General features: G+C 50.0%; 3 protein-coding genes and 2 non-coding genes across 11 annotated transcripts; 2 read left to right on the forward strand and 3 right to left on the reverse strand.

Annotated features, from left to right (window-relative positions):
- The first annotated feature begins 810 nt into the window (after positions 1–810).
- On the forward strand, positions 811–134,023 carry Ksr1 (kinase suppressor of ras 1). Of its 3 annotated transcripts, XM_085695462.2 has the most exons (21): positions 811–1,237; positions 74,644–74,784; positions 100,429–100,576; positions 102,724–103,150; positions 104,848–104,852; positions 106,927–106,987; positions 109,272–109,355; positions 110,526–110,587; positions 110,682–110,788; positions 114,120–114,285; positions 116,339–116,380; positions 118,378–118,426; positions 119,367–119,415; positions 120,107–120,486; positions 122,508–122,604; positions 125,847–125,980; positions 126,647–126,778; positions 126,981–127,116; positions 127,744–127,877; positions 128,920–129,000; positions 131,062–134,023. In XM_085695462.2, exons 1-21 carry the CDS (start codon positions 1,007–1,009, stop codon positions 131,138–131,140), a joined length of 2,745 nt encoding a protein of 914 aa, XP_085551588.1. In that variant the 5' UTR covers positions 811–1,006; the 3' UTR covers positions 131,141–134,023. The 3 variants fall into 3 exon arrangements, with proteins under 3 accessions (XP_085551588.1, XP_085551589.1, XP_085551591.1); XM_085695463.2 differs by lacking the exon at positions 128,920–129,000 and having other exon boundaries at positions 813–1,237; XM_085695465.2 differs by lacking the exons at positions 116,339–116,380; positions 128,920–129,000 and having other exon boundaries at positions 814–1,237.
- Positions 134,024–140,816: 6,793 nt separating this feature from the next.
- On the reverse strand, positions 140,817–140,921 carry LOC146893160 (U6 spliceosomal RNA). Its single transcript, XR_015003932.1, has one exon. It is a non-coding gene; the product is annotated as a U6 spliceosomal RNA (small nuclear RNA).
- A 1,558-nt stretch (positions 140,922–142,479) lies between these two features.
- LOC146893159 (U6 spliceosomal RNA) lies at positions 142,480–142,585 on the reverse strand. The gene has a single exon (XR_015003943.2). It is a non-coding gene; the product is annotated as a U6 spliceosomal RNA (small nuclear RNA).
- A 31,436-nt stretch (positions 142,586–174,021) lies between these two features.
- Lgals9 (galectin 9) lies at positions 174,022–196,060 on the forward strand. 4 transcript variants are annotated; one of them, XM_085695458.2, is made up of 11 exons: positions 174,022–174,180; positions 181,778–181,866; positions 186,086–186,287; positions 187,989–188,099; positions 189,217–189,309; positions 190,967–191,002; positions 191,577–191,627; positions 192,170–192,211; positions 193,041–193,129; positions 193,279–193,441; positions 195,489–196,060. In XM_085695458.2, the coding sequence occupies exons 1-11, from the start codon at positions 174,142–174,144 to the stop codon at positions 195,633–195,635; spliced, it is 1,062 nt and encodes a 353-aa protein (XP_085551584.1). In that variant the 5' UTR covers positions 174,022–174,141; the 3' UTR covers positions 195,636–196,060. The 4 variants fall into 4 exon arrangements, with proteins under 4 accessions (XP_085551584.1, XP_085551585.1, XP_085551586.1 ...); XM_085695459.2 differs by lacking the exon at positions 190,967–191,002; XM_085695460.2 differs by lacking the exon at positions 189,217–189,309.
- Positions 196,061–199,538: 3,478 nt separating this feature from the next.
- Nos2 (nitric oxide synthase 2) lies at positions 199,539–237,990 on the reverse strand. Of its 2 annotated transcripts, XM_087910235.1 has the most exons (28): positions 237,847–237,990; positions 236,831–236,964; positions 236,432–236,590; positions 227,833–227,917; positions 226,911–227,033; positions 225,270–225,418; positions 221,869–222,031; positions 221,068–221,159; positions 219,691–219,832; positions 219,456–219,595; positions 217,353–217,527; positions 217,159–217,260; positions 215,165–215,359; positions 214,724–214,806; positions 214,254–214,398; positions 214,065–214,169; positions 213,530–213,579; positions 213,049–213,223; positions 212,231–212,363; positions 211,114–211,192; positions 210,261–210,442; positions 209,115–209,278; positions 207,406–207,613; positions 205,221–205,308; positions 204,684–204,805; positions 203,206–203,354; positions 202,255–202,449; positions 199,539–200,042 (listed from the first exon to the last, which is right to left on the reverse strand). In XM_087910235.1, the coding sequence occupies exons 3-28, from the start codon at positions 236,539–236,541 to the stop codon at positions 199,944–199,946; spliced, it is 3,453 nt and encodes a 1,150-aa protein (XP_087766361.1). In that variant the 5' UTR covers positions 236,542–236,590; positions 236,831–236,964; positions 237,847–237,990; the 3' UTR covers positions 199,539–199,943. The 2 variants fall into 2 exon arrangements, with proteins under 2 accessions (XP_087766361.1, XP_087766362.1); XM_087910236.1 differs by lacking the exons at positions 236,432–236,590; positions 236,831–236,964; positions 237,847–237,990 and adding an exon at positions 232,274–232,380.
- Between the last annotated feature and the right edge of the window lie 20,208 nt (positions 237,991–258,198).

Below are 258,198 nucleotides of genomic sequence, written 5' to 3' on the forward strand. Positions count from 1 at the left end.
CTGATCTGATGTGAAGGGGAAACCCGAAGGAAGGCCATTTGCTCAGGTTCACCTAAGAGGCAGTGGAGTGATGGGACTCAAGTCTGAACTCAGGTTCTCTCTGCTCCGAAACTTACAAGTGTCAAACAAACTGTTGCCGCCCATATGTCATCTACAGGGGATGGCACGCTAAACTTATTTTGTTGAGTCAATAGAATACAGAAGAAAGTTCTTTCTCCTTGCCTGTCCATTAACTTTGGTATAGCTCTTCAGGGTCAAGGTCTAAGCGAACACCAAGACAGCTCGGGGTCAAGTGTTGTGAGAACTAGATGAGAGTGGAGGGGGTCTTTTTCTTTTCCTTCGATAGTGCTTGGGGATCAAACCTAGGATCTTATGTTTGCCAGGCAAATGTTCTGTCACTGAGCTACATCTTCGGCACATTCCCATACGTGGAGGCCTCTAAGCTCATGCAAAAATTCGGGACCCTCAATATCCCAAATTACAGGACTCATCTAGGTAAGCTCCTGCCCCACCCCGTTCGCGGATCGTGGGAAGCTACAAATGTGTGAGAAGAGGGTAGTAGTGGGAGATGTGGGTAAAGGAACCGAGGAGATAGGGAACCGGGCTTCCAAGACCACGAGGCTTACGAATTGGAGCAGGCGCAGAACAGCCCCTCCTAGGCGTCAGGCGGGGCCAGAGTGCGGGCGGGGCCCCGAGGGCACGGGCCAGGAGACAGATGGCGCGGTGTGGACTACAAGTCCCAGCATGCCCCGCGGCTACGATCCAGCCCCCGCGGCCGCTTAAAGGCTCCAGCAACCGCAGCCGTCGGGTCGCGGAGGCTTTCGCTTTGCCGCCGCGTCTGGGCGGCGGGAGGAGCGGGCTGGGCGGTTGGCTCTCGGGACTTCAGGCTCTGGCTGCGCCGAGGGGCGCTCCTAGTGCAGCCCTCCTGGCTTGAGGCTTCCCCGCCGAGGCGCCCGTGCCCCCCGGGCTCCTTGCCTCGGCCCCCCCGCGGCCCCGATGCCGAGGTATGGATAGAGCGGCTTTGCGCTCGGCTGCGATGGGTGAGAAGAAGGAGGGCGGCGGCGGGGGCGCCGCGGCGGCCGCGGACGGGGGTGCAGGGGCCGCGGCCAGCCGGGCGCTGCAGCAGTGCGGCCAGCTGCAGAAGCTCATCGATATCTCCATCGGCAGTCTGCGCGGGCTGCGCACCAAGTGTTCCGTGTCCAACGACCTCACACAGCAGGAGATCCGGACCCTGGAGGTAAGGGGCCGAAGCGCCCATGGTCCCGACCCGGTTGTGGCCCGGGAACCGCCCCGCTGCTTTCCTTCCCGAGTTGCATCCTGCAGCTGGGTCTGCTGGCCAGAGTCTTCCTCCGTTGCCTGGGCTCGTTGATGCGGTGGCGTGAGGACCTACGACCAGCGCTCACCTTGGAAGGATTTAGGGGAGGAGGCATGAGTGGGGCGTTGGATCGAGGCTGGAGAACCCGCGTGCCCGGTAGGATGCTCGCGGGTATCACACTGCAAACCCCTCGCCGTCCTCACCCCATATTTCCAGTGCCCATAGTAATCATTGTCCCACTGAATCACGCGCTGGACTTTTCTCGGTGTGCATAAGCCCGGTAGCGTGGGCTGGGATGATGAAGGGACGTCCCCTGAAGTGTGAGCGTCGGCCAGTGGCGCTGACTTTCCCTCACTACCCACTCTCCTTATCCTGTTGCCCTTTCCTTCCCTTTCCACCAGGACTTGTCTGCCGCCTTTCAAAAAGTGTTTGCTGAAGCAGCATTTTTGCAGTTCAGGCGTTGGGATGCTTTTCTTTCGCGCTGTCACACCGGTTAACTGTTTAAAATTAAATTAGCCATTGATTTTCCCACTCCCTCCCAATCAATGGGCTTTGGCGTAGGAAGGATTATACCGAGGAAGAGAACCTTTGGTAAGAACACAGTACTTAAGGGGGGTTGCTGACAGAGATGACCTGGAGTGCAATGAAAAATAAGATGTGTGAGCTGTCTTCTCTCAAATTATAGCTGGGAAGTGCAGCATTAAAAGGATTTGGAAGAACCAGCCGGCAAGATGGTTGAGATTTCAGAAGGGGGAGCTCCCCCATCCCTTAAACATTGGAGAAAAAACTAGTGCCTTCCTAACTTGCTTCCAGGGACTGGAAGACCTTTAAAGTGCAGAGGGTCAGTTAATAGCTCTGTCCTAAAGATGGGCCTCTCCTCACCTGGCAAGGATGTCTGTTTTATTAGATGTGTGATACACACACACACACACACACACACACACACACACACACACACACACACTATTAGTAATTGCATCTGCCAGCTGTCATAGAGCCAGCCGGTGATTGCTGTACTTATTACAAGACCAGTACTCCCTCCTCTCACACCACAAGCCTGAATCCTTGTTTGATCCAAAATGCTCAGGGTGACCTTTAGCTGTATTTTCAGAAAAGCCACAAAACCAGGGACATCAGGAGACTCCAAGCCGTGCTGGCTATTATTATTGTGGTTTTTTTTTTGTTGTTGTTGTTTTGTTTTGTTCTTTTTTTTTTTCTTTGTTATAGTTGCTATAGCAGGACCGACCAGGGCTTTGCTTAAAAAACAACCAACAAAGCGCTCTGCACCCAGCTTTTCTGCATGTGGATTTCTTGAACACAGCTGAGTGTGTGTGCCCCGCAAAGTTCGGTTTTAAGCTGATACAATAGGAGGCCTGTGTGTCTTAGTTCCGGGGTCGTTGTCCAGCAGTGTGTGTCTCGAGCTGCTGTGTTGTTGGACGGAGAGAATGCTCTCTTGTTGGCCTCTGTTAGTCCTCCCCCGTCCCTTTGAGGTGCTCCTGGATCCCAGGGTGTATGTCAAATGGCTTACTCTTTATTCTCTGCAAATTCTTTGTCTTCTAATGTTGCACAGTTTGATGAAGTTGTGGCATTAGGATACTCCAGAGTCTCCAGATGTTCGGGCCTCTGAGCTGGTTAGGCAGCTGTCTCCCTACTGGGTGCATTGTGAGGTCATCCCTGGTGGCATTCAGAGGCCCAGGGGTCATTTGTAGTATGAACAGGACACATGTCCTGTTCCTTGCCATGTATTTGAAAGGGTTCTTCTGGTCCCTGGAAAGACAGTACAGGGTAACATTTCAAATGGAAATTTTGACCTTGGGGCTGGTTCCCCAGGACTGTTACCAGCTAGTTTGGGTGAATCACTTCATCTCTGGGGCCTCACCTTCCACATCTGCTTGGAGGAAGAGGTTGGAGTTGCCTTCAGGCTGTTGCGGAAAAGCTGTGCATTCTGTGGTTTAGACTCTGTGTGTGTGTGTTTGTGCACACACTCGTGCATATGTGTGCATGTGTGCACACGCTCTGTTGGGCTGAATTAAACATTTGTGTATGCTATTCTATGTAGATATCCCTGTTTTAAGACCAGCACTAAAAACCAGATGCACTGGACAGACTGTGTAGGAGATGCCTTTATTATGGTGAGCATCTTGACCGCAGGAGTGCTAGGTAGGAACAGAAGGCCCACACAGCTTTGTGACTGATCCTCTTTTCTGTCTAGATAGATGACCTTGGGCAAGTCTGTTAACGTCTACTCTGACTTCCCATCTGTAAAGTGGGGATGGAGTGCTTTCACCTTTTTTGATGGAGTCGGTGTCTGCCCTGCTACCAAAAGCCTGCCTGTAAACTTTCCCTGGTTGGGTTCTGGTGACATTCCTGCACAGGGTGCCTTTAGAAGAAGCACATAGAACTGATTTCCTGCAGGTAGTGACACAGGGCAGGCGGCCATCCCAGAAGACTGGGTCAGGGCAGCCTGCAGAAAGGCAGTTAACCTGGGCCATTCTCAATGTCTTCATGAATTTCTGACTTAAAAAAAAATGTATTTGTGTGCAGTATATGTGTGCAGGAGCCTGAGGAGGCCAGAAGAGGGCAGCAGATGCCCTGGAACTGGAGTTGTAGGTTAGTACCTTGTGGGTGCTGAGAAATGAACTTGGATCCTCTGCAAGAGCAGTAAATTCTTTTAACTTCTTGCTGAGCCACTCGTCCAGTCCCAGATTTCTGATTTGTGTGTGTGTGACCCTGAGATAGGCCTTCTGTAACCCTGGCTGAACTCAGCATATAGATTAGGCTGATTTTGAACTCAAGGCTATTCTCTTGTCTCTGTCTCCTGAGTGCTAGGATCACAGGTGTCTGACTGGAGAGCTTGGCCTATCCAACTATATCAGACTTCTGGCAGAATCTCAAGAGGCCCAGCCCACTTTGGCCCTCCTTAGCTTAACTTTTAATGAGAATGGCAGCTTGTGGGATGTCCCCGGTGGGACCCTGACCAGGGGCAGGCTGCTTGTGAAGATCCTGGGTCACGATGATATGCTGTCTGCTGATAGCTTTGCTCTGTGGAGCAGTTTGGCTTGGGTTGGAAGGGGATTAAAGGGGCGAGGAGTGTAGCTCCATGGTAGAACACGGCCTTGTATACATAGGCCTAGTGTTTAAATCTCCAATACTACACTTGAAAGGAGGAGAAAGGAGCCAGGGTTTAACGTTGACTCCCCACCTGCCCAGGGCTGTGCTGGTGTCTTCCTCTCAACCTCTTAGGATTTACTGGAGCCCCCACCAACTTCATCACACACATTTCTCGTGTCTAAACAGAAAGGGCAGGAGACACAACCAGAACTCGGTGTTTCTGGAATGAAGTCGCAGGGCTGGGTCAGTGGGTGCCCTGTCTCTGGAAGGCCCCCTAGAGGTCTGACTCCTTCATGCAGCAAGGGGCGATGTCACTCTCCAGCTGTGCTCATGGAGGGACACGTGGCCCGCTCTACAGCTGGGTCTGCTGCTCCCCTCTGTGGGTGCCCTGGGGAGACAGTGGTGTGCTGTGCAGATGCCCATGCCGTCTCATGCTCGTTCACTTTGTTGGTGCTATGTAATCTCCCAGAAACAAGCTCTGCCTTGGCTCGGGTTCCTAAAGGGCTTTCCTTAAGAGTCCTTATGGACTAACAGAAACAGTCATGGGTACAGTCTGCTTTTGGGCACTTCCCTGAGCAGTTGCCCCAGAGCAGAGGTACCCTGGAGGCTTTGCTGGGCCTGGGAAGGCAGAGAGGATTGACCCTCATCCACTGGGCTGGGCAGAGTTCAGAGGCTTCTGTGTTAGGGTCTGGCTTCCTTGTGGTCCCAGGAAGTGTCCAGTGAAACGACCAAGAGTGGACGGATGTGTTCGCTGACCCAGCTTTCTGTTGCTACCGATGTGCTTGTGGCAGTCCTAGCTGGTGGCTACCTGGGCTCGGTAGGTGGGGTCTTTGGATGTCAGGGGCCTGTTCCATCTGAAGGGGAACCAGGCAGGTGGATAGCAGGGCCTCCACTACCATGACTGGCAGAGAGCTCTTCCAAGTGGGCCCCGAGTTAGGAATCCTGTGGAATAGGTCAGTCTGACTTACTGGTTTTGTAGGAAACATTGCCAGTCTTGGTGACTGCTCCTAAGTCAGACGTCTCCAGAAAGATGCGAGTAGCACCTGATTCTCTTTTCCTCACCCATGCAGTGTCTGGAAAGTGTCATTTTGCTGCCTCGGTTTTAACTTTTTGCCTGAGAGACTCCAGTTATCACCAACAGGACATGGAGCTGAGGGCCTGTCTCTTTTGGTGTCCACTTTCACGTTGGTGATTTTTGAACCCGGGCAGATCCACTTCTCAGCTGTCCCTCAGAAGTGGCCTAAGGAGGACGTGCTGTGTGTGAAAGCCGTGAACCAAGGAGGGTGGGGATGCTGGAGCTAGACCTTATTGCATGCATCCGCACCCAGGACCTGGAGGCTGGGTTTGCTGCCTGGGATAGACACGGACCGCCTCCTAGCTGCAGGGCTGTTTCTTCTCTCAGACACCTGGTTTGGTTCACAATCCTGGGAAGCAGCATTCCATACCAGATGCTTTCCTGCCTGCCTGCTGGCTGTGGTCCAGAGAGGGACCATACACAAAGGTACTGGCCTGTGGTGACACTGACGGCGTCTGCACATGTGTGGGAAGGTAACAGAGCCTTGGTTGGGTCCTTAAGCTGAGCCGTCAAAGTTTTCTACCTTATTTACGTACAGCGTGCTTGCGGAGGTCAGAGCACAGCTCCGTGGAGTCGCTTCTCTCCTTCCACCATGTGGGCTCAGGGAATCAAACTCAGGTCATCAGGCTTGGCTGAAAGTCCTCCTTTTACTCCCCTGAGTCATCTTGCCAGCCCCCTAAGCTATCCTTTTTGGTTATTTTATTTTATTGTTTTTTTTTAATGTCCTTGCAGGGGCAAGCATTTTTACATTTAGTTCAGAGGGTGTTTGCTTTCACTTGGCAACTTTTACTCTGGACAGACCTACTTCCCAGATGTCCTTCAGAGGAGGCGTAAGGAGGACCTGCTGTTTGGGAAGGCTGTGAGCCAAGGAGGGCTGGGGTGCACTGAGGACCTGGAGGCTGGGGTTGATGCCTGGGGTGTGCCCAGGACCTGAAGGCTGAGGTGGAGGGCTGGGGTGCACCCAGGACCTGAAGGCTAGGGTTGCTGCCTGGGGTAGGGATGGAACCCCTCCTAGCTGCAGATGTGACTTCTGCAAAGAGAGGGTCCACATACATGAGGAACATTCTTGAACATGCTCCATGTTAAGCCTTCCTGTAGGCCCTGAGCATGTGCTTTCTACCACTGACCAATTATTTACTGTGACCTGTGAGATTTCGTTCCCAGTTTGAAGATGAGGCCACTGGAGGTAGGAGAGCCAGAGAGTCAGAGATAGTTGAGTCTGTGTTGACTGGCATTGAACTTGCCGTGATCCATCTGCCTCAGCATCCCCAGGGCTGAGATACCAGGCATGTGCCACCACACCCTGGTCCTGAGAACTCATGTTGCAGCCACTGCAGCCGCCTCTACACACCAATGTTGGGAGGTTTGGGAGAGGGATTTTGGTCAGTCATGAAAGACTAGCCCAGGACTGGCTCAATTCCAGCCCAGTGGGTTGATGAGTGACCGCCCTGTGCAGTTTGAATGTTGGGCGGCTTCCCTCCTGTTCAGCTCAGCACATCCTCAAAGCAGGAGGTAAGGCACCCAGCCTGCTGGTTTCATTCTGAGAAAGGAGAAGCCACTCTGAGTTCAACTTACTCAGAGGGTTGTTTTTTCTCTTTTTTTGAGACAGGGCTGTTCTATGCTGCTCTGGCTGTCCTAGAACTAGCTCTGTATACAGGTTGGCCTCAATCCTGGAGACCCTGCTGCCTCTGTCTCCCGGGTGCTGGCACTGAAGGTGTGTACCACTATGCCCAGCCCACTCTATATGCTTTCTTCTTTCTGAGCAATTCTTGACAAGGAATATCTCTCTAATTTGCTACTTTTAATTGCAGTGCTTAAGATACACATTAATACATGCTCCCACTGCAAAAGGGAAACACCCTAGATAATAGAAAGATCACCTATTATGGCACCTGTCAGAGCCAAGTCCTAGAACTGTTCCCCCCCCCCCCAGCTTTTTATTCATCTTCATGGAAAGGTACACACGTGTGCTCGAGGAGCTTGCAGTGTGAGCCTTGTAAGTGTCTTTGTCTCAGCGTGCACATTTTGAGTGTCGCCATCAGAGGCCAGACGGGCACCCATGTCACACATTCCTTTAACCAGATACCAATTATCTTGTCTTGTCCTTTCCTTCCCTTCCTTTTTTCTTTTAGCTTTTTGAGATGGGGTTTTTCTCTGTAACAGTTCTGGCTGTCCTGGAACTTGCTCTGTAGACCTGGTTGACCTTGAACTCACAGAGATCCCGCCTGCTTTGCCTCTGAGTGCTGGGGTCAAAGGTTTCTACTATCACTGTCAGCATGTCCCAATTTTCAATGCTTACTTTTACCTTTTTTTTTTCTTTTGGCATGCTGACATATCTTCATGCAAGTAAGATTTTGCTGAATTAAAATGTATGAATGCATTTAGCATATGTCCTTTTAAACTAAAAATTGTTTAGTGTTTTGCCTGCATGTATATTTGTATACCATGTATGTGTCTCGTGCTTTCTGTGACCAGAAGAAAGTGTCAGATCCCCTTAAACTGGAGTTAACTGATGTGTGAGCCACCATATAGATGCTGGGGGTCAAACTCAGGTCCTCTGGAAGAGCTACCAGTTCTTGTAACCACTGAGCCATATCTCCAGCTATCTGGTACCTGTCCATTTAAAAAGTTTAACACCTTGATTTTAAAATTACATTTCTTTGTGGATGTGGATGTGGGTGTGTGTGCCACAGTGCCCAAGTGAAGGTTAGACAGCTTGTAGGAATTGGAACTCAGGTCCAGGATCGAGCTCAGGTCAGACTTGGCAGCAAGCACCTTTGCTAAGCGGAGTTCCTGTTAGGGAGAGTTAGCGGTGGTTAACAGAGGAGCCCTAAGCTGGGAGTCTCTCCCTTGAGTGGTACAAGACAGTGTCTTGAACTTGACTGAAGCATGGCTGGGCCCTCTCTGCTTCATCCGGGCTGAGGGACCCTGAGGTTGGCTGCGATTTTTGGAGAGCTCCAGAAGTATCCAGTGTGGGCCTGGCTCCGCCTGAATGGATCATCTTTTTTCCCCACTACCACACCCAGACTGAATGGACTGACTGTCTTTGGCCCTGACTCTGTTCTTTCAAGGCTTGCTCACTGACAGCTCTCCTGCAAACCTTCCCTCCTGTGGAGCCTGGGCTTCGAAACCTTCACACAGATGTTGCATTTTAACCCTCTCCATCTTTGGTTTTGCTGTCAAGATAATTAGGGTGACACGGGTCTGTTGACGCTCTTGTTTTCAGTGTCAGCATTCACTGAGGTGTTGGGACAGTGGGGAGCATCTCAAGTTCAAGGCCAGCCTGGTCTCTAGGCTACAGAGTGAGTTCCAGGCCAGCCACGGGCTGTTTGGTGAGGCCTCTGTCACGTGGTTTGCTCACTTTTCAGTTACTCAGAGAAGCATAACTTTTCCTTTTCTTTATCTTTTTCTGAATACTGGCCAAAAGCCTGAACTTGCTTCCTGCACACTCTGGGCTTCCCACTTGCTCCCTGAAGCACCCCCTCCGGTTCTTCCAAGCTCACCAACCTGCATTGCTGAACCTGACCAATCTCTTGAAAGCCTAGTTTTCTCTCCTCATCTTCTCCCTCCTCCCAGCGGCTCCCATGATTTATAGCCTGCCTGCCTTGTTTTTCCTTTCACATTCTCATAAAACTGCCCTGGAGCTTAAAAAAAGGAAGGAAAGAGAGAAATACAGTTCTGTTTTGTGTATTTTCTAGTTGTTTCCAGATGTGGTAGAGGACCCCACAGCCCCATAGGCAGTTTACCTCACATCTGTGGAAAGCAGACCCCCCCCCCCCCCATCAATGCACGGCCAATACAAGCCTGCCGTTGGTGCTGTGTGGATAGCTGTCTCCGACATCCTCTTTGGCTTCTTCTATTCTAAAACCCAGGTGGAAATGCAGAGGTTTTCTCTGGGGCCAGCTGCTGAGATGAGAAGATGGTCATGGATTCTTACACATTGAAAAGAAGTCTCAATCTGAAGTACCACCACCACCACCGCCATCCGTCAAACCTTTGCATTTGAACATATCTGCATTTTCTATGTTTCGGTGTTGGTGGGCAGCAGAGTGCTTCAACTGGTCAGACTGCCATGTCAAAGGCATTTTACTTTGTACTGTAACACCCCCCCCCGCCCTTCATTTTTCTGCCCTGGGAATAATAACAAGAACGAGCTAACACTTGAATTCACAATTTTAAGGGGAAAAAAATGGAGAATAAAAATATGCAGTACAGGAATCAGCCAGCTCCGGTTAGAAGAAATAAATTTCCCCTCAGCACCAACTGTGGGCTTGTATTGGCAGGATATTGATCAGGAGGATTTTGCTTTCCGCAGATGCGAGGCTAGCTGCCCAAGGGGTGATGAGGTCTCCCGTCGTATCTGAAGGCTTTGAAATCGACGTAGCTGATTAATTTGAGTTTTATTTTTCTCCTATTAAAAAAAAAAGACAGTCTCTATCTAAATAGTCTCCTAGTTAGCCCTCATCGCCCGGAACTAGGCCCTCTCTAAGTTCCGCGATTCTCCCGGAACCTTGGCCCTCTCCGTGCTGGGATTCCAGGCCGATACCACCATGCCCAGTGCACACAGATTTTGTTAAAAAGAAAATAAAGGTTAGCTCATTTTGATTTTTTTAAGGGTTATTATTTTATGTGACTGTCTTGGTCATTGTTCTATTGGTGTGAAGAGACTCTATGACCAAGGCAGCTCTTAGAAGAGAAATCATTTAATTGGAGGCTTGCTTACAGTTTTAGAGGGTTAGTCCATTATCACTGTGGTGGGGAGGTTTGGCAGGCATGGTGCTGGGAAAGTAGCCAAGAGCTACATTCTGGTCCACAGGCAGGCAGAGAGAGGGGCAGGGTGTGTGCGTGTGTAGTGTGGAATTTTGAAGCCTCAAAACCCACCCCCAACGACAGACTTCCTCCAACAGGCCACGCCTCCTGATCCTTCTCAAATAGTGATACTCCTTTGTAGTGACTAAGCATTCAAATAATATAAGCCTCTGGGGTGCATTCTTACTCAAACCACCACAGTGTATGAATGTTTTGCTTACGTGTATGCGTGTGTGCTATGTGCATGCCTGGTATCTGCAGAGGCCAGAAGACAGCATAAGATTCTCTGGAACTGGAGTTACAGGTGGTTGAGCTGATATGTGGGTGCTGGGAACTGAACCAGGCACCTGCAGTGCTCTTAACAGCTGAGCCGTTCTCCAGCTCCAGTTACAGGCAGTTTTTAAAAAGTTATCTGAACAGGGTTTTAGACTAGTGTCCACTAAGGCTGGGGTCCTTAGCCTGGGATTCTTTAGCCTTTCCTACATTACAGTGCTCCTTAGAAGAGGGCTTTCCATGGGGAATGTGCTATGTTAGTGTGTTCCCCCTCCGCCCACAACTTCAGAGGCTAGGGATTTGTTTTAAAGGTCCTGAGAAGTCCTGCAAGGCTTCCCGTGGACTCCTCCAGGGTTCTTTTTTCCCTTACCAAACACAGCTGAGGGAACACTGTAGCCTTGGGCAAGGAAAGAGAATCGAAACTGTGGGCCCAGGTTGAGACAGTGTTGGTTTTATTCCAGGTGTTTTATAAACTGTAGGGCCCATTTGAGGTGCAAGGCAGGGTTTGGTGGTGGTAGGGGAGCCCAAGCCCCAGTGGACTCAGCCTTTTGTTGAGAGAAGTGCTTTAGATTTGGTGGTCTGCTGGGCACTTAATCCTTCCACCACTGGTGCCCAGAGAGGTCTGCCTGCCTGGGCATTCCCTCACCCCCATTTCTGGTAGGACAGAAAACAAAATGGGATACGTAATGGTGGCTGTGGGTGCTGCTGTGGGTACCTTTGAGCCCGGGGCTGGAGGGGAGGGGAAGGGCTGGGCTGCAGACAAGGAATGCTTTTTAAAACAAAAAAGGAAATGCTGGCTCGGAAGGAGAGGAAAGGAAGCAGCTTCCTGTTGCTGGTGGTGGCTTTTTTGTGAGAGAGGCGGAGCTCTTTCTGTCCCCTAGGCCTGAAGAAGCTGGCTGGGGCAGCTGTGAGGGCTCTCTAGCCTTTGCTCCCTCTCTGTTGCCTGAGGTTTCAGAGTGACACATGGGTAGCATCCCGCCCCATCTTCCCCAGATGGCCAAGTTAAATGGCCACGCGTTTTCTACCTGCTGCAACATGGACGTGCCACCGTGGCTGATCCTCTATTGCCTGGTCACCACCCTGGCCTCCTTGCTAGGAGTACTTTCTGGCGTGAACTCCTCACACCAGTGCATGTGACAGTCAGCCCATCACCCTCTTTGCAGAAAAGGAACTGAGGTGCAAGGAGCTGTAAGGGGCTGCAGAGCCAAGGTTGTGCAACCTGGATGATCTTTTTTTGTTTTGTTTTGTTTTGTTTTGGTTTTGGTTTTGGTTTTGGTTTTTTGGAGACAAGATTTCTCTGTGTAGTCCTGGCTGTCCTGGAACTTGTTCTGTAGATGATGGCTGGCCATGAATTTGTGCTGGGATTAAAGTCATGTGCCATCAGTACCAGGCTTTTTTCTTTATCCTCTTTTTCTTTCTTTCTTTCTTTCTTTCTTTCTTTCTTTCTTTCTTTCTTTCTTTCTTTTTTAGACAGTGACTCAGGTTAGCTTCAGACTCACTTTGTAGCTGAGGATGACCTTGAACTTTTGATTTTCCTTCTTCCACCTCCCAAGTACGAGGATTATAGGCCTGTGCAATGCAGTTTAATTAAAAAAAAACATTTATTGTGTGTATGTGTGTGTGTACGTGTGTGTGTGTACATGTACGAGTGAGCAAGTCAGTTTTATCCTTCACCAGGCATTGAACTCAGGTTCTCAAACTTTACCTGCTGAGCTATCTTGTCCCGGCCTTATTGTTTGTTTCTTATTTTAATTTTGTTTTAAATTATGTATCTGTGTCCGTATGTGGTGTGTGCAAGTGAGTGCAAGTATCTGTGGAGGCCAGAGGCACCAGGTCCCCCCGGAGCTGCAGTCACAAGCAGTTGGGAGTCACTAGGCGAGGGAGCTGGGAACTCACCTTGTGTCCTTTGTCAGACCGTCTGAAGACTATGCCTCTTAGCCGTGGAGCCATCTCTCCACCCCTTGTTTGTTTGTTTGACACAAGATGTCTGCACTGTAACTCTGGCTGGCCCGCCAAGCTCAATAGTCATCTCAGCCCCCTTAGTTCTGGGACTGCAGGTGCTTGCCAATGCGTTTAGCTTCATGCTTTAAAAGTTCATTATACTATCATTATTCAAACATGCAAAGGTAGAGAAAAGGGTGTGTTGAAAGACAGCCACCCTCCTCCCCCTCCCCCCCCCCATAGTGATTCCCCAGCCCAGAGGAAGCATCTACAGGAAGCAGCTTTGGCCAATCTTGGTCATCTGCCTTGTTCGCTCTCTGAGGAAGTCCACTTGTGAAGTGGGTAGCCCTAGGCAGTGGGTCTCTGGGAAGGAGAGACCCAGGGAGGGTTTGTTGCCTAGCTCTCTGCCTCCTGTGTCCCTAGACTAGGGGGGCTCTCCATCCTGCGATCCCCAAGTTTGTCCCACTCTGTCAGCACTGCCAGGTCATCTCCTGCTCTAGCTTGAGGTCATTACTTCTCAGTGATGGAGGACTCTTTATTCTCACGCCCCCCCCCCCCCCGCCCCAAGCTGGAGTCTGTAATCATACCGAGTGTGACGTGTGATGTACCTGGGTGGCCTGTCCGCTCTTCTCTGTGGCTCAGGCTATTTTCTTACCTTTCCTTTCATTAACCAGATGGGGGTGTTTTAACACATGTGGATTAAGTGTCTCAAAGTCAAAGCTGTGGCACTTTATGGTGGATGCTGTCCTCTGCTCCTCCTGTGGCACTTTATGGTGGATGCTGTCCTCTGCTCCTCCTGTGGCACTTTATGGTGGATGCTGTCCTCTGCTCCTCCTGTGGCACTTTATGGTGGATGCTGTCCTCTGCTCCTCCTGTGGCACTTTATGGTGGATGCTGTCCTCTGCTCATCCTGTAGGTCCAGACCGGCAGGCAGGTTCCTTGGCTCCCGCAGGTCTGTGTCTGGGCTCCACACAGTTTTTTCCAGAAACCTGCTTTTATCTGTCTGTCTGTCTGTCTGTCTGTCTATCTAGGTTTTGGTTTTTTGAGACAGGTTTTCCTGTGTAGCCCTGGCTGTTCTGGAACTCGCCCTGTATACCAGGCTGGCCTTGAACTCACTGAGGTCGGCTTGCCTCTGCCTCCCAAGTGCTGGGATTAAAGGCGTGCACCACCACTGCCCGGCCCAGAAGCCTGATTTGCTGACTGCTCTTCTTTGCTTTCCTTGGGGTCCTTTTGGTCCCGTAGTTTTCTGCTGCATTTGACGGAGTTTCAGGTGCTGTGTCACCTTTGTTGGCTGTTAGACATTGCTGGGCTTAGCCTCTATGATGTCCTTATGGGAAGTGCCACTCCAAGGACACAAAGGTTTGTCTGGGCTTTGGGACAGTCATTTCCTGACTCCTTGCTAGCTCTGACCTTAGGCAAGTCGCTCAGCTCTTTGTATAGTTTTTCTTCTTTTTTTCCAGGTAGCTAAGGGGAACACAGATACTGTTTGGTCCATTTGTGAGAACTTACCAGATACAGAGGGTTTCATGAAACAGAACCCAGTATTTAAGAAGAAATTCAATGCACTTACTCATTTTCTTGTTTAGCATTAATGGATCTTTTGCAGGCGTGGGGGTTGAACCTAGGGCCTCCCTCATGTTGGACAGATAGGCGCTCTCCTACTGGGTGATGTCGTCTTATTACTTTTTGAGTTTTGAGACTGGGTCTCCTTCAGTTTACTCTGTCACAGGTCTTGAACTTGTGAGCCATCGTCTCTAGAGTAGCTGGGATTTCAGGACTAAGCCACCAGGTCTGGCTTCTGCTTAGCGTTATTTTAAAACATGCCACCGGTGTATGTTTCCTCTGGCTTTGTCATTTTAATTGCTGTGTGGTACTTCTTGCAGTAGCGGTGCTGTCGCCTGCCAGAATGTTTCCACTGTTTTTGGACATTTCAGTTGTTTCCAGAATCCTGCTATTTAAATAGTGGGACTGGAATCATTCTTATATAGGCACCTCTTTTGTTCCTGTTCTGAATTCATTTCCTTAGTCTAGGTTAAAGAGCCTGGAGTGTCTCTTATGTCTGTCTGTCTCTGTCTGTCTCTGTCTGTGTCTGTCTGTGTCTGTCTGTCTCTGTCTGTGTCTGTCTGTCTCTGACTATGTCTGTTTGTCTCTATTGTATCCTGTCTCCCACCATGATGGCCTTAAACCGTTAATCCTTCTGCTTCTACCTCCTAAGTTCTGTGAGTCTGGGGCAATGTGCCTACCCCCCCCCCCCTTTTTTTTGAGACAGGGTTTCTCTGTGTAGCCCCCTGGCTGTCCTGGGACTTGTTCTGTAGACCAGACTGGCCCTGAACTCACAGAGATCCACCTGCCTCTGCCTCCCGAGTGCTGGTATTAAAGCAAACGTGTGCCCCCACCCCCAGCTTCTTCTTTGTTTGCTAATCTGTTTATTTGTGCTCTTCTTCCTATGCCCTCTATTACATTTCTTTTGACCCTGTTAGGTCATTCTTCATCTCAGATTTGCTCTTTCCCACCTGTGCGTTCCTTCAGTATTTATTGAGCAATTGCTGTGTGCCGAACTCCCTCAGACACCGGGGAAAGGCTGGCAGGGAAGGCCGAGGGCTCTGTAGTGGAAGGGGACAGCTAATAAGCCAGGGACAGAGAGAAGTGATTTGAGACAGGAGAATGGAAAGTGGAGAGAGAGAGAGGAGGTGGAGGTTATGGCCTTAGTTTGGGGGTGGGGTGGTGGAAAAGAGGGTCTTTTCAGGGAAGGGGGGGTCCTGGAACAAGAATGCCTCCACAGCTGGGAAGAGGGTCAGGACAGATTGTCCTGTGTGGTAGCCTTGAGGCGGTACACGGTACTTGGGACACCATGGCGACACAGAGGGTTTTCTCCCCACATATCTCCTTAGCCCTTTCCTGGACACTGCTCTGTGGCATACCATCTAAGCCTGTCTAAGAGGCGTGTTACTCTAGCAGGCTGACTGTCCGGGGCTGTGAGACTGAGTAAACCCACAGGAGGTGTCAGTGAGGTGTGAACGAGATTGAGGCTCCCCAGGCTGCCTGGCTGACTCATCTCTGCACTGAGGTGTGTAAGAGCTTGGGAAATGCACCTTGTGTGCTGCCAACCCTCATTGTGGGAACGGGAGTGTGGTCCCAGCCCTACTGGGGGCGCCTTGAACCTCTGCCAAGGGAGGAGCTGGGAACTGAGGTGGCCAGCTCTGGTGCAGGGCTGCTGAGACCAGGTGTGGTTATCTGGCACCCACTTATGGGAAACAGTGCCTAAGAAGGAGATGTGGGAAACCCCCTCCTACCTCAGCTGCCCGATCTTTACTAAGACTTTGGCTTTAGCTTCTGCCAGGAATGTAGTCCTGGGGGTGTTGTGTTCCGCTCTCTTCCTCTCTTTCTCTTCTTCTCTCCTCCTCTTCTTCTCCCCTTCATCCACCCCCTGCCCCCCCCCACCCGTTTAGGGCTTCGTTACATGCTAGGCAAGGATTCTGCTAGGCAAGGATTCTGCTATTGAACTCTATCTTTTGCCCTTGGTTTTCTAAAATGGAACTTGCTGTGTAGATCAGGTTGGCCTTGTTTCTTGACCCTCCTCCCAGTCAATGCCACCTGAGTGCTGGGATTACAGGTTGGTGCCACCACCTCTGGTTTGGCTTTCTTTTCTTAGGGTGGGCAAAGAAGTAATGTGAAATCTGAGTGGATGGATTCTTCAAAATGTCTTTTATCTTTTTTTTTTTTTGAGCCAGGATCTTATGTATCCCAGGCTAAGCTTGAACTTGCTATGTAGATGATCTTGAATTTCTAAATGTCCTGCTTCTACCTCTTGAGTGCTGGGATTACAGGTGTGTGCACCACCATGTCTAGTTTATATGGTGCTGGGAATCCAACCCTGGGCTTCATGCATGTTAGATAAGCATTCTGTCAACAGAACCACAGTCCCAGACCCCTCGATTTTTTTTTTTTTTGGACAGCCTAGAATGTATTTACCTGGAGAGCTGCAGGTTTCATGACGGTTCTCAGTGATGGGCTCATGGAAGAGGCTGTCCTGCCCTGAAACACTCAGAAGCTCTGCTACCAATGAGTGGGGCCAGGGTCAGTCAGAGGTAACCCACTCCCGAGCTCCCTGCATAGGAGTTTGTTGCTAAATGGGAAGGGAGGGTCGGATCCCGGGAGGAGGAGAGTTTGGGCTCCCTGTTTCTTCATCCCACAGTGAGGGCTAACTTGACATCGACCTGACTAATTGGACACAACACACTTTTTCCAGGAGTTCTCTGAGTGAATTTTGGAGTCACAATAGCTCTGTGGGTCCATCTTGTAGATAAAGAAATCAGTCTTAAGGGCATTGGAGGAGTCTGGAGATGCCTGCGGTTATACTGATGGGTTTCATTGAGCCCTTCAGAAACTGCCTCACCTTGGATCTTAGCTGGGGTTTTGGAAGCCGGTGGGATCCCTCAGTGGGTAAAGGTGCTTGCTGCCAAGCCTGACTCCCGAGTCTGAGCCTCAGAACCCACATGGTGGAAGAGGAAAACTGACTCCGGAAAAGTTGTCCTCTGACCTCCACGTGAGTGCTGTGCTGCATGCGCGCTGTGCTGCATGCGCGCTGTGTTTCATGCGTGCCCCCTCCCCATATTTGCGAGTGCTTAGAATTTTGAAAGAAATCATGCCGGGAGAAAGGATTTGAAAATCTTTCTTTTTGTTGCTATTTTGAAGACTGTAAAGCTGTCAACAGGACAGAAAAACCCAAAACAAAACCCACAACAGAAACAGAGTGTTGGAAACTCAAGTAACAGAAGAGTCAGGGCCAGAAGTGGCTGGTTCCTGGTGGGGAGCAAGCTGGGGCGAGGCCTCCTGTGAGGCCTGGATTCCATAGAGCCACTCACAGGTTTGACCCCCACAGTGTTCTGTATGAAAAGCAAAGTATGGTCAGTGACATGTGGCACAGCTGTGTTTTAAATGTTGATGGCTGATTTTACTAAAAAGAAGGTGGTAAATGCTCAGGGAGATTCCCCTTGCTGGCCCTGACTCACTCTGGTCAGGGGGACAGAACAGAGCAGGATTACTCCATTGGCAAATGGAAACTTTTCTTTGAGGGGACAAGAAGCCTTCTTTGTGTGGTAGGCTAGTGGTTTATGGGAGGGGGCGGGGAAGAGAAGGGAAGAGAGGAGGACAGGGAGAGGGAGGCCGTTCACGCACTTGTGAGACCTGTGCACAGAAAGCCACACGGGTTATAGCTCGCCGTGTGACTAATGGAAACTTGGTCACTTGCACTCAACCCTCCTTCATTCAGAGTGCCTTCTGATCCTTCTTAGAAAGATTGAGTGGCCTTAAATATCCAGACTTTGTCTTGGACAGTTTGCTCCTTAGACTTAGCTTCCTCTCTTGACCGCATGTTTCTTCGTCAGTTTCCTACTCTGGCAGCAAAAAGCACCTGGCTGGTGAAGCCCCAGACGCACTTGCTGTCGCAAACTGGCCCCCGTCACTCCGTGGCTGTCAAACCAGGTTCCCCTGGGGAAGTGGGGCTCCTGGGGCCAATTGCCCCGGCCTCACTGCCTGTCTCCTCCTCTCCCCTCTCGATCACAGGGTACAGGGACTTTATCTTGTTCCGAGAAGCTCGGCTGCTCACTGACCATGTCTGTTTTTGGCAGCTGAGCCAGGAGGGTGAACAGCAACACCATAGTAGGTGAGACCACAGCTTCTGATGCTTGATAGAGCTCACACTTCCCTCCTGACTGTGTTAGCCTGCCTGGGCAATGTCTCTTTATTTTTAAGTGAGGATCATAGAAGGACTGTTGTTCGCAGCTACTGCGACGAGCCATGTGGATGAAACCCGGCGCCTGACCCAGAGTAATGATGTTCTCACACCAGCATTTGCTGTTTATTTTTTAATTTTCTCCCTCGTTCCCTTTCTCATGTGGCCCCGATTGGCCTTGACTATTTGGCCCAGGATGACTTTGAACTCTGACATTCCTGCCTCACATCCCAAGTGCTGGGATTCCAAGCTGACTTTCAAACTCGGGGTTTTGTGCATGCTATAATCCCAGCCTGCTTTCTGTTTTCTCATTAGGTATTTGATTAGCACCCACGTGGGTTGGACACCATTGGGGGGATAAACTGTGAAGACAGTGGGTGAAACGAACCGCTATGGGACCTTCCGTGCTGGGAGAAGGCGCAGACAGTAAACTGTGCAGGGGAAACTGTGCCGTCCTGTAAGCGACTGCCAGAGCGTGAATGCAGGAGCCCAAGGAGTGGGCCTGGCTCACTGGAGAGCCCTGAAGAAGACTAGGGTGGCCTGCAGGGAGCATGTCACATGTCTGCTCCTGTTCCTAGGACTCAGCATCCAGGAAGGGAGGAGGGAGGGGCTGTGAAAATAGAAGTGTGAGGAGGGAGAATGTTTGGGGTCTCATGTGAATGCTTTGGTGGACCCTGTCCTGTAGAAACTGTTTGGAAACTTGGTTTATCCTTTTCATTTCTTTTCTTTGAACAGAGTCTCATTGTGTAGACTAGGCTAGTATCAAACTCACGTGGGTCCACCTGCCTCTGCCTCCTGAGTGCTGGGGTGAAAGGCGCCCCACACCTCCTGTCTCTGCCTCCCAAGTGCTGGGTTGAAAGATGTGCCCCACCATGCCCAGCACCTCATTTCTTACTTTAAAAATTCCTTTTCTTATGTTTTTTGTTGTTTTGAGACAGGGGCTCCTGTGGCACCGCCTGGCCTCTCACTTACTCTGTAGCCAAGCATGACCTTGAACTGTTAACCTTCCTGACTACTGTACCACCTTCCTAGCTCCTGAGGGTCTGCTGATGGAACATAGGGCCTCACACACACTGGGCAAGCACTCTGCGGGTGGGCCACATCCAACCTCTTTCCTTAACTTTTTAGTAAAGAACAATATGGAACCTAGGATGCAGACCTGCTATAAAAAGGTGTGTTTTTGACTTGCACAAAGTGTATTTTCTGATTCTGGGCAGGTGGCAGAACCCTGGTTTGATCAGGCTGTGGGTCTGCCACCTGCTAGGGCATCGTGTGGGTGAGTTGTCCTTACTTATTCCGTGAGTATGCATTGCGCCTCAGCATGGGAGGTCCTCCTTGGTCTGGCCTGATGTTCCCTTTTTCACATGGTCCTATAGAACACAGTACACAATGTCTGGTCCAATTCCATCTCTCTAGGGAGTTTCTCCTAAGGCGATGACTCAGCAACAAAACAGAATTTATGAGAGCATAGTAAAAGTATCAGTAATGTAGACAGGAGAGCAGACAACAGAGCTGCCCAACGCAAGGGTGTGGCTAATTACATGTGCTCTAGCCCAGATGGGTCATTAGGCCATGTGTGGGTTACTGTGGACCCAGATGCTACTTTAGGAGGCTGGAAAGAGCAGGGTCACGTTTATGACATTATATTAAGAAAATAAATACCCAGATGGCAAAGTTGTATGTCTGCAGCATTTATGGTCACTCAATTGGTAGAAATAAGCTTATATATGGGAAAGCCAGAGGTGAAATAAATTGGGTGGTGGTTGCTTTTCTTTGTAAAAATCCCTTCTTCATCTCTGTAATGTCTCAGTTTTACTTATTACTGCGTAGGCTGGAGAAAAGGCTCAGTGGTTAAAAGCACTTGCTGCTTTTCCAGAGGACTTGGATTTGATTCTCCGTACTCATATACTGGCTCACAACCACCTGCAACTCTAGTTCCAGGGGGATCCGATGCCCTCTTCTGACACCCGAGGATACAAGGCATGCACACAGTACACAGACATGTAGGCAGGCCAAGCATTGGTACGTGTTTTTTAACTGAAGTAATGAATACGTGAGCGCCTACGAGACTCTAGTCACTGAGCTGGCAGGTGGATATGGTGTGTCCCAGCCTAGAGGCCCGTGTCCAGAAGGGCAGAGTAGCTGCAGAAGGGCCCTCTACCGGTGGTGGTGATAGCCTGAGATTGAACTTGCAGCATACTGGACCATGGTGATGCAAGTTTGAAATCTGGCCACACAGGGAAAACTGCAACCCTATGACCCCTCCCTGCTGCCTGTTTCAGCCCCTCCCCCCCCCCCCCCCCCCCCCCCGGATACCATCACTGCAAGATCAGACCCTTCAGTCGTGGCTGCCTGTTCTTCACAGAGGCAGACTTAACCTGTAAGAAGGGTTTCCTCGCCCTTTAAGGTTTTTTGTTTGTTTTAACAGGGACATTGTCATGTAGTCAAGACTATTGCGACTGGCCTAGGAATATGCAGCTTTCTGAGTGCTGGGATCATGGGCACATGCTACAATTTCCAGCATGTGTTATAATGCCTCCACCCCACTCGTGTGCATGTCTGTGCATATGAGGTTCCATGAATGTGTATGCAGATATGGAAGCTGGAGGCCAATTTCACAAGATCAGGTGTTTCCCTGGATTGTTTAAAGTTTTATGTGTAGGAGTGTTTCGCCTGCATGGATACACCGCACATGTGCACACCATGCCTGTGTGGGGACAGAAGAGGCTGTCAGAACCCTTGGAACTGGAGTTACAGATGGAACTGCCGTGATCTGTGCTTCGGAACCCAAATCCAGGTCCTCTGCGAGGGCTGTGTGTACTCAACTGCTGAGTTGTTCTCTGTCCCCTCTACAGTGATTTTGTTTGTTTGTTTTTGACAGAGAAGCTGTTTTAGACACGATGAAGGCTCAGGTGAGATGGCTCAGTGGGTCAAGGTAGTTGCTGCCAAGCCTGCTGACCTAAATTCAATCCCTTGGATCCACATGGTGGAAAGAGAACCAGCTCCAGAGGATTGTCCTCTGACCTCCACACACCTGCCCTGGCAAGTCCCCTCCATTCCTCCCATCTAAATACATGCAGAATAGCCAAGGGGAGGCTCTAGCCTTTGGAGATTCTGAGGCAGACTCCTGGGTACTTCCTCCCTCTACTGCTAATGCCTTAGGCTTGAGGATCTCATTCTTTAGGTTTTTTGGGGAAGAGTTTTGTGTTTGAGACAGAGCCTTGCTATGGAGCACAAGCAGGTTTTTTTTTGGGGGGGGAAGGGGGTTCGAGACAGGGTTTCTCTGTAGCTTTGGAGCCTGTCCTGGAACTAGCTCTGTAGACCAGGTTGGCCTCGAACTCACAGAGATCCACCTGCCTCTGCCTCCCAAGTGCTGGGATTAAAGGCGTGCGCCATCACTGCCCGGCCACAAGTGGGTCTTGAACACTGTATATGAGCCTCTTTCCTGTTGGGGTTTCTAAACATTTGTCACCTTGCCCAGCCTGAGGCACGCTCAGTGGTCGCTTGAGTGGAAGCACCAGAGGTTTGTATTGAGGGCCAGCTAGGATTCACAGGGAATTTGACCCTGAGGATGTTCAACACAGCATGCTTTACACTTTACATTGATGGGTAACTGCGAACAACCCTGATATCTAAAATATATCATACTGAACATATAACCCTGGGCTATCGTGCCAGCAAACCCAAGCACATTTGATGACAGCCTTTAAAAACACTGTACTTATTGTAAAGACTTAAAATGTGATCCTGCTATACAACTAACAGACCAAAAGCCGGAGTCCAGTTATGAGTGACGCCCGCCTCTAATCTCAGCACTTGGAAGGCAGAAGCAGGCGGATCTCTGTGAGTTTGAGGCCAGCCTGGTCTACAGATTGAGTGAAACCCTGTCTCAAAAAGAAGGAGGGAGGGAGGGAGGGAGGGAGGGAGGAAGGAAGGATGGATGGATGGAGGATCCTGGCATGGAGGTATACAGCCTCCCAGCACTTTGGAAATGGACGCAAGATCTGGAGTTCAGGTTAGCCTAGGATACCAGAAACGCTGTCTCAAAAGTCAGGGAAAACGGGCTGGAGAGATGGCTCAGAGGTTAAGAGCACTAACTGTTCTTCCAGAGGTCCTGAGGTCAATTCCCAGCAACCACATGGTGGCTCACAACCATCTGTAATGAGATCTGGTGCCCTCTTCTGGCCTGCAGGCATACATGGAGGCCAAATGTTGTATACATAATAAATAAATCTAAAAAAAAAAATGACAGGAGAAACAAATGCCGAGAGACACAGATGCATGGGGATAGAGTTGAAGAGTGGCCCTCCAGCTGGCTTGCTTTCCTCTTGGCTCTTGCCTTTTCTTGTTTGTGTTCTAGAATTCAGCCCAGGGGCCTTGAACATGCCGTATTCCCTGCTCACTTGGAATGTTTGTTAATTCTGAGACAGGGTATCATTAAGTTGCCCAGGCAGTCCGTGAACTTGCGATGCTCCTGCCTCAGACTCCCAGGCAGCTGGGATAGGCCTGTGCCGTCACGCTTGTGGGTGATTTTCCTTCCTCCATCAGGTTTTCTTTAGTGAACCTGCATTTTTCCTGTCAGGAAAAAAAATCATGCCATATTTATGTAAAAATGTTTTGGATGGATTTTCATTTTCATAGAATTTAATGTGACAAACATTTCTCAGGTTTAATTTTATCCCCACTGTTAAGTTTTAACTATTTTGTTGCCAAGCCCTGGCCCCTGTCTCAGGGCGAGTATCTGCTCACGTGACATGGCTTGAGCCTACAGATCAAAAAATAGATTTTTTTTTCAGGTGTGTGCATTAGGAGCCAGAGCACGATGAGGAAGAAAATTCACAGAGCAAGTTGTCGACAGGTTTTTTTTTTTTTTTGAAGTGAAATTATGTGTTCTTAAAAATAATCTAAAACCAGTACTGAGAACATTAGATCCTGTCAGAGCCACCGTGAGTGACAGTGTTCTTCCTCCGTGACTTCTCGTACAGTGTCTGTCTGAAATCCTTGGGCTGAAGCTCCGCTGAAGCCTAGAGCTGCTTGGGGAACCTGCTGCAGAGGCGAGGCTTGCAGCAGGGGCAGCCTGCAGCAGGGGCAGCCTGCAGCAGGGGCAGCCTGCAGCAGGGGCAGCCTGCAGCAGGGGCAGCCTGCAGCAGGGGCAGCCTGCAGCAGGGGCAGCCTGCAGCAGGGGCAGCCTGCAGCAGGGGCGGATGTGCTGCAGGCCCCTCAGGAGCCTACTTCCTGTCCCCTGCTGTGTGAGCACTGGCAGTCCTGGAATTGCCAAAGGGAATGTCATCTTCACCCCACCTGGAAGCTGGGGTACAAATCTTGCTCCAGAGGTCTTCACAGGATTGTCCGTGCCTGGTGTCTGACCCTAGTCTCAGTCTCCCTGTCCAGGCCTCTTTCCTGAACCTCTTGCTGCAGGCCAAGGTTTGAGGTGAGTTGTGGAGGGGAAAGAGATGGCATTTCCACCATTTTGTGCCCATGCATGCTTGTGCATGTGTGTATACATGCACGCGTGTGTGCACATGTGTTCAGAGACCAGAGGAAGACACAGGCATCCTGCTCCGTCACTCTTCCACTGTATTCCCTTAAGACAGGGCCTCTTCTCCCACTAACCTGGAGCTCACTGTTTCCCTAGACTGGCTGCCGGCATTCTCCAGCGACTCTCCCGTTTCTGCCTCTCAACAATCTTATCTCTACTGTAACTGTAGAAAGCCTGCTTTTTATGTGGGTGCTGGGGTCTGAACCCAGGTCCTCATGGTTGTGCATCAAGCGCTCTTCCTACTCAGCTGTCTCCCCAGCCTGTTTCTGACATCTTTAAGAAGGAAGATTGTAGTCTGGGGTGACCATGACTTCTCGGCCCAATCAGAAAATGTGATGCGGATTTTTGTGTTCTGCATACGCAGGTGGGGTCCGGCATATTCCAACCCAACATTGCGCCTACTACCATTCCCGCCTTTTTTGCCTACTTACAGTGGGTGTTCTCAGAAAGTGGCCTTTTCACTGTTGGGAAAGACTACCCAGCCATAAGTAGTGTCCCCCAAGGGCTTCCTTGTCCCTGGAGCACCAATGCATTGCCTCAGCAGAGGGTGTTGCTTTTGTCAGCCTTGTGCATGGGGCTTTCCAGGCACTGGGCTACTTCAACTTTCCATTCCCTGTCATGGCACCAAAGGAGGTGGGGGCTCCTGGTGCCCTCAGGAGTCGCACTTCTCCAGGGTGTCACTGTGCCTGCTTCTCAGGCTTTCGTTAGGCCTCCTGGTGTCACCCCTAGAATCTCTGTCCACAGCACACGGGGCTGCTTTTTGATTTTTCAGGCTTGAAGCTGCCTCTCCTCACCATACCTGGAGCTCTTCCTGTCTCACTGAGTAGTCTCTCTCCTCTGTTTCCTTTCTCTTTTCTGTCCTATCTTCTCTAGCAGGGAGGATGCTAGGCCTGGGGCCTTGGATAGCTCCATTTTGAGACATCCCGTGTCGGTTCCTGTGTGACCTCTGCCTTGTCAGTGCGGGCAACTCTTGCTGGCCTTTCTTTGCCGCATTGTTGGTGTAGATGAGATCTTCTCCTGTGTAACCCTTCATAAAAGACATTTTCATCCTGTCTTTGTTAGGGTTTCTATTGCTGCGGCGAAATAGAATGACCAAAAAGCAAGTTGGGTAGGAAAGGGTTTATTTGACTTACACTTCAGCATCACTGTCATCACTGAAGGAAGTCAGGACAGGAACTCACACAGGGCAGGATCCTGGAGGCAGGAGCCGATGTAGAGGCCATGGAGGGGAGCTGTTTACTTGCTTGCTTCCTGTGGCTTGCTCAGCCTGCTTTCTTATAGAACACAGGACCACCAGCCTTACAGCTGGATCTCATTTCCTCAGCTGAGGCTCCTTCCTCTCTGATGATTCTAGCTTGTGTCAAGTTGACACAGACCAGCCAGGACTCATGCCGTGCTCCAAACGTAGGTCTTTTCACTTGTACAGTGAACTCACAGACTGCTGTCCTGCCACGCAGGGTCCGTAGAATTGTGTGCCTATAGACACAGGCCTTCAAAGGACGGGCTAGTGAAAGGTCTGTTTCTGTCACGCAGCCCTTTGTGGCCTCCTGGCAGGACCTCCAACATCAAGAACTCCCTTAGCATGTAGGGTGCTGGGCGTAGTCTTTTGACTATGTGTGCTCCTTCTGTAGATAGGCCAACTTCGCTTCACGGTGAGGAGATGAGCTTTTAGGGAGAGGTACTTTCTCTGAGAAGCAGACTGTGAAGGAGGTTCCTGTGGTCTTGGTCTGGTTCACCCCAGCATTGAGGGCCCTGCAGTGTGCCATATCCGAGGAAGGTTTTGTCCTTCATACCTTCCAGAGGGTGATAATGATAATATTACTGAACATTTGACGGTGTCAGACACTTGGACACATAGGAGAATAGAAGTATATTACTTTAGGGAGTCCTGACCCCAGAAAGAATTGGCCGTTTGATGCAAGATACCTGCTCTGGGGGCTAGAGATGTACCTGAGAATTCTCTTCTAGGCTGCAGCTCTGGTGTCACTGTATGCAGAGTCCCCAGGGCCCCTGGTCTGACCCAGTACTCTGGTTGCCACATGGACAGATGTTTGGAGCTCCTGGGAACTGCTGTGGCCCCCACCCTTCAGTTCCTACCTCTGCCTGTTTAGCTTGCACCCTGGGGAAGCCCCCTTCTGGGGCTCAGATGGATGGACTTTGGCATCTGGGGACACTAAGTCATGGGCTTCTCTGCCTTGCTTCTGACAGTGGGTTTAGAGGAAGTATGACTCTCTGCAGAGGGAAACTCCTTCAGACAGGGCAGTGTCTTGTGAAGTGTGTGTGGGAGAGGGGCTTTGGAGCTAGACTGGCCTATTTGCCATTTGCTAGTTCTGAAACAGGATGAATTGTTTCACCCCAGAGCTTTGGTTTCTGCCTCTGTAAAATGGGATCATTAAGATGTTCTTCATGAGCTCCTGGGAGGTCCTTTTAGTGGCACGTGTCTGGCATAATTATATTTATGGTATATGTTTTCCAAATGGCAATCATTCTAATTATCCTTGGAGCTTCTACCGAGTCTGGCCCTCAGTGGGCTGGTGTTTGTTGAAAAGACTATTTGGTCTTAGGTTTGTTAGCATTTGCTAACTAGGTATCAAGTATTAAGATTTGAACTGAGTTTTTTCTGGCCACCAATAAATGAAGCGGGTACAGTGGGTTTTTACTGCAGAGGAAAAGCAACCTATTTTCTTATTCCCCCTGACTCTGAGGTTTTATGATCTTCTGCACAGTTCTTCAGGGTTTTTCTTCTGTGTAAACACGCTGACAGGAGTGGTTTGGCTCTGGTTGGCACCGCAGGCTTGGGTCTAGGATCTGAGGCTGTTTAGTTGTCTGGTTGCTGGCATGAAGGCATCAGGGCAAGTGGCAGGCTCCCTGCTAAGGACACAGGCATGACCATGCTGGCCGAGTGCCCAGAGTCAGGACTGGAGGCTGCAGCAGACTTTCTCCCTCCCCATCCCATGTCCATGTGCCTGCTCCCGGAGGCCACAGCCCTGGCTTCTCAGCTGGGTGCTCCGACCATGACTATGTCCTGACTTCCCTCAGGGACTTGTGGGCCCCTTCCCTCCTCTGCCTGTTCCATGTGTGACTGCACCCTGGGAAGGGTTTGACCAGGTCAGGTCACGCTGGTAGCAGCAGCCTGAGTCTCTGGTGGAGAGAAAGTAGGAAGTAGAGGAAACAAACCTGCACGCTGGAGATGCGGTTTCTCTTTCTGAACCTACCATTCACATGCAATGTGCCTTGTTGACTGAGCCGGTCTCGGTCTCACCGTGTAGTCACTGATGTAGTCCTAGGTGGCCCGAACTCAGAGATTCCTGTGCCTCTGCCTCTCAGGTGCTGGGATTAAATTGAAGGTGTGTGTCAACACTCCCGTCTCCCCACTGCCTCCAGTACTCCCCTCTCCCCACTGTTTCTCCTCCTCTTCTACAGCAGGTATCCTTAGCTAAGCTCTCTGTATAGACCAGACTGAACTTGAACTTGCAGCTGTTCTTGTGCTTCTCAAGGGCAGGGGTTGTGGGCGTGCACTGCCACTTCTGTCACCAGGGCACGGTCACTGTAAATGGGGAAACTGATGGTCGAGTACCTTCCTGTTCTGTAATGTTGAAACGCTCTTGGAAAATTGCCAGCTACTGTGTGTTGTTTTGCTTTATATATATACTTAATGTAGGCAATTTATGCATGTAGTACAAGACACTGAGAAGTTATAGAAGGCGGTAGAGTAAAAGAGGAAACCTCCTTCATGTACACATTTTCTACTGCGGTGTCCCCCTCCCCCGGCCGCCTGCTTTCCCTTTTCAGAGGCATTTGCACTTCAAAATTCTAAATTAATTGTATTACATTTGTTTGTTTATTTAGTGTGTGTTCACATATGTTATGGTATGGTGTGGCGGGGGGGGGGAGAGTGTGTGTAACTTAAGGGAATCGATTCTCTCCTTTCGATATGTGGGTCCTGGGGACTGATTTGGTGGTAAGCACCTTTACCTATTGAGCTATCTCACTGCCCCCTCTCTTTTCTGTTTGATTTTTTTTTTTTTTGAGATAGGGTTTCCCTGTATAGCCTTGGTTATCCTGGAACTCCCTGTATAGACCTGGTTGGCCTTGAACATCTCAAAGATCTGACTGTCTCTGCCTCCCAAGTGCTGGGATAAAAGACATGCGCCACAAAGCCCATTATTTTGTTCCTTTTAAACAACTGCATGCTATCTCCTCTTTGTACCTGTGTCATTATTAGTATCAGGAGTTTTGAGTGTTGAGACAGGGGCTTGCCGTGTATGTAGCCCTGGCTGGCGTGGTCCACACCATGTATGTGATGTAGTCCTCCTGCTTCAACCTTCCCAGTGGGTCCATAGGGGTGCACTACCCCACATAGCTTTTTATTTTTTTTCAAATCAATCTCCTGTTGATGGATGTTTAGGGTGTTTCCAGTCTTTTGCTGTTCCCATCTACACTGCAGTAATTCTCCTAGCTTCCAGGAACTGACATTCATCAGAATGACCTGGAAGAGGCTCTATTGCATCAGTCCCTGATCTGTCAGGCAGCTCCAAAACATGTAGACAATCTAGGCATGGGCTCTGTCTGCGTGACGGTATCCCGTTACTCTGCACATCCGTGGGTACTGGGGTATCCTGACAATGTGTATCTTCTCCAAGGTCCATGGAACCAGAGATATCTGTGGGACCCCAGCTGGACCTGCCACCGTGCTTACTTGTAGGGAGGGTGTGGAGAAGTGTGTTTGTGGCGCTCTGCTGCAGGCTGCTCTCTAAGAAGAGTTCCTGTTCTTGCATTGTGCAATGTTCCCGGGGTCCAGGCCTGCCCTTCTGCTTTTTCTTGCCTTTCTGCAGAGGGGCATGAGTGGGAGAACTGCTGAAGGGTACAGGGCACCTTTGGGGTTTCTCTCTATAGCCCTGGCTGTCTGGAACTCACTCTGTAGACCAGGCTGGCCTCGAACTCACAGAGATCTGCCTGCCTCTGCCTCCCGAGTGCTGGGATTAAAGGCGTGCGCCACCACCGCCCTGCATGGCACCTGTGTTTTTGAGGTGAGCATCATGTTCCCTGTGCAGTGCCGTGTGCCTTTTCCTCAATGCTTTCTCATTCGTCTTCCTTCTGTTTTTTCTTCTCCCCTTTCTTCCTTGGCTCTGGTGGCCAATCACCTGTCTCCTATTCCTTCCTCTCTGTTCTGTGTACGGGAGATGCCCATGGTGAAACCATAGCTGCCGAGCTCAGGTCAGAGAGCCTGAGCGACTCCAAAAGTTTCTCCCTCTGTAAGAGGGCTGGCTGTTGATCATGTGATACACCAAGCATACAGTGATACCGCCTAAATACTAGCAATCATTAATGTCTTTTAAATAATTTGGGTAGTGTTCTCTGTAATAGACTGTAACAAACTAGCTCATACATGATGGAAAATAAAGTTTGACTGTGAAATGTAAAAATATTTTGTCCTCATCATTAAAAAACACGGGTGAAGGCTGGTGAGATGGCTCATCCGGTTAAGGCACATGTTAGCATGCCTGCTAATGCCTCTGTGCCTGCCAACCCAAGCTTAGTCCCTGGGACTTACATGATGGAAGTAGAGAACTGATCCCTCTAAGTTGTCCTCTAAGGTCTGTGTTCTCTCTCTCTCTCTCTCTCTCTCTCTCTCTCTCTCTCTCTCTCACACACACACACACACACACACACACACACACACACACACATTTTACAAAACACAGGTAATGACAAAACTCAAAAATTAAAAAGTAAAAACATAGGTTAAAAATAGCCGTAGAGTTCCTCCAGGCTCCACAGAGCCCCTCCTCTTCCAGGTGAGTGCTTAGATGGAAAGCCCACATGGTAGGGAAGCAGGCCTCACTGGTTGGTAAGGATGGGTAGGAGTCTCAGCAAGTGAGCAAGCAAGTGCTGGGGTGTCCTGTCGATTCCGTCACCTTTCCCAAGTGGTCCAGGAAGCAGAGTGTAGCTCTCATGTGCAGTACTAACTTTGCACTGTCACTTGGCAGTAATGTCTAGTCTTAGGATTTAGCAGTCCCATGCACAGGACCTGGACGCCTACAGAAATTATAGCCTTCAAGTATGTAAATCTATGCATGAAGCTGTTCATTGTGTGTAAAGTTAGAGATTGCTATGTGTTCAGTAATAGGGGAAAGACAAATGAAATTCTGTGATTAGGCACCCATTCTAACGCTGAGCTGCACACACCCTAACCCTGAGATACACTCTCAGTTTGATTTTTTTTTCCTGAGATGATCTTAGGTAGCTCAGGCTGGCTTCCAGCTGTGTAGTTGAGGATGACCTTGAACTTTTCTGACCCTGTGTCTCCACCTCCGAGTGTTGAGAAGACAGCCCTACACCACTGTGACTGGGTTTTGCAGTGTTTGAGATGGACCTCCGAGCTCTGTGTGTGTGCTGGACAAACCCTCTACCTACTCACCTACATGCCCAGCCTTTCGTTTGCTTGTTTGTTTTTGAAACAAGGTCTCTCCATGTAGCCCTGGCTGTCTGGAACTCTCTATGTAGACCAGGCTGGCCTCGAACTCATAGAGATCTTCCTGCTTCTGCCTCCCAAGTGCTGACGTTGTGGTGTGCACCACCACACCTGACCTGGCTCATGCTGGCTCAGATTTTCGGTGTAACCAAGGATATTCTTGAACTTTTTATCCTCTTGTGCCCACCTCCAAATACAAGGATGACAAGCATTAGTCCTCATACCTGGTCCCAGCTATTTTTATTTATTTGTGTGTTTGTTTGTTAGTGGGTGCTGAGGGTTGGACCTAGAGCCTCACAAATGCTACACAAGCATTCTACTGTTGAGACAGAATCTGTCAGATTGTTCATGCTTTCCAGGTATCCGTAATCCTCCTGCAACCCGCCTTCACCCTTTCCAGCGCTGGAAACACAGGTGTGTGTCACAATACCTCTCTCTCTCTCTCTCTCTCTCTCTCTCTCTCTCCTTTTCTCTCTTCCTCCTCCTCTCTCTCTCTTTTAGATTTTGAGACAAGGCGTCACTATGTAGCCCAGCATAGTTGAAAATACAGGTGTCTGTCACTGGTCCAGCCATGTCTCACAGAACCTCTGTGTATGTGTCATTTCTATGTGGGTCTCCGTTATACACACGTGCACAAATCGCTCCCATGCGCTTCACTTTGGTGGGAAGATGAAGTGGAAGCTGATTTTTTTTTCCCACCCTGCCCATAGACGGCTGATGCTTTGGGAAATTTTACTTTCTAGTTGGTGTTTTCCTCCCACTAAAAAGAGAAAGGGAAATAAAGGTTTGGGTGTCACTTTAGTCCCGAGAGGGTGGTGGGTTTGCCGGTACCCAGTACGGTGCAGACCTCTGCTGCAGAGCCATCATCGCTGAGCGTGTTCAGGGAGAGAGAGCAGGCTCTCATGGTCCTGCCTGCTGAACCGGGGCTCCTTGCCCTTGCCTTGCCCTGCCTTGCCCCTGGCAGGCTGCTCTGTGGGCTGCGCCCTGCTTGCCATCTGTTGAGGAAGCAGTTGCTAAGCTGTTAGCGTGCCTCCCTCCCATGTCTAATTTAGCAGGGCACCCTCCTCTCAATAGGCCTCCGCCAGGGCTGCGGGATCACCCTTTAATTATTGACTGGGGTCAGCCACCTGATGGGACTCCTTTGCCCACAGACAGACGGTGCTGACAAGCAGTTAAATTGCACATGAGAGGAGGGTGTGAGCAACAGCTAGGAGTGGGTGGCTTCAAAATAGAAGTGCATGAAGCATCTAGGAAGGTAATTTTAAACGCGGATCTCCTAGAGGCCGTGGTTCCGAGTGAGCCATGCTGCAGGCAGCAGCCGGCACGGGTCAGGCAGCCTTGCCCTCCCAGAATCCTTGTCCAGCTCACCTTTGCTTTGCTCCGCAGCTGGTATCTGCCCAGCAGCCTACTCCTCTAGGGAAGATTGGGCATCTAATGGCAAGGGTTTCTCCAGAGTCAGACCTGAGACCCTCCTTGCCATCCCAGACACGCTACTTCCCTTTCTCTGGGCTCAGTTCTTGACACTTCTAAATCAGGGGAATTTGGGGGTCTCTCACAGTTTTAGAACATTTTGAGTAATAGATATGTATACTGTTGCAGCAAGAAAGTCACGAGTTCGATAAAGCCCCAAATCCAAGACCGTTAGGCAGCCGTCGCTGTGAATCCTGGCTCCTTTAATCTGCGGTAACATTTAGGCTTTGTGTAATCAGTAGGCGATGGGACAGATTCAAGCCATGGTGCCTCATCCACAAGGAAGGGCTAACAGTAAGGATTTGGGAAATATGTTTTAATTCCTGGTAGGCACTCGTTAAGTAGTGTTGGCATTTAGGACTTGGCGTTTGGAGCTGCTTTTTGTCTTAGCTGGAGAGTGTATTTCATGGAGGGAGGGAAATGGGCATGTCTTGCTTTAAGGGTGCCACTCAGAATTCGCCACCCTTTCCCGCATCGTTTCAATTGCGGTTGACACCCCAACAGTCAACTGTGTATGGCGTGTATGACACCCTGACCTCTGAGCCCCGGGAAACACCGTGAACTAACAGGCACTGTTGTCTGTTGCACTTTGAAAATGACAAAGTTGAGTCTCGGTGACCTGCCCAGTTGTGGTCAGTGTCGAGCTAGGACTGGAGTCCCAGCTGTCAACTCTAATTCTCTGTTTTTATGACCTTTTAAAGACAGGTTTTGAGGAAATGGGGGTGGGGAACCAGTTCTGGGGCTATGGCTGGGAATATTTGGTCCCCACAGGAAATCATGACCTTGAATTATTCAGTCCAGTAGGTTTTCTCAGCTACCCTGGTGATCAGCTCCACGCTGCCTATTCTTGCCTGCCAAACCAGGTGGAGCCCCAAGGCCCACAAGTATCACATAATTCAGCACGCTCCCTTCCTTCCCTCTTAAAGAAAAAGCTAAACTGAAAGAACTGTCTTCATTTTTATGTTCATAGTTCATAAAACACATGAAAACTGCACTTTGTTTGGTTTTTCAGCCAGGGTCTCACTATGTAGCTCTGGCTGTCCTGGAATTCAGGACATAGATGAGGCTGGCCTTGAACTCACAGAGTGCTGGGATTAAAGGCAAGTGTCACCACACCTAGCCAAAACTGTGCTTAACGTTTTAAAAATGTATTTATTTTACGTGTATGAGTGTTTTTTTTTTTTTTTCTGCATGTGTGTTTGTGCATGCCTGGTACCGGTGGAGAGCAGAAGAGGACCTTGGATTCCCTGGGGCTGGATTTACAGATGATTGTGGGCCCCCATATTGTCCTGGGTGGGATTCCAATCGGGTTCTTTGCATGAACAGCCAGTGTTTTGAACTGCTGAGCTATCTCTCCAGCCACCAAACTTTACCACCAAACTGTTATTGTTTTGGTTTGGCTTTTTTGAAACAGGGTTTTTCTATGTAGCCCTGACCATCTTAGAACTCACTCTGTAGACCAGGCTGACTTTGAACTCACAGAGATCCACCTGCTTCTGCCTCCTGAGTGCTGGCTTTAAAGGTGTGCGCCACCACTTGGCCAAAGTGTACTTTTAAATCCCATTTCTCCCCACAAACAATTCTGTTTGCCAGGAAGAGAACAGTTTGCTGCAAACACTCAGGTACAGGACCGTGGTATCCGACGACATAGGGAAAGTAATACAAAGCTGATAAGGAGCCCCTTCTGGCTTCTCTGTCTGGCCAAGTCATACCAGACTGGGTGAGCACCATCGTGGGACAAGTGGGAAGATCTCTTCCCTTGGAGGCCTGGATGTCATGAGCCTGTAGTTTTCCACATGAGGCCTCATTTCAGGAACAGATACCACAGGCTTCATCCCAGGAGAAGGGCCTATCATTGCGTCATGGGAGGGTCTCCCATGTTAGGTACAGACTTATACCTGGGTGAGGAGGACCAGAGAGACTGGGAGGAAGTAGAATCATGGCCCCTGCAGGAGGAGCCAAGGCGGGGCTGAGGGTGTCTTTCCTTGTTGTCTGGCTCTGGGCTTCCTCTCCACGTGTCCTACCACTGAAGCAAGTGACTCTCACAGAGTTGTGGGTAAGCTGGGTATCGGAGTAGTCCCAGGAAAACCCGGCAGGCTGCTCTGTAGGCTATTGTCGCCTGGTTCCATGATCCCCGCTTTCTGTCTCGTTTCTTAGAAGTGACCTTAAATTACCTAAAACCTGGGAAATGCACTCTTGCTTTTGCCCTTTTAACGATGCTGCTTTTTCCTTGCGAGTTAGATTTAAATAACCCTTCCTTCTGTGTTGTCACCTACTTAAAGAGTAACATCATAAAAAAAATCCCAACCCTAAACTTTAATTATGGGGTATGCTGAGGAGGGAGGGGAGCTTGGGGAGGAAATAATGGGGCCCGCAAGAGTGGAGTCACACTGGTGATGCTCGCTAGTGGAGCTGAAGGTTTTGCCTGCTGCTGAGAAATTAAAAAGCAGAGCGGCCCCTGCCCCAGCTGTGTGAGGTTCTGCTGTCGCCTTGATTCCCTTTAATTTAAGAGACCCATGGTTGTGTGATTGACTGGCCTTTCATTCTGTCTTCTTGTGTGTGTCTGGAACCATAGGCATCCTGAGGCCCTTTGCTTGTGCCGCTTCCCCTTGGAACAGTTGTCATCCACACGACTCTGTGGGTTTGTTCTCTCTCTCTCTCTCTCTCTCTCTCTCTCTCTCTCTCTCTCTCTCTGTGTGTGTGTGTGTGTGTGTGAACCTGCATGCCACACTGTAGGCGTGGAGTTCAGAGGATAGCTTGTGAGGATTGGCTCTCTCTTTTCACAATGTGGTTTCCCAGGAGCGAAGTTTTGGCATCAAGTACCTTTCCCCACTGAGCCTTCTTGCCAACCCCCACATGGACTTTGATGGCTGCTGTGGTTCGGAGCAGGAGCCTGGGCATGCTGGACGTCTATGAACAGTTCTCCTTCTCTCCCTAACACTGTCTGACAGCAAGGGAAAAATTACAGGGGGATACGGGGGAGGTAGCTCAGTTGGTAAATTGTTTGATGTTTGGACATGAAAACCCAAGTTCCATCCCCAGGACCCACATAACAAAAAGCTGGGTGTAGGGGGCTGGAGAGGTGGCTCAGAGGTTAGGAGCGCTGCCTGCTCTTCCAGAGGTCCTGAGTTCAATTCCCAGCAACCACATGGTGGCTCACAACCATCTATAATGAGATTTGGTGCCCTCTTCTGGTCTGGTGGCATACATGCAGACAGAACACTGTATACATAATAAATAAATAAATAAATCGTTAAAAAAAAAAGCTGGGTGTAGCTGGGTAGTGATGGTTGGTGGACGCCTTTAATCCCAGCCCTCAGGAGGCAGAAACAGGTGGATCTCTGTGAGTTTGAGGCCACCCTGGTATACAGAGTGAGTTCCAAGATAGCCAGAGCTACGGAGAGAAACCCTGTCTGGAAAAACCAACCAACCAACCAAACAAACAAAAATAATAACAAGGACTTGAACTTGAGGGTGAAGCTGCCCCCCGGTTTTGTGCAGGGACTGGAGGTAGGGCTGCGTGCCCTGGGGTCCCAGAGGTGTGCAGAGTGTGGCAGTTGAAGCCCGTGGCTTTCTGGATGTGGGAAGGAACAGCAGGTGGCAGTAATTGGGAAGCTTGAAGTCTATCCTTGTCATAAAAAGTGAAAGGGACAGTTTGTGGAGAGTCACATGCCTGACCAGTGTCCTTACTTGGACCAGACAGGAGGGCTGAGTCCTGCTCTTTCTGACTCCAGCAGAGGGAATGTTTTCCTGGAGACAGTTGAGGAACTGATACCGGCATTCCAGAGACATGAACTAACAGGTCTTTTCATTTACATTTAAAAGTCCTATCAAGAGGAAGAGATTTCTGGCACTTGTGCAGTTAAAAAAAAATCTTGTTTTCCGTGCCGGGTTGGCAGACCTGTCTCTGTCCTGATAGCTATGCGTGAGCCATTGGGTGGTGTCACAGGTCCTCCAGGAAACTGATTTTTGGACCCTGGCCTCTGACTCAGTGTGGCCTGCTGGGTGGCTCCCTGTGCCTGGTAGGCGGCTGTGTCCTTGCCCAACCCATAAGTAGGTGCCCCAAGTGGTCCCGCTCCCGCCCAGCAGCCCCAGTGAGAGACTGCTGGGGTGTCTCGGTGGGCACGTCTGGGTAAGTGGAGCAGCTGGGGTGGTGGGTGGGTGGGGCAGACAGGTAGATGTGGGGTCAAGACCCACGTGCTCAGAGTGGGCGTCATTTGTGCACAGACCTGGAGGCTTTTACCTGTTGAGCAGGGAAAGACGTGTGGGACGCTGGGCTGGCTTTTAGAAACCATGTCTTCTGGAAACTTGTGTTTCAGTCACAGAGCGGACTTGCGGGATGAGGAGAGGCTGATGCAACGGCCCTACCGCTTCCTTGTCCCCCTGACCACTCCATGTCTCGTTTGCCAGGATATGTGTCTTTGTGGGACGCTCTGCATGTGTTTGGGAATTTCTGTAACTTGAGACCAGCGTAGAGAATGAGGGCATTGAGTAGCCTGGCCCCGAGCCGGAGGTTATCAGGGTACCTGCTCCCATGATGCCTTAGGCCTAGTTCCTGGTCTCCCTGTGACACAGTCCCCTCATGAGCCTTCCTAGGTGCAAATGGGCCACCAGAGAGAGGCCTGGTGATCTTTACCGGTGTCCCTTTTAGCTTCAGAAATCCTGAAAGCAGTGTTGTCTGGTGAGCTGTCCCCTCTCGGTAACACATGACTGCCGCCTGGGTATTTTAGTCTCTGAGTTCAGAGTCATAGGATGAGGCCTTACGGGGCCATTTCTTCATGTCACGCAGGCCTGGTGGAACCCTGAGTTCATGTCTGGCCACAGCTGGGGATTCTCCGGGTGTGGCACTGATTAGGTGCAGGTATCTGCTACAAAGCTGGGAGTTGCTTGTTGGGATTGTGTAAGCGTGCATGCACATCAGCCACAGAAGCTGTTCCTCAGGGGTCAGCTAGTGTGTCTTTTGTTAGAAGTCTCTAACTAGGACCAGGGGCTTGCTGATTTGGCTAGCCCGGCTGGCCAGCAAGCCCCAAGGACTCTCCTGTCTGCCTTTCTAGTGCTGGGGTTTACAAGCGCCACCTGTGCTCCTGGCTTTTCACCTGAGTGCTAGGATTGGCTTCGGGCCCTACTGCTCGCGTGGAAGGGCTTTGCTGACCGAGCTATCGCTTCAGCCTCTGGAATTTTTTTTCAAAGGCAGGATTGTACATGCACATTATGGTTAGTGTGCCCTCACTTGGCCCCAGAAGCCAGAGGGACACTTTGAAAAGTGCTTCCTTCTCTGCATCCCATGTGATTGTTCCCAAGCCTTTTTTTTTTTTTGTAGTAAGTGCTTCTAGAACCTTCTGAACTCTGCCCTTAGTCCCTTTAGTCCAGGCTCTGGCTTATAAGGACCTCATGGACCAGTGGCCAAACTCCATTTGCATCTTGAATCCTTTGCAGCCCAGCTCCCAGGATAGGCCTGCCTCTCCTTGAGTAATTGTGTTGTGGACTAGGTTTGCCTTGGGTAAGGCCTGGAGTAGGGTGCAGGGTTTCAGGTTTGCCTTAGGGGTGGGTCTGCCTGATTGTAAATCTTTGAACTGATCACAGCCAGATTGTCCTGTCTCTTGTCCCCTCTTGTGCTCTTCAGAGTTGAGTGGAAGTGAACCCTGTTTTAGAGAGGGACACTGAGGGGCTACGGTGTACCAGTGATGTGTTGGCACCCACATCTCACTCATGGAGCCTTTAAAGCAGTGGTTCTCAGCCTGTGGGTCGCGACCCCATGGAGGGTCAGAATAACCGCTCACAGGGGTCGCCTAAAACCATCGGAAGACACAGAGGTTTGCGTTATGATTCCTAACAGTAGCAAAATTAGAGTTATGAGGTAACAACAAAAATAGCTGTATGGTTGGGGTCACTATAACCTGAGGCACTGTATCAGAGGGCCGCAGCATCAGGAAGCTGAGAAGAGCATGAGCGAGAGGGTCAGAGCTGTCGTGCCGGCCAGCGCTGCTGTGACTGTCAACTCCGTCACTTACACCAACAGTTTAGAGAGCCATCTGCCTTGTTTTCTGTACGTAAAGGGCTTTCCCTAAACGCCCTGGGACTTTTCACGGTGAGCTGTGAGACTTCTCTCTTTCCCCACTGGGGCAGCAGCTGTGAAGCTGCTTTCTAAGATGCTCGGCCTTTCATTCTTCCAGTCACCTCCTGTGGGGTGAGGGCCACCCAGGCTGGCTGTTGGGGGTATTGATGATCCTTCTCTACCATGCACACCTGTGCAGTGATCCCCAGGCTGGGGGGGGTGGGGGGCGGGACTGTTAAGGTGTGCTGTCTCCGAGTGTAACAGCCTTTATGCTGAAGCTACTACTGTTACTATTCTAAGAGCCCTAAAGGTAAGGTCGGAGGAAGTGGGGGCATTAGACCCTGCCTTGAGGGTCCAGATTATGCTTCCTGCACCCCTCACTGTACTGCTCCCCCAGATGTATGTGATTCTGTCCTAACTGTATAGTAACAGGAAGCTAGAGTACACGGGGTGGAAGATGACCGTTTAGCTGTAGAAAACCATTCACGATGGCTGAGACTTTTCAGTAAGGCAACTGTTTTGGGGACAACCACACTCTTGTAAGTGACCCCTCATTGTGCTCCTGGAAGTAAACCCAGTTCACTAAGCTGGATTTGGATGGGATTGTTCAAGGATCAGTGTATTCACGACTCCCTGGGAAAAGCCTCTGCAGAGAAGATAACGAGGTAACAGTGGGATTTGCACTCTTAACCCTGGACCAGCAATCTGGTGGTACCCAGGTGGTTTTAGATGATGCTTAGAATTGGCCATGATTGCCTTAAGTCCTGTTACGAAGAAGCCTCTTCTTCCAGCTGTGTGATTGTTGCTGCTTCCCTCCTCCCTGCCCCCCTTTTCCCTTAGCTTCTCCTCTCCCCTTTTTGCACAGCATCGGGGCTTGAACCTATGGTCTTATGTATACAGACCTTGAATGGCTTCTTCATCTTCTTTTTAAATACTTTAATTCTTGTATATGAGTGTTTTGCCTACATGTGTGCATGTGTACCACATGCGTGCCTGATGCTGGCTGTCGTCAGGAGAGGGTGTTGGATGCTCTGTGACCGGAGATACAAGCAGTTGTGAGCCACCAAGTGGGTGCTGGGAATCAGACCCAGGGCCTCTCTAAGTGCTTTTAACCACTGAGCCACCTCTCTAGCTCCCTTGAATGACTTCTCACATAAAGTCTGAGTGTGACATCCATTTTCAGAAACCACAAATGAGGCTTGGAGAAAATAGGCCTCAGAGTCAATCCTAGCCTTCTGTAGGAAACAGGGCACAAGAGATTTAATAGCATTTTAATTTTGGTTATTATACTTGTCTTCCCTCCCTCCCTCTCTTTCTCCCTCCCTCCCTTTCTCCCTCCCTCTCTTGCTTTCCTCTTTCTTCTCTATTTTCTTCTTTTTCTCTTGTGGCACTAGGGTTCAAACCCAGGGCCTTGGACATGCTAGGCAAGTGTTCTAAAACTGAGCTTTACAGTTAGTCCTTGATTTCTTAAGGCAAGGTTTCAGCTCAGGCTGTCCTTGAACTCATGATTTCTCTGTCAGTCTCCTGAGTGTCAGATTACAGCTGTGTGACCACACCCAGTTCTTCTTGATTTTATGGAAATCTCTGTGTGGCATGAGTACTTATGTCCCTCCTATGGTAAAGCTGTGAAGCGTGTTTAAAAAGTGAGTAACTCTGGACCAGCGAGAGGGTTTATTGTGGCCAAGGCACTCACTGCCAACCCAGATGACCTGAATTCTATCCCCAGGGACCCATTTGGTAGGAGCCAACTCCACAAAGTTGTCCTTCGGCCCCTATGCTCAATATTTTTAAAAATGAGTAAATTGAAGGGAAAAAGGAAAGAAAAATCAGTACTGGTTCTGGTGGTCTGTGTCCAAAGTGATGAGCCACCAGTGTTGGGGCTGCCTGCTTAACAACGTGCTTACCGCGAGGAGGCCTGGAGGACTGGCCGGGAGACATCCCAGTGCCTGCCTGAGAGGGAGAGCCACCTTTCTGGAAAGCCGAGCAGTTAATACACAAACATGCCAGGCTGTGGGGTGATAGTGTGCTTCCAGGTGGCACAGGCAGGCGTCTAGAGGTTTCACTGAAAGAATGGGCCGTATGGGTGTGTGCCTCTTTCAGTTGTAGCCATACTTGTCCCTCCTGACCCGCTGTCCTTACCCACGGCTTGCTTGACTATTCTATTTAGGGAAACAGCTGGGTGTTCCCAGAGCAGAAGTCCCAGTGGATCTTTTTCAGACTGAATTTCCAGATATTCCAGTGGTTCTCCATCTCTGGTCAACGTCAAGGTTACCTGGTGAATCTAGTACACATCAAGAGGCCAGGCCTACCACTGTGCTCTGCTAGCCTCTCGGGTGCCTGCTTTCTAGGTGACTCCTGCATGCTCTCCCCACCATGGGGTCTTGTGCGTGCTAGCTCTACAACTAAGGTACGTCCATAGCCCAGGATCCTCCCTTTGGTATCAGTGTGCTGGGATGGGGGTGATGTTCCAGGCACAGATCAGACATAGGTGGTACCTGGGATGTGGGATTCCCTCCAAAGGGCTGGCAAGCTACAAGTGAATAATAGTGGCTGACTGTTTCTGAGCCCTTCCTCGATGCCAGACTTTGTCCTAAGTTTCTACTGCAAGCTGCAGCATGGATTCAGGCCCAGCCCCGTAGGTCTGTAAGGATACTTGCTGATGTTTGTCGAGCCCTTCCCATCGTGCATTGTTCATATAATCCTTGTTGAGTCCCACAAGGCAGATTTTAGACTTCTCTTGGCTGCTTTGGGGGCAGGGCACCAACCAAGGCTCTAAATTAAGTCATTGTCACCATAGGGAGCGGTCTTCATCCAGTGTCTGCTGTGGGAGGCTCTGACGAACACCTTGTATACATTGTCATTGTTGTGGTTGCTGTCTCTTGGGACAGACACCATGGTGAAAGCCAACTCAGGGAAGTAAGGGGTTTATTTCACCTGACAGACTAGGGTCTGTCTTTCAGGGGAGCCAGGACAAGAGCTCAAGCAGGAACATGGAGGTAGGAGCTAATGCAGAGACCATGGAGGAACGCTACTTACTGGCCTTCTTTCCCTGGCTTGCTCAGCCTAACACCCTGCCCAGAGATGGTACCATTCATAGTAGACTGGGTCCTCCCACATCAATCAGCCGTCAAGAAAATGCCTCACAGACGTGCCCGTGGGCCAGCCTGATGGAATTCCTCAATTGGGATTCTCTTTCCTGGGACGTCTAAGGCTTTCAGGTTGATCAAAACTGTGACTGTTAAAATCCCTTTGACGATTTGGGGCAGAGGAATGGAGGGTCAGGTGGGTCACCGTCATGCCAGCAACTGAAAAATGTCTCTGCGCCTGGGCCATGTGGGACGTCAGCTTGATGAAACTTGTGTGAATTAGGGTCTTGGTTCCGCACCAGGGTGCAGGACTGGCGTCCTGATGCAGGGTACAGACTAGGCAAGTGCAGGGGCTGGCTTTGAAGTTGATTGTTTGGCCAACGCCACATAGTTAGAACATGGCAGAGATGGGATTTGGAACAAGGTCTGCTGTTTCTGGAACTGAGCCTAAGAGATATTATCATATGCTCACCACAGTGTCTTGTTGGTGAGGAAGGCGGATGTCCTCTGATCACGTGCAGCCACAGAAACGATTGCTGTAGGATTGATTGTACATGACGGAGTGCCTAGTTGAAAGCCCTTCCCTGGGCAGATGCTCACTTGTCTTTCCAGGCTGTCCACATGGGAGCATTAGCCCTTTCCTGGACCTGCATTCTCTGGCTGACAGAATCGCTACCCAGATGTTGATTCGACTTTAGTCATCGGAACACATGGCACCAGTTCCCCACGAGCCCTCCAACTTTGGGTTCCCACCCAGCAAAGGATGACCTTGGGCCCAGCTGGTTTCTGCAGAACAAAAATCCCGATCTCTGCTCACTCTGGACGCAGTGCCAGCAGCAGAATTGAGATGCCACCACCCTGTTGTGGAGTCCTCCAGAGTGTCCCAGCCCTGTGCCAAGCTATTTACCGCATGAGCTGATCCGAACCATTAAGTCATCAGCAAAGACGAATCTGAGTAAGACTCTTATGGGAGAAGGGTGACGTCATCCTTTTCTTCGAAAGATTATTGTGCTCCCGTCTAAAGCAGAAGCTGTCTCACACCCCCACCCAGTGCGCTTTTGGTTGTCATAATTTGGAGGAGGGTGGCTGCTGGCTACAAGCCAGAGATGCAGCTTAGTACCCTGCAGGGTCAGAACAGGTTCCCGTCACAAGGAATGATCAGTCAAGCCAGGCGTCTCGGCTCACACCTTTGATCCTAACATTTGGGATGCTGAGGCAGGAGGATTGCATCCTCCTCACTGGAACTGCAAACTCAAAGCTGACTTAAGCCCATACTACCCCGTCTCAACAAAGCAAAAGCCCCCCTAAAGAAGTAGCTGTTGCCATCCTTTCACCTGGTGCTGCATCCCAACCATGTGCCCAGATACTCTCTGTCCCATCTGCTTCTGGTTCTTTCAACCAAGCAAGCTCATGGTGGGATCATGGTGGTCTGCCTTCCACCTTTTAGGTGTAGACATGTGACTTTCATTAGCCAATGAGCTGTTAGTAGGAAGTAACATGGCCCTGGGATGGACTCCTAAGAGCGCCTGTAATTTGCCACAGTCCTTCCCTCTTTAGACCGCCATCCGCCGAGTCTGGGAAGGTCTGAGCAGAACCCCACGCTTGCTCACAGTGAGCGCAGGTAGGAATGGCACGCGCACCCTGTTTTATCTCAACCCTGATGTCTGGGATCGGCTGTTAAACACAGAGCCTACCCGATCCTGATGCGTGTGCACCAAGTACCACAGGAATATGAAGCTGAGATTTGGGTTGCGAAGCCGAGGGTGGAAGTGCCAGCCCACAGTACTGACCGATGCCGTGCCAGTCCCCAAGGGAAGTTCAGGAATGCTGGCGGGTTGTTTTACAAGGGATGGTTTACTCAGCCACCTCAGCCACCAGTGGCATTTCTCCTGGGATCCAGCGGCTGCGCCTGGTCTACTCCTGCGTGAGCTTGTACCTCTGTCAGCCAGTCACACGTACAGGTGCTGCACGTGAATGTTTTAAGGGCAAAGTTTCTCTGCCTTCCCAGGGCCTCTCACAGCATACCAGGGTAGCGTTGTTGAGTGTAGAAGTGAGTGTCGCCATGGTGGGGTGTAGCTGAGGGAAGAGGTCCTAGTGTGGCTGCCAGAGCATAGAAGCAGCTTGAGGGGAGGCCACTGAGTAGGACAGCCCTGAGCAGGGAGAAGGTAGAGAGCTGCGTGTCGTTGACTTTTCTCCTATCTTCAGCAAGCACCCCAGTCCCCAGGGACTCTGAGCACTGAAGGAGTCAGGGGCCTTGGCTTCTGTCGTGGCCTGAGCAAGCTTGCTATGCTGAGCAGCATGCTGTTCATTACCCTGGCCCCGACTGAACCAACACGGTTCTCAGCAGTGCAGCACAAAGTCAGCCTGACTCATGCACCTGTGAGCCTCAGTGTTCCCGTCTATAAAAAGGGCATGATCAGGAAGCAGTCTCCACTTGCCTCCTGCTGAAGTCAGCATGCAGGGGAGGGGTAAGGGCATTGCCCTGTGAACTCGGCGACAGATACCCTGACACGTCAGACGGGAAGAGTGGCCTATGCGTTCTAGCGACTCAGTTCAGGTCCTGAAAGAACTCTTGCCTGGAGGGTGATTGGGGCGAGAGCTTAGGGACAGCTTGGATAGCACCTTCCCGAGGGTGCCTGCTGGCTGTGTGTAGTGGGATTGACCTTTTGATCCTGTGGAAACTGTAGGGAGGGGCGCCTGCTTGTTCTTCTGTTCGTGCGCTTCTTACCGCAGACGTTAGTGTGAACTGGCTGCAGGCTCCGTAGTGGCCCGCTTGCCCAGCCTTGTGCCTTTCCCAGCACCCGCGGGCCTGCCTCTGCACCTCGCTCCATCCCCATGAATCCAGGAGCAACTGGTTCTTCATCCAGGAAGGTGCCAGTGGCCTCTGCCTCCGCGGGTGACTCATTATGGGGTACAGGCCCCAGACATTTATTATTGCCATGGTCAGACATAGAAAAAAGGCTAGGAGTTTTGGAGCCTCAGTGCCTGAGTTTGAGTTCCAGCCTGCCGCTCCCTGACTGGCCAATCTCGAGCAAGTTATTAATGTCTCCTTTGCCTTATCAGTACAGAGAGTCTGAGACGGGAGCCTGCCTTCGTAGGGTTTTCTCCTGTGGCTGATGACTTAGTGTGTTTAGTGCTGAACAGGCACATGGTGACGGTTCATGGTTTTCTGTGTTTCTCCCTTGTGGTGCCAGGTATTGGTGTCACCAAAGGGTCGGCGTCAGCCGTACCTGCTCCTGCCTCTTTGACATAACTAATGAATGTGTTTCTAATTGTACCTCAAACATCTTACCAGCTCCAGATAAGGCTGACTTCCAGATCTCAGGGGTGAACAGGACAGGTACGGGCATAGCTGGTCACCTTGGCACTTTCTCCGTGCTTTCTTTTTTAGACGATAGTAGCCTCTAAACCAGATGCTCTGGGGCCAGCAAGGTGGTTCAGTGGGTGGGGGCGCCGGCAGCCCTGCCGGATGGATAACTGGATGGATAACTAACTGCGTAGGGAAGGAGAAAGCCGACTCCCACAGGTTGCCCTCTGACCCTCTGACCTCCGCACATATATGGTATGTGAGTATGTACACAGCGCTCATAGACATACGCAGAAGCAATAAATAAATAAATAAAGTCTGCCTTAAGAGTTATTTTAAAGGATCCATTTTAGGGCTGGGGAGATCACAGAGGTGAGAGCACTTGCTGCTCTTATGGAGGACTTGGTTCCCAGCGGCCATGTTGTGACTCACAACCGTCACTCCAGTCCCAGAGGGTCTGATGTCTTCTTCTGGCCCTCACAGGCACTAGGCATGCGTGTAGTAAACACGCATGCACATACAATTGATTTTTTAAAGGGTACCTTGCATAGTCGGGGTAGCACTGTGAAGAGTCACTGGCTCATGGCTTCCCACCTAACTGTGTTCCTGTGTTCACGCTTCCTCCCTGACATGGCGTGTGCTGGCCAATACAGAATGTTGAGGCTAAAGAGTAAAAGGTATTTTTTAATGTTAAAATCCCTCTCCACCAACAACCCAGGACACCAATATAGTAAAGTTTGAGGACTGGAGTGCAGTGAGCTTTGTTCAGCGTGGACTGTGCCCCTTGCTAGCTGATCTGTCCTGGGCAAATTAGCATCACTTTGAAGAGACGATCACGTAGGAGTAATACTATTCTAACTCTTGGTTGCAGTAGTGAAATTGGTATTCTTTGGGTGGGGGGGGAGACCAGCTCAGAATGGCAGTTCCAGAGGCATTCTTCTTGCTGGCTCTACAGGCTTGCTGGTGTGGCAACCTTCCCGCCCCATCCCCCACACCTGTAGCTGTTGATAGGGGCTTGTGCCGCCAGAGGCTCAGCCTTCATCTCCCATCCCCACCCTACCAGAAAACCCCAGGCTTCAATTCGTTCTGGTCTGGGTGTTGGTTCAGCTCCCCAGAGACAGTGCTTTGGGCTCGGCAGATGTCATGGAAACCCCCAGCCCTGCCCAAGTCCAGGAAGCAAGAGGGGAAAGCATTCTCACAGCCAGACAAACAGGTATTTCCTGCCAGTGCCCAGCTGTCAGAGAAGTGTGTCCCCATGGGGATTCAGAGAGGAGCCCCACCCGTGCAGCCTCCTTCCAAGCACCCAGGATTTAGTGGAGAGCAGTGGTACCATCCAACAGAATCTCTGGTACGCGTTGAGGTGCCCATTCTGCCTTCTCCAGGATGGCAGCCATTAGCCTTGGGAAGTTGGGAAGATGAACGCATGTGGCTGACCTGCCTGGATGGGCTGTGGGTGGCACATTTAGAAGACCGGGGTGACAACAGCATGTAAAGTCACTTACTTTTTGTATATTGTGTACTGTATGTTGTAGACACTTGATTTCACATGATGTTTTGGGTATGTTTGCCTAAGTAAGATAAATCCTTAACATTGATGAGGCTGTAGCTCAGTGGGTAGGGTACACGCCCCACCTCCGTGAGGCTCGGAACTAGTTCCCAAAGCCACATACACTGGATGTGGTGGCACACCCCTGTAATTCCCAGCGCTCCGGAGATGTGAGCAGGAGGATTGGAAGTTCACCGTCATTGTCATCTACACAGGGAGTCTGCGGCCAGTTAGGGCTTCATGAGCTGTTGTCTCCTAAATAAATACATAATAAATAATAGCTTTTATTCCAGCTACTGGGGCGGAATAAAGCCCGCAGCTGCTGTTGCCCATGTGTGAGGCAGAGCTGTCTAGACAGTGTGGACTGGCATTCGTTGTCCTGCCCCACAGAGGACGGACTAGAGTTGGGAAGGGCCTGCCTCCTGGGTTAAGGAGGACAAGGGCCCACTACCGCAGCCATCCCGGTCACGTTTGTAGAATACTGGGAAGTCTCTTCGGGTGGAGAGAGGACTGGGGGGTTACTCAGATTTGAAGCAAACACACAGAGAAGCTAGGTGCTGGGCCTCTGTCCTAAGGTCCCCTCGGGTCCTGGGTTCCATGTAGAATAAGTGGGGAAAGCCAGTGTCTGCGGCTTCAGGCATTTTGTTATAAGCATGTTTTGTTTCCTGGACCAGTGTAAAGCCCCACCCCCATTGGTGTCTGTACCAGAGGCAAGCCCAGTGGGAGCCTTCTGATTCTGCCTCCTGCAGAGCCTGAGTGGTAGTAGAACCCAGGAGTCTGGGAAGATGCTGCTGCTTTAACCTGAAGGGAGAAGGAACATCCACTACTCTCTTGGCAAGGTTATCTATGATACCGTGGGCAAATCTTTTATCTACCCAGCTTTAGTTTTCCTTCTCTATAAAATGGGAATATTAGTGAGGCTCAGACATACTCTGAAAAGTTGTGCAGATCGTCTGGGAATGTGTAGAAGGTTTGGCCACTGGAAAAGCATGTCTAGCATGGGCAGTCGCTGCGCTTAATTCCATGCAGACAAAAGAGAACTGGGGAGAACAGATCCAAACTCTAAGGCTGAAGAGCAAGTGGCCTTAGCTTAAAATAACTTAAGCATGACCTCCCCTGCCTTGGTGTTCTTGTCTGTAAAATGGGCTTGCTGAAATGACTTGAACAAGACCGTGGGGCCTGGTGGGTCTAGAGCGCCAGTTCAGTCTCCACCTTCTTTTCCTAAGTGATTTGATTGGATGCTGAGCCCTGGGGTCTGCCCAGCATCCTCTGCAAGCACAGGTGCTGCTCCCGACTTCCCTCTGTATGGCCGGCATGATCCAATCCTGCAGGCATCATCTCAGTGTCCAGGCCTCAGGGTCATGCACAGCTCACGAGTGACAGTTTTAACGTCCCTCGATGCTCACAGCCAAGAGCAGGTAGCGTGGCCATTGTTACTGTCATAGAAGGGCGTCCCAGAAGGTGGATGCAAGCAAGCCCTGTAGGAAGTGTTAAGAAAAAGCACTTTGGACCAGTGAGATGATGCTGTGGGCAAAGGTGCTTGCTGCCAAGTCTGGTGACCCGAGTTCAGTACCTGAGACCCAGTGTTAGAAGGAGGGAATCGACACCTGCAAATTACCCTCTGACCCCCACACATGCGGCATGCCCGCATTCATTAGATGAGTGGATTTTTTTAAGTAGAAGAAAAAGCCCTTACTGTCAGTTTCTTCCTCTGATTGCTTTTGCTCGAAGCAAGAAGATGGGCGGAGTCTTCAGGTTGGGATTTCCCTGTGCTTTGCTCCTGCGGAAGCGCCACACAGTGCACGTGGGACAGCTGCTGCCACCAAGTCACTGTGCGCCACAGATAGGGGCCAGCTTTCCCAACCTCAGGCACAGGTGAGCCTGGGGAGAGAAGGCTTACCACCTCCACCCCGTGCCAGGAAGTAGAGGGTGCAGCTGGGCACCACTGCTGCCGAGCACTGCTAGGCAGGAGTTCAACGTTCTCCATGGTCTCTAGGGACCCGCGACTGAGAAAGGCAGGATGACAGTCAGCCTTCTGGAAACCCAGAGGCCAGGCTTCCTGCAGGACCTGAGGTAGGTGGGTGGGGGCTTCGGGTTGCCAGAACATGGCTGTGGCTTGTGATCCTATCAACAAAGAAGCAGAGAGTTCAAGGCAGCCTGGTGAGCCGCAGCTCGGGGAAAGGGGGTTCTGATGGTGTCTTAGCAGTGCCACCGAAAACCAATGGAAGAGGCCACCCAACATTCCCATTCCTGGCAAACCCCATAGCTGTGGTCATGGCCAACATCCAGGTTTGTTAGCCCGATGCCACAAAACCTGGCAGTTTGGTGTCAGGTGATGACATTCCTCAGGAAACCAAGGAGAGAATGTGCCCATGTAGGCGGGCCTTAGAGGAGAGCAAAAGCCCCTGCAAAATGTTGAAGAGGCTTTGTACAGTTGACATGGCCTTGTGGCATTAACTGGAGCAATCAGACCATGGTCTCGCCCTGTCTTCTCTCTGACCACTGCCTGGGTGCAGCCTTTGTTGTGCTGACCCTGCATGCCTACCCATCTTCATTATACCGGGGTGGGGCTTCTCTTAGGTATCCATCTCTGATCCAGGGAGGAAATATATGTGTGTTTCAAACTATTCCTTCCCCAGCGGATCTTGTGGTTCCTGCTGAGGGAGCCCTAATTAGATCTAAACAACCTACAGGCTAGAGGACTTGGCTGTGCCCTCGTCACTTTCTGGCTGGAGTGATGAGGTGCCAGCTCCCTGGAGTTCCCCTGGGTAGCTTAAGGTCCAGTAGAGACATTTTGAAGGTTCACAAAAATGACTTGTTCAGATGCATTTTTCTCCCTTTTTCCTTTGTAACTACTTATCTTAAAATATAATTCAGATTCAGAGTGCACAGAGCATTAGTGTACAGCTAGGGACAGCCACAGCCTGTGGATCCTAATGACCTCTCCAGATCAATGACCAGAGCCCCACCAGAGCCCAGAAGTCTCTCTGACCATCTTCCCTTTCCCGACTGTCACAAGTGACATTAGCCTGACTCTCGGAGTCATCGTGTCCCTGCTTTGAAGTCTGATTTGACACTAAATTATATCCCTTTGGTGCTGGGATTCCCCTTGCTTGTTTCTTGTATCAGATATGTGGGAGTCTGTCTGGCTCAGCATTAGAAAGCTTGTGCAGTTTTCTTGCATGTGGCTGCGTTGGTGCATTTTTGTTGCCATGTAGTATTCCAGTGGATGGGCACAGTTAAAAGAATTTTCCGCATCTTTTGTTGTTGTCTTCTTCCCCTTTCACTATTCATCCTTTATCTCACTGAACCAGGAGCTCGCCGACTGGCTAGACTGGCTGGCCAGTGAGCACCAGGGATCTGCTTGTCTCTTGTCCCTTGGTCGCTGGGCTTGAACCCGGGTCCTCAAGCTTGCATGACAAGTACTTTGCTCATTCCCCGAGCCATGTACACAGCCACAGGTGGCTCCAGGTCTGTCATTTTCCTTCAGATGAGTGATTGGTTTGTTTAGTTCTAAGCTGCTACCCAGAATGCCACTGTGATCACTATCAGACATGTCCTGGTGAATGTGTGTGTCTGTGTCTGTGTCTATGTGTGAGCGAGAGAGATGTGGGCCTTTGCACACACACTATTGGAGCCTGCTGGCAACAGGATCAGTACCTCTTGTTCCAGTTCACATCAGTCTTGTACACACAGAGGAAAAGATCAATGTTTAATGAGGACCTGGCAGGGCCCCAGGGGATCTCTGCCCACTGTCCCATCTCTCCTCTGAGCTCCTTGGAGGGCACACTGGCTTTTCAGACGTTCAAGATGTTGAAGTGCTGAAGCACGTGTGCTGCTGCGTCAGCAGGCGGAGCATGAGCAACAGACCTGAGAGCGGTAGAGGTGGAGAAGAGGGTATTTGGGCAGTGGGGCCCAGCTGGTCCATCCCAGCGCAGTGCTGACCTGAGTGAGTGGCTCTTTAAACCTCGCCTGCTCCAACATGGCGTCTGTCTCAGTGTTTCTTCCTGAGTGGCTCGGGAGGCCGTCCAGGGTACGGGGTCGGGGGGCCAAGGCTCCTGGCCACAGCTTTTGGAGCAGCTCAACTCTTAATGTGTTTTCATAATGAAAGCAGAAAGGTCCCATTGTGGCTGTCAGTCCTCGGTCATAAAGCGCTTTTTGTTTGCTAGCGAAATTCCAAGTTGCAAAACCAAGCCAGCTCAGTAGACATAATACCCGTGAACGGTCATTACCCCTTACAGCACCAAGCCAGCAAGAGTTAACCTATGCTTATTGGGCACTCCAAAGACCCCCTAAAGTTCACAGACCACTCGCAGGAACAGAGAATGCTACCACAAGCCATGTTTTTTGCCCTGGAATTAGGATTTGATAAAAATGTTAGGATTCCTTTGCCCCGATTGTCAGAAATAAATATTAGTACCACCGTGGAAAGCAAGGGGTTGGTTTCCTAGGAAACAGGGAGTTTGGAGGTCAGCAGCCCCTGGCTTCCGTGCTGCCCCTCCTGTCTCTTATGTTACCATCCTCCACACGGGGCTGCATGCTCTCAAAGTAGCTGCTGCGTTTTAGGTTATGCGTCTGTATTCTGGGTGTAATGTCACTTTTATCTGCCTGCTACCCACCCTATGAGAAAAAACAACTCCCTAGAAGTAGCTCCCATTTCACCGGCTGCATGGGGCCTCGGAAGCTGAGCACATTGTTAACCTGAGCAAAATCAGGTCTCTCCAGAGTTAAGGAAGTGGGGAGGGTAGACAGGAACGCCAGCTAAGAGCAGATGCCCTGATTTGTTGGGGGACATTTGTTTCACAGTAGATAACATTTCTTCAGTAATGGAGAGTTATGTCAGTAATCACCAAAATGTATTTTAAAATAATTTAAAATAGTTCAAGAAGGCACATAGCCCCCCCCCTTCTATCCCCCCGTAATGTGCCCTCATGGCTGGAAGTCTGCTCCAGTCTCTGTTGAAGTGTGATTTATCCTGTTGTTTTGGTCCCAGGCAATTATACCCCCTCCAGTTTTTTTTTTAAATATATTTTTAGTAGTGCTGGGGATTGAACTTGGGACTTCACATGTGCTAGACAAGTACTTTACCACTGAGAAACTTGCTCAAACCAAAATTTACATGCCTCCCCCCCACTTTGAGGCAAGGTCTTGTTATATATCCCAGGCTGGCCTGGAACTAATGGTCCTTCCATGTCAGCCTCCTGAGTGTTGGGACACCTGCGTGTGCCCCCGTGCTGGACTGAGATGTTTTCTGAACCGGTGCCAGCTGCACAGTGCTCTCCCTACATCCGTCATCGCTGCCTCTGTGCACCTTTCTGTGGGCACCATGGTTCTTCTCACCTGCAAATGCTGTGCTTGGTTGGGGCAGGTTACCAAATAGACTGGACCGTTGGGGGACAGATCTTGGGGAAAAGGATGACACGTTCCCCTGGGTTAGTGACAGCCTTTGATCAGGTTTCCCATTTCTCAGGTCTCCATGGACCTGCTATGTAAGAGAGTTTGTAATACCCACCCATGTACCCACCCACCAGCCTACCCTTCCCCTCACACGGTCCCCCTTCCACCCACTCTTCAAGAAGGGGAGGGAGTTTCCAGCATTCCCTAATCATGATTATGAACAACCAGTTCCCATGGCTGACTTGTTTCTGCTTTTTCCATCTCTGGTCAGAGTAACTTCCTCCTTAATTGCCTTGTCTGGTACAGAATCCCGCTTCATTAAGGGACCTGTCACACCCAGGCTAAACTCAGAGAGTTAGGAAAGGTAACTGTGTGACTTTGGAAAGGACGCCTGGTCTCTCTGTTTTCTCCCCTACACCCGAGAGTAGTAGTGATTGCAATGCAATCAGCCTAAAACCCAACATCACCACCACCATTGCCGAGTGGGGCGACAGCAGTGAAGGACTGGCGATCAGACACCAAGGGGGTAGTTTTTGACACAGGGTTTGAATCTTGCCTCCACTCCTGAAAGCTGTGAGCCTTAGAAGCTCTTCGTTCACTCCAGCCTCAGTTTCCCCAACTGGGACTAGGATGTTGATACTGGGCCCCACGGGGTTTACTCCGCCTGCCAGTGGGGTGCTTTGCAGGGGGAGAACACAGCGAGCTGCAGTTGCCTCCAGCCCGTTGTACCTGGCTACCTCACTTCAACACTGCACACCCCGGAGGTGGGCTGCTCTGCTCCTACCTTCCGCTGGCACCGTCCCATGGTCCACACATGCAGTCCGCGTGGCCCTTCTCTCCAGCTCGCTGAGAGGAAATGCCCCTCCTACTGAAAGTTACAGTAAGAAGTTGAGGTCACACCCTGGACGCATTCCTAGACTCAAGTGGTCCTTGTGTATTCTGTGGCTAACATGCCTTTCCAGGGGGAAACATAAACAACCCCTCCTCCCAAGGTCCCAGTGACAAACCAAGGCACCATCCCATTAGAGTTCACTCTGGGGACCAGTGAGTTTATTGGACTTCCTTGCAGACTGTAGGTGAAAGGTGATTTAGAGTGTGTGTGACTGTGCCTCCCTCTGTGAGCAGCACCTGGTAAGTCTACCCAACAAGAATGAGGGCTTGCCTATAGCTATGTAGACGGTGTGCCCCCGCACCCCAGTCTTCTGTGGTCTATGTACTCTAGCCCCTCCCGCAGGCCACATGGAGTTAGGGCAGAGCTGTGAACAACCCGCAGAGGGAAGCGGCTGGGTACTCAGGTGAGGGTCCCATGACCCTCCCGTCAGTCACCCCATAACTAGTCCACAAGTCCAGCTGGGACCATCTTTTTTGCAAGGGACACCACTGAACTCTACAGGATGGTGGTTGCTTGACTCCAAGGGCAGTCACTGGACTGATAGCCGACCCCCACAGGTGGCAGCCTCTGTAGATGGTTCATACACCTGGCAGAGGGGACGATCTCCTTCCCTGCCCTGGACACAAACTTGGGAAAGCTCTGATTTCTGTTCTTCACTTTCCCCTTCTCCTTTCTCTTTCTTTGGAGACAGGATCTCACTGTGTAGCCCAGGCTGGCCTGGAACTTGTAATCTCTCTATCTCAGCCTCCCTGAATGCTGAGATGACAGGTATGTGGTCAGGCCTGGCGTGAGCTACTGTTTTGAAAAGGTTTAGGACTCTCCTAGCCTTGTCTGCCTCTAGCCTGCATTGCTTTTTGTTGGCAGGATAAATAAATGAGCCACTAACAAATCCACAGGCCCCAAAGCCCCTTTGCCTCTGCTTCTTTTCCCTGCCTAGCAAGCATCACAATGCAGCTTTGTTCTGTCCCGTTGTCCAAAAAAACATCACTCGCCTCTTGGCTCCCCCCAAGCAGAGAGGCCATTGCAGTTTCCAGGCCCTGTGATTGCAGCTCCTGTGCCTTCTTTCCCCAAGAGAGGAGCCCTGTCTGGCACTGGAGGGTGCTACCTGCACCTCGTGGTCACCACCCTCTTAATGGGTAGTAGAAGGAACCAGCAAGCCCTACCCACAGAAGGGTGCACACTGCTGGCTGACAGCAAGAGAATCCAGGTGAGCTTTGGGAAGGCAGTGTCCAGTTTGCCTGCCCTCCTAGTCAGGTCTTCCTGATGTCCCTGGGAAGAGGGAACAGGCTGTCAGGGTGGCCCCTAACCATCCTCCTGGGGGCAGGTTCTGAGTTGGTCTGTGAAATGGGATTTCTAAAGCCCTGACAGCTGACAGCCTGGTGGTTCTGTTTTCTTCTCCTTAATTGCTCAGCTGGAACCCCGTACCTCACTCACCTCAGGTGAATGCTCTGCAACTGAACGGTGTCCCCAAGCCTTTCCCCCACTTTTATTTTGAGATAGGGTCTCAAGTTACTCAGGATGGCTTTGAACACTCAACCCTCCCTTGCCTCAAGCCTGGTGAGTAACTGGAATTTGACCCTGTCTGGTTCAGTATCCCCCCTTCTCTGTGGCTTCGGGTGTTTGTTTTCCTTGCTACAGAGCACAGCATCATGGTTGTGCTGTGCACAAGCCCTAGTACCTGAGCTGAGCAGGCGTCCGGGAAATGTGGCCTGGAAGAGTGGATGTTGGTTGCGGCTTTGAGTTGGGCAGTCATCTGCATCTGATCTGAGCCCTCAGTGAGGCACGGAGGGCCTCATTTGCGTGTGAGACCCATTCTGGTGAAAAGTGTGTGGCAGGCCAGAGCAGGGACACAGGACTGGTTTGGGGCTGTGAACATGATCCTGAGAACACGGACTTACCTAAAAATAACCCATTCTGAGGCTCCAGCTCCCTCCCGCAGCCCTGCCTCCCAGCTGCCTTTTGCAGTGAACCCATCCAACCAGCATACATGTCACAGCTGGAATGTGGCTGTGTTTGGAAATAAACAAATTGGCCCCTCTCCTCGCCTGGGACTTTCCTTTATCAGGAGACAGCTTCTGAAAGAAGCTGAGCTGTGTCTGCCCTGCAGCCTACGTGCTCTGGGGGAGGGGTGGAGGTGGGGACTTTGAAAGCCCTTTGAGTTGGGCAAAGGCTTGAGATCAGCCGATTTGAGGGGTGAGGTGTGCAGAGGTTTGGTCTCTTCCCCAGAGGCTGCCGGCAGGGGAAAGAAAGCCTTTTTTGGCTCTCAGGGAGATGTTGTATGTAGCCTGGCGCGTGCACTGGCTCTGGTGTCAGCGCAGTGTGTCACCGAGGAGCAGCCATTTTGGGAAGGGGAGCTCAGGCAGGGGGACTTTGTATTTCTGCTATGATTAGTTTAGGTCATAAGAAGAGAATGTAGAAGCCTGCCATCCATCACGTGACTAGGGCTTGTGGTTCAGAGCTAAGTGTAACTTGGTCCAGGGAAGGCCCCTGTTTCTCCAGGCCTGGGCGTCTGGGCCGGGCTAAGTGGAACAAGATGAAGCTAAAGGTACAAGACTGCCATCACCAGAAAGCACACTTGGGGTGTCATGTCAGGCAGATGTGAGGTGCAGGAACGAGACAGGTGGGAACATGCAGTGTGGCATTTTCTGTGACGAGGGGGAGCTGGGAGCAACCCAGTGCCTGTGGGTAGGAAGGTGTTATCAGTGCACTGTGGTGTGCTCACACTGGGAGCCAAGTACCGCTCAACGGCCCCGCCTTCCTTGCCTTGCTTATGAGTCAGTCTGACTGTGCTTGAGGAAATGATCGGTAGGTTGCGGGTCTAGAATGCTTGGAGTAATGATATTCCTGTCAGGTACAGCCAGCAGCAAAACCAGTGTAACAAACGCTACAAAAGGTCAGTGAAGAGGCTCAGTGGGCACAGCATCTGCCGGAAAGACGGGACCTGAGTTAGATCCCACATTGTAGAAGGACAAAGCTGACACCTGAAAGTTGTCCTTTCACCCCCACATGAGAGCTATGGCAGCCATGTGCGTGCATGCGTGTATGTACACACACACACACACACACACACACACACACACACACACACACACACACACAGTGAATTAAATAAACAAAAAGGCCTGGACAGGGAGGAATCACTCTTGTTATGTTTGGAATATTCACTTAAAAAATGAGAGGCATGCTTCTTTCCAGAAATTGCCTATTAATTAATGAGGAAATTAGTAAATAAACAGCTAAGGATTTCCAGAAAGTAAACATTGATGTTATTGGCCAGGTCAGGGTCAGGACCTATTGGATGGAAAATGAGCGAAAATGGTGTTTTTAATGACAGCATTTCAAACAAGTTCATTTTTCTCCCATATGAAGGAAATCTGGAGGTTAGGCCTAGGTTAGTATGGTCACCAAGAAACCAGACCCTTTCCGGTTTACTTTTCTGTCGTCTCATGTCTGTATGTTCCAAGGTGGTTGCCGGAGCACCAGCCATCAAATTCCGACAATAGAGGATGACGGGCTGGAGAAGGACTTGGCGTACTCTTTCATAATCCCCGTGCGAGAATCCCATTTGTCTATCGTTGGCCAGATGCCAGTGTCACACAGGTGTACCATGCTATGAGGGAGGATGGAAATGAGGCGTCAGCACGTTAGCGTTCTGTTAGAAAGGAAGGGTCAGGCGGCGGTGGCACCCATTTAATCCCAGCACTCAGGAGGAGGAGGCAGCGGATATCTGTGAGTTCGAGGTCAGCCTGGTCTACAGACCGAGTTCCAGGACAGCCAGAATTGCACAGAGAAACCCTGTCTCAAAAACAAAACAAAACAAAACAAAAAAGAAAAAGAGGGGTCTCGATCACACTCAGATGATGGAAGATGGAACAGATGAGTTAGGTTCAGACCTGTTGTGGTGGGGGTGCCACTGGGCCCTGTACCTGGGCGAAGTTTCTGGTTTAGGAGGCGTATGTTTGGAGATGGTGAGGAAGCTGGAGATGCAGGAGAAAAGCCAGACCCTAGGACTGCTCGTGTGCAGAGCAAGAGGCCTATATGGTGGCCCCAGGAAGCTGAGTGACAAGCAGCAGTGGAGATGGACTCTGTAGCAGGAGACTGGGAAGAGCAGGAAGCTCAGATCCAGGGGGAGGGCAGTAGGGGAGAAGGAGAAGGGCGAAGAGGTGAAAGGGCTTTTCCTGCTGGTGGCTTGGCTTCAGGCTGAAATGCTGCCCGAGGCTTGTGTTAGAGACTTGGCTATTCAGCTGACAGGCTGGGATGTGACAGGGTCCTGGGGTCCCGACCCTCAGCGGTGGGTTGACCGTTTGACCATTTGTATCTGATGGTGTTATTGGAAGGGATGAGAAGCAGGAGATGAGGGTGGGAGGAGTCTCTTCTCACCCTTCCTCTCTCGTCTCTGCTTGCTCCTGTCCTGTCCTCCTGCCCTGCTGTTCCCAGTGGCCAAGCACGGCCAGACACCTCTAACCGTGACCCAGATCAGTCCTCACTCCATTCCAGCTGTAACACTCAGTTTGTCACAGTGGAGAAAGGGGACTAACCCAGGTCCTGTGGCTCCCAGCCCTTTCGGAAGAAAGGAGGTGACTTGAGAGGTGAGAGGGTGCAGGGATCAGGCCTGGGCACTGGGCAGAGCAAAGGATTAGATTGGAACCAATAAGTGACTAATGGGCGAGCCTGGGCTCAGAGTGACCTCACTCATCGCACAGCTTTGCCCAGAAGACAGTTCACTCAGGCAGGAAGCCCATGGGCTGGGGTGGAGACCGCTCAAAGGGCAGCATCTGAAGCTGGGTAGATTCAAGGAGGTTAAATGATATTCAGCAAACTATCCTACAAGGCAGAGAAGGGCGGGGCCCATTTTGCAACCGCATTCCTGCTGGAATTGGTGCAAAATCAACCAGAGCATTTTCCACCATGACGGAAGAGCTGATCACCCTGCAGCATGCAGGCCGACTCCAGAGCTTCGCTTGACTTTAAATGATGGTGGGTGACGATGGTGACAATAAGGGTGATGGTGATGATGGTGAGGATGAGGGTGGTGGTGACGATGGTGAGGATGAGGGGGTGGTGACAATGGTGAGGATGAGGGTGGTGGTGACGATGGTGAGGATGGGGGGGTGGTAGTGTGTGAATGCGTGTGCATATGAGGGTGCACACATGCCATGGCATACATGTGATAATCATAGAACAACTTTCAGGAGCTGGTCCTCTCCTTTCACTGTGGGATCCAGGCATTAAATGCAGACCTTCAGGTTTTACACCAAGTTACCTTCTCCTCTGATCTGTCCTGCTGGCCCCGAACTGTCCGTTTCCCCTCTGGGGCACACATCCTGGGTATCAGAAACGTTGAAAGCCGTGCTAATGTAGCAGGCTGTGGCCAGTGCTTCCTCCCGCTTGTCACCAGCCTCATTAGGAAGAAAGCTTCCTAGTTCTGGATTTTTGGACTGGTGTGTTTCATAGCTCAGCATTTCTGGGGCTGGGGTGCGGTGTGCAGCGTCTTCACCAAACACCACTAGTTTCTGAGGCTGCTCTAATTAACTCACCTTTCCATTGGGTGTCCCAGTGCATGCATCCAGTTAGATCTGGCTTCGTTGATGAGCAGAAACAGTCCTGACTGGGTTAGCGCTTCAGAGGCAGTGGGCTCTGCATAGTCTTGCACGTCCAGTCTTCAGAGGATAAATGCTCGGGGATTTCTATACAGTTCAGTCTTTGCTCTTCCACAGCAGACACAGGGTTCTTTGTTCTGGCTGCAGGTATTTTCAAACTCAGGACGCCCACCCTCTTCCCATTTGAAACCCCACTCAGTATCTTACCATCTCAATGAATGACATTGCTTCCTGATTATAAGCCTTGCACATAGACTGGCAAGAGGGCTCAGAACGCGCTGGCCACGCAAGCCTGGCAACCAGAGTTTGGTCCTCAGAACCTATTTAAAGATGGAAGGAGAGAGCCCATCCCACAAAACTGTCCGCCAGCTTCCATGGAGTGCACCTGGCATATGCGTGTGCCCTTTTAACAATTATCATTACTACAGACTTCTAAAATTTCAAGAAAAGTCACACATGTTCTTTGGAAAAAATACAAAAAAAAAAGTAAAAACACCAAATAAGATCTCCTCTGTTTCTAGCTGTATTTGATACCACAGGCTTGTCCTCCCAGCTTGTGAGTGAAGCTAGCCTGGGCTACATACATACCACCTCTATTTCCAGTGTTATGTTTTGATATGTTTATTTTAAAACATAAATTGACCTTACTGTTAAAGAAAAGGAAATTGATACCGGAAGGTCTAAATACAAAGATGGCTTGAGGTTATTTCTGTGAGCTCAGCTTTCTTGACTTGACTTGGAAGTCTACTGTGATGTGTCCATGGATATGGCCCCCACCTTTAGTCCTTTCCCACAGGACTTTTTTCAGAGGCCTCTCTGGTCTCTGTCACAGCTGTGCAGACCACAGCAGCCTGCTTTCTGTGGTCGGCCCTTCTCAGTTGCACTTCTGCCATCTCCATGTAAGCAGGCTTATTTCTTTAAGAGAAATTCCTAGAAGTGGACTTGGGGTTGGGGTTCCGAGTTACCTAGGGAAGCCCGGGCTGCAGGGTGGAGCTCCCCATCTGCCTTCTAGGGGCCTGGGTCAGAGGTCAGTGGCCTGCCGCAATGCTTGGGGACTGCCGGTGTTGTCCAAAGCCTCCATGTGTATGTTTTCACTTTCTACTTGTTTATCAGCGAGGGGGACACTGGTCCCTCACTGTAACTTCCCTTCTCTGTGATGATGGAGCAGAGAGCATGTGAGGCGCGTTCTCCCGCTCAGCCCCAAGTTCCAGCTTTTTAAATTTTAGTCATTGTTTTACTAAGTCACCAAGGCTCTCCTAGGTAGCTGGGGTTACAGACCTGCACTCCCGGGCCACCGTCCCTTCCTTTCGAGGTGATTCCTCTTGGATTTTTCCTGACTTTCCGGGATCTGGGGCAAAGCCTGTTTTTCTGTGAAATCTTTCCTGATATCTCCCTTTTCTCAAGAGGTGTGTGTGTGTGCGTGTGTGCGTGTGTGTGTGTGTGTGTGCATATGTGTATGTGTGTGTGTGCCAGAGGAGGATGTTGGGTGTCCTGCCCTATCACTCTGTCTTACTACTCCCTTAAGGCAGGATCTCACTGAATCTGGAGCTAGGAATGCAGCTAGCACTCCCAGCGATTGTCCTGTTATTCTTTTCAGATTTTTACAGGGGTGCTAGGATCAACTTGGGTCCTCATGTTCCTCCCAACCACAAGCTGTATGTTTATCATGTTCACCTTCAATTTTCCCCTAACAGCCTCTTTGGTAGAGCCCTGTCAGATGCCCTTTCTCATTCAAGTCAATACCTTTGACCTGAGCTGGAGTCAAGGTCTTTAAATTGTGGAGTAGGACTTAACTCATTTTTCTGGTATCCGTCAGGCCTGGCACAGTGACTGCCGGAGCTAGCCTCAGTGGGAAGACCTGGCTTGGCTCCCCCTACAGACAGGACATGGGCAGCCCACCACCCACCCTGCCATGCTGTAAAACAGCCAGTACCTGGTCAACAGTTTGACACATATCATTACCGGTAACAGCCTTGCAAAATCATCCTGTGTAATCACAGTGTTCAGAACATGGAAAGGCTGAGAGAAAAGAACAAGTGCCTGCTCCTTCCCACTTGGTTCCCTGTGTCTGCCATCCCCCCTCCCCTCACTTGGCTCCCTGTGTCTGCCATCCCCCCCTTTACTTTCTTTTAAGTTTTTAAATTATCATTTTATTTTGTGTGTATGGTACTTTGCCAGCATGCATGAATGGCACCTTGTGTATAGCTGGTACTCATGGAGGTCAGGAGCGGGTCTGGTCCTGTGGACAGGGAGTTGCCGATGGTTGTGAGTCACCCTGTGGATGCTGGGAATTGAACCCAAGTGCTCCGGAAGAGCAGCCAGTGCTCTCTGAGCCATCTTTCAAGCTCCACTTTCTTAGATGTGAGACAGGGTCTCGCATAGCTCAGGTTGGCCTTGAACTCACTGGGTAGCCCTAACAGGCTTTGAACACCTGATCCCCCTGGCCTGGCTTCCTGATTGCCGGATTTCTGGTACATACCATCATTTTGTGTGCTTTCTAGCTAGAGATCTTTTATTTTTTTTTTTTTTTTTTTGCCTGCCCCTAACATGGTTTTACTAATCTGTCATACTAAATTCTGGTTCTGCTTTTGTCACTTAATAAAACTACACACGAAACTGTGTGTTGAAACATGTTCTGTGGTTTTGTTGTAGCTGACTAAGCGGCTTTATAGCCGCTTTCTTCACATGGCTCCCAAGCCAGGGCCTCTGGCCAGTTCCCTTGTCAAGGGCCCAGGACAGACTCTTCAGCTAGGCCGCGGGCAACTGACCAACCACAGCAGCCCCTCCCTCTCTACTCTTGCGTACCTGTGCCCCACGCGTCTCTTGCTTCTGGTTTCCTAGTATCTTGTGTAGCAACAGATTGAGAAATGGCTTCCTTTTTCAGGAAGAAAACACAAGTGCTTAAGTCCACAGGAGGTCAGATATGAGTACAGAAGGCCTCATGCCCCATAGGGTCAGAGCCTCAACCCTGCTCCCACACGCTCAAGGGTGCAACCCTGCAGGCCCGAGGAAGCAGAGCCTTCAGAACGACCTAGTGGCACTGATTACATGTTCTCTGGCCTGGGGTCTGGTAGCAAACACTTGGCTCCATTTTCTGCCTGGTCCCAACCTTCTCTGCTTTAGGGGGAAATCTATGTCTTGTGGATGATTCTTCTTGGGGGAACCCTCCCTGAGGCTGCTGAGACAGGAAGCTGCCTTAGGCTTGGCTTCAGCCCCACCTCTCTGAGGAGTGGCTCAGAGTAGGCTGAGAACTCGTAAGTCCATCCATCAGCTGACAGCCAGCAGTCCAGCTAAGGAGCCTGGCTGGCCCCGTGGAATGACATCATCTGGATTTTAACCTCCTTCTCTGATGGTTACTTCATCCCGACATGAGACAGTTACAGTACTGACTTGCTGCCTGGTCCAGTGAATTAGTGCTTGGATGCTTTCTAGGTCAGCCCTTGATTTGTTAAATAAAGTGACGAGCCAGGCGGTGGTGGCACACACATGCCTGCCATCCCAGCACCATGAGGCTGAGGCAGGAGAATTGAGAGTTTGAGACCAGCCTAGGTAGGCTACATAGTGAGACTCTGTCTTAAAGAAATAACCGACAGGGCTGGGGAGATACTTCGGTCAGTAAAGTGCTTGTCCTGGGGATCTGAATTCAGGTCTCTAGAACCCACGAGGAAACCCCAGGTGCTGGGGAGGCAGAGGTTAGAGGATCCTGGGATCTGGGGAGGCAGAGGTTAGAGGATCCTGGGATCTTGCCGGCTAGCCAGCCTAGGCTATTGGTGAATCTAGGTCCACTGAGCATTCCTGTGTCAAAAGAGAAGGTGGAGAACAATAGGGAAAGACACTCACCATTGACCTCTGACCTCTACAGGTATATACATGTGCACACACATACACATGCACATATGTACGCATGCACGCACACGTGCACACATTTGGATCTGGGTCACCTGGATCTGGGTTTGGATCTGGATCACCCGGGACTGGCCCTGGCTAGGCGAGACTCTAATGCTGCTTTGTCCATTGGAGTGAAACCTGAGGTGTGTGTTACTTCACCAAATGGGCCACAGTGTGTCACAGCCCATGGCACTTGCTGCTTGTTTAGCCTGAGGTCTGTATGTAGATGGAACTGGGTCTTATGCAAGACTGTGTGTGCATGCGCCTGCGCGTACCTCAGAAGGTTACCCCAGAAGGCTGAGTACACAGAGCTCCTGCAGTTGGCACGGGGCAGGAGGCCCTCGATCTGGTTCTTTCTGCCCACGAGTGGGAAGGAGTGACTTGAAAGCTGTGACTTGTTGTCCCCGTAAGGGGTCAACACAGTTGCTGATCAATTCTCCCCCAGGTAGAGAACAGGCCTTCTGGAAAATTCTGGCCACTCCTGGTCACATGGCAGAGCAGCTGCTAGCTGCCTCCCTGGGTTTGTGCATTGTCAGTGATGTATGGTGTGTATGACTGGAGTGTGGCCTGCAGGGTCTGTTCCCAGGGCCGGGTTTACAGCTGGGTGGCCTGCTAGGTGAAAGATGGATGGGGCGGTGCAGGGTATTTATTAGGCTTGTGCTGAGGGTGTTTGCTGTGGCAAGGAGCCAGTTGAGTGGTGCTGTGTTGGCTTCTTGACCTCTGGGTCCCCATTTACAAGTGATCCTCAGACCAAGGTGCCTGTCATTTGCCTGCCCCCCAGCAAGCCCCCCACATTTTTTCTGCCTTTCAGTTTTATGTCAATGGGGCACAAACTGGAGTCATTTGGGAGGAGGGAACATAAGTTGAGAATCTGCCTCCACTAGATTGACCTTTGGGCAAGTCTGTGTGCATTTTTCTTGATTGATGTGGTGGTGCCATGCCTGGGCTGGTGGCCCTGGGTTCTGTAAGAAAGCAGGCCAGGAAGTAGCTCTCCCCGTGGCCTCTGCTCCAGCTCCTGCCTCCAGATTCCTCCTTGAGCTCTTGCCCTGAGTACTCTTTGATGGACCCTTCCCTGGAAGGGTAAGCAGAAGGTAACCCTTCTTTCCTTCCCAAGTTGTTTTTGGTTACAGTGTTTTATCTGTAGAAACCCTAGCTGTCCTATGGAAAAGAGAGTGGGCGTGACAGTCACACTGCTGAAGCACGATTAATAAAAACTCAGGGTCAGAATTTGGGGTTCAACCTGAAGATCCGAAAAGCAAAACAGCCAGCCCCTGACTCTTATCTCGATGTCAGTGTGAAATGGCGAACCTGTCTCTAGGAATCTAAGAATGAGATTGTGTATCGAGAGGTGATGACTCCCATTATATCCTCTCTAGGGCTAGGCTTAAAGGCATGCACCACCGTGATTAAAGGCATGCACCATGCACCACCATGATTAAAGGCATGCACCACCCAGTTTCTATGCCAACTGAGATGAAAGGTGTGTGTTACCATAACATGGTCTGTAAGGCTGACCAGTGGGACTGTTTTACTCTCAGATATGCAGGCAGTGTGTTTATTAGAATACAACTGAATGCCGCTACACACTGCCTGCATGCAGGCCCTCCTTTGCCTACATAAGCTCCATGATTTGTGGCCACTTGTCTGTGGTTCGTGTCTCTGTGAAATGGGGGTGGTATGGCACAATTAATAAAAACCCAGAGACAGAAATTAGGTCAGAAAGGCAAAACAGCCAGCCACTAGCTTTTACCTCTACCTCAGTTCGAAATGGCGACCCTGCCTCCAGGAATCTCAGATTAAGACCACCATGCCTGTGAGCTGTCTCCTCCTGCTTTATATTCCTTTCTAGTCCTGGAATTAAAGGTGTGCACCACCCAGTTTCTATGGCAACTAGTGCGTCTATGGGGATTAAAGGTGTGTGTCACCACTATCTGATCTGTAAGGCCAACCAGCGGGACTGTTTTACTCTCAGATCTTCAGGCAAGCTTTATTTATGAAAATACAAATGAAAGGCCTCTACAGGACGGTGCTGAACTTCAGCTTTGTAGGGAGGATCACGTGCGTTAGCTCTGAGAAGCAGGGAAAACAGCACTGTGAAATCCAGTTCTGTGGGTGCCTGGAGCCCCCTGGTTTCCTGGGAGGCTGGACAGCCCCGCAGCGTATTTGTTTTCAAATGCATCCCTTTTTTGTCCAGGTGGAGTGCCTCTGGGGTAGCAGGCGAGTATGCATGTCTGTATCTAAGTGTGCTTACATGTCTGTGTGGTGTCACCCCAGCATAAGCCTGGAAAATAGCCCCGTTCCTGCCTGCAGCAGGGCCACTTTGGCTTGCTCCCTTGGGCCACTTACGGCTGGGTAACTCTCAGGGTTTGTTGGACTTTACTGCCCAGGACAGTCTTTTACACAGCCTAGCTTGGCCATTAAACTGCTCTTGACCTTCTGGGAAGAGAGTGAGGCCCAGGGAAGCCATCTTTCAAGGCAGGCCAGCCTCCCTACGATTACCCACTGTCGAGGAATGCCCAAAGAGAGCACCAGGTTTGACTAGTAAATGCGTAGGAGAATGTTTGAGAACCTTAAGTGTCTAGTTAGAGACTTCAAAGGTCCCTCCCTCTGCCCCCCACCGCCACCCGCCTTTTTGCAGATAAGGAAAGAAACTGAGTGTGCTTAGGCAGCTGACCAGTAGTAGAGCAATGGTCATGTGAGCTGCCCAGGCCTGCAGGGCTCCCGGAATCAGGGGTTCCTGGCTGGCTCTCCCTGCACGCTCCTAGTGCAGCTCTGTCTGTAGTGCCATTGTTAGCGAGCCCTTCTGAGGCCCCGCTGACTCCTGGCTGCTGTGTGCAGTTGCAGTGGGCTCGGGGCTGGAAGACCAGCCTGCAGCCTTCTGGCTTCTGCTTGTTGGCCTGGTGGCCTTGCTTTCTTTCCCTTCCCACAGCTGACATCACCTCACCCTTTCAGTTCCTTCCCTTGGGCGTCTGTTTATTTTCTCTGTCACCTTTCCCTTCCCGTTAGCAGCCGGATCAAATGGCCCTGCAGTGGCCGTCATGGGTTCCCTTCTGGAAAGAGGGGTGATGTTTTATCAGGCAATCCCCCTCCCCGCATTCCTTATGGTGACCCTGCTTGGGACTCAGCGTTTTAGTCTCTCAGGTTAAAGCCATGCTTTCCTTTGGGGCAGGGTGGCCAGACTGCAGGAACGTGTGGAGATGGAGCCGAGTTCTGATAAATAGCGTGACGATTAAATTCAGCGAGCACTCCATGCATTGTGAAGCATTGTCAGTCAGCACAAGGGACGTGACGTGTGATCATCAATACTGTTGGCACAGTGGCTGGTTGTATCACTTGTGGAAGGGGGCCCACTTTGGCCTCATTGTAAGTCAGACTCAGAGGTACCCCTTGGGCCTTGGGATGCACAGTGGATCGTAAACGGTACAGGTTGGTGCTCTTCTGCATTTGTCTTGTCCCTTAAAGAGCTGCCGTGTGTGTCCACAGATCTGTAAGCCAGATCCTGCGCCTGGGCACTAGCCATTGGAAGTCCACCCCGTCACCTGGTCTCCCTAGGCCTTTCCCGTGGTGAAGGCTGCAGAGAAGGAAGCCATGACTGAGTACCTGTGGGGTCCTCAGCATGCCAGGTGCTCAAAACTCATAGTGACATTTTGTTTGCCCAGAGACCTCTTCCCTCACTTAAGACAGAGAAAGTAAAGGGTCAGAGGGCTTGTCAGTCTCCTGAAGCCACAGGCAGCAGGTGGAAGTGAGATGTGAGCTGTGGTTGGTGCGGCTGTGAGCCCTCTTGGCCTTTGCAGTTCCGATGGGAAAGACACTCTTACCCTGCAAAGAGGAGTGGACAGAACAGTGAGGCAGACTGGCTACAGAGGGCCCTCTCAGGCCTGGCCCCGCTCACAGGTGTGATCCGCGCAGTCTCTGTCTGGTTCCCCCAGCACTGGGAAACACAGGTCCCCTCTGCCTGGGATGTGAGGCAGGTGCTGTGTTCAGAAGTGGGGGGCACCCGGGCTGTTGGGTTTGCAGGCTGGATGGTCTTTCAGCAGAAGCCCCCCCACCTCCACCCCAACACGCACAGAGTGCCAGACTCTAGTAAACCAAACAGCAAACTGGGCTCCGTGTGGTTAGCTCGTTTGCCGTGAGCCCCAGTCCTTCAGCTCCCTGCATCCAGCGTGCTGGTGTGCCAGAAGTGCCCGGGACAGGCGAGGAGGAAGGCTTATCTTCATAGTAAAAAATGCCAATAAAACATCTCTTGGATCGGCTTCGTCGATCCGCCCACACCACCACTAGCTAAATTACCATTTGTTCTCATCTTTTGCCGGTTGCGGTGGCTTCTTTGATTTTCCTGTCTCTGGTTTCTCCACGCCCACTTCAATCTGTTCTCCTCATGGTTTCCAAAACGATAATCATTCAGAAATGCAAATATCATATTTCTCCTAGTGCTTCCCTCCCCATACCTGCGTGATTACAGCTATTTTAGTGCTGTGGTCTTTCAAGACCTTCTCAAAAGTTTCCAGAACTTTCTAGGACCTATACGAATCAGTATTGTCCTGAGCCATCTATTGTTCTAATGTTCTCTATGAGCCAGTATTGTCCTGACCCCTCCCTTCTTGGTCCTATCTAGTCTCCGACTGTCCCCTCCCCCAGTTTTAGAGCTTTTGTGATGCTCATAGGGTGTCCTCACCTGCCATGCCCTCCCCACGTTTCCCTCAGTGCATGCCACACCCCGGGCTCACTCAACCATTTTAGGGATGCCCTCTCTGATGCTTTGTGGAGGTCCCAGGCACCTCCCAGCTGGGCCTGTCTCTTGGAGCTCCCATAGTGTGTGCACCAGCCTCTGTGACTGCAAAGTTGAGGCGTAAACTCATTTTTTAGCCATGTTGTTTATGTGGGGGTGTTGGGACTAGAGCACAGGTGTGTCCGAAGGCCTTGGTGTGTGCATTGTACCTAAGCGGTTGTCCCTCCTCTCAGTTTCCCAGCGGAAGTATAAAACACCTGGGACCTCTGAGTTGGTGACATTCAGAGGGTGTCATACCTGTGTCCACTGAGGCTACTGTGGCATGGATGTTCAGAGGGTGCCACGTTTGCTCTCTGCCTCTTTGTCTCTTGGGTTCCCCAGCCAGGCATGTCTGTGGACACATCTATTGTCTCAGCTTATGACAGACACCATACCTGACCCTGGGAGGATGCAGTTTGACTATTGAATGACTGAAAGATGGATAGGTACACTTTTCTCTTGCCTAGGGCAGTCACTTCAGGACATGGGGAGTTTGCTATCTTCTGATTTAGCCCAGCATGTCTCCGAGACACCTCGGGGGCACTGGCACTAAGAGCACACAGGGTAGGGTTTAGGGGTCATAGTAATTAGTTAGGGCAGGAAACAAACCTTGGGAAAACAGTCTTGAGGCAGATCGCCCACAGACTTTTCAAGGCAAAAGTTGCTTTCCAAAGGGCAATGTGTTTGGCTCACTCCTGGCTGTTTGGGTGGATGCTATCGTAGGACATTTAGGTCAGACGAACCCTGTTGAAGCTCACGGCCTCAGCAGGTATCGCTGAGAACTCAAATCCTTGGCTGTCTGTCAACCCTGTCTGGCTTGTGCTTGGAGTTTTTCAGCAAGCCCTACTAGTGCTTTTGACCAAGCCGGTTTACTTCCTGGCTTCAATACGTGGTCTTGGGGTAGTTAGGACCGGTGATATTATCAGAGATGGCGACACTTATGCAGAGACACCAGCTGACTTGTGAGTGCTTCAAGGGCAGGGAGGGTCCCTTGTACCCTGTACCTCAGTGGGCGCTCACACCTGCCAACAAGGCCTGGGAGCAGGCAGGGGGTAGACCCTTGCATTTGCAGCTTGGGATCAGGTCACAGAGTTCAGTCCTGGTAGATGAGGACAAGGCAGTCAGCTCCATGCTCCCAGCTGTGGCCGCTCTCAGTGTTGGCCTCCTTGGGAACATCTTCCCTTGTGGTCTGGGGCAGACTTGTTTGTTTCTGTTTGAAGTTCCCCAACTTGGAGTTTGACGTCAAGGCAGGATTGCTGGTGGGGAGGCTTGCAGGGAGGCTGTCTCTGCACAAATACACGGGCTGGCAGCTTCCCTGAGGAGCCAGTCAGGGAAGGTTATTGCACAATACTCAGCGTGGGGCCGCCGCGTCTCTCCTCTGCCCACCCCTTGGTTTCTGGCTGATGTTGTCTCGCTCTCCCCCTTCCCTGCTAATGTCAGCCCCTCCGAGACCCCGAAGGGTTCGACTGAGAGCCAAGGGGCCACTTCTAGGGCCAAGCGCTGCGGTCAGCCCATGCATGTTAGTGGAGCCAGCAGCCGTGTGGCAGCCCCCAGAGCCCTCCGTGCATTCCCAGAAACTGTTTTGCAACACATTGGCCTTGGTAGCCAGGCCAGAGTACTTAGCCAACCGGGTTGGCAGGAAGTCCCCAGAAGCATCCAGCTTTGGAGAAGAGATGGAAGCTGGAAGGGAGCACCCCCAGGATTGAGCAGAGGGGCGGTAAGGGAGGGACGGTAGCTGTAGGAACACTAAGGCTGTTCTGGGTGAAGTGGGTCGTGAGAGTTTCTATGATCTCCAGAGGTTGGAAAGTTGAAGACAGGAATTTGACTCTGGCAAGGATTACTGTGAGCATCTACTCACTGTTGTGTGTGCGGTGCTGCACATGGTGGGGAGGAAAGGCACAGGGTGCTGGGGAGCTGGGAGCTGGTGCAAAGTTGGAGCCTATAGGCTAGAGTCTATGTAGATTTAGAAGACAGGGACGATGCGTGGCTGTCCGGCTGCTTTGTTCAGGTTGTAGAACGTGCTAGGACTTAGGCATGTTCAGGGGTGTCCACAGGTGCCAGGCAGGGGAGAGTAGGCATTAAATAAATGTGGAGCTGATCAGGTTTAGTTCAAGGGCTGTTGTAAATCGGAGCAGAGATAGTGGTCTGCTGGGATATATAGACCCGTTCAGGAGGCCTGTGGATGCTGTGGCTTTTATGCACAGGTCTGTTGCCTGCTACAGAGGAGGTATTGCTGGATTTGGGTCACAGGAGAGTTACGTCTTTCCCAGGGCCATCCTGTGTATAGTGGTCAACACAGCTCAGCCATGCTGGGGAGGTGGGTATCAGAAGTCAGTATTTGGGGAGTTTATGCGGGACTCAGAGGCAGAGCATCAGACTAGATCATTTCTTTAATTATAGGATTCAGAAATTCCAATAAAGTTCTTGGTGTCGTCATTTGTAGGCTGGGAATAATATAGCATAGCTACGTGTCTCATGGGCCGAGCATTGTTGCTGTGCTAAGGCTGGTGAGGAGAGGTCCCTTAGCCAGCGAGTATGCCAAGCCAGCTGCTCAGCATCCATTCCAACATAGCTGTGTTGTTTGCTGCTTAGTTTTGGGTAAATGAACATCCCACCCAAAGTGTGTAAAGGGGGCTGGAGGATGGTCCGGTAGCTAGGAGCACTTGCTCCACTGGCGGAGGACCTGTCTCCGGTTCCTGGGGCTGTGTAGGGCAGTTCCTAACTACCACCTGTCTCCCTGGCTTCAGGGAACCTGACACTGTCCTGCCCTTCACAGAAACCCCCACGCACACTCATGTACACAGGTACAAACATGTACACGTACATAAAAATAAGGCCAGGTGTGGTGGCCCTCTGTTTATCCCAGCACTCGAAAGACAAAGGTAGATGGATCTCTGTGAGACAGAGGCCAGCCTGGCCTACACAGGGAGTTCCAGGCCAGCCAGGACTACACAGTGAGATCCTGTCTCAAAAAGTAAAGTAAAACTAAATAGAACCTTGAGCGTGTAAGAGTCTGTGATGTTTTGGGTTCCAGGTGCTTATTTTGTAGGAGAAGGATGCGCCAGGGTTATGGCTAGGTGACACTGGATGTCCCTTGGTGCTTATCAGGAATCTACAAAAATCCCTACTTCCTGGACGTGCCATTGGGAAACCCGGATTAGGAAGAGTTAGGCCCTGTACAAATGGGGAGGTGGTTTCTACGTCCAGGTTCGTAATTGAGTACTAACACAATTTCGTGATTTTCATAATCCAGAGAACCTGCCTCTGTACAAGCGACTCTGGTGTCTCCCTCAGCCTGCTCCTGGCACCCGTTGGCCCCTGTTATATTCCAGCGTTGCATATCTGCTGCCCTAGATATAACCTCCTGCGCTGCATTTGAACATGGAGACTTAGGCCACAGGGAGTGCCCTGCAATCATCACCTGAGCCAGAGTCAGGACGGCAAACGTCTTGGCATCTGGCCACCAACCTAGTCCAGACCTTTGGTTTATAAGACTCCCACAGAAGGGACCTCACGTGCCTAGCTAGGCCCTGCAACTTTAGGATTAAGCTTATGTCATTTGCAGAATCAGCTCTCTGAAAAGAGGTGTTTTTGCGGAGGTCTGAAGTGTGGCTCAGATGACATCCACCAGAGAGGTCTGTGTGTCTCTTCCCACTGAGGCGTTCTTGCTGGCTGAGCTGGAATGATGCTCACAGGGTCCTGTCTCCCGAGCACTCGCTATGTCCTGGAGGCTTGAATGTCTTTGCATGTGGATAGTATGTTTGCCTTACATCACCAGGCCAATGACCATGCCACCCTGTACAAGCCCTTTCTCATGTCACTGTGACCTCCAGGGATGGCCCAGGTAGCTGACAATAACGCTGTGGCATTCGCATTTTCTTGTTGGTTCTAAATATTTTTGTAGGTGGCAACTGACCAGCCTCAACCTCCAAGTGCTGCCTTCCTTCCCAGGTTGGAGCTGAGCCCCGGGGCTTTTCTGTCTTTACTCTTAACTGTCAAAGCTCTGAGCAGAAGGTAAATCTTTGAGTCCAGGCTGCTTAGTGAGTGCTTGCTGTGTGCAGCCTACCAGCTTGTCTCTGTAAACCTGGCTGTGTGTCAGAGCACAGTGGGGCATACACTCTTAACGCAAATGACTCCCAGGGTGTTGGGGTGGGCAGACCAAGGTCCTCCACTGTGGCCAGCATCTTAATGGCTCCTGGCACTGGTGGTCACTTCCCTGGAACCTTAGGTGCTTTTAAATTCCGGAAAATGTAGATCTTGTGGGGTTTGTGGTAAAGAGGAAATGACACCCCCAGTGAGAGTTCCCTGGCACACCCCCTGGGCTGGGCTGGGCTGGGCTGGGCTGGCAGGCCCTGCTGCGGTCTGTCTCAAAAAGTGGCCATTTGGTGCTTCAGTGATTGCCCTGACTTCAGAAAAAGTGAGAGCAGCTCCATTTCTCTGTGACAGGAGCCCTCAGTGCAGGGCGTGAGAGAGCGCTGCTCTAGGGCAGAGTGAGTTCACAGGGGGCAGCAGCTCCAGGACCCCAGTCACAGTGCACCAGGGGCTTGATCCTCAGCTTAGGCCTCACTGGCAGTATGAGCTGTGATCTGAGTGTAATGAGGGGTTACTGTAAGCTCTACACAGTCCTGCCCATGGCCTGCTTGGGATATTTAGCCCAGATCCCCACAGCTTTTATAAAAAGATGGGACTGGGGCACAGCTCGGTGGTAGAGCGCAGAGTGAATGCAGCTGGTAGGTCCATGCCACACCGCCAAGAAGGTTTTTTGACTTTTGTTTTTTGGGGGGTTCTCTGTGTAGCTGTCCTGGAACTTGCTTTGTAGACCAGGCTGGCCTCGAACTCGGAGATCTACCTGCCTCTGCCTCCGGAATGCTGAGAATAAAGGCATGCGCCACCATTTTTTTTTTTAACTCACAGTGTGCTGGGCTCCTGGGCTCTAGGGGTGATCAGAGATGCAGACTAGACCTGGCTCTGCAGAACTCATACCAAAGGAAGGGAGGCGGAGAAGCTGGAAGGACTGAGATCCATTTGGGCAAGGGCCTAGAGGCTTCCTGGAGGAAGGGATGTGGAAACCTAGCCTAGGTCCAAGGATTCTTGGCAAGAGGTTCACTGACACAAATATGAGTGAGTGGCTGAAGAGGGCGGGCATGTAGACCCGGAGACCCACAGCTGGCTCAGGCCAAGCCCGGGGTGGTACTTCCCTGCGTTAGCTGGCCACAGCCGAAATCCTGTGTAAAACAGCTGCGTGACCGATCATACCCAGAGGTCCAGCGTGAAGCCACGCTGGGATGGATGGTCATTACCGACACTGTTGTTAACCCTAGGGCCTCGCCTCATTTGTTAGTGTGGAAAAGGGTAGTTTTGAGTTCACACAGCTGTCTGGTGGGTAGGCCTACCTCTGGTCAACCCTACGAAGCTATGGCTTGCAAGCCATTTGTTGTGAAGGGAGGGAAGGAGGGGGTGAGATCCTGAGAGTAGGGCCTGGCATTTCCGTCCTCCTTCCGGCCCTCCTTCCATCTTCAACCGTTTATGAGCACGTACTACACCCAGGTGCAGTACCCAGCATGAAGGGGCAGAAGTCAGTGAGAGGCACGGGCCCTGCCTTCAGGTAGAGTAGGGGCACCTAATGTGTTACTTGTGGGAATTCCATATCCTCGTTCAAGATGAGCTAGTTCCTTGGGAGTTAGAGGAGTGAAGTAAGACTCAGAGAAAGGAATGAACTTCTTCAAGGTTACCAACCAGTAAGTGGCAGATTTGAGCTGGGACCTGTTCATCTGGGAGGCGCGTATTCGGCTGCTAGGTGAGGGAACCAGGAAAGTTGTAGGCATGGGGGGCGGTAAGGACAAGCTAGGGATGGTTTGGGGCTCTGATTTTCGAGTTTGCCTCTGCTTATACTGTAAAGAATGAATCCGAGCCTGAGGGAAGTATGGGTGTGTCCCTACTTAGGTCTGCACAGTAAAAGTGGCATCTGTGCAGTGACACTTGTGAACTTTGCCCTGAAAATCTTTTCAGGATCTTAGGTTTCCTGGTAGAATAGCAAATAGACTGGGGGTTGGGAGACTAATCAACAAAGAGTGTGATTAGTACTGTCTGCCCTGGGCATCAGAACAGGGTTCAGGAATATCCTGGACTCAGTGAGGAGTATGATTAGTACTGTCTGCCCTGGGCATCAGAACAGGGTTCAGGAATGTCCTGGTCTCAGAGTGTGGTCAGTACTGTCTGCCCTGGGCATTAGAACAGGATGCAGGAATGTCCTGGGCTCAGTGAGGAGTGTGATTAGTATTATCTGCCCTGGGCATTAGAACAGGGTTCAGGAATGTCCTGGGCTCAGAGTGTGGTTAGTATTGTCTGCCCTGGACATCAGAACAGGACGCAGGGATATCCTGGGCTCAGTGAGGAGTGTGGTCAGTACTGTCTGCCCTGGGCATCAGAACAGGATGCAGGGATATCCTGGGCTCAGTGAGGAGTGTGGTCAGTACTGTCTGCCCTGGACATCAGAACAGGACGCAGGGGTTTGTGGGCTCACCTGTGCAAGCATTTTCACCAAACATCCTAACCATATACCTGAGTAGATTATTTTGACTTTGATTTGCCCCTACCAATGATTCTTGTTACGACTAACCCTCCTGACACTGGTTGGAATGATTTGGGGCCTTGTGAGAGGATGAGTGACTCTTGGATGGGCAGAGGAGAGGGTCTTTTCTGGGTTATTGGTGGAGCCAAACTATAATTTTTTTAAAAAAAATAGTCTATGTGTTGTGCATGTGTGTGTATGTGTTCTTGTGGGCACGTGCATGTGGAAGAGTTGATGTCAGATATTTTCCTCAGTTGTTCTCTAGCTTTAAAAAAAAATTGTCCTTGCTGGGCGGTGGTGGCGCATGCCTTTAATCCCAGCACTTGGGAAGCAGAGGCAGGCGGATCTCTGTGAGTTTGAGACTAGCCTGGTCTACAAGAACTAGATCCAGCACAGGCTCCAAAGCTACAGAGAAACCCTGTCTCAAACCCCCTCCCCCAAAAAATTGTTCTTTGTGGGGGGGGGTATGCATGCATGTGCATGTGTGCGTGCACGTACTCCATAGCACACATGGGAAGGTCGAAGGACAAGTTGTTTCCTTCTTCCTTCATGTGGGACCCAGAGGTAAAATTCAGGGTTAGTTTATCAGTCTTGGTAACAGAAGTGCTTTGACCCGCTGAGCCATTTGGTCAACCAATATTTACAGTTTTTAGGGTGCATGTTAGCTAGATAAAAATGTCATCCAGCTCTTGAGAAACGCTTTGGGATCTTTATGGTGATGGGAAAAAGGATACATTACTTAGACAGCCAAACTCTCGGGGCCTGAGTGTGTCTAAGTGACAGGGTCTGGTGTTTAGATGGTGCGTCCCTTTGGCGGGAGGGACACTGAGAGTTACAATAAGATTAGAGTCTGGTCTCAGATATTCTCATGGATGCCACTGGCTTAGCCAAACCAGGTAGCTGCTCTCCATGGTTTTCTTGGAGGGCAGTGGCATGCTCCCTTCTGTTTGAGCCTGCTGGGTAGCCTCAGCTGGAAGAGCCTCCTTTTCAAGCTTGTCCGAGCTGTGCCTTCTTTATGTGTCTTGCCCCTGCCCTTATGTTCTTCAGTGCTGCTCTGAGCTCTATGCTTGACCCGGATCAGTCTGTCCTTGTTCAAGCTTATCTTCCTTGCGGGTTGTTTTTTTGTTTTGTTTTGTTTTAAGCTTTGGACATTCTTCCCCCTGGATCTGGAATTTGCCAACATCTTGGAGTGTATATCCCTGATAGCCTATGTCAAGGGCTGTTACCAACACTGTCCCCACCCCACTGTGCCCAGAAAATTGGGTACTTCCTGTGCAGTGATGAGCTGACTGCTTGTCTCTTCAGCTCTCTGAGGGAGCATCTGTGTGCATGTGTGCGCATGTATGTGCGTGCATGTATGTGTGTGCATGTGTGTGTGTCTCAGAGGGGAAGGATAAGTGACTTGTCCAGGGGAAACCTTCTGACCCAACCGAGGCTGTCTGAATCACAGCTGGAAGCTTGCTTATCTTTGCAAGCCTCCCCCTTTCCTTGTTATCAGTTAGCCTTATTTGAGCCCCAAGCAGGAAGGCTGGCTTCTGTTTTTCTGGCCTCTGTTGTGAATACTGTTGAGGAGCTGGTCTTGAAGGCAGTGTGGTTGGCCAGCCTCAGTGAAGGAAGGGACCAGACCATCTTAACTCCTCTCCCCCAGTGTAGCCTTTCTTCACGGTGAATGACAGCGAGGGTTTCTCCGCCCCCTACTGGCTCCTGCCTGAGCTCTCCCAGAGGGCACATGGCTGCCACATACCTGTGCCGCCCATAAAGGTAACCTTGTCTTTGCTGGACTTCCCGCAGGCGAAGCTGGTGCGGTACATCTGCAAGCAGCGGCAGTGCAAGCTGAGCGTGAGCCCCAGCGACAGGACTGCCGAGCTCAACAGCTACCCGCGCTTCACTGACTGGCTGTATATCTTCAACGTGAGGCCCGAGGTGGTGCAGGTATGCAGCAAGACCCAGGCCAAGAACAGATAAGAGGGAACAAGCAGGGGTCACATCCAAACCTGAGAATGAGGCTCTTATGGCTAAGATACAGGGCCTACGTGCTCTGTTCTTGGAAAGGGGGAGGGGATGGTATGGGCTTTGGGGAACAGCAGCATCCAGTAGGAACCCAGAGTACCTGTGGCTACAGCAAGTGCCCCAGGTGCCAGTGCCTCATAATCTAGGACAGCCTGACCACACTGGCCATTCATTTGATCACATGACAATGACCTTTTCTGAAATCCTTGATTCTATGGCAGACATTGTATTTAACACTGACATTGTAACCTTAGGGCTAGAGAGATGGCTCAGAGCTTAAGAGCTCTTTTTGCTCTTGCAGAGGACCTGGTTTCAGTTCCAGGACCCAGTACCCACAGAGTGGCTAACAACTCTCTGTAACTTGAGTTCCAGGGGATCAAATGCCCTCTTCTGGCCTCCACAGTCACCGAGCGTGCATGTGGTGTATACACATACATGCAATCAAAACACTCATCTTCATAATAAAAGAAAATGAAATGGTTATCTTACTCTGCCCAGAGTTCTATAAAGAGGGTTTTGCCATTCTTCTGTCTTATACTGCACTGGCAAGTGGCAGCCAGGGGACTGGGAAACAAGAATCCGAGCTTGGTTTACTCTTCCCACTGTTGAGCTGTGTTCTTTTTCGGTTCATCTTTCCATCCATCCATTCTTCCCACCCACAACTTACCAGTTAACTAAGCAGTATTCTTGAAGAATGTATCAGGGTCCAGGGCAGCCTTCATGGAGCTACCATAGCAACCGTGTGGAAGCTGTGCCTCGACAAGTCAAGTCTCTAAAATGTAAAAGACTGACCCGCTAGTGCTTAAAGCTAAGTCCATTGTGTGCGGGCTCTGAGGAGAACAGAAAGAGGGGGAAGAATGTCTTGCAAGCCCTGCTACTCAGAAACAAAACAAAACAACCCTTTGAGATTTCGATCCTTTCCCCCAATGTAAAAATCTTTATAACATTTTTAGGGGGCTCAGGCCAGGCAGGCAGGCAGGGAGTCATTGGTCTCATGTGGCTGTAGCTGTACCTTTAGAGATGAGAGCTGTAATCCGAAGCCTGGACACCAAAGAAAGTATAAAATTACCTTGTGTGTGATGTTTTCTGTCTCCCACATGTTGAAGGAACAGTCTTTTTTGGACATATGAGGGTTTATAACATTACTAAAATTAATCTCCTCTGTCATTTGCTGTGGTTGGTTGGTTGGTTGGTTGATTTGAGACAGGGTCTTGCTATGTAGCCCTGGCTGGCCTGGAACTCTGTACCTAGACCAGCAGGGTGACCTCAGGCATGAGGTAGTCCTCCTGCCTCTGCCTCCCAAATGCTGGGTTATAGGCCTGCGTCACCCTACTCCTGTTTGGCTTTTTTATTTTGGTTTGTGTGTGTGTGTGTGTGTGTGTGTGTCCTTTTCACGTGTGGCCACTCAGATTGGAATGTCACTGTGCTGCTCACCTAGCATGTCTGTGGGGCAGCTCCCGTTGGGACCGACTGACGTAATCTTAGGTTTCGCTCTCATCGTTTGGCAGTGAACCCACTGCGTTTTTCTCATGTTTTCACACTCCCGTGTCTTATTTATTGCTTCTTTATGACTGTTTTACAGAGTGGGTGTGGTAAGTTATCAGACGAAGGTGAATTCCAGCCATTGGCAATAAGGTGTGACAGTAACCAGTACTAGTGTGACGGTCTTCATAAATACTCGACAATTATTTCCCTAGGAGACATTCCTGAGTAGAAAAGGACCCCAACATAAAGTGTGCCTTGTCCTGTCATAGGGTTGGGGAGCAAGTGAATCCCAGCTTGACTGGCCCAGTTACCCTCATGTGCGGCGTGGTCCCCTTTGTAGGCAGAAGGGGGGGGGCTGGAATAGGGCTGAGGGAAACTGCTCTGTACAACAGGCTCCTTGAGCGTTACCAGCTGCCCTCCCGCACACACGTGGGTGCACATAACACACACACAGAGTATAATGAGCTACAACCTCTGTCTGTCTCCTCGCCTACCTCCTCGTTCATCAGTCTTCTGCCATACAGAAAGGAGGTTGGGCGTACCATTTGGGCACAGATGTAAGTACATAGACTTGGCAATTGTGCAGAAACAAATTGAGCCACCACCCCAGCCCCCGCTGCCGCCATCATCTGAGTCACACTGTATCTCCTCCGTACCCAGGATCTACACCAGTACCTCAGCTGAGGACATAGCAGTCCAGGCATGGTCACAGAGCTAGTGACGAGGACAAACGCGTGCATGGTTCAAGTTCACAGTGCTAGACTCTGGACTGTGCCCTTTCACCCCCTTTGTTCTCTGAAGATATACATGGCAGCTGGTCCTATGCCTCAGGATTTCTCTGCAAAAGCCTGAAAAACTGGGAGACTCCATCTTTGGGAGAAGCCCCAGTGTGCCCAGGGCAGTGGGTGGCAATGTGGAGCGTTGCTGCAGCTGCTGCTGCGGCCCCTGAGAGCTGTGTGACCGCAGCCAGGTTAGAGGCCTGCCAGCCAGGCCAAGTTGTCCGAGACACTAAGTCAGGCACAGACTGAGTCCTGAGGCCCTAAATGACTCAGCAGAGCCGGGTGCTCAGTAAGCAGTGAGCGCCTTTGACACTAAGGAGCTGATAGACAGCATGGGCTATGGTTAAGTGGATGGTGGAGCCAGGATGCCCCTTTGGGAAGGAGTGCTCTGGAGAACAGAAGGTGAGGGCCAGAGGACAGGAACACTGCCTGCTGCCTGTGACCTCTCACCTGGAGACATGAGCACCTGAGAAGCCAGCTGCTCCAGCAGAGGCTGCGTCCTGCCCACTTGCATATGTGGGTAGGTGCCATCTTCCCCTGTCTCCCCACTTCAGTATCTTCTTGGGCAATAGTTAGGATCCCCCTTTCCCATCTGTTCTCTGTTCTCTGAGTGATCCTAAGAAGGCCAGAGCAGTAGAGTTGTGTACTATGAGGTGCTCTGGGGAGGCCGTATGGAACCATGCTGTCCCCTCCCTTTGAATCCTCTAATGTGGGGGAGACTGGGCCACCTCAGCGGCAGACCTTCCCCAACACTTCAGTCCCATTGTCCTTCAGAAAGGACTTCACAATGCTTTCCCATTGTACTCCTATGAACATGTGTCCCGTGGTCAGAGCTGGGACACATCCCCCGCCCCCCAACCCCTCACCCAAGCTTGTTTCCACCTCACAAGCCAGGCTTCTTCAGTTATGGATTCTCACCCCCTTGGTGATCAGGGAACTAATAGAGACCCGTGGATACCGATGGGTGCCTTTAAACTGCGTCTCACACAACACAGCGGCAGGGTTGTGAGGAAGTGAGCACGCAGAGGCCTCCGTTTCTGTACTCTGAGATAACCGCCCTGTTCACAGTAGGCAGGGACGCTGGCCAGACCTCTCCATGCTTGCTGCAGTCATTGAGACTGACAGTTCACGTTTGTTCCCTTCCTGTCTTTTGTTTGCTGTAATGGGATCACACAGTACGAATTCTGCACGATGTTAGTCTTTTTCTCGCCTTTGTATAAATCCAGAAAATCCACTTGACTTTTTTTTTTTTTTAACAGCACAATAGTGGGAGAATTCTTTAGGATGTCTGACAATGGGCTGGGGCTGCAGCTCAATGGTAGATAGAGTACTGCGGCCTGGAGAGTGACCACAAACACGCCGCAGCCTGCGGATGAAGCTGCAGTGATGGCTCACCTACTCCGCCTACTCCGTGGGAGCAGGGACATCCCAGGGAAGGGGAGTTGTTGAAGTCCACTAGTTAGTTCCCGGCTGCTTAGCCCAGAAATATTCACACAGAAACTGTATTAATGAAATCACTGCCTGGCCCATTATTAGCTCTAGCTTCTTAATGGCTAACTCTTACATATTAATTTAACCCATTTCTATTCATCTGTGTATCACCACGTGGATGTGGTTTACTGGTTGAAGTTCCAGCATCTGTCTCCAGTGGGGCTACATGGCTTCTTCTTGACTCTGCCTTCTTCCAGCATTCAGTTTAGTTTCCCCTGCTGCCTCTATTCCCTGTGCAGGCCCAAGACAGTTTCTTTATTCGTCAATGGCATTCACAGCATACAGAGAGGAATCCCACATCAGGTTGTTGTAAAGGAAGACCTCCCCCCAGCCCCACCCCTCCACACACACACACACACACACACACACACACACACACACATACACACACACACACACATACACACACACACACACACTGAGCCCTTGGGTTATATACTCAGCACTGGGAGGAAGGAAAGGAGGGAGGGAGGGAGGGAGGGAGGGAGGGAGGGAAGGAAGGAATCTGTTGCTATGAATGATTGATTGTGTTTGGATGGGACTACTTGCTTACACGGCTGAGAACCTGTGCCCACAGAAACCACATACTAGCCCCAGAGTGCCTGGCATCAGTGGGGACAGAGGTTGGAGGTGTTGGGTTCCTCTCAGTATGTCTCCATCTCTGCACACCAGATCCAGGATGCCTGGCAGCTGAGGGGTCCAGTCTTGACATCTCACCACAGGATGATGTGTCTTAGGGCTGCTCCTGAAGTCTCTGTGTGTGACAGGGAGTGGTCCTTTTGTGGTGGGATTTGTCCCTTCCATCTCTTGAATGTTGTGCTGACCTTGGCTCTTCACAGCTTCATGACGGAGGAAGACATATGTATGTATATGTATGCATGTATGTATGAAGATAGGCTCTCCTTTACAACATCGCCTTCCTAGGGCTAGCTAACCATCACCTCAGCTTCATGCTGCAGGACTGGACAGTGCTTATGGTCACTTTCCAGGCAACGGTGCCTGGCAGGTGAAGGAAGAGGATCTTCAAACCAGGCCCATGTGGTGGCACACACCCTTAATCCCAGCATTCAGGAAGATGATGTGGGAAGGTCATGAGTTTGAGTCTAGCCTGGACTACATAGTTTGATGGTAACCTGGATTGCATAGCAAGACATTGCCTCAAAAAAATGACTTAGTTGTCATGATTATGGAGTGACAGCTGTACTTCCAGGCTCCTGGTAAGCTGAGGTGGCCACACTTCTTTTCCTTTGTCCTTCCTTCCTTGTCTTAGCTGGGATTGCTATTGCTGTGATGAAGCACCATGGCCAAAAGCAACTTGGAGAAGAAAGGATTTATTTAGCCTACACTTCCACATCACTGTTCATCACTAGACATCAGGGAGGGAACCTGAAAGAGCTGGTGCAGAGGCCGTGGAGGATGCTGCTTCTGACTTGCTCCCCGTGACTTGCTCAGCCTGTTTTCCTATTCGTGCCCAGGACCATGTGCCCAGGGGTGTAGCACTGGCCACAGTGAGCTGGGCTCTCCCACATCAGTCATTAGTTAAGAAAATGGCCTACAGTCCTACCTACAGCCCAGTCTTATGGAGGCATTTTCTCAGCTGAGGCTCCCTCCTCTCAGATGACTCTAGCTTGGGTCACCTGAGTGAACCCCAGCCCTCCACAGCTCAGAGCCTACTGTGGCTCTTCTTACCTGGAAATCTTGGATTCCTCTTCTCTCCCCACACCTGTGGATGCCCAGTTCAGACCCTGGGCAGACTCTGCCTAATGGGACCTCCATGATGGAAATGCTCTACTCCCCCCTGCCCCCGCCCCCAGTGTGGTAAGCCCAGGAAATGATGTATTGGATACACTGGCAACTTGAACTCTGCATGGTTCTGTATCAACATGAGTTTTAAATTATGTGGATGTTGTGTTGTTTCTGCACCTGAGCTGTGCAGGTCCTGATACCTAAGAGCACCCCTGCCAAGAGCTTGGGTGCTCTGACACTCTCTGCCCCGTGAGCCCTGGGCTAGGGTGGAACACTGACCTGAGATGCTCTGATGGGAGCCAGCGTGGCATGTGTGAGGCCAGCAGACAGACTCCTCCCAGACAGACAACGGAAGATCACTCTGGGGAAGACATCAGACCATACCAGCCCCTAACTCTGGCAGGAAGAGCACCCAGACAAGGGAGGAGTGTCTGTGGGGACCCTGTGTCTGGAAAAGCCAGAACTATGATCGTAGGATACGCTGGAGAGAGGCCTGGGAGGAGGCTGCTGAGGAAACCGAGCCAGTTCAGGAACTCTGCGCGTGTCAAGCACAGAGCGTGGGTTTGTCTCAGGGGGGGTAATTGAAGCATGTGAGAAAGCAAATAGGGAAGGGTGAATATTGGAGTTGTTTTAAGGAAAATAAAGCTCCCACTGATTAGCAGGCAGAGTTCACCATGGCTTGCTAGAGAGAAGCAAGGGAGAAAGGCAGCAACCTGCTGGGGGCCCACGGCCTGGAGAGTAAAGGTGCAGGGGATAGGAAGGGGATCTGGAGACCAGTTCAGATTCGAGGCCCCTCCCGCTGGCTCCCACACTAACCATTTCCAGCCACCCCTGCCCCACAGGTTAAACCTAAACATCACAGCTTTGGTTTCTGGCTGCCACTGGGGAAATGATTTCAGAGCCCGTTGGCCAGCAGCCATTTTTTTTTCCCCTCAGCAATTTCCCTGTTGGAAGTTGTTAAAGGAAGTGGGAAGGGCCGGCTGGGGCCAGTTTTAACAGGCAGAGGAGGATGCTGCCTAGAACGTGGGGTCTAACACAGAGCCTTGCTGCTGTATGTCTGTCTGTCTGTCCACACGTAAGCTCTTAAGATTGCCGCTTTAGAGCCCATGGGTCTGGTAAAGGGCTCTGTGTTGTGGGCCAGATAGGCAGGATTCTCTTCTCCCTTTCTTCTGTCCTCCCAACTCTAGATCAGCAGAGGTCTTCTCTGGGGATGAGCACCTGATCACTGCCACCTTCCTGGCCTCCCACAGGCTGGGAGTGGCTGTGCCTATGTGTGGCTGTGTGTGGCTCCAAAGACAGGAGGGTTCTCTTAGAAGCAAACCGAAAAAGAGAAAAAGCACATTGGCATTTGGTCCCTGAGGTAAAGATCAACCGAATAAGTCCTGTGGCTCTTTTCCCAGCCTCTTTCCTGTCAGCCCTACTTGCCCACCAGAGGCCTGGCCCCAGCAACTGGGAACCTTCCCAGGACGCAGGCCCACTGCGCCAGAGGAAGTGAGATTGCGGTGTTGCATGGCAGTTCTCAGTATGGATGTTGGATCTCAGGAACAGCTTCTTATGCTGGACCGGAGTTCCCCCTGCTTAGGATGACCAGCAGAGGCCCAGTGGTGGGCCAGCATGCTTCTGTCTGTCACATCACACCAGAGAAGAGCTGAAGTTGGTGTGTGGCGGGGAAGATACAAATGACAGGCTAGTGTTGTGTAGGGGAGTGTGTGTGTGAGACACATGCACACCCATGCATGCCTGTCACAAATGGAGGACTCAGCCAGCCATGATAAGCTTAATAAGAACAGGGGCATAACAACAAACATGCACATACCCGGTTCTAAGTGATGTTTATGCCTGGGGAGGGGGAAAGGGCCCTCATTTTCTGGCTTAACAAACTGAAGCTCAGAGAAATCCAGTGACTTGTCAGAACTGTGCACTGACTTAGCTGATGGCAAGGCCAGTATTTAAACCCAGCGTGTCGTGATCCAAAGCCACGGGCTCCACCTCACCCCAGGCACCAGTTCAGTGTTACTGACTGTGGTGGTATGACAGAGTTGGCTGCCTTTCCTTCTCATTCCTCCCTTCCTTTGCTTTCTCTTCCCTCCCCACCTTCTTCCTTCTCTACTTTATGTCCCTTCTCTTCTTTACGTCATCAGTCATCCATTCTTTGCTAGGTACCCAAATGAATTTTCTCAGGGATTCATTGACGAATAAGATAACGTGCCCTAAGGCTAGATATACATTGGTTACAAATAGCTGAGGTGCAGAGGAAGTAACTGAGGGTTCCAGGTCCCGCGTGGAACCCTACACATCACTCTTTCACTAGTTAATTCACTCTCTCAGTGAGTGTGTGTTTAGCCATGGTTGTGAGCATGTGTTTAGCCATGGTTGTGAGCACGTGTTTAGCCATGGTTGTACACTGGGTCCCATTCTAGGCATATGCCATTTTCCGGTTGTTAGAATAATGTATTTTTTTTTTTTCTGATTCTGGATCAAGGTATCTTTTAAGCGTCTAGAGCAGGGGTGCCACTGGGCTCTGAAAGTCTGTAAACGAGTCACAGGTGAGAGCGTACCATGTACACCTGTGTTGTGTGGTGCTTTGAACTACAAGTCCATCTCCTAACTCTCTGGAGTTGCAGGTTATTACATACAAAGCGACCAAACTGGATGCACCATGAGGACAGAGATCTGGCTGCTTCAATCCCGGCTCTGTCCCCAGTGTCTGCACACTGGTATGCTTTCTGAATGCTCAAGTTCAAATACCATTCATAGCTCTTCTGCCCCTTGGGCTGAGGTGTCATAGGAGCTCTGTCATTTGAACCAGTGAAGGTGGCGCGCCAGCAGTCTCTGGGGAGGCCTTGAATTCACCAGTCATCATAACAGCTATTTCTGGGCTCTTGTGTCTTCAGTCTCCAGGCTGGGCTTGAACAACAGCTCGTGCCTGTGGCCCATGGTTTTGAAGTGGTGTGTACCAAGCCCCTCCTGGACACCGCTAACTTCCTAGCTGCTAGCTTGCATGTGTGCTCCTTCCTCCCCTGGGGGGGGGGGGCCACTGTGAAGACGGGATTGCTCTAAAAGAGACTGATGACCCAGATTGTATAGGGAAATGTTTGTGCCAATGCTGCCCTGCTTCAGTTGCCACAAAATGAAACGTGTAGAGTGTGTACTTGTGTACATGCAGGTGTGTGCACATGTGGAGGCAGAGGAGGATGTTGGGTGTCCTCTGTCACTCTCCACCTTATTCCTTAGGGACAGGATCTCTCACTGACCCAGGAACTTGGCTAGTAGCCTGCAACCCCCAATTACCCTATCTCTGCCCCCACAGTACTAGGGTACATGGTATGCATGTAGCCACACTGTTTTTTATGTGTATTCTGGGGATTTGAACTCAGGTCCTCATCCTTGTACAAACACTCCTAACCACTGAGCCATCTGTCCTAGTCTTTCACCCGTCTTTTTAACAACTCATGGCAGGTAAATTCTCGGGTCCCTTGTTCCCAAAAGCTTAGCCTACTTTGAGCAGGCAGGAGGCTTGGAAAGGAAGACTGTTGAGAGTGTGACCTCTAGGTAGATGAACCAAGGCCTGCCTGGGGAGCAGAGAGAATCCTGGTTGCTGTCTGCCAGCTGTGTGCTTGGACAAGCCCCTTAACTTTTCTGCGCCTCTTTTCTTGTCTGCTAGTTGTTCTAGCAAGAAGTGTGGAGTCATGTCTGGTACTTTCTGCCTCCTCAGCCCCCACACTCAGTTTCCAGCTCCCTCCGGCTGTTTCCATGTGTGTCCTGGATCCACTGGCAGCACACCTCCGTCACTCCCGTGGCCACTTTTCCCTCCCTTCACTTCATCTTTCATGAGACTTGGCCCAGTTCTGCTTTGTATATCCAGAGATCTGGCTTTTCTGAGATCAGTCTTTCACCGATACCCGGTCACACTCAGCGTAAAATCCAGCCTCGGCACCGTCCCCTTCCAGACCCTGAAGTACTCAGTGTATGTCTCCTTCCACACCTCCTGCCCCTTCTCCCTCTGCCCAGGCATTGGAACACGGCCGGCTATTTATTTCCTGTTGCAGCCACAGGTCCTTTTATATTCGTTTCTTCTGCACGTGTGGTTCTTGTCCTCAGCCTAGTGCCTCTACTTCCTCTGCAGGGCCCTAGCGAAGCTGCCCTGTCTAAATCAAGATGTCCCTTGTACCTGCCACAGTCTCACTCAGCGCTGTTTCCCTTCCAGTGCTTACACTTTTCACTTACACATTTTAGTTAGTTTTGAATTTGTCCTTTATCTTGGTTCTTGGTGGAAAAGAGTCTGTCGTGCTCACGCTAATATCCCCAGCGCTCAGTAAAGTCCCAGCACACACAGCTCGTTGCTGATTGGTTGAAAGAAGGGTGGCTAGATAGAAAACCATCATCTTTTGTGCCCCGGCAATGCTCGTAAGCACGCATGGGCAGTCCTAGTTGTTTGTGTTATTGTCATACCCAAGGTCCCACAGTCCTCCTTTAGGCTGTCTGTCCAATGTTTTTGGGGCCTTCCTCTTCGTCTTATCCCGTGCTCTCCTCCAAGCAGTACTGTCTTCGGGTGCCTGCCGTCATTCATTCTCATAACATGGCCGAAGTATCTCAAGCGCTGGTATTCTGCCCTATAGTTTACTTTCTTTTGTAGGTAGAGCTGTTTCTTAATGTCATTGCACACGATGCCTAGAATTCTCCTGAGACTTATCATCTCAAACACATCCAGCTGCTGTTCTTAGGAGCATTTCATTGTCCAGGCTTCAGAGTGGTAAAGAAGACAACTCAAGACAGGTGTCTTATACACTTGTAATTCTGTTGTTGTTGTTATGTCTCTTGCTGACCAAACCTTTAGAAACAGGACCATTGTAAATACTTGCCAAGTAAAGCTGGTGTGTGTTCCTCCCTCTAGCTGTGACTTTTCTGTAGTAAGCGAAGCTACGGGTAGACTTCACACTCAAGCCTGGGGAAGTCTGTACAGGGACTGATGCCGTCAGGAAGTGCCTCCTGGGTGGGCAACCCTGGGTGGAGGCTTGCAGGACTTGGGCAGTTCAGCCTCAGCCCTTCCCACTGCGATGCTGCCTGTCAGAAGGGCCTCTTCCCTTGGAACTGTAGCTGCCTAACCTCAAGGAGGGCTCTGATTGGATCTGCGCTGGTCACATGGTCACATACTGTGATCAGTAGCAGGTTAAGAAGGGCCAGCATGGGTGAAGAAGCCTGAAGGACCAAGGGCCACCTGCATTCAGAAATAGGTTCCTGACCAGGGCGTGGTGGTGCAGCTCGGCAGTATTAGCTACCCAGGAAACTGAGGCAGGAGGATAGCAAATTCCAGTCTTGCCTGGGTGTCTCAATATTTCAGAAGAAGAAAGTAGAACTCCATCTGGTGATCTTCAATACATCACATGGCGGCTGGGTTTCCAGAGGGCTTCCCTAAAGCCCTGTCAGCGCCAGGACAGAAGGCTGTGACCTCATCTTGGTGGGATAACAGTTACTGTTGTAGCTCTCATAGCATCTGCGCCCCTCTCCCCCATAGGAGAGGTCACCTGAGGGTCATGTGACCATCAGCAGACAGGAGTCCTGTCTCACTCCTTCTCACTTCTGTGAGAACTTCTGTGAGTTCTGTGCTCACAGAAGAGCCCCAGGCCTCTAGCTCAGAGATGCCTTAGTAGGGCTTCTCAGCTCCCCTGTGGCTCTGCTGGGACCAGAATATAACTGGTGAGGCAACTTTCCTGTTGTTAGGTTTTGGTTTTTTAATTAACATCTCTAAGAAAGTAATAAATACTTATTTTTTAAAAAATACAGATGAGCAAAGAAAACAAATAAAAAGAAAACAAAGATGAGCAAAGACCTACAATCACATTCAGAGATGATCACTGTTTCTCGGGGTTAGCCCCACTCTACTCCCTACCCCCCAGTTCTGTGACAGCATATGGTGATCCCAGGCTGGCCTTGAGCTCACTGTGTAGCCGTCTCGCCTTGGTTTTGTGACCTTGATGCTCCCATACCCCAAGTATGGGGTTATAGGTTTCCACTACAGTGCCCAGGTTACATTTTCCCTGCTCTGCAGTGCTCACTCATGTGTTCATGTTCAAAGTGGGCAGTCTAGGGAGGGGGAATAGTTCTGTTTACTAATGGTTGGCCTGATGGTCTTACTGCTTCCCGGACAAACACAGCAAATATGGACATTTCCCTGTTTCCTTCTGGGCAGATCGTTGTTTGTTTGTTTGTTTGTTTTTTCAAGACAGGATTTGTAATTATTTATCAAGGACTCACCTTGTATTTGGGACTGATGTGAGCCGTACCTAGATGTTCCATCTGGTCCTCCCAGTCATCTTCAAGAAAACTTGCTGTGATGCTCAGGGTGCAGCAAAGAGAGAAAATCTATATGACATGTCACCTACTCGAGGCCACATAGCTGGGAAGTTGCAGAGTCTTCAGGAAGTCTGGCTGCAAAACTGGGACTCAAAATTCCTTCTCTTCTTTGTTATTTTCTCACTCAGTTCTCATGGATGGGCCCTTGTTGCATCTTTCCCTCTCTAATGCCTGAGGTCTTTTCAGTTATTGAGTGTGTTTATAGCGTGTGCATGTGTTCATCTGTGCGTGCACGCATGCATGTGTTGGGGCCAGAAGTCAGCATCAGTACCTTCCTCGATTGCTTGTTGTGTTGTTTTTGGAGACAGGGTCTCTCTGAGCCTGGAACTCACCGACTGGCTGAACTGACTGACCACCAAGCCTGGGGGATCTTCCGGTCTCACTCCCCAGCCCCAAAGTTAACAGATATGGGCCACCTCGCCTGCTTGCTTTACTTGCTGTAAGGATCTGAACTTGGGTCTTTGCCTGTGTGGCAAGCACTTCATCAACTAATCCATCTCCCCAGTACCCTTAATTTTATTTATTTTAAAAAACAGTTGTTTATTGCCTTAAAGAAACATTCTCCAAATCTTTGGACTGGAGAGATGGCTCAGTGGTTAAGAGCACTGGCTGCTCTTCCAGAGGCCCTGAGTTCAATTCCCAGCAACCACGTGGTGGCTCACAGCCATCTGTACTGTAATGAGATCTAGTGCCGCCTTCTGTCATGAAGGCATACATGTAGGCAGAACACTGTACATAATAAATAAATCTAAAAAAAAAATAGAAGCATTCCCCAAATCTAACTGTAAGTGTTCATTGTAAGAAAACTAGAAAATACAGAAAAACTTCAAAAAGAAAATGAAATTGCCCCCAGACACTGGCTGTCCACCCTGACTTCCTTCTCGTTATTTTCTTATCTGAGAGAGGAAGGGTCACTGGTCCTGGGGTCCCTTTTAGCAGTGTGACGGCTGCATTTGCTACTGCGCTGCTATCTTGTCTGCTGTCCAGGGTATGCTGTAACTCTTAAGGCGCTTGTGTGCCCCAGATGGGGTCTGGTGGGTAGCTGTGGTTTGCGTGGATGTGGGGAGCCCCCGGTGACTCATGGGAGGTGAGAGATAACAGTGCTCCCTCCTGACTCAGTTCTAGCCTTTTTGAGGCAGTGAGGCAGGGAAAACTGGGCCCTGGCAGCCTGGGTCCCCACCCCTGCCGTGAGGCGGCCCAGCACCTGCTCTGGGAAGTATGTGCTGACTCCCCAGCTCCCAGGCACAAACTATTTTTGGCCACAGTGACTGTTCGCTAGGAATGAAAACAGAAACCCCTCTCCCTGCCTTGTTCTTCCATGGGACAGTGCACCAGGGGCCAGGGCTGCCGTCCTCGGGCCCCCTCACCATGCATTGCCTGTGGAGCTGGGTAATGACAAAGGCTTCAAGGGACCCAGAAACCCCACCACCCACCTTGCCGAGAGGAGCCCAAGGCTCAAGCCAGTCTGCACCAGATGGGAGCTGTGAGGTAGGCAGTGGAGCGCCTTTTCATGGGTCCTCAGAATGGGTCCCTTTGGCTGGACTCTGAGTCCTTGCTTTGCCAACTGACTATAGAACATATCAGAAGATCGTGCACTTTAGGGGAGGTGACTGTCATTTCATATCCCCTCCCTTTCTTGTCACAGAGAATGGCTAGAGCCATCTGAATCTTAGAAGCTAATTGTCCCCATCTTTATAACGAAGGGGTTGGTTGCTTTTGTGCTTTGAGCCTGCTGTGTCCACAGGAGCTGACCTCTGACTGCTGTGAGGGATTGAGCCTGTCCCTGAAGCTTCTGATCGTCAGGACAGGGTAGCCGAACCACACAGAGAATAGCAGTGTTGATCGGAGAAAAATAGGGCCAAGGCCAGCACCTACTTGCCGTGGCCCAATATGATTAACTAAATCATCTGGAGTGTCAGTTTCCATAGCTAGCAAGCATTTATGCCTGGGCCGCTTATTGAGTGGTGGCAGTGCCCATAGCTGTTTATTTTATGGTTAAGCTGGTCGGAAAGGGGGAAGCGCGTTGAGAAACTGAGCAGGAATCAGTGGGTCCTGGGCCCTGTAGACCCTGGGCCTTGTCGCAGAAGCCGGGTGTTGGGTATAGCTGACGCTTTGAGATTTCCATCTTCCTGTTGTAGTGAAAAGTGTGCCTGTCACCAAAGTGGGGGTGGATTGGGTGGGATAGATTTGTTCTCTCCTGCCATCATCTGTGTTAGGAACTTGGCAGGACCTGGAGCAACATCCCAGGACTGATTGCCTTGGATTGCATAGGACTCTCATCTCACGAGTCAACCATGTGGTTTGGCACTACTTGGGTAGTTGTCTTTGGAGGTGAGGCTCGTGGCCGAGGCCAGCGACTTCCCCTCAGTGTCTGTGTTCCGCCTGCTCAGAAGATCTGGAAGACCAGGGCCTTGACACCTAGGTAGGGAGGGCTTGGGCTTGCCGGGAGCAGAGGAAGCCCTGATGGGATGAAGTGCTGAGAGAATGTGTGCTGTTGATAGGGGCACTGCCATTCAAGGATCCCAGAGCCTCAGGGGTTCTTAGAAGATGGGAAAGCCTTCCCCATAGGGTGAGGTTCAAAGGAAAATGGCAAACCCTTCCTTGGGGAATCAAGTGTGGGTAGTAACAGTGTGTCCAGAAAATGTCTACCATACCTTCTCCCCCATGTTTGCTGCCTTAAGTCTGCTCCCCAGCAGACTCTACTCCAACCAAGATTAGCTAGACCTGTTGTCTCCTTGATCCGACTGAGCACCGGAAGCCCTGCCTCTTTGTTTATCTGTATGTAACAACCCCGCCTTCCTGTTCAGCTGTGTGCAGTGACGCTCCTCCCTGTCCAGCTGTATGCAGTGACACTCCTCCCTGTCCAGCTGTGTGCAATGACCTCCTCCCTGTCCAGCTCTGTGCAGTGACACTCCTCCCTGTCCAGCTGCATGCAGTGGCACTCCTCCCTGTCCAGCTGCGTGCAGTGACACTCCTCCCTGTCCAGCTGCGTGCAGTGGCACTCCTCCCTGTCCAGCTGCGTGCAGTGACACTCCTCCCTGTCCAGCTGCGTGCAGTGACACTCCTCCCTGTCCAGCTGCGTGCAGTGACACTCCTCCCTGTCCAGCTGCGTGCAGTGGCACTCCTCCCTGTCCAGCTGCGTGCAGTGGCACTCCTCCCAGTCCAGCTGCGTGCAGTGGCACTCCTCCCTGTCCAGCTGCGTGCAGTGACACTCCTCCTTGTCCAGCTCTATGCAGTGACACTCCTCCCTGTCCAGCTGTGTGCAGTGACACTCCTCCCTGTCCAGCTCTATGCAGTGACACTCCTCCCTGTCCAGCTCTATGCAGTGACACTCCTCCCTGTCCAGCTCTATGCAGTGACACTCCTCCCTGTCCAGCTGTGTGCAGTGACACTCCTCCCTGTCCAGCTCTATGCAGTGACACTCCTCCCTGTCCAGCTCTGTGCAGTGGCACTCCTCCCTGTCCAGCTGTGTGCAGTGACACTCCTCCCTGTCCAGCTGCGTGCAGTGGCACTCCTCCCTGTCCAGCTGTGTGCAGTGACACTCCTCCCTGTCCAGCTCTATGCAGTGACACTCCTCCCTGTCCAGCTGTGTGCAGTGACACTCCTCCCTGTCCAGCTCTATGCAGTGACACTCCTCCCTGTCCAGCTGTGTGCAGTGGCACCCCTCCCTGTCCAGCTGTGTGCAGTGGCACTCCTCCCTGTGCAGCTGCGTGCAGTGACACTCCTCCTTGTCCAGCTCTATGCAGTGACACTCCTCCCTGTCCAGCTGTGTGCAGTGACACTCCTCCCTGTCCAGCTGCATGCAGTGACACTCCTCCCTGTCCAGCTGTATGGAATAATCACACTGAGCTTCCAGGGTGCTGCAGTTCCTCCATCCAAGAGCCAGGGCTACCCAACCCCGGATTTCCTGTCTGTCCATCTCTATTTTCTTCATTCTCTTGCAGTCCCCAGTTAATGCATGGACATGGCGCAGCTGCCATAGAAGCCGGAGACCTTCCTGAGGCACAGCCTAATCTGGTATTGGTTTCTGTGGGGTCCTGGTAGCCAGGGCCCTGTCCCGGTGCTGTTGTTTAGGTGACAGGAGCAGGCTTCCTCCTCCCTAGGTCCTGTGTTTTTTCTCCTCTGTAAATTCGCTATTGGGCCAGATTATCTCTAAAGTCCCTTTGAAGTCTGCCTCTGACTTTGGCAGGGGATAGGTTTCTCCTCATTTTCTGGGGTATCCATCGGCTCCTTTCATGTCCTCTGAACTGGGTAGCTATGGTGATAGCCCCCTGGCTCAGTTCCTAGCCGTCTCAGAAGCTTTGTTGGGCTTCCATAGCTTTGGGGCTCAGTGTTGCTGTGAGGCTGTTAGTATTCAGTGGCCCTGGAAAAAACGACAGAGAAAACTGCCTACCCCATGGTCTCATGAGAGCTCTCCAGTGCCTTGTGTTTGGGCACCCTGTGGGAGCTCAGAAACAATGCATCCCTTGTCTGTGACAGAGAGTCTGCTGCTCAGGTCTCCAGCCCTGGGCTCCTGCCGCCAGACAGACAGACAGACAAACTACCCAGTAGACAAACCTCTCGTGATGGCCACTGATGTGGCACTCTGCTAGAGGGGTCTGGGATCAGGCCCCTGGTCGTGCAGGACTGAAGCTGGGGGTCAGGCATGCAGCTGTGATACACTTGACACACTGAGTGCCTGCTGGTGTGGCAGGATTCGCCTCCTGTACTCGGAGTTCTCGTCCTGCCAACCCGGAGGAGGCAGATGTAGGTAGGAAGAGTGGGAGAATTGGGACTGGGGCTAGAAGTCACTGGTAAAGCGCTTGCTTAGCGTAGGCAAAATTCTGGGTGTAGTCCTTGGTACAGAGAAGATGTGGGAAGGAACTTGGGTAGGGAAGATATCAGGGACAGCAAACAGTAAAGATGGCCGTGTCCTTGTGCTCTGTCGAGAGCTGGCCGTCCCTTAGGAGGGCTGGGTTGTCCATAGGAAATGTCTCAGACTAGCTGTAGCCCTTTATGGCACCCTGAACTACTGGGGCAGTCCCCGCTTAGGCCTGTTGTCACAGCTCCCCATTTGCTTCAAGAAGTGGCTGGGTGTGATGGCATAGCCTCTGGTTATTTGTCACCAGCTGTCACCCGCTGGTTCCTCCTCATGCCAGCTTCATCGACAAAGGAGGCCAGGGAAGCCTGAAGGTTTGGAAAGCTGTGCTCTAGAGCAGGGCAGGGTCAGATAAGGGCCTCTGAGTTTCTCATTTGCCAGTTCCCCCTGAAGCAAAGTGTTTCTGTACTCAAGGTTTCTGTAGCTCTTTGGCTGTAGTCAGACTGTCTACCCTGACCCCAAGAATTCCTTTCAAGTGGTCTTTAATTTTTTTTAAGATTTATTTTTATTAATTTTAAGCCTGTGTACATGCCGCGTGTGCACATGCACACAGGTACACAAGTACACACACACACACACACACACACACACACACACGAATGCAAGTGTCTACTACAGAGGCCAGAGTTATCACGCCCCCTGGAGCTGGAGTTACAGGTGTGGCTGTGAGCTACCAGACAGAAGACCTGGAACTGAACTCTGATCCGATGCATCGCAGTGAGTGCCTGAACTGCTCAGCAGCCTGCAGCCTGGCCTCTGTTTTGGAAAGGGTCTTCCAGCTGTCATGTTGTCTTCTGTTTTGTTCTATGTGGGAAGCTGAACCCAGAGTCTGACCAGACTATTACAGTTTTGACTTGAGCTTTACTGTGGGCTCTTGTGGATAGTACAGGGTCCCCCACTGTAGCCTAAGCTAGCAGCCCTCTCTTTATTTGGGGGGGGGGTATGGAGTCAGGGAAACACTAGTCCGTCCGTCCCTGTCTCCCCCCCCCCAGCTTGGGTACACGTGTTTTTCTGCCATTGGCCATGTCTGGTTGTTTTCAGCTGGCAGCGAAGCAGGTGTTTCTGGAAACTGGGGCCGATGACATGGGTACTGATGAGCGCGGGCTGGGTTTTGAGTGACAGGTGTGGGCCTGGCCTGAAGCCTGGCCTGGGTGACCCCTTCCTACTGATGTTGTGCGCTGGGGTGGGGCCAGGGATGCTAGTACAAGGGGAAGCAGGAAGGGAGGGACAATGACGCCCAGGGACTCTGGAAGATGAAGCCCGTCATAGCTGGCAAGTATTTATGGAGTAAACCCACCCCACAAGCCAAATGTAGCCCACCATTGTTTAAAGAATGAAGAATGTTTTTCTTCTAACTGGTGGGGGGACACAAAATATTTTGTGACAGATGAAAATGATATAAAATTCAAGTTTGAGTGTCCCTGGGTGTCATTTGAACATGGCCACACCTACTCATTTACATGTTGATATTGGGATGGGTGGGAGAGCCTTGGCAAAGTTGGAGGAGCCTTTCTCTGCCCATGTGGGGAAGTGGGGCTGGGTCATTGCTATGAGGCAGGTTATTGGCACCGACGCCGGACAGTGGCACCGGTACAATTCAGAGTCACAGCTGTACCAAGCAGTGGTGGAAAATACCAGGGAAGAAACTGGCATGTGTTGCTGAGGAGCTGAAAAAGGGGTGGGAAGAGGCCTCCTGGGAGCTCCTTGCTGCTGCTTTATCCCCACCGCTAAGAGCTCTCCCTAACTAGGCCCTCACTCCGACTGCCTCCTCAGTTTTGGCTGGAGTTACAGAGTGTTTGTGTGTATTTGGCCCATGCCAGGCAAAATGGCCTCTGGCCTAACCACTGTTCTCTTCCTGGACCACATGTGTGTGGATGGCTCCCTGTGGCAGCCGACACAGTTTCTAAGTATAGACCCAGGCTGCCCCGTGGCTGCTGGTAAGTCCCAGGATACCATCTGATACTCAGTGTGACCTGTGACCCCAGCCATTGCCAGCTGCTGGAGACTGGGGGCGGGGGCATATTCGACCAAACCCTCCCCTGCCTTCAGCTACAGAGAACAAGAGACTAACAGGCTCCTGTTAACAGCGTGGCTTAATTGTCACGGGCTGGGATGACCTCAGTTTGCAACTGGCCCTGTTTCCTCATATTGCCAGAAAGGATAACTTAATGTCACTCACTGGAAAACATAAGTCATGGTTTGAGGGAAAATGGCAGAGCCAAGGAGGCCGTGTTCCTGGTGCCCTACTCATGCTCCACATGTTGATCCATGGCTGGGCATATGGCTTCTCTCAGCTTCTAGTTAACACATTGATTCTGGCCCAGCAGCTGGAGTGAGCAGCAGTTTCAGAACCGGTGTGGCTTGCCAGCCTCCCTCCCTTCTCTAGCTCTCCAGGGCATGACAGGAGGGGGCAGACACTCTTAGTATTTAAATGACCATCTTCTACAGGCCTCTGGGTAGGTGGGCAGCCAGGGGGTGAGCTCCCCTCAGCAGGAGGCAGGCTGACCCCTCACCTGTTTCTGGTTCTCTCGCACACATGGAATGGCTGGTTTGATTTTGTTTCCTTACGCATACTCCCCTGTGCTGTGCCTGGCTTGGTGGGTGGGAGAAACACATCTGTGTGCCAGGTCTGGAGGCTTTGAGTTGTTTTGTTTGAGGTGTAATACCAGGACCACTCCCAGGCAGTGCGCTCACTCGGGAACACTCATCTCACTGAGGCGGTTGGGCAGTCCCAAGTACTTCCCTTTCTTCTCTCAGTCCCCCTGATTCAAGCATGCCTGCCTCATGGAACTTCTCTTCTTCCTTTTTTTTTTTTTTAAAGGTTTTTCACGACAGGGTTTCTCTGTAGTTTTGGAGCCTGTGCTGGAACTAACTCTTGTAGCACAGGCTGGCTTCGAACTCACAGAGATCTGCCTGCCTCTGCCTCCCAAGTACTGGGATTAAAGACGTGTGCCACCACTGCCCGGCAGAACTTCTCTTCTTGATTAACGTTAGGTCCCAAATTGGTCATAAGAGTGGGAAAACCCCATGCTTTATGCGCAGGGTGGGTGGCTCATTGAGATAGCCTGACCACCCAGAGTGCCCACTGCTATGTGACAGGCCTCATGTGCCAGCGGAACGAAGGCTTTAGAGGTCACTGGTCAGATCCCCTGCTGGGAAGGATCACATTCTTCCAGCAACCTCCATCCTCAGGCCCCAGGCTCTGTGTCCACCAACGCATCTGGTAGATGCCACCAAGTAAAAACAACCATTCAAAGATAATTCAGATTGCCATTACTGTTTAAAAACAAACAAATGAGGGCTGGAGAGATGGCCCAGGTTCAGAGTACTGACTGCTCTTCCAGAGACCCGAGTTCAATTCCCAGCACCCACATGGTGGCTCACAACTCTCTGTGATTCCAGTTCCAGGGAACGCAACACCAATGAACATAAAATAAAAGTAAATTATTTAATCAAACCAAACCAAACCAAACCAAACAAAAAAACCAAGGGTCTTATGCAGCCCATGCAGCCTCAAACTTATTCTGTAGCCATATCTGATTCAAACTGCTGTCCCCCCCGTGCCTTAGCCTCCCAAATTTTGGATAATAGGCATAGCATACCAAGCCTAGACCCGTTTTGATTTTATTTTTATTTTTTAATACCAGAAGTTCTGGTGCCTTTCCTGGCTTTCTCCATCCCGATAATACTGAGAGCAGTGGGTGGGGTTCTAGTTAGCCTTCCCTTTTGTGGCAGAAAACATCTTCTCATAAAAAGATAAGTACAGAGACAGTTCCATCACGGCAACTTCTGGGGACTGGGGCTGCCTCTCCCCAAGTTCCCTTGCCAAGGAGATGTAAGTGGTAAAAAGAACTGTCACTCAAGAATGATGGCAGCAGGCTGGTGTCGATGGAGTGCCAGGCAGTCCCGTTGTGAGCATGTATGTTCACATCCCTAGAAACCAGGTGGAAACACTTGAGTGGCCCATGCTGGGGGGCGGGGACGGCTCCAGCAGATGGGGTTCTAATGGGGGCTTCTCCTGCACCCCTGCTGCCCCACTTTGACCTCGCCCATTTTTTAGCGCTGATTTGAATCAAATCCTGAAGAGTAGGGGCAAGGGAAAGGCCATACTTCTGCCTTGTTCGGAGCAGTGAGACACTTTCTTTATAGCTAAATTTGAAGCTAGAAAACAATCCTTTTTTTCTTTTTACATTTTTTTATGTATTAGGGAAAGGGATTTGAGCATATTATTTTTACTTTCCAGGAAAGTTAATTTGCTTGGATAAAGAACAAAGGACCTTCCATGTTACTGGGTGGTTATGTTGGAACATAGGCTGTTTTGAAGTAACCTTCTGCCTGAGATGGGAACTTCTAAGTTCCAGGTTAGCAGTCGGCAGTGTGGGACAGTGACAGGAGCTCTGGCTTCTGACAGGCTGCCACATAAGTCATGTGAACTCTTCAAACTTTAATTTGTGGACCGAGTGTATTGGACTTCTTGAGTTGGCTCAAATGGAGATAGCACACACAAGGTGGTGGGCGTATCATACTGGCAAATAGAAGGTCGTAATGAACATAATTATTTTGTTTGAGAAATTAGAAGGGCATGGTTGATGAAAGGGGGATAAAAATGAAAGAAAAAGAGCCCTTCCTATTAGCTTTCTAGTCGGGCTGGAGGTTGGGGTTCCTGTGCCTGACTCCATCACGGCCACCATGTCACTTATCTTCCCCGAAGCTGCTGAGTCAGCGTTCTTGACAGTGGGCGTGCCTGTGGGTGTGTAGCCATGCATGGGTGTCTGTGGGTGACTGACTGAGGACGTCCCATCCAAGGTAGAACGTTGCTTTGTGTAGCTGTCTTTTGGTTCAACTGACCTCAAATTTAAGATCCTCTTGTATGTCGTTCCGAACTGGGATTACAGGTGTGTGCTGTGTCCCACCCAGCTGTTGACTGGGTGCAGTTGTGGGGAGGCAAAGGTCACCTGTCCCTGTCACAGCAGTTTGGTCAGGCTTCTTTCCATGGCAGAATGAAGGGGAAGGATGCCCAAGCTGCACTACGCTGAAGAACAGTTGCTGGGGAAACAAAGGAAGGCTGGCGGGCAGGGGGCAAAGCTCCCGTGTGGGAACCCGTTTTTAATCACTCCTCCCCCCACTGCTCTTGGCAGCGGTTTCCTGTGGGTTTTCCTGTGATGGGCTGGAAGGATTTCTGACAGCCAAGAGTTTGCCCGACCAGCGGTGGTGATATTTCTTGGTATCATATGTTTCTTTCTCACTGTGGTGGGGATTGTTGTAAACAGTGTTGCGAGTCTTGCCAGAGTCCTGGAAGTGGAGAAACCACTGCTGAGGCACATGTACCTGCCTCAGGTGCTGTGGGAGGAGGGGCGTGGCCCACATGAACTTAAGCAGATCAGTTTGACACTTGAGTCTAAGATTCGCAGCACTGTAGATGCCCTGACAGTGAAATCAGTCTTTTGAAATAAAATTTGAATTGGGTGTAGTGGTACAGGCCTGTAGCCCAGCACTTGGGAATCTGAAGCTGGAGGGTCACCTAGAGCTGGGAAGCCACCCTGAGCTATAAAATGAGTATCGGCTGAGATACAGTGTAAGCCCTGTCTCAAGAAAACACAGAAACTAGATACAGGTTGCCCTTAGAGCCCTTGAAAAATCACTTTCCGCTTTCTCAACTTAAGCTGTGGGATATGCGACCAACCCAGTTCCGGGGAACGTGAGTCTTACAAGGCATCAAGGAGGCCGAGAAAGACAATGAAGATGCAGATGGCCAGTCCAGTCGTGTAGCTGGTTACGGGCTCCCGGTACTTGTTTGTACCTTAGTTCACAATAATTGCTTATTTACTCAACCCCCGTCCCCCCAATACACCTCAGAGAAAGGGGGGGTGAGAGGAGAGAGAGAGAGAGTGTGTGTGTGTGTGTGTGTGTGTGTGTGTGTCTGTCTGTCTGTCTGTCTGTGGGTGGGAGGAAAGGTCCAACTTTGAGATAAGTCTAACTCAGTGTTCATGCTCTGTATGAGTTTGCTAATGCCGGGTCCCAGTTAGCAGCCTGAGGTTCCACTTGTGCATAAGTTCACAGCTCTGTAAGGGGAGGAAGAGGATGGCCCAGCCCCCGACCAGTGTTGCAACCCTCCTTGCATAGGCTCTTACAAAGCCAAATAATATGTCAGCCAGGCTAGCTAGCCTCTTTTCCAGAAGCTTTGTGGGAAAGGATCCATTCCAAGTATATTTAGGTTGGTGGCAGAATCCAATTTCTTTAGGTGACTTTAGGGACAGAAGAAAATTTCCCCTCTGCCCTTTCCCAGTCCCTTGGAATAAACTGGCAAAGGTGAAATGGGATAAAAACAAAACAAAACAAACAAAACCCACAAGAACATATTACACACAGAGATGCCATCCAATTGTCCCCAGTGGCCACAAGATCCTAAAGTTGCCTGCTGTTTCTGCAGAGGGAGGGGCGTGGGCAGTTTTGAGAGGCCCTTGCTCACAGTTAGGGCAGTGAATGGTCTGAGCAGAAAAGCAGCTGCATGTGAAATGATACTTTCTGGAATTTAAGTGAGCAAAAGGGACCAGCATCACCTTGCAGAGGAGAGGAAGGTCGGTGCCTTCTGTCCCTGGTCACCTTTTCTGTGGTGGGATTTTAGGTGGGACAGAGGTGGTGGTGGCCAATGCAGCTAAGCAAGACCAGGTGAGAGGGCCCTGGATTCTGAGCCTGCTTCTGAGGCCTTTTAATTCATTTCCATCAAATTACCTAACCAAGGGGCTGGAGAGATGGCTCAGCAGTTAATTCCCAGCAACCACATGGTGGCTCACAACCATCTGAAATGATATCTGATGCCCTCTTCTGGCCTGCAGGCAGACGCACAGACAAGAATATTGTATACATAATAAATAAATAAATATTTTTTAAAAGTCTTTAAAAAAATTACCTAGCCAAAGCATTGCGTTTGGGGAATGTCATTCAGATCTGAGTTTCTGATTTCTCGCTGGGCGTCAATGATCTACAGGTCACTAGAGAGGCCTCCCGGATTCCTTCTCAGGTGACCAGGTGACCATCCATCTCCAGGGTCTACATGAGTTCTTAAATCGACTTCCTCAGGTTAACCAGAGAAAACCTTGCTTTTGAAGGGCTGACATATAATGTAGTCAGGAATGGCACCGGGAGGTAAAGCTCACAGGGTCGTCTTAAAACTCTCCTAAGGGTGATGCAGAGATGGCTCACTGGCTAAGAGCGCTGGCTGCTTTTCCAGAGGACCCAGGTTCAATTCTCAGCACCCAGCAGCTCACATTTGTCTGTAACTGCAATTTTGGGGGATCCAGTGTCCTCTTCTTATTTCTGTGGGCACTGCTCATAAGTGGTGCACAGACATACGTGCAGTCAAAACACGCAGAAAATAAAAATTAATATTTAAAAAACAAAACCAGAAACCCGGCATAGTGCTACACACCTTTAATCTCAGCACTTGGGCAACAGTGGCAGGTAGATCTTTGTGAGGTCAAAGCCAGCCTGGTCTATAGCATGAGACCCTCTCTCTCAGTCCAGACAGCACAACAGTCTCATCTAGCCACTTTTCCCTTCACCCCCCGAGGAGACTGTGTGTCATCTGCAGATATGGGCAAAGCACAGCATACATGTAGAAATCAAATGACCACTCTCCTGCCACCTCATGGGATCCAAGAATGAAACTTAGCCACATAGATGTGGTGGGATCCATCTTGGGGTGCCCCCCCAAGGGATTTTGTCCAGCAAGTGTAGCCCTTTGAGGCTCATTCTCTAGATGTAATATGAGCCAGTGATCTGCAAATACTCTACCACTGAGCTACATGTCCAGCCCTGCTTCCCCAGCCCCACCCCCCCCCCTTTTAAGACAGTCTTATGTAACCCAGCCTGGCCTCAGACTTCCTAGTAGGCAAGGATGACCTTGAGTTTGTGATCCTTCTGCCCCTACCTCCTAAAAGCTAGAATTATATGCCCAGCTGGTGGTGGTACACGCCTTTAATCCCAGCACTCTAGAGGCAGAGGCAGGTAGATCTCTGTGAGTTCGAGGTCAGCCTGGTCTATAAGAGCTAGTAGTTCCAGGACAGGCTACAAAGCTACAGAGAAACCCTGCCTCGAAACCTCCTCCATCCCCCCACCCCCACCCCCCCCAAAAAAAGACCTGGAATTGTAGACATGTGCCACCAGGCCTGGTTGGTGCGGTGCCGGGGTGAGAACCCAGGGCTTTGTGCATGGCAGGCAAGCACTCTGCCAAACTGACCTACATCCTCAGCCTTCACAGTCTCACTAAGTTGTCTTAACTGGCCTTGAATTCCCTTTCTAATCCAGGCAGGCTTTGAATTTAGGATCCTCCTGCTTCAGCCTCTCAAACAGATGGGACTAGTAGACAGGCCCATAGCTGGTCCAACCTACCTACTTTGACTTAAATGGAAGTCAGCGAGTGTCTCTGCAGTTTCTAGCAAGGGCTCTTTTCATTGTAATATCCTTGTTCAAGGCAGTTTGGTCGGGGATCTCTCTTGTATGATCCAGACACAATCAAGTTGGGAAGGGCTACCAAAGGTGTCACAATTGCCAACTTTTCTGTACTAAAGAATTAAGAGAGAGGGGGAGAGGTGGCGAGTCCCCATCCAGACCTTTCTGGTGCTTTCTTCCTCCCCTTAGCCCCAGCCCAAAGGTGGCACTCCAGCTGCTGTCTCTGGGAGACTGAGGGCGGAGAGTTCTGCTTGTGTCCCTGACAAATGGTGGCTTCTAGTCAGGGGCGCAGCCAGCAGCTGGCTCCTGCCACTCAGCTGGGAGGCCTGTCCTGCAGAGCAGCGGGCTGAAACTCCCTCACAGCTCCCCCAGCTTTTCTTCCTGTCCCTTCTGTGCCCCCAGGAGATTCCCCAAGAGCTAACACTGGATGCCTTGCTGGAGATGGACGAGTCTAAGGCGAAGGAGATGCTGCGGCGCTGGGGGGCCAGCGCTGAGGAATGTAGCCGGCTACAGCAAGCTCTCACCTGCCTTCGGAAGGTGACCGGCCTGGGTAAGAAAGGCTGGCTTCCCTGCCCCAGGCCTCTGTTCCTGCTGGTGCTCCCAGGCCTGGCCAGCCCCCCCCCCCCCCCCCGGGAGATGGGACTTCAGGGTTTCTGAGGCAGCTTTGGTGTGACTATTGAGAAAGTAGTATGGTAGGGCTTAGCCCTGAGGGAGCTCTCTCAGAGTCTCCAGGGCCTTGGAGCCCAGTTGCTCTGGCCAGTCTGACCTAGGAAGCGTCAGCCATTGTTAGGAATCCTAGTTGGCTTTCAGGACAGGCCTCCCCCACACACAGGAAGGCATCTGTGTTGCTCCAACCCCTCCGCTAGCTTCCTGCATTCCAGCCTCCCTCCGCTCCTGTCCTTGTGGGCTGCTCCGGCCTCTCTGCTATCACAGTAGCCTGAGCCCAGCATAGTTATGAGAAACTGTGCAGCTTCTTCTTCGGGTGTGTGCTGGGGCCGTCCCAGGCTGTGCATAATCTGACCATTACCACAATCTCTCCAGGGATTATTCACAGACATTTTATGTCCTCCCTTGGAAACAGTTCGTTCCCACCGCCACCCAGAGAAGGCACTGAAATGAGCTAATGAATGGGAGCAGGCCTTGTTTAAAGGTTTAAAAGATCTGAGCTGCCCGCTTCATCTCTGTCCCCCTGAGGCTGAAAAGGGAGGCACCTGGCTTTATTATTTTTTTTAAAAAGAGTTGTTTCTTGTGTATAGTGTTCTGTCTGCATGTATGCCCACAGGCCAGAAGAGGGCACCAGCTCTCATTACAGTTGGTGGTGAGCAACCATGTGGTGGCTAGGAATTGAACTCAGGGCCTCTGAAAGAGCAGCCAGTCTTCTTTACTGCCAAGCCATCTCTCCAGCCCTATTATATATATATATATATATATATATATATATATATATATATATATATATAATATATTATAATATTAATATTATAATAATATATATATTTTAAAGAATTTAAAAAAATTTAAGACCGGATCTTATTGTATAGTGCTGGCTGGCCTAGAATCCCTGTGTAGACCAGGCTAGCCTCAGACTCACGGAGATCCGCCTTTCTGTCTCCCAAGTGCATCACCACGCCCAGCTGATTTGTTTTGTCCCCCAAAGGGCAGGGCTTACGTGGTGATAGAACCTGAGTGTGTGTGGTGCTAGATATGTCCGAGGTCCACTGAGCCGGGACACGGCATTCCTATAATAGGCCCTGAGTCGCCCGTTGTTGCACATGACTTCACTGGTCACCAGGGTCGCAAGCCACCAGAGCATCTTGCCTGCACCCATCAGGACCTGGTGAGAGCTCAGACGTCCTGTGCCTCAGTTCCTCTTCTGCACAATAAGGGAATAGCTGCCCCCTGGTAGGATTGTGTGAAGGCAAAGTAAACTCAAGGGTCACTAAAGGTCGGGTATGCTTTTCAGTGTTAGGCTGTGGAGGATGGGAAATGTTGCTGTTATTTCCCCTCTTGGTCTCTGGTCTTTTCTTCCTATGTGGTCTGTGTTGGCCGTGAGCTCACCATCCTCTGATGTCAGCTCCCTGAGTGCTGTGGTACAGACGTGTGCCACCAAGCCTGGCTGAATTCTTGGCTTTTGTTTAATGTTTGTTTTGCTTTGCTTTGTTTTTGAGACGAGGTCTTACCCTGTAAGCAGGGTCTCTGACAGGCATATACCACCACACCCAGCTGATGTTTGAAGACTTCTTTCTTTTCTCCTTTTCGGTTTTTGAAACAGGGTCTCTTGTAGCCTAGACTGACCTTGAACTCACTCACATAGTCAAGGATGCCCTTGAACTTCTGATCCTTCCACCTTTATCTCCCTGAATAGTGGGATCACAGGTGTGTGTCCCCTCCCATCCCCACCCAGCTAATGGCCTACAGCAGAATTTTCCCTTCCTCAATACCTCAGCTTTCTACAGGATCTGTACCTCTTCCTTTTCTGATGTCCCACTCTTGGGTGGGTGTCCCAGCATTCCCCCCCCTTGTGTCAGTTGAGCACCATGGAAGGCGCTGGTGGGTGCACAGGAGTCCCTGAGAAGCCAGAGCTGGGAGCAGAGCTGCTCCCGCTGAGGAACAGTGTCACCTCAGCCAAAGTGCCACACTTTCGATAGTAGTGGCACCCTCGTCCCTTGTGTTTCTGACTGACCCCTTGGCCCACAGGAGGGGAGCACAAAGAGGACTCTGGTTGGAGTTCAGCAGATGCACAGCGGGAAAGCAGTTCGGGGCCTTCGGTGGACATGCTCTCCACGCTGGGCCGAGTGGGTGCCAGCACTCAGGGCCCGCGGTCCATCTCCGTGTCAGCCCTGCCTGGCTCGGACTCTCCAGTTCCTGGCCTCAGTGAGGGCCTCTCGGACACCTGTATTCCCTTGCACGCCAGCGGCCGGCTGACCCCCCGGGCCCTGCACAGCTTCATCACACCCCCTACCACACCCCAACTACGACGGCACACCAAGCTGAAGCCACCAAGGACACCCCCTCCGCCGAGCCGCAAGGTCTTCCAGCTACTGCCCAACTTCCCCACACTCACGCGGAGCAAATCGCATGAATCCCAGCTTGGAAACCGAATCGATGAAGTCTCCCCAATGAGGTACTTTTGCCCTCTGACTTCCTCTTAGCTTCATACAAAGGACTGATAAAAGTCAACCAACACAGAAATGTGGAGAAAAAATAGGTGGCCATCCCTTTGGTGCAGCTGGACCGAATCCCAACAGATCTCTTTCCATACATACAGAAATATATAAAATGGTGCCTTGTATCCATCAGGATAGGCTAAACTAGGCCACAGTAACAAACCGGCCCTGTATCTCCAGTGCTTAAAACACCAAAGACTTGATTCTCGTAGGCTAGCAGAACAGCTCCTGTCTAGAACATTGCTGGTCACTGACAGACTAAAGAGAATTCTAGATGTTGTGTACTGACAATTATATAGAGTTCCTTCCCCGTGTTCATGGGTTGCATCTGAGGATCCACCATTGAAGGACGGAAAATATTGGGAAAGAGCTGGGGATGGGCTTTCGTGATAGAACACTTCCATCTCCAGCACACATAAAAAACACCTGGGAGAAAAATGTGTGTGCCTGCAGTTTTTCTCTCATCCTTATTCTTAACAGTACAGTATAGCAGCTCTTTAAATAGCATTTACACGTGGCCCAAAGGCAGGAGCGTGGTGGCTCGTGTAGGTCTCTGTAGAGGTACACTATAAAAAGTGTCCCTGTCTCCTCACTGCCACTACCAATATCCACAATAATGAAAGCAACCTGACCTAAACCCTGCTTGTGGCATGCCAGCATATAACTTAGTCGGTGTGTCCCTTCCCGGGGGTGGGCATGCTAGCATATAACTTAGTCGGTGTGTTCCTTCCCGGGGGTGTTTAGATAGTTGTGGGTTTTGCTGGTTTTCAGGGGTTCTTTTTCTTATTACCCTTTTTTTCTGTGACATGACACTCCTTTCCTTGGGTTCCCAGGGCCTTGATGACCCTCTTACTTTTAGGCTCACGTACAGCCTATCTTGGGCCCAGTACATGTCAGACCCTGAGTAGCTGAGATGGCTTTGCATTGTTGACCATGGAGCAGAAACCTAGAAAAATCCCTGTCTTCCCCCCTCCCCATCCAGCTGTGTAGCGAGGCCCCGACGTCACCAGGTGCAGCTGTAGAGTACAGGAGAGGACCTTGCGGTGGCCTGAAGCCGATGGCCTTGTTTCTCATTTATCTGGGAAGAGCAGTGGCTTTGTGCCATGTTCACACAGGGAGCAGATCCTCAAGCCAGGCACACTGCCTTCAGACCTCAGGATTCTGAGTCCATTCCCCTCAGACCCAGCCACCTGATTCAGCCCTGACAGAGGCTCCCTGGTGAACTCCGAGGGCAACAGGAAGTTCCTAGCCCCCTGCCTCCTTTGGGAGGGGGAGTTCCAGCGGAGAAGGCAGGCCTGCTCAGAGCATGTTCCTACTTGACCCTTCCTGGAATCCACCTCTTGGCTCTGCACGGCTGAGTCCCTGCTCTGCTCCCCAGTTCCCGGCCTCTCTAACACACCAACCCACCCACCTCTTCCTGGACCTTGGGCACCCAACCCCATGGGTCACATGACCGAAGAAGCTACTGTTCCCTTAATGGTGAAAAAGGGTTAACTGTAACTTTGCCTTGCTGGGTGGCTAGCAGGGCTTACATGGAGCCAGGTCTCTGACCCTCATCCAGCCCTTGACCTAGTCTATCACCAGGTAGTTTTCCAGGCACAGGCTGAGCCAATGTGCTGACGTCACCCCCTTGTTCTCCTTTTTGTCTCTCCAGGTTTGGTAAGAACACTTCATTTTCATCCCTTCTACCACCGGCCGTCGTGTTCGAGTCGCTCTCCCTGGCTAGGGTGGATTTCTCTGGCCCCCACCTTAGCCCCATTGGCTGGCTGTTCCGTAGTGCAGAAGCAGAATTGCTGGCAACCACTCCGCAAAATGACAGCCTGGCCTTAGCGCAGCCCATGGGAAGTAGAGACTTTGAAAGTGTCTCACTCGGTGCACATGAGCCCTGTACCAAGTCTGTCTCCACCTTACCATTGCGGTAGTCACCCCTGTGCCTACTCCTTTCTTCTGAGCTGCCTGAGAAAGCTGTGTTCTGGCTAGGAGACGTCATCCGCCTAGCGCCCTGCCAAGATCTCAGGACTCCCCTCTCTAGGAGACAGTCATTCCCGGGGCAGCTCAGGCCCTCACACAGACTTACAAACTGCAGAGGGGTCAGCCTGGCCTCCTGGGTCTGCCTTGGGTGCTCTGAGAGAGAAGCAGCAGTGTCTGGGGTTTTCTAAGTGAAGTGGTGATTTGTTTTCCTGCTAGCCAGCTGATAACAGTGGCTGGGTGAGGCCCCGGAGAGAGGGCAAGCAGGCCTTGGCAGGCAGTGACAGTCCTTGAGGAAGCTGCTGCAAGGTCCCAGGAAGGCACGGGTAAGGAGAGAGGGGTACCTGCTTTTCTCTCTCCAGGGCTGTTACCAGAGCCCACACCTCCGAGCCTCAGATAGTCCCGGCCATCACTACTCGTTCTCCTGTAGCTGTAGTGGTGTTGGGACCACAGCAGTGAGGCTGTAGGGCTCTCAGGTCCAGATCAGGGCTCCCTGACACACATGGTTGCGTCCTTGTGGCCGACATGATGCCTGCTCTCCCGCTTTCCCGTTGTTTCTCTGTAGCTGGCAGCTCCCGGCTCTCAGAGTAGTGGCCTTGACCACTGACTGGAGTGGGATGACCCTAAGAGGAAGTTGAGGGGCAGCAGCCTCTTGGGGATGTGCCAGAGAGCTGCAGGTGACAGGGTTGTGGGTGGCCAAGGACCTTTTGTCACGGTTACAGTTCTTTGGTGTGTAAGGGAGGACTCACACCCTCCTTGTGCTCTTGAATCGATGGTGCGTGGCCTTAGATGAGCCAGTGTGTTGGGAGTACCAGCTGTGTGAACCAACATTAGGAGAGAGGGCAGTAGCTACCCTGGGGGAGGGGTGCTAACTCAAGGGACACCAGGAGAGAGGGGCAGTAGCTACCCTGGGGGGCGGGGTGCTGACTCAAGGGACATTTGTCACCTGAGCACTGTGCTCCTGACTTTTCTGGATTATGGAGACCTTTGATACGTTGGATAAAAATCCAGGCCCTGTCTGTCAAGGACAAAACCCACAATAGTCTGCTGGTCAGCACTGAGGAGTCCTGGGTCCCTGAATCTTTTGGGGGCGGGCTCAGAGAATAGGCTATGGGTGATAGACAGTATCCAGCTGCTGTTCCCCTGCAAAGCCAGCCTTGCCATAAACACTGGGATGCCTGCTCTTAGAGGAACCCATGTCAGGAAAGGGAGCCCCCAGGGGGCCCGCAGAAGGTAAGCAGAGGAGACCCTCCAAGCCTGTGGTTCTCCCTGGCAGAGAAAGAGGAGCAAGGGATGGCCCAGAAGAACCACACCCTCCGCTTGCTCTTCACCAGCTCAGCAAGGCCTGTCTCCAGAGTGTGGCTGGCTGGAAGGGTGCGGTGGAGTAGCGTGGCTGACCAGCCCTGTGCCCTCCGCTGAGGTCAGGTTTCCACCTGTTTAACCAGAATTAGCCAAAATTGAGCCCTAAAGGTAGATGCCCATGACGGGACAAGAGGCTGGCATGCATATGAACTCCCCTTGCCTTTGCATTCCGGCTGCCTCCCCAGCAGACCCGTCATAAATAGACCTGTGAGTGATCCAGCGTGAGGGTGATCCCTGTTCTCCTTGTCTGGCTGGGTCTGGCCCATCCCGCCTTGATGGATGTTGGTTCAGTGAGGCCTTTCCATGTTGTACAACAGAGCGCCATGCCCCATCTAGCCTGTGATCTCTGAGCCAGCCCCATAGAGCCTCCTCATTCACCCGACCTGGCTTCCTTCCCCCACAGATCTCCCTCATGGATCCCCACAGCTGGTACGCAGGGATATCGGGCTCTCAGTGACACACAGGTAGGTTCAGCTGTGGGGAAGTACAGAGCTGACCTGGGCTCCACAGGGCATTGTTGGGTCTGTTCTGGCCGCCCTTTGCCTCTGGCTTACCTGCTTGTCTTGTGGTAAAAAGACTCACACCCACCTTAAACTCTTGACTTATTAATCAGACACCTCTTGGTCCCTCACCTGTACCTCCTTGGGTCTTGTTCTCATCCTGCTGAGGGAAAGCACTCTCCTACCTTCTCCGGGTTGGAGAGAAATAGGGCCACAGTCATGGGGAGAAACCCCAAGCTTCCTCCATGTTTGCCTCCGTGTCATGCCGTCAGTCAGGGTCCTCTGTGGAGCTTATGAGAATCCATGTTTCCAGAGCCTACCCATATGCCTCTCTGTCTCACCATTAGAATTTTTTTTTAAGACAGGATTTTACTGTATGGCTCTTGCTGGCCTGGACTGGCTGTGTAGACCAGGCTAGCCTCAGACTCACAGAGATCCTCTGTGAGGCCTCTGCCTCACAACTGCTGGGATTAAATGTGTGCACCATCTCACCCAGCAATAATCTGAATTTTCACAATCCCAGGGATTGATGTTTGTTCATTTAAGAGAGGGCCGCTGGAGACCTGTGCAAGGACCCTCCAGAGGTCTGGCCTCAGTGCTTGTGAGACTGGAGTGTGCTGGCCACAGAGTTCTGGATGGATTGCCGGATAGTGCCTTGGGTTACCCATGCTCTGGTTGTCCCTGCTAAAGTCTATTCTAATCACAACAGAAGACACTGTCAGGGTCTCAAGGGCACTGCAACTTGCTAGGGCCTGTGGTTTCCTTGGAAACTGTGGGCTATTTTCCAGCTGTGCTGATGCTGGCCTCAAGTTCTCACCCAAGGGGGAGTTCTAGCTCCCAAGAGTTGAGCAGTGCATCTGAGGTCACTGCCACAGGATCACAGCCTGAGCCCCCGTACACAGGGACCTCTGCTTGGAGTCTTGCCCACACCAGAATCCCTCAGCCGCTATCTCAGGGAAGAGGCTCTGTGCACACACGGCTAGAATAGACCATCGCCCACCTCTCTGTCTCAGGGAAGAGGCTCTGGGCACACACAGCTAGAATAGACCATCGCCCACCTCTCTGAGTTGGTTTTCAAGATTCCCGGACCCGCCTAATTCTTGGAGGTGGTTGAAATCCTCAAGTGAGCTAATGTTAGTGGGTGTGTTACAAACCACTCCACAAACACTGTCGCCAGTCATTCTGCTGTTACTATGATGTACTGTGTTTTCAAAAAGCGCGTTCCTCCAAAATTGAAAGGGCTGGCTGTGTTTCCCTGGGCTGGCCTTGTGCTTTTGTGCTGAAGGCCACCACTCCCCTTAAGTCCCTCTTCTCCTTTCTAGTCTGTCTACTGGTTTGTTTTTGTTTTTGTTTAGGCAGATTTTAGACTGAAAGTACATATGCTTAAAATTGAAGAGGTTTCAAGGGGTAGAGAGGAGAGTCCCTGCCACTCTTGCCTCGGCTTCTCAGTGTGCCTGCAGATAGGTCATGTACCCATCTGGGGGTGATTTACACAGGCAAGCGTGTGTGTGTGTGTGTGTGTGTGTGTGTGTGTGTGTATGTATGTGTGTGGTGTGTTCTGTTTCCTTGCTCACACAGAACTGCACATATTACAGCTCTGTGCTTTGCTTTATTCCCCTCTTTAAGTCCACGTGAGTTACAGAGAGCCAGACATACATAGGAGTTCATAGCTGTGCCCCCTGTGTGCGCGCGATGAAGATGAAGAGTGGTCCGGCACCCCGAGAGTCATCTTTGGCTCTTCCCGGCTGACTATGCTGCTACCTGCCATTGCTGTCCAAGTCTGTCATCACAGATGGCCTTTTCCTGTGCTTGACCTTCATAGCAGTGGCATCATGTCCTATTCGACTTAGTTCGGTCATCTGATACTGAGATTTGAAGGTGGTTGCACACGTGTGTGGAAAGAACTGCATGTGTTCCTCTGTGTGGAGGGTGGCACTGTGGACCCCTGCTGGTGGACATGGTATTTCCAGCCTCACTGTGGTATATGGCTGCAGCAGCGCGGTGTCCACGGGTCACGTGACATCTCATCCCAGGAACTGCCAAAGACTGGAATCGCTGGCTCCGAGGGGCGTGCACACCGGGTGCTTTGATTGCTGGGGCCACACTCGATGCTGGTGGCCAGACAAGCTTTAGGACACTGACAGCAGCTGGAAAATCCGATGCCTGGGGGAAGCTGTGACCCCCCCCCCCATGCATGGGACCCCTCCAGAGGTCAGGCTCTGATCTCCACACGTTTCTGCCCCTACAGGTTCTCCACAAAGTCGTGGTTGTCGCAGGTCTGCAACGTGTGCCAGAAGAGCATGATGTTTGGAGTGAAGTGCAAACACTGCAGGTGCTGGCGAGGGGGGGAGCGGGCGCCTGTCCCTTGTAACAGCCTCCTGTCAGGTCAGACTCAAAGGATCTCCCTAGCCAGCTGCTCAGTGCCACTAGGCACTCCTGTGCGAAGGGCGAAGTAAGGCACTCCTGGAAGAAAGGGATATCTGCAGTGGGTTTTGAAAAGCAAAAGAAGTTTCCAAGGTTGAGTGAAGAAAGAATTTGAAGGCCAGGAAGAAAGCGAGGACTCTCTGGGATCTAGGAGGAGCTCTGAAGTTGAGAGACGGGCTAGAGGGACAGGCAGCGGCCGCAGAGTTGGCCTGTGCCTGGGCAGAGTGAGGAGAGGTGGAGATTTTATGCCAACTCAGCTTTGCTGTGTCATTGCGTGGCTTCCAGTGGGAAGGGACGTGAGTGGGATCAGTGAGGGCCATCGGTCTGGCATCTGCCGTCTGGTTGCCCACACACCTCACAGAGGGTGGCCTGGGGTTTCCCTGATGTTGCTGTGTGCCATGGAGTAGGGCACTTGCCCTTCCTGGGCTTCGTGTTTACCATTTAGATATCGGGGGAGCTGATCTGCTCAGCCTGTCTGAGCTCCCACGAGTGGCTACTCCTGAGCTGTCATCAGGATGGAGGCCCAGGTCTCATGATGAACTGTATCCTGAGTACTCCCTGACCTCTGAGCAAACTGATCATTTGGCTATAAATGAGATCCTCAGCTCCCATGCAGGTGTGGCCAGCGCATGGCAGCCCCTGAGCCACACACTGTCCTGTGTGGTATAACTGCCCCATGGCCCATTTTGTTAGTAGGGACATTGAGACTTGTGGGACCAATTGGCTAGTCCCAAAGGGAAACCCAGCTCTCCCCATTCCTGACTGGGGACTGCCCATCAGACTGGCCCATGCCTGAATGAGGACACCCTTGGGAGCTTCAGGGCCCCCGCTGCTGCTGGTGGCCTCTGGAATGTTTCTTTAAGGTCAGATTTTCCCGAGCTTTTGGAAGTGAAGAAAGTTCCCCTTAAAAAGCAGGGGAGGGGTTTGTGGGGACATAGAAGACAGTGGCTGTGGCACACAGGATGCCCCCACACCTTGAAGCTAACACTTGTTGAGAGCTTTGGGGAAACTGAGGTTGTGTCGGGGTCATCTGGGTAATTCTGGGCACCCCTTATGTGCTGATTTTCCCCCTTTGCAGGTTGAAATGTCACAACAGGTGCACGAAGGAAGCCCCCGCCTGCAGAATATCCTTCCTCCCACGTGAGTGCCTGCTCTTGCCCTCTCCCACTTCCAGGAATCGGGTGCATCTCGGTGGTATCTGTTCCTGCTAACGGATTCCCTCCTCTCCAAACAGTAGCCAGGCTCCGGAGGACAGAGTCTGTCCCCTCGGACATCAACAACCCAGTGGACAGAACGTCAGAGCCCCATTTTGGAACCCTTCCCAAGGCCCTGACAAAGAAGGTAAGCTGGCAGTGCCCTGGGGCCTGCACTTGCGTCAAGGAGCACCGCCACCCCCAGCCCTGGATTCCCTTCACAAAGCACCCCCTCATCAGGCTTTCTGGAGAAGTGGGACACCATGCCACAATCTAAAATCTGTGGCACAGACAGGGTTGGGGTGCACCAGGGATCCTGACTTAGCCACATCCCAGGCGTGGTCTGTTCATGTTGGAGTTGTATGTGGTGATTCTCATGACCCCTACCCCTGGCATTTGTGAGCTGGCCTTTCCTAGTGTGTGTACCTACTGTGTGCCCAAAACCTAGTTCTGAGGGGCATGTACATGCTCCGTGTTACAGGAGAAACTGAGGCCCGGGTTCCCCAGAACCCATTCCTCGTGGTCCCTCACTGTGTCTTCACATAATGGAAGAGCCCAGCAAGCTGCCCTGGCCTCTCTGATATGGGCAGTGACCCTGTTTATGAAGACCCCATCCTCATGGTCTGAGCAGCTCCCCAATAGCACTACGGGGGGCTGGACTTCAACATACTGTCTTTCAGGGGAACACAGTCCCACGGGTCGTCAGCCCTGGCCGTGAGTCTCCGCCATTCCCTTTTGTGCTTCAGTGACCTTAAATGAGTGGCTCGACCCCTCTGAGCTTCCCTCACGGATTGTCTGGAGCAGGATAACAGTGCATCACGCACAGACGTCATGCACAGACATGAGGATGGGGCCCCTATTGCTGGGGCAAGAGTACCTGTCTCATTCCTCTCCCACTCCTTCTTTAGCCACCCCTCCCTCCGCCCCAGTCCCGTTTTCACAGATGTCCCCAGATATCCAGGCAGTGCTGTTCCCTCCCACACATCCGTTACATCCACTTTGTCCCCTGCACATGCTAGACAGTCAGAAGCGTCTGTGGGGGGGGGGGGGGTCACTGAGTGCGTGCCTGTGGTGCGGCCGCTGCGACCTGTCCTTGGGTGACACCGCAGCTCAGGTCAGAAGTGTGTCAGAGTCACACAGGTGCAGAGAGGCTGGGGACTGGGGGTGGGGGAGGGGTCTGCAGCCTTGGAGTGGGGACAGAAAGAATGAGAGTCAGGCCAGCCATCCTGGCGGGCCAGGCCAACTCCGCTCTGTGAGCTTCAGGGTACACTGGCCACTCCCAGCCTCAGGTCTTGCAAGAGAGAAGCTTGTTATACGTGGCGCTAACAGGTTGGACCCTGTTTTGTCTAAGGCTTTTCTTTCTGCCCTAGGAAGTAAAGGTATTGGACCAGATCTGCAATCCACCTAACCCAAAGTGCTCCTAGACCCCTCTTGGGCCTTTTGGCCTTTAGGCCTTTTAGCTTGGTTAAGTCTCAAAACATGATCCCAAGCACTGTTTGGTCCAAGATAGCAGGTCAAATGGGCAAACATTAGACATCTACTGTGTACTGTATGCCTGGCTTTCGTTTTGCTACAAATCCACACAGCAGTGCACTGGCATAAGTCATGATGTGTGACCAAGGAAATGGAAGCTCAGAGAGGTCAAGGAAGTTGCCCAAAGCCACCCAGCTAAGAAGTGGTAGAACCCTGGTAGGAATCTCAGGCAGCCTGCTTCATACCTGATCCTACTGCACAACGCTGCAGGCAGAAAAGCTGAGCCTGAGCTTCCCCCACTCCTGCCACACTGGCTTCCTTTGTAGAATGCACCCCCTGATTCCCGGTTCCCTGGGTGCCCAGGCCCCGAGCTACAAGCCATCAACCCCACTCTGTCCTAAAGGGCATAGCCCAGACTCATAGATACTGACCAGAATCTGGTGTGAGTCTGGTCCTTATCAACACAACTAAGAAAGCCCTGCTTTAATTCATCCTAATTAGAAATTCCCCTCCCATAGGTAGAGGGTAATTAATAAACTAAATGTCTCTGGGGCTGGAGAGATGGCTCAGTCCATAGCATGATCGCTTAGGACCTGGGCAAAGCCAGGCATGAGAGCCATAGAGCTCACACCTTTAATCCCAGCACCCAGGAGGCAGAGGCAGGCGGATCCCTGTGAGTTCATGACCAGCCTAGTCTGCCCAGCACGTTTCAAGCCAGCCAGGACTATGTAGGGAGACCCTATCTCAATATGAAACAACAAAAAGCCAGGCATAGCGGTGCACCTGTGATCCTAAGTACCTGACAAATGGAGACAGGAGGATCCTTGCTAATCAGCAGTCCGGTCAGATCCGTGAAGGACACTGCCTCGGAAAACAAGGTGGGAAGTGATATCTAGTGTCTCAGCCTCTGACCTCCACACACGTGTAAAAACATGTTCACATATGTGCATGTGCAAATGATACTCAGATGTCTTTAAAATCCAGAAGCTGTTTCATTCTGACTAGAAACCACACCTGTCCAAGGTTTGAGCTGTCACCTGCCTTTTGCAAGACAGGTATTGAAGCGGCAGTGTGTGATGATCCAGTCAGTCAGTTCTTGGAGCCTCTCTCAGAAACTTTCTTCTAGCTCTGAATTTTCCCCACCCACCCCATCCCCCTTTCTTTTTTTTGATACAAGGTCTCATGTATCCCCAGACTGGTCTCAAACTCACTTTGTCGCTAAGACTGACTTTGGACTTGGGATCCTCCTGCCTCTGCCTCCTGAGTGCTGGGATTGCAGGCCTGTTCCACTATGCCCACTTTTTGCAGTACCAGGAACAAAATCAGGGCTTTGTGTGTTAGGCAAGCGCCACACCAGCTGAGCCATATCCCCCGTCCCCAGTCCTGGACTTCTTAACCCTGCAAGATGGCAGGCAACACTGGCCCAAGCTGTTGCCTCTTGTGGAGTTTTGCGAGTTCTCCTTGTCCTTTTAGAATAAGATCACAAAACTGTAGACTCTGTGCCTTGTTATCCCCCAGCACATAGCAGAAACTGAAAAAATATTGGTCAGAATGTGGATCCAATTCATTAAGAAGCTGGGTTTCTAGTTCAGAGCCAGGCGGGTGCTGGGGTGGGAGAGGTGGTCGTCAGGAAGCCGAACTCGACTGTCTAAAGCTGACGAGGTGTGTGTTAAGGGACCTGGATGTAGAATGCTGGGCGCTATGGAAGGATAAAGAGGAAGAACACACGTAGTTCCAGCTAGGGCTTAGATGGACTTCCAGAGGAAGTAGGAAGTGCAGTAAGAAAGATGCACAGGAATCCTTTAGGGGAGGGTCTCCAGGTGTCTTTTCATCATAGATTAGTCCCAGAAAACCTTGGGACTACAGAACAGGACCCCAAGGATCTCTTGGCCTGACCTCCACCCATAGAAGTGGAAGGAGCGAGGAGAAAGGGAAATCTTCAGCAGGTTGGCAGTGGCTGAGCTGAACTTGCAGCCCTGCCCAGCCCGGCATCTCTGGTCCTGCAGGAGCATCCTCCAGCCATGAACCTGGACTCCAGCAGCAACCCATCCTCCACCACGTCCTCCACACCCTCATCACCGGCGCCCTTCCTGACCTCATCTAACCCCTCCAGTGCCACCACGCCCCCCAACCCCTCACCTGGCCAGCGGGACAGCAGGTTCAGCTTCCCAGGTACCGCACCTCTGGGTTTATTCTGGATTCTTAGGGGTGGCCTCAGACCCTCTCCCGGTGTCCCCTGAGAGCTGTGTCTGTGGAGCATTTGTTGAACGTGGGATTGTTGCTGTTAATAATACCCTTCTTATTATAGATGAGTTTGCTGGACTTGAGAAAGGAGGAGTGACCGACCCTGCATTGTACAGTGGTAGGGCGAGGGTCAGACCCAAGTCCGTCTAACACAGAGCCTGGGTTCTTGGGATAACCCCAGGCTGCTTGCCTGTGCTTGTGGTGGCTCCTGTCCAGCCTCTCCCTCTCTCAGGGGTGACTTCTGAGTTCAAGGGTGATGTGACAGGCACAGTATGGAGCAGAAAAACCTACAAAAGGGCATTGGGCCTCTGTGGCATATATAGTTCTTTGATTGGGGCTGGCTACTCAGACAAGACCTCATATTCCTTCAGGTGCCACCCAGAGACCCTGGGGAATTAGAATGAGGTGGTCCCCACTGAACAAGTAAAGACAGTGAGTCCTGGGACAACTCCGGAGGGACAGAGCTGAGCCCAGCTGCCCTCAGATGCAGTGCCCAGGGACTGCAGGACGAAGTCAGGGTCACCTCCTTTCTAGCCCTCAGTTCCACTGGGCTGCCCTGTCTCCAGGGAGCACAGCAAAGCCCACTCACCCCCGTGGGACTGTTGTCTTGGCATTCTTGGCAAGGGCAGCTCTGCTGTTCTGTTTCGGCCCTGGGCTTACCCAGTTTGCAGTCCTAAGGGAAAGCCGCAGCTCTGATGCCCCTGTTTGCCGTAACCCACGGGGTCCAGGTCAGCCCCCTGTCGCTAGTTCCTGACATTATAAACCCAAAAAGACAGAGCGCCACCACGCTCCTCACCCCTCCTCTGGCTAGAGGTACCCACACTGACCTGACCATAGCCAGCAGCTGGCCGAGCAGCCTCTGGGCCCACCGGGGACTTCAGGACTTTTCGGGGTGGTGAGGGGCCGAAGGGTCAGACTCTTCTGTCGTTTGTTCTTGTGCCTGTCTTAATGCTCATAGCTGGAGTGCTCTTAACAGTCTGTCCCACACTTCGTCCCTCCCTGCGGCTGAGCAGTGCCCCCTGGATTAGCTTCCTTTTCAGTTCTGTTCTGCCTTTACTCTCTGAACAAGTCTCTTGCTAAACCTTCTACTTTGGGTTTTTCTAAGAAGCACTGGTTTGAAAAGACAAGGGACAGATGACCCAAAGGGAAATGGGCCCCCATTGTCCCTGCACAGAAGCCTTACCCTCTCCATGATCTTAGTGAACTCATGAGCAAATCCCTGGGGGGCTGGGATGGGCCCGCAGGGAAGGACCTTGAACCCCACCCACCACCTCCCTGCCCTGTGCTGTCCAGGAGCCTCCTAGAAAAGCCTGGGCGAGCTTGTGTATTCCCCTACTTACAGTAAGGCACTGCGGGGCTGACCACCTTCTCACGGAGAGTCAAGATTAGACTCACCTAGAGTCCCAACTTCTTGCTAGACTGGCCATACATAGCCGGAGAATGGAGCCCGTGTGTGGGAAACTAGCCCAGGCAAGAGAGCAAGCATCTCAGAAACAGAAAATGAGTGAGGGTCCCCTATCGAGAATCCCAGCACTGGGAGGACCCAGCGCTCAAGCAGCGAGGTCAGGGTGCTTCTGGGTCAGGTAGACTGAAGGGAGGGAGGCCGTTCTGCACACACTGCTGGACGTCATCAAAGCCACTGCTCTCCATCCTCCATCCTGGCTCATGTGCATTCTCTAGAACAAAATTGGCTGTAGCTTTTCCCAGTGCTCACTGGCCACAGCTGTTCAGCAGGGCGACCGCTGAGATGGTTGGTCCCTTGCCCCATCTCAAGTGCAGCCCCTCCGCTCCTGGGCTCACCACACCTGATTCTTTTCTAGTTCGGTTCCTTTTTCCTGCATGGCTTCACCTTTGCTCACCAGAGCCCCTGGGGCAGAGCCACCTAAGCCAATAACCAGCACCTGCCCTCCCCCAAATCCATGCACCCCCATGCCCTGCACTGCCTTCGCACCGTGTGACTCACCTCCTCTTCTGTTTTAAGCTGCCTGCTTCATTCATCACAGACAGCAGTTTATCTTCCCAGGTGAGTCCTCTGCATGGGTCCGCTCACTGCCCCTTGCTGTGACCCTCTGTCTGTCCCGCCTGGTGCATTCTCCCATGCGCTTGAGCCCACTGCAGCTGGGCCAGAGGGAGAGACGTCCTGGAGGTGTGAACCCCCAATGTGGGCAGTACCTTGCTGGATGGGACCCTGGAGTCTGTCCTGTGCAACCCCTCACAGAGACTGCAGGGAACTGGTTCAAGGTCACTCTGCCCAGAAGTGACAGAAGGATGGGGACAGAACTTGGGTTTGCAGAATGAGGGGTGGGGTCTGCTTGCTGATGCTTCCTGAAAGCTAATTTTGCAATACAGGCACCATCGTCTTCCCTCGGCTGGCTTTGCCTTTCCCAGCCTTAGCACACAGTGCCACCTGCTGGCATTCAATGGAACTACCTCATTGCTTGAAGGAAAAATTTCCACTTAGTAAGGCAACCTTTGGATTCCCTCTACAAAAACTATTTTGCACACTTCTCTATTTGCCCATACTCCTCCCCATTCGAGGCTGTATAAGATCTGTGCTTTTCTCCTCCTGCTGGAAGTACCCAACACTGTGGGCCTGTGCACTTTAGACAACTCTAATAGTCTTTTCTCTGACTTGCCAAGACTGGAAGCCCCAGTATTTTGGTTATTCCAGGCTTTTCTATTCTCCGGATCAGCTCCCTTGAAGAATCGAGTTGGAGCATTGGGTAACTGTTATCCCCTTAATTCTGTTCAGGTGTGTGTGCAGGCTGCCAGGGGTTTTGAGTGCACCCCTTTTGTGTGATTCCCCCACCTCCCAGAGCCTTTGTAGACAAAGTTACCAGCTCTACACTAGTGTCCCCCCGACTGGAGAACCACAGCATTTCTTGCCGAGTGGCCTGCTGTGCCCTGCAGGTGGGGAGAGGGCTCCGTGTACTAATTGAAACAAGAACACAGGAGAACAGAGTGCACGGTACACTCTTTCAAGGGCAGGTGTAAGGCTTCCCAGACATTTGCCCCCACCCCTATCCCCGCACCTCACCCAAGATATGTGTAGCTTCCGGAGTGTCCTGAGCATGTGTGAATATGCTGGTCTGACAGTCTGGAGGCAATATGGAGGTGGCTGGAGAGGTCATAGCAGATGCTTCCGAGGCCCGTGGACCCCAGCACTGCCCAGGTTCTTGCGTTCATGTGTGCATCTCCCCGTAAGAAGGCCACAGCTTCTGTCTGAGTCTGGTTTCTCTGACAGCAGTGGGGAAGCCCTTCCAGCAAAGGAGACTAGCGGAGGGCTGAGGGGGAAGGTCTTTGTCCAGGGTAGGAAAGGGGCCTCTGATAGCTTGAGCTGTTGCCACTTCCTGATTCTCTTTGTTGAGAGAGGAGAGCTCTGCTCTCTGCCACCGCTCTTCACGTGGCACTTTGTTCTGCTCGGGAGGGGGCATGTCTATTTCTGGTGCCCTAGAAGTGGGTCTTCGTGCTACAGCTGGGCCACCTAGGGTTCTAGGGCCAGCCTTAGTTGTCAGTCTGGAGCCTCTTGGTGCACAGACTGGATTTCCTCTTCTTGCTCAGTGCTGTGACAGCAACTACTCCCTCTCAGAGTGGGGACCAGCAGCTACACCAGGCGCTGGGTGCCACAGATGTTATCAGTGCTGCGTAGCTGCCAGCCCGACCTCTAGCTAGGCAAAGGGTGTCCCTACTTTGAAAAATGACAGCCAGCCCTGCTTTCTTCCAGAAGGACCCTCTGTGGGGGCAGCAGTGTTAGCTTTCGCCACATTTGAGCCCACAGCAGTGGTATTAATTGTTGGGGTCTCTAGAGTCACTCACCGAGAGCCTCTGCCTGGGGCAGCCATGTAGACCAAAGGCTGTAGAGACTGAGTTTGTGTCAGCTTGCAAAACATGAGCTGATCCTGGTGGAAGCGGCCTGAGGAGAGGTGACAGCTCAGAAGAGAAGGGGTGGGTGTCACTGTGTGCTCGTCTTTGGGGATGAAGAAAAGCATGCTCACACTTGGCTCCTGTTCTCTCCCACAGACATTTCAGCTCAGGCAGCCCCGCTCTCCAGCACAGCGGACAGCACACGGTATGACCCTCCCCAGCCACCTCCCAACCTACCCCTACATATCTGATCCTCCCCAACCACCTCCCAACCCACCCCTACATATCTGACCCTCCCCAACCACCCCTACATATCTGACCTCCCTAACCACCCCTACATATCTGACCCTCCCTAACCACCCCTACATATCTGACCCTCCCCAACCACCCCTACATATCTGACCCTCCCCAACCACCTCCCCAACCACCCCTACATATCTGACCCTCCCCAACCACCCCTACATATCTGACCCTCCCTAACCACCCCTACATATCTGACCCTCCCCAACCACCCCTACATATCTGACCCTCCCCAACCACCCCTACATATCTGACCCTCCCCAACCCACCCCTACGTATCTGACCCTCCCCAGCCACCCCCAACCCACCCCTACATATCTGACCTTCCCAACCCATCCCTACATATCTGACCCTCTGGTTCTGGGCCAGCCTGGTGGGGGACGGGGCTGATTCATCCTTGGAGCCTGGGGTTTGATTTGCCTCCTATCTGTACTGTGAGCCCTGTATGGGGCTGTGTGTACAACAGCAGCAGACTCGTGGCCCAGCAGGAAATATAGGTGAACAGAGAGAGACTTGCTACACCTAGCTCCTGCTTCTGGATCCCCCCTCTCCTCTTGAGCTCTTATCTCCTGGCCCCTCAGTTCTCAGCCAGGGAAGTAGGTCTCTAAGTACAACCACTTAGAGGGGTTAAATTACATAAGTTCACACTGCAAGGCGGTGATAGCCAGCTCAGAGGCGGGAGCGTGGGACCCTGCACCACGTGCTGCAAGGGCCAGGGCGGTAACTTCCCACCCCCGCGTTCCCACCCCCAGCCTCCAGCCGCGTCCACAGCTTCCACATTGCCTCCCCCAGGGCCACCTTGGCCCAGCCCAGGATCTCCTTGACAAAGCCCGTTTCACTCTTAGGCCCGAAGACCAGCCCAAAGCAGACGTGCTGGGTGTTCATGAAGCAGAGGTGAGTGGGAGCGACGTGCCTGAGACCCAAGATAGCTGCCTCTCTCTCCTCTCTTAGGGTGCACAGGGTGGTGGGGGCCGTGGGGGAGGGAGGGTGCAGAGCCTGTTACAGCAGGTGTGGGCAGGTGTGGTGTGCATAACCAAAGAATGATGTAAAGTGCTAGCTGTAAGAGCCTCTTTATTCTCCTGTCCCCGCTCCCAGCCCACAGACCCAGTCCCTGGCCTGGGAGCTAATTCAGTTAGCCTGGGATGGGGGTAGGCACCTATCTCTGTAATCAGAGCTTGATAGGAGGTTCTCATAGGTGCCAAGGACCGCCATCGTCATCTTAACCAGGTGTGGTGGTGCACGCCTGTAACCCCCAGATGTTGAGGAGATGGAGGTGGTAGGATCGGAAGGTCAAAGTCATCCTCAGCTACATAGCAAGTTGGAGGCTAGCCTGGGCTACATGAGACCCAGAAAGAAGCCATCGTCTTGACCTTCAGACAGAATTACGAACTAAGCCTGGGTCTACAGAGCAGCATGGCTTAGAATGTCACTGCTGCAGGGGGTGGGCCTAGGCATCAGAAGCTGCGTGTTCAGACAGGAGACTGCCAGGACACCAAGGTGCCAGGCCTGGTGGTGCCTGGCCAGCACTCCGGGAAGAGAAGACCCAGACTCACTCCCCTCTCTTCCCATCTCATTCTCCTCTCAGGCCGAGGAGCCCGAGGCTGGCAAATCCGAGGCGGAAGATGATGAGGACGAGGTGGACGACCTCCCCAGCTCCCGCCGGCCCTGGCGGGGCCCCATCTCTCGAAAAGCCAGCCAGACCAGCGTGTACCTGCAGGAGTGGGACATCCCCTTTGAACAGGTGGAGCTAGGCGAGCCCATTGGGCAGGGCCGCTGGGGCCGGGTACACCGAGGCCGTTGGCATGGTGAGGTGGCCATCCGGCTGCTGGAGATGGATGGCCACAATCAGGACCACCTGAAGCTGTTCAAGAAGGAAGTGATGAACTACAGGCAGACCAGGCATGAGAACGTGGTGCTCTTCATGGGGGCCTGCATGAACCCACCCCACCTGGCCATTATCACCAGGTAAGCCACCCCACCTGGGCCCGTGAGCGGCACAGCTTTCCTGTCCCTGAAGCCCGAGGCTTCTGTGGATGCCCTGGAGGATGTGGAAAAGTTATCAGAGAGGAAGAAGAAAACCGAAGATAGGGAATCATGTCCCCATCCACACTGCCCACTGATGTTAGGACACCAGAGCTGGGCGTGGCAGCATACACCTGTAGTGCTGGCACCTGGAGGCTGACACAGGGGAATCTTGAGTTTTAGAAAGCTGGGTCTGCATAGCAAGACCTTGGCTCTCCTCAAAATAAATAAATAAGTCTACCAATCAATTAAGAGACCCCTCTGAGCATAATGGAAACCCTAGTGTTCTCTAGAAGACACGGAGCAGAAGCTACACTTATAGTACCTTTCCTGGACATGTCTCCCCACAAAAGTGGGTGTGGTGAATCTCAGTATCCCTTCCATTAAAATAAAGCAGAGTGGGGGCCAGCGAGATGACTCAGCAGATGAGGGCACTTGTTGCACAAACCTGGCAGCCTGATTTTGATTCGCAGAACCCGTAGGAGAGAACTGACTCCCACAAGTTGTCCTCTGACCTCCACAGGCCTGCTGGGCTGTGTGCACACATACCACATATACGCACGCACATAAACAGAAAGAAACAATTTAATTTATAAATATATAACTAAGATAATGCTGGTTCACATTTTACCTCTCTTGGTTGACTGTCGGCCTAAGGTCTACTTTGGGGTGCATGTGTTGCTGAGAGGTGAGCCCGATACCTTGTGCATTCAGCAGGTGCTGTGCTGAGCCCTACCCCAGTCCTGACATTCTGGTGTCTTGATGTAGATTGCCTGTTTCTACTTCAGAAAGTCTTCTGTGACCCACTTGTCGTTCTCCCTGGAAAACAATGTCCCGGCCCAGAGCAACAGGCCTAGACACAGAGAAACGGTTGCCTGTGCCACTCTACTGTTGACTTTAAAATCAGACAAGGGAGCTGGGGAGAAGGCTTGATGGACAAGAAACCCGCGTGAGCTTGAGGGCCTGGGTTCGGATCCCAGCACTGGGATTTACAGATGTGTGGGTTGCCAAACACGCACAGATGGGGTCTATTGATAGAGCCTCGGCTGTCCTAGAACTCACTGTGTAGGCCAGGCTGGACTTGAACTCAGATTCACCTGCTCCTGCCTCCTGGGTACTGAGAATAAAGGCGTCTATTGTCAATGCCTAGTTTCATGTTCGCTTTGTAAGTGGACATTGGAGCCCAGCTCAGGTACTCACGACTTCCGTTCCACAAAGCCCAGAGAACCCGCCCTCACCAGCATGAGGTGTCCTGCACATGTACCTGTGCTTTAGGGAAACAAGCAGACCACTCCAAACAAGCAACTATTTTTTTCTTAATACAATAAATGAACTTTTCTCAGAGATAAAGAACTCAATAGTATCAGCTAACTGGAGTCCTCTGAGACATTCTATGAAAAAGCAGGGCAGCGAGTCCCCAGGGAGTCCCCTCGGGGGTGCCTCTGCAGCTCTGCAGCCTCCTCTGCCATCTGTCCACCCTCCTCACTCAGGCCTCCGGTTCCTGAAGAGCTTAGAATTAGTGCAAGGGGCTGCACGGAGAGGAGCAACACGCTACTCTGTCGGCAACAGGATGTGATGCCCTGGAATCTACATGTAGTGAAAATAACTTTGTGGTGAGCCCAGAGGCTCCATGTAGCCTGCTGAGAGTCCTGGCGGCAGAGTTCTCTCCCATCTGAGTCCTCCCATTTGGCCTTGATTGGCTGGGAGTGTGGTCAAGCTGTTTCCTTGTGCAGGGAAAACTGGCAGGCCCTGCACCGCCAGAAATGGATGTGCATGTATTTGTAAGCATGTCTAGTTGGGCTCCAGCTGGAGTCTTGGTTTAAAAAACACATGTTCCTGTCTTGTTTGTTGGGATGGAGAACCTTCCAGAAGCAGGTGGGCCCAGTTCCCCTCCCAGGTTCCATGGGAGTGGAGTTAGCCTATCGCAGCTTCAGGTCTCTTTCCAACCCCACTACCCTCAACAGTTTCTGCAAGGGCCGGACGTTGCACTCGTTCGTGAGGGACCCCAAGATATCTCTGGACATCAACAAGACAAGGCAAATTGCTCAGGAGATCATCAAGGTAAAAGCAGAGTTGGGGAGGGGGGTTCCAGCTGCCTCTAGAGCTCTTGGTCCTTCCCCAGGCCATATCCGCCTGTGCCAGGTGGTTTGTGGCTCCTCTGTCTCCTAACTGGGACACTTCAACCTGGTCTCATCCAATCAGGTTCAGAGCTCACCACTCAGCTGGTGTTAATAGAACTGAATTAGCTGTGAAGAAACTGCATGTTCTAAAGTATCACTCTAGCTGTGTGACTTCATGGAGCTTGTTTAGCCTCTCTGAACCTCAGCTTCCTCCCTGTACATACCAACACAGCCTCCTTGATTAGGTCAGAGCAGAGACAGAATGACATCATCCGTACAGAGAACAGTTGGCAAGAGCTAGGCTTGGTGAGGGTTTCTTAGCATCGCCGGTGGGGAACAGAGTGCTTCACTTCAGGGCATCAAAAGACCCACACTTGGGCTGGAGAGATGGTGCGGCAGTTCAGAGCACTGACTGCTCTTCCAGAGGACCCAGGTTCAACATCCCAGGACCCACATGGCAGCTCACAGCTGTCTGTAATTCCAGTAACAGGGGCTCTGGCACCATTACACAGATGCACATGCAGACAAAATACCATTGCACATAAAATAAAAATAAATCATTAAAAATATATAAATAGGTTAAAAATGTTTTAAAGACCCATACCTTTTGCAAATTTGTGGTTATCCAAATCCAGGCTTCCTGGGAACAGGCCCTTTTGTTCTGTGCAGGCAACTCTTTTCCATTCTGTACTCATTTAAAAAGTAATTAAAGTGAGTCTCTCACTCGATGCATATACAAACTATTATGAGGACTGGAGAGGCAGGCTCAGCGGTTAAGAGAACTTGTTCTTGCAAGTTCAATTCCTAGCACCCATACAGTGGTTCATAGCCATCCTTAACTCCAGGTCAGGGGGTCCGACACCCTCTCTGACCTCCATGGGCACCAAGCTCACACATGATGCACATACATAATTTCAGGCAAAGCGCACATAAAATGAATAAATCTAATTTTAAAAGAATAAAAGCCAAGTAGTGTGAATATAAGTCCCAGAGCTAGGAAGGTTGGGGCAGGAGGATTGAAAGTCTGAACTCAGCCTGGACCACACAGGGAAGGGAGACTGCTTTGTCTACAAAACAGAAAACCTACAACACTGATAAGGCTCCTCTTTCTGCAGCCTCTCGGGCTGAGATGGAGCTCAGCTGGTCGAGTGCTTGCGTAACATGTACAAAGTCCTGTGTTCAGTACCCAGCACCATAAACCAGGCATAGTGGCACACCTGTAATCCCAGTCCTTGGGAGCTAGACTGAAGGATCAGAAGTTCAAGATCATCCTTGGTTACCAAGCAAATTCAAAGTTAGCCCGAGCTACATGAAACCTTGTCTCGGAAAAGAAGAGCTGCCCCTTTGCCGCTGTACGTCAACTGGCCTTCCTTTCTGACCCCTCCCTCTTCTTCTTCCCCCTCTTCTTCCCCCTCTTCTTTCTGACTATTTTGTGTATGTGGATGTCTTAAAAAGGAAAAGATAAAAATGATAATGGTATTGGGGGACAAACCAGGATTTCAGTCTGCCCCTTTTTTTTCCCCATGGCCACACTTAGAAATTAAACCTCCAAGACCGAAACCCATAGTGTCACCTCTGCCTCAGGTATGGCCTTTCACCAAGGACTCTATTCTACCCCCACACCTGACTCTTACCCCTCCCTACTCCCCCCCCCAGATCTGGGAGCTGCCCTCTGAGTCACCAGAGTCAAGGGGGTCAGGAAGACAGGTGACTCAGACGCTCTGGAGCTGCTTCTTGCGGCCTCTCTCTCCTTCTATTCCCTTTTTACTGAAAGACCTCTTGCCCCTGGGGGCCCTGGCTCAGCCCTCACCCCATCCCCACCCTAGTCACTTCTCTTTGGAGTAATCTGAGATGCATTAAGAATCAAAAGCAGAGCGGAGGGACCTGGCCTTCTGTGAGAGGGTTTGCAACTTGGAGGCTTGTGGTGGAGACTCGGGGAAATCGTGAAGAAAGACTGATGATCCAGGTTCAACTCTGTGACCTGGCCCTTCCCAGCTGTCACTCCTGGGCTTGTGCATGTGGGTGGGGCATCCTCAGATCCACTGTAGCTGAGGATGACCTTCAACCCCCCCCCCCCCCGCCTCCATTTTGCAAGTGCTGGGATTACAAGTGTCACCCACCAAGCTCCACTCAGTGCCTCAGACAGGGATAGCTGCTTGTCCTTAGCCCACGGGAACCTGTCCCTCCAGCACCTGGACCATGGGCTCTGTGGCCCCTGACCTTGAGATCAGGCCAGAGCACTTGCTGTGAGAATCGCCCACCACGTTTCACCTGATGGATGAGGAGGCAGAGGCTCAGAGGGGCCAGCATTGTGCCCAAGGCCACATAGTGCTAGCTGAGTGAGGGTGGAGCGTGGAACTCAGACTTCAGGTCTCATCAGATCCCCTGCTACCATGGCAAGGTGTTGGAAACAGCCAAACTTTAGATCACATCCAAGGAATGTCTCTTTTACCTGCTCTGGGTGTCGCCCTGCCTAAGAGCAGAGCCCATCTAGGGAACTCCTTGTTCGTCAAATCTGTTTCTAAGATTTGGTCATCCACCTGCCGCCCCCCATCCCGCGCATGTGTGTGTGTGTGTGTGTGTGTGTGTGTGTGTGTGACTGTATGTGCGAGTGTGTGCCTGGTGCCCACAGAGACCAGAAATGGGCACTGGATTCCTTGGAACCAGAGTTACAGATGGCTGTGAGCCACATTATGTAGGTGCTGGAAACTGAACTCTGGTCCTCTGCAAGAGAAGGAGGTGCTCCTAACCACAGAGCCATCCCTCCAGCCCTGATTATTTAGAATTGGTAATGCTGAGTACTGAACATGGGACCATGTGCATGGGAACACACACTGACTACTGAGCTCCGTCTCCAGCCCGTATTGCTGATCTTTACCTCCTCGACCTCTGCCCTCTGCCGGCCATTGTGCCCATGCCTCACACCTTACCCAAGTCCGAGGCGGCTGTAGAAAGAGCATGAACTGGTTTGAGGTCAGATTTGGGCTCCGTGTTTAACCGCTGTGGTGTGGCCTGGGGCAGTCACTTGTCCTCTCTGGGTCTCAGTTGCTTCATTTGTGAGGTGAGAATGGTATCCTCCTCCTGCTGTCTGTATGAAGATTGGGTGGGGGGATGGGTAATGCTCCTCACCCCAGTAAAGCTCAGCATCCCCCACCCTCTGATACAAGGTTGGCTGTCTTGCAGGGCATGGGGTATCTTCATGCCAAGGGCATCGTGCACAAAGACCTCAAGTCCAAGAATGTCTTTTATGATAACGGCAAAGTGGTCATCACAGACTTCGGGCTGTTTGGGATCTCGGGCGTGGTCCGGGAGGAGCGGTGAGTTGGCCATGGGTATCTGCATGCATTGGGGAGCTGCAGCATTGCACGGGTGTGGACTACCCCAACTGTATCGTTGGCAAGAGCCTTCCCTGCACAGGCCAGGTTGCTGCAGTTCCTGGTTCTGCCCATGTGGTTTCAGTCCAGAGTTGGGTCTGGGTGGTGTTTAGGTTCCTCATGGTACCTGATTTCCAGATGGATACCCGTGGAGGCTGAGTCCCCTGGCACATTCAGCTTGGCTACTCAGTGGTGGGTGAGAGATCTGGTTTATATCCCCTTGATGGGAAAGAGCATTGGATTTTACTGCCTGTGATTATAAAGGGGTTGGGTGGCAAGAAAAGCTCCTCCATAAGAATGGGGGTGGGGTCTCAAGGAAGATTGACAGGCCAAAGAGTCAGCCTACAGGTTTGACATCTGCAGACTGGCCTGAGGTCCTAGACAGACCAGTCACTCTCTCAGTACAAGGACTCAAACACCGTCCCCAGCAGCTCCCTACCATTCCCAACTGTGGCCTCCCTTTCTAGAAGTGCCCCGCTTGTTCAAGGGCAAGGAAGACTTCCATATTCCTCTCTGGGTTTTCTCTACCACATGTGAATGAGCACAGATGTGTACAGTCAGGCCACCTGCTCCCCACTGAGGGGCCCATGTCCTTGTCCTGGCCTCCAGGCGTGAGAACCAACTGAAGCTGTCCCATGATTGGCTGTGCTACCTGGCGCCTGAGATTGTACGAGAAATGATACCCGGGAGGGATGAGGACCAGCTGCCCTTCTCCAAAGCCGCTGATGTCTATGCGTTCGGGTGAGTAGGCCACCGGCACTCGAGTACAATGCTGGCCATTGGGTTTGAAAGTGTGCCTTGGAAAGTCATGGCTGTGCCCCTTGTTGGCAGAGTGACCGTGTCTTTGACCTTTTGTCTCTGGCTCCTAACATGGGCAACTCCTGGAACCTGCTGCGGGGTTTTGTGAAGCTGCAATGTCTCACACTGTGGTGTGTCTCCATAGGACTGTGTGGTATGAACTACAGGCGAGAGAGTGGCCCTTTAAACACCAGCGTGCAGAAGCCTTGATCTGGCAGATCGGAAGTGGGGAAGGAGTGAGACGCGTCCTGGCCTCCGTCAGCCTGGGGAAGGAAGTCGGCGTGAGTAGAGGGAAGCAGGGCCCGAGGGTGGGCTGGACCAGTGACACGGCTGCCCTCCACTCACCCTGAGCCTGGGGTAGGGGTCTTGTGATGGTCATGTGTGTAGGCCACCCTCTGGGTGTCGAGGCTGCCGATGGTGCTGGGGGCTGAGTGGGCCCTGAGAGAAGGCCTTCCTTCCGTCATGGCGGCTGTTCTGCAGGCTGGCAACTGCGTTCCTGTGTCAGTTCTTGTCCAGCCAGTCTTCACTCTGGTAGCACTGAGATGCTCACTTGTGGCAGCCCCACTCTGTATACAGTCCCAGGGCCTCACGTTCACCCACGGACACTTCCACGTTCCTACGATGTACAAAGGCCACCTGCCTTCATTCCCCCCTCTCCTGTTTCCATCCCGCCTGACTTGGTCACTGACGTTTGGGAAGGGCAAGTTGAGGAGGAAGGAAAACGGACAAGTTCGTTTTGACCTGAAGGGTTGGTGGCACCTCTGAAACGCTTACTTCCCAGGATTCTGTGCCCATAGTTGTGCGGGGCACTTAGGGACTTCACAGGAACCCTTATGAAGTGTCCTGTCCATCTGCGCCCTCACCCCTTCCCAGCTGCCCACACACACTGACCACAGTGCCCTTTGCAGGAGATCCTGTCTGCGTGCTGGGCTTTCGACCTGCAGGAGAGACCCAGCTTCAGCCTGCTGATGGACATGCTGGAGAAGCTGCCCAAGCTGAATCGGCGGCTCTCCCATCCCGGACACTTTTGGAAGTCAGCTGAGTAAGTACTCCCTCCTCAAGCCTGACCTGCCATCAGATCCTGGAGAGCCTGTCTGGAGTGTTTAAGGGCGCCCTCTGCTGAACAGGCATCAGACTACGTTCTGGGGCTTCCTCGGGGAGAGGGGGAGAGACGCCCTTAGCAGGCAGACACCTCCATTTTCCACCTGTGGGAATCTACTTGTCACTGTATTCGATCATCACTGACACCAAGCCCAGGCTAGACCAGGGTGAGAAAGTTATGCCTGAGAGGAGAAAGGGTCAGAGGTCAGGACCTGGTACCCACTTAGTCGCTGAGCTATTGAGCACTGAAATCTTGCTGTGCCGTAATGGGCCATGCCACTCCGCTGTGTAGAGGCACAGAGCCCCAGGGGCCACTGTCATCTCTCCTGCACTTTGTCCTATTCTGTTTCTACTCTGGCTCTCTGGCTTCTTCCTCCAAAGACCCCTCTCCAGCCACACCCCTTTGTCAGGACCTCGTTACTTGCCTCAGTTTCCACAGTGGGGCTTAGGTAAGAAACTTTGCCCAGAAGTATCAGGTAAATCCCATAAGCTTGGTAGGTGAGGTGCAGGCATTTTGACAGTGGGGAGGGGTGATGAGGCCTCCAGGCTGAGCCCTGTGCTGCTGTAGGTCTTGGGCCCTGTGAATACAGGGTTCCTCTTTTTCCAAACCCTGCCAGCACGGGGCAGGCACTGGCAGCCAAAGACGACCCCTGTTGCTGGAAGCCATTCAGTGCCAGCTTCTTATCTCACAGATGGGAAACTGAGTCCACTAGAAGGGCCATCACCTGCCCACAGCTCCCAGGCTTCCATGACAGACAGGATGAGCCTTCTGTTTCTGGTCTCTGTTCCGGGGCCGCTAACTCTCACTTTCTCTTTTCTTTTCCCATGACTTTGTCACTTTTCATTTTCGGGGGGTGGCGGATCCCCTGGCCTGTCTTGTCATCTCCCCTGCCCCCCACCCTGACTCCTCCACCTGTCTGCTGGCTGGACCGGATCCGACGGCCCTCTTCAACTGCTGGCGAAATGGTCTCGGGCACCCCCAGCCGCTGGCGGAGCCGCTACTACGGGAAAGGACGCTATGGTCACCCTGACTTTAAGAGCTCCTGTCCAGTTCTGGAGGAATAGTGTGTTTCTATCACTTCTCTCCTTTCCTGCCTGCGTGTGACTGTCCCATTGCATACCTGCGCTTCCCATTCTGTCTCTGCATGCCAGCTTCTCGCATACATGCTTTCGCTCCCATAATCCACAGTGACCTCTTGCAGCTGAAATGGGCACCAGCAAGGGCTACTGGGCTAGTGTTTCTCACAGAGGAATGTGGCAGGCAGGGCCCCTCTCCACTACATGTGGGTGATGGAGAATGAGCTCATTGAGCCAAGTCCCCCAAATCCCACTTCTGGGTGAAGTTCGGAGGAGGAGAATCTAGTGAGTCAGTTGTAGCATATGCCTATTATCCCAGCTTCCAGGAGGCTGAGGCAGGGGGATTTAAAGTTTGGGTCTAGCCTGGGATGCATAGTGAAATCCCAGAAGTAAAAGCACCAATGGCAACTGAGCACAGTGACTCACACACACTTTTAATTCCAGTTTCAGAGGCAGAGGCAGGTGGATCTCTGTGAGTTCAAGGCCAGCCTGGTCCATGTAGTGAGTGCCAGGAGAGACCCTGTCTCAATAAACAAACATGCAAACAAAAAGCATCAACAAATTGCTGGGAATGAGACTCCATGGTAGAACTCTTGCTTAGCATCTATGAGGCCCCAGCACTACCAATGTTAGTAACAGTAATAGTAATAATAAATACAGAGGGAAAGCATCAGGAAGCAGAAGTGGTACTCCCTAGGGGGCCAGTTTGATCATCACAAGGAGCTGTGGGTTAAGGAACTGAGGGGTGCCTGTCACAGCCCCATGGGAACTTGGAAAAGCTCCCCTCGCCCACACCACCTGTCAAACTTGCCCCACTACCATCCCGAGGGGTGGAGTTGGGGATCCTATTCTCTGCAGGCAGCTGTGTCCCTGGGCAGCCGCTCTGGCCAGGCGCTGTACCCTGGCTCCTTCAGGCTCAGGTTTTGACACTGCTCTCTCTCCGTCTGTAGGTTGTAGGCCTGGCTGTCTTGCATGCCCCAGGCTTCCTTCCTCCTAACCGCCAACTCCGCTCCGTGACTTCTGCTAAGACTCCAAACGCCAGCGGGCACTAACCCAGGGGATGCCATCTCTGCTGCTCCAGTCTCCTCCCTCCAGACTCCTTCTTGTGCTCTGTTTTTAACAACGGCCCCTCCCCTCCATACGGCCTGTGGGTACCTGACTTGAGTCACTGCCAGGGGAGGATGGCACTAACAGGGTGACCCCTCAAGGCGGAAGAACAGCCTCCGTGGATGAGACGGTCTTTTCTCTCCTGCTCTCCTAAGAGTGACTCTTGCTTGTGTTCCTCTGGTCCCTAGCCCCTACTAACACCTTCACGAGCCCCTGCTGAGCATGCTCAGAGGATGGGAAGGAGCTTGACGACCCTGGGACATTGTTCTGCAAGAGGCGTAGTGGTTCAGAGCTGCCCAAAGCTAGCACTGAGATCATGGACCCTGTCTGGAGTCCTGTGTCTCTCTCATGAAGACAGAGGACAGTAGGCATGTGCGCACGCACACACATCGTGTTGCCGTGAATGGCATCAGTTCAGAAGGGCTGAGTCCTTAGAAGCAACACTCAGAAATGTCCTAAACAGAGTGATACCTGTCACTCAGTAATGGAGGCAGAGCTGCTGTCACATCTGCTAGGGGTTCCATGACCCTGACCAGATCTCTGTTGGGCTCAGGATTCTGCTCCCCGCAGTGGACCCCACTTGAACACCATTTCTAAAACGAGCGTGGGACATCAGTCCTGCTACAGGTCCTCAGGTCTCTCACCAGCTCCACATCCACACAGAGCAGCCAGTGAGGAACACCCTCCGTGCCCACAGTGGCTGCTGCTACGCTGGGTGCTGGCAAGTCAGGTGAACAGGCCATGTCACTGTTCTCCCTTATCCCCTCCAGGTAGGAACTGTGGCTGACGCCCAGGCCTTAGCATGGCCAGGAGCAGCTCTGCCAAGGCCATGGGCCGAGCAGTTGTCCTCACTCAGATCCTCTGCTAAGCATAGCCAGCGACATCTTAACTCTGGTCAAAGCCAGCAGAGCCATAACCCATGTCTCTGCTCCTCTCCGCAGCATTAACAGCAGCAAAGTCATGCCCCGCTTTGAAAGGTTTGGCCTGGGCGCCCTGGAGTCCAGTAATCCAAAGATGTAGCCGGCCGTGCACGTTGGTGCAGAGGGTGTCTTCCTTTCCGAAACATGATAACGAAACACACAAACCGCCACCAGGAGGAATCAGAAAAGCTTTGCATGACTCCTCCATGAAGAATGTACATTACAGAGGGGTGTGGGGCTCAGGATCGGAGCCATACACGCCTCTCCAGATGACACCACTACAGCCAGTGTTTACACAGAGGTTTCTGCCCCGCAAGCTTGGTGTTTTACAGTAGTTAATAATAATTCCGCAGATGGGTGCTGCCACTTCAGAGCAAGAGAAATGCCCCCACGTTTCCTTTTCTAAGATTCTGCAGCAGTGAGGGGCCCAGGGTTGAGCAAGAAGGAAGAAAAGTAGCATAAATGTTACTGTCCTAGAAAAAGAGGACATGACAGGAGGTTTGCCGCGGCCTGGGCTTTGGCTCTGACTCCCACTGGTCCCTCTGTTTGTCCTATAAGGAACACCAACCGTTCCTTAACTTGCAGAGGAAACCCTGGCCAGGAACCCATCTGGATTATGGGGTCAGGAGTTCCTGAAGAGCTTGGATTTAGTTTCTGCCCTCCTCCGGGCTTGTTGTGTTAAAAAGTACAGACAGAATCTAGGTGGCTTCTAGACAGATCTGATGGATCTTAGCTCAGCTTGTACTGCAGCGGGAGGAAACAGCCACACGTCTGTGGAGACATTCGCTGCTTCTCTGTGGCCTCCAGGCAGGCACGAAGGCTGTGGAACCCAGACTCTATCATTACACTCTCCCCAGTGCCTCAACTCACCCTCAGAGCCAAGAGCTAGCCCATCAGCCGCGTGTCCAGTGAGTCCTTGGTTGAAAAAGACAGTGAAGGTAGCAATTACAGCCTATGGTGATCCTAGCACTTTAAAACTCACGTCTGTCATGCCAGAAGGTTCCAGACCTACCACCACTTCCACTTCCCCAGTCTCATCTAAGCCTTTTAGCCCATTCTGACCCCTGTGTGTGCCCTGAGCTCAGAGTGGGGCCTGAGGCTGTCCAGACACTTGAGTGAGACGTACGTAGTAAGTCCCTATCCGTGAGCCTCAGACTTCTGCTTGTGTTCATTCCAGCAGGCAGGAGGGACTGGGGTAAGTCAGACTGGGGTAAGTCAGAGCAGAGCAGTCCTTGAGCAGAGGTTGGGCAGCATCCGACTCCACAACCAGAGGGGGGAAGAAATGGGAGTGGAGAAGTGGGTAGATTTGGGCCCAAGGGCTTACAGTCCCACTGTGGAGTAGCCATGTGACTCCCTCTTAAACACCGACTAAGGCTCAGTTTTCAGAGCCTACCCTAGCACCAGAGTCCAGTGCAGGTGTCTGAGGAGTTGTGGGACCCTCCCCACATCCACCCCAGCACAGCTGTCCATGCTACAGCAGAGCTGGGACAGGGGCATCTTGGCCCTGCCCCAGTGTGGGAAGGAGGAAGAGCTGCAAGCCTCTGCTCATTTCTGCATGGGTCATCTGTCCTCTGAAATGGGACCGTCATGTCACTTCTGTGTCCCTTTGGCTTTCCACCCTAGCCCTTGGTGTGACCTCCCTGCTCCAAAACCACGGAGTCTATAACTGCTGCCTCTGTGGCGGTCTCATGGCTGTCCCTTCCCAGAGGCCACAGTGACCGAGCCTCTGGCCATTCTCTCACTTTGTGAGTGGTGTGGTGTCGGCCTCCCCTCACAGCTGAGTCAACCCTTTCAGTCATCCCTCAACACCAGACCACAGAGGGCGTCACACACAGCCCACTGGGTCTCACCCTGTACCGTAAACATCTCAGGGCCAGAAGCTCTGAGCCCTGCAGTGAATGTGATCTTGTGCACATGCCGGGGACCAGTAAGAGTAGCCATGGTCCCTGCTTTAAGGAGCTGACCATCTGCTGGGGTCATTATGCAGGGGACCTGACATCTTCGTGGAATCCTGGGGCCACTAGTGGAGCTATAGTGCTGGAACCTTCCTCACTTCCTCTCCAAGACCTGCTGCTGTACTGCCCTTCGTTTAAGAGAGTCCCCCATCATGGTCCCTGTTTCCTTTTCTACTTAAGTGACTGTGAATTGAGGTTAGGAAAGTTTGCCTCCTCTGTGCTCTCCCTGTCTCCTGGGAAACACATGAAGGATGACAGATACTGTGAATTCAGCCCCAATAGCCACTGTGAAGGCAATGGAAAAAAGGCATGAAGCCGGGCAGTGGTGGCACATGCCTTTAATCCCAGTACTCGGGAGGCAGAGGCAGGTGAATCTCTGTGAGTTTGAGGCCAGCTTGGTCTACAGAGTGAGTTCCAGGACAGGCTCCAAAGCTACAGAGAAACCCTGTCTCAAAAAACCAAAAAAAGAAAGAAAAGGTATGAGCTGCAGAGGGCCTGCCCACCTAAGGTCTGAGTCCAGCAAAAACTTTGGCCCCTTTCCAGGCATCCTGAGTTCCCAGCCTCACCTCCAAGGAGGCCTTAACCCATTGGAGTGGCAGTGGAGTCATGAGTCCTAGCCAGTGCTGGTCTGGCCGCTCCTATGCACCAAATCAAAGTCCTTGGCCATTGTCTTATGGTCCGGGCAGGGAGCAGCAAGCCTGTGTAGCTCTGTAGTGACAGAGTGGGGGTGGATTAGCCATGCTATCCTGCAGCGCTAGCCAGGACGTCATCTGAATGCTCCCAGTGTCTTCTGTGGCCACAAGGCACATGTTTATTTGCTTATTTTGAATGTGATGTAAAATTTGTACAGTAAAAGTTTTTATATTTTCTATCAATTACACTTGTCTTCCAGAAATGCTTTAATTTAAATTAAAATGGCGAGTCTTGATGAACGTGTTATATCGGGGTTTTTGCCACTGCTAAGAATGCACCCTCTGGCTGAGCCAGGCCTAGGGTCTGGCGTTTGTGAATAAAGTGTTACCAAGGTCTTCTGGGGCTCGTGTTTGTTTTGACCAGTCTAGATGACTGTTGGGGACCATGTGAGCAGATGGCATAGGAGGGCAAGAATGAGGGTCCAGGGGTCTGAGCCCATTCCAGGAGTTGAGGAATACCTTTCCAAAGAAAGTGCTCTGGAGCCAGGACTGGAGGATCAAGAGTTCAAGCCCACTGTCAGCTAGATAGCAAGTTCCAGGCCAGCCAAAGCCACATGAGACCCTAACCTCAGAGAGAGAGAGAGAGAGAGAGAGAGAGAGAGAGAGAGAGAGAGAGAGAGTGAGTTTGACTATACCTAGACCTCAGAACAGGTGTCTCTCAGAGCTGGAGAGATGACTCAGTATTTAATTAAGAACACATCTTGCTCTTGCCAAGGACCAGAGATCAGTTCTCAGCACCCATGTCAGTAACCCTTGGAGACATTGCTACTGACCCTACAGAAATAAAAAGGACTGTAGGACAGAATGAATGTGTATCAACAAATGAGATAAACTGGATGAACCACACACACAAAGTCCGCTAAGACTAAACCAAAGTAACTTATTTGCAGACACACCTATAAACTAGTAATGAGATTAAATTGGTCACCTCCGGGCAAAATCCTGAACCTACTGATTTAACATGTGAATTCTACCCAAACATTTCAAGAGCCAATGCCAGTATTTCTTAAACTTTTATGAAAAATTGAAGAGTGGAGAGCACTTATGTGAAAAGTCAGCATCACACTGATATAAAGCTCAAATTAAAAAAAAAAAACTAACTAGAAAATGTCCCATGAGGGGCTGGAACTTCATAGCAGCTTTGTTTGTCATAGCCAGAACCTGGAAGCAACCTAAATGCCCCTCAATCGAAGAATGGATAAAAAAAAAAGTGGTACATTTACACAACGGAGTACTACACAGCAGAAAAAAATAACGACAGCTTGAATTTTGCAGGAAAATGGATGGATCTAGAAAACATTATTTTGAGTGAGGTAACCCAGATACAGAAAGACAGTTATCACATGTACTCACTCATAGGTGGTTTTTAAACATAAAGCAAAGAAAGCCAGCCTACAACCAAAATCCCAGAGAACTTAGACAATACGGACACTAAGAGAGACTTACAAAGATCTAAGCTACATGGGAAGTAGAAAGTAGAAAAAGACAAGATCTCCTGAGTAAATTGGGAGCATGGGGACCTTCGGGGAGGATTGAAGGTGGGAGGGGAGAGGCAGGGAGGGAAGCAGAGAAAAATGTAGAGCTCAGTAAATACCATGGAAAAAAATAAAATCCTCCCCCAGAAAAAAAAACTAGAAAATGTCCCATGAGAGGCTGGAGAGATGGCTCAGAGGTTAAGAGCACTGGCTGCTCTTCCGAAGGTCCTGAGTTCAATTCCCAGCAACCACATGATGGCTCACAGCCATCTGTAATGAGGTCTGGGGCTGTCTTCTGGCATTCGGGCATACACGCATGCCACAGACCAGCTCAGGAGAGCCACTCAGACCGTGGGAAAATCAGGGCGAAGGCTCAGGAGAATCCAGGAATCAGCGTGGAACAAATGACAGACAGACAAACTCAATGTGATTGAATATGCTGCTGTAACTTTACTTCAAATAGTGTAAGGCTTTTATATTTTTACAAAGAACTTGGCAAAGGCATACATCATCAGATCATTAAAAAAAAAGAACAGCATAAAACAGTTTACAAAAAGAATCTTTGAAAATGCTTTGACTTGGGTACAAGGACTTTTCGCCCAGTCTGTACCAGGTGGCTGGCTGGGCTAAGTGACCTTGTGCTCAGAATATCTTGGGTTGTGAGAGGAGAAGGCCACTATCTTCCTGGAAAAACTTTCTGCTAGGAAATTTTAAAGACAAGATCTCAAACTTGTCTGAAACTGGTCTCATACCATTAATGTCAACTCTCTTCTCTCCCCGACTCTCAGGGTCAGATGTTGTAATCAGCCTAGGTTTATTCTGGCCATAAGGAAGGCTGCATAGGCCTCCTGCACGTAATTCTCAGGCAAATGTCTAGTGTTGCTGCAGCTGTTTTCCTACAGAAGGCTTCTAAGGTTTCTCCTGATAAGAGCAACTCCTTTTGATCCACATCATTAAGGAATTATTTTAACGATGACCTCCCAATTTCCAGAACTGGCTATTTCCTTAAAGGCTTTAATGAATAGTGGGGCAGAGCTCAAAAATGTCCTCAGCATTCTTGTTTGTATCCGCAGCTGCCTGGAATAGTCTGATCTGTTAGCAATATGCAAGGATCACAAAGCACACAAAGACAAGGGAAAAGACAGACATATGGCGCCAAGGACAGCGAGGTCGAGTCAGTGCAGGTAGCAATTTCAGGTGGCATCATGACCATAGCTGATTGCCAAGGGACAGCCTGGGGCAATAACTCCGCGGAGCACGAACCCCAATCCTATGGCAACAGTCCGTCCAGTCAGCATTTCTGCTACACTGGCGTGACAGCCGTGGAATGTAGCACACGCAGACAGAATATTGTATACAAAGTAAATAAATATTTAAAGAAAAAGAAAATGCCCCATGATAAACATTGATGTGAAAATCTTCAAAATCATGTGGCTTAGCAGGTAAAGGTGTTTGCTCTGCAACCCTGGTAACCTGAATTTGATTGTCAGAACTCTTGTATGTAAAAGTAGAGACAAAGAAGCGACTCCACAGAATTTTCCTCTGGCTTCCACATACACATCCATGCAGTGATGATGGTGGTGATGATGAAGATGATGGTGATGATGTTGCCAACGATGACAAATCCTAAATTTGTAATTAGATGCCAACTAATTTTTTTTGAGACAGGATTTCTCTGTACACAGGACTACTCTGTGTAGTCCTGGTTGCCTTGGAACTGGATCTTTAGCCCAGGCTAGCCTCAAACTCACAGAGATCCACCTGCCTCTGCCTTCCGAGTGCTGGGATTAAAGGTGTGCACCACCACTGCCAGGTGAGATGCCAACTAAATTTACAATATTGAAAGATTCTTTGCTAATCCTAAGTGGAATTTGTTCCTGAAATGCAAGGATGGTTCAATGTCGGAACCTGATCCTGAGATTATAGATCTGTGCCACCATGTCTGGCTATGTCCCCTGAATTTTTTTCTCTCTGTAAGTATATGTGTATTTCCATGTGTTTATAGGTACACATGTGAATACACAGAAGTCAGCCTCAGGTATCCTTCCTTATAAGACATTTATTTTGTTTTGTGAGGCATGATCTCTTATTGGGACATGGATCTTGCCAACTGCAGAAACTGAGTTCTGATCCACCCTGCTCTGAACTGGTACTTTCACTCTGGTGCCCAGTAGAGCAGGGACCCAATGCCTGCCCAGGTTGTAAAGGTGCAAGCCAGACCCCTGCTGTCATAATAATGCAGCCAGCTGCAAATGCATGAACTCTAGAGGAGCAGCTGGGCAGCCAAGTGACTGATTGCTCAGAGAACCTCCTATAAGCCATCCCTGGTAGGTAATAGTTGATGGTGGCCAGGGCACTCACAGACTTAGGCATCAGGCTGCCCCGTTTGCCTCCTGATTCTGCTGCTCACCACCTGCCCAGGGGTTCTCTGATTCTTGGACTTGTCAATTATTGGATTCTACAGGGCTGCTGGGGGCTTCACTTGAAATGTGAAAAATCTCAAGTGGAAAAATCTGTGCCCAGTGCTGCTCAGAATGCAACCTGGTATCAGAACAACACTGGCTGCTTTCCTGGGGACAGCTACAGGACACGCAGGGGGACTATAGGCCAGTGACGTGGAGGGAACAGTTCCGGCAGGTGGCAGGCAAGGGCTCTGTGTAAACACCAGTCTGCCGTCACTGTGCCTCCCAGCAGAGATAAGAGCTCCACCGGGGAGAAGGCTCAGTAAGCCCCACCCCAGTGGCCAGGCCCTATTCACTGGATTTACAGTTTGTTTTACAGCTGGGACTGGGGATTATTTGGTAGCGTGCTTTTCTGTCATGCATGAAGCCCTGGGTTTCATCCCTAGAACTAAATACACAGGTGCAGGTGGTGGTGCACCCACCCCTGTAATCTTAGCCCTCAGGAAGGGGAGACAGAAGGATCAGAAACTCACCGAGTTTGAGATCAGCCTGGGCTACACGAGGCTCTGTGTGTGTGTGTGTGTGTGTGTGTGTGTGTGTGTGTGTGTGTGTGTGTTTGTGAGAGAGAGAGAGAGAGAGAGAGAGAGAGAGAAAGAGAGAGCTAGATTCCTGGCACCCTGTGTTCTCCTGATGGTGTTGACATCATGCAGGATGCGGGTGGGTGTTGGGGGTGTGGCTAATAGAGAGTTCAAAGGAGCAAACATAGTAGTTATAGTGAATATGGGTGTGATGGCGCAGGCTCCAGCAGCTACTTTAGCTCATGAAGTAACAAACTCAAAATAGTATAAGATACAAGAAAAGGAACTGAAACCCCCATGATGGTGGAGCTGCCTCCCTGGCCCTGACTCACCAACATCCAACCTCTTTCAGATGAAAGAACAAACTCATGTGGTTTTCAAGTCTCTCTAGCTGGGCACTTTCTGTGAAAGGCTACCAGAACTCATTCCAAACCGTACAAGGGACCTGGAGAGAGTCCCCTGCCATCTCAGTACCTCAGTATCCCCATCGAACCGGAGTAAGGTGGAGTTTGCCTCAGTGGTAGAATGCCTGCTTGCCTCATGTTTCAGAGCCCTGGATTCCATCCCCAAGAAGGCACAAAGAGAACAGGAAGACTTGAAGAAGATTGGTTTTTGCTTGTCTGGTTTTGTTTTTTGTTTTTGTTTTTTTAAGATTAAAAGAATGATTGTATGTGTATGAGTGTCTGCTTTCATGTGTACATGTGCACCCCACATGTGTGCCCAGTGCCCATGGAAGTGCCAGAGGAAGACAATAGATGCCCTGGAACTGGAGTTATGAACCACTATGTGCATCGAGGAACCGAACCCAGACCATCTATAAGAACAGTCAGTGCTCTTCTTAACAACTGAACCATCTCTCCAGCCCTCATTTTGGCTTTTGAGACAGGGTCTCATGTAGACAAGGCTAGCCTTGAACTTCTGATCCTCCTGCCTCCATTTCCCAAGTGCTGGGATAATAGGAATCCATCTTCACACCAGGCTGTATAGGTACGTGCATGGGCGTGTGTGGTACTGGAGACTGACCTTGACCTCGTGTGCAAGTCAGTTGCTCCACCACTGACTTGTGCTCTGAACCCTAGTAGTGGCTCTCGTGAGTCTGTCCATCATGTGTCACGTTCCTCCGTTCCTCCCTCCCCGTGCACCACCACAATAAGAATAACATTATTCGGTCAGGCAGTGGTGGCTGTGAGTTCGAGGCCAACCTGGGCTCAAGAGCTAGTTCCAGGACAGGCTCCAAAGCTACAGAGAAACCTTGTCTCGAAAAAAAGCAAAACAAACAGCAACAACAACAAAAAGAATAACATTATTTTTTCTTAAATTGATTTTTGCTTAAAACCTTGTTGCAGCCAGGTTTGGTGGCGCACAACTATCATCCCAGCACCTGGAAGGCTGAGGCAGGAGGATTGAGAGTTTGAAGCTAGTACGAGACCTTGTCTCAAAATAACAGACAATCCTGAACTCACTCTTTATGATATGCCTTGACTAACCTCAGAACCCTGTTCTAGTAACTCTGCAAGTTCCTCCCCAACTTCCTTCCTACTCACTTTTTTTTTTTTCTTGAGACAAGATCTCACAGTGTAACCCTGGCTGGCCCTGAACTCACAGAGCTCCACCTACTTCTGCTCGCTCAGTGCTGGGCTTAAAGATCTGAGCCACCTCCCCCTCTTAGCTTATGTGTTTGTTTACTTACTTATTTTTGAGACAGGGTTCCATAGTAGCCCAGGGTAGCTACACTCCCCATGTATTCAAGGCTGGTCTTGAACTCTTTGAATTCCTGATTTTCCTGCCTACACCTCCCAAGTGCCCATAGTGTAAGTATCTATCACCACATTCACAAATACCAGTTCCGGACTCTTGGCTTGCAAACACTTTTCAAGTGCCAGGCCAGGGGGACTGGCGTGGCAAGGGGGCGTCTTAGAAGAGTCCTGGCAGATCTGAGCCTTACCCCACACACATACAAAGTTTATCTCACCAAGTTCCTCTGCAAAGCACATACACATGTGTGACGTGGGCCTTCCTGTAGACGGAGTGTGCTTCACAGCAACTGCACCTCACAGTCCAGGCTCACTCCTGCCCAACGCCAAGGGCATCAGGTTTAAGATGTCTTTCTGGAATTTAGGTTTGCTCCGTTTTTCTTATTTAAAAATCTTTTGTTTTCTTTTTATCTCTTCTGTATTTACCTTTTAAACAGAATGGGACTGGACATTGTATGTCCATTCCCAAGCCTTGCTAAGTGACAAGACAAGACCTAGGGAAACTTGGGGTTTTGTTTTTTGTTCTCGGTACTTTGGAAAATAAGCCACCTGGGGAATCCTTCCGTTGTTTTAACCTGTGTAGTTACTTCTAAGACTAATACATGCAGAATTAACTACAGGGGATGAAAAATTTTCGGATGAAACTTGAGCCATCTTATTTTTTTTCCTTTTAAAAATGAAGCTATAGTTCAGAACATTTCCAAGTGTCAAATTATTTGGTCTACTAAGGAATCCAGCTCAACAGCTAAACACTTGAGACCACCAAGTTAGTAGCTACTTTTATGTCTAACAACAAACATTCTATCAACCTGTTGAATCAAACCTGCATATCACAATATCACAAGGAAAAAGAAATTTTATCTTCCCCTTAGTTTTCCTGCCACACAAATGTTTTAAATATTAACAAAAGCAAGCAAAATAAAAATATGGAACCCTTCATGAACTCGTGTGTCATCCTTTTGCAGGGGCCATGCTAATCTTCTCTGTGTCATTTCAATTTTAGTATATGTACTGCCGAAGTGAACGCTTTAATTAAAATCTTGCATATTTGTGTATGTGTGCATGAATGTACTTGTACATGTATGTGTGCTTGCATATATGTATATGTGTCTATGTATGCATGTTATGTGTTTATATATATGTGTATGAATGCATATGTGTTTGTTTATGTGTATGGATATTGTACATGCATATATGTATGTGTATGTGTTGGGGGCATGAGGGTTAAGGCAGGTGACAACTAGTGTTCGGATGTCAGTCCACCAGAGGAATGGTCCTCTGCTGGAGGTTAATCCTGTTCAGACAAGGTCTGCAGGGCCATCGGCTCTGGAAACTTCTGCTCACTTTTATCTCCATTGTAGTGTGTGATCTCATGTGATGTATGTATGTAATCTCATGATTGCATCTCGATCTTATGGGGACATACATGTATGGGTGATCAGGAAGATGACCATTTCTATAGCTATATGGTTTTGATATATAAAATATATAGTGGAACATGTTTCCTAACTGGGTCTATTTGCTCCTCAAGGTCTGTGGACACATAAAAGGCTGCCTTGATCTTTTGCTCTTTGGGCAGCTTCCATTCGGGCCCTGTGGGGACTGTGGGACCTCCAGTGAGAGAACTTAGTCACTAGTCAAAAATCTGGGTTCCCATGGTCTAATCTTTGCTCCATTCCGAGATAAACATTAGGAGCCAGCTCCCTGCAATCATCTCCCATGGGGTGGGACATATGGTTAGGAAAGGAGTCTTTCATATAGGTCACATTTGGGGCCTTCAGAGATAAAGGGGTATGGCATGTCCAGCTTGTTTGACTCATAGTCCTCCCTGATAAGGAGACTGGATGTCCCAAATTCTCCTGCAGCTGACTTGAGAAAATGCTAACCTCGGTTGACCCCCAGCTCTAACCCTAAAAGGGCTATTAACCCCCCTACATCTACTCTTACCTCGATTTATCGATACAGGATTTTAACCTAGGAATGGAGTATAATGCACGAACTCCCCTTCTCTCTCTTAGAATTTTAAGCCTCCTAAATCAGCTTCTGTTGCCACTTAGTGCTGCCCGGATGTCTTTTTAGCCATGCCTCTCTGGGGCCACAAAAAAGCTGACAGTGCCACTCAGGATAACTCTTATCTGCTTTATGACCCTGGGAAATTCCAACTTTTTAACTTTGCGATTCCCAGAGCATTTTGCTTTATATTTTTACCTCTTATGTGCAGTAATTAAAATTTAAAACATAACTTTAGCCCTCCTCACATTCCTTCCTTGAGTTGTATCCTGAGTCAAATCTTTGACTCTGTGGTGAGTACCTGTTTATGTTAGGATCTAATAACTATCCCCATGATGGCACCTAGGATAAGAACTTATGTGTCTAGTTAAGGCATTAACCCATGTCCCCCATGCCAGGGAGTTTCCATTCCAGCCTGTTGAAGATAAGGGGTGACATACTCTCTTCAGTAATGACTTCCTGCTGAAATTAGGACATTATTGTCAGGGCCCAGGAAAGCCAGTAGGGGACGGAAGCAAAGCAGCACTCATCAGAAGCATCTGGTTCTGACCCGGCTGAAGAGATGGGGAGCAATTACATCACCTTTTTTTCATGAATTTGCATGCCATCCTTGCACAAGGGCCATGCTAGTCTTTCTGTATTGTTCTAATTTTAGCATTTGTGCTGCCAAAGCGAACACCTTAATTAAAATCTTGCACACTTGTGTATGTGTGCATGAATGCGTTCGTACATGTATGTGTGCATGCATATATGCTATGTGTGGACTGGTTCACATCAGTTTTCAGCAAGTTCAGGGCTCTCAGCCATTTGGAACAGTTTGTAGTCAGCAACTGATCCTTGGATAGTGTCTGTCAGCCAAATAGAAATCTGCTGAGACCGATATAGAATGCGGACAGAAGTTAAAGTTTAGGAATGTTAAGAAAATTCTTGCCAGGCAGTGGTGGCGCTCACCTTTAATCCCAACACTTGGGAGGCAGAGGCAGGCGGATCTCTGTGAGTTCAAGGCCAGCCTGGTCTACAAAAGCTAGTTCCAGGACAGGCACCTGGAACCTGTCTCAAAAAAGAAAAAAATAAAGAAAAAAAGAACATTCTTACATTTGGAACTTTCAGGTCTATTATCATGGTAGTTGGAGGAAAGGAGGAGTCCCAATACTAGGGCAGAGAGAGAGAGAGAGAAAGAGAGAGAGAGAGAATGGGCAGGTGGGGAAACTTAGTCTATACTTACATGGAATCCATTTGACCTGTGAGAGGTAGATCCAAGTCTTATGACTCCCTCAATTCCCTGAAGCTTACATAAATTTTTTTTAGTTTACAAAAAGAGATAAAAGTTTTAGGTATATTAGCATTACCACTCTTTCTAATCTGTACTGAAATCCACATTGTAGAAAAAGCAGCTAACAGGTGTCTGTAGCACAGCTGGGAATAGACTCATGCTTTCAAGTCATAGCAAAAGCTGTGATTTTTGTGTTTAAAAACAAACATTCTTTTCATTGTCCAGAGATGTTTTCAGCCCAATGAGAAGCACTGTTAAGTCTATATTTAGACAATAACAAAAGGAAATTTAGAATCTTGAGCTTGTGGCTGATAATAGTAGTCAGTGCTTTACAAGTTGATCGAAACTCCGTTGATGAGTGTTAAAACTCTGAACTTGAAATCTTAATATGAAGATAGCATAGAGGAGGAAGGAAATTGCAACATTTTATTACCCTAATTCATTTTCCTATGCCTTTACAATTTACATTTATATGCCTTTAAATACTTTCTTAGACCCCTAGAATGTACATAAACTTAAAACCTTTTTCTTTCCATCTGATCATTTACCTAAGACACAAGTGGTTATTACTGAGAGCAGTGATTGCAAAGCAAGTTCTTCTAAAGAAAGGAACAGTAAAAAGTTGCATCTGTTTATCCTTTTAAATCATTAATAAAAAGTTTATTCTTTAATATGAAGCCTTTTAGCAAGGCAAACCTGTCTTCCTTTCTCAACAGGAGACCTAGTAGCTCTAGAAAAAGCAAGTTCTGATTTTTGCATATGAAATGAACTAACAAGGTGCCTGCAGCCTTGGGGAGCTGTTAAATGATGAATCTACAGTTAGCCTAGCCATCAATGCCCTCAGAGATCTGAGGATAAATTTTACCAGGAAGTATAATCCAAATAGTCTGTATATTAATTAAATGACAGAGACTTACCCACGTCTAAATGGTTTCTCTAGGCTCTGGTGGTCTTGATGGCTTCGTTGGGGGCAGTGGTCAGTCTCTGGCTGTCATATAGGGCAGCATTGAATCTTCAGCTGCCACACACAGTAACGCAGCCTTCTGCTACCAGACTTAGGTCTGGGAAATTTCCCTGTAGAGGAGGAACTTGGGGGACTGACCTTACATTGAACGGGCTTGGTAGAGTAGTCACTCCAAAAAGCATCAGATATTAAGAAAAAGTTACAACGATTAGAAGGGTTGCAGGTTCATACCTTGCAGAATTTGGTCAAGGAAGCAGAGAAAGTGTTTCATAAGCGAGAGATGGAGGAAGAGAAGAGAGAGAGAGAGAGAGAGAGAGAGAGAGAGAGAGAGAGAGAAGGGGACAGGGGAAAGAGAGGACTGGAGGGATCATAGACAAGAGAGAAATTTGACTAGAATTTTAGCCACAGTGGTAGGAGAGAAAGGAAAGACAGGACCTAGACAGATAGGGAACCTGGGCAACAGAAGACCAAAGATGAGTGAAGATGGACAGAGGTACCCCTTGGACAAAGACCAATGTGCTTATTGCAAAGAAAAAGGACATTGAGCAAGAGAATGCCCAAAGAAGAAAGGAAGGGCCTCTAAGGTACTGGCCCTAGAAGATGATTAGAGGGGATGGGGTTCGGACCCCCTCCCCGAGCCTAGGGTAACCCTGACTGTGGAGGAGACCCCTATGAATTTTCTAGTGGACACAGGCTGAGCACTCTGTGCTGAAACAACCATTGGGGAAGCTAAAGAATAAAAAGACTATAGTAATTGGAGCAACTGGACAGAAACAATATCCATGGACCACCTTATGGACAGTAGATTTGGGGAGAGGACAAGTGACTCGTTCCTTCCTGGTTATCTCTTGAGTGTCCCACGCCTTTATTAGAAAGAGACTTGTTAACAAAATTGAAGGCACAGATCAGGTTTATTTGAACAGGGCCAGAGGTGATCAAAGCCTTTTGTTGACCTTCACTCCCCCTGCTGTCCTCAATCCTGCTACCCTACTGCCTGAGACTGGTGACTCCTCACCTACCCATCACTGCACTGACATCTTGGCAAAAGAAGCTGGTACCCGAAATGATCTGAGGGATCAGCCTTGGCCTGGGAGTCTGAGCTGGTATACGGACGGATGGCAGCGGGTTCGTGGTTGAAGATAAGCAGAAGACAGGGGCAGCAGTGGTGGACGGGAAGCAAGTTATCTGGGCCAGCAGCCTCCCTGAAGGGACGTCAGCCTAGAAAGTCAAACTTGTGGCTTTGATACAAGCTCTACAGATGGCAGAGGGGAAGTCTATCAACATCTACACTGACAGCAGGTATGCTTTTGCCACTGCCCATATACACGGAACAATATACAGACAAAGAGGACTGTTGACATCTGCAGGAAAAGACATAAAAAATAGAGCCTCCTCAAGGCCATACATTTGCCAAAGAAGGTAGCCAACATACATTGTCCAGGACACCAAAAAGCTCAAGATGCTGTGGCTAAGGAAAATCAGATGGCAGACCTAACCAGGTGGGTGGGCAACATCCCGCTTCTTGTCTTGGAAGGGGGAGGATTTGGGTTCCCTCAAACCCATCCACATCCCAGATTGGGATCCCACAGGACAGAAACAGGCTATGATTTACCAGGGGAGGCCTCCATAGATACTTGCTGCTTTTCTCAGCATGGCAGTTCAAAGTCCATGAAACCAAAGGTATGCCTAGGAGCCTTGGAATGTCTCCAGGCACGTGCGTTCTGATGCAACCCTTCAGCCTTGGAACCCTGTAGTGAAGGTCCAACTTTAGGATTTGGGTGTGTGGTCTGATTGCACTGGGGGCCTCCAGAAAATGTTAATTCCACCAGGTGAGAATAAGACCACTACCACAATTTCTGGGACAGTCTGGAGCTTTATTAAATATTGGCCAGGATGATGGACACTGTATTCATACTTGGGATTCCCAGAGAATGGCCACAAATTATATTAGTCTGGTGCTTACAGAGGCAAACCCTACAGGGCTAAGTCCTTCCCACTGTCATCCAATCAGGGGCAAGCATACATCCTGACATACTTCCTGCCTACATAATTCCCACCTATATGTGATCAAGTATGTCCTGTGCAGTTAGGGCAACCAACCTTGTTAACAAAAGTAAAAACATGAGACTTGTTATCTTACGGGAATAATAGCCCCCAATATTCCAGGAAGTTATCTGTCTTTGGGCAGGTGGGGCTTACAGTTTAGAGGCATTTTTGTTTTATAAATCTTATATACATAGTAATTAAAACTTAAAATATAACTTTAGCCCTCACAGTGTGTATATGTATATGTTTATGTACATACGTATATATATATTTATGTATATGTGTATACATTTATGTGTGTATGACTATATATCTGTGTGTATATGTATGCATGTGTATTGTGTGTGTGTTTATGTGTATCTGTGTATATATAACCTCAGATATCATTCTTTACCTTCTACCTTGTTTGACACAAGCTCTCTTTGTTGGCTTTTTGCAGCACACACCAGGACAGCTGGTCTCTGCACTCCTGGGAACTCTCCTGTCTTCACTTTGCAACTCCCCATAGGAGTGTTGCGATTCCAGATGCTCATGATACAGTTCTGGCTTTACCTGGGTTCTTGGGATTCAAACTCAGATCCTCATGACTAGATGACCTTTTGATCTATCTCCCCAGATTGCCCTTGTTCCTTAAAAGGAAGACTATTATCTGGGAATAGTAGTGCACACCTGTAATTCTAGAACTTTAGAATAAAGTTTGGAGGATCGTTGGGAGTTTGAGGATAGCCTGGGATATACTGCAAGTTCCATACTAGTCGTGGCTATATAGTGAGAGACCCTGAATCAAAGCAAAACAGCACAAAATAAGTCCACAAAGAATGTCTAGTACATACCTGCTTGGGTCTATATTGGTAGCATCTGGATGCTGTCTAGACCGTCTGTTCCCCCATTCTCATGCACCCGCATTTCTTTTGGATACCCCAAGGCCACACACACCCATATGGAATTGGTCAGTTACAGTCAATAGCATGTACTTAGAGAGAGGACTCTGGGTCCATGTGGCTGCCAGGCATACTGGATATCTGCCAGGATCCGGTTTCATATCTCATGTGATATCTCCATGCAATTAATATTGTACCATGACCTTCTCCCCTGCAGCAGTGCTTACCATGCTCCACACACCTGTAAACAGCACCTTTTCCCAACACAGAAACACCTCTGTGCCCAGGACTCCTTATGACACAGCACTGTGCACAATCTCCACCTCTCCAGCCTCTTCCAGTTTGTCCCACCCGTTCAATCCTTCCTCTTTGTCACCTCGGTCTCTCTACAGTAAACATACCTCTTCTTTCTTTGCTGACTATTCGTGACTGCTTGCAGCTCCTTAGTTGGGACCCTGAGGCTGCTGGACTGGCCCTGGATCTTCTCCAGTGTACCTGGTCGTACACTTTGTTCTCCATGCAGTCCCCGAGAGTCACCTTGCTGCTTGGGGACATACATGTGCATTCACATGTGAACAGACAGAGCCCCTCTGCTCATCCTCCTGCTGTGCTGCCCATGGCTCAGCTCAGACACACCCCCTCTCAGAAGTCCACCCTGACCTTACCACCATGGCAAGATCAGGATAAACGGAAGACGGCACCCGCAGCAGGTTCATTTTGCCGGCCCGCGCCCTGACAGCCATCAGTTCATTAACCCCAAGTCCTCTTAGGAAGTAGACCTGCCACCAGCTTCATTTTACAGTGAGGAAACTGAGGCACTGAGAGTAGACCTCCCTAGCCTGCTCTCACCTAGCTGCTATAGCCACACACAGACAGGCCTTCCTCACACCTGGCTCAGTTGAACTCACTTCCTGCAAGGGAGGTTTCCAGATAGCAACTTACACAGTCATCAACCCTAATGACTCTAATTGTTTTGATATCCTTTGGAAGCAAAGGGTAGCAGGACTCCCTTAATCTAAGGGTGGGGGAGCCACACTCCTCTCCTGGCATGCACAGGTGCTCAGGAGAGCCGTAAGACTTATAGGCTTCTTCTTCCCGGACTGTCTCTTTCCTCAAGCCGAGACTCCTCAGGGGTCAGCTAGATCCCTCGAGGGCTTGGGAGACTCAGGAGCTGGCCTTCTTCCCGACCTGGCAGCCTGTGCAGCCCCTCATTTTCTCTAAGAAGCATCTGAACTGTGTAACCTTAGGGGGACAATGGCTGGAAAATGCCTATTTCTAGCCACACCCTCCAACCACACAGCCCTATTGAAACTGTAGGCTCACTCTCTTTGGAGCTTCATAAAGCTAACTACCCCTCCCTCGCCACGACTAGTGTATTTGCTTAACGCTTATTAGAGCCAGAAGGTGGGGGCTGCTCATATCTGTTCCCTCCACCCACTCTCTGTTCCTGGAAACCCGCTGCTGCCTTGAATCAGTTCTGGGTAGCATCAGCTCTCCGCCTCCCACCGCTCAGCTCCCCAGGCCTGTGTCTGCAGGAGGGAGAGTTGGGAACGTGTCCAAGGGCAGGTTGGGACCTCCCAAGCCTTTGTCCCTGTTCTGCCTCATAAAGGGATCCTGGGTCCCTTCTCTACCCTTCAGATGTGTGCTTCCCACCTGGTCAGTTTCGGTTGCCCTAGGTGAGAAGCCTGACTCAGCAGCTGCCCAGAGCCGGAAGGGTGGACCCGAGGGTAATGGTGTCTCAGGCTCTGTGTCCCGAGTCCCACCTACAAAACACTGCTGCCCTTTGATTTCTCTGTATGTGAGCTCATGAGAGCTCACATGAGACACTGCCCTCTGATTACAAAGCACAAATGTAAACATTAAAAGAGGCAGTAGCTGGGAGGCTGAAGCAGGAGGGTTGCTGTGTGAGGCCCGCCTGGGCTATAGTGATTCTCTATCCCTGCAAATGAAAAGCAAACAAACCAAAAGCTAGCCGAGGAGCTTCTGTGGGACTGTGGGAAGGTGTGTCCTGTCCTGGTGATGCAACTCACATTCTGAGTCTATTAACCTCCCCGGAGCCCCTTTCCCTGTGTGTAGGCTGCCAGGGATCTGGCCTCTGGTCCCTCCCTAGGATGCTCTCTGGGGAGTATGGTCACCCTTCTCCCTAATGGCCCCATGGAGATGAGAATCAAGAGATCCTGGAGGGACTCATCTGAGATGGAGGGTGACACCGAGGATGATGGCAGCTCAGGATCCGTGAGAGCCAAAGCTGTGTTTTAAGTTTTAATGACTGTGTCTAGGAGAGCCGCAAAACAAGTACACCTCTAACCCATAAGCCCCTTCCCAAGGTCGGATACTTCCTGAGATGCTGGAGGCTGTTGTTCCTAGAAGACACAAGTCACGTGTTTTTACTTCCCTAAACAAGTTTGTTTACCCAACTGTTAGCCTTGACACAACCTCTCAAACCCACCAGGCTGTGTGCCCAAAGGTGTGCTACGCCATAAAATGACACAGGGCTACAGGACAAACAGCCTGCTACCTCTCCTCCTTTGTTCTCCTCCTAGCCAACCAGACAGCCGTCCCAACACTCCCTAGGAAAGGGACACCCCTTTTCTCCTTTTCCATGCTAGAGTCCTTAAAATGGCCATGTGCCAGTCGGTCATTGCTATCTCTGTGAGATCCAGAGACGACCCACCCCTTGTTCCTCTGAATAATAAAATCGCCTTTGTGCTGAGAATTTGGTGTCTGGGTGTGTTTTGGGCCAACTCTGAGGCCCCTTCACCAACTGCATTGGATGTGCTTGAGCCCATATAGATGGGATATACATAGGCAGGATGTATATCCGGATATATGCTTGCCTCTGTTTGACCAAAGTCTGGAAGTATATAACCTTGTAGCCTTGCCTTCATAAACACCTGGTTGTAGCTTGTGGCCATTTTCTGGGATTCTCCAGAATGGACCTGGACAGAGTCCATCATCCTGGCCAGTATTTAACTAAAGCTTGCTTCAAATTTGCTCAAAATTGTGGTAGTGGTCTTACTTGCTCACAGTGGGATTAACATTTTCTGGAGGCCCCAGCAAGATTCAGACCACCCACCCAAATTCTAAAGCCAGACCTATCCTCCTGAACTCCAGGGCTAAGGGGCTGTCTCAGGAGGCATCTCCTTTTTTTTTTTTAAACTTTTTTCTTTTATTTATTTATTATGTATACAATATTTTGTCTGTGTGTATGCCTGCAGGCCAGAAGAGGGCACCAGACCTCATTACAGATGGTTGTGAACCACCATGTGGTTGCTGGGAATTGAACTCAGGACCTTGGGAAGAGCAGGAAAGGTTCTTAACCACTGAGCCATCTCTCCAGCCCTTCTTTTTTTTAAAAAAATATTTATTTATTATGTATACAATATTCTGTCTGTGTGTATGTCTGCAGGCCAGAAGAGGGCACCAGACCTCATTAAAGATGGTTGTGAGCCACCATGTGGTTGCCGGGAATTGAACTCAGGACCTTTGGAAGAGCAGGCAATGCTCTTAACCACTGAGCTGTCTCTCCAGCCCCCAGGGGGCATCTTCTTGAGATGTTTCAGGGCTCTGAAGCCTGCCTTCGGTTTTGTGAACTATCGGAGTGAGCTAACATGCTAAGTAAAGCAACAGACGTCTATAGAGGCTTCCTGGTAAGTCAGAGTCTGTTTCTGTTCTGTGGGACCCTGATCTGGGACATCCTTGATGGGGCCCCAAATACTCTCCCATCCAAAGCAGGAAGCAAGATGTCACATGCCCATCTGGTTCTGGTTGTTTAAAAGTTTTTTTCTGTCTGTTTTGTGTGTGTGTGTGTATGGATCTGTGTTTTCTGGCATCTTTGTAACTTTTATTGCAAACATGGATCCAAGACAGATATGGGTCTGACTCTCTGTGTTCTGTGTTTGTTGGCTTTGTTTGGCTGTCTCTGCCTATGCCAGCAATAGCCACCACCACTAATACTGCTACCATGGCTGTTTTTTAATGGCCAGGCTTCAGAATTTATTTCTGAGCTTTCTGGTCACTGGGTTCAGTTCAGCAGTGATTCAAATGTCTTTTGGGTGTGGATAATATTAAAGCTGCTTTATGCTGTTCTACCTTATTGAAAATCTAGCTCTGAAGCTGGGTCATGACTTTCCCTTTTCTAGACCCAGGCATGCGTCTAAAGTCTTCTCTATGTTCTGTGTCAGGCAAGCCACCTGACTTTGATAGGGAGAGGAGAGCAAAGCAGAGCAGTCCAAACATTTAGAACAGTGGCTCATGAACTTTCTGTATGTCAAGATTTGTAAGTTTATGGATGCTCTATGAAAGAACTGAGAAAGAGAAGTTGTCAGTCTCCCTAGTATTATATTCACGACTAAAAGTTTTATTTTGATACTAAAAGAGCTTCAGTTCAGAAATTGTTATTTTGTTTAAGGCTAAACCTAATGAGGAGAAAGCTATAAAATTCAAATCTTATAAAAGCTATTAACTTATTATAAACTGTTAAAGATGATTAAGACATGCAAGTTAATGATCAATCACCTTACAAATGATCAAATTCTTTTTTCTTTTTTCTTTCTTTTTTTTTTTTTGTTTTTTGTTTCAAGACAGGGTTTCTCTATAGCTTTGGAGCCTGTCCTGAAACTAGCTCTTATAGACCAGGCTGGCCTCGAACTCACAGAGATCTGCCTACCTCTGCCTCCCGAGTGCTGGGATTAAAGGCACGCGCCACCACCGCCTAGCCGTTCAAATTCTTTAGTATGTCCAGATGTCCAGAACTATTCTTGTATTCATGCTAAGCACTAATATAATTAATTGCATGAAAAAAACTTTATTTAGTCTCCTGTATGTATTTTCTTTCTTTCTTTTATTTCTTTCTTTTCTTTTTTCTTTTTTTTTGTTTTTTGTTTGTTTGTTTGTTTTGAGACAGGGTTTCTCTGTTCCTGTATTTTCAAGGTTAAGCCTAAAACAAGTACTAAAAACAAGCAAAGCTTCATTAGCTCAGATTTACTTAATAGATTATGGTCGTCCCCAAACTCTTCAGAGATCTGCTGAATATGGAATTTAAAATGTTTAATGGAAGAAGCTTTTTGTGGTAAGACGGAAATGCCCCTCCTAGTCCGGACCCTAAGGTCTCCAAAGAGGATAGATGAGGCACCAATGACTCCCACCTGGATTGTGGTAATGTTAACCACTGGGCATAACTCCAATGCCTCGCCCATCCCAGGACCCTGCCCAAAATGTGAACAAGCAGAACACTAGAGAGTTGATTGCCCCAGTTTGCCTACACAAGGTAAGGTTGGCCCCCCAAGTTCCTCCAGTACTGGAAAGCCTCTCAGATCTTCTGTGCCTGGTGGCCGAACACTGATGCTGCCCTGGGACCTCTGCCACCAAGGAAGTCATCAGGACCATGGGAGCCTAGGGTAACCATCTAAGTAGTAGATAAGCCTCTGCCATTTTAACTGATACAGAGGCCATTTGGGCTATACATCCTGATAAAATTTATCTTTCTCAGATCTCTGAAGGCATTGAAGGCTAGGCTAACTGTAGCTTTGTCATTTGACGGCAGCAGGCAACCAGCTCCCCAAGGCTGCAGTCACGTTGTTCGTTCATTTCATGTGTAAAAATCAGGACTTGCTTTTCCTAGAGATACTAAGTCTCTGGCTAAGAAAGGCAGGCAGGTTTCTCTTGCTAACAGGCTTCATATTAAAGGAATAAGCAAGTTTCAGATAGAACTTTTTACCATTCCTTTATGTAAGGGGATTTGATTTGCAATGACTGCCCTCGGTAATCAAACACTTTTATCTTAGGGTAAATGATAAAATAGAAAGAAAATGTTTTAAAGTCTATGCAAGTTCTAAGGGGCTAAGGAAGTGTTCCAAGATCTATAAAGATCTGAGGATATTAAAGCTTAAGTGTTTTCTGAGGGTCTAGGAAAATGACTTAAGATACGTAAGTACAAGTCATAAGGTATAGGGAGGTGACGTAAGGGCTGTGAAAAGCGGAAAATGTTTCAGATTTCTTTTCCCCTTCTGTTCTGTTTGCGGTAGCCCAGAAGAACGTGATTCTGTGCTGCTTGCAGGGTTCAGGGAAAAGCAACTCCGCAGGGTAGCAAACTTAGGGCTTCTTTATCCGAGGGACTTCATAGGAAAGAATGGGCCAAGCACACACTTTTGTTGAGTAGGATCACTCTTTACTGTCTCATGATGGCCTGCCAGTTTCTGCCATATTGAATTCCGCCAGTTTCTCTCATTCTGCCGTTCTGCTGATCTCTGCTGATTTTCTGCCAGCTTCTGCTGGTTTCTCCTAGTGTTCTGCTTAATTTCTGCTAGCGCTCTTTGTTCTACATGGCTTATAAAAACCCAGAAGATCTTTTAGACATCACATCACATACCATTTCTCCAGTAAATGATAAGAACCAGAGTCATTCCAACAACTCACCATCCAATAAATCCCAAGGGGAAGAAAAGAGACCCTTGTCCCCCTGCCTAGTGGGCTGCAAACCGCAGCTGCAAAGGGGGACGTCTATTTGTACCCCCATCTCTAGAGATAGCCTTGTAGAACCAAACTAATAAGAGAAATATGGAAACTATGTGGTATATCCTATACTTCTGAGTGTATAAAACATCTTAAGCACTTTGTGGTTAGTGATCCTAATGGCAAGACTTTCTTGGACTGGAGACTTGTTTACAAAGAGAGAAGTGTCCTAGAGATTTTGCAGGAGTTGCAGGGCAGGCGGGTGGAGGCATGGCAGATGAGCTACCTAACCTTCTCCAAGGCACAGTGACATTAAAAACATTTTACATCTCAAAATATGTTTTTCTGTCCTGCGTGTAATCCTTGACCATAGACCTCTTTCTTGGGGCTATGAAGTTAGTTTATATTTTGTAGCTAGCCCTGACCAGTCAGGGAATCTTATCCCGTGGTGTTTGAACAAAGGCCGTAAACTTGAGGTTAGGAATCCATGCGGTCCCGGACCGCAACTAGGTTACTACGCACTATTTACCTTGGCTCAACAAATTACACAGCTGGCTACATGTCCTTGTAAATAAGAGTAATACAATTAGAAAATGATCGTATTTTTCTGGTAATAGTTTATCTTAAAGTCCATTTGGCAAATACTTGGTTTGATCTAAGCGCTACTTTAAAGTTTTTTTTTTAATTTTTATTTATTATGTATACAATATTCTGTCTGTGTATGCCTGCAGGCCAGAAGAGGGCACCAGACCCCATTACAGACGGTTGTGAGCCACCATGTGGTTGCTGGGAATTGAACTCAGGACCTTTGGAAGAGCAGGCAATGCTCTTAACCTCTGAGCCATCTCTCCAACCCCGCTACTTTAAAGTTTTATATCAGTTGATAGTATATGGCTATCTCGGCAGCTGTATACAGCTGTTTTCTTAAGCTATGCTCTAAGACAGCTCTTAATGGAAACGTATAACACTTGACTTGGGCAGCGTCTCTTTATATTTGTTCATCAAAGCTCTGTATAGGCTAACATTAATACCAATTAGACAATACAGCTAAGAAAGAGCCATCTTCTTGACAATCCACAGATAGAAATGCCCAGTAGCTCAGGAAGGTATTCATGAGATGCACACACACATTATAAACAGGCTGTGAAGGACGCAGTTAGCACACATGTGTACACTTGCAGGCAGAAGCAACCGATATTCTAGAATCTGTAGATCTCATGGACTTTGCAAAACGCGTTCCCTTCATCAGAAGTTAATTCCAGTGGGTTGGCACCTTGAATATGAATTATGTTCCATAATAAATAATAAAGGCTCTCAGCAGCTATTGTTACACTAAGATTTTAAAAGTTCAGAGTTTCACACTGATCGACAGAGTTCTGGTAAGCTGACAGAGCACTCACTACTTACTATTCAGTCACAGGCTCAAGATTTTAAATTTCCTTTAGTTGTCTTCCAAGTATAGACTTAAAGGTGCTTCTCACTGGGCTAAGAACATCTGTCCATCTATATATCTGCTTCTCTCAATAGAGGAAAAAATACGCATGCTTTTTAACCTAAAGCCATAGCTTTTGTTATGACTCAAAGTGTGTGTATACTCCTGATGTTTTATAGACATCGTTAGCGATTTTCTCTACAGTATGGATTTCAGTACTGATTACAAACAATGGTAATGCTAATATATCTAAAACTTTTATCTCTTTTTGTAAATGAAAAAAATTCATATAAGCTTCAGGGAATTGAGGGAGTCATAAGACTTGGATCCACCTCTCACAGGTCAAATGGACTCCAGACAAGCACAGCCTAAGTATCCTCAACTGCCTATCCTGATCTCTCTCTCTCTCTCTCTCTCTCTCTCTCTCTCTCTCTCTCTTTCCCCTGGTCTTGGGACTCTTGCCCTTCTCAGCTATCAGGATAATGGGCCTGAAGTTTCCAAATGTAAGATTTTCCTTTAAGTTCCTAAACTTCACTTTCTGTCTCTAGTCTATATGTGTCTCAGCAGATTCCCACTTGACTGACAGACACCATCCAAGCATCAGCGGCGGACTACACACTGCTCCAGATGACTGTGAGCCCTGGACTTGCTGAAAGCTGACGTGAACCAGTTCAGCCAATGTGATTGCTCCCCGTCGCTTCAGCTGGGTCAGTGAGCCAGGTGCTTCCGATGAGTGCCCCATTGCCTGAATCGCCTCCCAGCCTTTGATTAGCATATTCGCTTACCTGGGCCCTGACAGTGATGTCCCAGTTTTAGCAGGGATTAGTTAGAGAAGAGAATACTTCAGCAGGCTGGAATGGCAGATCAAAAGAAAACTCCCTGGCACAGAGGACACAATGGCTGCCTAGAGTGCCTACTGGTATACCAGGAAAGGGACCTGTTAGAACCAAATAGGCCCAGCTCTATTAACAGGTAGATTCATTAGCTGTAGTAGTTCTACAATATGATAGGTCTGTCAACCTGCATGAACAAGGAGACTTGAAGAGAAAATTGTTCTTTCTATACAAACCATTTGAGAATCATTAGAAATAATCTGGCTGTATTAAAAAAAAACAAACACAACACAACACAACACAATACAACACCACTGCCACCAACAATGAAAAGATCAAATTTGCAAAATAGGGGACCTGAGATGAAATAAATGACTGGTCCCCATTCTCATTTCCGGGCTCCTCCTACACAGTAACTTTGATGTCAGTCATCCTGGGGCTTTTCAGCCTTCTATTTTTCTGCTAATTACTATTGGCTCTTGAATCATTGATGCCTTAACTAGATGACAATTCCTGTCTGGGCACCGTTTAACTGATGACTATTAGATCCCAATATAAACAAGTACCCACCAGAGTCAAGGATTTGACTCAGGATACAATTCATGAGAGCCAAAGTTATTCTTTAAGTTTAAATGACTGTGCCTAAGAGATCCACGAAACAAAAATGCCTCTAACCTGTAAGCCCCTTGCCCAAGCACAGATACTTCCTGAGATGCTGGAGGCTGTTGTTCATAGAAGATAACAAGCCATATATTTTTACTTCCCTAAACAAGTTTGGTTGACTGAACTGCACAGGATGGGCTTGGTCACACGGAGACAGGAGGTATATGGACAGAAAGTATGTCAGGATGTATGATTGTTCCTGATTGGACGAAGGGGAGAAGTATGTAACCTTGTGGATCTGCCTTTATAAGCACCTGACCAATGTCGTTCATGGCCATTTTCTGGGAACTTGCCATCAACCTGGCCAGTATTTAACTAGAGCTTGTTCAAATTTAGCTCAAAATTTGTGGTAGTGGTCTTATTTTCCTATGGTATTAACAGTTTCTTGCTGTCTCTGCTCATATACTATGGAGGCCGAAAACTGCAGGCCCATTTCCACCTTGTCTGTTGGTCAGAGAGTTAGGAGACTGACAGGCATAACTGTACCTCCTAATTCAGGAGGTGGTTGCCTGGCTATTCTGAAACTAAGATAGCTCAATGCCACCCTGATGGATGTTCAGGATATGTAAATTACTTCTGCCCTTTCTATTGTCTTACGGAAGGGCGGTCTTCAGCGTGTACGACGTAGAGCACTTTAGCTACCTGGTTGACAAAATGCTAAGGATTTGATGTCTCAGAGCAGTAAGGCCATTGGCTGTGTGAGTTATCCTTTGTATCATGGTAATAAAGTCTTTTATTACCTTCTTCCCCAGTTTACATTGGGTATAAAAGCTGTGGAAAAATAAACACAGGTGATTTTCGGGATTTCAGTCACCCCTGGAACTCCCTCCTGGTGCTGTCTTACGGTTTCTGTCTGTTACTCTATGTGTCTTTGTATCCTTTACTTACACGTCTTCAATTCCCACCTCCCTACCCTGGGAAGCAGTATTTTTGTCCAGGCCAGTCCTCAACAATATACATGAGTTTTGCCTTTTTGTGTTGATGGAAGGTGGGGCAGGTGTATACCTTAGAGCTGGAGAGATGGTTCGGCAGTTAAAAGAACTTGCTGCTCTTGCAGAGAACCTGGGTTTGACTCCAGCACCCACATAGTTCCTCACAAATGCCTGTAACTCAAGTTTCAGAATATCTGGCACCTCTTCTGGCTGGTCCCCATGGGCTCTGCATAAACAACTGCAATTGCATACATAAAGACAAAATACCAAAACATAAACGTAAAAATAAATAAATCCTTCTAAAATTTAAGATAGGCAGGAGCTGAATGCCTCCTTTTCTCTTTGTAAAGCTTCGTTGCACTTTGGGCGTGCAAACTCACTAGTGTGGTGACTCCCACCTGTAATCACAATACTCGGAGGCATTGGGAATTTCTGACTACATACAGAGTCAAATACATCCTAGATCACATGAGACCCTGTCTTCAAAGCAAAACAAAGACAAGGGGTAAAGAAAAGCACAGAACTAAAGCTATAGATTTTGTCTGAACATTTTGCAGGGCTGGGATAGGACCCAGGGCTACCTCTAGCTAGGTCAGCCGCTCTCCACCACTAAGCCACATCCCCAGAGCAAGAGCATATTTTGGGTGAGTTTTTGTGTCTGTGTCTACAGTGCCTTTCTCAATATTGAGAATCATCACAGCACAAGGGTCCCCTGTTCCACTTCTCAGTCAGCTTTCCTTCTTCCCAGTTACCAATGCTCAATGTAGGACCCAGACATTGTCGCTCATGGCAGGACCCAGAGGAGCCCACAGCAGAGGGCATCAGGATGTTTGCTCCCCTGAATGCCATCCTTGGGACCCACATGATAGAAGAAAAAACTCCCACAAATTGTCCTATACCCCCACATGCATGCCGTGGCCTGCAAATGCCCTCAGGCAAAAAAAAAAAAAAAGAAATTAATAAATTTTTAAAGAATTCAGAATAGAAGTCTCTGCAATTTTTACATTGATAGAAAATACAGTTGACTAATAGTTGACAAACTCTTAAAATAATCTTTTATTTATTTATTTATTTATTTATTAAAAATTTCCACCTCCTCCCCGCCTCCCTTTTCCATTCCCCTCCCTACCTCCCCCTCCCTCTCCAGTTCTAAGAGCAGTCAGGGTTCCCTGCCCCGTGGGAAGTCCAAGGTCTTCCCCCCTCCATCCAGGTCTATAAAGGTGAGCATCCAAACAAACCAGGCTCAAAGTAACATCTTTTTTTTAATTAAGCAGCAAACCACTGTATCTATCGCCTATCTTCTTTTCAAGTTGAAGCTGAGGCAACTTAAGATAAAAGATTTCTGCGTTTACGTTGAAATGTCAGTTGAGAACAGATCCTATTAGAAAATCTGTATTGGAGAAGCTTGACATGATACACCTGAATGTTGCTTAAGGATGAAGGCTCTTGAATACTGTATGGAGAAGGTTCAACTTTAGTTTCTTTAGTTGTCAAATAATGAAGAATTGGGGGCTGAGAAGCTCGGTGTAGAAGTGTTCTCAGTGCAAGCCTGATCCCTGAGCTCTATTCCTGGACCCCACAATGGAAGTCAAGTACTTGTATTGAAGGACCCCAACTTCATTGGGGTCACAGTTAAAACTATGGTTTTAACTTTAACCACAGTTATAACGCTCTGCAAAGGTTTTCAGATAGCAAGCTCCATTAAGGCCTCCGGAGTCAGGACCTCCAGAGTGCTGAACAAATAACAGGCTTAATTCAAGACCTCCAGAATGCTAAAGCAAAGACACCTGAGATTAGAACGAGGACAGCCTTATCTGGCAGCAGGACAGGAGATTTATAAACTGACATGAGTAGGAACAAAGACTTCAAGGGAGGAAGAGAGGATTGCGAGGCCTGAGTCACGTACAGAGCAAGGCTCGTCACAAGCTAGGGGCTGTGCAAATCAGACATCGAGTCGCCAGCCAAGCTAGGAAGGCAGGAAGAGATAAGAAAAACAGGTAGCACAACCCCCTCCTTGGTATCCAGGTGGGTCTGGACAACCCCCTCCTTGGTATTTAGGTAAAAGGTCAAGAATGTGCCACTCAGCTTAGCCTTATTTGAACTGACCAATGAAATGAAAGCTTTTCTGCTTCTGTACCCGCGCTTTTGCTCCCCTATAAAAACCCCTCATCCCCAACCTGCAGGCGCGCAAGCCCTCCGAGAGACTTGTCGCCCGCAGGCACCTGTGTATCTCCAATAAACCTCTTGCAGTTTGCATCCGGCTGCGTGTTTTCGACTGATCTTTGGGGCGCAGGGGCCTCTCCCGAGGGAAGACGCCCCAGGGGAGTCTTTCATTTGGTGCGTTGGCCGGGAATTGAGGCCCCTATCCCAGAGACCGCCGAATCACTGCTGGGAGGTGAGGTGAGCTGGCCAGCATTTCTATGTTCTATGTTTTATGTACTTGTCTTACGTCTTTGGTGTTTGATTGTTGCGCTGCGAATTTGAATTTGTACGATTCAGCTGGGTCGATTTGTATTTTGGCGGGCCTCGGAAGGAGCTGACGGGCTTGGAAACTTCCCCCCCGCACCCCGGAAGACGTTCCGTGGGAATTTGGGAGCCCGATTTTTCGGGCTCATTTGTCTGAGCCCACGACCAGAGTCGGACTTTGTCCGAAGGTACGAGGCTCGTTTGTTTGAACCCATGACCAGTGTAGGACGTTTGTCTGAGGCGTCGGGGTTCGTTTGGGAGGTGGGGATATCTGGAGCCCCGTCGTAGTAAGCCTCCGTTTGCGCAGCATGTTTGATTGTCAGTCTGTTTGTCCTATTGTGCATCTTTATGGTTTTGTCTGTTTGTTTACGGAAACACCAGCAGGGGGCAGTCTCTGACTACCCCTTTTAAGCTTACTACAGATCGGTACCTGGGAGAGTTTGGCCTATGATCCACCCCCAGCGCGGCAGCATGCACGGGGGCTAGGGAAGCGGCCCCCCCCCCCGGGGCCTGGGTGCCGGCCTTTCGCAGGCCGCTAGTGCCGCTGCCCACCGCGGACCCGGCTCCCGGGCGCCCAGGGCGCCCAGGCCTGAGCGAGCGGCCGGGAACCACGAGGGCTGGCAGCCTGCCTGGCCTCCCGCTGCGCTCGCCGCGAAAAGCGAGATTTACCAGCGAGCCCAGGGCAAGCAGCAGAGTCCCTGCCCAAGACCGCCCCCCCTCGGCCTGCGAGCCATCGCGGGCGGGACTCCAATGGGGGAGAAGACAATGGCCCCGCCCCGCCCCCGCCGCCCTGGGCCAGGAGAGCTCTGCCGCACGCTAAGCATTGTTTTGCGGGACCGAGGACTCGGGCTACGGTCGCGGTCTGGCACTCCTCTGCGGCCCCGCGCGCTTGCACGCCAGTGTCTTTCCCTCCCGCGCGGCCCTGAAGGCATGCGCGCTCCCCTCCCCCTCTCGCTGTCTGCGGGGCCGCTGAGGCGCGCCCCGCCTTTCAGCCGCCCTCACGAGCCGCGGGGGCAGCGCCCAAGGTGCGGCCCGGCCGGCTCCCCCGCCGGCGGCTCCGCCCACAACCTGGGCCCTGATGAGTAACTCGGGGCTGGTCACAGCCATGAAGCAGCTTGAAGACTGTGGTTTGTTTGATGTCTTTGTCCTGTGTATGTATATGTAAGGCCTTTGACTGACGCTGACTGACTTAATGACTTCTTGACTTTGATATTGTGATCACTTACAAGACTTTAGAGATATGGCCATAAACATAAGGGTATATTAAGAAAAAAAAAAGAAAAAAGAGAGTCAGCCTCAGCCCCAAGCACGTGGATGGCTGGGCTGGATAATTGCTATGACCTAAAGATGTTAACAATCTTTTTTCCTCAGTGAGCTGGGAGCTGTGCGCCTCAAACCTCTGGTCAAAGCTGGCCAAGGCTTAACTCCAACTGTGATGAACTCTTTCAGATCCTATGGGTTATAAATGTTATAAATATCTGTCATCATTTATAGAGGCTGGTTACAAATTATTGTTGGTTAATGTTAAAAAAAATTGCTGGTCTCAAATGTTTCGTACTGGTACAGGATTTTATGTTCTGTTGATTATATCCTTTGCTATGCAGAAAGCTTCTCAATTCTGGAGATCTCATTTATTGATTGTTTCTCTCAATGTCTATGCCACTGAGGCTATGTTTAAAAATGTATTTAAAACCCTTTTTCTTCTATGCGGTTCAATATTGTTGGTTTTATGTTAAGCTCTTTGATTTGTTTGGATTTTAGTTTTATGCATAGAGAAATACGGATTCACTTTCATTCTTCTACATGATGATGTCCAATTAATTCTTAAAGGGAGAAACTGACAGTCAGAATGTTGGGCTCATGGCAATTCTCAGGGGGGCTACAAGGCACCCCACTAATTCGGCCAAGAAAAGAGAGGTTCTCCAGGGGCCAGTTAGAATCTATGTTCCTTAAATGTTTAATGAAGATTTACAGGCATCTTACCCAACCTCTAAAAGTCAACAGACAGCGATAGCCATGGCCTTCATAGGGCAGTCAACATCAGATATAAGAAAAAAAGTTACAGCAGATAGATAGGTTGCAAGATTATACCTTACAGAATTTGGGGAGACAGAGAAAATGTTAAACGAGAGACAGAGAAAAGAGAAAACCGGAGGGATCATAGACAGGAAATTTGGACTCAGACAGATAGGGAGCCTGGGCAACAGAAGAGGACCAAAGACAAATAAAGATACACATAAATGACTCATTCCTCCCTGGTCATCCCTGAATGTATGACCAAAGGCTTTTGCTGACCAAACGAGGGACTTTTACTTTTCCTGCTGTTTTCAGTTCTGCAGAAGACGCAGGCTGCTTGCCTGCCTCTGCTTTCACCACACCTTCCTCACCAGGATGACCACCTCCCCATGCCATCACCATCGGAGAAATCCTTGCCTCCTAGCAACCGTCCTGGGGCCACACTTGTCTTAAAGCCTGCAGGAGCCCTGGCTGCTCACCTTGCAGTCTGCTCCCCTCACCTGTGTCAGACTGCAATAGAGCACTCACAATGCTACCACAGGTGCCCTCCTGTACCAGGCTGCTGCTCCTATGCCCTGCTCACGTCGATGGACTATGGATCATACCAGCATCTGCAGAAAGGACAGGCGGCTGGCAGAATGGCAGGCTGAGCAGCTCCAGGCAGAGCCGGAAATAATGGCGAAGCTTGCCTGGGGCACAAGGCTGGGAGTCAGAGCCAAGCAGGTATACAAGACTGGAGGTAAGCAAAAGATGGGGGCAGGAATGATGAACAGGAAGCAAATGATTTGGATAAATAGTCTCCCTTCAGGGACATTGGCCCACCCAGAAGGCTGAACTTGTGACATTGACACAAATTCTATGGATGGCAGAGGGAAAAGTCTCAGCATCTACACTGACAACAGGTATGCTTTTGCCACTGCTCATATTCATGGAGCAATATACAGAACATCTGCAGGAAAAGACATATACTTGTCCAAGACACCAAAAAGCTTGAGATGCTATGGCTGAGGAAAATCAGATGGCAGACTCTCTGTCTTGGCAGAAGAAGTAGTCAAAAACTGCAAGAACTGTGCTATGATTAATGCAGGACACTCCATATATGCTCCTGGGAAGAGGCTCAGGGGCGATTGGCCTGGAACCTACTGGAAAGTATATTTTGCAGAAATTAAGCCAGCCAGACATGGCAACAAGTACTTATTAGTTTTTTATAGATACCTTTTCAGGCTGGGTAGAAGCTTTTCCTACCAGGACTGAGACAGCCAATGCGGTGGCTAAGAAGATCAAAGAAGAAATCTTCCCAAGGTTTGGGATACCCAAGGTAATTGGATCTGATAATGGACCTGCATTTGTGGCCCAGATAAGTCAGGGACTGGCCGCCCAATTGGGGATCTATTAAAAATTACATTATGCTTACCAACCCCAAAGCTCAGGTCAGATAGATAGGATATAAACTGACAAAATTGGCCCTAGAGACCAGCAAAATGACTGGCCAGACCTCCCTCTGTCCTGTTCTGGGTTTAAAACGCTACAGCAATCGCTGCCACTAGTTCTGTTACCTGGCTAGTTAACTGCTACTCATGCATCTGCTGACTAAGGCTGACTCTGATGATGGATATCCTGAGCTCAGGGCCTGCACAGGACAGGCACATCTGCTGTAAGATGGGTTTGCATCGCCTTTAAGGCTCTTCTTTCCTGAAGTCAGAAGCCCACAGGACTCTGCTCATTTTTTTAAGAGTTAATGTCTTTTAAACACGGTAACAGATAACAGAAGCGAAGAGTAATTCTGTTCCGTTCCTCCCCTATGTGTCTGGGACCTATTGACAGAAATTATCTTATACGATCTGAGATTTTTCCAGATTAGACCATATTGGCAGAGAAAAGCAAGCACACTTAAATCTTTCTCACCTCTTGACTGGTTTTGCTTTTCTACAGGAAAATTTTGCTTTAGATTATATAATGGCCTAATTTTCAAAAGATAAACAAATATGGTTTTATTTACGATCACCATTCCAGTCCCTCTTAGTGCTAAGGCTGGAGAACCACTGTCTGGGTTCTCAAGATGCTGCTGAGCCTTTTCTTCTATTTCTGTTTTAGTTCTGAACATAAATCCTAATACACCATCTCCCTTTTACACTCCCATGGATTTTATTTCTGAATGTTGTCCCTAGGACCAAGCTGGCCTAATGTGTTAACGACATGTTGAGCTTTTAGGACTTACTGGGTTAATTATATTTATTTTTCTGTACCTCTTACGAACTAAACCTAATTCTTGATTTCTGCTTCCACATTGACTGTCCTCTGGCTTTAGGGCTCATTGTTTGTTTTAAACATTATCATTCTGTATTGCATTTTCTTTCATTGCTTGTTGAAGTTCTCACAATAGGCACAACCCTTGCACATTTGGATGAAGATGAAGCTGATGCTATAGAACATAATGGAAGCCGATGAATGTCATATGGTGCCAGCTGGGCTGAAGCTAACCTCTCAGGCGCATTCTCTGGAATTGAGGATCAACACTCCCAGTGTCTACAGCAAAGGAGATTTGTCTTCATAATACTGAACTTGCCTTTTAAGGGAAACATTGTTTTACAATGATAAGGCATCCATATGTTTCTTAGGACTGAGATAAGCCCTTTGTAGTCAATAGACTATTGCCACAATGATGGGTGCTAATCCCAGGTCTGCAATGGTTCACAATGTCTACCATGTAGTTACTTTCAAGCTTCATTCATCAGATAATTTTGCTAAGAGCTATTCTGAAGTAATGCTAGTTTTCATGTGGTTATTGTCTGAGCAAGCCTTTTGATTTTGTTTTCAATATATAGCTGGGCCCCTACTTATTTTGCTTCTTATCAATACAGTCGGCCCCTGCATTTTAAATCACCTGGTGCAACCTATGAAAGACAGGCTTTTAGTTATCCAGACCCTGGTCCTGACCCTCCAATATCAGCAACTGAGACAATAGGAGACAGAAATACCATGATCAGTTTGAGTTAAAGAATTAACTCCAGTTATAAGAGAAAAATGGGGAAATGAAGGACCCCAACTTCATTGGGGTCACAGTTAAAACTATGGTTTTAACTTTAACCACAGTTATAACGCTCTGCAAAGGTTTTCAGATAGCAAGCTCCATTAAGGCCTCCGGAGTCAGGACCTCCAGAGTGCTGAACAAATAACAGGCTTAATTCAAGACCTCCAGAATGCTAAAGCAAAGACACCTGAGATTAGAACGAGGACAGCCTTATCTGGCAGCAGGACAGGAGATTTATAAACTGACATGAGTAGGAACAAAGACTTCAAGGGAGGAAGAGAGGATTGCGAGGCCTGAGTCACGTACAGAGCAAGGCTCGTCACAAGCTAGGGGCTGTGCAAATCAGACATCGAGTCGCCAGCCAAGCTAGGAAGGCAGGAAGAGATAAGAAAAACAGGTAGCACAACCCCCTCCTTGGTATCCAGGTGGGTCTGGACAACCCCCTCCTTGGTATTTAGGTAAAAGGTCAAGAATGTGCCACTCAGCTTAGCCTTATTTGAACTGACCAATGAAATGAAAGCTTTTCTGCTTCTGTACCCGCGCTTTTGCTCCCCTATAAAAACCCCTCATCCCCAACCTGCAGGCGCGCAAGCCCTCCGAGAGACTTGTCGCCCGCAGGCACCTGTGTATCTCCAATAAACCTCTTGCAGTTTGCATCCGGCTGCGTGTTTTCGACTGATCTTTGGGGCGCAGGGGCCTCTCCCGAGGGAAGACGCCCCAGGGGAGTCTTTCAGTATCAGCTGATGTCATGACCACTCTAAGGTATGGTTAAGGGGAAGATCTTTTATCATAGATCTGAGAGAGAGACCAGGCAGCGGCAGCTGGAAAAATACAGAGCAAAGAGAAAGAAGTAGATTGAACGTGGCTAGTAGGCTGGGCGTGGTCAGGGCTGTCTGTGAAGGAGGGGGATAATAGAAGCTTATTGAGAGTAGAAAAAACAGTGAGAAAAAGCAGGAGAGAGAGAGAGAGAGAGAGAGAGAGAGAGAATACAAGGTTATAAGAAGAATGAGTAGCTGGGGGAGGGAAGCCCTTGAGCTGGAGGGAGCTTAGGGCAGGGAGGAGATTAGAAGGCTAGCAGGCTAGCATGAACTTTGAAATGTGGACTAGGTACCTGGATACTGAGGGAGCCTGAAGGCCAGCATGGACTTTGACACACTGATAGGCACCCTAAGCATATGTTAATTCGAGAGCTATAAGTCCCCTTTGGCCAGAAATAAGGGAAGTGGCTCCTTCTGGCAAATGGGAACTAATTTCACAGGTTTCTGAGGGATGCTGGCTTTTATCTAACTGGCAGAAATCCTCCTCATTTCTGGACATTTGAACTGCCTTTTGGAATTTGGGAAACAGGAGCTTGCTTTTAGTCCTGAGAGTACTGACTCCCCAAAATTGCTGTCTGACTTCTTCAAGCACACTGTGGTACCAGAGTACCCCCCACATTAATTACTGTTGAAAATACCACAGGTCCCCAAGTGGTGGCAGCGAGCAGCGGGCCATGAGACCACCGCAGGCCATGAAGGCAACTGGTCCCAGGCAGGAAGTCATATGGTGGGTGAGAGACCTATTAGGCACGCCATGCAGAGAAAGTGGGTATTTATTTAGTGGGTTATGGAGGGAAAAAGGAAAGGGGGACTGGAGAAGGGGAAGAGCAGAGAGAAGCAGAGAGAGAGAGAAATAGAGGGGAAAAGGGGGGAAGAGGGGAGAAGGGAGAGAGCTGGAAAGGAAGGAACTCAGGCTGGAAGCAGAAGGAAGATCTGCTTGCCTCAGTGGATTGGGGGGAGGGGGCAGGGCTTGTGTCTTAAAGGGACAGGACAGACCATTGCAACTACAAATACAAATAAAAAAATTGAGTTCAATTAATTATTTATAATAAAGTCCAAAGTTTTCAAATAATGTATCTGTTGTAGTATAAACTGGAGACATGAGAATATCCACATAATCTTTTGATTACCGTGAACTTTTAATTTTACTTACATAACTTTTTTTTGATACTGTTTTGTTGTGTGTGTGTGTGTGTGTGTGTGTGTGTGTGTGTGTGTGTGTTTGAGATGGCTTTTTCTGTGTAGTCTTGACTGTCCTGGAACTCACTCTTTAGACCAGGCTGGCCTCAAACTCAGAGATCCACCTGCCTCCACCTCTGGAATTCTGGGATTGAAAGCATGTGCCACCATGCCTGGCTGAAAGCACTAGCCTAGCTTGGTCCCAGCACCCCTCCCAACCACACACAAGACACAGTATCTAGATGAGTTAAAATTATCTTGGGTTTGTTTGTTTGAGATATGGTCTCCTGGAGCTGAGAATGACCTTGAATTTGTTTTGTTTTGTTTTTTTTGAGATAAGGTCCCAGGTATTTACTTGATGACCTTGAACTCCTGATCCTCCTGTCTCAACCTCTCAAATGCAGAGTTTATAGGTACACATCTTACCACCCAGCTTCAAAACATTCTTGAAAAAGAACAAAGGTGTATCTTTCACATCAGGATGGTTTCACTACTTCCTTGGATGGTGGGCAGAATCGGGACGTCAGGATAGGCAAACACACTAGGAAATGGAGCGTAAAATGGGGGAATACACCAACAACCAATGCCCAACAGGGCAGCAATGTCATGGAATATTTAACTGTGTAAAGATGTGCTATTTTCTACACTGCAGAATATTTATTTTAGCTGTTCAAAGGTGTGTTACATTTGTTTAGGCTGCAGTTGTTTAACAATGTAAGGATGTGTGTTTCATTCATAAAGATGTGTTGCATTTGTTTCACTTTGCTTGTCTAAGGCACCTGATCAGTCTAATAAACAGTTGAATGCCAAATCGCTAGGCAAGAGAGGGGTAGGCGGGGCTGGTGGGCTGAGAAAATAATAAAGAGGAGGAGGACTGGAGAGATGGCTCAGAGGTTAAGAACACTGACTGCTCTTCCAGAGGTCCTGAGTTCGATTCCCAGCAACCACATGGTGGCTCACAGTCATCTATAATGAGGTCTGATGCCCTCTTCTGGCATGTAGGCAGACATGGAAACTAACACTGTATACATAATAAATAAATAAATACATAAATATTTTTTAAAAAAGAAAAAAGAAAGGGGAGGAGAAGAAGAGAGAAGAGAATGAGGGAGAAAAAGAGGGAGATACCCAGGGCCAGGCAGTCAGACATGGAAGAAGGAGGAAAAGCAGGACATAAAGAAAATATAAAAAGCCCCTGAGGCAAAATGTAGATGAAGAGAAACAGAATAATTTTTTGTTTTTGCTTTTTGAGATAGGGTTTCTCTGTGTAACAGCCCTGGCTGTCCTGTAACTCACTCACTCTGTAGACCAGGCTGGCTTTGAACTCACAAGGATCCACCTGCCTCTGCCTCCCACGTGTTGGGATTAAAGGCGTGCGCCACCACTGCCCGGCAAAACAGGATAATTTAAATTTTAAGAGCTAATGTGATGAGCATAAATTAAGGCCGAGCATTCATAACTAATAATAAGTCTCTGCGTCGTGATTTGGGAGCTGGTTGATGGACCAAAAGAAAAAGTCTACTACACAGCAATGTGGAAAGGGAAAAAATATATATACTAGTATCTTAGACTGGTTTTGGACTCACTTTGTAGCCCGGGCTGACCTCTAACATGTGATTCTCCTGCCTCAGCTTCCAGAATGCTAGGATTATAGACAAGAGATGCCATACCCAATAAGAAAAATCTCCCTGAAAAACAGCAGTGTTTGGGGGGAAACAACAACACATGTCTAGTGGACTTCATGCCACATATCAAAAACAAAACAAAAACCCAAAAATGATTTTCGGTCTCCCATTATACACCAAAGCTTTCAGAAACAGAATATAGGAGACTCCCTGTCTCCACAACTGGGCACAGCCTTCTTAGTATCCCAAAGTACCAACCTTTCGTATAAAACAGACTTCATCAAAAGCAAAAGCTTTGTACTGTGCATGTGGTGTACCTAGCATGTAAGAGGCTCTCAGTATGAGCTTCAGCACTTTCTATTTTTAGCCTGCTAAGACAGCTAACAGCAGAGACCGGCTATGACTGCTCCTTCCATCCGTCACTGTGGTTGAGATTATGTACTGCTTACCCCTTGAGAAACTGTTTCAGTGGTTTCTCATTCATACAGCTTCCTTGTGACCTAGATATTCTATTCCTAGGTATTACTCAAAACAAACAGCCTACGTCCCGAGACTGGGTAATTGTTCAGTTGAGAGCTGCTTGCTTGGATGCAGGAAGCCCTGGCTTTAATTCTCTGAAACACACAAAACCCAGCAGTACTCAGCAGGCGGGGGGTCGGGGTGCAGCTATCCTTAGGTCATGTACAAGAAATTAAAAAATTTGTTGGGTGTGAAGCACACAATTTTAATCGCAGCACTAAGGAGGTAGAGGCAGGTGGATCTCAGTGAGTTCAAGGCCAGCCTAATTACCTGGGGAGTTCCATCCAGGACAGTCAGAGAAACCCTGTCCTAAAAAAGAAAAAGGAAGGAAAAAAGAAATTCATAGCAGCTTTAAACAGTCCCAAATGGAATGAGCCCCAGTGTCACCAAATGCAAACAGAGACCTGTGAAACGGCTCAGCCAGTGAAGGCTCTTGCCTCCAGGCCTCATAATGTAAGTGCAAATCCCAGACACACTCAGTAGAAAGAGAGTCAACTCTTGCAAGTTGTCCTCTGACTGCCATCCTCACGCCATGGCACACACACACTGATACACTCATGCACTGATACACACACACACACACTGATTCGCACGTACACACTGATACATACACGTTGATACACATACGCACACTGATATATACACCCTAATACACACACGTACTGATACACACACACATTGATACACACACGCACTGATACACACACACTAATACACACATGCACACACACACTGATACACACACACATTACAAAATGTTCTAAGCAAATGGATGAATGCACAGTAGCAGGGCCGTGTGCTAGGTCACTAGTCAGTCATAAAAGGGATCAGGTTATGGAACAAAACAACAGAAACAAACCTCAAAAAGATATCAAGGGAAGTCACAAAAACGCCCACCCTCCAGGCTTATGTTTCCACTTCTAGACCAGGTTGGGGAGACCCAGGACTCGGATTCCTTTCTCGGGTGACTGGGTGATCTCTGAACTTAAATTATTTTATTCTACATACAAGGTAAATTATACATGTCAAAATAGAAATTTAAAACCTAAAAATACCGTGGTAAGCAATAATAATATAAAATCTCTCTTTCTATCCCATTGTCTTTATATAACTATCTATGCTTCTCCCCTTCCCCCTTATAAAACTGTCAGCTTTAAACATAGTGGAACAGCTTTCTTGTTCATCAGAAAGCAAGCAGGCCCTTGGTCTTTGTTGTGAGTGGCCTGGGGTGACATCTGTGAAAATGGTCTGCTACTTGATTGATCCAGAAAATCATGCAATCAATAGGTTTATATGTTCATATTCCCTTCGGGACACTCATGAAGCTGTCAGGCCATCAAGGTTTGCGTATTCCCAAAGCCGCGCAGTATCTGAGAGCTGCCATTTTACAGAAGCATGGTGCGCCATTCCCGGGGCCACCATGGTGACGAGGTCAGGCCCAACAGTAGTACTGGACCGTAAATCTCCAGTCTCAAGTTTTAGTGCTGAATTTTTGCTGCCCCCAAATGCTCTAAAATGCAGAGTAACCCATACTCTAGCTGTAGATTCTCTGGGCCTGGGGACAAGTTCAGATCCCAGCACCTATGTATAAAGCTAGCACACATCTGTACACCCAGAACAGGAGAGGAAGAAATGAGGCAGGGTGGGGGTGGGGGATGGCTGGGCGAGATCCCTGAGATCTGGACATCTAACCAGAGCAGTGAGCTCCAGCCTCTGTGAGCTGTCTGAACTGTCTGTCTCAAAAACTAAAGAGAAAGCAACTGAGAAAAACACATTTTGTCAACCTCTGGCCTCCACATGAAGGCAAACATGTGAGCATACACAGACATGTACACACGTACTAAACACAAAGAAAACCAAAAATGCTATTTACTTATACATACAGCATACTGTAAATAGTGTATCTTGTTATATAGAATGCAGTGTTTGTGGAATCTGTTCTCCCCTTCCACCCTCCACCCCCTTTTTTGGTTTGGTTTTTCAAGGCAAGGTTTCTCTGTGTAGCCCTGGCTGTCCTGGAGCTCACTTCATCGATCAGACTGGCCTTGAACTCATAGAGGTCTGCCTGCCTCTGCCTCCCAAGTGCTGGGATTAAAGGCGTGCGCCACCACTGCCCGGCTATTCCTCTTCTGCTTTTCATTCTGAGGATAAAACTCAGGTCACCGTGCTAGCTGTTTGTGTGTTATAAAATCAGAATTCTCAGCCGGGCAGTGGTGGCACACGCCTTTAATCCCAGCACTCGGGAGGCAGAGGCAGGTGGATCTCTGTGAGTTGGAGGCCAGCCTGGTCTACAAGAGCTAGTTCTAGGACGGGCTCCAAAGCTTCAGAGAAACCCTGTCTCAAAGAAAAACAAAAAACAAAACAAAACAAAAAATCAGGATCTCTGTAGACTGGCACAGTGCCTTGAATATATTTCCCTGCTGCGATGATTTCTCTAAAGATACATTAGCCTATGGAGTTGCCAATGGGCCCTCCTTATAGGGCAAAGGACCCTGGGTCCCTCCTCTGGGTACTGACACGTTGGTGAGACAGCGAACTGTGACTCACCTCCAGATCAAACACCATCCAGGGCCTTGTTTTCCTGCTTCCTCCAGGGCTTTAGGGAATTTTTCCTTTTAGCTATTTTATTAAGGTATTTTACCTGGAGAGAAACATACAGATGCTGGTTCAATAAAAGAATATTATGTAAGCAGGAACTACTCCCGGACCAAGATCTGGAGCAGTTAATGCTATCAGAAGACCTTGCCTCTCCCAGGTAGTAACCCTGAGACTTAACTTGTTGAATTTGGCGTGCACAGAACTGCCATAGCACAGGTTTGTCTGGGTGTCCCATTTCTTAATCCTCCATGGAGCTAAGGGCCTTTCAGATGTGTGAGTCCCTGATGTTCCTCTCACGTGCCCTGTGCGTTGCTTCCAGTTTGGAGCTATGATATACAGAGCTTCTCTGAACAGGCATCCATGGTATTCCCCTTTGGGAAAATGCTCAGCCATGGAATGGCTGAGGTGTAGGAGAAGCAGGGATCTGAAGCAGCAGGTCCTGCTCTGGATTCTCTTCCATCCCAGCTGCAGAAAAATGGGGCTTGCAGTTGCCCCAAATCACTTCCTTTGGTAGATATCTGCCTTGACAAAAGTGCCCTTGGTGCCCATGGCATCCAGAGGAACTTCCCTCCCATTGTGCTCCAATAGGATAGTTTGTCTGCTCTTTAAATCCAGTCGGTTCCGGCTGAGTGAGGAATTTATAAGTAGGACAAAGGTACAAGGAGACACGTGGTCTCTAAGGAAGCATATCCAATTAGTCTTGGCAAATTCTGGTGTTTTAAGCTAAGCACAAGAAGAAAGAGTGTCACGGATAAGTGCCTGGCCTGGCAGATAGCCATATCTCCCTTTGGTACCTGGAGGACCATTTCATGACGCTGTAACAGAATATTGCAGGCTAATTAGTTCATAAAGAAGGATTGTTTCTTTCTCTCTCTCCTGGAGGCTGGGAAGCACAAACCAAGATTCCATCTGATAAAGGCCTTCCAACTGCATAGCCCCATGGTTGGAAGCAGAAGGCAGACATACAGGCAAGAGATCAAATCTGTCTTTTGTTAAGTCATACCAACTCATGTAAGAGGACCAGTCACCAAACCACATCAGCTCCCATGGCGGGAGGGGGTATATGTGCTTACCAACACTGATTCGGTGGGAATAAGTTTGTTTCCTGTGATTCTCTAGGAATAATGAATGACATAGTTGCTCACCACAAGTTTGCGCTTCTGGGCAACCTCCAAGTTAGCAGCAGTGTAATGGCAGGGACCTGAATGACTCCCAGTAAGCCTGTTGTCCTGGCTCTCCTCTCCCCGACAAATCTACCCTGCAATTCTTTGCTTCACCCACTTCTCCTAACTCATAGCCTAAACCACAAGAGCAGGGTTGTTTGTTTGTTTGTTTGTGATTGCGGCTGGGGAAGACTGGTGACGTTACTCAGTTGGTGGAGTGGTTGCCTCCCAGGTAGGAAATCCCAGGTCCGATCCCCAGCAGGTGTGCTGGGTGCAGGTGTCCATACCTATATTCCAGGCACTTTGGAGGTAGAGGCAGGAGGATCAGAAGTTGAAGGTCATCCTTGGCTACATACTGAATTCAAAGCCAGCCTGGCCTACATGACAATGTTGGGAGAAGAAGAGGAGGAGTAAGGGGGGTATGGAGGAGAGGAGGAGGTATGTATCTATTAGGTAAGGCATCTGGGATTGCATGAGGTACCATCACGCCTAGTTTGAAAACTATTTCAAATATTCCCTTGGTCTCCTTCTTTGTCACTTGGGATATTCTACTGTAGCACCTACTTTGCCTCTTCTCAACCCAAAACAGAGAAAAGGAGGAGAGAGACGAGAAGAAAAAGAGAACGGACAGATAAATTCACAGGCAGAAGGAAATGCACCCAGGGAAACCCCCCTACCTTTGCCCGCCCCATTAACAACCTCAGTGGCAGTGTTTTTCTTGCAAAATAGTTCTTCCTACTTGCTAAGCTTTTACAGAAGGGAGAAAGACTTCTTGGAAAGCCTAAATCTTCGTTGAGACTTTAGACCGCCTGTAAGGAGTTAGTTGTGCGACCTTGCTCATGCCCCTTCGTCTTTCTGAACATCACTTTCCCTACACATACAATGAACTGAAGCAGGTCTTCCCCACCGCTTCTCGCATCGCACACAGGGAAAGCGCAGCCTGAGTCTAGCGCACGACTTAATGAAACAGGCTCGCACAGCCACACACACCCTCCGGCCAAGGCTGTCGAGAAACTTCTGGCTACGACCCTTCGAAGCTTCAGAAACCAAACGGAACTGATTCTCTGGCAGAGCACCGGAGAGGGAGGCCAAGTGTCAGAGCAGGGAACATCCAGTGTCCTCCCAAAGTCCCGCCTTCAGCCCTCCACTGTGGCGTTTTTTTCCAAACACTTCCTTCAGCCACTGACTCCTGGCTCCTCCCTGTTGAGTGGTTGCGGTTTCTATTTCCTCTCTGAGCCCGCCCCAGGCAGTCTGCCCCGTGCTGCCCGCCCCGTGCAGAGGTCTGTCCACAAGCGCGAGCTCCAGCGAGCGCAGAAGAGTGGTGGTTCCTCGAGACAGGAGAGATGTCTTTCTTCAGCGCCCAAGCTCCCTACGTGAACCCGGTGAGTTGTGGGGGCGCTTAGGGAAAAGCTAACTGTCACATTCACGCGAAGTTGCTCTGGGTCTCTGAGGAAACAGCTGAGTGGGTGGCACGGGTAGTGGTGGAGTGACCCACAGACAACACATCGGGAAGACATTCCAGGCAGGGTCATCCTGATGCAGCTCTTGTTCCGTGTTAGGCTCACACTCCCTCTGGGGTCGAAGGGTTCCACTCACCATGATTCATGGGGTAGACTGATAGATGCCTGTTCCAAGGTGCCTAGTAGCATCTAGAAAGGAGCTAGTTTATATAGAGATGGAGATGGGCTTCCTAGGGGTGGGTACCAGCCAACCACATGACACTTAAGATACTTGCTTTAGAGAGGACCTCTGTTCAGTCGTTTACAAACTAGGAGACTTCACACATAGTACTTTCTCCTCTCAGGGTTTCAGTTACTACATCTGTAAAATGGGACTAATACTTGAGTCCATCTCCTGAAGCTGGGGTAAGGAGAAGCAGATAGTACATGTGTTTAAACAGCACCGGGGACATAATAGGTGTTTTGAGAGTGGTCCGGGGGCAGCAGGGAAGCCCTCCCAAAGAGATGTCTGTCCTCCAAGGACCATGTCTGTATTTACCCGAGAACGCCTCCAGAATGTGTGAGGAAGGGCGAGGAGGTAGGGACTGTCCTTCAGTGTGGTGTGCAAAGGGCTGCCTTGCGCTCCTTCTTTGTTGTCTGCAGGTAGCCTCGTTTACACACCAGTCGTCCCACCGAGTGTGGAGAAACTGAGGCTTTGATAGGGCAGGGTCTTGTCAATGTGTCCTCAGGTGGTGGCAGTGCATGGAAGGGCTTTGGTTTGTTCCCAGAAGAAGGGTGCTCCTAGGGAGATGGCAGTGAAAACAGAAGGGAGTGCTCCCGGAGGAGTGCTCCCAAGGGCCTCTGCGGTGTGCCCACCATGTGCAGGGTGCTGTGGCTGAGCTGGCTGCCAGGGCCTGGCATCAAAGCTTTCTCTAGCATGGGCTCCGGGGCTTTGCCTGGTGCTCCCGGAAGTTGCCAGTGTCCCCAGCCACACTGTCAAGGCTTCTGACTTGGGACCTGCATGGAATGTGGCTGGGAAAAGCTGGTGTCCAGAGCCTCTATGGGGCCTTCAAGAATAGATTGTGGCAGAAAGGGCATGACACTCCCTCTCTGGTTTCCCATCAGACGGGGCTAACATTTTCAAGTCATGCAACTGTGTTGTTGTTGTTTTTGTTTTGTTTTGCTTTTATTTTTGTTCCTTTTTTTGTTTGCTTGTTTTGTTTTTTTGAGACAGGGTTTCAATGTGTAGCTTGGGAGCCTGTCCTGAAACTCACTCTGTAGATCAGGCTGGCCTCTAACTCCCAGAGACCCACCTGCCTCTGCCTCCCGGGTGCTGGGATAAAAGGCGTGCGCCACCACCATCTGGCTAGGCAACTGTGTTTTGTTTAGATTTAGAAGGCAAACTTTTCAGCACTTGAGGCTGGGTCAAGAGGGTCTCCACCTACTTTAGGCCTGCCTGAATTGCATAATGAGCTCAGGGTTAGCCTGGGTTACACTTTGAAACCTATCTTTAAAACAATCAAACAAAGACGATGAAGGAGGAAGCAATATTTTTAAATATGGAGGGAAATCCTCCCACAGCGAAGGAAGAGGTCAAGCAGGTCATGGTGGCAGATATGGAGGCCAAGTGTAGTTTCACATCCCCATAGCCCTGGGATCACACTTTCTTCTGCCTGGCTACTCCCCCTCAGCGACCCACTGACTTCAGCAACTATGGCCACATGTCCACCCTAATGCTGACGACTTCTGGCCTGCTGAGGAACAGCACTGTTATAGCCAGGCATAGCCCCAGGGCCAGTCTTGGTTGCTCGCTCCCACGTCTAATGAGACTCCCCTGAGGGCTCAGAAGAAGATGGAGCTGGTCAGGAAGGCCCCTTGTGTGACGCTGCTGGACCAGGGGTCAAGAACACGTACGTGCTTCTTCACAAGAGGAAGCCTATGTCACCTATGGCTGAAGGCGTGAGTTCTAGTGTTCAAATCCCAGTCTTGTTGTTACCCAGCTGTGTGGCTTTGGGCAAGTTACTGAAGTTTCTGCACTTCCATTTCCTCATCCACAAGAGCACTAAAACCAAAACTGCTGGGATGCTTAGGGAAGTGATGTGGGCCATTTAAGGATGGTCACGGGAAGGGTCTTTGAACTTCTGAAACAGCTGGGCCTTTCGGCTTGAGAGCGTATCGGATCGGTGTCCCCACTGCTGGTGCGGGACTGTGTGTCCAGCAGACCACCGAGCTGCCCACCCTCTGGCAGTGAGCGCAGCCTTCTGCATGTCCCAACAGGAAATGGAAGCAAAAAGCCCTAGCCTCAGCGTAGAAGACAGGCCTGCTCAGGGAGCAGGGTACGTTCTTAGGGCAAATATTTGCACAGTCTGGGCCCCTTTGGACCAGGGACTTCCTGTCGGCATCTTGTCTCTTCTTCTCAGGAGTGCTGCATTCAGGCTGCCTCCCGTGCCACTAATCCCAGGAGGGACAAGGGCATACACAGAAGAGTGACTTGCCCAGGGTCAGGACCAGCACAGGGAGATGGGAGCCGAGAAAAAGACGACAATACCTGCCATTGCCCCCACCCCCGGGCCGCAGCAGGGATCAATTGCAGGTCCCCATTATTTCCTGCTAAGACTCCTCACTGACTCACTGAAGTTCTGAATTCCAATGTAGCCTGGGTCCCCAGGTTTAACTCAACACCTTGTTCTGTCGTTGTTGAGGGGGAACAGAAGTCTCAAAGCCAAAAGTTCAGGTTCTGGGTTATGATTTAGTGTTGCCTGCTCAGCATGTCTGAGACCCTTGGTTTAATGTCCAGCAACAAACACTGCCCCGTCCATTATTTTTTATTTTTATTTTTATTTTTTTTTGGTTTTTCGAGACAGGGTTTCTCTGTAGCTTTGGAGCCTGTTCTGGAACTAGCTCTTGTAGACCAGGCTGGCCTCGAACTCACAGAGATTCACCTGTCTCTGCCTCTCGAGTGCTGGGATTAAAGACGTGCGCCACCACCACCCGGCAACTCCTGCTTTTTTTAAAAAACGTTGTTTGTTTGTTTGTTTTGTGTGTAATGCCTCAGAGGTCAGAGGACAACCTTGGGTACAATCTTTTCCAACCACCACACGGGTCCGGAGGGCCTAACTCGGGCCATCAGACTTGGTCACAGGCGCCTCCCTCCACTGAGCCCTCTCACACAGTATCAGTTGTCTTCTGCTGCTAAGTCCTCTTCAGAGCCTGACCCCATGACCTCCCTCTTGCAAGGATACTGGTCCTTAGGTGAGACCTGATGACTAATCCAGCAGTCTCCCGCGTCAGGAGACTTTGGCGTTTCTGCAGAGTCTTTTTGGACACTTTTGTCAACATTCCCAGGCTCTGGACCATTTCTGAGGATGGGGTGAGTGCGCTGTGCCTCAGACCTTCCCTGCAGCCTCTCTTGGGGATTTTCGCCAGAGATAGCTTTTCTACAAATTAGTAGCTGAACACAGCTGGCTGCCCCTCCCACTTTCTATACAAATGACCTCATCCTGGCCCAGCTGGTGAGGGCTCTTGCCCCCAAGCCTGGCGACTTGAGTTTGGTCCCTGGAATCCACGCGGTGGAAGGAGACTGCTGCAGGTTCTGACCTCCACGACCGCACAAAATGAAATAAATACAGATGGTGTCATTCTGTGTCTTTCCTCAGAGTCCCCACCTTCATCCTTTCCAGACTGCGTCGTATGCAAACAGCTTGTTTATTTGCCTTTTCCTTTTTAGTTTAGGTTCTTTCCAGTCTTTTGCAATCCATGCGGAGACATGAACAGCCTTGCTCCATGCTAAGACATGAACAGCCTTGCTCCATGCTAAGACATGAACAGCCTTGCTCCATGCTAAGACATGAATAAGATCCACCCGTGCTAAATAATGTTTCAGCATTTGGGGACACTAATTAAGATACTAAAGTCTAAGCTGGGGGTGGTGGGACACACAGCCATCTCAGCACGTAAGAGGTTGAGGCAGGAGATTCAAGGCCAACCTGGGCTATAGTTGGCCTAGGCTACCTGAGATTGTTTTGAGACACTGAAACCTCACAAAGCTTTTTTGGGAAAATTGATTCTTCAGAGAGCAGCCCGTATTGCCCAGCATGCGTCTGTTCTCCTCTGCCCGTGTCTTTCTGTGCACATATGACTCACAGCCGTCTCATCCGCTTTCTGGTCTTCACGGCTTGCGATTGCCCAGGAGTGCTGGCAAGTTAAGTATCAAGTCTTCAGATGCCTGCAAAAGCTCTGAGGAAAAGTCAGGCAAGGGGAGTTTTGTCTTTCACTTGTGTCTCTGTGAGTGTATGCCACGTGTATTAGGTGCTCAGGGAGGCCAAAGGAGGACATCAGATCCTCTGGCACTGGCGTTTGGGCTCTCCTGTGGGTCCTCTGGAAAAGCAGGCTGAGCTTGCACTCCTCCAGCCCCAGGAGGAGTGAGTCCCCTTCAATCATCTTGTGTCAGGCTGCCGATATAAAAAAGTGAGCTTCTCTAGCAAATTTAAGACCCTTGGTTGAATCCCTAGTATCACAGACGCAAGACAACCAACTCTTCCCTGGCATGTCAGCGCACAGTTCCCTCTGGCTGCCTGTGGGGATGAGGGTGTGAACAAAGGAACTCAAACACGGCACGCTGTTGTTTCTGGTTGCTGAAACAGTCAGTGACAGAGTGAACGTGAGGTGCGGATCTCCCCGAATGATGACAGTAGGGTTGGTCTGAATGAGGGGATGAAGGCCAGAAGGCAGCATCCGTTAGGAAAGGAAGGAGAATCTGGCTGGGGTGTGGGTTAGTTATAGATAGAAACTGACAACGTTTCTACAATCTAAATTCCTTAACAACACCAGCCATTAGCAGCAGGGGAAGCTGTCCAACAGCAACACGGAACAAGGAACAGCAAGCCACAGGACAACAGAAGTTCTTTAAATCTATAGACTTTAGAGGGGAGGGGTTGCTGGTCTTAGATGGGAGGAGAGTCCAAGTTTAGAGCGAAGGGCTCTCTGAGTTTATTGCTGAGGGGGTCTCTTTGCTGAGGCTTGAGGGGTCGCTGAGTTTAGCAGATGATTGAAGATGATCGATAGGGCCTTGAGAGCTGTGTCTAGGAAGCCGACCCCAGAGCCCCATCCCTCTGCCTTGAGAACTGACACATGCTAGAAGTTTGTCGTGCTAGGGAAGGTCCTAGATTGCATGCAAGTCATGGCGGATATCTCTACCGGCAGCATTTGTGGTCTAACAGCCCGTGGGTTGAATTCGGTGGGTGGGTGTTTTCTGTTGATTTGAGCCTGCAGAGAAGTGTCCTAAACAGCCGGCCATTTCAGAGTCTGTCTTGCTTGCTCTCGTACACCTTCACCTTCTTTCCTTTCCAATCCCAGGTCATTTCAGAATGACGCCAGTCATATTTCACCGAAAACACCCTCTCACATACCGCTAACGATACAGGATGCATTTTTAACTAATTGCTTTTGAACTCAGATGCATCCACTTTCCAAGTGCTGAGATCATAGGTGTGCCGAACCACACCTGACAAGAATTCTTGTATGTTTGTGAGGAGTCGGCCGCACCCCAGAATTAGAGCATGAATTCATTGCCCAGACTTCTGTTCTGGCGAGACTTTGGCAGCTCTGCTACCTGTGGCTGTGTTTCCAGGTTCTTGGCATCTTATCCAAAGAATTCAAAGCAAGGGGCTCATGGGGATTTGCAGAGGGAACCACACATCTTCTCCGAAGCGATGCTTTCAGTGAGAGTGGGAGCCGCTCTAGACTGACAGTGGCCCAGGTGTGGGGGTACTCCCAGGGCCCAGCTGCTGTTCTGGGCTTCCTTTTACAGGGTTCAAAAGAAGAGGGAACTGGTTACCAAGGGACATGGTCTCAGCGGTTCTCTGCTTTGACTCTCTGCTTTGACGGATAGCTAATATATTCGTTAGTTCAACCATGCATGTCCCTTCCCCCCTGCAGAGGCACCGGGTGGTAACTGGGAGACCCCCCCATTTCACTGTTTCGCCTTACTGCACAATACCCTAAACCAGTTCAGGCTGGACGAGCCCTTTCTCTTCTTCCTACCTGAATGCTTTAGGGATCCATTTGAAAAGGAATTGTCTAAATTTGATTGTTACCAGGGAAACTACGTTATTGTTCAGATGTGGGCATAGTTCAGCCTGGTGCAGGTGCAGCCGTCAGAGACTTGGGGGAGGGGGTTTCTAGCTGCATCGTTTGGAGAGGGTGTGCGTGCATAGTGCAAGCAGGTGGAGGAACCAGGCTGCCAAGTGGAGTGTTAAGAGGAATGGGGGGGGTGCATAACCTCAAACCGAATAGGGTCCCAGGGTACTAAATTGTCTTGTGTTTGCTTGCTTGATTTCCCCAGCACTAGGCATGGATGATGACCATTCACTAGAGCTGAGTGACCAGTGCCCTGCTAAACAGTGTGAGGCCAACTCTGTCCCAATCCCTGTCACTCCCTATTGTGCCCTACCTGGCCACTTCACTCGACTCCATCACCTGCCTGGCTCCCAGAGTATTTAATTTATTTAGGGTGTTGACTCAGAGTTGGTGTTAGAAAAGCCATTAAAAGTGCTGGAGTGATGTGGGAATCCTGTCTGTCTGCTGGCTGATTCCCACATCCACGCTTGGTGTCCAAGGCATCCTGGATGTTGATGAGTCATCAGTTTGGGAATTCGGCTCTGGGAGAGCAAGGCAAGGCGGGTGGGAACAGAGAGGTACCAGCCTTGTGAAGAAGCAAGCAGGAGAGGTGGTTTATCCCTGTTTACAAATGGAGAAACTAAGGCAAAAAGAAACTCTGTTTTGGAAAACCCCACATACGCTGAGCAGTGACGAGAGTTCAAACCGAATCCTTCTGACTCTAAAACAGTGTGGCAGCGGGACCCAGTGCTCCTTTCGGACACTAGGGCGATCAGGAAGAGATCGAAGGGTGGATTGTTTGCGGGGCCTGGGGTAGAAGGAACATTTGGGCTCATAGACTTGTGGGGAAAGCATGAACAGGAGCCATGAGCTTCAGGAACGAGGCTGCTTCCATCAGCCCACCGCAAAGCTGGCCTCGAGGGTGAGGTCCTGGTTGCCATTGTTACATGGTGGTAGGAGGGGATGCCTCCCTCTCGGCCCTCTCTTAGGAGGAAATGGTTTACGGTCCAAAACTGAACAGTAGGTCCCTTTGGTCTTCTGGTCTCCTGAATCCCTAGTCAGGATCCCCGAGGTCTTTTGGGGAACTTGGTTTGGGGCCAGCAACCCTCACCACCATTCTAGTTCCTTACCTTACATTTGCATGCTGTTTCCTTCTGGTAGGTTCCTCAGCTGTCACTCCCTTCAGACTATGGAAGGAAGTGACTTGAAGTCTGCCGCCAGTCATGCCTCAGAAACCTGGCAAACTTCTGATATCCTCAGAATGGCTGTAATAAACTGGATTGGACCTGCGTCTGTGAGGGACCCTAAGTTCTGCCTGACTAGGATTCTAGCCCCTTGGTGGCCATGCCCCCAAGCCCTAACTGTGTACTGCCACACCAGACAAGTGCCTGCCAACCAATATCTCTCCATTTTTCCTCTGCAGCCCATCCCCTTTTCTGGAATAATTCAAGGAGGACTACAGGAGGGACTTCAGATCACCATCCAGGGGACCATCCATGCCTTTGCAAATAGGTATGTGGGTGACACTTGTCTTTTTATTGCTGTGAAGAGACACAGCAATTCTCATAAAAGGAAACATTTATTGGGGCTGGCTTACAGTTTTAGAGGTTTAGTCCATTATCATCATGGCAGGAAACATGGCAGTACTTAGGCAGACATGGTGCTGGGGAAGAGCTGAGTGTTCTACATCTGGATCTGCAGTCAGCAGAAGGAGACTGTGTGCCACACTGGGTGTAGCTTGAGCATATAAAACCTCAAAGCCCGCCTCCACGGAGACACACTTCCTCCAAGGTCACACCTCCTAATAGTGCCACTCCCTATGGACCAAGCATTCACATACATGAGTCTATAGGGGCCATACCTATTCAAACCACCACAATTCTAATGTTAATCCCCTGCCTCAGCAACCATGGAGCTACTGGCTTTGGAGAGCTGGCCTTCCTATACCTCCTGCCACCCTGGTGCCATTGACAGACTCCATAGACTCCTGGCTCCTGAGTATGCTGCTCCCAGGGAGCTCACAGTCTGAGGGGGAAGTAGCGGCATGGCCAGAGCGGCCGGCCACAGGATGCACTCCTGACACTGTGATATGGTGCTGCAAAAAGAGAAGTTTCATTAGTTCCCGTAGCAGTTCTATTTAATTTTCATTGTAGATGTGTGTGTGTGTGTGTGTGTGTGTGTGCGCGCGCGCGCGCAGGTGACAAAAAGACCAGAAGAGCATGTCAGATCCCCCTGGAGCTGGAGTTACAGGCAGTTATGAGCCGCCTGCTGAGGATGCAGAAAACTGAACTGGTGTCCTCTGAAGAGCAGGAAGTGTTCTTAGCCCCGTCCCCCACAGCTGTCTCTCCAGTTCCAGCCCTATAGCTTCTTGAGTCCTAGGAAATATTTAGAGTTCCTGTCAAGAGTGATCCCAGAGATGGAGCTCAATTAGTGGAGCACTTACCTAGCGCACACAAGGCTCTGGTGAATCCCAGAACTACATAAACAGTGTATGGTGGTGCATGCCTGTAATCCAAGCATGGGAGAGGTTGATGCAGGAAGATCGGAAGTTCAAAGTCACAAAAGCAGGTGGATCTCTGAGTTCAAAGCCAACCTGGCCTACATAGTGAGTTCCAGGACAGCCAGAGCTACATAGTGAGACCTTTCCTAATAACAAAACAATAAAAAGTTCCAAGTCAACCTCAACTACATAAGGAGCTTGAGACTAGCCAGGGATATACTATCTTTATAAAAGTAAGTCCCCTCCATGCCGAGTGGTGGCACACACCTTTATTCCTAGCACTTGGGAGGCAGAGGCAGGCAGATCTCTGAGTTCGAGGCCAGCCTGGTCTACAAGAGCGAGTTCCAGGACAGGCTCCAAAGCTAAAGAGAAACCCTGTCTTGAAAAACAAACAAAACAAAACAAAAAAAGTAAGCCCCTTGTGGGTCTATAAAATAAGCTCCTGGGAAGGCCAAGACAGGAGGATCTTAAGTTCAAGGCCTTTCTGTGCTTCTGAGTGAGTTCAAGAACAGCCTGGGAAATTTATCAAAAGTGTCTCAAAATAAAAAACAAACAAACAAACAGACAAACAAAAACAACAACCCACAGGTGTGGTGGGACACAAAATATCAGACCAAGGAGGCAGAAACAGGAGGATTAGAAGTTCAGGTTCAACCTCAGCTGTGCAGCAAGTTTGAGGCCAGGCTGGTCTGCACGAAACCTCTCTCTAAAGAGGATTCAGTCTTTGATGTCGTGATCTCGTGTCTACTCAAGCCTCCCAAACACATGCCTAGCTGGGATAGTGCCTGACTAAGGGTCACAGAAACTTCTTGTAAGTCCTGATGTCTAAGGCTTCAGCCATTGAGAACTTCATCAGCGTTCTGCTGCCTAGAATGTTCCACAACATATTTTCCAACTTGATGGAACTGTCATGAGCTGCCACTGAGTGTGGCAGTGTTGGGGTGCAAGTGACAGAGTTCCGTGTGAGGGCTACAGAGACCAGTGAGTAGCTGAGCTGGCACCCACCACTTTGAGAGTTCAGGGAAGGCTGGACTGGTGCCACCTGTGGGAGAACCTCAGACTTGAACTTGGATCTTGACATGGGGAGGCAGGGCAAACACTGATGGTGCTCCTTTTGTGAGTCCACTTCTCTGGAAGTTTCTGTGACTTTAATTGCTGCTCTTGGAGCCCCGGCTGTACTCCAGAAGTGGCTATAGGAGAGGCTTCCACCTAGGAGTGAGACGGAAATGGGAGCTCTCCACTGTAGGTGAAAAGGGGAACTTGCCAATTAGTGTGGGTCAAGGGTCATATCAAGTGACACTTTGGAACTGGGATCAGAGTCTGTGCTTGCCTTCCACTCCTCATATGTCTCCCAGACGTCTCCCAAACACGCTTCGTGAAGACTGCGCTCAGGGTGAAGGTTCTCATGCCTGGAGAACAATTTCACATGATTTTTGAATTTTTTTAATTACGTGTGTGTGTGTGTGTGTGTGTTTGTGTGTATGTGCTCATGTGTGCACACACTCACTCTTGAGTGGCACACATGTGGATATCAAAGGACAACTTGCAAGAGTCCGTTCTTTCCTGCTGCCATGAGGACCCCGGGGATCAAACCCAGGAGTCCAGGCTTGGCAGTGTGTGTCTTTACCTGCTGAGCCGTTTCGCCTGTTCAGAACCTGTTCTTTTCTGTCTGCCTTAAGCAGGTTATGGTCTGGCTTCCAACAGTGTCAGCTTCCAAACACTGATTACTTGTGCAAAGGACTTTCCTGAGAAGCAGTTTTTGTTTTCATTTGGTTTTTTTGTTTGTTTGTTTGTTTGTTTGAGACAGGGTTTCTCTGTAGCTTTGGAGCCTGTCCTGGAACTAGCTCTTGTAGACCAGGTTGGCCTCGAACTCACAGAGATCTGCCTGTCTCTGCCTTCTGCGTGCTGGAATTAAAGGTGTACACCACCACCACCCAGCTTGGGAAACATTTTTCCTTAATACTATTTTTAATTTTTATTTTATGTGTGCGAGTGTTTTTCCTGCATGTTTGTCTGTGTGCCTGTGTCAGAAGAGGCCTTTGTTTTCGCTGGGACTGGAGTTACGGATGGTTGTGGGTCACCACGTGGTTACTGGGAAGTAAATCCAGGTCCTCAGCAAGAGCAACAAATGTTCTTAACCTTGGAACCCTCTCTCCAATCACCAGCGGGCAGAATTCCTAATGTCCATCTTTGTTATCAATTGTAATTAATTTCTAAGACATTCTTTTTTCTCTTGCTTTTAATTTTTGAAATGTTTTTTTATCATCTATTAGTTGTGACATTTTCATGCATGTGTGTAATGTTTTTATCATCTATTAGTTGTGACATTTTCATGCATGTGTGTAATGTTTTTATCATCTATTACTTGTGACATTTTCATGCATGTGTATAATGTTTTTATCTTCTATTACTTGTGACATTTTCATGCATGTGTGTAATGTTTTTATCTTCTATTACTTGTAACATTTTCATGCATATGTGTAATGTTTTTATCTTCTATTACTTGTGACATTTTCATGCATGTGTATAATGTTTTTATCATCTATTACAGAGACCGCAGAGGGATGCTGCTTACTAGCTTGCTTCCTCTAGTGTGCTCAGTTATCTTTTTATCTATCTATCTATCTATCTATCTATCTATCTATCTATCTATCATCTATCTATCATCTATCTATCTATCTATCTATGCAGCCCCGGTCCACCTGCCCAGAGATCCGCTGCCCACGCTGGGCAGGGCCCTCCTGTACCAACTGACAAACAAGAAGAATGCCCCATAGACATGCTCCTAGGTCAACCCTCGGAGGCAGTTCACCAGCCAAGGTTTCCCCATTCCAGATGTGTCAACAACCAAAACCAGTTCTGACAGTGGTGCTGCATACAGGGTACACAACTGAGTAAGATGGTTGATGATAATTCTCCAGAAACAATTCCCCTAATAGCACCTTCTGAGCTCTGAGTTCCAGCTTGGTTCCTCTGTGTCCCGTGACCAGAACCTGGGGCAAAAGATGGGCGGGTTTTTGTTGTTGTTGTTGTTGCTGCTGCTGCTGCTGCAATTTGTCCTTCCGAATTGTCTGCTTGAGGTAAGAGTGCCTGAAGGGCCGAATGCAGTGACCGCAGGGGGTACGTTAGGTCGGAATTTGATGAACCCCAACGTGCTAACAAAGCAGACAGGCGGTTCTGTCCAACCCTGGCGGTAAGCCATGCTTCAGGAATCTTATTTCTCTGCCTTAGGATTGCTGTGAACTTTCAGACCGGCTTCAGTGGGAATGACATTGCCTTCCACTTCAATCCCCGGTTTGAAGATGGAGGGTATGTGGTCTGTAACACGAAGCAGAAAGGACATTGGGGGCCCGAGGAGAGGAAGATGCAGATGCCCTTCCAGAAGGGGATGCCCTTTGAACTTTGCTTTCTGGTGCAGAGGTCAGACTTCAAGGTGAGTGGGGAACTACCCCCCCACACACACACACAAAAAACCTGTCCTCCCAGGTGGACCACATTTTAATAGCCACATTCACTGCAAGATGCAACCTTTGCCTTACATGCTCCAGCCTGTGTCTACAGACACATCTCTCGATTTTTTTTACTCAGAAAATAAGACCTCAATCTTCACCATGTTGCTTTTAGACTCCATGTGTCAAAAAACCAAACAAGCAAAGAAACAGAAACCCAAAGCCCCACCCCCAAATCTTTGTATTTATTCTTTGATAATTTCATATACATGTAGAATGTATTTTGAGTAGTAAAGAATATGGAGAAAAAAAAAGAAAGAAAAAAAAAGAATGTATTTTGAGTACACACACTTCCCCCCTCCCCCAGCCCCTTTCCACTCCCTCTGGAACCTTTACCCTCCCCACTCCCCCTCCTCTTTTATGTCTTTACCCCCTCAATAACCCACTGGGTTTTATTAGAGTTGTGTTGTACACATGGGTGTGGAGTTGTTTGCTGGATTACGGCCACCGGGCAGCGGCAACAGCATTGGAAAGATATGGCTCCTCCCCCCACACCTGTGTCAACTGTCAGTCAAAAACTTCTCCAGAGGGGTGGGACCTCATGTGCAGGTAGCCTCACAGGTCCCAAAGTCCAAGTTAGTTCCATTCCTTCTCCACAGGTTCCAGTAGCACAGTGTTTTGTGGTGCTAGGGAGCAGACCTTGCCTCCTGCATACTAGGCAAGCGCTCTGCCACTGAGCTGCATCCCCAGTCTCATCGTGCATCTTCTGACAGCTTTGTTCTGTCCTTTCTTCAGGCTAGAAGGCAGTGTCTTTACAGGAGAAACTTGGGGTACCGCCTCTGAGGTGGGGTGGGGTGAGTGTGTCCGCTCCTGAGCTTGTCTGTGTGACACTGGGCTTCTTGTGTGCTCTAAGCAAAGCCCGAGGTTGCCGTTCCTGTGCTGCACAGACGCATCCTACACACAGGTGAGGGCTGGGATGTAGTTCACTGGGTAGGATGCTTGCCTAGCTTGCACGAAGCTCTGGAGAAACTGGGCATGGTGGTACCCGCCTGTAATCCCAGCATTTGGGTAGTGGAAGCAGGAAGATCAGGTCACCCTTAGCTTCAAGGTCATCCTTAGCTACGTAGCAAGTTTGAGGCCAGCCTGGGCTACATGAAACCCTTTTTCAACATCAACAACAACAAAAAATTAACTCACATGAATCGCGTTTGAAAAGATAAATCTGGGGACTGCAGAGATGACTCAGTCGTTAAGAACACTTGCTCTTACGGAGGTCCGGAGTTGAGTTCCTTACACCCTCATGGCAGCTCACAACCATCTGTAGTCCAGTTCTAGGGGATTAGACACCCTCGTCTGGCACCACAGGCATGCATGTGGTGTACATTCATACACACAGGCAAAACATCTATACGCATTAAAAAGGAAATAGCTCTAAAAATATTCTAAAAAAGGAACGGTAAGCCTGGAGTAACAGGTGAAAGAAAGATGGTCTGAACTGAAGGCCAGTCAGAAACAGGAGCCCAGTGGACAGTGGGTCTGAGTGCCGTGACCCATCGCACCCCACTGAAGGTGATGCCCCTGCCTCGACGGACTGGCTGTGAGACGCGGTTCCGCTCTTTATTTCCTAATGGAAAGCTAGGTGTGGCCTGGGCCGACACGCCCCCACTGCAACTCTCTTCCGGCAGGTGATGGTGAACAAGAACTTCTTCACGCAGTACATGCACCGCGTCCCCTACCACCTCGTGGACACCATTGCTGTCTCCGGCTCCTTGGACTTGTCCTTCATCACCTTCCAGGTCAGGAGCGGCTGGTATCTGTCCCTGGGTTGAAGGACAGTGACCAGCTGGGCATGTGCCCACTCAGCAGGGCACCAGCAAGCATCTTCCCCGGGTGGCTTTGGGGCTGCACTGGTTCTCTGGTTTGGTGTCTGTCTGCCTGCCTGTTGTCTGTCCTGTCCCTCTTGGTGTTGCTTTCTCTGTAATGAACAATCTGCCTTGGTCTCCAAGATGCCAAAGCTGCCCTTTTTCTGCAACTGTCCCATGCTAGATGACCAGGGAGCTCTAGAAGAGCCTGTGCTTGGGGAGCCAAATGGAATTCAAATCAAGAGGGCACAGCATGTTCCTGGAACCCAGTCTGGGTCTGTTTGACCTCTGTATTAAAAACAAAGAAAGAAAGAGAAGGAAGGAAGGAAGGAAGGAAGGAAGGAAGGAAGGAAGGAAGGAAGGAAGGAAGGAGAAAAAGCCAAAACAAACACCAAGAAAACTTGCTGTGTGTGAGTTTTTTGCTGCATTCTGTGTCAGGATCTCACTTTGTAGCCCAGGCTGGCCCCTAACTTATGACCCTTCTGCATCAACCTCTTGAATGCTGGGATTACAGATATATGTTACCAGGCTCAGCTCTGAAAACAAATTATTTTATTTATTTGAAGACGGTGTCCCACTCTAGCCGTGGCTGGCCTTGAACTTGTGTCCATCCTTCTGCCTCGGTCTCCACGGTGCTGTGGTTACAGGTGTGTAACACCAGGGCCAGTTCTGAAAATCCATTTTTTTTTCTTTTAAAGACAGGTTCTTACTGTATAGCTTGGGCTGGCCTTGAATTCTGTGTAACCCAGATACCAAAGACATCAAACACAGTAAACAAACAAACAATAAATAAATAAATAAATGCCTAGAGATAATCTGTGAGAAACCGGGGGTGCCAGGATATGCTAGGCCCTTTTCCCCCAGCCTTAGGCTCATGCCCCATTTCCTGACCATCTTCCTGCAGGAGCACCCTGATTTCGTTCACGCCAACCTAACCCTTTTCTTGGCCTCTTTCCACAGGCTCAGAAGCCAACCCTCTCTCTCTTTGCCTGTACTTGCTCTGGCCATGTCCGCTGCTTCCTGACACCCAGACATGCTTTTGTTTTAACAGAACTCAGCAGCCCCTGTCCAGTCTGTCTTCTCCACAGTGCAATTCTCTCATCCTGGCCAGTTCCCACAGAACCCCCGGGGCCGCAAACCGAAAGTGAGTTAAGTGTTCAGGGGCCCTGGAGGTCCATCAGTCACAAAATGATAGAGCCCCGAGGCAGGTCCAAACCACAAGCTATCCAGGGCCTTCAGGCCCAGAATTCTGTCACTTCCCCTTTGTTGTTCTGCCATGCTAGATCATCTCTCCCTCCCTTAGCCACTGCCTGTGGTAATTCCCCACATACATCATCTGTGGCTCGGTTCCTTTCGCCCACTCCTGCCCACCACTGCACAGTGCCCTCCCCCAACACCTTCCACCTCACACTCTCCCGCTGTAAAATTTGTTAAGGTTGGGTCCCAAAGTCTTTCTAAACAGAGCCCAAACCTAATGGATACCTGTAATCCTAATACTTGGGGGCAGGGTCTGGAAGGATCATAAATTCAAGATCACTCTCAGCCTGGACTACGTGGGACCCTGTCTCAAATAACAAAACAACAGCAAAACCAAAACCAAAACCAAAAAAACCAAAAAACAAACAAACAAACAAAAAATCCCTAAATAATAAATAAATACAAGCTCCAATTCCCTCCAAGGCATAAGAGAACACTCCCTTGCCCGGACCCAACTCACGATCCCGCTCAGCCATGCTTCCTCCACTGCTCACTCTAGACACCTCTCTTACATAGGCTGTCCCTACTGCCCACCTGGTCCCTGGCGAACTATTAATTACACTCTAATTCTTTGTTTAAATAGCACTCAAGAGTTTATACTCTGACCCACCCCGTGTCACCGTGGGCTTTGTGCCTGTCTGTGCTGACTTGGGTCACAGCATCCTTTGTATGTCTGTCTTTGTCACGCCACCCACTCTCCGCATGCCCAGGAGCCCCTGGAAGACTAACTAACATCACGGCTTGTTCTTCATTTGTGTATTTCCAGCTCCTCACACGGTGCTGGCGTGCAATAGAACCCCCACCCCCACCCCACACACAACCAGGGAGAATAGAAAGCAAACCAAGGAGGGAGGGGTTTCTGGGGTGGGAGTGGGATGGGGGCAGGGAGGAAAGGCCAACAGCTCTCTCTGTGTTTACCCAGGCAGTTGAGGTTCAAGGAAAGGTACTAGCCTTTCCTGGTTCATGATGGTCCAGGCCGGGACCCGCTTTCTACTGTACTGACTTTAGGAGCCTCTGGAAGCCTTCGCAGGGCAGCCTAGTGTTGACCCTGGCCTGGAGGGTAGAGGATGCAATGGTTAAAATATGGCCAGGCTGGATTCTATTTGGAATCTTCTAACTTGCTCGCTACCTGGCAAGTCTGCACGAGTTGCTTAGTCTTCATGAGTCTCAGGGCTCACGGGGAGGGGACGGGACACAAACTGTTGCCTCGGAGGAAAGCTCTGGAGCTGTGTGCTGAGTCCTGAATGCTAACTTTCACCTAGCAGGTGAAGTGGGGAGTGGGGGTGGTGCTCTTGCCTCTGAGGGCTTAGAGACCATGTGGTTGTGGTTTGGTAGACTGACTTCTCTCTCAGGAAGCCAGGAGACAGTCTCCTGACACCCTTGTGCACAGGAGGGTGAGAACTGGGTGCAGCAAGCTTGAAGGAGGTGAGCGTGTCTAGGAAGGTACAGCTGACCACAAGAACCACATCTGGAGTTTGAAATCGCTTCTCACCCACAAGACCCCATAGATAACTTTTTTTTTTTTTTTAATCCCCTTGATTCAGCCTCAGGGCATCCGGCCTGTCCACCAGCCACCCGTGGTAAGTCCCTGATCCTTTTATGTTTTAGAACCTCTTCATTATGGCCTTTGTCTGTGGGTTAAAAGGAGGGGACAGGTTCAGCCTCCCCCATGAGGGCAGACAAGGCTACACACCCCCATGCACCAGGCCTCAGCGGTGTTGGTGGGAAGGGGTCGCAGGTGTGCCTGCTTGCCTGGCTCCGAGCAAATAGAAAACGGGGCTGGGGGATGAAGTCTGAGCCTCACCACTTCACAAACAACGCGAGATGGTGCGCGCTGTAATCCCAGCGCTGGGGAGGCAGAAGCAGGCAGAATGGGTTCGTTTGCCCCAGAGGGAGCTACACATTCACCCCACCCTCTTGCAAATCAAGGCTGGTGGGGTGGAACTCTAGTGTAATCCAGCTTCCTTTGAAGTAGAGAAATGCCTCTCCCTGTCCCTAGTGTACGTGGCTGTCTGGGAGGGTCTGTGGTGAATGACCTCCCTGGTTAGAATTCGAGGTTCAGGCTTAAGGGCGAAGATCAAGTATCGCCCTCTGGTGGCACGTGATAGTCTTCACAATAGCGAGAACTGGTTAAGACCCCTTTCTTCTTCCCAGGCTCAAACCGTCATCCACACAATTCACAGTGCCTTTGGACAGCCATTTCCTGTAAGTCTAAATTTTTTTGGTTAGCTTACAGCCCCACCCCTTTTCTTTAATCAAAACTAAAATTCCCTAGAGTCTCACAGTTGGAACCAAAATGCTTATGAAAGAGGGTGGAGAAACCTGGGCAGGGGCCCTGTGCTAGAAAGACGACACAGCTCAGACTCTCCTAGGGACAGCACTGGCTCAGAAACGGTCTTCCGGGGAGTACAACCGGCAGACACACTAGTCTTCCAGTCGCCCAGGCTCCAGCTTGCTTACCAAGGTCAAGCCCCTCGCCGAGGCACTACTGACAGCTGGTCTAACTCCCCCCAACCCCTCCCCCCGCCCGTGCAGTGCAGGTGGGGGACCCCAAGTTGGCTGGGCTGCACGGAGAGTGGCTGAAGGGCAGTGGACCATAATGGGCGCCAGGAAAACAACAGGAAGTTTCAGAAATGCTGGTGTGACAGAGAAGGGGAATGGGAGGTCTCAGGGGCTAGATACTGAGGTCCCCCTGAAGTATGTGTCTCTTCTATACACTGTGCTTCTATGTGGAATCTCTCCCACAGACTCCCGGAATCCAGCCCGTGGCGTACCCCTCCTCGGCTTATGTAAGTGGTTCCCTACAGAGAGCCTGAGCTTGGCTCGTGGTAGGCACGGTGAGAGATGAAGGGCATCTTTAGGGGGGACCATCCTCTAACTTGCATGATCAGTGAAGGTTTTGCATCCAGGTGAACAGTTAAGAATACCCATGTAAATTAGTGGACAGCTGAATAGAGCTTTCAACTTTAAAATGGCCCCTTCAGCATGAGCAAACTGAAGCCCTGCCTTGGCTACTTTTCTGTTGATGTGATAAACACCGCGACCATGGCACCTCATAGAACAAAGGGTTTGATTTGGGGCTTAAGAGTCCGTGACCATCATGGCAGGGAGCATGACAGCAGGTAGGCAGGCATGCTACTGGAGCAGTAGCTGAGTGCTCACATTTTGTGGGGGGGGGGGAGAGAGAGAGAGAGAGAGAGAGAAAGAGAGAGAGAGAGACTGGGAATGGTGCAGGTCATTTGAAACCGCAAAGCCTATCCCCAGTGACCCATTTTCTCCTACAAGGCCACTCCTCCCAATCCTTCCCAAACAGTTCCACCAACTGGCGGCCAACTATTCAAATATACTAGCATCTGAGGGTTGGCATTCGCATTCAAACCACAACATCCCAACAAGACGTTTGTGCCCTGTCAAGATTCCTCCCATGGTAGTTGAAATGTATTTTGAGAAACACTGGAAGGTTTTCTTTTAACCTTTAATGAACCAAGTAAAGGACCCTGGATTCCCTCCAGAAGATGCAGGACTCACAGGCCTGACTTTAGAGTCCACAGTCCCTGGTGCTGAGTCCCTGCTACAGCAGTTCAGCTGCTGATGGACTGTTTTCATCCTCCCCAACAGCCTGTACCTTTCTTCACCTCCATTCCAAGTGGGTTCTACCCATCCAAGACCATCCTCATAACAGGCACGGTCCTGCCCAATGCCAAGAGGTAAGACAGGCCCCCAGGACTCTTGGGAGAATGGAGGCTCCCAGGGTTGTTCTGGCCAGGCTCTGGACCTGAGCCACCTGGGGCTGATGAGTAAGGGTGGGCCCAGAGCTCCGTGGTCAGACAGGGTCTATGTGAACTGCCCCTCCCAGGTTCCACATCAACCTTCGCTCTGGAATGGACATTGCTTTTCACCTGAATCCCCGTTTGAATGAGAATGTTGTGGTCCGAAACACCCAGATCAACAGCTCCTGGGGACCTGAGGAGCGAAATCTGTCTGGGAAAATGCCCTTCCATCGTGGCCAGAGCTTCTCAGTAAGACGCTGGGATGCAAGAGGAGGGTGCATGGGTCTGTGATGGGATGGAGGCTCGGAGGGCTGCACCACAAAGAAGGAAGGATGTTGTATAAATCGGTATTATTTCATGACTGCTGTCCCTGCTGAAGTAAGGGCTTATATCTGCTGTGCCCCCTTCCCCCTGTTCTGGGGACTGATCTACAGTCTTGTGCATGCTGGGCAAGTATAATACCACTGAACTACATCTCCAGCCCTCCTTTCTGTTTTGTTTTGTTTTGTTTTGTTTTGTTTTGTTTTAGGGATGGACTCACTTTAGCCCAGGCTTACTTACAAATCACTTTGTAGGGTGGCTGGCCTAGAAGTCAGGTGATTCATCTACCTCAGCCCCCCAAAAGCTGAGATTACAGGCCTGAGCCTTTCTTTCTTTGCTTTGTCCGTCCTTCCTTCCTTCCTTCCTTCCTTCCTTCCTTCCTTCCTTCCTTCCTCCCTCCCTCCCTCCCTCCCTCCCTCCCTCCCTCCCTTCCTTCCTCCCTCCCTCCCTCCCTCCCTTCTTTTCTTCTGTTTTGAGACAGGGCCTTTGTAAGGTTAGTCTTGAACCCAACCAAGTCTTGCACTTTCAATGTTGCTTCAGTTTCCTGCATAGGTCAAAGTCCAGTTCTGCTCTCCAGGGCTCTGTTGTTCCTGCTTTCCACAGATGGGCAAACACATTCACAAGATTAGGGCACTTGCATGAGGTCATCCCAGCCAGTGTGTGCCAATCACACCCAAGAGTGAATTGCCATCCGCTCCTTTGCCTATGCAATTATGTCACCCAGGAGGAAGCACAGTGAGAGCCGGATTGGCACTCAGCCGGAAGCCTGATACCCTAGCAGGCCTTATCGACCCTGCTTATGACATCAAATCACCCCATGAGCTTAAATAAGAAACATCAATGCCTGGGCCCCACCCCAGGGCAATGTGCAGCCATCATTTGAAAATGTCATGGCAACGTGCTCTGCCTCAAGGTTGAGAGTATAGGGCTCTGTGGGAGCTTGTATTTTGTTGAGGCGTGTAGCCCAGTCTGGCCTCGCCCTTGCTATGCATTCAAGGCTGGCCTTGAACTCCTGATCCTTCTGCCTTTCTAGTACTGGAATTAATTGTAGATATGCAGCAAGCCTGGCTTTTTTTCTTTTTTCTTTCTTTGTTGACTGCTAGAATTGAACTGCCACGTGTGAACTGTCCTGCCCTGCTGAGGTTTTTGCGGGTTTCTTTTTTGTTTTTCGTTTGTTTGTTTTTTAATGTGTATGAGTGTTTTTCTGCATGGATACACATGCACCATGCGCATGCCTGCTTGAGGCCCTCAGAAGTGGAAGTCATCTGATCCCTTGGAACTGGAATTACAGGCAGTTGTGAGCTTCTGTGGGAGCTGGGGAGTGAACCCAGGGCCTCTGCAGGAGCAGCCAGAGCTCTTAGCCGCTGAGCCATCTCTCCAGCCCCTGAGCTGCGGTTTTGATTTAGTGAGAACAGAGACCTAACAAGACTGAGTCTCACGGAGCAGAAAGGGTAGAGTGGGCGGAGTCTGCAGCATCTGGATAGCGCCCACATAGTGGGTCGTGAGTGCTAGCTTGGTCCTCAGTGCAATGAGTCTTAGAGGTGGCGTGGGTCACGGTGCTTTAACATTTGTTTCAGTTGTCTCATTGAGGACAGCCTGAGCCGGCATTCTGTTGCTAGTCGCTTAGGGTTTAGCTGCAGAGTGAGCATGGGGGTGAGGGATATGGTCTGAGCAGACAGTTGGCTGAAATGGGTAGGGGTCAGGGGGTGCGAGAGACAGGGTAGGTCATTGTAAGGGATGGGCCAGCCCTTTCCCCTGTAGGAAAGGTGTGCAGGGTGGGAACAACATTGTAGGCTTGGGGACAGCCTATGCTAATGTACTAGGCCAAGAGAACACTCTTTTTGGTGAAGGGCAAACCATTCAGGTTGGCTAGAGGCCAGGTTTTAGGCTGGCTCCTGAGGAAGGAGAGATGGGAGAGGGAGGCGCGAGCCTGGGTTCCCAAGTGCCCTGCAAATGTTGTGGCGTCTCTACCCAGGTGTGGATCCTGTGTGAAGGTCACTGCTTCAGGGTTGCCGTGGACGGGCAGCACCTGTGTGAATACTTACACCGTCTGAAGCATTTGCCGGCCATCAACGGTCTAGAAGTGGCAGGTGATGTCCAACTGACCCACGTGCAGACATAGGCAAAGGCCTAGAAATGAGGGCTGGGGCACCCTGTTGTGTTTTGTTACCTCTTCTCTGCCTCGGCCCTGGCTCCCCAGAACCCGCCATCAGAAGAGCACCTCACGGACAGGAGTTTTGGAAGGGGAAACTCCCAGTTCACGTTGCTCTACGAAGTGGGTGTCCTGGGTATGTGGCATGTGGCTTTCAGCCCACAGTCCCTGGTTCTACAATTAGTTATACACTGAAGGAAGTGACCCCCATGGGTCTGCCCCTTTCTCTGATCTTCGGCCTCTCGGGCCCTTTTCTTTTATCCCTTCTTCCCATCACTCCACAGCGGGAAGGCCACCCGGTGTCATCCCACTGCCTCCAACTGACCAGATTGTCCTCATCAGTTCTTCCCCATGCTTGCCCAGTGTCCATACAATAAATCATGCTTGTTCTTGCACACATGACTCGCTTATTGCATGGGTCTGGAGACATTCTGGAACGTTCTAAAGGGATTGGGAGGAAGCAGGTTGGTGCCCATACCTGCTCACAGGGGTCCCTCCTCTCAAATCCCACAAGGTATTGGAGTAACTGGGTGGGGACTGGAACACAGGGTCTCTGATGGGAATGCTGGCCTCTGTGTAAATAACCCCGGGCCGCTGAGGTCGGGACAGGCTGGGCAGAGGCTGTGGGAGCCTCGGTAGCTTGTGCTGGGTGGGAGGTGAGGCAATGGGATAAGGCATAAGGAGTTGACCTGAGATAGGCCTCCCAGCAGAGGGGTTTGGGGTGGGGACCCACCACATGAGGAATCTCCTGCACCCTGCTAACTCATCAAGGCCTCCATCACTTTTGAGACCTCAAGTCAGCAACATCACCAACACCTGGGAGCTGGTCAGAACCGCATCAGCTCAGCTGGGCGGTGGTGGCGCAGGCCTTTAATCCCAGCACTTGGGAGGCAGAGGTAGGTGGATCTCTGTGAGTTCAAGGCCAGCCTGGTCTACAGAGTGAGTTCCAGAACAGGCTCCAAAGCCACAGAGAAACCATGTCTTGAAAGACCAAAAGAAAAAAATAAAAAAAAAAAAAAGCAGCAGCCCTCTGGGAGGCTGAGGCAAGACCAGCTTGAGCTGCACAGAATGACCTTGTCACACACGAACACAAATGAAAGAAAAGATCCCGTTTGTCCTTCCCCTACAGAGCTCTGTGTGTATGTGTGTGGAGGCCAGAGGGCAAGTCTGAGTTTCTTGTTTTTATCCACGTGTTGTCGTGTCTTCCCTCCCCACCCCGCCCCTCGCCGTCCCCTGCCAACAGGGTTCCTCTGTGTATCCCTGGCTGTCCTGGAACTCACTCTGTAGACCAGGCTGGGTTTAAGCTCACAGAGATCCACCTCCCTCTGCCTCCTGAGGGCTGCGATTAAAGGTGTGCGCCACCACGCCCAGCCTGAGTGTCTCCCTGCTGTGGACCAAACCAGAGGAGCCCCGAGGTGCAGTTGAAGGTTCAGGTGTCCGTCCAGCAGAAAGGAATCCTCTGATGGGCCGATCTCGTTTAAGCAAGGTCCTGGGACTACAGACCCCAGAATGCATTTTGCTAATGCTGTGCCTTTACTTGAGTGGGGAGGTCTCCATTGTCTGTAATATAATGTGTTTATCTTTTGGAAACATCCTGTTCTACCGGGCATTTTTACCTGTGGATTGTCAAGAAGATGACCCCTCCCTAAGCTAATTTGATAATGACAGCTTATACAGAGTTTTGATGAATAAGAATAAACATAAGGATATGTTTCACAGCTGGAGTCTGTGAGTCTCACCTAGGCAGCGGTATGGATTGTAGCTCAAGTTAATGACTAGCAGTGGAGTCCCAGTAGCCCAGCTAGTTTAAATTCTTTTAACCTTAATGTTGGGAGATGTGTTCACAGGTCTTGGAGTGCCTCACAGCTGAAACAAAGCTTTGAAAATAACAAAGTTAGACTAAGATGCTTTTGTTAAATAACTTTGAGGTGAAAAACCCAAGACAATCTAAAGTTTTAGGAAGGCACATCGTTGAGTGAGGAACTCTTTGAGGTCAGGGAACGAGAACAAGGCAGCCCAGTTATTACTGGCTGATGTTGCTAGGTTTGGTTGATGGCCAAAGGTGATGATTAATCCTTATACCCATTTCTGTCCTCAATCTCCTGATGTAAAAAACTATTAATGAATAGACATGTGCCCTAAAGATTTAAAGTAGAGCTGACTGATTCTTTTTCATATGTAAAAGTTTAGGTTTGTGATTTCCTTTAAGATTCCTTATAAGATCATCTTTCAAGATAAGTAATAAAGTAATTGATTCTTTCTTTGTAACTGCAAACTGCAGCCTGCCAGTAAAAGACCCGACAAGAACATCTTGCTTGCCACATGGTTAATCTATAACAAGTTGCTTGGGTTTGAATGTATGTGGGTTCTTGGGGGTGATTTGTTTTTCACTTGTAATACATAAAATGTTTATCATATGGGGGAGAAGATTTTCCCTAAAATCATTCACTTGAGAAACGGAATGCAGCTGTTCTGACTCTTGTACTGCCTGGAAGAGTCTGTTGGGTACAAAAGCTGTGAAACATGAGCTAAAGAGAGAATAAAGAAGAGAAAGAATAAAGAAGGAAACCATCAGGGAGTTTGTGAGCGCCTCTTTCCCTAACTCCCCACAGAGAGAAAAGTTTAGTCTCCCCAACTCTGTGAATTCCTATCAAAGCCCTGTGTGGCTGGAGGCTGGTCCCCAGACAGTATCTTCCTTAATCTCTGTCCACCTTAGCTTTGGAGACCAGGTGTCTCACTGAAGCCAAAGCTCACTGATTAACTAGGCCTGTGACCATGTGAGCTCCAGGGGTCTGTCTGTCTCCACCTTCTCAGGATTGGGATGACAGGGCTACACCTAGCTAAGTTTATGTGGATGCTGGGGTCCAAACAAATGACAAGGACTTCACTAACAGAGCCATCTCCCCATCCCCCAGGCCGCGTTTCAACAAGATCCCCCAGGTGACTGAGAACACCTGAGCATGTGGGAAAACTGACTGGACTCTGGGCCACACTGTTCAGGTGCATTACTGCAGGTGGGGGTGGAGGTGGGGGTGGGGGACTTCCACGGGCAACCAGAGACTGGCAGGTTCCTTTCTCCCGCCTCTTCTGCTCCATCTGATGCAGCTGTGGAAGCAGATGAGGAAAACTAATCCGACCTCTCAGGTCAGCGCCATCCTGGTGCAGGGCAAGGAACAGCAATGCGACTGTCCGGTAAGGAGCTCTGGTCAGGGCACCTGGCTGGTGCAGACAGGAGCTCATGGCCTCCCAGGCAGGTGAGGATGATGGTGCCCTTCACATGCAGAGAACTTGTCCAGGAGCCAGATCGTGGCTGGCTGAGCTCATTCAACAGGTCATGGAGCACACCCAACACTTCCTCTCTTTCTCTTTTGATAGTCTCCATTTGATAGTCTCCATTTCGCCATGCAGCTGAGGATGATCTTAAACTTCAAATCTTCCCGCCTCCACGTCCTAAGTGCTGGGATTACAAGTGTGCGCCCTAACGCCCAAGGTTATACAGTGCTGGGGATCAAACCCACAGCTTTGTGTGTGCTACGTAAGCACTCTGCCAGCTGAACTACATCCACACTCCCTAAGCACTTCATCTTCTAAGATAGGGTGAGGGTCAAGGTCTTCAGGAAGCCTCTGCCACCATGAACAACCCCAGGGCTCACCACACCCTGCAGAAGGTGCATTGTGTGTGAAGCAGGTCTGGGGCTGCTTGCCAGGACCAAAGAGTTTCAGACAAACACAAGCTTCGTCTGCGGTCCCCTGGGGGACCCGGTTAGCATGCTCCCTCATCGGGGCATCGTTGTGCAGGCTCTGGGTCCCGCCAGCCCTAACCCATATATTACTTGATAATATACACTACAAAATTCAGTCAAACACACAGGGTGATTAAAATAAATTGCATTTTGTATCAATATTTTCATCGAGAAATTATACAGGGAAGGCCCATGAAGTCCTTGGGTGTTTTCTTAAATACAAAGTATAAATAACTGTCCATGATGCATGGCTCCTCCTGGTGGTCACTCAAAGTGCTTCAATCAGGAGATATTTTTTTTTCTCCTTTTTCTTTTTTTGCCCCTCCAAGGGTTCAGGGAAGCATGAGAGGGGAAGGAGAGGTAGGAAGAAGAGGGAGGGAGAAGGAAAGAGAGATTTAAGCAGTCCACAATGTTACTTGGTAGGGTGTGTTGACAAGAGTTACAATGTGAAGGACTTGGTGGAAAAGGCCCCTGACCAGCTGGGGAGTTGAGTCCATCACTGAACTTCATGTCAGAAGCTGTAACTCCTGGGCTGTCAGAACTTTGTGCTTCTGCGCGGCTCCAAGGCGCTGCCCTTTTTCGCCCCATAGGAGAAGACCGCGCCGAAGATATCTTCGTGATAGCGTTTCTGGCTCTGTGAAATCAAACAGAGGCCAAGGCCTCAGCTCTGCTGAAGCAGCTGACCCTCAGTTCCCACGTCTAGGCTGTGTAAAACCCTGGGGCTGCAACAGCTTCCTGGCAACACAGGCACTCAGGAACCCTGTGCCTTCCTGCTTGCCTGGCTTGCAGCCGTCGTGCCCAGGTTCGGTTTCTCCTCAGCGCTGTGCGTGGCCCACCTCAGCCTCTTCCCAAGCTTCATGGATGGAGGGGGGTCCCACTACCTGCTTAGTGTCCATCCCACACAACGCCAGTGGATGTGAGTTTTGAGATTAGCATGCCTGTGGCAGGCTGCGCGTGCTTCCCTTTCCCCAGGTCTTGAAGTCAGAGCACACAGCAGCAGGCTGGGGGCAAAGCCACCTGTTGCTCTTTATGAACCCCGACATGGGTTCCAAATGATCTGACCTTGGGAGCTTTTCTCCTTGGTGCTAGAGATCAAGTCTGGGGCCTCTCATGTGCTAGGCAAGGATTGAGCTACATCCCCAGTTCTTATTTTCTCTTTTTAATTTAAAAAAAAAATTATTGATTTCCTGCCTCTGCCTCCTGAGTGCTGGAATTAAAGGTGTGCATGTGCCACTATGTCTGGCTATGACTTTGTTTTCACACATGCCCATGCTTGTGTGTGTTGTGTGGCTGTGGTTGTGGCTATATGGCTGTATGTGTACATGAGTGCCCTCAGAGGCCAGAAGAGGGTATCAGATTCCCTGGAGCTGAAGTTACAGGCAGGTCGTATACAGAATAGTATATGCTTTTAACCGCCGAGACATCTCTGCAGCCCAGATACCCCATGCTGAACCCATCACTCTCCTGCTTTAGCTTCCCCAAAGCCTTAGGGTTTACAGGTGTGCCGTGCCTCTGCCCTACCTGCTCCTTGTAACCCTTTTTATGACAAAAGTCCATGACCACATCTGACACACATTGAACACACTTTGGAAAGCAGCACAATGTCCTTGCTGGTCATCACGTGTCAGAACAATCTGCACCCCAGGGCCTTTGTACATGCTGCTTTCCCAACAGAATAGTCTAGACCTCTGTCTTGAGGATGCACAAGACTGCTTTCTTACCCTCTTCAGGGACTTTGCTCAAATGTCACCTCCCAGTTACCCCCTTCCACAGCATTTTCACTAAAATAATGCACGCCTGCTCTGAGCCTCTGTTCTGCCTAATTCTCACCTGAAGCAGCGCACATTCTATGTGTTCTATTCCATCAACCCTGCCAGAACATAAGCTCCATTTAGCTTGGCTTTTTGATTTTTTTAAAATTTTTTTATGGTTTATTTAACTTTATTTTATGTGCATTGATGTGAAGGTGTCAGATCCCCTGGAACTGGATTTTCAGACAGTTGTGAGCTGCCATGTGGGTGCTGGGAATTGAACCTGGGTCCTCAGGAAGAGCAGTCAGTGCTCTTAACCGCTGAGTCATCTCTCCAGCCCTGTTTTTGAGACAGGATCTCACGTGGCTGCCGAGAGGCTGACCTTGAACTGACTATGTAACTGAGGGGTGATCTTGAACTCTTGATCCTCCTGCCTGTTTCCCTAGTGCTGGGATTAAAGGTGTGTACTATCATGTCCTAGGCCATTTTTTTTTGGAGGGGGGAGGTTTATTAATTGTTTTTAATCTCTAACACATAGTAAGCACTTAATATAAATGTGGAGCATAAGTCTAAGCCTTAAGGACAGGTTTGGGAACCAGAGAGACAGAGAGAGGCCATGTGTCTAGGCTCTCATAGTCAGCACCAGGACTCCTTCCCTCTACAAAATGGAGTAACAGTCATTTTTCCTTCATAACGCCCTTAGAAGGGCAGAAGGAAATGTCACAGAACCGTCCTTGAGCTCCTGGAACAAGGCAAGCCCTGCTACCAAGAGTCCTTCCCGAGAGGCATGAGGACATCCAGCCAGCAGCTCGCTGTAAATAAGTGTCTCCCAGTCCTGGTGTCCACAGCCCTGCTCTGCTCTATGGGTCCTTTCTGCAGGGGTGTGAAAACTTCGACCGGATTTCTCAGCTTGCGGGCAGCCAGTGTGAAACAGGAAGTCCCGCCCTCAGGAGCCCTGCTAGTCAACCCGCCCCGTCTTTCTGCAGTAGCGCAGAGGGTCTCAGGGCCCTCCCAGTTCTGGGGCTCTGGGACGATTCCAATGGCACGTGACTTTCACCTACACCCTTTTCTAGGGTCCCAGGGCAACTTTCATACCTTGAGCTGGAAGAAATAGTCCTCAACCTGCTCCTCGCTCAAGTTCAGCTTGGTGGCCACAAGCTTCTTCAAGACGGTAGCCACATCCCCAGCCATGCGCACATCTCCACAAATGTAGAGGTGGCCCTGCTCCCCATGAAGCACGTTGAGTACCTCATTGGCCAGCTCCGTCCGCAGGATGTCTTGAACATAGACCTAAAAGTAGAGACTATGGTGACACCAGCCCTGGGTGGTCCCTGTGGTCAGGCACACTGGCCATGAGGAGTGGGGGGGGCACTGAGGGCTTCAGTCAGGACATCAGCTCAGGATACACAAGCATCCTGGCCAACGGAACCCACGGATCGTCCCCGAGTTCACCGTACTTCAGAAATGCTCCATCAAGCTAGTGGACCTCCCTGCCCAGAACTCTGAGATCTGCCTGCCTATACCCCAGGAAGAAGGCATTTCCCAGCATGTAGCAGCCCCAGCTCTGATTTAGGACTGGGGTGTAGGCGCCCAGGTTTCCATTTATAAGAAGGGTCCTAAGTCTCTCAGAATGGTGCTTTTTCCTAAGATGGTCCAGCAGTTGGACTGAAGAGGATCCTTAGGAAACAAGGTTCTGAGCTGAGAGTCTACACTGACTGCTCATGCCCCCTGGAGCACAGTGCCCATTTGAGGGCCCTGGTGGAATCAACTCAACGAGACGATAATGTGGAGCTGAGAATAAAGCCAACCTGCAGGACATCTGCCCACATAGCCCTGCACCCAGGGTTGCTGGGCACCTACAGCTGGCCGCATTGTGGATTGCGGATACAGTGGGATTCTCAAACCATTCCGGACTTGGTCTTCTCATCATAATGCTTTTCATATCACTTGAGGCTGTGCAACTGTCTCTCCACTTTGGGGCAGAGGAGGCTCCGAGAGGGAGGACTGTGTAGCCCAGGCACGGGCTTGCTGGGTGGGCACACTTACCTTGGGCTTGCCTGGCAGCCGGGAGTAGGCTGTATGCACCTGGTACAACACTCCCTTGCGGGCCATCTCCTGCATCTCTTCCTGATAGATGTGATCCTCCTCCGGGTGCCGGCATCCAAACACCAAGGTCATGCGACCTCCTTTGAGCCCTTTAAAACCCAGAAGGTTGCAGTTACCACAATAGCCACCAGAGGGAGACCCATGACCACCAGGTGCCCAACAGGTTGCGTTTCTTATCTGGTGTTATCCCTGGTTTATAGTTAATGGAAGCAGTCTTAAAGAACATGGTTCAATGTCATTTATGATTATGTCAACATAGATCTTTTTTTAATTTGCCATATTACATTTTAATTTTACTTTTTCCTTTTAAAATATCATTATAGCTAGTAGGGGCAGGAGGATTGCTGAAAATTCAAGGCCAGCCTTGTCCATGTAGGGAGTTTTTGGTCCAGGCAGGGATACACTAGCAAGACTCTGTCCCAGATGTATATATGTCGGAGTATGTGTGTGTGTGTGTGTGTGTGTGTGTGTGTTTAACATGCTAAGGGCATTCTTTTAGTGAAATACCAGAAATTCTGTGGCCTTCTTTTGTAAAAATCATCTCTCCTGACACAGCTGTTACATCAAATGCAGGTGGTGAGGCCGCGGGTGTCCAGGACATCCCAGACTACCTCCTGAATGCTCTTGACTATGCTGGACTTCATGTTCACGGTCTTAAATGTCAGGCATTGCTAAAGGTTCTACAGAAGCCTCCTGGGATAATTCTAAGCATAGAGATCTCCTTTCTTTTGGGCTGTTTCTCAAACAAAAAGGAAAATGTCTCTCTGAAATGTATGAATTTCATCTCGCAGCTTTGAGGACATCTTCACAGGCTCATTCAATGGGTTATCCCATCCCATAGATGGTACCAAAGACAAGGCCATCATTAAACAAACAAAAACAAACAAACAAACAAATCCAGCAAAATGGGCTGGTGCGATGGTTGAGCAGGGAAGGGAGCTTGTCGTTAAGTCCAACACATGGAGTCCGGTCCCTGGGACTGATGTGGTGGAAGAAGAGAAGCAAGTTAACCTCTGACCTCCGCATGTGCATCCAGACACATGCGCCCCTTCAAAAACATTAAAAAAGGACAGGGAAACTGATGATGGTGGCGCACGCCTTTAATCCCAGCACTCAGGAAGCAGAGGCAGCTGGATCGCTGTGAGTTCGAGGTCAGCCTGGCCTACAGGGCGAGTTCCAGGACAGGCACAAAAGTTACACAAAGAAACCTTGTCTCAAAAAGAAAAAACCAAAAACAACCCTCCCCAAAACAAAAACAAACAAGCAAAAAGAACAAGGAAACATGAGGAGACATGAATGAAGTGGGCAGGCCACAAACCCTCCAAATCTGTATACCTACCTATGTGGTACAGTGTAATAATTTGATGTACATGTGTATGTGTAATGATCATGGTAACTAGCGTGCTCCCTTCCTGTACCTCTGTGCTGGGAGTCATGGAACCGCTGTTGCCAGAAACTGCGGAAGGGGGCGATGCCTGTGCCAGGCCCAATGAGGATGCAAGGCAGGGAGGGGTCCTCGGGAAGCTGGAAGCCACTGACACTGCAAGGAGACAGAGGAAGGAGACCTCAGACACCCCAAGACAGAAGCACACGCAGGATAGGGCCGGGAAGCTGAGCACATGGTATGGCAGTACTGTCAGGGATGGGGGAATGCGCTGATCTCTAAGCCCTATGCAAAGTTTTATCCTCCCTGCCAAGGCACAGCATCTCCCCACACCTGAGACCTCTGGAGAAAGGTCCAGTCTCACTGTACTCCGGACCCCACCACCCATCACCACCATTGCTCTTGCCATGGACTCCACGACACCTTGTAGTCAGATGGAAAATGAAGAGACCCAGAATCACACCCCACTCAAACCTTCATAGGCCAAGGGGAGCCCTCAGTCCTCAATCCTTCCATTGTACTGCAGAATCCCCAGGCCCAGGGGTTCTGAAGGGTCCTGAGTGGTGCTTACCTTCGCACAAAGCAGGGCACTGGGTCCTGGGGCTTCAGGTTTTTGATCCAAGTGCTGCAGACACCATGGTGCAGGGGACCTTGTCCATCTGCAATGACAGCACAAATTTTACCAACAACTGCTGTGGCCTTCATGCAACCCAGATAGGTGCTTTTCCTACACTGCCAAGCCCCCTTGGGTGCCTCGTTCCTGAATGAGGAGTTACCTTCTCTCACAACCCTCCACACAGATCAGGGAAGGCTGTAAGGGACCCGATGAGCAAATTCTCCCCTTGCCACTGCAGACAGAGTCACAGAGAAGTAAGAGGAACAGGTGACTGGAGTCATGGTGGACTCCGGTCCACGCTCGGCTCCCTCACTCTTAATCTAGAGCATTGGCTCTCAACTTGTGGGTTGCAACCCCTTCAAGGGTCAAATGGCCCTTTCATAGGGGTTGCATATTCGATATTAACATTAAGATTCTTAAGGGTAGCAAAATTACAGTTATAAAGTAACAATGAAAATAATTTTATGGTTGGGGGGGTCACCACATGTGAGGAACTGTATTAAAGGGTCACAGCGTTGGGAAGGTTAACAACCACTGATCTAGAGCATCTCCCAAGTGTTTGTCTAGGGACTCTCGCTGCACCCCCTGCCAAGGCTCTGCCCACAGCAGTGGGAAGTGATCCCCCAGGGCTGGCCACTTGAGTGTCCTCATTAAGGACTTCACCAATAGGAGCCCTGGATAAGGAATGGTCTTCCACTCGCCCTGTCTCTCCTGGCATCTGTCTTCCCCAGCAGCCTCTCCTGGGCCTGTAGATACCCAGTTTCCTCTGGGTTGGATTCACTTCTTCCTCATGACCAGACACATAGAGGAGGCCTCCAGCAACTTGAATGGTCCTTTGCTTCTATTCTATGTACATCGGCCTTCACAAAGCTCACATGCATCTCCTCTCTCACCCAGTGATGAGGTGTGGTCAGTCTAAATACAGGCTCTGCCCAATATTTGGAAACTGTGTTCTTTGCCAAGAAGGGAGGGCTCTGAGATATGGACCCTGCCCAGCCCTTCCAGCTCAGACAGAGCTCAGTTACAGATGTTAGAACAGGGAGCCAAGTCCACCCAGTGCAGGATCCAAGGCTGAGTGGACAGATCACTGAACCCCCTAGTCTATGGTAGCTCCACACCACACGCCCACTCACTCTCTCAGGACACCCATTGTTTACAGTCACACACAGCCATATCTCTAAGATCTCCATGACTGAACCCTTTACAGACTTTATGTCTACTCTATGAGGGCAGGGCCTGTTAGCAGAGTTCCCACACACACCCAGTGTGGGTCCCAACATGGAGGTGGGACATGGCCATCACAGAATGAGAGCAATGGAGGCGTGAACAATCTGTACCAAAGTTTCCTGCCTTGGGCTGCATCATTAAGGTCCTAGGAATAACTGGGTTCCCCAAGTGTTCAGGGCTCTGCACATTTGAGCCTGTTCCACAGTCAGAGACTGTAACGGTGGTCCAGTACTTAGCTTCAGGGCTAAGCTCCCTGTCTCCGAGTCTCCAGTTATTAACAGGGTGACTCAGAACAAGTGGGTTAACCACTCCATGCCTCTTTTCCTCCCTTGTAAAAGGCACATGGATGGCAGACAAAGGGGCGAGCTTCATGCCTGCCTCCCGACAATGTGTCCCGCACATCTTCTCATGCTAATGATAACTCTGGCAGGTGACCGACGGCACCATGTAGCTGATAGGGATCAAAGCTCCGAGGTGTTGAGCTGCTGCCAAGGCGGTCAGTTAATCTTGGCCATCAACTTGACACACCCAGGAAGAGGGACTCTCAGTTGATAAATTGCCAGGCTGGCTCATGGGCATGTCTGTGGAGCAGACTGTCAATTGACGGAGGAGTGTCTAGCCTACGGTGGACCATGCTGTCCCTGGGCAGGTGATCCTGAGTTGTATAAGGAAGTAGTTGAGCATGCCAGAGGAAACAAGCCAGAAAGCAATATTTCCTTCATGCTTCAAGCTCCTGCCTCAGTTTCCCTTGATGATGGACTGTAACCTGAAAGCTAAACAAACCCTTTCTTCTCCTAAATTGTAGTGGAGGTGGCCATGGTGTCTGTCTGTCTGTCATAGCAACAGAAAGCAGTCTACTACAGCTGCCCTCAAAGTACCAAGTGCAGATGGCATCAGAGTCTGCCTGCCTCACCTCGGGTCTGATAGGTGACCACGGCCACAGTGAGGTGGACCTCTGAGGGAGTGTGGTCCTGGGAGGAGCTGATGGAATAGTAGCGAGGCTTCAGAATGGGGAGCTGCGACAGCAGGAAGGTAGCAGGCACACGCAATGACGGGAACTCTTCCAGAACCTCCAGGAACGTGGGGCTGTTGCTGAACTTCCAATCATTGTACTCTGAGGGCTGAAAGCCAAGGGCAATGTGAGGGATTAGGGGAGTTGCCATGTGTAGGGAAGGAGCGCTCCCATTCACTCAACACGGGCAAGGACGGGCGCTGTCCAGGGTGCTGAGGCCACTATCTGGGAGGGGAAGGAAGGACCTGGGGCAGCCAGTAGCATTTCTCAATTGTGCCTAGAAATATATTATGGGCAGAATTAAGGTGTGATGAGGCAGCATTGTAACCCCAGCTAGTCACAAGACTGAGGCAGAAGGATTCCAGGTTCAAGGCCAGCAGGGGCTACGGACTAAGCTGAGTGTTAGCTTGGATAACTTAGTAAGACCCTGGCTCAGAATAAAAAATAAGAAGAGAGATGGGAGCTTGTCCCAGTGGTAGAGCACTTGCCTGGCATTTATGAAAGCCTGAGGCCAACTCCTAGTGCTCACAAAAGAAGGACAAAAGCAGAACTAAGACCAAACAACACAAATCAAAACACAGAATCCTCCCCGGTAGTAGTACCTTATGGGCAGAGCTCAATGCCCTATTTTGCGGGGGGAGAGGGGGAATGGAGACAAGATCTTGCTATATAACCCAGATTGGCTTTGAACTCTTTTGCTGGTCCAGGCTGGTTCTCTAACTCACCATCCTCCTGCCTCAGCCTCTTGAGTACGGGAATCACAGGCATGCAACACCATGTCCAGTTCAACTCACTTCCTTATTACACTATGATTTGGAACCAGTTGGATCTGGGTTCAAATCATGGCTAGATGTCCCTCCTAGCTTACTTAGCATTAGTCCTTGTGGAATGAAGTTGATAGAGCTTTCACGCAGGGGTGTTGAGGTGATGCTACTGTGCCCAGTGCCTCTTACAGAGACAAGTGTGTTACACCACTAACCCATTAACTCGGCTGCCTGCCTGCCATCACATCCATTGATCCCACACGTTTGTTCCACATTTGGGAAGACAAAGGCCACTCGTGGAGGCTGCCCCTCTATAGGGCACATTCAAGGAAGTGCCCTTTGGCTATGTGTTGACTACTTTTCACTGTGAACTGGATTTAGGATCACCATGGAAATGCACCTCTGTGAGGGTGTTTCTAGAGGTTTGACTGGAGAAGACCCACCAGGAATTCCCCTGGGTTGAGGCTCCAGACGAGAGGAAAAGGAGACCATGAGCGAGGCTTCTGCATCTACCTTTCTCTGCTTCCTCACTCCGGAAGTGAGGTGACCAGCCACTCACACTTCTGCTGTCGTGACTCTCCACCCTGACGGATGGGACCCTCCTCTCCTTAACTTGCTTCTATCATGTATTTTGACAGAGAAATGGGCCACGAATATAGGGCACATCATACTGGCTCTCAGAGGAACTTGTTCGCTTGGTACTACCGTGTACTAGAGATGGGCAGCAAAAGATACCCAGCCCCCACCAGACACGAATGAGTCACACCTAGGGCCTCGCGAGGATGGTCTCAGAGGTCCCTCTGCTCTATGAAATGCCCCGGCCTCACCTGCCAGCCAGACCCTCACCTGACACAGGGCTTCCAGCCTCTGCTTTTCAGCCTCGTCTGTGGCCAGGCGGGACAGTTTGTGGAGCTGCAGCTGGGTGGGAGGGGTAGTGATGTCCAGGAAGTAGGTGAGGGCTTGGCTGAGCGAGCAGGGGGGCAGCCTCTTGTCCTTGACCCAGTAGCTGCCTGAAAGGAGGAAGGGAGGTATCAGGGTGGGGAAGGCCCAGTCTGGGTCTCTCAGAAGACTCCTATCCCCCAGCTTCAAGGAAGGGAAGGCTCTGACATCGTGGCCTCAGAAAGCAAAGATCAGGTACTGGTGCTGAGACAGGGCTGCCAGGGATGACTGATTGCTCCCACCTGGGCACCCATATTGATATTGTCCTGACAAAGTAACCATGCCCTTTTGTGCCCCCTACTTGTGCCTCTGGCACCCTCACGTGAACTACAAATTCATAGTGACTAAGTTCACTGGAGACTGATGTATGTCCCAGAGGCTAGCTGCTCATTTAGAGAAAGGTTCATGGCTCCAGTCCCCCGAGGTATTAAATCAAGAGGCTCCAGTGGACAGATCGGTATCAACTGAGGTAGCCAGGCTTCAGGGGTTCCAAGAGACAGCTTGCAGAGCAATCACAGCACAATCTGGGGTCAGCGGACCCAGGTTCAAAATGGCTCCCCACTTCCCAGCTGAGTGTCTGAACCCTGTGGTCTCTGGCTGCTTTCTTGAGCGACAGATATGACAAAGGCTGGGTTGACATCAGCAATGAGAACCACACTTGGGAAGTGATTGGCATGGTGCTTGGTCCAGGTGCTTCACTGCATGCCGGCACATTACTCTCCCCTCCCCCACTTCTTTCTAGGGAAAAGGATGTATATCGAGGCATCTCGTCTGGACCACATCTGCATCCCTACAGCCCCAAGAATGTCTCAAGTCCCTTGTCTCTAAGTTTCAGGCTGACTCACTTTCTCCCGGGTGATGGTGACACTACCAGATTTTGCTTCTCTGATACCTCCTCTGAGGTAAGGGGACACACTCCAGGGGGCATCGCTACCAGTGGAGACCAGAGTTTCTCCTGTGAGCTGGGACTGGAGTACACCAGAACAGACATAGTCCCCAGTCCTTGGGGATGGGAGTGAGGAGAGAAGGTCTTTCTGGGGGCCTGGAGCTCACCGCTCTCATCCTGCACCTCCAGGCACACGGTTTGGTGGGGCGAAGGGCAATCCACAACTCGTTTCAAGATCCCCTGGACCAAGGCCTTCTGGTTGCCTGGGAAAATCCCAAGGTGCTCCCCAGGCAGATAGCTGAGACCTTGGCTGCCCTCGAAGGAGAGTTGGACGAGCAAGGTGGTTCGGCTGCAGAAGAAAACAGGAGCCCTGGGTATCTGCAGCTTTCCCGGGACAAGCACTCTCCTGCCACCTTCCTGCCGGCTTCCTCCAGCTTTAGTCACCAACCAAGGTTTGTGGCAGGACCTCCCCTCAGCTGGGGACCCTCCAAGCTTCAGTTTCCCAAAGGAGTTTGGCCACAGCTCTCCCTAGCAAGGAACCCAGCCCATAGGGTTCGGCCACAACTTTGCCACAAGAAGCATCTCACCCAGGGTGTGTGAGCATTGGGAATAGCTTTTTCTTGTCTCTAGAACAAATCCTGTTCTTGTTAGAATGGAGGCTAGACTCCCCAAAGGGTAGGAGTGAGGGAGAGGAAAGACAACACAGATACAAACTACAGGTCACCCATGACCCCCATCTACCCAGCTGAGAGCTTTCCATCCTTGTCAAATAGTCTCACAAAAGATCTGAAGACCCAAATGGTCTGAGTGTCCCCTGGTCACCCCTTTCATTGAGAGTCCAAAGAGGAGGGTCAGTGAGGCAGAGACCTGGTTCCCAGACTGGGCAAAGGTGGAGATGCCAAGGACTAGCAGGGAAGCTGGTCCCGAAGGTGGCATCCTCAGCAGGCACATCTCCCCTCCTAATCTACAGACTGTCTAGCTCGGGTTCTTTATTCATCCCAGAGCCCTGCCCATCCTTACCTGGACTTCTTACTCTGCAGATTCTGCTGCGATTTCAGTCTCATGGTGAACACGTTCTTGGCGTGTATACTGCTGAGAGCTGGGGTGACAGAGATAGGATGGCATGGGGCTTCTGTGCTGTGTGTGTGTTGGGGGTAGCCTCTGTGCTGTGGGGGGAGCCCCTTTGCTGTGGGGGGTGGAGCCCCTTTGCTGTGGGGAGCCCCTGTGCTCTGTGTGTGTGTGTGTAGCCCCTGTGGGGGGAGAAGGCCTTGTGATGTGGTGGAGGAAGCCCTGTAAGCTGAGTGGAGTATCCCTGCAGGCTACCCTCGCTCTTGCTGTCCTGAGGTAGGACCTGTAAGGTTTCCCTTCCCCGCTAGTTTTGAATCACAAGTAAAGAAAGACCCTGGGCCTGGCCGGATGTGCTGTCACAAGTCTGTGATGCCAGCACTTGGGTGCAGAGGGAGGAAATCAGGAGTTCGAGGCCATTCTTGGTCACGGAGCAAGTTTGAGAACAGTCTAGGCCACATGAGATCCTGTCTCAGCTCCCTACTTCCACATAAACACAAAGAAGGGGAAAACAGTAACCAAAACTAAACAACCTAAAGGCTCCTGGATGGACAGTGGCTTTGAGGTTGGGAAGTACTGGGAGATGCAGTTTAGACGTTAAAACACAGAAAGTCTTGGGACACCCATGTAGTTTAGGAATTTGGGATTCACAGACCACGGCAGAGGTAAAGCTAGGCATGTTCTAACGTGCAGACACCCAGGATGGGCAGAGCTGAGCCACCGACTGTTGCCCTGAGTCACCCCCAGAAGCCTTCTTCATGCCATGTGGCTCCCTTTGGAAGACTGACTCCAGCCCCCTTGCCCCCCACATGCTACCCCCCACATGCTACCCCCCACATGCTACCCCCCACTTCATGTCCTTGAGCTGTAACTTCTCTGGATTTTGCCACAGGTCAAGTGGCAGGACAAGTGTCATAGGCCAGTTTGCGTGGCTGGCACAGTGCCTGGGAGAGTTGCCCCTGCCACCCACCCGCTGCTGCTGGCTCCCTGCTCTCACTACCCTCTCTCAAGCCTTGCCCCGATAGCCTTAACCCAGGCAGGAAAGACCAGTAGTGCGCAGAGGGGCTGGTACCTTTGTTGAGGTCTAAAGGCTCCGGGCTCTGGCTGAGCCTATACTGCTGTGGCTCCCATGTCGCGTTGAAAGTGTAGCGTTTCGGGATCTGAATGTGATGTTTGCTTCGAACATCAAACGTCTCACAGGCCGCCTGGAAAGTTAGGCAGAGTGGCATTCATTAGCACCATCACCACCCTTCACCATGGGTCAAACACCGAATGGATGCATCCCCAAACTCCTAAGTGTGTCAGCTGGGGACTGAAGGAGCTCAGAGAAGCCCAGGTTTGGTACACAGCGGCCATCGATATTATAGCAAATATTAAAGCTGCCGTTGTATTCTTATCCTACACAGTGAGGGAGGCCCAGGGCTTCCCTATCCTGATAGAAAACCTCATGGAGAAGACCCAAGTCTTCTGGGCTTCTAGTTGCTGTTCTTTCACTGCAGAGATAAGTTCCCTCCGTCTACAGCGCAGAATCCAGAAAGAAGATTGGAGGAGATACAGCCAGGTCACAAGAGGTCAGCAGTGTGGCCCCTGTCCCTGCCTCTCTAGAGCTGGGAGACTCAAGCACTGTTCCGAGGTGACCAAGGCTACCAGTAGGAAAGTCCTTAAGCCAGAAGTTCAGGACGGGGAGTTGATGAGCTGCCTTCTCCCACCTGGATCAACACCCCTGAGTGACACCCTCCCGGTGGGTTGGGGTTTGGGGAGAGCTGCTTTGACCTGAGACATCAGGCCCACAGCTCTGGCCTACACCTGGCAGAGGTCATGACCCCGGGAACACTAGGCTCAGGTGTGTTTGGCATGAACACATTACATCCTGTCTGACTGGGAACTGACCCGGAAGGTTTGCACAGCCCAGTCGCGGAAGGCGTCCTCTTGCCCACTGAGTTCATCCCCTTCTCCCGTCGGGACAAGCTGAGACGCTCCCAAGTGGGACAGCTTTTGGTCGATGTCGTGAGCAAAGGCACAGAACTGGGGGTACATGCTGGAGCCAAGGCCAAACACGGCATACCTGCCAAGGAGGACACGGGCAGAGACCGAGGATGGATGGTTGCTGTAGCCACGGTCTACAGGGACAGCCCTACTCTCCCACACCCACAGTCTGGCCTTCTTCGGTCCTGTGACTAATGCCCTGGTGGACTGCAGACCTGCAAGAGGGACCTGGTTTCTGTGTCCTGATCCTCAACCCACTTAGAAGACAAAACTCAGACCAGGGCTTCTGCCCTCGGCCATCTCTGAGAAGACATCCTATGTACACCCACTTCCACGGTCCGATCCCAAACGGCCCAGGAGACAGGGCTGTGGGAGGGTGCCTCACCTGAAGGTGTGGGTGAGTTCTCTCAGCATGAACAGAGCTTTCTTCAGAGTCTACAAAGACAAAGGAGCAGAGTTCTCAGGGCAGGAGCCACATAATCACTCTTGGCCGTTCCCACTGTGGTTCATTTAAACCCTGGCCATACCGAACAGGCAAGGAATCCAGATCCTTGGGGCAAGCCACTGGACAGGTCCAGTTGCCCCTCCCCCCAGCTGTACCAGCTCACTGCCTCCTGCAAGTTCCTCCACATGCAAACTGTGGTAGCTGCACATGCACATGCAGGCATACGCACACGAAACAAACAAACAAACAAATGTAATAAAGCTAATCTCCTCAAACAACCCAAGACATAAACAAAGCCTGGTCAGTTCACAAGAAGGCAATGTATGCTATTGGGAAAATGGCACAAGAAGGACCCAGAGTGACCTGAGCACTTACTTCCAATGCCCTCTTCAGGTCATGCTCTGTCCCCTGGACCTCTTTTCTTGAGCCTCCCAAACCCCTCTTCCCCCAGATGACCAGGACCCCGACCAAGCACCTGCCCGTTGCTGGGGCAGTCTCCGTTCCCAAACGTGCTTGTCACCACCAGCAACAGTTGCTCCTCTTCCAAGGCGCTGGTCTTGTACTGGTTCATGCAGACAACCTGCATGGACACAGGAGACATCAGCCCTCCGTTCCCAGGAGGCCCTCTGCACTCACCCCAGACTCCTTCCTCCTAAGTGTGTACCTTGGTGTTGAAGGCATGGCTGAACAAGGCTGCCAGGTCCTGGGCTAGCCCTTCGGACTTCCCTGTCTCGGTAGCAAAGAGGATTGTGGCTCTAACTCGGGAAGCCATGACCTTGCGCATCAACATGGAAGCAAAGAGCACCATTCTGTGAGGACAGACAGACAGACAGATAGATGCTGTGTTTTGTCAGCTTCCAGAAGAGAATGGAAAAGGGACAGCACTGGGGATGGTAGGGGGAAGCATCCTCCACTTCTCATTGGCTGGTGGCCCCTGTACACCTTGACCCAGTCCCTTTGGGACGTTTGGGACAACAGAAGAAAATGAGTCTCAGAATTGGGGTGTCTAGAGTTTGGGGAACCAAAACCATAAAGAACATTCTCCATATGTCCCGCCTTTCATGGCAAACCCAGGGAACGGGGTCTGTGAATGGGGACACCGTGCAGACAGCAACACTGCCCACTTCCACATACTTTCCCAAGACTCTGAACCGGATCTCTCTTTTCCTGGGCCTCAGCTTCACGTTCTGCCAGGTGTGTGTCTTCCAGGGCTCGACCTGCTGGAAAGAAGGGAGATATGACAGTGGCGGATGTTTGGGCTAGGACTGGAGGATGCTGGAGAGGCAGAGAATCCTCTATAGCACTCATGGAAGCCCATGGCACCCACACCACTAAACCACATGGAGCCACACAGCAGTGGGCACTTGGCTTTTTTTGTTAATGTCTCAGAAGGTAGGGGCCCACTTGCTTTTAGTATCTCTTTACTGGTGACACTAGATAATGTATAGTCTCATCTGGGCACCTTAGAGAGGACAAGGTGGCCCTCCGCTGGCATGTGCTACCCTGGGCGGTCACACTACATAGTCTCTGCAGCTCAGCTACAAGATGGGGAAGGTGGGACAGCTTCCCCCTGACCTGATAGTAGTAGAACGGAGATAGGACGTAGTTCAGCATCTCCTGGTGGAACACAGGGGTGATGCTTCCAGATATTGGAGGGACCAGCCAAATCCAGTCTGCAGGGCAGCCTCCTCGGGCCCGGTACTCATTCTGCATGTGCTTCATGAAAGACTCTGAGGCTGTGTGGTGGTCCATAATGGTCACGTTCTGTTTCTGAAGGAGGCGAAGATGGAGCGGATTGAGATAAGGGCAGCAGGGGAGAGTTGGAGGGCAGCTGCCCCGGAAGGCGGGTGATCTATGCAATGGCTCTGCCACTGCTCCTGGTCCTCTACCGATTGCTGCAGAAATACACACAGATCCAAGCCCACAGTTTTGAACCCCTAGGCTATTGTCACAGCCATTCACATGGCAGTCAGCCCTCAGTCACATGATAGCTTTCCCCCAGACCCTAGAGGAGCATCCGGAAACTCCATGTATTGCCAGCAAACAGTGAACCTCAGATGGGGACCACTCACACAGCACCACTTTGTTTCAGATAAAGAAAATATGAAATCAAAGGTGGCGCACTCGGTGGAGGGCTTGCCTGGCATGCACAGGGCCCTATGTCTATAATCTCAGCACTCCCGTGGTACAGGCAGAGGATCAGAGTAGCTGTACAGGGAGTTCCAGGTCAACCTGGGCTACAGGAGATCCTGTCTCCAAAACAAGCAAATACAAAACCTTCCTAGTCACCTGTGGGGACAGGAAAGACCAGAATATAGGGGAGACAAGCTAACCACCGCTTACAGCTAGCTAAGGACATGAGGTCTGAACTAGCCTAGAATGAGCCAGCTGTGCCCCCAGAGTCTGGAGATCCATTCAACCAAGAGAAATTTGTTTTATGGCTGGGGAGATGGCTGAGGGTGTTTGTCACCAAGCCAGATCTGAATCCCATCCCAGGAATCCACACAGTGGAAGGAGAGAGCCAACTCCTAAAAGTTGTTCTCCGACCTCCACACTAAGAAAAATAATGTTTAAAAATTTTTTTTGAAAGAGAAATATGTTTAACATTGTGGTCAAAACTCTGCCTTCTCATTAGCCATGTGACTTGAGCTACGAGATCTTTAAACTATCAGCTTCCTCATCTGTGGAATGGGAGGCAACAGTTCCTGTATCTGTTCCTCCATCATGAGGCTGTTGAAAGAACGTGAAGCAGCACATGCTCTCAGAGGGTGTACTGCGACGGCCACGGGTACAGGAGAGATGGCACAGGTCTCCAAGTGCTGCCTGCAAACAGCAAGCCTCTTGGGGAGGCTGAAGGATGTCAGCCATCTTCGTAAGGCCCGGTGGAGGCAAGCAAAGGCTGCTTGGGAGGGACAGTGGAGAAAGCCTAGTGTCAGGGATAGGCCCGGGGGGAGATGGGAGTCAGGACAGCTGCAAAGAGAGGGCAAGTCTTGAGAGATGGGTTCAAGTTGGCCGAGGGGGGGGCATTCCTGAGGGAGGATGTTGTAGGAGCCAAGGCCTGCAGCTGCCACCGATCCTCGTCTAGCCACACTTCAAACCCATTTACAGCGGCTGTTTGTCTTCGAATAAGGCTCTGTTCCGGGGGGCCCATCACAAGATGAAAATATCGTCGGTCAAGATACATTGAATGGGCACTGGAGGGTTGCTCAGCTTCAGGGTGCTGGCCTAGCATATACCACAGCCTGGGCTCAAACCCTAGTACCACATTAAAAAAAAATGAACAACCCGGATGTGGTAGCTAATATCTGGGATTTCAGCACTCTGGAACTCTGGATGTGGATGCAAGAAGATCCGAAGTGACCACGTGAGTTTGAGGCTATAGTTCATGATCTTAGAGAAGCTAAGTAATAAGGTAAACCCAAAGAAAAACATATATATATGTATATGTATATATATATATATATACCCACTTGGAAACTGGAAACAGATAAGATCGCCTGACAAAATTGAGAACACAGGGGCAACCTTCTTGCCAAAGCCTCTACCCACCCCTAAGACGCCTGGCATACCTGGAAACTGTGGAGCACAGCCACATTGATCTCCGTGACAGCCCGGTCTTTCCAGAGGGAGGCCAGTGTGTGGGTCTCTAGGCCCATCCTTCTGCCCACTTCCTACAGAAGACAGGTGTTGAGAGTGAGATAGTTTGGGGGACCCACCCACCTGTCTGCTCCCCCAGCTGGTCCAGCTGGGTAGCCCTTGTCACCTCCAGGATGTTGTAGCGCTGCATGTCACAAAAGTCTCGAACTCCAATCTCTGTGCCCATGTACCAACCATTGAAGGGGCAGGCTGGGAATTCAAGGCCACCCACTTCCAGCAGCATGTTGGCTACAGCAGGCAGGGCATACCACTTCAGCCCGAGCTCCTGGAACCACTCGTACCTGGCAGGGAGGGAGAGCCAGCTGCAGTTAGGGTCTTCTTTGCCTGCTCCCCTTAGTAAAAATAACTAAGTTCAGCAAAAGAGTCAACCAAAGAAATTCCTTCTCTCTGGTTTTGTTTTTGTTTTTGTTTTTTTTTTTGTTTTTTGAGACAGGGTCTTATATCCCAGACACCGGCCTTGATTTTCTGTAGCTGAGGGTAGCCTTGAATGTCTGATTCCCCTGACTCCTATCCCCCAAGTGCTTGAATTATAGGCATGCATCTTCAAACCCAGTTTATGCAGTGCTGGGGATCAAAGTTAGGGCTTCAAGCATACGAAGCAAGCATGCTCAACTGAGCCATGTTCCCAGCACTAAAAACGTCCGTTTTAGGAGTTGATCTCAGTCACCCCACCGGGAGAGATAACAGGGCACGCTGGGGGCCATTCATTAAATAAGGCCCCCCTTTACCCAACCATTCATGCAAATGGTCAGGCATATGCCAGGCTAAATGCTGAGACTCCAGCACAACGCAGTGAGCAGCTAAGGACTCTGGCATCAGACAGCTGGACTCAGGTTCTGCCTCGGCACTGACTGGGGGCTTTGGCCTCTCGGAGCCTCAGTATCCCCATCATCAGCATAGAGCCAACAGCATCAAACTCATGGATTATTGCAAACATAGCATCATTCATTGGCTAGCTAGTCATTCCACAAATACCTATAACTAAGCACCTACTATGTGCCCTGCCCCTTGTAGACAGTGGGGATATACTAACGAAAAGCAAGATTCTATTCTCAAAGAAGCTACAGCTCAGCATCTAGACTGTAGACCACAACGAGGTAAACCAATACGCCATAGGAAAATGAGAAACAAAATGTGATAAGTTGAAGGTAGGCAGTCAGGAAAAGCTCCTCAGAGTCCATGGTGATGTTATAAGGAAACGCCTTCTGATGAGAAGATTTGAGCGTCTCAGAATTCCAAGGAAGGGCACATCAGGCGGAGAAGCGGTGCAGAGGTCCTGAGGCAGGAGTGAGTTCAGTGTATTCAAAGGACAGGACAGTCGGTCCAGGGCCATCCGGTTAGTAAATCTCCATATATGGAGGTATTTTGCAGAGGTTCAGTCAGTTATGTTCTTAAACTCCTTGAGGCCCTACACTTCCTCTGTCTGGGAGGGGGGGTCCTTTTCCTAAGAAAACTGGGAGGCCATTGAGGTGGCTCAGTAGTAAAGGCCACCAGCCATCAAGCCTGATGGAGCTGAGTTCAGTTCCCAGGACCATATGGTAGGAGAAAATCAGCAACTGACCTCTGACCACACCACCCCCCCACATATATCATACACACAAACACACACACACCACATGTACTGTACACATACTACACATACCACACATACAATACACACACTATGATTATAACCACATATACATATCACACAACAAACATGTAAGCATACCACATCATACATGCACGCACACTAAATAAATGTAAGAAAAAATTTTAAAAAGTGTTGGGAGTATTGGTGGTGCATGCCTTTAATCCCAGCACTTGGGAGGCAAAGGCAGGAGGATTTCTGAGTTCGAGGCCAACCTGGTCAAGAGAGAGTTACAGGACAGGCAGGCTATATAGAGAAACCCTGTCATGAAAAACCAAAAACAAAAGTGTTGGGAGAAGTGCAAAAGGCCTGGCTATGCAGACAGAGGCTCAAGGGCTCTCCCGAAGGCACTGCCTCCCAGGTTCTCAGGTCCCTGTCTGCTAGGCTGCTGCTCCCCTCAGTCCCCATCCGTGGCTCCTCATAAAGCTGAGGCTGGAGAGGAAAGAACTCAGCTGCTGCAGAGGGCAAGAGAGCCTTGTAACATCTGAGGACTGCCTAAGGCTGGGCTTTGGAGGAAGACAAGCATCCCCTCCCCAAAAAGGGATACATGCATAACCTGTACCCTTGGTGGTGGCTTACTTGGGATGCTCCATGGGCACCTCCAACACAAGTTCAGGAGGGATTTCAAAGACCTCTGGATCTTGGCCATCAGCCTGCAGGACCAGAGGCAGCACATCAAAGCGGCCATAGCGCGGCTTCCAGCCCAGGTCAATGCACAGCTGCAGGAAAGAGAGGCGTATTGAGTCTGCAGCCATGGCACTGCAAGTGTTCTGGGTTCCTGCCCAGAGGGATGTGTCAGAGACTGGACAGGTACCTGGGTGAACTCCAAGCTGGCAGGGTCCCCTCTGATGGTGCCATCGGGCATCTGGTAGCCGGCGTACCTGATGAGCTGTGAATTCCAGACCCGGAAGTCATGCTTCCCATCACTCCGCTGGGGGAACACAGTGATGGCCGACCTTCCCCAGGACAGAGATATTGCAGTTTACCAACTGTCCCTGGCTGGAGTTGGGCAGGGGCTCCCAGCCAGGTCCCCCTCCACTCTTCCCACTCTGCAGTCCCTATACCCCAATCAGAAAGAAACCACTTCCTGACTCCTCCTCCAGTTCCTCCCTATCCTTCGGGACCAACAAAGAGACCACCACTCTAGGGAGCTTCGTAATCCTTCCACATGTTGGCTTTCATTGCCAACATTCTCACAGTTGGTGGCTGTTTGGCAGTCATAGTTTGCAGTTGACTGCAGCTGCGTTCTGGGTCTCAGTTACCTCTGCATCTCCCCCTGTTACCTCTTTTCCCTGGCCTGATTCTAGTCCTGTGCACTTCAGGTGTGCACCAAATATTTGCTGGTCATCAAAATGAACGAATAGCAGACTCAGTGTGCTGTTCAGTCCTATCAGTGGTGTGTGTGTGTGTGTGTGTGTGTGTGTGTGCGCACGCGTGCACACGCATGGGTGTGGGGGATGACAAGGAGCATACAATGCCAAGCAGTGACTCTCATATCTAAGAGAAGTATCAAAGCAAAGGTGTAGCCAGAAAAGGTGTAGTCTTCCCAAACAGGGCAGAATTATCTTTTATTGTATTTGTTTGCTTTTGTTTTTGAGACAAGGCCTCACTATGTAGCCCTGGCTGCCTTGGAACTCGCTATGTAGACTAGACTAGCCTTGAACTCACAGAGATCCCCCTGCCTCTGCTTCCTGTGTAGACTCTGGCTATGTGGCCCAGACTGGTCTGGAACTTGTCTGTCCTCCTGCTCCAGTCTACCCACTGCTGAGATTATAGATTTGCACCACCACGCCCAGCTAAGAAATTCTATTCTTTGTTTTTGAGGCAGGAACAAGTGGAACCTAGGCTAGCCTTGAACATACTATGCAGCTAAGGATCACCTTGAACTCTTGATCGTCCTGCATCTACTTTTCCAAGTGCTTGGATAACAGGCATGTGTGAGCATGGCCTGCTAGAAGTGGCTTCTTAAAGGCGTCACTGCCTCATGGTTCTCAGTTAGAAGGAAAAGAAATAGCAGGGCCTGTGATAGAGGCCAATGGGGAAGAAGTCCCTGTTACTATTCCAGAGCTAAGCCTTACTCTTCTGTCTCCCCCTAGTTTCTCTGGAACTAGAGGCCCCTCCCCTAAGCCCTCTAGCCTATTCTGCCTGAGACTGGCAGGGTGGGACCAGCACAGCTGGAAATGGGTCTCACCTGATGTTGCCATTGTTGGTGGCATAGAGCACATGTCTGCAGATGTGCTGGAACATGTCCTTGGCAGAGCTACAGTTGCGGGCATCGAAGACCTGCATGTAGCCCAAGACCGCACCATGGAAGACTGTGAGGACAGAGGCTTGGGGCTGACAGGAAGTCCCCAGGGAAAGAGGGCAGCCTGCACAGCACTGCCCAGCGAACGCACATGGCTCCACTCTCCCTCTGCATCTTCAGAGCCCATCACTAAGCTGCCCTGCTCACTGCTGCTCTCGAGACGGGGAACATAGACTCCCACTCAGAAGGCTCCAGTAACACTCTTGGGGAAGAGCGTCTGGCTTTAAAACACCAAAAGGCAGGGTCCTCAGAGCCCCAGTTTGGATCTTTGCCATGGGAGTGTGTGGCATCGTTGAGTCTCCTGGATTTTCTTGATCCAAGTGCACTTGATAGGACCCAACAAAAAATGATCCTCCAAGGAGACGATGGCCGAGGAGGTTAGGATAAATAAAATGTTCTCTAGGAGCCAAGAATGCAAACACTGGAGGCAAACACTTGCAGCACCAAGGCCTCGGGAATAAGACATCCAAGGCTGCTGTTTGCTTCATGGTGGCATGTGGTCTTCCACGTTTAATATGAGAGAGGGTCTTCGAGAGATCCCAGTGCTAAAATAAGCTTCCAGTCTCCTAGAGGGGGAACCGGGATACCCCATCTCTGGGTTTGACTGAAGTCTGAGGAGCCCTGGCCACTTGCTCTGTCTCAGGACCTGCCCATCCCGTTTCCTTCTGCTCTGCCCGTAAGGCTCACCTGCAGGTTGGCCCACTGGATTCTGCCGATGCAGCGAGGGGCGTTCCTCCAGGCCAGCTTGGTGGCAAAGATGAGCTCATCCCGTGTCAGCTGGTAGGTTCCTGTTGTTTCTATGTCCTTTGTTACAGCTTCCACCCTGGCCAGATGTTCCTTTATTTTTTTCCTGGGGAACAGGAAGTCATCAGGAAGACCAACAATAGCAAGACCTTACATGGAGATTAATTCAATCCCCAGAAATCAGTAACTGAATTTGGACACCAAAAGAGCAAACTGTCTCCCTTGGGACACTGTCCCCTGTAGGGCTGGCTTTGTGACCCACTCTTACTAGGAGCCAGTTTCTAATCCTCTGCCATCTCCACCTTGAAGCTCTTAGTCCTGGTGGAACAAAATCACACTTTCACTTCCACACTGGACCCTGCAAGGTGTCATCACTGTCATCACCATTGCTGTCCTTACCATCACCGTTGTCTTGAGACAAGGTCTTATTTTGTAGCCCAGGCCAGCCTAGAACTTCTGGCCCTCCTCGCTCCACCTCCCAGATACCTGGGATTGCAGATGCATGCCACCACAAGTTAAGTTAGTAGCGACTGTCGTGTTTGCTTTGCAATCAAAAGTCTTTACCTGGCCCGAGAACACAAGCCTGGAAACAGAGAAGTGAGGACGCAGACCCAGGTGGTCTCGCTGCCAAGGCCAGGCTCCTCACAGTGGACAGGACCTGTTTTACCTTCCGCCCAAGGGAAAACTGTAGCCTCGAGGGTGCCTCAGAAAGCAAGGCAGGCCCAGACAAGACCTGAGGTCAGGACTCAGCCTGAAGGACCCTACAGCCCACCCAAAGGAGCCACACGCAGTGATTTAAACATACTTCAAAAGTATTCCAAGGGAGAGGGACTTGGTCACAAAAAACGGCGAAACACACGCACACCACAGTAACCTTGAGATTTCCAACCAGCACCGCCACAGGCTTTCGAAATGGCGACAAACAAAATTATTTAAAGAATGAACTTGTGATTAAAGGCGGCGGAGACTTGGAATGGAACAGCCTTTGGGGCAGATGGAGGGTCTTAGCAACTCCTTTTTGATTACAGAAAGACTCAGAGATTCGGTGATGTTTGTCCCCAGAGATCCCTGTAAGGGGGACTTCTGGGTGAGGTCGGTGTCCTTCATCATCAGAGGAAGATTCTAGAAATACTTCCCACACTGTACCCAAGCATGAGAACAGCAGTCCCCACGGTAAGGAGATGCCATGTAAAAGTAGAAAGATAAAGTCTTGGTACCGTTTACCCAGGAGTGGCCCTGATTCCTTTGGAAGAGCTGTTTTGGCCTCTTCGGTGGTAATCTAAGGAGTGGACTGGCCCTGAGCAAAGCTGTCCTCGTCACGTAATGAGCAGCCAGCAGCTATGGTAGCCAGATGGGGAGCCTTTGTCTTAATCGGTTGTTCACAGGACCCTCAAGAGGGAGACCATTGCTTTCTGGATTCCCTGGCTCAGAACTCATGAAGCCACAGTCAGATTTTATCCTTCTATACCCACTTGTAACTCTGAGAATATTTTCTGTCGGGAAGGGAGGGTGTGGCGCTCACACAGTTATAAATGATCTCAAAGCACATTATTAAGTCAGTTACAGGTTGGGTGGAAGTTTGACTTGCAAAAGCAAGCTGAAAAACCCACTCCCACACAAAGTAATACCAAAGCCTCCAACACCCACGAAAATCACATAAGGAAGATAATTTTTAAAAGAATATTTTAAATTTAATTTTTGTGGCTTTTTTTTAGTGGATTTTTGTTTTGTTCATTTGGGTCAGGGACTCACTCTTAAAATTAATTTTCATGTTTTCTCTCAATTCCCTTAGTTATTTTTCCATTGTTTTGTTTTAAGACAGAGTCTCACTTATTTGCCTTGGCTTAAAGTTTACTATGTAGACCAGGGTGGCTTCAAACTCACAGAGATCCTCCCACCTCTGCCTTCTGAGTGCTGGGATTAAGGTTCGTGCCACCAGACCCAGTGAAATTCATTTTTCACATTTTCTTTTATCACTTTTCCTCCTCTGTTCTTTTTCGTCTGTGGGACCAGGGATGACTGAACCTCACCAAACTAGGCTTGTTCTACCCCTGACTGACATCCTCAGGCCCAGGCCCCAGCACTCCTATTTTGAGACAGGATGTTGGCCAGGCTGTCACCTAGGCAGTCCTTGAGTCCTCCTGCAAGGACCTTGGTCTCCAGGGTAACCGGAATTACAGGCCTGCACCACCAGGCCCACCTCACATATTGTGTGGTTTCTCACAGTCATATTTCAGAGTTACTAGGAATGCTGTGGCATCTCTTGGTCCTGAAAAGGACTGGACGGCCACTCTCAGAAAGTCAGGAGACATTTTGCATGTACAGCTATCTGAGTCCATTCTGCTGGACGCCTTCAGCGGCCGGTGTCCCTGCAACCTGGGAATAGGCTGTTGTTAATCACTACTGGAGGCCAAGATATGGACTGGTTACTGTGGAAAATGAGAAGTAAAGGCATTTGCCCAGGCACTGGGCTCAGCTCTGTAGCCTCCCAGGGTTTCCTAAGAGCACCAATGCCAGTTGGGTATCCCAGCTCCTAAAAAAGTCTGGATCCTGATGGGCCACAGGGCTCCATGCTAGGGTGCTAAGGCTAACAGCCAGGGTCCCAGCACCAGTATCCTAGGCTCCAAGTGTGCGTTTTCAAGCAAGTCCTACCCCCTCCTGAGACTGTTGCCCTTGGCCCAGGGCCCAGGTCAGTGTTCTGCAAGCTCTCAGACAGGGGTGGGAAGCATTGCTCTTGAAGATGGGGGCCTCTTGGCAAGCACCCTCCAGCTCTGGCATTCAGTAGACAGGTGGAGCCGATGCCACCAAGAACAGTCCTTTCTGCTCTGGGTTCCAGATGTCCTTCTGTGTCTCACGTCCCAGGTTGGAACTGTGTATCCTGGACTCTAGCTAGGTTAGATGATGCAAGGGGTGTCTCTGGGAATGTTGCTCACATCTCTAGGAGGAGAAGCCTGACCACATAGTCTCTAAGCTTCCTTTTACTTGGGGACAAAGGGATCCATTCCAGATCACTGTTTCATTGCCCCTAGGCTAGGACACTGTTCTAAATGTGCACAAACCTCACGGCTGTCTAATAAGCCGTTAAGATCCCCATTTTAGACACAGGGAAGTTGAGGCCCCGTGAATTTCCCCAGGTCTCAGTGGTCTGTGATAGAGCCAGAACCCCAGGCAGTTACTCTCTCCCCTACACTGTCAATGCCTGGGCCTCCTCCAGGGTCTGCTTGGGGGCCTAGAACCTAGGAAGTCTGGAGATTGCAAAGTTCAGGAGTCAGTGTGGGACAGTTGAAGACGGGCTAGCCCCAGGGAGGAGGGGGAAATGTCACCCTGACAGAAGCCAGACTTACTCTGTGAAGGAGCCATAATACTGGTTGATGAACTCAATGGCTTGAGGCAGAAGCTCCTCCAGCGAGGTGGGCTTGTCTCTGGGTCCTCTGGTCAAACTTTTGGGATTCATGATGGACCCCAAGCAAGACTTGGACCCACAGGTGAAATCCTAGGAAGAGAGACAGGGGTAAGTAGGCCTCCCTTTCCTCCCTCCACCCCTGAGCCAGTCTCCTGGCCTTCCTCTGGCTGCTATGCTCACAGTGACTCTATGCGGGCACCCTCTCTTTGGGGTCTACCAAGACTTCTCCCAGCCTCGCTTCCCTCTCTTTTCCTGAGATTCAGTGAGTACGAGCTGGTCTCTCTCTGTCCCTGTTCTCCAGTTAGCTAAAGACCCAACACCAGCCTCAGAGAAAACTCCATAGCTTACTCCTAGGGGACTTCTTGTCTTCTTTTCTTTCTAAGAGACCCAGCTAGTTCCTGGGGGAACATAGGTATAGTGTCAGACTAGAGAAAATGGATGAGTGGCTGAACATGCTAAAGTCAGGGAGGCATGGAAAGAAATGCCAGAAAGATGGACATCCAGATGTGAACTATGGTGTTTCTCTGTTTTGCTTTGTTTGGGGGGGGTACTATTGGTTTTTTGCTTATTTGTTTGTTTGTTTTGTTTTTGTTTTTTGAGACAGGATTTCTCAGTATAGCTTTGGAGCCTGTCCTGGAATTAGCTCTGTAGACCAGACTAGCCTTGAACTCACAGAGATCTGCCTACCTCTGCCTCCCGAGTGCTGGGATTAAAAGTATGTGCCACCACCACCCAGCTGGGTGCTATTCTTGAGACAAGACCTTACATGGCCCAGGTTGGCCTCAAACTCACTACATAGCAGATCACCTTGAACTCCTAACCCCTTGCTTCTATATCCCAACTGCTGGGACTACAAACACAGTTCCCAAGGGTTTGGGATATCATCCTGCCTTTTTAGGTTTTCTGGCTCTTTCCCACTTTGTAACCACAGCATGAAGCCTTTTTTTCTTTCTCTCCTTTTGGTTTTGTTTTGGGTTTTGTTGTTGTTTTGAGACAAGGTCTCACTGTGTAGTTCTGGCTGTCCCAGAATACACTACTTGACTGGCCTCAAACTCAGACATCTGCTTGCCTCTTCCAAGAGCTGGAATTAAAGGCTGAGTGTGAGATGTCACACTCAGCTTCTTAGTGTGAATTCTAGAGTCAGAGTAAGGAACTTAAAGACAGGAAGGAACCTTAAAAGATAATTAGTTCTCATTCATTGACTGCTTGAACCACTGTCACCTCCCTATCAAATAGCATTGGACCCTTACAGTCACAGGGAGCTCACTGCTTCCCGTCAGTTCAGTCAGCTTTGGACAAGCCTAATAGAAAACTCTCAGACACTCTTGAACGCTAAGAAAACATTGGTCCCTGTAGCCTTCTGTCTGACCTCCTAGGTTATCTGCTGCCTAATCGGGTGCTTAAAAGGAAACTGGCCTTATTGACTTCTGACTGTAATTTATGAAAACAGAGCTCTCAGCGTCTTTTGTCTGAGAAGATGGATGCCTATTAAGTGCAGGGGATATGTGATGGACCCACAGAGGGCCCTTATGGTACTCTAGCTAGGACAAAGTTGGTCCTCCTCAGACCCCAGACTTCTCACCGATGCAGCCTTGTGGTGAAGGGTGTCTCGCAGAATCTCTCCACTACCCCAGTTTTTGATCTTCACGTGCTGTGGGCAGGTTGATGGAGGCACATGCAGCTTCTCCAGGGATTCCGGACCATTCTAAGATGGGTAAACATTCAGGGTTTTCCAAATACCTGAAACCCCAACAACCCATACAAGTGTCCCCTGCACCTCTGTCCCCTGCTTGGGTGAGGGACGGAGCTTTGTGTGGGCACACAAAGCAGGGCACACACACACAGGGCCAGTCCTCAGTCCTCCACCCTTCCCAGAAGTTGGCCCAGTGCCAGATGAGCACTGCAGGTGGCTGGGTCAGAGCCAGGCTTCTGTCCTTCCCAAGGCCCAGCCAGTGCTGGCTCATAAGGGGAAGTCAAGTTAGATGGGAAGGCCACTGCTGCAGCTGGGCCTGCCAAGGACAGAGCTGGGGGCTGCGAAGTTAACAGACACCCACTGTCTCACTTCCCCTGGGACACCTTCCCCAGTCTGCATCTCTCTGCCTCCTCTCTACAGTCCTAGGATGGAAAGGGCTTCAGGAAGATGGGATTTGTGGCCGGAAGCCAGGGACTGAGTCTAGAGGCTCAGCAGCTAAGTCTGAGATCATTCTAGAATGTCCTACCTTTAATTCCAGAAGTGGTCTTAAACCGCTGACACCCATATTGTCAATCACCCAGGAAGTTATCTGGGTGCCAGTGCACCCTGGGGACCTCCTCTCCTGATTGTCAAGACCGTTCTATTGTTCTCAGCCTCCTTGGCTCCCTCTGTACCCCAGGTCTGGCTTGCTCCACTCCCTAGAACTTGGTTTCCTGGACCCTCCTGCCCAGCCTCCAAAGGGCTGTGTAGCCTGAATCTCCCCAGGAGAAGGATAAAGGACCTTCCCATATTCTGTGATCAAACCACTGACCTGTGCTGTCCCAGTGATGGGCTGCGGAGAGGCATTTTGGTGGTTGGCAGGTCTGTGACCCCTCAGGTCATCCTGTGTTGTCGGACTGTGAAAAAGAAAGTTATCGTGAGAAGAGATAGAATCTGGGAGGGGGTCTTGGGAGGCCTCTGCGAATTCCTGTCTGGTTGGCGGAGCACTGTGGGCTAAGAGGTGGGAATGACCTGTCCCTGGCTTCCCATCAAGGAGGATGAGGGAGCCAGTCTCAGAGAATCTTGTCACTGCCTTCCCTCTTCATCTCTACTTTGACCACCCAAAGCTAAAATGATCTGGGGGGAACGAGTCAGACTGCTCGGACAGGACACACAGAAGCTCTGGGGGATGCCCGCTCAGAAAGCCAAGTGCAAACGCTCCAACGGTCCAGTCTTTTCAGGCCTTAGTTTAAGCTGGGCATGGACATGCATGCCTGGGATCCCAGCATCTGGCCAATGGTGGCAGAAGGACCAGTCCCAATTACAATGAAAGTTCAAAGCCTCTCTGGGCTACATGAGAACTTTCTACAAAGCACATAAACAACCCCAAACACTAACTTATTTACTCTGTATATCACACTGACTTCCAACTCATGGTACTTCATCCTCCTGAGCCTCCTGAGTACTGAGAAGCCAGAGAGAAGTCACAGTGCCTGCTACTCCAAATATTTATCTTGTAAAAAGTGGAAGGAACAAAAGACAGGTGTGGTTGGCACATATTGTGATCCCAACCCCTAGAAAGTAGACACAGGAGGATCAGGAGTTCAAGGTTATCCTTAGCTACATAGGGAATTCAACGTTAGCCTGTGCTATATAATGTCTATTAAAAAATAAGATTAAAAATAAAAAAAAATAACTGGCAGGGGAAAAAATGTAAAGAAAAATGAAAGAGCCAGACACAGAGGCACACGCCTTTAATCCCAGCACTCGGGAGGCAGAGGCAGGAGGATCTCAGAGTTTGAGGACAGCCTGGTCTACAGAGTGAGTTCCAGGACAGTCAAGGCTACACAGAGAAACTCTGTCTGGAAAAAGAAAAATAAATAAAGTAAGGAAGGAACGGAGGGAGGGAGGGAGGGAGGGGAGGAGGGAGGGAAAAAGGGAGGGTGTGAGGGAGGAAGAGAGAAAGGAAGGGAGGAATAGTGGAGAAGCCATTTTACTGGTGAAGAAATTGCAGCCAGATTTCTAGCAGAGTTGAAGATGAAGCTCTGGCACCAGAAAAGAACAAAACAAAACAAAACCAGACGACTATTGACACAGTCATTGCCTCAACTATGCACACACCACAGTTTTTACTACAGTGCACTGCTATAATGGTTCTGTGATGTGGGATTTTCCTCTGTATGCTTTGAATACCATTGGTTAATAAAGAAGCTGGTTTGGGCCTGTGATAGGGTAGAGCAGAGCTAGGTGAGGAAAACTAAACTGAATGCTGGGAGAAAGAAGTGTGGAGTCAAGGGAGAAGCCATGTAACCCCACAGACAGACACTGGAACTTTACCCGGTAAGCCACAGCCTCATAGTGATACACAGATTAATGGAGATGGGTTAATTTAAGACATGAGTTAGCCAGAAATACGCTTAAGCTATTGGCCAAACAGTGTGGCAAATAATATGGTTTCTGTGTGATTATTTCAGGGCTGAGCAGCCGGGAACAAACAAGCAGCCTCTTACTACAGTTCTGTGTTATTCATAGTCACTGTTGGAAATCTCCTCCTTTACCCAGTTTATAGCATTGGTAAGAATGGGTAGGACAATAAGAGTATGCAGTCAGGGTTCATTACTGTTGTGGCCTCGGACGTCCCTTGTGGTCCTAGAGTGTGCCCCCTCCGACAGAAAGGACAGCTGCAGCCATCATAAAGCAACTTATATCTGAAACAAGTTATACCCTTGAAAGGGTCCTGTGCATGAACTGTAAAAAAGACTTGGCTTGGTAATACCTTGACATAGACCCATTTGTGTGCGTCCTTATAAAATAAAGATTTAGTTGAGCATGATAGCACATACTTGTGACCCTAGAACCAGAGAAGCAGAGGCAGAGGGATTTCCCATGAGTTCCAAGCCAGGCTAGGCTACATAGTAAGACCCTGTCTCAAAAACAAGCAAACAAACGAACAAGCAAATAAGCAAAAGAGCCAGGGTCTGACCAGATGGCTCAGCATTTACAAAAGCCCTTGTTTGTCTTGCAGAGGACCTAAGGTTTGATTTCCAGCACCCACAAGGTGGCTCGCAGCCATCTATAACTTTACTTCCAGGAGATCTGAAACCCTCTTCTGACTTACAGGAACACCAGACGTGCATGTGGTACACAAACATACCTGTAGGCAAAACATCCATACATATAAAATAAATAAATCTAAAATAAAATGAAACAAAAAGCCCAAACTCCAATTTTTGTTACTTCCCTGCTTAGTCATTTGGTAATAACCGACCTCCCAGTCCCCCATCCCTGAGTGAGGTTTGACTGTCCAGGTCTACCTTCGACAGGAATCTTGTTGGGTCAGTTCAGCGAGGCTCTTCTCTATCTTTGGCAGTAGCTCACCTTTGCCCTGCTGTGTTAGTGTGGAACCCTGTCTCTCCCTCCACTGCAAGACTGCAGTGGTCCCTGTACCTACCTGAGGGACTGTCCTCAGTAGAGTCCTCCTTGTGGTGTGTCAGTAAGTATCACTAAAGTGGGGTGTCTGACTGATGTCTGGAAGAACCCCAGCACCCATGGGGAGGCGGGAGAATTGTTTAGCCTGGGTTATCCAGTGAGAGGCTAGCTCAAAAAACAAAACAAACACAAAACCACAAACAAATAACCCCTCCTTCACCCACCCACCCCCAAAACTAAACAAACAAAATCATGAAACATTTCTTTCTTGGTTGCTTGAGACAGGGTTTCAAGTATCTCCAACTGCCCTTGAACTCACTATTCAGCTGAACTCTTGCTTCTGCCTCCTGAGTGCTGGGATTACAGGCAGGTACTACCACACCCAGCTGAGCAATTTTTTTTTTTTACTGGCGTCTCTGGTCTGGACTGGTATGCTTCACCAGAAAGAAGAAAGGAAGCTAAGATTTGCATTCTCACCACCCTCCTTTGACCCATCCTTCGCATCCAGCTGTGTGTCAGTCTTTGGAGACTAGAATTAGATCAAAAACATCCCCTGGGCTACAATAATAGTCTTAAAGACAATGCTTCTGTCTACTTAAGTGCTTCAGCAGGTTTTAAACGCTGTCTGTAATCCACTGTTGAGATGAGCCACAGTTAGCCTGGCCCCAGGGTCCACGACTGCATGCTTAGGTTGTGCCTAATGCCTCAGACTGGATATCTACTGACCCTCTGGTGACAGCCTGTGTGTGCATGTGTGCGATGGACGCATGCATGTGAATGAGTGTGGGCTCCAGCAGGCCTGCAAGCACCTGGGGGAAAGGCCAGGAAAGGTTCACAACGATTAGCATAATGTGATAAACCATGGCCTATTTACATTTCATTCTTTCTTTTAACTTTATGCACCTAGAAGGCATATATATATATATATAATATATATATATATATGTATGTGTGTGTCCATATATACACATATATATGAGATTTTATAATTCTTCAAGTACTTTCATAATTAGGATTAAGGAGAAAAAGAGTATCAGTGAATAAACAGAGCTTTGTTCCAGTTTCTATGTCCTGCCACCAGTTAGCAGATTTATCCTGGCCATTCGCTAAAGGAGACCAAGGACCAGGTATCGGATGAGCAATTTAAGGCTCAGGATTCTTGGTTCTAAATTACTAGGCTGTATGTGGCGAGTCCGCAGACACTCCCAGGACCCACAGCCTGGCTGAGACCTGCCTGGCCCATTATAGGAATGAAGAATCATTAAGGACTTGCAGGCAAAAGGAATCATGAAGATTCGCTCGGGTCCATAGAACCATCTGCAGTCATGGTGTGGCAGAACTCAGTGCTGAGGAGAGGGTACTAAATCCACAGCCGGAAGGGTCCTGCCTGCTGCCAGTCAGTCCCACTCGTCTTGTGAGAGAAAGAAAATCTTACTGTAAAAGAAGATCATCTTTGTCCTCTTTACAGTATTTGTCTAGAGCACAGTAAGGAGAGAGAGGGCAACAAGGTGGGGTGTGTGTGTGTGTGTGTGTGTGTGGAAGAGCACTTGTTTAAATGCAGGTCAATTCCCAGTACGGGGGTGGGGGAATGACAGAACACATTAAATAGTGGTACACGCCTGTAATCTCAGTATTTGGGAAGCCGAGGCAGGAGGATTTCCAGGTTTGATGCGAACCTATCGACTTAGCCAGAACCCGTCTCAAAGCGACGCAGATGTTCCTCGGTGCAGAAGCACTCACAGGGTGGCAGGCATGGGCGCTCAGCCTGACCTCTCTCGCGTCCCACAGGGGTCACCCGGGCGCCCAACGCCCTCGCAGCTCCCCAAGCCCCGCGCGCGCTGTACCTGGCTGGGCCCACCCGACGGGCGACCTTCGGGCCGAAGATCCTGCGCAGGAAGCGGCAGAGCCGTGGCCAGGTGGCGTCGCACGCGCTGCACAGCCCGTCGCGCATGGTTGGGCCACCACCGCCGCTCGCTCGCGCTGTCCCTTTATCGCGGCGGAACTCCGCAGCTCCCGCCCACCTCTCTCGGCTTGGCCTCTAGTGGCCCAGGACAACAAGCAGGGCGGCGCGAATTGCCTCGGTTTGTGTATTCCCCTTAGCGGTGACAATAAGGATCGCGACCCAGACTCTCCGCTGCAGCATCTTCCTTGTCTATTATTTTCTCTCCCCCTAACGAAATTCACCCAAGAAGACAATTCTTTTTTACCTTCGCTTTATGAAGGTAGAAGATGAGGGACCAGAGAAATGAGGGTCCTGCTCAAGCCCGCACAACAGCCCCAGGGCCATTTCTGCCTCTGCTTCACCAAAACTCTCCCAGGAAACATTCTGTCCTTTCTCCCTGTCCGTTATGATTCCAGAAAGGAAAAGAAAGAACGCTTAAGGTTGAGGGTGACTTCTGTGGAAAAAGTAGGGGCCCATCAGACCCAAAGCATCCCTAGGGTACTCTCAAGACCTCTGGACCCCACTATGCAGAAGGCATAGGACCAAGGTATTTTGTTCTGTTGGTAGGTTGTAATTTGAGAGCAGGGCAGCCAGTAGGACCCAGGTGGAGTAGGGCTGCAGCCCTCAGGGACCCTCCTGGTCAAGATTTCGGCAAATGAAACCCAAGTCCAAATTACTTTTCGAGGCGAGTTTGTATTAGCATCCTGTAACGCAGTCACTAAGGCTTAGCTTAACTTTGCTCTGAATTCCCTGTGGTTCACCTAGATGACCCGACATTTCCCCTTTGTCTCTAAAGCACACACATGTACATGCATGGGCATACCCTGCACACGTCTGAATCACTTGTTTACACAAAGTTGAAAGCCACCAGGAACAGGCTCTTGATTTGCATGGATTTGAAAAGTATGTTTTAAAATAAAAATAAATAACCAGCTCCTGCTGCTTTCAGACCGAAACTCCCTTTGTAGGCTGCTTCCTCTTCCAGGAACAACCTCTGATCACCTTTCCTGGGCAGTCCCATTTCAGCTGATCTCCGTCCTTCAGAAAGCCATCTGTCATAGCCCCTCCTGGCCCGACAGCCAGACCATGCCTTTAGAGGGCTCAGCATGTCCTCGTGTTACCCCTCCCTTCCCTGACCCCTCCAGCACACATAAATCTCTCTAACATCTTGCTTTTCCAGGACTGCCCAAACTAAAGAGGAAGCTTTTGCCTTCCCTTTCCTCCCTGACTGTGGCAGTTGGGTTTGTTTTTCTCTTTCTCAGTGTAGTTCATAGTGGGTCCTCAGGGAAAGAGCACAAGGACTTGGCTCAAATCTCAGCTCCTTCACTTTCTAGAAACTGGCCTTGTTAGACAAGATAAAAACAGTTCACACCTGGTTATTGACATAGGACCATGTACACTATAATTATCTGTAGCTGCTATGCAATTAATAAATGGTTCCGATGATCTGCTGATTAAACAGGAAGGCTTCGTTGGCATGTTAACCGGCATCATGGTGCCAGGTGAGCAAGCTTCAAGTGTAATTATTAACGGGATAAAACTCATCCAGGACCCAGAGCGCAGCAACCAGGATAGTGATCCTAATCCAGCCTGTCCAGTTTGAATCCCTGCTTTGCCATTTGCCAACTGCGAGATCTTAAGACGGTTTAAGCACCCTGGACTTTCGTGTTCTCTTCCCTAAAGGGGAGAATAGCAACCTTCCCCTTCCAGACTGTCAGAGGGGATGCTCTCTGTCTGGGCAGGGTCAAGTCTCAGTGTGGTGACAGGCAATGGCAGCTACCAAAGACTTTGGAGCAGGGACATGACTTGTATGCAGTAGAGTTGGAGGGAAAGGGGTGTGGGGGCAGATGGATTCTGGGAGGGCAGGGGTCGCAAGGACCAGGAAATGAGAAGGAGGAGAGGAAGTGAGCACTTTCAAACCAAAGTGCTGTCAGGTGGCCTAGAGGCCAGCAATGTTGTGCATGGGTCCCTGAGCTCCAGGATTCCTGATAGCTTTGGTACGGTTGCCTAGGCACACAGCTATGAAGTGGCAAAGCTATTCCTTTCTGCTTAAATTCCCTTTCTAAATCTGGTAGCCTGGGACTCTTGTCTTTTTTCCTACCTCCTGGTGGATAGCTAAATAATCTTCATCAGGTTCATCTTCTTATTTAGCTTCTCTAGGATCACGAATAATAGGCTCAAAGACCTTTAATTATGGTTAGAATCCACTTATGAATGAATACATACCGTGTTCCTCTTTTTGGGTCTGGCTTACCTCACTCAGTAAAGCGTTTTCTATTTCCATCCATTTGCATGCAAAATTCAAGATGTCATTGTTTTTTAACCTCGGGTGCATGGGGGGGTGGGAGGGTTGATGGAAGGGGAGAGGGTTAGAGAGAAGGGAGTAGGGGAGGAACGGGGAAAGCTCGGTGGCCTGGGATGGGGGGGGAGGGAGGAAGGATGAATACGGGAGCAGGGAAGAATATATTTCAACTAAGGGAGTCATTTTAGGGTTTACAGGAGACTTGATTATATATGGGATCCCAGGTCCAAGGAGAGATCCCCCAGATTGTTCTCTGGACAGAGGAGAGGGTGCCTGAATCGGCCGTGGCCCATAACCATACTGATGTATATTTTGCTTATCACCATAGATCCTTCATCTGGCAAAGGACGGCGATACAGTCGGAGACCCACATTGGAGCACCGGACTGAGCCCCCCGAGGTCCAAATGAGGAGCAGAAGGAGGAAGAACATGAAAAACGAAATCAGTACTGCGAGGGATGCTATCACCCACTGATACAAGGGAACGGATCTAATGAGAGTTTACCAAGGCCAGTTGGACTGGGACTGAACGAGGAGGTGATCTAACCAGATTCTCGGAATTTGGCCGGATTCTCTGACTGTGGCTGGCCCGAAGTCTTTCTGAAAAGCCATTGACTATGATACTGGGACCTGTTTCCTCTGCATATACTGGATTTTGGGGATCCAGTCTGTTTGGACACTCACCTTCCTGGACCTGGAGGGAGGGGAAAGGAACTGGAACTTCCCACAGGGCAGGAAACCCTGACTGCCCTAAGGGACGAAGAGGGAGGAGGAGAGGGAGTGGGGGGAGTGGGAGGGTGTTGGGAAGAGGGGCGGAAATGGAAACTTTTATAATTTAATAAAATTTACAAAAAAAATAAATAAATCTGGTAGCACAGGGACAGGGAAATCTAGGGTTGTCCTGCATACTGCCTACAGGGGGCGCTGCCCACTGTAGTCCTGCAAAACCTGAGCCAGCTACAGACGGAGGCTTGGACATGACTCTGTCATGACATTTGCAGAGAAAGTCATCTTTCAGCTTGATCAAGTCGCAGGCTATGGTTGTGGAGCCCTAGCATCCTCTAGAATTCTCCTAGCCTGTCCATCTAAACTAGTTCAGCTCTAAAATGAATCATTAGCAGTCATGCAACCCAGTCTTTCCTGCCAGGCCTCATTTGCAAAATGAGACCCTAGCGAAGGACGTCATGGAGGTCAAGTTCAAAGTGTGTAGGTACAGCACCGTGTAGTCCTGGTGATAAAAAAGCTTCAATAAATGGTGACAAACCCTTCTGTTTATTAAGCACCTGTGACACGCAGAGATGCCTCTACAAGCCTTGTATATACCTTATTTCATCCCCAGCATGCTATCAGGTAGGTCACACTGCAGACCTGCCTGAGACCCAAATAGGTGGACTTGCCCAAAGTCACAAGGTCACTGAGGATAGCACAGAGCCATCTTGACACCCTTCTGTTGTCTAATAGTCAAGATATCTAACAGCTGATGGCACGCATGTCCTGGCCAATCAGGACATCACCAGAGCTGACTACTAGGCTCTCCAGCCTCCATTTTCACAAATTCTTCCCTCCTTCTTCCTCCAGAGAGTTCAAACTCCCTTGAGCGCAGCACCAGCCCTAGGACTTCCTCCTACACACCCCAGCTGCACAGACTTCAGCAAAGAATTACGAGCAGTGCCTTGGAGACCAGGTTCTCTGAGGCTGGGAGTAGAGAGAGGCAGCAGGGGCAAGGAAACCCCAAGGAGGTGGGAGCGAGCTGGCTTACCTGGGAACGGCCTTTGGGGTTTTCCCCACATTGTTGTTAATGTCCTTTTCCTCCTTCAGGTCACCTTGGTAGGATTTGGCTCTGAACAGAAATTTCCAGGGGCAGGCCATGTCTGCGACTTTGCACCCTTGTTTCAACTCCGAGATGACCTCTGTGGGACTGAGGAAGGGGAGGGAGGCTGTGAGGCAGGCTTGAAAAAAAGCGCCTAATGAACGGGCGCCTTCTCACAGGTGCCAGTGTCCCAGAGAATGGAGACCAAGTCCAGCTAAGACTTGCATTGGGGCACCCTCCCCATGCTCACACTCTGGGGTCGGTGGTCGAAGCCTTGTGGGACAGACTCCTGTTTTGCAAAGACATAACAAGTCAAAGGAAAACACTGGATGCCACATAGCCACCTACCAAAAAAAGCGTCCACAGTCCTCCTTAGAAAACTCAGCTGCTCAGGGCAGAGCTATCCTTGGCCTCAAGCGGGTGGACAGGAGCTGGGGGTCACTGAAGCGAGGTGTTCACACTTGCCTGACCCTTCTTGCTTCCTGTTGGTGAGAAGAGCCAACAGTCATCAATAGTAACCTTCCCGCTAGATCTGCACTTTGGGCTCGCGCTCCTGGTCCTCGCCATCTTTCCTTTGGTCTGGGAATCATTCATCTTAAGTCAAGGACACTATACCAGTGTTCCTCTTTGTTATTCCAGGAGAAATCAATGATGTGTGAAAAAGAGCAGTAAATTCTCAGCACTTGAGATTATCTCCTTTAAGAAAAAGATGAGAAATGGAGAGAGACACAGCCTGGGGGTGTCTGGGCTTCCCAGGGGTCCCGGGGAAAGACATCCTCGGATGGGAGTGGGAACAAAGCCCACCCAGGAACCTCAGAGCCCTGGGGAAAGACATCCTCAGATGGGAGTGGGAACAAAGCCCACCCAGGAACCTCAGAGCCCTGGGGAAAGATATTCTCGGGTGGGAGTGGGAACAAAGCCCACCCGAGGAACCTCAGAGCCCTGACGTCAGAGACCTGGATGTCAACCTGTGTCTTTCTAGGCACTTGATCTAAATCAAGCTAGTTCCCAGAAATTCATCTCTGCACTCCTGAAATGGGATTAATAATCCCCACTTTTTCAGATTTGGGGGTGGGAAAGGGGTACATTTTATAAAGATTAGCCAGGATATTCTATATATAAAAAAATTCCCAGCAGGTGCCCCCAATTCTGAACTTTCTAGAAACTTTTTCTTTGTAGTCTAGCCACCACAGGCCAAGATGCCCTGTTGAACAGTCACAGCCTCCCATGGTTGCTCCCCCTAGACCTTCCATCCACTTCAGCCCATCCACAAAAAGAGAAGGAGAAAAAAAAGTCTGATCTTCTGAGCTTTCCCAAACAGGAAGCCACTCCTAAGAGCAGCTTGTCCCCAACACAAGACTCACCTTGCAGCTGCCTATGCTACTCCTTGGAGTGAGCAAGACCCCACCTCAAAAGAGTCTCTAACTGCCCAGTCCCCTCACCAAGGTGGCCGAGAGGTTTCAAACCAATGACTCTGTGTCCTCTGAGGCCAGAGTCTCAGTCTTCACCTCCCTGTGAAGCTGTGGCGGGGCAGCAGCCATCAGGTATTTATACCCACTCTGCAGAGCTATTTTGCATAGTCTCTGATCCCAAAGGGAGAGTCCCCAGTCGTGTGTGCAGTTAGCTCATTTATGACGGGCACTCCCACTCTGTGGGCACTATTACGTCACTTTGTGCGGTGCATCCTCAGCGAGGCCACCTCTTCCTGGTCTCCAGTCCAAGGCAGTGGCCACTTGGCAGCAGATGGCCATTTCAATACTGGGTCACTAGAGAGGGATGCTATTCTTGGCTAAACTACATAGCCTGACTTGTGGGTTTCAGGGAATTTTGTTCTGGGCATGGAGCTCTCTGGTTAGTTCCTGTCCATTCTCTCACTTTCAGTTTGCAGGAGTCCAGGCAGCTGGGAAATACTGACAGTATGGAACGTGCTGGAAATCAGGTCCAGGTTCCAGAAGGCCAGTGATGCTGGATGGCACCAGTATTCCAACGGGCCCCTGAAACATCCATCAGGAGGGTTTTTTAGAGAGAATGGAAGGCAGGCCATTGGCACAGAGAAGTCTCCAAGATACTGATTGACTGGCATTCTCCCACTATTAGTAAGTTAGCTTGGTCAGCGTGGTAGGGAGGACCATGGTGGGGAAAGTCTCCTTTTCACAGTGAGCATTACAGTGCAGCTTCTAATATGCAGAATTATAATTTCCTACCTGGACATGGTGGTATAAGCCTTTAATCCCAGCACTTGGAACACAGAAAAAAGCAGATCCCTGAATTTGGGCCAGCCTGGTCTACAGAGTGAGTTCCAGGACAACCAGGGCTACACAGAGAAACCCCGTTTTGAGAAAACCTAAATAGACGAATTATAATTTGCTATAATGCTTCAAAGAAAGCATTCATACACAGCATGGAAATTTCCATTATGAAAGTAAAATAGCGACAATATTAGAGGAAAGGGGACAAGCAGGGAGGGGGAAAGTCCCCCTGGGTCACACTGTCCTGACACACCCTATCCATGTCCACTCATTTTCCCAAGTTTCCCAAGCTCAGCCCAGCCTCAAAGTTTTGCTTTTGTCTAGGATACACAAACTAAGAGTCACCCAAAAGATGTGTGCTCTCAAAGAGATGAGAGAGAAGATAAATTATCACGTGAATAAATGAATTAAAAATCGGGTCGTTGGACTGGGGAGATGGGCTAGTTGGAAAAGTGCTTGTCTTGCATGCACAAAGACCTAAGTTCAACCTCATATAAAGATGCGGGGCGTGGGTCGGGGAGATAGCTCAGCAGGTGACGGGAATTACTGTCAAGGCTGGTGATCCAGGTGGATTCCTGGAACCCAGACGGTGGAAGGAGAGAACCAACTCCCCAAATTGCCCCCTGACCTCTCCGTGTGTGCCACTGTGCATGCACAGAGAGAAATCAGCCAGTCAGTCAATGATAAAATGCTGGGTGTGGTGGTGTACACCTGTAAATCAGATTTGCAGAGGCAAAGACAGGAATATCCCTGGGTTTGCTGGCCAGCCAAGCCTACTAGGCAGCTTCAGGCTGTTGAGAGGCAATGAATAGTGCTTGGGACACGAGAACTAAGATCATCTTCTAGCTTCCATGTATACCTGTGCGCGTGCGCACACACACACACAGCCTATGAGTTGCAGTATATCAAAGCCAACCTCCTTTCAAGCTTCATCCAGGTGAACCCAAAGAAGCAGTAAATGGGGAGAACCTGAGCCCCTAATGGGGAGCACAGAGTCTAAGGATAAGAATGGTTGATTAAAGTCCAGAGTGATGGAAGCAGCCTGGCCCCAAAGGAGCTAGAGCCATATAAGGACAGAAATCAGAAGTTTCCCACAATGGAGCCCCTAGCCCCTGTTTATACATCCGAATATTCCAGATATGTCTGCAACAGATACATGCATCAACCCCAAAATGCCATAAAGCAGATACTACAGTTTTTCATCTATAGAATCTTCCAGAGTCTCACCTAACTTTGCATCTGAATACTCGGCCAAATTCTGTTATTTAATCTGCTACTGTGACAGGAGGTTTGGGTGCATGAGCAGTGATACTCCAGGGTATGTATGAAGTTTTCTTGTCTCGGCACTGTGCCCTGCTGGCCCTCGTAGACACATCTCAGATAGACTCCCCCAAGCACAGGGTCTGGGGAACATCCTTAGCCTCGTCTCTTTGCTGTCAGCATCCCTCCATCAGGAACCTCGGTTTCCATGGAACCCACAACCCACATCACAGTGCTTAGAGCTGCCTTCCTGTGGCAATGAGCCGCAGACCTCTGACTCTTCACGCTCTGGAGGTGTGAGACCCCCGGGCCTGGAGTTCAGGTGACTCTGTGCTGCCAGCTGAGTGAGTGGACGATGACCGGAGCCCGTCAGGGCCTCAACATGCTGGCTCAGGGTAGGAGCGTGGAGGATATTTCTCCTCTCCACTGTTCTTCTGCATTCTGTTCATGTACCAGCCTGGCCATTGTGGCCACCGGGCCCCCTCCGGTGCTATTCCAACCCATCATCTACCAGCTGTGGTATTTGGTGCAGGGGACAGGACACGGTTCAGTGAGCACCAGGCTTAGAGGACATGGCTAGATAAACCTGCAAGGTCCTGGGTTCTAGTGACAGCTCCACCACACGTCAACTGTGGATGGAGGCTCAGAAAAGCCACCTGTCCTTGCTACACTGGACCATTTCCACGACCAGTAGGTGGCAATGATGAAGGGGAGATGTGAACAGAAGAGAATGTTTTGAGCTGTAGAACTGTGGGTCAAAGCAGCCATGTACCTTTGGACAGATCAGTCTTCCCCAGCGGGTTCAGCAGCCACCAACCCCCCACACCCTCTTTTTATGTATGGTTCTGAGAACTGAACCCAGGGCCTTCTCCATGCTCAGTGAGCACTCTGTCACTGACGTGTATCCTAGACCATTCCTGTACTTTCTGCTTTTCTGTTCCCTTTAAAGGTAGGAGCTTTCCAGCCTCCTGAGTAACTGGGATTATAGGCCAGTGTAGTCACTGTGTAGCCAGGGATGACCTCGAGTCTTTTGTCCTCCTGCCTCTACCTCCTGAGGGTTGAGCCTGCACAACCACGCCTAACCAGTGTGGTGCAGCAGATCGAACCTAGGACTTCACCCACGCTAGGCGAGCACTCTGCCTACTGAGTCACACTGCAGCCCCTCCTCCCAAACGCTTTAAATTATCTCTAGATGATATATAATACCAAACACAGACTCAGCTAAAGGACATGGATAGTTGTTATACCATATTGCTTAGGACTTCCTGTTTTTACATGTTCACTAGAGATACCATTTAAATATTTCCCTTTTTGGTCAGCAGTTAGTAGACGCTGAGGATGGGAGACCCACGGAGGCAAAGGACACGCTGCGTTCAGGACGTTGTATGGACATCCCCACAATCCCGCTGTTCTAACCGTTGAACAGGAAGAGAAGAACGAGAGTAAAAATAGCAGTACAGAGAGGTTGAGAGACTCCACAGCCGCATAGCAGCCTCTGAGCCAGCGCACCATTGTGAGTTTCTGCGGCACCAGCGTACCGTGAGCTTCTGCGGCATCCTACACTTTGTCGGCAGGTCCAGGACTTGTGGAGGATGTCATGGGTCTCCCTCTCCTATTTGCCCACAGCTTCGGGGCCTGAAACGCCGCCTTCCCCTTGGCACCGCTCACCTAACAGGCAGCATTCCTGGATGTCTGCTGTTGATGGACATGGCAGGTGAACTCTGCGGGGGCGAAATCAAAGGGCACTTTGAAGGGCAGGTGGAGAAGGGTAGGCCCCTTGCGGGTGGCAGTGGAAGTCCCAAGGTAGATGGGCAGGGAGAAATGCCCTCCTCCCCCACTACCTAGGCATCTCAGGCATAGCACCAATAGTACCCAACCTGTGGCATTCCTCAGCCTCTCCATCCTAGGATGGGTGTCCCTCAAATACAGCATATCTGTCCCTGACAGGATCTGAAGGTGATGCATGTTAGCTGGCCCTCTGTTTACAACAGCTTCAAGGGTCTTTCCGCAAAAGCAGCAGTCAGAGGTCTGACGAGGCGATTCAGTGCTGAGCACATGTTTGCTCTCCTATAGGCCCTGAGTTCAATTCCTAGCACTGGCATGAGGTGGCTCACAGACACCTGGAACTCCAGCTCCAGGAGGTCTGTCACCTCTGACACTTGCCTTCATGTACATATCCCACATCCTGCACACCCGCAGTCGTAATTCACAACAAAACACTGACCAAGTAGCTAAGACTTACTGAGCAGGACACTTCATGATCTTTGATGTCTATAAAATGAGACTGGCCACAGTAGCCCTCTCAGAGGAGAACCGTGTGGATTAAGCAGCAGGAACACTGTAGATCACGGAAGTCAGCTAGAGTCCCAGCTCACAGCTAGTGTTTCCCCTTCCCCCCATCCAATCCCTCAAACTCATTCTGAGAGGAACCAGGAAAAGACCTGAAGGTAGCTCGGCTCCAAGGCCTGCCCTCGGGAACCACCCAGCTTCGTCTCCTTCTCAGGCACCGTAATAATTTTCAATCATTAGAATACTTACAAGCTCCATGCCCTGAGTATTTGCCGAGTGAATATAACCAGGCCTGGCTTTCAGCTCATTGGCTGAACCCTCCAACGACGGGTAGAGCTATTACCCCGACTTCATGAACAACAAAGCTGACCCCCAAAAGTGGGCCACCACTTAGCTTGTAGGTGACAGGGTTGAGGCTTAACCCAGATCTGAGAGCTAGGATTTTTGCTGGGCCCCGGAGGATTCCCTATCTCCCGTGCCCACTTCACTGCATGAGGGCACAGAGTAGAGGGACTGAGACAGCACTAACAGCGAGTCAATCTGCTTAATTGGCAGGAGTGTTCGGTGGCATCTCTGACACTGTGGAAAGAGGTATAGGCATGCAGAGTCTCTGCCCAGGGTGGCGGACAAAGGAGCTTTCTCCCAGAGTACTACCCTAGGAGCTGGGGATTTAACTCGGTGGTAGAGAGCTTACCTAACAAGCAGGAGGCTCTGGGTTGGGTCCTCAGCTCTGAAGATAAAATGTACCTACCCTTACCTTCAACTAGCAGAGGGATCTACAGCCCAGAGAAGTGAGGATTGGGTCCCCAGGGATGAAGGAGGGTTTGGACCCAGAACTATGTGTGTATTTATGGGAAACTCGTTAGAACTCATTCAGCATGCTACTGGGCAAATGTGTTCAAAGTGAACTCCCATGATCTCCATGGTGATCCTGGGAAGCAGGCAAGCCCACCCTACACAGGCTCTGAATGGAGAGAGCCATCTGTCCACACTACCCGGGCTTCGAGAGGAGACGCGTCTGCCACACTCACCCTATTTTTCTGTGGTTCTAGTAATGCTCAGCTTGGACAACAACCAGGATCAACGCACTGCTATGAGCATGACACGATACCCAATATCAAGACAACCTGTAAGGTGACATCATTGTTCCATTTTGCAGGAGGGAGGGACACTGGGGCTCAGAGAGGGGATCTGCTGGCTCACAGACCACAGAAAGAAACTCCCACTTGGCCATCCCTGAGACGCTGCACTCCTTCCCATGGCCCTTGGGCACAGGCTATGTCGCCCAGATGCCAATGTTCCCAATAGCAGCAATCAGCAATCTGAAATCCTTTTTAGTTTGTTTGGTTGGTGAGTTAATTTCTTGAGACAGGGCCTCATGTAGGCCAGGGCAGCCTGGAACTCACTATGAAACCAAGGATGATCTTGAGTAATCTCAGCACTTGGAAGGCAGAGGCAGAAAGATTGTTGTGTGTTCGAGGCCAGCCTGAACTATAAAAAGCAAGCTTGTGAAGCTCAGGGTCTTGGGTCAGCCACAGCAGGCAGCGGGACACCAGCTGGTTGCCTTGCACTTCTGCGGTACCGCCATTTGGCTCATCTTGTGCAGATGGGTTGAGAGGCCAGCGCGGGCTGTGTTCCTGTTCCACCCCACAAGCCCCTCAGTCTCGGTTTCTTTAACTGCAGAATAGGACCAGCAAGCTTCTGCACAGGGACTTCTGGGAACTAAGTGAGGAGAGGGCTGCCAGGTCTCAGACACTCACTAGATCCTGGATTCCTTCCCCAACTCCCCTTGCTAGGCTCCTCCCCACTCCTTTTCGAAGTGATCTTTGGCCACTCCCAGTCTTTGGCAACCTGTCGCATATCAGTAACCTGTGGCACTCTCATCTCTTTTGGGTGGTGTGCAGCTGCCTATCTGTGTCTTTGCCCCTTGTGTATGGTAGGCACTCAATAGATATCCCTCGCTGATGATAGAAATGCAAAGTCAAAATCCGGGAACTCCTGAGCCTCTTTGTGGTCAAATAGCAGACCAGGCACAGAATGACCAGTGTGCCTAAAACAATACAAAGGGGACTTGGGAGGCATACAAAATATTAATTTCTGATAATTGGAATATTTTTTCATGTGATCACATCTGTGGTCATTGATTGGCTCTCCAGTTATGGAAAAGGACAAAGTTTGACCCAGGTGTATTGGTATACACCTATAATCTCAGCACTAGGAAGCGAAGACAAGAGGATCGTGTCCCGGTGATCTCCAACCTCCCGTAAGCGACAGCTGCATCCTTGGCTTTCCTTAAGCGGCTGTGCCTCTTTGGTTGGGTTGCACAAGCCCTCTGAGTTTCCCTTTCTCTAGTTAAGTCCCTCTGAAGCCCTCCCAGAATGGGCTAAATGTACCAAAAACCAAAGACAAATGCTTCTTAGGTATATATTTACTTAAGGGGTTGACGAGATGGTTCAAAAACCAAAGGTGTTTGCTGATAACCTGAGGACCTGGGTTTGATGCCTAGATCCCACACAGTGGAAGGAGAGAACTAACTCATACAAGTGTCATTTGATCTATCTACACACACACACACACACACACACACACACACACATACACATAAGGAAATACATAAATTTTTAATTATGAAGTTAGGAGACAGAGGGACGCAGATGATATATTTCCACACTTGGGTGACCTTTGGCATACCGCATGTCCTTCCTCAACCTCATTCCGCTCATCTGCCAAAAGAAAGCAAGGCACAGAAGAGCAGCTTTTTAAGAAGCGCCCTGACTCATGACGGAGTACCTGCCCTCCCCAGTGGGCCCCGGCCTCTGAGCCGCACGTCATCTGTTGGATGACCAGCCGAGAGCCTGAGTCACACAAACTGTTGTAGCTAGTTTCCCTTTTGTGCCATGTTAGATGACTTTACAGTTGACGGAAGAGGTGGGAGTTTATCTGGAAATGCCCAGGCCGTTGTCCCGGGGTCAGCAGGCCCAGGGTGTGCCAGATGTTCAGCCCTTGCTTGTTGAGTCCCTGGGCTGCAGTGCATACCGGTCCAGGGACAAAGCAGGACTGGACACGGCGGGCAACCAGCCAGCTAGTGGCAGGGCTTCGCAGGAATGCTTCTAAGGGCCAATTTAATTTATTTTATTTCGGTGCTATGATTGAACCCACAGACTCACACAGGCAGCTAAGGGCTCAGTCTCTTGTCAACATCCCCCAGATCAGGTCCTCTCAAGGTGGAGGACTAATAACCAGGTGACATCTGAGGTGTGATGGCTCAAGTTCAGGTGCAGGTAGAGTATCTTAAAGCTGCAGGGGGGTCATGGGCAGGAAACAAATGGGAGACGAGAGCCAGGAGGGGTAAACCAACTGTCTCACGGTAGATGTGGTACCAACAGGAGGCAGACAGAGTGTTGTCCCAGGGGAAGGGTGACCCAGCCTTCAGGGTGCCACCAGGCTCTGTTCCCAACAGTTCTAGAACATCCCAGGAGGCTGCTGATGTCGGAGAGGGTGATTCCGTAAGGCCTGCTGTGGACAGACCTGCCTTCCTTGGTTCTGGAAAAGCCCTCTGGCCCAGAGACATGGGGAGTGGAAATTGACAAGGTGCTGGGATGTGGGATATGAACAGACATTGAAGTTACAGGTAGGCTTGGGTTAGACCAGTTGGAAGAAAGGAATTGAGTGGCTGCGGGTCAGAGTACATAGGCTGCATGTTCCCTACTGAGCAGGCTCCTCTCTTTCTAGAGTCCGAGAAGACGCTATCTGTAACTGGCGCACTAGTGTGAAGAGCGTGACTTCATCTGCGGTACCCAGTACAGCCAAGGCAGGTGCTGCTGCTGCTTTATTGAGGGAGCCTCCAGTTTCATGATAAAAACAAAAGCAAATGGGATGGAAGGAGGGGAGCTTGGGGTATGTAAAGCACACTAGAACGAAAGTTCCCTGCTAGCAGCCTCACAGGGCTCCAGAAGGCGGAGAGCTTGGCTGAGATCCCTAGGGAAGAAGGCCCACCAGTCACCCACGGCACATACATTTCACACCGTGGAATGAGGGTGGTTGCTATACCTGTGACGTCACATGGCTGTTGCCATAGTGGGTTGAAGGCCTAAGCAACGGGCTCTGTGCCTACCCCCTGACTCCTGTCCCAAATCTTTTCACTGTCTCTATCAAAGAGCAATGTCTGGGGCCAGGCGTGCAAAGACTCCCCGAGCCTGGGAGAGGAGCCCAGCTGTCCAGAGTGGGGTCCTGCCTCCCGGCCCACTGCTTAGAAGGAGGCACATTCCTATCTGGGCAGGATAAACGGGGAGGGTGAAGGGGCTGATGTCCCCCTTGGAGACAAAGGACTCTTCAGGACTTAATTAAAATGCCCATCAAAGACCAGCCAAGACAGGGGTTATGGCATGAAACAAAGCCAGCTGGAGGAATGCCTTCCAAGTCAATCTCTTCTCAGGGGCACCCCTGGGGTTCTAACACTAGAGGGGCACAACCCATCCCCAGGCCAGTCTCTTCTGCCACAGCAGTTGGGGGTGGGGCTTCTGAAGATGCCCCGTTTCTGCTTGAGTGACAGGAGAGCTTGATCCTTGGACTCTCAAGGTGGTGGGTGAGAGAGGCTGGTACAAACGGTACCCAGTTAAAGTGAATCGAAGAGAAGGCTGGAGACCCCACATCACAGCTCCAGGCTTTAGCATCACCTTAGTGTTGGGGTGAGCCCAGGCCTGGAGGCCTCTGCAGTTGCCCCAGTGGAGGAGCAACTTTTCTTAAAGTGACCCACAACTCACCACAACCCATCTTTGTTCGTATGTCACCCCCTTGTCCAGGCCAGCCCCGCCATCTCTATTTATTTTTATTTGCCTATCTATTGTTCACTCGTTCTTTTATTTCTTTCACAGGAGCAGAAATAGAATCCAGGACTTAGTATATGCCAGGCAAGCATGGCATCACTGGGCCACACCCTGGGCTCCCTGCCATCCTTACTTAAAGTCCCAGTTCTGCTCTCCCTTCTGCCCCTGACCTGCCTCATCCCCAGACTCTGTTTCGTACATCCCCCCCCCCGCCAGAGCTTCTCATCCCATCTCAGACTGCCTGATCAGTATTTCATTTCTCCCCCAGGCCCCAGAAGGAAAGCCCCTAGGAGAAGGGATGTGTGACTGTCTTGAACACTGATGGAGATGCCACGCCTGGCTTGGTGCCTTCAGAATTACTTGTTGCGTGAATGTGTGAATGAATACGGCAGAGAAGAAGTAATTTGTTAATTTCACTGGACCCCAAGGATATGCCTGGGTTAGTGGAGCCAAGCGCTCAGAGGGTGTCTTCTGTCCAGGTGGAGGCACCCTGAAGCTGAAGATTGGTGTGCAAGGGTGGCATGCTCGTTCAGGTTTAAGGCCAGCATTCCTTGGGTCCCCTCTGGCTTAACCAAGGCCAGCCCCGCCCCCTCCACACACACATTGCTCCTGCTATGGAACAGGCGAGAAAACACATACAACCTCTGCCTCACCCTGGGTCTAAGAGTAGCTGTCTTGTTCCTTGCAGATGACAGAGTGACTGCCTAGACTCACGTACCAGCAAGAATCCCTGGGGAGAGGTCGGGAAAGTCCTGAACACAAGACCTCTGTCTGGAAAATATGAGTTCTTGGTGTGATGTGTTTGGAACCTGAGCCCACACACTTTCTCTTTTCCGGACAAAAATAAACGGTGGTGGGGCTTGGAAATAGATGGATGTTCGCAGTCGCCAGCACTGCCAGCGCAAGCTCGCCCGGGTTTCTGGTAGGTGAGTTTCCCTCTTGTCCAAAGTGTGGCCAGCAGAATACGAAGAGTAATGGAGACATGTCAATGTGGATCTGGTGTGCTTCTTTCTTCACTGGTAGTTTCGTGGAAATCTCTAACTTTTCCAGCCTCAGCATCAAAAAAAAAAAAAAAAAAAAAAAAAAAAAAAAAAAAAAAAAAAAAAAAAAAAACAGAGAGAAAGAGAGAGAGAGAGAGAGAGAGAGAGAGAGAGAGAAACTGAGCTAGGTACCCAAGTATGGGGTCGAAGGTCTGTAATTCTAGCATTCAGGAGGCTGTCAGTGGTCTTTAGGGCAGTGGTTCTCAACCTTCTTAATGCTGAGACCCTTTAACACAGTTCTTCATGTTGACCTCTAACCATAAAATTATTTTCATCAATGCTTCATAACTATAATTATGCTACTGCTATGAATCGTTATGTAAGTATCTGTCTGCTATGTGACCTCTGAGGAAGGAACCCTTAGAGGGGTCGCGATCCACAGGTTGGGAATCACAGTTTTAAAGTATGAAGCCAGTCTGAACTACATAGCAAGACTCCATTGAAAGACGAAAGGAGGAGGGCGTGAATGGAAGTTCCTTGAAAGGCAGGGGCTTGCTTTTTCTTTGGTGTTTTTCAGGTAACATCATGTGCCCTTTGGAATATGCTACAGGTAAAGGGAGGGCCCCTCCTGAAAGTTACAACACCGACGAGAAGGATCCTGGCTGGCTTTGCTCACCTTGCATATTACGGCTCCACTGAGGAGGGCTGTGGCGTCCTGATGAGGCCTCGCTTCTTTACAAATTTACTTTCTATTTCCTCTCTTATTTTTATTCTGCTTAGTTACAATAGTAGATACGCTGCACACAGCCAATTGTAGCGACCAGTTGATGCTTCCAAATGTGACTGAGGGTGTGAAGCAACCTCCCTGGTGGCATGTGAACTGGCCCAGCCTCTTTGGGAAACGGGCAGTGCCAGCTAAGGCTGCCTGTGCCTGCTCGTGACCTAACACAGCACCCCTGCCACCCTACACAATGAACATACACATTCCTGTTCGGCATTGGCACACACCAACACAGAAGACTGCCTTCCTCATTGAATTCAAGAATAGCAAGAACCCAAACGTCCTTCCCAGGAGAACAGACAACCAAATACACAGTAATATGTCCCTGAAAATGAGGCATCGCACAGCAGAGACCTTAGATCTATAGCCACAGACAGCCAACCTGTAGCCTGGCGTGGGTTTGTATATCCTCTATTACTCATTTGAAAACGGAAGCACAGACATATACTCCCTGATCCTTTACAAAAGTCTGCTGCCCCCAGTTTGCCACAGGTGAAAAAAGAGACTTTAATTCATGCAAAAGCATGAAGGAGGGCCAGCGAGATGGCTCAGAGGATAGGGGAGCTTGCTGCCAAGCATGAAGGAGGGCCAGCGAGATGGCTCAGAGAATAGGGGAGCTTGCTGCCAAGTCTTAGGGCCTGAATTTAGTCCCTGGAACCTTTATGGTGTCTGGAGAGAACTGAGGCCTACAAGTTGCCCTCTAACCGCATCTGTACTGTGGCATGCATGTGTGTTCACATGTGCGTGTACCCACATAGTACACATATATACACGCGCACGCATGCGCACACACACACACTAAATAAATGTTTTTTAATTTTTAGTATGGAGGAATTTTATATACACATGTAGTGTTGAGCAGAAGATGGCAAAAAGACTGCATGCCTTTCTGCAGCTCACGAGCATATTCACATTCCTGGGAGTGCTTTTCCTTTGGGGGGGCAGGTTCTCACTCTGTAGACCTGGTGGGGTTTGAACTCACAGAGCTTGAATCCACTTCTGCCTCCTGAGTGCTGGAATTAAAGGTGTGTGCCACCATGCACAGCTTATGAGTGCTTTCATGCTTTAAAAAGTTTTGAACAGAATTCATTTTTAAGAAGATGTATTTTGGGGCTGGAGAGATGGCTCAGAGGTTAAGAGCACTGATTGTTCTTCCAGAGGTCCTGAGTTCAATTCCCAGAAACCATATGGTGGCTCACAACCATCTGTAATGAAATCTGGTGTCCTCTTCTGGCCTGCAGGCAAACATGCAGACAGAACACTGTAAGCAAAATAAATAAATAAATCTTTTAAAAAAAATAAAATTTAATTTAAAAAAAAAGATGTATTTTGTGCTTAATTATGCATGTGTTTGTGAAGGAGCATTTGCACAGGAGTGCAGGTGCCCAGGGAGGGCAGAGAGGGTGTTGGATCCCGGGAGCTGGAGTTACTAGAGTTACTAATGGGTAGTGAGCAACCCAATTTGAGTGCTGGAATTAAATCTTCAGCCCACTGCAAAAGCAACACAGGCTCTTAATCCCTGACCTCCTCTCCAGCCCTGCTTTCCCTTAATAAATATATAACAATAACGGTTTCTGTTTCTAGTATACATAGATAGCTAAGCCCAAGCATACATCTTGCTTCTTCCATTTATGCAATGTTTGTGCTAACAGAAGTTAAAAGGGCAGCTACTTGGAGTCAATGGTTCCAGATGTGTACGTATATTAAACTCCATCCGGTTTAGATTTACGCATCTGTCTTCCTGCAACTTCTTCATCCATTCACCTTTTAAGAATTAAAGCGGATCTTTCACTATTTTATTATTCTGTGTGTACTCACAGGTACACGCCAGTGTGGAGGTGTGGTGGGCGGAGGATAAGCTGCATGGTTGGTTCTTTCTTTTGACCATGTGGGTCCCAGGAATACAACTCAGGTTGTCATTCTTGGCAGCAAGTACCTTCACCCACTGAACCTTCTTGACAGTTCCAAAAGGCCATGGTAGAGAAGAAGCCCAGGTCTGAAGACAGGACAGGAGAGTGTCTCCCAGACAACTTCCTCTTCCCATTCTGAAAAGGAGAGCAAATGCTGGCCCTAAGGCAGTGTCCCTGAAGGACAGAGCCATTTGCATCCTGATGATTGTAGTCATACCATGAACCCTTTCTCATCAAAGCAGCCATGGCAGGGCCATTCTTACCCCCTCAGCACTACATTTAATACCACTTGACCCCAGGAGCCCACTCCAGCTGATGATGTCAATGCAATGACATCCTTCCATATCTGGTTGTCCGGTCTCAAACATAAATATTTTGGGAGCTTGTAGCAATACCCCATGCCTGCCAGTTTCTTTCTCTTTTAAATGTTTTATATTTACCATTTATTTGTGTGTGTGCACATGCCTATGTACATGCCATGGCATATGGAGTAGAGGTCACAGAACAGTTTGCTGGGGTGGAGTCTCCTCCTACCATACAGGTTCCAAGGATCCAACCCAGGTCCTCAAGCTTGGTAGCAATGTCTTTCCCCTCGGAGCCATCTCATGGGCTCCAGGTCAGTTTCTTTTGCTTTCAAGATCAGGAGGTAAGAGGGCAGAAAACCTCATCACCAGCAAGTCCTGTGGTTGCAAATACGCTTTGAGAGAAGAGAACCAGAGGAGGCCACAATGGCAGAGGATTCAAGAGAGGTAGGGGTAGAGGGAGGTGAGGTAGGGTCTGTGAAGCTGGGCCATGTACAAGGTATGGAGGCCTCAGTCAGCAAAGTTTCGGTGAAGCCACAGTCTCTGATGAGCAGGCTGGTGTAGGAGGGTCTTCTTTCTATGTGTTGTTTTCATTGTTTGAATAAAGAAAACTGCCTTGGCCTTTTGATAGGGCAGCCCTTAGGTGGGCGGAGTAGACTGAACAGAATGCTGGGAGGAAGAAGGGCAGTGTGGCAGACACCATGGCTCTCCTCTCCGAGATGGACACTGGTTAGACTCTTGCCAGTAAGCCACAGTCAAGTGGTGATACACATTAATGGAGATGGGTTAAACGAATATGTAAGAGTTAGCCAAGAAGAGGCTAGAGATATTGGGTCAGGCAGTGTTTAAATGAATACAATTTCTGCGTAATTATTTCAGAGGTTAAGCTAGTCGGATGGGACACGACCGCTCTTCTTACTACACAGGCTACATGGATGTCACTCCAGAGCACGCTGGCATCTGAGCCAACTGTCACAGTGAGATAAGCGGGCTTTCCAGGGAAGTCCTGTCACATCCACATCTGGTTACCAGTCAGGAGAACAAAAGTCGCAGGTTCAGCCTTTCCCAGACATCTTCAGGTTTCCATCAGTGGTTCAGATTCAAAGCTGCCCCACCTAGCTCCAGTGTCTGTATAAGGGTGGACGGACACACAGGTACCGGCGCTGAGCCCTGTGGGCAAGGCTAGCCACGCTGAATGACGGGAAGTGCCACAGAGGCTGCAGGAGACAAAGCATAAAAAAAAAAAAAATCCCCGGAGTCCTCTGCTAGAGCTGACAAAGAACAGCAAGACATGATAACCCCCGAAGTGGAGACTGGGGTGTAGCTCAGTGGATAGAATGCTTGACTAGCATGCGTGAGTCCCTGGGTTCAACCCCAGCACAGCATGGGTGGGCGGGAACAAGGCTGGACCTCCAGCTCTCAAGAAATAGAGTCAGGGTGGTCAGGAGTTCAGGGTTTCAGGTCAGCCTGGGCTGTATGAGATTCTGTCTATAAAAGAGAGAGCATGAGACTCGCAGGGTTTGCACAAAAGAGAGGTATGTGACACACTTGGACACTGCAGGCCTTTTTCGGTTGTCATCAAGTAAATGTGAGCTTGAGATGATGTCCAGACGGGCTCTGAAGTCACACTCCTCTTCCTCCGCCTCCAAGCAGCCCTCTGTGTTCTTACACATCGGAAATCCACAGCCCAACACTTGACTGGCTCCTGGGACGGAAACTGGATATGGAAGAGAACCAAGCTAGGAGCAAGACAGTTTTAGTCTCTGTTCAGTACTGATATATTTACCTGGCCTACCTAAATTTTATCTATTAAAAAAATTAAGCGGGCGGGGAGCAGGTGGTGGTGCACGCCTTTAATCCCAGTACTTGGGAGGTAGAGGCAGGCGGATCTCTGTGAGTTCCAGGACAGCTACACAGAGAAACCCTGTCTCAAAAAAAAAAACAAAAACACACAAACAAACAACAACCAAAAAGTTAAAAGGCAAGAAGAAATGACAGGGGAAATGGGAGGGCCAGACAAAGCATCCCCAGGTGGGCCTCGTCTGGAAAGCAAGTTTGGCTCAGAGTAGAAAGAAGCCCAGGCCTGGAGGTGGGGGGTGGCTACAGTGAAGCCAAGTGTCCTGTGCTCCCTCCTCACCCGCTGCATCCACAGTCTGCAGTCAGAACAAGTTGTCTTAAAGCCACACCACACCCAGGGTGGAAATGCCACAGTGTGCCAATGTGGAATTTCCAAGCCTCTCCAGTGCAGCCCAAGTGCTCAGAGATCATCATCTTTGGTTTAAAGTAGCTGAGGCTGAAATGGGTGAGCAGAAGCTTGAGCCAGATTCCCAGGGCATCCTTGTAACTGAAGAACACAGAGAACAAGAAAACAGGTTGGGGCAATGGGCTAAGGTCTAGACTTTATACTCTGTCCTGAGTTTAAACTCCGGCTCCTCCATGTAGGGACTGTTGTGGCTCTGGAGGTGCTGGGGAGCACTGTTGCATGCAATGCCAGAATCCACCACTGAGGAGTGCAGAGAGATTGATATTGACAGATGAAGGGCAAGCCCACGGGCCTGTACAGGAGCACACAGCAGCTGTTTGCTATTAGGGTTTTACATCTTACTTGAATTTTAAAAATGCCCTGTGTTATGCTGATACACCGACGCTTAGATAAATAGAGTCTGTAATGGTCAGACAACGGAGTCTCTGATTCAAGCCTAGAGTTTGCTTTGTTATGTCAGGATTTTCCAAATTCTGTTCCAAGAAACACTTATTTTTCTACCAAACTTTTTATAATTGCTCCTGTAAAATGGGAGTTTGTGACCAAGGAGTTCTTTCTCTAGAGTCTGGGTTCAACTCTCCCTCACCCAGCTCAGACGTGTGTACTGGTGGATGTGCACATAGGTATCTGTGCTGGACCCCAGGGGTTTAAGTCAAATTAGATAGGTTATTTACTGCAGGCCTCAGTAGAATCTTTTTAAAAATTATTTTTAGCTTATGTGTATAAGTGTTTTGCCTGCATATATGTAAGAGGACCTCAGACATGCCTGGGGTCCAAAGAGATTGGAAGACGGCATCTGTAATGGTCTGTCCTGTTCCTTTAAGAGACAAACCTTGCCCACTCCTTCCCTCACCCCTCCCCCTGTCCAATTCTGAGGTAGGCAGATCTTCCTGCCTGCCTGCAGCCTGAGCCCCTTTCTTTTTCTATCTCTCTCCCAAAGAGGTAGGTAGCTGCTGCTGTGGATGCGCCCCCCAATCTTCTCTCTCTCTCTCCCTGCCTCTCTGCTCTTCTCCCTCTCCCTTTCCCCCTTTCCCTTCCATAACCCACTAAATAAATATCCAACCTCACTCTGCATGACATGTCTATCCATCTCGGTCTCTCACCCACCATGCGTCTCCCTGCCTGGGACCCAGCAGCCTTCATGGTCTGCTGTGGTCTCGTGGCCTGCTGCTGCCACTTGGAGACCTGCAGTGGATATTTTTACCATTATAGCATTAGATCCCCTGGAACTGGAGTTATAGACAGCTGCGAGCTGCCATGTGGGTGCTGGGAACCAAATCTGGGTCCTCTGGAAGAACAACCAGTGGTCTTAGCTGTTGAACTATTTTTTCAGCGCCCCTCAGCAGAACCTTTAAAATAATATTTGGGGCTGGAAAGATAGTTCACCAGTTAAGAGTACTTATTGCTCTTGCAGGGGGTCTGGTTCAGTTCCCAGCACCCACATGGTGGTTCACAACTATCCATAACTCTAGTCCCAGGGGATCTAATGCCCTTTTCTGAACTCCTTGAGCACCAGGCACACATATGGTGCACAGACATATATGCAGGCAAAACAATCACACACATAAATAAATAAATCTAAAAAAATTAATATTGATAAATCTATGACTCAAAGTGAAAGGCCATTTTCAAACAACTTGATAAAAACTTCTTTCTCATGAAATGTTATTGATATAGTTGGAGGAATATTGGGGATGCAGAACAAGGATCTGGAGATGCAAGGCTACACTGTAGGGTGACATACAGTTGGTGAAAGAATATTGGGGATTCAAAGACAAGGATCTGGAGATGCAAAGCTACACTATAGGATTGGCATGCTGAAAAGAATTCCTGGAAATGGATGCTTTCTTCAAAGAGGACATCATCAAACCAGAGGGTGCAAGACACTCATGTCAGGGTGGCTAAGAAGGAAACTACGGGCTGTGGAAAGAATGGGTGCTGAGGCAAAAGCAGGATCTGAATCAGAGCCTGAATTCCCCAGACAGAGAAGGGCAAATGCTTACTCCGAACCACATTCTCCTTGGTACTCAGTCTGCTTCCTTTGGTTGACTGGAGACTCACATGCCAGTGGGTCTGCTGCTTCAGCCTTTCCTGAGGAGCCACGAACAAATGTCTGCTCACCTCAGATAGGGCAACAATGACAAGTCAAAGCAATGATTGCACCAAAGTCCAACATAGGGAACCAATAAGATTGTTGGGTTTCCTTACAGAGGCTAGGTAAGAGACTGATTACAGGAGTATGGGTGACCTCCAAAGCAACTACAAAAACAAATCTCAGTCCAGCATGGATGACACATTCCCCATAGCTACGAAGATGGTTTGCCAGTTTCATGTTCGTTATTGTGATAAAATATTCTCACAAAAAAAAGCAGCTTTGGGGAAAAGGGAGTTTAATTCAGTTTACACCTGTAGGTTACAGTCCATCACTGTGGGGATAATAAGGCGGAAACTTCAAACAGCTGACCACATCACATCCATAGTGAAGAGCAGAAAGAATGGCATCTTAGTTAGGATTTTCTTGCTGTGAGGAGAAACCATGACCGTGGCCATTCTTTTTTTTTAATTAATTAACTAATTTATTAAAAATTTCCACCTCCTCCCTGCCTCCCTTTTCCTTCCTCCTCCCCACCTCCCCCTCCCTCTCTAGTCCTAGGAGCAGTTAGGGTTTCCTGCGCCATGGGAAGTCCAAGGTCCTCCCCCACTCCATCCAGGTCTATAAAGGTGAACATCCAAACAGACCAGGCTCCCACAAAGTCAGTCCATGCAGTAGAATCAAAACCCAGTGCCATTGTCCTTGGCTTCTCCCGTGGCCACTCTTATAAAGGAAACATTTAATTAGGATGACTCGCTTACAGTTTCAGAGGTTCAGTGTGTTATCACCATGGCCGGGAGCATGGCAGCATGCTCGCAGGTGCTAGAGCTGAGTGCTACATCTTGACTTAGAGGCAATAGGAAGCCCACTGACTGCCATACTGCGAGACAGTGGAGCCCAAGAGACCTCAAAGCCCGCCCCACAATGACACACTTCCTCTAACAAGGCCACACCTCCTAATAGTGCGGCTCCCTTTGGGGCCATTTCCTTTCAAACCAGCACAAATGGGTCCCTAAATGTTCAGTTACTTGCTTGTGCTCAGCTCAATTTCTTTGCTCGTAAACAGTTGAAGACCCTCTGGCTAGGGAAAGATGCCTCCCGTGGTGGGCTGGGCCTTTCCACATCTATTAGTTTAGTTAAAATAATCCCTAACAATTTGCCCCCAGGCCAGCTCAGTGTAGGCAATCTCTATTGAGACTCTTCCCAGAGGATTTAGGTTGTGTCAACTTGACAAAGTCAACCAGCTCAGGTAGAATCAATCCCTCCTCCTCTTCAGTTACCTGTCCACACTGTATTCTAGTACCTTCCAAGACCGTGTGCTGCTGGGGTAGAATTTTATACAAGTTGGGATGGGAGGGGGTTCAGGTGGGTGTGGCTGAGCCTTGGTCAAGGGGCTAATAATGATCCTCCCTGCCCACTCTCCCATGTTCCCCGCCCCCCCAGATGGGGTTTCTCAGTGTAAGACACCTAGCTGTCCTGGAACTAGCTCTGTACAGCAGACTGGCCTTGAACTCACAGAGATTCACCTGCCTCTGCCTCCTGAGTGCTGGGATTAAAGGTAAGCGCCACCACTGCCCGACTGCCCCCTCCTTCTTTCAAGGACATCAATGGGCTGATCTTGGCTGTCTTTTGCAAGGAGTCAGGACTGCTCTGATGAAGATGGTAATCGTTGTCATGCTTGGAGAAGAGAGTTCCACTGCTGTCTCTAAAATGCCTGTCACCTAGTAGCCTCCTTTTCCAATCAGGTTGGGTGTCTCCAACTACAGCTAGCAGATGACAGTCTTTAGCCTGGATGGAGCTGGGAGGGAGATGGAAGTTTGCAGAGCAGGTGCAAATCCTCACACAGAACCTGAACCTGAAGCCTTCTAGAGGAATCCTGGCTGAATGATGTCCCAGTTCCTCGATCTGTGGGTACCACCATGGATCCACCAAGATCAAGTCATCTACATACTGGCTTTTTTCCTTGTCCTAAGACAACCAGCATGGACCACTGATACTCAGGCTGGGTAAACAGACACTCCTAGCTACTGTTGGAGTTTCCACGAGTTTGCAGAAACACAGTCCAAACGCCTACCTACTAATAGAAGTTGCTAGAAGCAAAGTCTACTACTGCTTTTTTGGGTAATAGAGATAAAAAAAAAAAAAAAAAACAAGACCAAAGAATCATTGCCCAGGACTTCAGCAAAACGAAAAAGAGTTTGAGAAGTGCTACATGGATGTCACGTGACTGGGTGGACCTGAGGACTCTAAAGACACCTCTCAGGGTGCTATGTAGGTAAACTGCGGTGAGAGACAGTTCCTGCTGGAAACTCCGACTGAGAGAAAACCAAAGGATTCTATGTAAAACTCAGAATTCGGAGTTTTCCAGTTAAGCACAACTTTTTCTCGTTAGAATGAATCCTCTGCTGAGGCTAGAGAGATGGCTCGGAGGCTAAACACTGCTGCTCTTGTGTAGGATCTGAACTCAGCTCCCAGCACCCACATATCAGCTCCTAACCCCTGGAACTCCAGTCCCAAGGGGATCCAACACCCTCTTGGGCTCCTATACATACATGGTGTACCTACATACACTCAGGCACACGTGCACACACACACACACACACATATAAAATAAATAATTTTTTGAAATGCATCTGTTAGAAGAGCAGTTGGTATTAACTGAACCATCTCTCCAGCCCTTTCATTCTAATTTTACAACATTTTCTTGGATAAAATTACTTCAAAACAAAAGGCTAAAAAATATAATGTGGGGCCTGGGGAGTTG

This window comes from Myodes glareolus, chromosome 9 (genome assembly GCF_982192425.1).
Source record: "Myodes glareolus chromosome 9, mMyoGla1.1, whole genome shotgun sequence".
NCBI classification, from domain to species: Eukaryota; Metazoa; Chordata; class Mammalia; order Rodentia; family Cricetidae; genus Myodes; species Myodes glareolus.

Coding starts and splice junctions, on each gene's coding strand:
- Ksr1 (XM_085695462.2), top strand. CDS start 1,007: ATGGATAGAGCGGCTTTGCGCTCGGCTGCGATGGGTGAGAAGAAGGAG. Junction 116,381..118,377: donor ACAGCAGTTTATCTTCCCAG/GTGAGTCCTCTG, acceptor TCTCTCCCACAG/ACATTTCAGCTCAGGCAGCC. Junction 129,001..131,061: donor TGTCCAGTTCTGGAGGAATA/GTGTGTTTCTAT, acceptor TCCTCTCCGCAG/CATTAACAGCAGCAAAGTCA.
- Lgals9 (XM_085695458.2), top strand. CDS start 174,142: ATGTCTTTCTTCAGCGCCCAAGCTCCCTACGTGAACCCG. Junction 186,288..187,988: donor TGCAGAGGTCAGACTTCAAG/GTGAGTGGGGAA, acceptor CTCTTCCGGCAG/GTGATGGTGAACAAGAACTT. Junction 191,628..192,169: donor CCTTTGGACAGCCATTTCCT/GTAAGTCTAAAT, acceptor TCTCTCCCACAG/ACTCCCGGAATCCAGCCCGT.
- Nos2 (XM_087910235.1), bottom strand. CDS start 236,541: ATGGCCTGCCCCTGGAAATTTCTGTTCAGAGCCAAATCCTACCAAGGT. Junction 227,034..227,832: donor CCATCACTGGGACAGCACAG/GTCAGTGGTTTG, acceptor TACCCATCTTAG/AATGGTCCGGAATCCCTGGA. Junction 205,309..207,405: donor GGTCACCTATCAGACCCGAG/GTGAGGCAGGCA, acceptor CTGTCATTGCAG/ATGGACAAGGTCCCCTGCAC.